The following is a 288,358-nucleotide window of genomic DNA, read 5'->3' on the forward strand; positions in this document are numbered from 1 at the left end:
CTCACAACTGCCTTGTGCAGTGCAAAAGATCATGGGAGCTGCAAGGACGTAGGAAGTCAGGTCTGTGTAACTTCCCATTGGTTATGACACTTAGAAATCTCCCTTTGAGGCAGCATAATTGACTTCTCTGTCTGCTGTTCCTTGGAGACTCAGAGATTATACACATAATTTTTTAACAGTATGTTTCTTGGCCCTCTCTCTCACTCTGTTATTTCTCTAGGTCTCACTCTCTTCTTCTTTCTTCCTTTTTTTTTAGATATTATTTTTGTTATGGATATTGTGTTCCAGGCACTATAGGTGAAACTACATTTCAAGAGATCTTGTGTAATTTTTCCCTGAATTGCAATAATATTTTCTCTGAATAAGCTGTGAGACCAGGAATATTGAGAGAAAAGCTCTTCTTTAATTTTCTGTCAAGAATATTTATAACTGCTCTTAAAACTTTTGATGTCCTAAATCTCCAGGCTTTTGGCAAAGCTCTTAAGGTGACTCCATAATTTGCTCCCCACATTATCACAGACCTCTCCAGATCAGTTTCCTTGCTACCACTGAGTTTCACTTCTTTTCTCTACAAGGGTTAGTTAGATGTGGTTATACGGCAGTTTTCCGGATGCATGATCCCAGCTGAATGCAAGGATGTTGACTGTCAGCTTAGTGAGAATATGTGCAGAGGAAGAGACTCGCTGATGGAGGATAAATGGAGTGGGGAACAGGCTTTCTGGACTAGAGATTGCAACAGAGAAAGAGGCAGAGGATGGAGTAGCAAGAGAATCAAGGAAAGGGGGAAGGGGAAAAGGGAAAAGGAAAGGGAAAGGGGAAGGGGGAGGAAAGAGAAGGGGAAGGGAGGGGAAGGGGAAGGGGAAGGGGAGGGAGATGGGAGGGAGATGGGAGGGGGATGGGAGGGGGATGGGAGGGGAGGGAGGGGTGGGGGGGGGTGAGAGGAGGGAGGGGAGATGGGGAGGACAGGAGGAGGGGAGGGGGAGGGGCATGGGAGGGGGAGGGAAGGGGAAAGGGAAGGGGAAGGGGAAGGGGACGGGGAAGGGGAAGGGAAGGGGACGGGGAAGGGGAAGGATTGGCATAGTTGAGAATACAGAGGAACAGTAAGGGTCATTCACAGAGCAATGTGAGAGTAAACAGGAAGACACATAGCAGAAGAATCAGCAAATGAGAACAGCACACTGCCATGAGTCCTAAAGGTCTGTTTTGTTTTCCAACTGATGTCTGAAGCAGCATAAATTTCTCAATCCATGCACCTCTCAGAGCAGGCTACAGGGCCAGAATAGAGAATCAGAGCATGGACCCTGTCATACATCAGATACTCCTGGTCCTCACGTTCATCCCACCTTGCTCTGTACTTACTACAATGACTGTCTCTCCTTCCCCTTCATCTGAGCTACAGTTTGCTACATGACAGTGAGGATCACAAGTGGCTGAGCCATTCCCCTGAATACTTCCCTGCAACTTCTGTGCCTTCCTGTCCAGGCTGCTCCTGCAAGGCATCCACCTGGGCTGTGGCAGAGATTGTTGCTCACCTTGACAACTTGCTTACTTTTGAAAATCTGGCCTTCATATAGTGTTGTGAGTATTTCCACAGCCACAGCCCAGAACTGATGGCCTTGTTTTGTCTCAATGAGTATACTGTTCCCTTTTACATCCAGTGGTGAATTCCACCATGAAGATGTGTGAGTCTAAGGACCTTCCTGTGAAAAAATCTTGTGGTTGACCTCCACGGTGGGACAAGAATCCTACCAGAGAAGGTTGGAAATATCTGCACTATGCTAAGGAAAGTGCTAAGATCAGTGAGTGAAGCTCAGGTTAACTAAAGTGGGATTTTGTGTGTACAAAGAGGCTGTTGACTGGAACAGTAGTGAAACTAGTGATACTGTTTGGGGAACATTTGTGCACAGTTTAGCTAGAAAAATGGGAAAGATTAGACTGAAATGCCAGGGAATATTAACCTTAGTCCAAGGAACATGGGAAACAGCAAATACCTGTGTTACTAACTGGTTGTTACAAAACCATGTTAGAGAGACAGTCATGACTGGAACATAGGTATTGAAGGGTACATTGTTTTCAGCAAAGCCAGAAACGAAGCAAAAGTTAGCTATGATTATGCCCACTAAGGGTGTGATGGGCAAATAAGAAGTAGCAAAGTTAAAGGTTAATTTGCTTGGGTTAAAATCACACTGGGGAGGAGCTGAAAAAATGTTATTCCTGGATGTCTGCTCTAGCCCATGGGATCATGAAGCACTTCAACATGTATGAAAGGAAGAGAGAAATATAACTGGGACTTGAGTCAGTTAAGAAGCCTGTATTTTCCAAAATGTAGATTGTAAAATAAGTGCTATTAATAAAAGTAGGGCCTGGTTATTCTTGAATGTGATAGCTAAGAGACTTCATCACCAAATAATCACTGAGCCTCATCAAAAGTGCTGCTATTGTATCCTTGATTTCAGTTAGCAGAGAGAATTTTACAGAAGAGCTTTATGTGGGGCTTAACAATAGATTGATCATGAGCTGGATAGCAACATGGTAAATAACAGGCAATTTGATTTTGTCAGGAACAAATTGTATAAAGCCAACTTGATTTCCTACTCTGACAGGTAGCAAGCCTTGTAGATAGCGACAAAGCACCTTGACTTGTTAGGTTTTGACACTCTCTCATGTAAGACTTCCATTAGCAGGCTAGAGCAATGCAACCTGGATAAAATTGCTATGATATGGATGAAAAACTGTTTGGAAAACTGCACTTGTAAAACAGTTATCAGTGATTCGTTGCAGGTGACTAGAAGAATGCATCAAGGTGGGTACTATGGTCAGTAGTGACTTAGGTTATGGAATAATGCATGCCCTTAATAAATGATAGAATATCCTGTTGAAAGTCATGTATATTGTGGAGAGAACAGGTTTAAAATTCAAAATTATCTAGATGGATTGAAGAAATAATCTGAAAAAAAAAGAAAAAATGCAAATCACTGAAGATGAGTACAAGGTGTTGAAAAGCTATCAATAGTACCAGAACAAAATGGGAACAGCTGAGTTTACTTCTGCTCAGAAGTACACAGAGGGTTATAATGGATCACAAACTGCCTGTGAGTCAATCCTAGTAAATCACCTGTTGCAAAGAAAGCAAACATATGCTGGGATGTATAAACAGGAGTATTACATGTAAGATACATGAAGTAAACCTTTAGCAACTGCATCAAGGTTTGAATGCTACATTTTAAGAAACATACAGGTTTCCTGCACTTAGTCCAGAAAACAAAACCAGGAACCCTCAGAGATGTAGAAATCACAAGAGTGAGGAAAGATTGAACGAACTGGGAGCTGCTTAGCCTGGGAAGAGAGGTCTCAAAGGGTTCATGAGGAAGGAGGAAGCTGCCACGAAGACAATAACCATTTCTTTGCATCCATGGTGGAGAGGACAAGCAGTGATGGTCTTAAATTTCAGAAAAAGAGATTCAGATGAGATGCTGGGGAACACTTTGAGGTGAGGGAGAGTAAAAAGGAACATATTACTTGGGGAGGTTATAGAGTCTCTGCCAGTGGAGATCTAAAAGAACAAGTTAAACACATGCCTGTCAGGAGTGATGGAGGTCTGGATAGCTGATCATCACTTGGGGCAGAGGTGGACTATGTGAACTCTCAAAGTCCCTTCAAGTCCTCCAGCTATATGTTTTGGATCAGACTGAGTGGATAGATAAATAAGAATTCATCATAACTGTGAGGTTTTTTATTTCCATAGGGCAAATTTTGTGCAAGCAAAGAAATCAGTAAGTCATCTGGACTTGGAAACTTAGAGACTTTAGAGGAGGAGGAGCAGCATAATACATTTTAGTGGGTAATGCAAAAAGATTTGTAGTTTCCATCCTAGGAAAAGAGAGGAAATTTGGAGATGAATGAGCAACTATTTTTAAAAGCTTAACTTTAAAAATGTCTCAGCCACAAGCAGACAACCTAGAAGGAACAGAGGAGGGCAGAAGCAGCACGTTGTCTACAGCATTAACAAATTTTTGAATGCTGCCATCCCTCAATACAAAGATCAAAGAAATAATTTGTGGTGGCATTGCAGAGCAAATGTGAGGTGAGTGAAGACAAGTGGAGCTGGGAGGCTGCAAAGGAGTTGTGTTTTCAGGGAACTGTAGTTAGAGAAAGGAGTCTTCCTGTCTCCCTCCACCATTCAATACTGTCAATCACTCAATCACTGTCATCTCAAATTGCAGATCTGGCTCTATTTCCCCTCACCTCCCATGGAGCTGCAGAAGTAAAGTGCTTCTGCTGTGAACCCAAAGCAGATATCCATCTGTGCCTCTCGGGCCACTGCCTGTGGTGGCATGTGTGAAAGGGGGATTCCTGCCTTTGGGGGAGGAAGCAAAGAATTGAAGAATCAGGACCGGGAGGGGGATCAGAGAGAAAGGTTGAACTTTCTTCTCTGACTGCCATCCAATGGAGCAGAGGGTAGGAGCAGCAGTTCCCATTGTTCAGAGAACATATTCCTGCAGCAGTAACAGCCACCCTGACCCTGTTTGCGCTGGCAATCACAGCAAGGCTAACTCTGCAGCACTTGGCAAGAATGCCAAGAAAGCCATAGGTCTTAAGGACCTTTTATTACCCCCTCCCAGCAGTCTGCTGCCCTTGGTAACCACCTAGTCCACCTGCACATCAAAGCAGCCTCAGAAAGGGGAGTAAGCAATAAAGAAAGGTTTGTCTTGGGAGGTCAGAAGTGCAGGGATGAAGTGAGAATTGCCAGAAGTCAAATTGAGTTAGTTCCTGCAAAGGAAATGAAACAACAGAAGTATCCTTAACACTGTAAATGAAAAAAGAAGTAGAGCCTCTATATGTGGTGAGAAAAATTTACACAGTTCTAAACTAGAAGTCAACTTTGCCCCTAAGACCAGAAAGTAAGAGTGTTGGGGCAAAGTCGGTGGACTAATGGGAATAAGTGTACTGAAAGGGCAATGATTGCATGCAGGATGGAAATAATTCAGAGCTTACTGTGCTCAAACCAGGGAGGTCAGAAAACCACCCTCCACAACATGCTAACAGAACAGGCCCATGAAATCACAGGTCTGGTAGATGGGATTTTTAATAAATCTGTCCAATCACTGGGAGTTCCTCTACCTGGATAATAGCAAATGTGGTACCCATAGTTAAGAAAGTGAGGGAGAGCAATCTAGGCAGCTCTGGGCTTGTTATTTTGGCCTCAAGGGCATAGATGGATTCAGAGCAAATTATGTCAGAAAGAATAATTGAAGACATGGAATAGAAAATGGGATATAGTGCAATATGCCATTATCAAAAAGAGATTGTGCCAGACTAACTCAATATCTGTCTTTGATAAGGTAACTGATGCTCTAGACAAGGGAAAAGTAGTAGATCTTCTCTATCTGTACTTCATTAAAATTTGGTATGGTGCCACCTGGGAAATTATTAGTTAAATGAGAGAAGATGAGGATTAGTACAAGAACTGTGAGGTGAGTAAGGAACTGGTGAGAGGAAGGAGGTAGCTGTGTTGGAAGAAGGTTGCTAGGCAAGTGCTTAAACCTTGGTCTTGGGAAAAATGTTTACAATGATAATTTTCAGACTAAAATTGTGTGTGTGGCTCAGCTTCATGAACACAGATTTGGGAAGGGCTGTCCCCATGTGGGTGTGCCCTTCCAGCCTGTGCAGTGGATTTTTAGGTGAGGCTCACTGTACGCAGAACTGGCCCCACCGTTTAAGTCCTGAGGGTCATCTGCCACGGCCAAGCGAGCTTGGACAGTGCCAGTGAAATCCTCAGGACTAGAACCTACAGCACCCGGCATTTCCCAGGAGGTCTCCCATCCAAGTACTAATCCGGGGTTGACCCTGCTTAGCTTCCGAGATCTGATGGGATCAGATGTCAGGGAGGCATTTAACTGACTAAAATTAGGAGTGGATTAACAGGCAGACACATCAATTCTTAGGATCACCAAAATACCACCCAAAGTTTTCTGGAACTGAGGTAACAGAAATGGGAGGAAATGCAGCAGCATGAAATGCAAGGCCACAGATTTGGGTGCTGTGAGTGACAATTTCACCCACACACTGAAAGCTTATTAGTTTGAAACAAGAAAACAGAAGACAGACTTGCTTGTAGCAGTCAATCCAGTACAACTATAAGCTCACAACTTGAGTGTGAGGATGTGTTGCCATGGGAGGAGCACATGCCAGACACAGTGGAGTACCATGGTGGTGTAGACGTCACCTGGAACAGCAAGTGTCATTCTTGTCAATCGTTTTAAGGGAGAATTAGAGCTGAAGCAAATGCCAACATGGAAAACCTGTAATATCAGGGAAACAGCAAGCCCATCATATCAGAGGAAATGAGCTTGCCCTGTTCAGTCTAGATGCATGGAGACCAAGGGGGAGACACACAGTTACACTCTCTAAACACTTATTGGGTCAAACTGTTTTGGTTTGAAACCTCTGCAAAATGCCAAGTATTCAACCAAAGCAGTGCAGCCTGTCTCCTTCCCCCATCAAGGGAAAAAACCCCTAAAACTTAAAACTTAAGCTGGTTTATATATTTTTACACAAAAGAGGGAAAATTAAAACAAACTACAATATAACGCACACATATACAAAGGTAAGAAAAGAAACAACAACTCCCCACTCCTACTGAACACAAATTCCACCCCTCTGATCTACAAAACCATGCCACAAACCTTTCCCGAGAAACACTCAGCACAATGAAGCAGTCATCATAGACAAACTCAGAGGCTTCCTTATCATACCAAGAGAAAGAGGCAGCAGGGTCTACATTTTTTGCTCCTGGGATCTGTGATTATTACCAGGTATCCATAACACTTCTTCCTTATCCCAGTTGTGAAAGGAATTGCTTCCTAATGAGCATCAAAGGAAGGGTGAGGTTGCAGCCCTTCCATATGGTCCTATAAATTCTCCTAAAAACTGTGCTGGTTTCCTGGGATGTGATGTACGTGAAGTGTTGCACACTCATGATGGCAATATAGGCGGCATAGGGACTGGGGTGGTGTAAGCAGGCCAGATTTCTAAAAAGGACCAGAAACAGAGATTTAGACTTCATTCTCTCATGCAATCAGGCTCTCTGTACGTGTGAAACAGTTACGGTGATAAGAGAGCTGTTGACGGAAAGATATCTACCATCCTTCTGGGGTTAGCAGGGAAAATATCCACCCCATTGCCTTGTGCACTCAGAGGGAAATCCCACCACAGAAAACCTGCCACTAACAATAGTGACTGATGGCTCTTCTGTACTGGTTGGCGGCTCTTTGCTGAAAGTAGTGTAAGCATCACAGGTGCCATCACTGAGAACAGTTGCTTCTTCTATCCTTCATTCCCCAGGGATTTGCTCCTGTCATCCCCTTTTTTAAGCCGGTGAAGAGAGTATCACAACCACTGTTAGTCAAAAGAGGAGGGGGTGGAGGCCCATCTGGGCCCTTGGTTTGATTTCATATTTATGAAACAGCTTAAATGTCAGCTTGAGTGAAAAACGACACCTTCCGAAGCTTCTCATATTAATGCCCGTGGCTGCCACTGGTTCCTTTAGGAAGGCAGCTTGTGGTTTTTCCTCTTGCTCTCCCCCCAAAGGCTGCAGGGAAAGATGAATTGGACTGATAGATGAGACTGCAACTGCCGATGAACTGCTTTGCTGACAGGAGAGGGAAAGGGAGGTGGGATGGGTAGCCAATGCTGAGGAAGAAGGGAGGGAGATGGAGGGAGGAAAGAAGGGAGATGGAGTGAGAGAGGAAAGAGAGATAGGGGAGGATGGTCTGTATTGTGGAGAGGTGAGAGAGTGGTTTAAACTGATGGGGGAGAGAGGTCAGGAGAGAGGATGATTGACTGTGAGGAGGAAAATAAGAGGTAAACTGACACATGCTAAGGCAAGGTAGAGGGGGTCGGAAAAATGAAAGTCACGGACAGGAACAAAATACACTGTAGAAGCATTAATTATGTATGACAGTGTATATATACATAAAGGAATAAATAAAATGCACCCACCACCAGCAGAGAAACCTACTCCTGGGTCTGTGTTAAGCATTGTCCTGGGTTGTTGGAAGCTGTAGATCATTTGAGACCCCAGGTGTGTTTGTGTGACACGCGGATGAATCCTGAAGAGACAGCCAAGGCAAAGCTGAGCCAGGATGTTCTGGAAGAAGACAAGTCTCCTGGTGACTGTACTGCAAGCATGATTAGGTAGCCAGGATCAGTTTCCCAAAAGTCACCCTCTGCATGGCTGTGCACTGATACAGATACCTGAGCTTGCCTGGATATAACTTGGGTATCTTCACATTTCATGGTGCAGGCCAGATGAAAATGGTTTGTTCTCCTCTGCTGGGTTAGGAGCTGGCTGGAGGGTCAGGCCCAGAGAGTGCTGGTGAACGGGGCTTCATCCAGCTGGTGGCTGGTCACCAGTGGTGTTCCCCAGGGGTCAGTGTAGGGTCCAGTCCTGTTTAACATCTTTATTGATGATTTACATGAGAGGATTGAGACCATCATCAGCAAATTTGCTGATGACACCAAGTTGGGAGGGAGTGTCGACCTGCTGGAAGGCAGGAGGGCTCTGCAGAGGGATCTGGATAGACTTGAGAGATGGTCTGATTCCAATGGGATGAAGTTCAATAAGGCCAAGTGCCGGGTCCTGCACTTTGGCCACAACAACCCCCTGCAGCGCTACAGGCTGGGGACAGAATGGCTGGAGAACAGCCAGACAGAAAGGGACCTGGGGGTACTCATTGACAAGAAGCTCAACATGAGCCAACAGTGTGCCCAGGTGGCCAAGAAGGCCAATGGGATCCTGTCCTGTATCAAAAATAGCGTGGCCAGCAGGCCCAGGGCAGTGACCCCCTGTACTCTGCATTGGTGAGGCCACACCTTGAGTACTGTGTTCAGTTCTGGGCCCCTCAGTTCAGAAAGGATATTGAGGTGCTGGAGCGGGTCCAGAGAAGAGCAACAAGGCTGGTGAAGGGACTGGAGCACAAGTCCTGTGGGGAGAGGCTGAGGGAGCTGAGGTTGTTTAGCCTAGAGGAGGCTCAGAGGTGACCTCATCACTGTCTAGAACTACCTGAAGGGAAGTTCTAGCCAGGTGGCGGTTGGTCTCTTCTCCCAGGCACTCAGCAATAGGACAAGGGGGCACGGGCTCAAGTTCTGCGAGGGGAAATTTAAGTTGGATATTAGAAAAAAATTCTTTCCAGAGAGAGTAATCAGGCATTGGAATGGGCTGCCCAGAGAGGTGGTGGATTCCCCATCCCGGGAGGTTTTTAAACTGAGATTGGACATGGCACTGAGTGCCCTGATCTGGTAAGTGGACTGGAGTTGGACCAAGGGTTGGACTTGATGATCTCGGAGGTCTTTTCCAACCCAATCAATTCTATGATTCTATAATTCCTCTCCATCTGCCTGAATGGAGTGGAGCACAAGATGCCCTTCCTGAAGCCAGCTGTACGCACAGGTTGTATGGGCCAGGAAAGGTAGAGGCAAAACTTCTTTAGGAAGTTAACTGGGGAATTAAAAAAGAGCTTTGTGTTTCTTGGAAAAAGAAAATTACCCATTTTTCTCTCTGGTAGAGGTCTGATATAGGTTTTTTAAATTACAAACCCAGAACTCTGTGTTGTCTGGACAGCATTTTTGGATATGAGGATACTGGACCAAAGAAACAGTGGGAAGACAGAGGAGGGCAATCACACTGTCTCTTGCACAGGTGTGAGGGGTCAGGAAGTGAAAGGGATTTTTTTGGCCCTTTTTGGTTAGTCCTTGAGGGACATAATTTATCCCAAATGAGAATACCAATAGGTGAGTGCTCACTGTGACTATGCTGGGGTAAGGACAGACTCTACAGCATTTGTATTCTAGGGCAGAGGCTCACCTGCCTTTTCACTGTGAGTCGCTGATGGCAGTCTCCAAAGTCGCCTGTGGAGTCTAGTGCTCTCAGTGCCAACATCTGCTCCCTTCTCTGTTGCTGAAGGCTTTTGCTTGGCTTGGTTGTTTTTTCCTGTAACTGAGAGATGTCTCTGAAGTCTTATTCTGTCTGGGTTCACAACGCTCAGTACCTCTATCAGCTGTTACAGTATTTTGAGCATCATTCTTGGCAATAGCATATCACTCACTTTTCAGTGTCTCAGTCAGTACTTGTCACTTTTTTCTCCCTGATTGAGATAGTAAAAAAGTCTGCTTCCATTTCATCTTTATCCCCCATGGTCAGTTCTGTTTACAGACTCACTTCTTGATTTTTTTCTTGGCAAAGCCTCTTCCTGTGGTCTTTTTCTCCTTTGCTGCTGAGAATCTGAGTCCCTCTGTGCTGACTCTTTTGTGGCATTTCTTGTCTTTGTTTCATTTCCCTGTTTAATCATTCTGCTTCTTGCCATGGATTGTACTAGATTGGTTCTTGACATCACATTTATATACCATCTGCCAACTAATAACATGCAAGGGCTTGGTTTCCACTAATAACAAGCCAGTCTAGTTTAAGATTATTTAGAGATACTGAACCTTGCTTCTCAGACATGGGCATGCAAGCTGGAGCTAAATGTTTCTCTTGTCACCTCTGTTCTTGCCACCCAGGCTCTACAACGCCCACTTTCTAACAGCATAAAGGAGTTTTCCCCCCCCATATCTTAGATTCTTTGTTCTACTGCTAAGCTGAAATAGATCTGTTTATTCCCTATCTGCTTGAAAGGCCTAATCCAAGTCCAGGAGATCTCACACCTTTATGGGGCTCAGCCCAGCTGGGGAAAGCCTGCCTCAGAAGGGTATTTCCCTTCTCTCTATTGAGTGGTTCTGAGAAGACTTTTGGGAAAAAAAATCCCAGCTTTTGTACCAGGGGATTAGATCTGTCTCAGAAAAGTTCCCTAGTTATAGAGGCTGCTTGGCCTGCAGTGCCCTGCTTCTGTGCAATAAAACTCTCCTTCACTCCAGACCAAGGCAGCTGTGTACAAACTGCCTATGGAAAGGATACATGGCCTATGCTAAATAACAGGCTGTATCCAGGAGTCCTTTGGGATCCTGTTGGCTGGCCTGGGCCGAAACCATGCCAGGGGCCACACCAGTGATTTGGCAATGTAGGTAGTTGAGTTCCAGATATAGAGAGCACTTCTTGAGCCTATTTAGTCACTAGCCAGAAAAAAAAGAGGATCCATTTGCTTCACAGCACCCAGAGCCCTGAGGATTAATACCAGTTCACACCTCAGTTCTGGCACCAGAACATTATACCAAACAGCAGACTTTTGCTCAAGATCAGGATTTCAAAATCAATCTCCGACAAGAATGGTGAGTTGCTCCCAGGGGCTACATCTTGCCTCCTCCTTGTTTGTCCTCCTGTATCAGTGACCTCAGCAGCTTTCTTGGGAAAGCAGTCAGGTTGTGAGAGGATGAAAATTAGTCAGAGGAGTTCAAAAAGGAGCCTCAAACCAAAGAGGTTTCTCAGAAAAGCCCCTTGTGACTTCAGGCAAGAGTGAAATCCTCTGCTTTGAGATAGCATCACGTTGGCTCCTAGCAGGTTGCAGCATCCTGGAAGAGCACACTGTGCAAGGGGATGGCTGCCTAATCCTGTGACCGGGTAACTGGCAGCGAGGCTGCATGTGGTCCAGATCCAAACGGAGCTCTGAGGCACCAGCCTCCCACGGATGGTGCCCAGGGAGTGGCAGGAGGCTTTGACTCAAGCTTTCCTCCATCCCTGCTGCAGGCCTGCAATTACTCACCGTTCCCGCACAGCAGGTGCCTGGCTCCCCTGGGATGAGGGAATTAGAGGCACTAAATGCTGGAAGGAAAAGAAGTACTGAAGCTGCAGCCTGGGAGCAAGCAAAAAGCTAATTCACGAGATGAGGGTTTCCAGTTCTACTGGTCTCAGAAAATCCTCATCAGTAGCATCCACTGCAAGCATGCAGGAAAGCAGGCAGGCTCCTGCTGTCTCCAGGTGGAGCTTTTACTCCAGCTTCTGCACGACACTGGCTGAGTTTGGCAAAGAATGCAGCAATGCACAATGTGAAATTACCTCGGTGCTTGAGCACACATGAGCCCTAAACAAACCCCAGTCTAATGCTCAATCCCCATCCCTCAAATCCTAATTAAACATCCACCAGTAATTCTTCTGTTAACCCTCTCCAGTCAGAGACAACTTGGGAACTTTTGAATTGGGCCTTTGGGTTCCTTAGGCTTCTACTCTGGATCCCCTACCTACAGGATTTAATTAAAGTGACCCAGTTTATGGCTGGGAAGGCAACAAAGAATAACCCTCTGCTCCTTCCCACATCAGCCATTCTAATAACATTTGTCATCACTGGCAATATTGCTCTGCACTTTGGGGAGGTGGGAAGAAGCACTCTAAGGTGCACAAGTAGACCTTTTCTCTCACCTTTTGCATATTTCTATTTCTTAAAAAAAAAAAAAGGTGCTCTATGCCTTCTTCCTATCTGAACAAGGCACTCATCAGGAAGAGTGAGCCAGTGCCTGGGATCTAAAATTGGATTATAATTGGGAAGACCCCCAGGATATAAGTTGTCTTCTGTTTTCTCTGGGTAAGCAAAGGAACAGGTGATATGAAACAGGTCAGGTATTTTCTGCTACAATAGCCTTCTGTCAGAAATGAGCTTTCACGTGATGCTTTTAAATGAGGATGTCATCCCTGATGTTTTTATTTTGTTGATTGGGAAAAGGGAAATGGAACAAATTAAAAAGAACCAGGGTGGAAGAAAGTGGTTAGACAATGTTTAAATAGTACATATTGTTGTTTTCCTTTTTTATAATTACTCAGTCATTGAGAAATAAACCTTCTTATTAAAAATAAAGAATAAAATATAGTTATTATTTCATTATTACTAGTGTTGTTATTGACACAAAATATTACATCTGCATTTTTCCCTTGTGCTTAAAAATAGATTAGCCAGGTTATGGATTTACCCAGCTCCAGGCAATCTCTTTTTGTTGGACCTTCTTTTGTGGTGTTAATTCCTTCTCCTCTTTCTGCAGCACTGGGCTCTGAAACTATTTTTTTTAGGAAGCGATTTCCCTGCTGTAGAGAACAGATCATACTTAAATTGTTTGTTAGGACATTTGAACCAGCTAGAGACAACACCTAAATTAGCCAGGTTGCTATACTAAAACCTGGTCTGGGTTAGTCCCTTGCAAGTACAGGGAAGAGAGAAGTACAGTCATATTAGGGAAGAAGCAGGGTAGAAAGGACCCAGGAACAGCTAGTCTTTGATGGGGAGATGCAGTAGTCTTTTGGGGTCACTGTCAGTTCCTGTCAATAGGTCTAGCTAGGATCCAGCTTTGCAAACCCCTCTGCATGTCTCTAGGTTGAGAGTTTCTCCCCTCCCAGCCTCTGCACTGCTTCCCTGCACACAGGGACAGGGCTCTGTGTAATTTCATATGACTTGCTCTAATATTAATATCTCCATGTGCAGTAGTCATTGCAGTGAAAATAAACTGTTATTTTTTATTTTAAATGGTTAATATTCATCAAATGTTTATGAAAATACTTAACCCATAATGATGACAAACACAGTGCCTAATAAAGATGGAAGTGAAGATCCTCTTTGAGAATATGTAATCAGAAGAGTAAAGAAAATTACATTAAAAAGACTTCATTATGCCATTAAATGTGTGAAATGACTTTTTCTTCTCCATTTTAATTTTAGCATATTTCTTTCTTTTTTTCTTTTTAAATATCTCTGACACTTTCATGAGATGGGTACATATAGAGGCATTGGCTGCTGTAACAAGAAGAACTCTGACTGGTGGCATCCATCATTCTCATCGAAATTTTCATTTCATTTATCATTAAGAAAAATCAACACCATTTCTACCAATGATTGTCATTTTTCTTCTTTATTTTCTGTAGGGAGAGAAAGACATCCTTATTACTGTTTCAAATGCAAACCTTCTGTAGAACTGCAGGCCCAGAGTCATTCCTCCTCAAAGCAGGGTGTTGTAGTTTGGGATTATTATGTAAATTCTCTCCCCTGCCACTTAACTGCCCAGGCCAGCGGTTAACAAAAGAAGCAGTTAACTGTGATCGCTGGGGTGGGGGCAGGTTTGTCTCTTTTGGTTTTTTTTTTTGGATATTCTCCGGAGTCTTGGCTCGGCGGAACGGGGGAGTGGGGGCTCCAAGGAGGCAGGCTGCCCTGCTGGTTACTGCTGGGGTTTTCCCTGGCTGTCTTGCCGCTGCCTACTTCGGACTATTTTTTTTTTCCTGCCGTGCTGCTGCCTGCCTTGGATTTGCTGCTGGTTGCTCGTACCTTTCTGCTTCTTGGACGGGGAACACAGGGGAAGAGACTGAGTCCATCTGAAAAGCCCACTGCTCGTCTGTTTCGCTGGAGAGGGACTGAAACTCACTCTGCAGCCAGCTGGGCTGTGACAAGGACACTTAAGTATAACCTTTTCTCCCGGAGGAAAACCTGCTGGGTTTTGTTGTTGTTTTTTTTTTCTCTTATGGTGTTGGGGAAGTGGGTTGCACTAGTCTGTTTACATATATATATATATATATATAGCAGTTATCCTTCTTGTATTAAAATTCCTTTTCTTAAATTTGATAAAGAGTGGTGTGATTATTGTGGAGGAGGCCCCTCCCCTGCTTGTGGGTAAAACATTTTGGTTTTTCCCCTCAAACCGAGACATTTCTTGGCGCCCAACGTGGGGCTTGTAAACAAAGAAGGATAACTGCTATTTTGTGGCACCATGTGGGTCTTGAGCTTAGGGTTCATCAGGACCATCCTGTATAATATATTGGCTTCTTGTTGGTACAAATTCATGCCAAAAGGAGCGGCAGGTTTAAGTCTTATCAACAAATCAATGAGCAAAACTCAAATAGCCGCAATTATTATTGAGTTCTTACTCTGGATTTATGGTGCCATGAATTCAATGCCTTTGGATGTCATGTGGGTGGTGCTCTCCAGGCTGTTTTCCTGCCGCAACCTAAGCTGCTACCTCTGGGGATTCAGTGATAATAGTACGGACCCTTGGGAAGGAACAAAGGGGAATCTCTTCTCTCAACCCTTTGTCCATTCCCCATTCAAGTCTGCTACAACAGCTTTTGAGATGTTTAAATTCTCCCTGGATGCCAGAGATATCTTGCTCTTTATGGTTTTTCTGCAGGGTTGTATCCCTGCAGCTTACAGAATGTTTGAAGGTAGGGCCAGGGTTTTTCCAGAATGCATTCAGAAACCTAGCCCAGTGAAGGGGGAAAAGCGAGAGAATAAAACCCCTGATGCCACAGTGAAGGGAGAAAAGGATGAGGCTAAACCAGGAGGACAGGCCAAGCCTATGGAAGTTGCCCCTATTCAGAAAAGGAAATATAAGACCAAATTAGACCATCCAGCAGACGATGAGGGGGCTGCTGCACCTCCACAGCAAGCAGACCCAGAGCCTGAGATCATCACTGAGTCATTGTCATTTGATAATCTCCGTAGTTTGCGGAAAGACATTGCTCGACACCCGGGTGAGCCCATCCTGACTTGGTTGATCCGAGTTTGGGACCTTATGGGTGAAACCTTACAACTGGATGGTGCTGAAGCCAGGTTTTTGGGGGCTCTGGCCCAGGATGTGGCTATTGAACAGGTGTTCGTGAGGGAATCAAAGCCCCTTTCACTCTGGGCACGACTTCTAACGAGTGTAAGAGAGAAGTTTGTTTATAGAGAAATCCTGCAGGAACATCATATTAGGAAGACTTGGAAGACGATGGAAGAAGGAATTTTACGTCTGAGGGAGATGGCAATGATGGACGTGCTTTTTGGAAGAGGTGGGCAAGCCAATAATGACCCTGACAAGGTCAGATGCACACCACATATGTGGTGGGACCTTTCACGCTCGGGGCCAGCTGAATACACCGATTTCCTGGCATCCATGTATAGGGAAGAGAACCATGAAACAGTGGGCGCTGTAGCAAATAAGCTCCGGATATATGAAGGCATGACCCACAGCCCAATGCAGGCCCGTATTTCTGCTGTAGAGACATTGGTTGAGAGTCTCAAGACGCTGCCTGCAGAGGTAAAAGCGATCAGAGAGGAAATTAGGGAAAGTCTCCAAGTGGCACCAGTGCGAATGAGAACCTCTGAAGTCAGAGCCAGACGCCCCCCAGCCAGAGGAAGTGGACAGACCTCACGAACTGAGATGTGGTACTTCCTGGCCAAACATGGAGAAGACATGGGACGGTGGGATGGGAAACCCACCCGTGCCCTTGCAGCCCGAGTACAAGAACTGAAGGAGAATGGAAGAAGGTCAGTGAGAGTAAGTGCAGTCCCAGTTTCCCACGGGCAAGAATCTGACCCACAGGAGGGCACCTCCCAGGTGTACTCATCGAGAAAAGGTTCTGACCGCTATGACCAGGATCAGTGTTAGAGGGGCCCTGCCTCTAGCCAGGTAGAGGCACGGGACAACCGTGTCTATTGGACTGTGTGGATTCGATGGCCTGGTACATCAGACCCACAAAAGTATAAGGCTTTGGTTGATACTGGCGCTCAATGCACATTAATGCCATCAGGACATGTGGGCTCAGAAACTATTTCTATTTCTGGGGTGACAGGGGGATCTCAAGAGTTGACTGTGCTAGAAGCTGAAGTGAGCTTGACAGGGAGAGATTGGCAGAAACACCCCATTGTGACTGGTCCAGCCGCCCCATGTATCCTGGGCATTGACTACCTCAGGAATGGATATTTTAAGGACCCAAAGGGGCATAGATGGGCTTTTGGAATAGCCACTGTACAGACAGAAGGGATTGAACAATTGAACTCATTGCCAGGTCTCTCAGAAAGTCCTTCTGCTGTTGGACTGTTGAAAGTTGAGGAACAGCAAGTGCCAATTGCCACCACGACAGTGCACCGTCGGCAATACCGAACGAACCGTGATGCTGTGATCCCCATCCATAAGATGATCCGTGAACTGGAGAGCCAAGGGGTGGTCAGCAAAACCCACTCACCCTTCAACAGCCCCATCTGGCCTGTGCATAAGTCTGATGGAGAATGGAGATTGACTGTGGACTATCGTGGCTTGAATGAAGTTACCCCACCGCTGAGTGCCGCTGTGCCGGACATGCTGGAGCTCCAGTATGAACTGGAGTCCAAGGCAGCAAAGTGGTATGCCACTATTGACATTGCTAATGCGTTCTTCTCCATTCCTCTGGCACCAGAGTGCAGGCCACAGTTTGCTTTCACCTGGAGGGGCGTGCAGTACACCTGGAACCGACTACCCCAGGGGTGGAAACACAGTCCCACCATCTGTCATGGACTGATCCAGACTGCACTGGAGAAGGGTGAGGCTCCAGAACACCTGCAATACATTGATGACATCATTGTGTGGGGGGACACAGCAGAAGAGGTTTTTCAGAAAGGAGAGAAAATCATCCAGATCCTTTTGGGAGCTGGCTTTGCCATCAAACGGAGTAAGGTTAAGGGACCAGCCCAAGAGATCCAGTTCCTGGGAGTGAAGTGGCAGGATGGACGCCGTCAGATTCCAACAGAAGTCATCAATAAGATCACAGCAATGTCTCCACCTACCAGCAAAAAGGAAACACAAGCCTTCCTGGGTGCCATAGGGTTCTGGAGGATGCATATCCCAGCATACAGTCAGATCGTAAGCCCTCTCTACTTGGTAACCCGTAAGAAGAATGATTTCCACTAGGGCCATGAGCAGCAACAAGCCTTTGACCAGATCAAGCATGAGATTGCTCAGGCTGTAGCCCTTGGACCAGTCAGGACAGGACCAGACGTACAGAACATGCTCTACTCCGCCGCCGGGAATAATGGCCTGTCTTGGAGCCTTTGGCAGAAGGTGCCTGGTGAGACTCGAGGCCGACCACTTGGATTCTGGAGCCGAGGCTACAGAGGATCTGAAGCCAACTATACCCCCACAGAGAAAGAGATCCTAGCCGCCTATGAAGGAGTCCAAGCCGCCTCAGAGGTGATTGGCACAGAAGCACAGCTGTTTCTGGCACCTCGACTACCAGTGCTGAAGTGGATGTTGTCAGGACAGGCTGCCTCTACACATCACGCCACTGATGCTACCTGGAGCAAGTGGATTGCCCTGATTACGCAGCGCGCCCGTATAGGAAAATCAAATCGCCCTGGGATCCTGGAAATCATCACAAACTGGCCTGAAGGTGAAAATTTTGGTCTAGCAGATGAAGAGGAAGAGCAGGTGACACGTGCGGAAGAAGCTCCACCATACAATCAATTGCCAAAAGAGGAAATACGCTACGCCCTCTTCACCGATGGCTCCTGTCGCATTGTAGGGACTAATCGCAAATGGAAAGCAGCTGTATGGAGTCCCACACGACAAGTTGCAGAAGCTACTGAAGGAGAAGGTGGGTCGAGTCAGTTTGCAGAGCTTAAAGCCGTGCAGTTGGCCCTGGACATTGCTGAACGAGAGAAATGGCCAAAGCTTTACCTCTACACCGACTCATGGATGGTGGCCAATGCTCTCTGGGGATGGTTAGACCGATGGAAGAAAACCAATTGGAAACACAGAGGGAAACCCATCTGGGCTGCCGATATATGGCAAGATATTGCCACCCGAGTAGAGAAGCTGATTGTGAGAGTCCGCCACGTAGACGCACACGTGTCCAAAAATCGGGCCAATGAGGAACATCTCAACAACCAACAGGCAGACCGAGCTGCGCAAGTGAAAGTATCACAGACAGATCTGGATTGGCAGCACAAGGGAGAGCTGTTCTTGGCTCGATGGGCCCATGATGCCTCGGGCCATCAGGGCAGAGATGCCACTTATAAATGGGCACGAGACCGAGGGGTGGATTTAACCATGGACATTATCTCTCAGGTTATCCATGACTGCGAGACATGTGCTGCCATTAAGCAGGCTAAGAGAGTGAAGCCCCTGTGGTATGGTGGACGCTGGGATAAGTATAAGTACGGGGAGGCCTGGCAGGTTGACTACATCACACTGCCACAGACCCGCCAAGGCAAGCGCTATGTGCTCACCATGGTGGAAGCAACCACAGGGTGGCTGGAGACACACCCAGTGCCTCACGCCACTGCTCGGAACACCATCCTAGGCCTGGAAAAACAAGTGCTGTGGCGACATGGCACCCCAGAACGAATTGAGTCAGATAATGGAACTCATTTCAAAAACAGCTTAGTTGCTACCTGGGCGAGAGAACATGGCATTGAGTGGGTGTATCATATCCCCTACCATGCACCAGCTGCCGGGAAAGTTGAGCGGTGTAATGGACTGTTGAAAACCACTTTGAAGGCGTTGGGTGGAGGGACTTTCAAACACTGGGATCAACACTTAGCAAAGGCTACATGGCTAGTCAACACTAGAGGCTCTGTCAATCGAGCCGGCCCTGCCCAATCAGAACCCCTTCACACTGTAGATGGAGACAAAGTCCCTGTAATACACCTGAGAGGTATGCTAGGGAAAACAGTCTGGATCAACCCTGCCTCAGGCAAAGGCAAACCCATTCGTGGGGTTGTCTTTGCTCAAGGATCTGGTTCCACCTGGTGGGTGATGCAGGAAGATGGAGAGACACGATGTGTACCTCAAGGGGAACTTATCTCTGGGTAAACGACTCATATTACTGTATTTGTAAACACTTAATTATTTGAAAGAAAATTTAAGTTTAATGTAGAGTATCGGCATGGAAGAGAATTTAGGGGTGGATAATGTTGTAGTTTGGGATTATTATGTAAATTCTCTCCCCTGCCACTTAACTGCCCAGGCCAGCGGTTAACAAAAGAAGCAGTTAACTGTGATCGCTGGGGTGGGGGCAGGTTTGTCTCTTTTGGTTTTTTTTTTTGGATGTTCTCCGGAGTCTTGGCTCGGCGGAACGGGGGAGTGGGGGCTCCAAGGAGGCAGGCTGCCCTGCTGGTTACTGCTGGGGTTTTCCCTGGCTGTCTTGCCGCTGCCTACTTCGGACTATTTTTTTTTTCCTGCCGTGCTGCTGCCTGCCTTGGATTTGCTGCTGGTTGCTCGTACCTTTCTGCTTCTTGGACGGGGAACACAGGGGAAGAGACTGAGTCCATCTGAAAAGCCCACTGCTCGTCTGTTTCGCTGGAGAGGGACTGAAACTCACTCTGCAGCCAGCTGGGCTGTGACAAGGACACTTAAGTATAACCTTTTCTCCCGGAGGAAAACCTGCTGGGTTTTGTTGTTGTTTTTTTTTTTCTCTTATGGTGTTGGGGAAGTGGGTTGCACTAGTCTGTTTACATATATATATATATATATAGCAGTTATCCTTCTTGTATTAAAATTCCTTTTCTTAAATTTGATAAAGAGTGGTGTGATTATTGTGGAGGAGGCCCCTCCCCTGCTTGTGGGTAAAACATTTTGGTTTTTCCCCTCAAACCGAGACACAGGGGCTTACTGGTGTACACATACATGTGCACCTGCTTTTCCCTGACACCCTGGGGCTTGTAACTGGCACCTCTGTAACTAATAGGATGAATTTCTGCTGTTTGAAATAGAAAAGTAAGGGCTTTTGATCAGCTCTTCTAAGGCTGTGAATTGATACATGCAGGCAAAAAACAGGTCAGACATTAGGTGGTGTGTCTTTCACCACCTAGAAAACTGCCTAAAGCTTCACGGTACCAGACCAGTCCTAAATGATGTGCAAGTTGCCGTCTTGCTGATGCCCATCTTGAAGAATTGCACTGTGATGGTAAATCCCTATAGCCTGAAGGAGGGAACATGGTTACTTATATAGGGCTGGGACACACATCTCCAGGCAGATGACAAAAAAGACGCACTGAACACAGCCCTGGTGGCAAAAAACAAATGCTTATGAGAAAGTGCAAGTTTAGGTGCGACTGGAGGCCTGGAAGCCTCCCCAGCAGGCAATGCCCAACATCACGGATCAGCCAGGGAGAAGAGGCTGTGCACATCCGTTTTAAAGAGCAGCACAGCACATGTGCTCCCAGGGAAAGCTCGTGAAGCAATCAGTTACAGTTTTCTTTTAAGAAACAAGGAAAAGAAAAAAGAATTTATTTAGTTGCATGTTTTAATTGCAGTGTTAATTTAAACAATTAATGTTAGCTTTTGGCAAGAAGCTCTAGCGGCGTGCATATAACACCAACTTTTATTTCAACACTGCTTCAAAATAAAATATGTTCTCTTCTATTTAGGCTCCTCTGTTGTAGTCATCTCCATGGCAGTCAAGTATCACATACCTCTGCTGCATCATCCCAGGCATGTCCCTTTTGTAGAAGTCCAGGGAGTAGGAGTGTCACTCTTACCAGGACTTTTTCTGAGAAGTATTAAAACTAACTCTGGGCCTTTTACCCTTTCCCAAAGACAGGTCTTTTTGGTAAGATAGACCTGTGAGATGCCAAATCTCATGGCTTCTGATTTATGAAAGATTTGAAGATCACTGTATTTTTTTGTCCACTGCATATTTTCAAAAATATGGTCACCACTGTGTGGGGATATTGTGTCCTTTCACAGCACTGTCCTGACAGCTCTCTTTCCAAAGCTCAGAGGGACTTTGATGGAAAGTGAGTCTAGCACAGGTATTCTTTGAACAAACAGCTTATGAAGAAGACTTGAAGAGTAATGAGGGGGAGGAGGGTTCACAAATCAAACCTGTAATGAAGATACTTCCCAATCAAAATGTGATCAAAGAGGCTGCTGCCTTCTCTCAGCCTACTCCTTTCCATCTGAAACAGCTGATGAATGGTTATGTTGTGTTTGCAATTACAGTTCTCTGAAAGTGATAAATTATTGCGATTATTCCTAAATACAGGACTTTCACATGTATAATTAATATATAGAAGAGAATATCTGATAAGTGGTAGGCCACGTTCCAGTTCCATTTACACCATAATAGATCTGGAGTAGCTCCAGCTGTCCCTGTTCATGGAAAGTGGCTGTTAAATTGGGCTTGCACACTTGGAATACCTTGCAGAAGTCTTCCATGTCACAGCAACAGAAAACATAGTATGGCTCATGCGTTTGAGTCTCCACATCTAAAAATCTCAGTTCTAAGATCTCTCTATCCCAGCGATCGTCTGACAACCTCCTGAAGCATTAAGAGAGGACTTATCTCTCACTGGTATGTCCAATAGGAAGTCCTAACCTACTAGCTTCAGCTTCTGAGTGCAGTTTATTCTTGAACTCACCTTATTGCAAAAAAACATGGGTATGGAGCGTGTGCCAAACCACACGCTCTTTATGCCAAAAGACAAGATGTACAGCCTCTGCCACAAGAACCTGTTTTCTCTCCTGTTGTCAGTTAATGATGAGGAGAAGCCAGTTCTACATTTCTTCCATCTGAGTGCTTTCCTAGAGCACAAATACTATGCTCAGAACTCAAGTCTGTGATGTAAGGCTGGCACTTACAGCAAAAAACCCCCACCTCTAAACACAGAGCCAGCATAAGAATAGGAAAAAGAAATTGTACAGTAATATAGTCTCCTGACACGGTTACCCATTAATGCCAGCTTTAAAGGTTAATGCAATTTAACTCGCTCTCTGCTATTACTCTGAAATAACATGCCAAAGCTTCCTCTATAAGCAGATAACAGATAAGGATGCTTTATGATAAACACCCACAATAAAACTGCAGAACTTTACAATGTTATGCTTGCAAGAGTGGCAGATTTGCCTTTATTTGTGCATGTGTGTGTATGGAGGAAAGCAGAGAGGAGAGGAGAGAAGAGAGCTGGAAGAAGAATTCTTGGCTCTTAGACTATCAGATAGCTTGATAAATGTGTCTTGTGTGTGTTGTATCTTGCCAATACAATGGAAATAAATTGACATATCGCGTGTCTGCTGCAAGTCGAGTTTCCTTCTGCACCGACAGAAACAAAGGTGCTGCTCTACAAACCTCCCATGAGAATATATGTTGGGTTTTATTTATATATTTGTCTTTTTACAAGGCAAACCCCATCAACTTTACTGTACAACAGGAAAATGTAGAGCTTTATCTATCTCTCCACCTTCTGTTTTAAAGTTCTGCAAAAGGTTTCAATGTTGAAGTTTTTCTTCAAAATAATAACTAAAAAAAAGCATAATCACACTTCACTATGGAAAGTATGATGCAACAGTGCAGGACTTTGTCTCTTCATGAAATACACAGAAAAATACATAAGCATACACTGCCTGGGGATTATTGTAACACCTCATTAATATTCTTAAAGCACTCTGAGATCTTCCATTATGTTCTTTAGCAGGTTAAAGGACAATATTTGCATGTGTATGGGACAGTGAATATTTTTATTAAAAATATTAGCCTTAAAATTGTAGGGCTCAAGAAAGACGCTGTAGGTTTTGTATGTCACACACATACATATACAAAACACACACATGCACACACAAGCATGCAGGGAGTGCTAATTCTTAAATTACTAAGCAAAAAGCACTGCACCCTGGAGATACAATCTATGAGCTCTGATGCAAAGGGCCTGTCCAGGACTCACGAGACAGATCCAACTGCATTGCCTTCTCTGTAATCATGTCCCCCCCCCCAACAGTGTGACACTGTCCATTGAGCTTTTGCCAAAATGCTGACATTAGCAAGCAGTGTCAGAGACCTGGCATGAAGCTGAGAGTTCGTGCAAAGCTACCACACTGTGATTTTGTACAGTTGTGCCTTGCCTCGGCTTTCTGACTTTCCATTATTCCTTTGAATTACCTTTTCTACAAAGCTGATTATGTCTTTATGTTTGCAGAGTAGTCAGGGTTTTTTTCTCTCCCTCCAGAATTCTCTGTTGTTCCTCAGGATGCCTTCATTTTTCTGTTCAGCATCTCCCTTTTCTGCTTCACATTTTCTTTGCCTTTTGGCTGGAATATGACATTGCCTTCAAAAGGATTAATGTGATTCTGGGATATATCAGGCAAGGGTATTTTCAGAAAGGGAAGTATTTTAGTAATACAGTAATATGAGAGACTGAGGAGGCCTCACTTCAAATATTGTGGCCAATTTGTGTCACTTGTGATCAAATAAGGGAAAGTGATGTACAGTAAAGAGTTGTGAGGATGATCAGGGGAAGTGCAGGTCTTTAAAAAGTGTGTGTGGGTGGCTCGATTAGACTTGCAAAAGAAAGGTGAGAAAAAGTAGTTTTTCTTCATAAATACACTATTTGTAAATACCATGATGGAGGATTGTTTCAGCTGAAGAAAAGCAGTGCTAAAAGATCAGATGTGTAGAAATTAGCTAGGAAATCAGGAGAAGGTTTCTAAGCTTCAAAGCAATGAAGTTCTGATCTTCCATACAGGATAACAAGGGTAGGGAACTTAAATAATTAAAAAGTAGAGCTTGCTGAGTTCATAGAAGGAATTAAACTGCATTTATATTTTAATTAATTAATTTCATGCTTCAGAGCTCCCACTGACCACTACTGGAGTAAGGAAGGAAGTCCCTTCATTTCCCAGTTCTTTATTCTCTTGGATGTATATGTAAGGACAGGAGGAATAAGGAGTGAGGAGAGGGCAAATTGATCTTCCTTTGAAGCATTAAATTACCCAAACAAGAAATTATCCAAGGCTAAAGACAGAATAGTAGGTGGGTTATGCTGGTTCTCCTAGTGGTACTGCCTGACCGATGTGTCTTGAATTAAAAGCATTGATTGTATGTGGCACTGAGAAAGATTTTCTTCTGTACTGAAGAGCAAGGATTGTTTAGGGCAATTGCCCACCTAGCCTTCCTCAATAGCCATACGGACCATGATGCACTCTCAAGAAATATCAGAATGTGCCAACCTGCATGGAACTGTAAGAGTCGAAGATCTTCCCAAAGTCCTTCATCTTTCCCATTGTCTTCATTGGACTTGCTAAAATCACTGCAGCATTTGCTCTTTTGCATCAAGTGTTGTAAGGTTGCAGTGTTTTCTAACTTAGAATGGGAATGTAGATTGAAGCAGAAGTTATGGATGTTTCTCAATTAATGTCTATTCCATTGCTGTCTGTAGTATTTGGAGGCTGGAATTGATAACCTATATAGTTGTCTTCTATTCCATGTCTGTTCAGTGACTGTTTTCTCTCTTCTTTTTTTTTTGCCTCTACCTTTGAATTATTTCAGGTTTTTTCCTCTACTTTTATACTTCCTACCCTTTTTTTTTCCCTGCTTTGCTGACCTTCCTTTTTTTTATTTCTTCACCCATGCCATGGTGGTTAATCTTGTCTTGTTCTACTGTTCCTCCTTCCCTTCTTCTGCCTGTCAGCTCGTTTCTCTAAAGTGTCTCTGTTGCAGCTGAAATGGCTACTGGTACCCAGTAGAAAATAAAAAACACCTAATTTTAATTTCCCTTTTTTTTCCTCATCCCTATAGAATAAGTCTTTTAATGAATGCACACTGAGTGGAGGCACGTCACACCACTGCCACGTCATTCCTTTGACCTTCACATCTGTCTGGGCAGTTGTGAAATGGGGAAGCAAGAAGTAATATTTGTGCACATGTCCTGGCTAATGACAAGCATCAGACAGAAAAGACTCTGGGTCTCCTGCTTGATGTCCTTATGCCAAGAAGTTCTGTTGAGAAGCAGTAGACTGGTATCGTATTTATTCCTCTCACATGCCTGCCAAGGTGGTGGAGGTATGGACTTAGATATATTAGGCTTTTGGTGATGCCCATGGACTCTGCTTTTCTACGCTAGCCTGTTATTCTGAGGAATAAATCATTCTTTTGTAGTGCTTTTTCTGGAAAACAGTAATGAAGATGTATCCCGAGGACCTGCTGGCTCTCTTGGCTAAAGACCTTATCAGAAGAACCATATCTGAATTATTCCACAGAAATCTTTCTATTACGTTCCATGGGAAATTTTGAGTTTGTAGACACGAGACTCTGTCCCTTACATTCGCTTGTAATAGACAGAGGTCAATGAAACTTCTGTTTAAAAAATTTTCTCAGGAAAGGAATGGACCCTGCTGCAGAAGATGTATTAATCAAATTAATCATTTTATGAGAGAGAGACAACTTCAAGTCCCCCTTCTTCCCAATTCAGACCAAGGACTGAATGTTCCTATGTGAACTGCATCTCACGGAAGTTCCTCAGTAACAGCATTATCTGTGAGTAGCTGAACTCTTATTTGGAATGAAAAAATACATCATATAACAAGAAATTAATGATGTATAACACAGACATCTACTTTACCCATAGGTCTGTATATGTTGTGTCAAAAACTGTACTGAGGAAAGAATGAATAAGACACATACTGTTTGGACAAGAAGGAGAAGAAAAAGAAGAGAAAAAAAAAAACACTTCAGCTTTTAAAATGCCAAGGCATAACAGTATAGTAGACAGGAAATGGACATGAAAATACAGAATTAGGTTTTAACAGGAAACCCAGCTGCAAAATATGGTAAAGAAAGATGAGTAGAAGATGCTGAAACAAAGCAGAGTGTTCATTCCTTGATGGAAGATACTTCCTTTCACCAGCAAAATCTGAATGAAACAAACAGGGAAAATACAGACTTCAGGAGTACCTGCAGTGAGTTGGATCCTATATCTAGTCTCATCAATCCATCCCTTCTTTTGCAAATGATAGTTCCAGTGTTGTGAGAGGCTGGTTGTTTCAGGAAAGCTGTTTCCAAAGATTTTATCTGATTTAAGCAACCAGTGGAAAAATGTCCTATGAGATCTCATATTGCATGCAGCAGAAGCCTTGGAGCTACTTAGCTAAAACAGTTCAATTCAGCAGCCAAAACCTGGAGAAGAATCTCACACCGTCGTGCAGGGTGATGTTACATTAGGGGATTTTTAAGCTGGCCCAACTTCACATGTACTAATAAGAGAGGAGTGAGTCTACCTATGATTTCTTGGTGCTCCTGCTCAGCCTGTGATAGGTCTCGCTATGGAGAGCTGAGAAACGTCCTCTGGTTCTTTGTATTTCTGAGAGGCAGCATATTCTCAGAGGGACTCTGAACCTAACAAGACAGCCCCTAGCAATGTCTAGTGAAAAGGCAAGTGCAGACAGTGCACTTAGCTGTGTGGTCAACTAGAGAAGGGACAAAACCACATAATATCTGTTCCTTCTCCTAAACGTTTATGCCTTCGAATGTCAATGTGGCTGCTGAGCCTTCAGCTTGCACATCCCTTAGGCTATAGCAACCTCCCCTCCAGAGACTCTTTAAAGAATTGAGTGATTTCTTAGGGTTGTTCTGAAGCAAATTGATTTAACTCCTTTGTGCCTGAAACTGAAACTCTGAATTGATGAAGCAGCAGGAAAAAATATCAGGTTAACAGAAAATTCTGACATTCTCCATCTGCCCAATGGCAAATGAGCAAAAACAGTGACAAGAAAATAAAGGTCAGGCATATAACACATTCCACCATATTTCTGTACCTTCATCAGACTTTTTTCCTGTGTAGTGTCATGAATGAGAAGAGGGAACACTCTGGAGGAGCTAGGACACAGAGACTCAGAGGGTAAGGCATAATGGCAGATGAGAGTCAGGACAGATAGACTTTCAGAGATCCTATTTTAGTATTTTTAAAGACCCTGTCTTGCTTTGCCTTTGCCCTTTCTGAAAATTTCATAACTGTTCTGTTATGCCTTCTTTCTCTGTCCTCTAAATCCTGTTGATGACAGGAGACCACATATTGCGTTTCCACTGTAAATCAGAAGCTTAAAGCCCTAGTGAATGAACTTGGGAATTGTTCTCTCAATATAACTTTTCTTCTCTTTCATGGCCTCAGGTGAATTCCATTTTTTTTTTAAAGTCCTAGAAATTGCCTGCTTACAGACTTGTAGCTTCCAACCACCAAAGTCCCGTGTGGCTTTTCTTAATTGTCCACATAAATTGCTTTCTATTTTGGACACCATGAATATCTGAACAGCATCTGCTTCTCCCTTCTGGGCACCACCAACTGTGCATGATATTCCCCCAAAAGAGGTGAGGTAGAGCACTTTCCAATTGTTAAAAAAAATAAAGAAATAACGGAATTTACATGAAGGATGAGCTGAGGTCCCACCAGGCTAAGCAGGTGAAAATGCAATAGGGTCTGGTATTATGCCAAAAGAAAGAAGATGCCAAACAGGAATAATTTGCCTGTTCATAGCCACCTTCCAGCCACAGTGAGGACCATCATGCCAAGGTATTTCTTCACCGAGAGCTGTTTCAGTACACTGCTTTGCAGCAGAAACTCTGTACAAGACATAGACAGGAAATGAATGGCTGCATAGGCTGAAACTGTGAGAGAACTCCAAAGGGTAGCTGTGGGACCTGAATCTTCTTTAACTCTTTTTTAACAACTTCCACTGTGCAATCTCAAAGCACATTTACAATTGACATTGACTAGCCTGCAGCCTGCTGCCTGGGAGAATTGGCTATTTTACTGATGAAGAAAATGAAGCAGAGAGGAGATTAAGTGATGACTTTGGTATCTCATGCAAGTCAGAGGCAGAGTCAAGAAGACTATTGACACATCTTGACTTTCAAATTAAGCATAAGACCACTTTTCCTAAAGGCAAGTTTGCCAGACAGTCTTGAATAGACAATACTATTTCAAAAGTAGCTGAAAACATCCTGCTGAGCACACTTGCCACCATCAGGCATGATAAGTCTGGGTCTGCACTGGAAAAGGTGTAACTTAACAGTGGGGTATGTGAGACATTCAGTCTTCTGTGACTGAAGACAGAAAAATTTGAATTAGCAAACACAGAGTGTACACCTTGTTCTTTTCTTTAACAGACTTCTCTTTGAGAAAGTGCCTCTCCCATATCTCTTTCTGGAAAATGCTGGACATCTCAGAAGGTGTCCTAGTCCAATATTACAAACCCTCGAGTCCTCCTCTTCTGTCTGCCAGCCTGACCTTTTGTTAGGAGATATGGCAGAATCTTTGCCCAACTGATATGGCTGCAGGCATGAAAAGGAAGAGTGAAAAGCTGCCAGACACAGTGCCAATCTTATTATTATGAGTCAAAGCTGCATTTTCTGCTAGGCACATAATTGTCCTTTGGACTAGATGGGTATAAATTGAAGATTGGCTACAGCATAAATGTTCATTAGATTGAAACTAAAACAAAGCTAAATTATCAGAGTCAGGGAGGGAATATGTTCTCCTACTGCACTGTGTTGGCAGTGCCATCTGAGTGCCTCTGCATTATGCTGTTTTCATGTCCTGGTTTGAAAGGAAAGGATAAAAAAGGATGTGACATGGAGAAAAGAAGTTCTTAAAAGAGGGTGCTGATTTTCTTTTCATCAGTCACACTGTTTTCTTCCTGCACTCTCCCTTGGTCTGAGTTCAAGCTCTGAGTGTTAAAGAAATTGCTGAGGCTGAGTTTAGGAGAGGTGGACCACAAGTGCCAGAAGAGGTGAAATCAAGTGATTTGCTGAGAATAACAGAGAGAAGTTTGCCGTTTTTCTGTTTAGAGCACTTCAATGCCACTTTTTTCAGTATAACTTGATACTGGCCAAGGAAGTCCCAGTTATGACATAGATGGCTTTTCTTTCTCTATTTCTGACAAGGTTGTCTTCTTCTCACAATTACGTAACTTACCTTAACTGTCAACATGCAGCACAGGTACCCCTGATATCTACTTTTGCTGTCTTTTTGGGCTTTCACAGGGCCCAAGGTGCAGTGGTTCAGATCCCTTTATCTTGCTACATTTACTGTCCAGCATGTGGAGAATATTATTCTTGCTCCTTTTGCCATCTCTATCACCCTTTCTATTTTCTGGGTTGGATCAGTCCAGCAGCTGGCAGTAAGCCACATCTGGAAAAAAGCATGTTTCTTTCCTCTGTCTGCCTTACAGCTTGAAGGCTCACACAGTGGGTACCACGTGGTGGTCTAAGGTTGTTTTGGAGGCTGTGTTTTTGAAGGCATCATGTGCTACAGATGTGTTCAGCCAGGCACAGGACTAAATGTTACTTGGGATTGGAAAAGGGCTATCTATACTTTCTTTTCTTACTTTCACTGGATACTGTGAATCAGAGAAGCATTTATGCAGGGTTGGACTTGGTGAGTCATTTCAACTTCTGTGTCTGTAAGTGTTATTTTATATCATCTAGTTACTTCTGTTATAGGTATGTCATAATAAATATATAAAATATTATGGCTTAGTGACTGCAATGCTGATTCTGTTAACAGGCTTATTCTGCCTGTTACCTATATTTGTTTAAAGTGGCTTCATTTAACATTTATGTAGGCTTTGGTGCATAGAAAATATGTTACAACAGGAGTTTGTCCTAAGGGATCCTTACAGTACTAACAGCTACATCATCTACAGAGGCAGATATTGCTAAACACTTATATGAAAAGACATCATCTAGGTCACATAAAATAATTTTTTACACACTTGTTTTGCAACAAAACCCTATGAAACTTAATCTCAGTTTATCCTTTTCCCTCTCTGTTGAAGGCAAAGAGGTATAAGCATTACCCAGGCACTGGGTGGAAGATGGATATCATTACATTGCTCTGATACAGCTCCAGCAGAATAGATTGCATTACTCCAGTCATGGTAGATGAAGAAAATTCACTTTCTTTGCTCAACTGACTCCTCTGCTCCACTCCACCAGTGGATTCCATCCTGAACTTGGCCTTAACTCTCTTCCTTTAAGGTGAAAGAAAAATTCAGTGCCAGAGCCTGCACTGGGGGGAGAAAAGGAAAAACACACACTAAAATTAAGTCTTTTTTTCTGGTCTGTCTTATGTTTATTTCCCTTTAGGTGGCTTTGGGCTTCATCTCTATTTCTTTGTACCATGCTTTTCCCTTCTGATAAGTCAGGTTGATGCTAACAATAATCTGTTGCATCCTGTGTAATGCGAAGAACCAGCAACATGTCCATGCAAAAACTGAAATTCTTCTTACTACAAAATATTTATTTTCTTCATGATGTCTCAGAGCTGTTCAACTTAATGGAACCATGCATTAATCTACTGTAACTATTTCCTCTCGGGATCAAAAAAATTTCCAAATGGAAAAGCATGTATATTCACTTCAAGTTTGGGTGCCAACAGAATGTTGTTGCATCTGTGATGGCCTAAGGATATCAGCAAGGCCAAATTTTATCAGACAGACTGAAACAGATCTTTTATTACACTGGATTTAGATCTAGAAGAGACAATATAGCTTGGAATTTTCTGCTTCCTTTCTGAAAAAAAAGGACTATCATGTATCTTTTTCGTACCATTTTTCTTTATTTGCCTATGAAAAGATGGTACCTTTCCCTACAAATTTTGCTTAGCTCAATCCATCCCTAAGAGTATCTGAGGAAAGATTTGACCTTTCTACAGTGTCTTTGTTCTTCAGAATAGATTGTAGGAATTATTTTTTGTATGTGATTTTGAACAACAGCTACTGGTAAAAAAATTTCTATTCAGAATATTCGTGTTACATTTCAGCTCTGATTATTGCAGTTGTTCCAATGAAGCATGTGCTATTTCACCCATTTTCAGTTTGCACAAATCTACAGGTATGTCTCTTGTGATGTGAAAGACTTTGAAAAGCATTGACATACATTTGGTCTTTAAAGCATATGGAAAAAAAAAAGAAAAAAATTACCAACAAAGAACTGATCACACCAGCATTCTTGTAATATGTGTTTGAAAAGTGCCTATGTTGAAAGACAAAGACTATAAGAAGAAAAATCAGGTATCTATCAGTGATTATCTTTTTCTGCAGCATTATCCAAGCTTTAAGGATCTGCCTAACTGTGTCATACCTGTTCTGGGGACATCACTTTCCTCTGCACTGGAAGAGGGCCTCACTTGTCATTTTTATTTGAGGTCATTGTGTCAGGATATATTCCTTTCCTGCCATGCAAAGATCCATCTCTCTTTGAGTTTCTCAATGCCCAGCATTGCTGTGAACACCTTTTCTCACCAACAGAATACATATCTTTCAGCTTTGCAGGAAGACCTTTCATAATACAGGAGTGGAGAGAATGAGTTGTCACTGAAAGGAGTGAATGATGGTTTGTTGTTTACTGCCAGGTCTCTGCATCCTAATAGTGGAACATTAGCAGCTTGGACCAAGTTACATCTACCACAGTTCTTATCTAGTTCTGAAAACACAGTGAGTTCGTGCTCTGATGAAACAACTTCATATGACTGGAAAACTGGTACTGGATTGACATAATGCAAAAGAGTCTGGAAACAGAAAGAGTAGGCCCAGTAAAAGAAGACTTAGACAAAGGGACAATTCACACTACTGAGAAAGACAAATTCCTTCATCAAAAGTGTATCTCATCCTTTTCTCAATCAGAACTTCTTTCAGTTGTAAGAAAGTGACATGTCACTGAAAAAGTGGGAGAAAGGCATCCTCTATATAATGTACTAACAGTGGCTTTGGGCCTGAACAAATCCTACATGTTATGAGAAGAGGCTGTTTATGAAGCTGCAATTGACTGTGGACTCCCCTTGGAAATCATAAGACATTGACTTAACAAGCTGTGCTTATGAACTGAATCACGAAAACTTGCTGTATGTTCTCTGATGTACAACATATGTCAAGTAAAGCACAAGTCTCTAAGTCTCTGTCAAAGTGGACTGTGATAATGTGTTTTCATTGCAACACTGATCTACCAGTCAACAAGAGATACGATGGAAACACAGATGGGCATCTGAGCACTTGCACAAATATCAGCCTAATATCCAAGCATCTGTTCTATGCTGGTTTTCTGCTTCCATCCTTCTTACAGGATTTAGGCTCTTTCCAGAAGAGTGTGCACTGGTACTAGCAAGGCATGACTTATTCCCATGGGTAGAAGAGTGCATTCAACAGTATTCCACCTGATTTTAGAACTTTAATATTGTTTAGCAAAATATATTTTTTGCCTTTTTTTTAAATACATACAGACAGTAAACCTACTTTCATACCAAAGATTAGCAGTGTTGAAGAAATAAATCTGATGCCAGGAATGAAAAGTCATAAGGCTTGGGGCACTCTGTGGAACAATCGCCCTTAGAAATCAGAATATCAATACCTGTCACATTGCCAACACTTGGCACCAAGAAAACTTCATCACCTGACCAGGGAAGAATTCCCTTAATAACTGACTCTCACCATGGCAAATAAAAGCATGTGCAACTGAGAGCTTTCTACATTGTTTGTATTATCTTGGACTGAGTCTACGAGGATAAAGAACAAGACCATGAATTTTGCTAGTTCTGTGGGAAGTCAGCATAGGCAGCAGAAGATAAGTAAGGTGTGTTCAGAGTTGTTCATATTGCTGCAGAGAGCTATCAGCTGAACTCTCCAAAGGGTCATCACAGTCTTGTAATTCAAACAGAATGTGACAAAAGCCTGGCTACCAAAGGCCAAGACAGGTTGTGCCAGAATAGAGTGGAGTCTTCTAGCCAAATGGGGATGGCAGAGAACTCTGCCTCAGCATGCTTTGTCTTGTCCATAACAGAGGGCTCTTGGGCCTTTCCTAGAGCACTGCCTGAACAGACATTTTGTGGCTGTTCACACTATGTAAAGGTTGCCATAGAGGGTCCATAAACTATTCATAGTGCTTTCTTTTGCCTGTCAGCATAATCTCCATCTTCCTTGGGTTCAGCTTGCACAATCTGTTCTTCATCCACAGAGTCCATTATGTCCAAGAAATGAGCCACCCTGATCCAATGGGCTCAGCATGAGTAAGGAAATAGAGCAGATTCCTCTAGGTTTAAAGCTGAGGCACCTGGGTTCACATTCTCCCACCAGATGTTAGACAGGAGTGGACTAAGAACTGCTCCAATGGGTCTCTGTAGGTGGAGCCATGAAAGCTGGGAACATGTTGATTCTGTCAGAAGTTTTGGTATAGATCTATAGGCTACTTACCTAGCCAAATACTCTTCATTTTCTGATATTTAGATTGTATTCTGTCCTTTTAAATGCCATTTCATTTTTGTCAGCTGTAGGCTTTTTTTCCTACTACTTCTGCTGTAGGACCTTGAATTAATGTGGTTGCGTTTGTTGTGTGGCTTTTTTAAGACAAGTGTGGGACTGAGGTGCAAGTGGAAGACTGGCACACTGCTACACTTCACAAGCTGAAACAAGCTGATCCCTCAGGACTGAAATATGTGACACCACTGTCTCTGAGGTGCAGGAATCCACAGATCCAAATTCGAACTGTCAGTATAAGCTTAGAACAGCAAGTTGAATATAAGCCTTTAGTTTAAACTGCCATGGAGAAAGAGACTTATAAGGAAACCTGTGGACATGGCTGGACAATATTTGAAGGGTTAAAAACAAGTTTAAAAGAAGAAGTCAACTGAGTGAAAAAAATATTTTCTTGCCAACCCAAAAGTGCAGGCAAAAAAGGTCTAGTTTGGATCAAAACAGAAAATGCAGTATGAATCAGAAAATAAGCTGTTTATTTTGCTGTAGCCTGAGAAATTTAATTTAGGTGTCCAGTGTTTCCTTTGAATGTCAATGTCATGTTTTGTTTTGAGTTATTTAATTCCATTTTAAAATATATACATATATTTTCTTGTTTTCTCTACAGGGTTGATCAGTTCTTAAAAGAATATGAAAAGGTTAAGGTTTGTTTAGGAAATGTCAAAGTGAAACATTTCAGTGTATTAAAAACTTTTTTATGAAAATATCTCATTAGAACTCCTCCATTACCCAGGTTTTCTGTTTATTTATTGCAAAATTTTCCCCTAAGGACAGGGTAGAATACTAAGAAAAGTGATTTAGTTGAACCTATTTGCTACATTAGGATGAAACAGGAAAGTGTTCTTCACTCCCTAGTCTCTACTTTTTAAAGTCATTTTACCATTCCTCATGATGTCATTTTCCTCTTTTAGGGAGAACTATTGGTTTGTCATTTCAGTTATCACTTTTAAAGCACTAAATCCTAGTTACATTTCTGCCATGTAAGCCACTATTTAGCCCAGCCTAGAACTTCTTTTTTACAGGTCTTCTGTAGCTCTAGGCAACAAGGTGAAATCTGACTGCAGGTGGTAATATCTCCAAAACCCAGTTGTGAGTTTTGCTTTGGCCCAGAGTTTGAGGGTTTTCTCAGGAAAAAAATTTGGTAGAGACACAATATTTTGAAGTTTTGCCAAAAACTGTTTGAGTGACCTTGGGGAAAGCACTGGAAGTTTTTTACATTTGTCCCCATCTGTAAAATGGAGACAAATGACACAGCACTAGGGGGTATTTTGAGGCTAAATTATTTAATGTTTCCAAGGCACTCAAAGCCTATAGTGGTGAGCTCAGTAGAAAATATGACATGTTACATAAACCCATTCCACAGGCCTATGCAATTACAAGTGATAATAAACTTTCTCTATTCATGTGCAGGAGACAGTTTTTAAATATTAATAATGTGGGGGGTTTGTTGATGTTGGTTGTTTTTCCAAATGCCAGATGTGCTGCCTCTGTCTCCAAAATGAAGAAGGGCAGTGGGAGCTCATCTGAAAAAGCAAATCCACTCAAATATTTACATGTTACATCAGTATAGTGAGAACTTCAGCTCACCATAAGCAGAGCCGGCAACCTCCATACTGGCTTTTGGAGGTCCCAGACAGTGATATTCACATGTGAGCTTCTTTATTAGCAAACTGAAAAAACAAAATTCAAGAATGAGTTTTCCTGAAGACAAATGCCTCATCTCACTATAATGCTAAGAGTCTCCAAGGCTCCTCTCTCTCCTAGGGATTCTACTTTTTTTTAGCAGAGCACAAGACTGCATCTAGGAGGTTGGCTGCTAGCCACAGCCCTTCCTCCCTAGGATACTGCTGCTTACTTCACAATTGAAAGCTGTAGCCAGAAACTCAGATAGCTCAATTTGAGGTTACCCTCACCATAGATTTCTCTTCCTGCATTGGTGGCCAGTCCTCTGATACGCTATGGCCAAGGTGTATCTATTCATGGGCTTTACAAGAGCATGTTGTCATGCAGACTGGGGACTGATGATGCTGGTGGGCACTGAGGAGGTGTATGGATGGCATAGGAACAGGAGTGGTGCAGTATGCATGGAGGCAGCGAATGGTTTGGCTGCAGATGGGGGGAACTCAGTCATCAGCCAGGAATGGAGCTACACATTTCATGTTCAGCCACCTCATATGGGCACAGAACAATGAACTTGCTTCACTGACTCTCTTCTCTGTATTGATCAGCCATGAAAGGAGACAAAGACAAGTGTGCTGAACATTTGCCCAGTAAGTCTAAAGACTACAAGATTGCAATGGCTGTGCAGTGCTCTGTCCATGATGAATCCACTGTCAGTGCTTACAGGAAATGTGGACATGGCCAGGAATGAAACCCAGACTGAGGTCTTGATCCAAAGTCTAAGTCAGTGGCTATTCTAAGGACTACAGCAAGAGCCCTCTATAGAAAGGTAGGCTGGAGTGGAAAGTGCACTATTTTCCTGGGACATGCCAGTTTCAAGAGAATTAGGCAATCACACCCAGCCAAATTATTACATGTGTTTTTGAGAAGCTGGTGAACATGAGCATACCATGTTTGCTATGGTTGAATGGAGCTGACTGCATACAAGTCTAATCCTCTTATAATTTCACTTGGCAGAAATGCTCACATCAATTTTAAAATAAGGAAGATTTTGTCTCAGAGTGACTACTGACCATCGCAATGGCACAGTTTTAGCTTACCTTACAGAGGGTGAAGACAGCAGAAAAGAAAGGGGTGGTAATAGGGAACAAAAGGACAGAGCTTAAAGTTAGCTCCTGCTGAAAGGACCAGCGATGGCTGCACCTGGATGAGGTTTTCCAAAGAACATTAAAAATAATCTCCACCCTGCCAAAACAACATGAGCTATGCTCATCCTGTAAGTAGGAAGGCAGAACAAGCAGGTTCTAGTTGTCTTGAAGTGGCCCTCCCCAAAGCGGCAGCATTCTTTACCTGTAGTCAAACAGCTCCTGTAAAAGCCTCAGCTCTTTTCCACATTTGCGCACATCAAAGAAATGACTCCCAGTATGATCCTCATAAGCAAAGCTTCGTAATGATCAATGCAGGAAAATGGAAAATTAACTTGGCATCACTATGTAAACTCAGTTTTGATCCATGGAGCCATTCAAACCAGCTTTGGCAATTAGTAAACCATATTCTGCAGTGCATGACATAAGATTTCTCTAGTCAAAGAAAGGACTCAGTCGCGTCTCTGGAACAAATGTCTCCAGAAAATCTCCAGGCCATCCATAAACCAGATTCTGTGATGAAATTTCTGCTGTAATTTCAGTTTTTGTGGGAATATGAAAAGGACACACTGATGTGTGTTAAACCTATGCAGATCTTTCTTTGCTTCTGCATCCAAGGTTTTTATAAGCTGTTCTATACAGTCTGTACCTTTTAAAACAGCAAAGGCTGTCAATAGATATTCTGGGAGAGTTGTCAGCAGCATAGTTTTGATCTAATAAAGCCATATCTTTCATCTGCCATTCTGCAAGTGTCTGGAGCACACTTTAAAGGCACTGAGAGAGGTTGAAACTGGTCTCAGCCAAACTTCACAGAAGATAATTGCCAAATCACTATGATAATTAATTACTGTAATAAAAGATTAATAATCTATAGGTATATCAATAAACTAATGGTATATTATGGTGTGTAACCTGAAATATTTACAAGGTAAATAATCGGGCATGAATTTTGCAATGAGATACTAGTCTTACCTTCTAAGAGAGTTTCCTAGCATACTCTTCTGTGGGGTGAAGATCTGCACTGTAAGTGTAGCCTCCACAGTCTGAGGCCCCCAGACCTTTTTTTGTGTTTTTCTCAAGGTTGACTTGGGCTTTTCAGTGCAGCTCCTCACTAACTGGTCTGTGAATGGTCACCCGGGAGATGGGAGGGATCCCAAGCAGTTTAATCCAGTGGATCCTGAATTCAACTAATGACAGCAGAGAAAGGGGGGTAGTGTGAAAATATATGGTGTTCCTCTTCCTCTGAAGAATAAATTGGAGGAGAAAGTATGTACAGAGCCCACTGAATTATGGAAGGAAAAGAGTAATGAGGTTGTGAAATTAATGCGGGGCTGACTGAAGGGCAGTGGGGCAGAGGGAAGAGAGAACTTAAAATGAAAGAGTGCAAAATACGCTTGGGAGATATGTCTTTTCTCTCTAAACCAAATTGCTGTGTTTATTCTAGCCTCATTCTTTTTTTCTGATTTAGCACAAAGAAGTTACCAAGAATGTATTTTGGCTGCTATCTGTAGCTTCTGTCCCAGCAGTGATGTTTCTCAGTAGGGACTGCAAAAACAACTAACAGAGGAGTGCTTTGGCCTCATACTTCTCTGGTTTATATTTCCCTCCCACAGAGTGTTTGGCACTGCCTCAAGGTTTAGGAAGGGGATCTATCAGCAGTGCAATACAGTATGGTCTTCCAACTGCAAGGTATAAATGTGAAAATGAATGGCAAGAATCGCAAAAGTTGTTTCTGGTGAGTTTCAAACGTTATTTATGATCAAGGCTGTGATTCTGAACTTTATATTCTGGAATGTCTAAGTCATGGAGATGTGATGGAGAAAATAGGCAACAGGATTTTGAGGTTTGTGAGTGATCCTCTCTCATACATTTTCTATCCTTGCTATGTCTTCCATCCAGATACAAGATGTTAATGACTTTAAGGCAATTCTGTGCCAAATGTGGATTTTACCCTGGCAACAAAAGACTCTTCTGTCCCGTTAGCAATCCCCTAAACTATCATTAAAAATAATAACAATAATAGAGCTCAACATCTTCACTTACAGGCTATGCATAAGAAATGTCTGTGAGTTAGCACCAAATCAAGATGAAACTGTAGTATTTGGGGTTTAATGCCCTACCTGTGCTTTAGGTCTGCATAGATCTTGTCTAAGGATTTGGTTCTACCTTCGGGTATTGCCAACACTTACAGAGAACAATATGAAAAAAAGAGAGAATTCAACCCCAAAAAGATCTCTTTGGTATGTCTTGGAAGGGATATTAGGATGCTATTTTCATTTTATTTTAAATTATTATTTGTAAGTAGGACAGGCAAAATAAAAGAGGAGCAAAGAGTCCCCTCTGACATGATATGACAAGGACAGCTGTCATATAGAGTGACAGACTCCAACTTGCTGCTTGTGGATGGTCCCCAACCTAAACACAATTCTAATAAGGCCATCAACTATTCAGGCACACCAGCAATTCAGTACCATCAGCCACTGAATGCCATAGGCTGTAAACTTTGTATTTCATTAGTGTAACTGTGTTCTCCTAGTCAGTGTGAAACAGTCTTTTTGCTTCTGTGATCTAGCAAGCATTTGCAGAACCAAAGAATGTGCAAATTCTGCTCAAGGTGAACTTTAATGTGCTTTCTGGCTACTGTAGCTGCACCAGGATTTACTGGTTTCAAACGGTTTATAACAAGGTTCTGATTCTAACAATTAGACTTATTTCACTGAGAGTGACTGCCTGGATCATTGCCATAAATCAGACTTGTTCTCAAAGGTTGGCTCAGGACTCCTGGATGGGTTTGTATTTGATGACAAGTCCGTCTAGATAAGCTACTTTTCTGTTTGAGTCTGTTCCCAGAGCAGCTTGTCAGTATTCAGAGTCAATGTGAAATCACAGAATCATATAATGCTTGGGGTGGAAAGTGGCCGCTGGAGATTATCTAGACCAACCCCCCAGCTAGAACAGGTTCCTCACACAAGGCCATGCCCAGACTGTCTTTGAATATCTCCAGAGAAGGAGACTCCATGGCCTCTCTGTGCAGCCAGTTCCAGTGCTCAGTCACCCTCACAGTAAAGAAATTTCCCCTCATACTCAGATAGAACTTCATATGTCTCAGTTTGTGCCCATTGCCCTGTGTCCTGTTGTTGGGCACTGCTGAAAAGAGCCTGGCCCCATCCTTTTGATACCAGACCTTAAGATACTTGTATGCATTGATGTGTCTTACGCTCTTCAGGCTAAACAGACCCAACTCCCTCAGCCTTTCCTCATAAGAAAGACGCTTCAATCATCATGAAACTTAGAATCATAAAATATCCTGAGCTGGAATGGAGTTGTCCACCAGGATTCCCAGGTCGCTCTCTGCAGAGCTGCTTTCTATCAGATCAGCCCCTAGTGGTGCATGGGGTTATTCCTTCCGAAGTGTATGTCACCTGAGAACATGGTAGCACTTTGTGGGCTTGAAAACAGCTTTAGTTAACCCAGAGTTTTGTAAATGGCTCTTGTGATCAATGAACAGAACAGAAAAACCTCTAATCAACAGGAAAAATATGTCTTTGAGTCTTGGACTTCTAAAAATAGAGAAGGTATGGAATGTTGGTTATTTCACTGTGGATTTTGACACATTCATGGATATAATTGCGACAGCAGAGATGTAAACCTGGAGTTAAAACTAGTGATGTGAAGACTGCTGTATCAAATACGCTACTTTCTGAAAGGGATCTGAAGGGAGACTTTACTGAATTGTATTTACTCCATTTAATGTGTGATTCTTCTGAAAAAAAAAAAAGGTGGGTTTTTTGCCATTTTTTTTTCTTTCTTTCTTATTGTTTTTTGAGTTAGCTTTCAGATTTCATAACTTATTTGGAACACAAGAATAATCCTGGAAAAAAAGTCTTTGATTCTTACAGTGCTGCTTCAAAGAGAAACTAATTAGAGAATGAAAGGAAGATTTAATTCAACTCACTGACAGGGCCTAGCAGGGTGGTTTTTTCACCCCTTTTGTCCTTTTTCTGTGTTGGGTGAGATGGATTTTTAGGATATTGCCTTGGGGAGTCCTTGGGCTGAAAAATACCTAGTGGTGAAGATCAGTGAACTATGAAACATTTGCAAAAATTACTGAGAATGCAAATCTATATTGATACATTTGCTACACAGGAGTCAGTCATCTACTGCAAGATATTGAAAATGTTTGTAGGAGACCTCCATGCTTCATTTGTCCAGCTGTTAGGAAGGCTCAAGCTACTGACACCCTTGGTTCCAAGTTTTTTTTACATATTTTTGAATGGAATAGAAGATATACTTCAAGGCCGTTAGTGCACAGGTTGGTATACTAAGAAAACACTATTTTTTTGTTTATGTTTCCAGGTTTTTGTTTATGTTTTATGTTTGTTTATGGTTTTTTGTTTATGTTTCTGGTGCTTGTTGTCTTTGTTTGCAGGACTTGAAGGACTTGGAGTTCTTCTGCAGCATATAATCCTGTGCTACTCATTGTCTTGCACTGATAATGTCTCAAAATATCATACATACACAAGATGTCTGGTGTTGTAAAGTGGTAGGAAAGATTTGGGCTTGGGACAGTCACCTACACTTGAAAGAATCCCATTTCCACTAAGAATGAGCATAATTTTGAGCACAATTCTTCACTAAAGGTGACTGGGAGCTGTGCAGGTAGGCAAGATGGTAACTAATGGCTAAAGAGTTAATGGTTTATTGGTGAAAGGAATTACTACTTATACATTCATTTGCATGGTTGGGAGCAAGCCTGGACTATTCCTATGAAATTACTACAGCTTTTGACTTCTTGCTCTTATCTGTTCCACCAGACTTTCCCTCATGACCCCATCTTTTCCTATTCATACGAATTTCCTGCCAAAAGAAGAGTGTGTAAGGGAATGGTGTCTGCTGCTTCTTTTGCTCTTCCTCCTTGATGAAATAATGGTTTGCCTTCGGGCTGTAGACTAACAGTAAACTGACACAGGAATAGTATCAGGCTTTTTGTTCCTTGTGCACTCTGTTGTCCATGCTCATGATGTCCCATTGATGATAGCAACAGTGGGAACTCTAAAATAAATAAGAATCCTCAAGCTGGGGAGTGTGCTTTGAAGTGGCGGGTGGTCTTGGCTGAATTGTCTGCTGTTAAGCTCCTAATGTTGCCATGGATGCAGCAGTGGGAGCAATATGGGAGAGGAGGGAATGGATCTCTGGTCCAAAGTAGCTTAATATTATAGGCAAAAGCCAGCAGCAGCAGAGGGGAGTTCATCCAATTTCTCTGAGCTGAGAATGGAGCTGCTTAGTTCTGCTGGCTGTCCTTGATAGCTGAGGACAGCTGGTGTACTTGCCAGATGCATACAGGGTAGTGTCTGCCTCCTCTGCCTAAGGGCAGGCAGAGTGGCAATATACTTGACAACTCACAAGGTGTCATATCATTAACTTGTAATCTGCAATGACTTACTGTGTGCCTTCTCTGCTGTACTCCCTGAGTAGTCTAGGCAAAGTGAGAGTGCTTTCAGGTCAGCCAGGTCTCTCATCACTGTCTCCCATTGAACTTAAATCAGCACAAATTTGTTGCATGTTGTAAATAGGGCAAATGCGGCAGATTGCCCACTGCCTCTCTCCTCATTATCATGTGCAACTCTGAGAAACACTGTCTTACACAGCTCTTTCCTCTTGGAGGGTGTATCCGATGCAAAGACTGCTAGTACTCTTCTTCTTCACTCATCCTGACCTGCCTGTGTGTCCCATGGAGAGACAGGGAGGGTCCAATTCCAGTCTTCCATGCCGTGTCCTTCCCTTCATGTCAGAGAAATTCTGCAGAGCTCAGTGACTTCTTACCTGCTGCAAAGATTTTCCTTAACTTGCCCACCCACAGCTCCCTGTGCCATGGCTTAGGAGTTGCAAAGACACAGAAAAGGGCTTCTGCAGCACAGGGTCTGCTCTACAAGGAAGCAGCAGCTCTTCAGTAAGTACCCAGAGAGCACCGGTGTCTGTGTTTCCACAGCAAAGAGAAGAAATCCACACAGGCGTATCCTCAGCTCTTTTCCATCTCTTTTGCAGTGTAAGAAAGTGGGTCTGACAAGCAATACCCCAGCATGGCCCACCACCAAACGCCTAGATTTCCGAGAACTAGCCAGTAAGTGGGGCTTTGCTGAAGTCCTCTAAATCTAGAGAGATGCTCCTTTAGTCCCACTGATTCTGCCTCTCCTTCTGTCAGTGACTGTGAGGAGAGAGATTTTGTGTTTGACTCAGAGAATATGATTATTTCCCAGTGACATGGTGTGCGGCTGTTCATTGTTATTCTGGACCTTCTATACTCAAAGCACAAATGGGAAAATGGGGTTCTCTATCAAGACACTAAACAGCATTTCCAGTACTTGCTAGTGCTCACTGCTGTAAGGAAAGAAGAGCAAACAATGGGAGCAAGAATGCTGAATTTCCACATGCCTCCACTAAGTGAGATTTTTTCTCCCTGACTTCCGATCCTGTCAGATCTCGGAAGCTAAGCAGGGTCAGCCCCAGATTAGTACTTGGATGGGAGACCTCCTGGGAAATGCCGGGTGCTGTAGGTTCTAGTCCTGAGGACTTCACTGGCACTGTCCAAGCTCGCTCAACCGTGGCAGATGAACCTCAGTACTTAAACGGTGAGGCCAGTTCTGCGCACGCTGAGCCTCACCTAAAAAATCCACTGCGCAGGCTGGAAGGGCCTACCCACGTGGGGACAGCCCTTCCCAAATCTTTGTTCGCGAAGCCGAGCCACACACACACTAAGTGAATGGTTTCAGAACAAGTTGTTCCCGAGTTATCGCATCAAGGGCTTCAAACTATCTCCAGCACAAACACATCCACTTTAGGCAAATGAGCTTTTTGTTCTCTCAAAATTCAGCACTTCTTTCAAGTATCAGCTTTTCCACAGCCTACCGTCCCTGAAGCTATGGATGTAAAGAATAATCCTGCAATGAATGCTGAAAAAGCCTTAGTCAAGTGTGAATTCCTCTTGAGCTATGTCTTAAGAGGGGTAGAACCGCTCAGTTTGTTGCAATCTCAGATGCTCAGATCTGGAATTTTGGGACAGAAAAAAATTAGGTATCCAGATTTGTCAGACTAGGGACTGGTTGCAAGCCTGTTATACACAGAGAGAGCAGCTTTCTGGACTTACTTAAGGCTTGAACAATCTAACACTTGACAGTAGCCCAACAGCAGCTCACACAAATCCTGCCATGCTCAAAGGTAAGAGCACAGCTTATGAGAAAAGCCATAGAGCTTGTGGTAATCAAGATCCACTAGTCTGGAGAACTGGGAGGAAATTTATTTGGGTTTCTGAGATAAGAATCGGATGTTACAGAGTAGCCTTTGCACACAACACACTGGTGCAGCTGTCCCTTCGAGATCTCTCAGGACTTGAAATCTTTTGTAGTGGGACAGTGAGAGGCATGTACTAAGCAGAGACCTAGTCACCTAATCTTGCTGCTGCAGAGAGTTAACTGCTTTGCAATCTCTCATTTCCATCTCCCTTCAAACTTAATCTGAAAACACCTGCTCAGATAACTGCCCTCTCCCACCCTGCTCTTGGTTGCTTGATATATGAAGGCTTCAAGTAATTCTTTGTATGAGGTTTCAATGACACTGTCTTGCTGCATTCTGTCACTTGCTTAACACTGGTTGTAGTACATCACTAGGCCATCTGTGGGAAGACCCATCATTCAGTGTAGTACCAAACTGAACTGTGCTGCAGTATGCTTTGTTTTCATATATTGTGAATGAGTCATGCCAGGGCAGGTATAGGGAGCAGAGTAAGAAAGGAAAACCCTGTTATTGCACTCTGAACTGTGTCTTCTCACCAAGAGTTTACTGGTACTTCTCATAGAAGTTGAGTCTGATGACAAGCAACTGTCCAGGTGGTGGTCTTGGACCTTTTACCATGCACACGCAAAAGGCTTTGTGGCAGCAGAGCAGGCTCTCTTGCAACAAGGATCCCTGCTGAACAAGTCTCCAGGGTCAGTCAGTCTCTGTCCCAGGGGAACTGCTGGCTTTGGGGCAAGTGAATCAACCCCTCTGTGCACCCATGCAGGCTTGTTTCTGGTGCTCTGTCTTCTTCCTTTTAGTGATACTGAAAACTCTGGAAACAAAATTCCATCCCCTGATAGCAAGCCAATTCAGTTGCAGATTCCTTTGTGCCTCTGCCAGCAGCACACAACCAAATGCAGAGCTTGAAAGAGTTGCAGCATCCAAGCCTCTGCTTCCATTTCCTCTGAACTCTCCAAGTGATTCTTCTTTCAGGATGAAATTGCTCATGCTTAGTCTAAGCCCAAAAGATTTTTTTAGTAGTTGTTGGGGATTTTTGACAAAATTGATTTGGCTATTTCTTGTTAAGTCAGAAATAAAGAGAGAAATATTTTTTTTTAAAGGAGGCCAAATATTTATTTAAGAAATATTTTAAAAATTAAGCTTGTCACAGAATAATGGCAATAAAAATATACTATTTTCATATTTCATGTTTGAATCTATTAGTAGTCATGTTTTTCAGAAGTGTTACTGAACTAGTTAAGCCCTTGACTAGTGAGCTCAATATGAACTACAAGAACCAACTTCTCAGGAAAGCTGATTTTTGCTTTGCAAACACCACGGGAGTGAAGAATTGTAAATAGGAATCTAGCCATGCAGCTGGAAGCTATATCTCAGAAGCATTTTCCACTAGCCATTATTTCATCAGCATCACTTTCAGCTTAGTTTCAGTCACCTTGTGCACCAGTCCACACACACATACGACCTACTGGACTATGCTTTTTCCCAGAGCATGCATTCTCTGTCCTTTCCTGCCCTCATGGCCCCCCCACCAACATGCCCACTGAAACCACATAGTTCAGCAGAAGTGAAAAGATACAGGTACACCTTTACAGGAACAGTCTGCTCCAGTGGACAGCCATGAGCTGCAAAGACACCAGTTCATGTCAGGTCTGGATTAATGATTTCTAGAGTGAACTATTCACTCACAATTTAGCTAAGAGTACTCAGTCAGGCTAGAAATTTTATTAATGAAAGGTTAAAAAGGGAATCTTTTTCCACTAGAAAATGCCAACTTGGGAAAAAGAATTTGCCTGAGGGATTCATTTGGTATGTTTAAAAATTTCAAGGAAAAAGTATTTTCAAAAAGACTTTTAGAAGCTTTTTGTCACAGTGAAAATATATGCTAAGTACAGTGAAGGACTGATTTTTTTTCAGGTTTTAAAAGTGATTAAAATAAAATGTGTTCAGTAAAACATATTTTGAGTTTTTAAATTCTTCAATTTAATTTGAGCATTGAATTCCTATTCAGTTTGGGTTGAGAAAAAAATTAATCAGCATGACATTTATCTTGTATGCTTAGGATGTAAGACAAAAGGATCATGCTATGTCTGCAAAACGTTTTCCTTCCTTTCATTCATGAAGAATTCTTCAACTAGTCCAATTTTTTGTGAAACTGTATGGAGAGATAAAAAAGTTCTGCTTTTCTTTGATACAAAGATTGCAATGTGAAGCACCTGTTAGTAAAATTCAGAGAGTCTTCTTGCAGCTGAACATAGCTCAGAGGAAACCAGACTTTGCTAATACTTGTGAAATGTGTGAACATGGTGTTCTGGGGCTGCAAGAAAGACTTCATACCCGGCTTTGATTTCAAATGTTTGAATTAGGATGGAATCTAGGAGTTACAGGCAAGGATGACACTGCTGAAGAGATCCATTGGAAGTAACAAACTAACGAGTAAATATATCTTTGGCAGACACCAGCAGCAGAAGCGTCGTGCCTTTGTCTGAAGGCGCGCATTTGTAAAAAAGTCATAACCTCAGTAAATACACAACTTTCACAAACAAAGTAGTACATGTGACTAAGCAGTCTGTGCTGTTTTCTGTCTCTGTTTTGCTTCATGGTGTTGGACAAGCTGTTTCATTTCTTTCCTTTGGGATATCTTTGTTAGGTGGCGTGGACTTCTCGCTTGCATGTTTATTCAGCATATAGCACAGTAGGAGGCCCTGGATGTGACTGTAATACAAACAGGACTGACAAATCCGTGTTTCCATGGTAGGCTAAAAATCTCTTCCTTCTGTACCAAATAATGGCAAGGGTAAAAAGTACTTACTTTACATCCATAGATCAAAAACCTTCCTGAGCACTTCCTGTAAAAGCTTTCCCTGTAAAGTGGCACCAACTTAAATTGTGCTATGTGAACTGGCAGCCAGTTGTGGTCTGAACTTTTATTTCTTGGATGCTAATTTTGTGAACACTGTCAGTTTCTGTGGGAGGAAAGATGGTAAATCTTCTATACACTTTTCCAAAAAAATGACACATCTGTTGGTTCCTATGTCCAAAGATAAATAGTTGCAGTGGTTTTTACCCATTCCAGCTTACCAAAATCCAGTTTCTGCATTCCAAAATTCAGAGGAGGTGTTCCATGGTGGAAGACCAATACTTTGTTGTATATAAAGGAGTCACTGTTTGCTAAGAAAAAGGGAGGGTATCCTCCTCCTTGCCAATATAAAATGGCTTTTTCTTTCACTGCAGTTTAGACTATATGACCAAACCTTTTGTGCTCAGCTGGAGAAACATAGGTACAGGTCATGTCACAACTCTAAACCTGGTTCCCTTGCGTTCTCAGAAGTACCTCTGGACCATGGTGTAGGTCTACTTCCACTCAACACATAGAGGTGGTTTCCAGAAGGGCTGCCCCTCAGTGCACATATGCGTTGGGCGTCACACAGTACTTTGTCTCTTCCTCTTGGATTAAATTGCTCTGTGTGAAAAACATTTGCAGTTTTTTCCTCATCAAAGTTCAAGTTTTTTGATTCTCAAATAGAAAGGAAGAATTCCTAAGGGAGTCCTTAGGCATGAATACCAACATGATAGGTAGAAGAGCTGTGCAAGACAAGAGAAAAAGCTGTTAAGTCTCACCTTTCCCTGGCTTGGTTAAGAGCAATTTATTTCTCTGCTGTGAGGCTTGTTTGGGGCACATAGTGCTTTTTAAGCACTGCCATCAAGTTTTCTTAGTTTGAAGCACCTGAGTCTTGAGGGAAACATCAGTCTTCCAGGACTGCTACTGTCTCTCTTCCAAATACAGTTCAGAAGATGGATTTCTTTTTCATGACAATCTTCAGTAGTGTTGGAATGAAAATACTGCAGCAGCCTTTAAGCATAAACTTTAGCCTCATCTTCTTTTCAGCAAATTGAAACTCTCTTCTCATGCACTATAATCTGTATATTACTTCTTGATCTTGATACTGTTGCCTCTAGGCTGATGTCTTTTTAGACCCAACCAAGTGTCCTGGACACCTGACTCCATCCTTCCTCAACACCAGCGCTTTCTTTGTTTCCGAATCAATATGAGACAATATTGTCTTTTTACTGAACTTGATTACTGCCCCTCCACAATCACAGAATACAACATTTTTCCAGAGGTATGGTTATCTCCATTCCTCAGTTCCATATCTAAAGATTTCTTATGTGGTGCCTCTGTCCCATGTGTTGTTCCAGACTTTCAGATATGGCACAGCAGTACTTAAAACTGTGCATCTGTAAAAGCTCTGGTGCTTCCTCTGGACTCAAGAAGAACTTGTGTCACTCTCCATGCTTCCTCTTCCTAAATGTCATCACCCAAGCACATCTTTGATCTTCACAGGGAGCATGGGATGACCCCTCTTGCAAACTGCTTTTCCTCCGACTGTAGATGTCCCAACATGTCCCTGCAATGTTCCTGAGAAAGGAGCCACATGCAGTTTTGATGTTTAGATTCTAGCTTAGAGTAGTAGGAAAGGGCTGAAAGATCCATCTCCCTCTTGAAGCTGGATGGATGAACTGAAGCAGCAGACAGAGCCTGGAGGGAGAAAAGAAAGAACTGGTATGAATATTAATACATATAAAATATATACTATGTGATGCATCTCTCTTCTCACACATCCAATGATCATCTATCCTTCCTCACTCCCCTCCCCTTCACTCTGCCTCACTATGTCTATGGAGTAAATGTTGGATTTACATTTTCAGTCTATTTAAATCTCTCATTTTTGCTGCAGTGTAGCAGGAGAAAAGCCTTAACTCTCTGTTTGCTGTGCTGTATCTGTCAAGCAGTGGAAGGGAGGAAAGATTTTCTCCAAAATCATCTGTATGTTTCTGCAAACATTGGTCTTTATTCCCTATAGTCCTGACTGGGCAGAGGCCACTGAATCTAGCTGCACATATACTAAAATTTTATGAATCCAAGATATTTTTCCACCCCTTTAGATCTTTAAAATCAAATGGTTACAATACTGTATGATTAGCAGTTCTTGGAATCTTTGCAACAGAAGTACATCTGTGTTTATTGTCCCTCTGCAGTGCTGAAGAGAGTTAATATAGTCAAGCATGCATTTAAAGTAAAGAGGTTCAGTGACGCAGTAGCCAGACTTGCCACCCACTTGTCTGGGAGATCACACGTGGAAACAATATGATTTTAATTTTCATTGAGCTTTTTTACATGAGCCATCAGGGCATGAACTGTAGACCTGAGTCTGCTCTATAGCTGTTCCTGCAACTGCAAATTCTGGGATAAATGCACAAAGCCTTCACTTTGTGCCTGAATAGAAATTTTTGGGGCAAAAATGCTGCTTATAGTGATGCATCATGAACCTGAGTTTTTTTTGTTCTATGTTTGTGTGCAGGAGACCTCTTATTTGTCTTGCAACATGACATTTGTGAGTTCTCAGGAATGGTTAAAGGAAACAGGAACAAAAAAAAAGTCTGGGGCTAAGATAATTTGTAGTATTCAGGTTATCCTGGATTCAGGTTCCCTTTTAAATCTGACTAAACAAAAGATGAATCTAGTGAGAACTTTCACATTGGCTTCCATCCTTCCTCTTCCTTTTGCAACCTTCCTCACAATCAACTGCATGCAAAAGTGGAGAGGACATGGATGCTTTCAGGCAGATGTGCTTCTGAGGCCACGCTGTAAGCTTTTACTGGGATTTGGGTAACATTCTATTAAGAAATCAAGAGATATGACAGCCTAAATCATCAAGCATGCAATAGCAAGTATTGATTAGAGTACATACTGTGAAAGGCTGGAAAGCATCTTATGGGCCTGAAGGATGCAGTCAGCCACCAACATCAAACATTGACCCAATAGTTAGCAGTGATGCTTCAGGCACTGGCAATCTGCCATTTGTCTCTTTTCCACTTGATATAGAAATAGAGGCCACTAAAACAGCCCCCTGATCTCAATCTGGCAGACAGGGTGCTGCCAAGGAAAGGCTGATAAGGGTCTAATACTCAGACAACTACACCACAGTACTGTGTGACAGTCACAGCTGGTTACATGGCTCAGTGGGTGTGGGTGGCAAGGGCATAAGATGAAAACAGGGACCTTGTGCCACCACTGAGTGGATCTGGCAGATCTCTTAAACTCCACTCTTGCATTTCCCCACAAAGCAAGCCAACTATTTTGTCTTTCATCTCAGAGGAGCTTGAACTCTGAAAGGCTGCTTCTCTCTCCATGGCACAGGATCAGCGGAGGAGCAGGGCACTGCTGCCTCCCCTGCTAGCCAGGGTGCAGACAGAGCAGTCCTTCCCAAAAAATTGCCTGAGACATCTAGTTTTCATACTTGCCTGAAGGTAGAAGAAAGTGGACTCAAAGTATAAGGCCTCCTGTCTGATCACCTGGGAGGTGGAGTCTTTGGGCTGAAGGAAAACGGAAGTAGGTTCCTGAATTTTTCACTGATCTCCATCTTCCCCTTCTGACAGAGTTTGCAGTGAACACTTCCAGAAGGTGCTGGTTTTTTAAGATGTAATTTTGGCCTGCTGGGCTACATTTCTCAATGATTCTTGTATTGTGGCTGTACCCAGTCTTTGAGTGCTGCATTGCAATATTCTCCTTGCAGATATGCAATAGCAGGTAGGTGGCAGATAGATAAAGTTGTTAGGCAGCCCAATATATAACTGAAAAAATAGAACAGTGATTAGCTCATCATTCCTCATAGATCTCTTCTCAGTATGTGTGCTGAGTGGAATGGACTTTCTTTACACCACTGTAGGATAGGATTATTAAAGACCTTGGTAAAATACACATGCAAGGCGAATTGTGGAGTGGGAGGAGGAAGAGGGTGAGTTAAAGTTCCCCATACAAGCTTAGGTCTAAGTGTTTGCTAACAAGCAAGCGCTTAACTTGGCAACATTAATAACACTGTTTTATGGTAGGTTTATATATGAGCAAGAGGGAAGATGAATCACATTGCAGAAATAAAGTAAAGCACTCAACAATGTTGAGAATTGGCTTGGCTGGTTAGGGAAATAAAGGGCCCTTCAATCAGGGAGCTAAGAGCTAATTGTCTCATTAGCTTATCTGCCTGGGTTGTATTCCCCTGAGAAGAGGGTGGGAGATGGAAAGAAGACAAATGAAATAAATGAAGCAGTCCTTTGGGACAAGGATTTTCCCTAAGAATAAGGGGCTAATGGCTGTACAGCAGCATGCCTTGCTGCAGTGGCCCATCTGCTTGGCTGCTTAGAGGTGAACCTTGGAATGCGGTGGAAAATGTGTGTGGCTCGGCTTCGCGAAGGAAGATTTGGGAAGGGCTGTCCCCACGTGGGTGTGCCCTTCCAGCCTGTGCAGTGGATTTTAGGTGAGGCTCAGCGTGCACAGAACTGGCTCCACCGTTTCAGTCCTGAGGTTTATCTGCCACGGCCGAGCGGGCTTGGACAGTGCCAGTGAAGTCCTCGGGACTAGAACATACAGCACCCGGCATTTTCCAGGCGGTCTCCCATCCAAGTGCTAATCCGGGGCTGACTCTGCTTAGCTTCCGAGATCTGACGGGATCGGAAGTCAGGGAGGCATTTAACTGCGGTGGGAAATACCCTGGAACAAAAGAATGAGGGAGGGGTAAAGGAGTTTGACTGGGGGGAACTCTTTCTGCTTCAAGCTTCCCTGCCCCACTCTTTCTTCATGTGTTTCTAGCATCTTAATGTCACGATACTATGGTTATCATATTGAGAAGTATTTAGCAAGCTTGAGAGAGCAAGCTAAAAGTAATACCTCTGGAATAACCACAGAACCTCTCGACAAAGCCACTGGGGATCAACCTGCACAGCTATATAGCATCCTGGGAATAACAGCACCAGTGTGGTATTTCCATACTTATATATATATATAGCTTTAGGATTTGCCATTCATATTGTGTGTGATCCTGCAAGATGTTCTAACACCACTTTAATACAAGGAAGCAATGTAACACAAGGGGCCTTTCCATCAATTTTAGAGTAAGATCTTTGCACCAGCAAGTTTATATTTGGCAAGACAAATCCTCTGTATTTTTTCATATCTACAAATCTACTTGCACGCTTTAAATGACTTCTTGCCTTTCTTTTCTTTCTCTTCCCCCCCCCGCTTCCCCCTTTTTTCTTTTCCTTTTTTCATGTTGGAAAGGGACTATATCTAGGGTTACTTCAGACCTTCCAGATAAGGTGGTGAATGCTGAATCACAAGATCTATCCTGCCACTAGAATTAGCAGCAGTGTCTTTTGCTATTGTGAATCTTCCTTGCAAATGCTCCATTGAAACTGGAAGGAAGTGGATTTCAAGGACTGTGTTGCTCTGCCTGCAAGCCCTGGGGCTTTGCAAAAAGGAGTTATCAGGAGATGAGTTCTAATCCAGACCTTCAACCAACCTGGGAGGTTTGCTGAACACCAGCCTACTGAATTTAAGTTTTTTCCTGAGATAATTCAGCATTAGTATTATCTACTGTGGGTATCGTCTTATAAACTTATAGGGAAATACAGAAATAAAAGGACCTTTTGCAGGTACCCATAGCTGTGAGTCAGGTTTTCTGTGAGTCAATGGATACTGACTGCTGAGATATTTATCCAACCTACATCTTTGCTGTGGATCCCAGAACCACATCCAAGACAAATGTTTCCAGATAGCTTCCTGATATCATCCACCACAATCATTAAATAGCCCAAGATCATATGAAATGAATGAAGATGTGGCTTCCTAAACCTTGGACTCAGTGATGTCTTATAGCGTTGCATTGCTGAAATATCACCAGGAGGATGATTGGCTCCAAAACATGACTTGATTGCAAAAAGAAAAACACATTTAAGAGACTTTCTGCTGTTTATGGTTTGAAAGAATTTCCTGGTTTAACTTTTACACAGCTAAGAAACCAAACTATTTCCCTTGATAAAACTTGATAAACTGCTTATTTAATGTGAAATTTTATGTTCCGTTATGGGATGGGAAGTATAAGGTGGGAATCCATTCAAATCTGACACTTCTCTCAGCACAAAGTCATTTGCTGTCTAATTCCACCAGTTTCATCAAGTCTGTAAAAGGCTTCCAGTCTTATAACAGCTGGTTGCAAAAAAACTATCCAGAGATTGGACAGTGCCTGAAAGAATGACCACAGCCTCAACAGAAAAATCCTTTAAGACAAGGACTTGAGACATTTTCTCAGAGACATCATCATCAGTCATTTTGCTTACTGGGATCTGGTGCTTATGAAAGTTATGTTTTGAAAACCAGGATGTACATCCTGTGGATGTCCATGGAATGGAAGGCATGTTCCACAAGGGAAGCTAGTGAGTACTAACTGCTTTGCCCTCTCTTCCCATGCTGACAGCCTCTCAGAGGGATACATACCTGTTTCTATGACATCTGCCATTTTTACTGTTTTCTCCCTTCCCATTTATGTGTCTGTTTCTGTCTGTCTAAATCCCTTTGCCTTTTCCAAAGAGGAAAATGTCATGATAACAGGGTGTGTGGGGGTATCACAGGCTTTTGGAGTCTGCAACCATATTGGGCTGTCATCCAGCCCACCACTGATCTCAGAGGAATGAATTCACCATCTGTAGAGAGTCCGTGTCTCACTGCAACCATCTGTTAAACTCCTCAGCCCACTTGCACTCTGAACAATGGCAGTGCCTTTCAGAAAACCTGTAGGAGATCATCCTTCCCTCCTTTGGGTGACACTCAGTGCACAGTGCTCTACTGAAGACGAGTATCTGTGGTTCTGCCAGAGAGACAGCTTTTCACGGCAGAACTTTTTGTGCTCCTAATCTGAGCATCTTAAAGAGCATGAAGACCTGGGAACACGTTCCTGAGACTCTTGGACTCCTAATTTTCTCATCATTGGAGCAACAAAGATCTTGTGAACTGCTCGGTTTACTATAGATAGATGGCTCTTCTCAACTTTCTCTTTGAACAGGAAAAATCAAGAGGAATATCACCAGCATTAGCAAAGGTCTTGCTCTCTTTTATATGGAGAAGACGTTACAGCTGTAATATTGGCAGCACCACACCATTGCCTGCAAAGCGAAACTGCTGCACAGGCTGCATACTCTGTTATATGCTGGTCCATGTGCCAATTGGAATCATCTATTAATCAATCTCTTAATTGCTGCAAGCAGTCCTGTATACATCTCATGCTGTAAACTGCCAGGCAGCAGTAGAGCAGAGTGTAAGTATTCAGTGATCGCCAATGTCACAAATCTAGATATTGCTCTTATTAAAAGGCTTAGTCTGTCTCAAGCTTATGAAACCAGGCTATTCTTTCAGAGACTCTTTAGGGATGACTTAATTCAATCATGTCTTTTCAAATTCATTACTGCACTGACCAGTCTGCTTCATAGAGTCTTTATAGAGCTAAGTCAGAAAGTTAGCTCTGTTTGGTGATGGCTTCTCTCCAAAGGCAAGGACTTTGTCTGGACCTGACACCAGAATGCTGAAACAGCTTCAGACAGGACTGCCTAATTCAGCTACTCCCACATGTCATCTTGTCTTACCTCAGCTGCCTCCTAAGAGCTGCTGCCACTTCTAAAACCACACGATCCCTGGGTTTGCAGGGTGTTCCCAGATACTGCTGGGTAATTCCTGGCTTCCTCCACTCTCACATGCATCACTTGCCAGACTCTAAAGGAAGGAAGGAAAACTTCTCAATTAACATTTAAGAGAGACACTTGCCTTTATTTCACAAGAACAGGCTTTTGCTCTTTTTGCCTTTATTCCACCACCTCCATACTTTGGTGGAGTCAAAGTGGGAAAAACCTCTCTTTTTTTATTATCTCCCCTGCTGTTACCTAACCTTTGCAATCTGCATACCAGCCCCAGGGCAGCTATCTTTCCAAATTCTGGTTTGGGAAATGAGGCCCTCACAGAAGATAACAGAGGGGAAAAAACTCAGATATGAACTGAAATAGGGAAGGAAGATCTGTTGCCAGTCAGGAACAGGGCTTAGCTTGCAAAGGGAAGGGTGCCCTGATAGAGATGTCTTCTGCCACTGAATGCTGTTGTAAACAGGGAAGTTTACAGTCAAAATGTTCTGTCAAAGAGCTGTCAGGGAGTCAGACAAATATTTAAAGAAGCAGATTTCCTCCTGAGGGTAAAGAAATACTGCTCAGCTGTATTACCAGTGCAGCCTGGTAGCTCCAGCCCCTGGGGCAAATATGCTTGCAGCCCCTGTATCCAAAGGTCAGTGAGGGAGGGCAAGGAGATGAAAACAGAAGAAAAACAGCCAAGTAATTCCTATATACAATTACTTATGCATAGATGAGAGTCCTGTAGATATGGTGTGTCTACATAGGAATAGACCCTTCTCTCTACAGTCTTCCTGGGGAAATAGGGGTGTGCACATAGAAGAACATCCCCTCTGCCAGCCGCCATCTGCAGGGAGGCAAAGGTAAATGCAGAGATGAACCCAGAGGGCTGCTGGACATGCACCACTACCTTGGGAAGTACTCAAGGATGTTCCTATCAATTTACATGCAGATTTTTCCCAAGCCAGACAGTGAAACCAGCTCATACACTTACACTCTGAAGGGGTCACTTCCTGCAGATGAAGAAGGAACTTTGTGTAAACAAAAAGGTGGCATTTAATGTCTCCAAAAGAAATGGTTTTCTAAATTTATCTGGGCAAGTAGGACAAAACAATTGGTCTCAACAGACATGCCAGGTAAGTAAATTGCTCTGTATTTGATAAGCAGTTCATACAGCCTAAGCAGCTGATATCCAGGTCAAACCTACACCTACGCCCCTGGCTCAGAAATGCTGGTCTAGCCCTTGTCTACTTAGGACAGTGTGTGTGACCTGACCAACTAGCTATCCAGGGAAGCAAATGAAGGATGCTCATGTGCTCTGCAAACGTTTTTCAGCCCCAGACATTTAATTGAACCTCATGCTTCCTCCAGTCCTTGCAAGAGAAACATGGTTGTGAGCCTGGGCTCCGTTCTCTGCAAGCATTCACTGTCGGAAATTTAAATATTGTCCCCTTTGGCTATGCTGTCTGTGGAGATTAGTAATCTTCTCCCTTCCCTTCTTCCTCTCATGTGAAAGCCTGGTGCTCCAGCTCCTTCCAAGCCACTGACCTAGTTCTCTCTGTCCCCAGGGACAGGCTATGCATCCAGGTCCATCCCATGCCAAAGGCTGGGACAGCACAGAAGCAGGAGAGATACTGCCTGTGGATTGGTAACGCAGGCAGCAGCAGCACCAGCAGCAGCAGCAGCACAGTGCACACAGATTGAAAGTGGATATGAATATGGGCTCTTGAAAAATATGAGATAGCGCACAATATGTTTTCCTCGGTGCTGTAATGTATTTCAAACAGCTCACTTCCATCTCCTGCACTTTAATTAGCATGAAAATTGGCCAGTTCCACAATCCCTTTAAATACATTCAGTGTGTTACCAAATATATTTCAAAAGCAGTTACACACAGAGGCCAGGGCCTTGGAGTGGGATACAAAGCACTACCCATTTTGATCCAACTCATTACTAACCTGTTTCATGGCCTCTGAGAAAACAGGCTGGTGGGTTTGGTTTCAGTTTTTGGTGGGCAAAAGTCACCAGGTAAAGTGTAAGCATACCAAAGAGTACCTTTGGTCCTGGGCTGAGGGGCGACAATGAGAAGACTGGAAAAAAGTAAAACCCTCAGCTGCTCACATCCTGCTCTCTCCCTAACTTGGTGTAAGACTGTGCAAGAACCTGTCTGTTCAGGATGCTCTCTGGTCCTTGGGACAGGTTGGTCCATGATCCCCCAGCTATCACTCCAGCCAGCAGGACAGTCTCCAGAATATAGCTATCTGCTACAAGCACAACAGAAGACTGTTGCAGGAAGGAATTGCTATCAAATTTATTCTTTTTTTTTGTTAGGTAGTGAAAAACAACATATCTTGTCTAAGCCCAGACTCAGAGTGTCTCTAATATTACAATTTCCAGTTGCTCTAAAATGGCTGGTATATGGTTCACACACACCTTTTCATCCTTGTACTGTGCTCACAATTTTGTTGGCTTCCCCAGTGTGTGGTTACAAAGCGAACTGGGATTCCTGTGTATGCCCCACAAATATATCTGTGCTGACACAACTGAGGAGAACCACAGGGCTGGGTGGCCAGAAACGTATGTCAGCCATCACAGCAGCTGGGAGATGCTGTGCTTAGATGTTGTGTGATGGCAATCATTCTATGAGATGATTTGTAGCTGGGGTTCCCCTTTCTTCGTGATGCTCTAGAGACACTTCTGCCCACAGATAAAAGTCAGTATTGCCTGTGCATTTTCAGACTTGCTCTTGGCTCCAGTTAGCAGTCATGCTCTATCTCTAAGCCCCTTCCATGCACTCCAGAAATCTCTAGGTCAGTTATTTTTACCACCAGACTCTTTCCCCAACCCATGTGTTGCACAGGGTGTGAGTGGGTTGCCTTGCCTCAGCTCGTGAGAGGCTGAGGGGGATCTCTGATCCCCCCAAGGATTGGAGAGAATACCCAGCTGGGAATGCTATGGACACTGTCCCCTCAATGGCATGTGGTGAGGAACAGGGACAATAAGGAGAACAGCAGATGTTTTGTTCTACCTGCTAGAAATTGTTCTCCCCAGTCTTCTCCTGGAACTGCCAAGGAGAGTAAGAGATGGGGAAGGGGGAAGGAAGAGAGGTCTCAAGAAGATTTCCTGAAGCTGCTCACATATGTCCCTGATCAGACAAGAATTTCCACTGGGCTGTGGATATGCCCCAGAAATTCTCTCCTGAATTTTCCCAGTGCTTTCAGAACTTGAGGATGGCAGAATTTATGTTTTGTTGGGCTGGTAGGAGAAGACAGAATTTTGGGAGTCTTGGGGAGTCTTGCAACTCCCTTGTAGCATCACTATATGCAAATGGAGGTAATTTAATGGAAATGTATGTAATTTTATGCAGTTTTAAAAGCTATTGACTTTCTGTCACAAGATGTTGGCAGCTATGGTATTTGTTTGAGTCTTTTTCTTTCCCTTTTGAGCCTTTTTTTTTCTTTTTGGAACTTAAAAGACTTAAATATTCATGGAAACATTTCTATGAGTCACAGGGAGATAGTACATCAAGCTGCAAAGTTCAGATGTGTATCCAAACTTCCTCAAAGTGCTTTGGGAGAGTAAGTGGGATCTGAGAGTGGGCAGTTTTCAGATGCAGTCTGCAGAAAAGCCTTTTCCACTAGAACTTAAATCTGCGCTTATGGGTGACCCAGCAACTTTACTAAGAATAAATAAGGCTTGTTCTTGTTTAGTCAGAAAGCATCAGAGAAAATGTAAATGGAAAAGCAAAGGAGAGATTGCTCCAGCTTTTAGCACGGAAGCAAGTCCCAGGCAGGAAGTGAGGGTTTTATTGTTGCTTTCTGTAGCTTTCTTTGTATTGCCTGGAGCTAAAGGTGCTTGTTTTCAAGGCACAGGGCAATAGATAAAAGAACAGAAAGGATTTGATCACCCGTGAACAAAACAGGTGTCAAAGCAGAAGATGCATTCCATGTTTATTTTATCCCTGGTGTATTCGTAGGGGTAAGTTCTCTTCTCTGGAAGCTGTTGGATAAGAACAGGACCTCTAAATAAATATTTTAGTGTAGGTGGATTTGTGCAGTTTTAGGTGACCTGTAAAACTATGACAGTGGCTTGTTGCACCATTGCCCACCTGGTGCCATTTCTGTGGGAGAGTGGTGGACTAGATGGTTCCCTACTTGCAGAGCATTCTCCAAGAAAACACAGAGACATTGGGGAGTCACTCCCTAACTAAGGTGAAAAGGTCTGAACTTTATGGCTTTACAGGCTTGATGAAAAAGTCATGTATTTTTAAGAGGTGATTTGGAGATGGCTTATGTAAATTTTCTGAAATAGCAGTAATAGAAAGGAGGTCTTTGATGCCAGCTGAAATGATATGACTTAATTTGTTCCCATCTGAATGTTTGTTTTTAATGATGCTGGAGATACTATTCTGTTCAGCACAGTTAGAACTCTTGCCTGAATTAGTATTTATCTGCTACCTACACCTGATGAAAAGTAAGTCATGTACAGCCAGACCTTATTAAAGCCTGGGTTCACTATATCCTTCTCCCGTTGGTTGGAGTATCATGTATTGTCTGGCATAAACATTGAGCTTAAATAACAGGAAAGATATTGTGTTTCTTTTTTTAACCTCTTGATTCAAGAGGTGTCTAAGAACACACACTGTAATGTTTGTCCTCTTTTGACTTCCTAGGTGGTGAGACTTTTTAACAAGTTAAGAAATTTACATCTCACAGTGGGTTGACCCTGCTTGGATGCCAGGCACCCACCAAAGCTGCTCCATCACTCCCCTCTGCAACTGCACAGGGGAGAGAAAATGTAACTAAATGTTGATGAATTGAGATAAGGAGAGAGCACTCATTGATTACTGTCATGGACAAACCAGACTTAGATTGGGGATATTAATTGAATTTATTACTAACAACATCAGAGCAGGATAATGAGAAGTAAACTACATCTTTAAAAGCATCTTGCCCCCATCCCTCCCTCCTTCCCGGGCTCTATCTCCTCTCCCTCAGTGGCACAGGGAGATGGCAAATGAAGGTTACCGTCAGTTCACCACATGTTTCGGCCACTGCTCAGGTAGAGGAGTCCTTCCCCTGCCCTCCGTGAGGTCTCTCCCACAGGAAACAGTCATCCATGAACTTCTCCAGTGTGAGTCTCTCCCATGGGCAATATTTCTTCATAAAGTGCTCCAGCGTGGGTCACTTTTCCACAGAGTGCCATCCTTCATACACAGGCTACTCCAGCGTGAGTCCCTTGCAGAGTCACAAGTCCTACCAGGAACCTGCTGTAGTGTGGACTCCTCTCTCCACAGTTCTGCAGGTTTCTGCCAGGAGTTGCTTCAGCACAGGCTTCCTATGGACTTGCAGCCTTCTTTTCAGGCATCCACCTGCTCTGGTGTGGGTCTACATATTTTTACTCTGCTCTTTTCTGAGCACAATTACATCCGTGCAAAAACTTTTTGGTTTTGTTTTTAACTTCTTAAACATGTAATCACAGAGGCATTACCACTAATTCTGATTGAATCAACCTTGGCCAGGAGTGGGTCTGTCCTGGCATAGACTCTGCTGGACGTGGGGGAAGCTTCTGGCAGCTTCTCACAGAAGCCACCCCAGGAGCCCCTCCCCCCTGCTACCAAAACCTGGCCCATGCAAACCCTATATGCATCTGGATCTGAACTTGAAACACTCTGGTGCTTGGGGCAGACACGTGTGTGGTGAATGGTGTTGTCGGTGCTATGAACTGCTAAGCTTGGACTGAGATTTTGCTTTATATTTCAAACATCCTAAATCTGAATTGACTCAGCCTCTGCTTTCTCATTGAGGAAATTCCTTATTATTTAACTTTATAACAGACAGAAAATGTTCTGCCCATGAAAACCCTATCTTTCATAAAAGCTTGTAGTGTTTTATCTTTTACATTTCCATTGCCATGGAAGTTGCCACAGAATTGACCTCCTGTCTCTGAATTGTTCTTTGTTTCAGCTCCATTTTTCAAAATGTGTTTTCTGCCGTCAAAAAAAAAAGGCTAGAAAGAAAGATCAGAATATATGTTGAAAATAACTATTCTAGTGTTTTCCAGAACACAGCTCAAGAAACAAAACAGTAGTTCTGAATGGCATGAATCTCACCACCTACCCTAATAAAGGGCTAATTCTGAAGCCTGCTGATGTCATCTTCAACAGCTACTTTGCTTCTGGTTGTTTTGTTGTTGTTGTTGTTTACATGTCATTAAGTCCTTTTTTTTCTGTTTGAGGTTAGCTGCAGCTACCCATTTCCATCTGAGGAAACTCCTCACTTCCTATCATCCTGTCATACACTTAAAAACTTAAATAAATCTAATGTTATATTGAAAATGTAAGGGTTATATGCACCAATTATCCAGCCAGGCTGTCATAATGCACTTTATATGTCCCAAAGGTTTTGTGTGGTGTTTTCATATATCTGATTAACAATCACAATCTCCCATACACCAAATTTATTTGAATGCAAATGACATCCACTTCAAAACACTTGTTTCCCCCGCCCCCCAAAAACATTATAGTTGCCATAATTTTTGCAGCAACAGCCTGTCTTCTTGATACCAGTCAAATCTGAGACCTCTTGCCAGAGCTCCACTGGGGACACAGAATGTCTTCCAGGAGCAGAAAAGCCTTTTATACCTTTATTGTGTGACCATTGCTTGGGATAGGCTAACACAGCACACACCTGCAACAGACAGGATCCCCAACACTACAGAGTATGTGTGGGGAAGTGGAGAAATGTCTGTTTGAGAAGTGACTCAGAAGATACTATCAAAAGGAAAGGTAAGAGCCAAAATAAAACCGCACACTCTGTGATAAAGGCTTCTTGAAGCAGAAATGTCAGGGGGTTTGGTCTTTTTATTTTTTTACCACTGTTCTGCTTGTCTGTATTTGAATACATGTTAGTGAATGTGGGTTATTTGTTTTAAAGTCTCTTTCTTCCTTATCAAAGGCTGTCTTCTGACTTCACTCTGTGTTTTTGCTGGAAAGCTGCATTTAGTAATGTAAATGTGATTCTTCCCTGTGGCAGCTGCAAAGAGTGGCACAATTCTGTCTGTGCTTGCATCAGTAGCACATATTAGCACCGAAAGAGAGTGATTGATGGATGGAAGGGATGGCTCAGGGATTTGTACTGTGTTGTGCTCCCATCCTTTCATCTCTAGGACATCAGTTTACACCCAGCCCTGGATGAATTCCAGTGTTTCAACTAGAAGAGCAGAGCAGGACAGCCCAGGGCTAGCGGGAGCAGGTGAGCAGAACATAAGAATTTGATCAGTCTACTGAGCCTTACCAAGCCTGTGAGTAAACAGCATTCCTCTTTCCGAAGTCTTGGTATGAACACAGTGTTAAGTTCATTCCTTGCATGTAGTTCCTTGGTGTGCAATAAGATAATGGAATTTAAATGATGGACCCAGTCGATCAATCATTTTTTAAGCTTTATCTATTTGTTCTCTGCAGTGATTCTTTAAAAAAACAGGCCTATTGGGTCTCACAGTTTTGAAGAAAACTCCTCTGTCTACCCCTTTCCCTCTGCACCCTCCAGTTTGTCCCAGACCTCATGTGCTTCCAGCACAGCATCCTGCAATCTTGCCATGGGTGATTTCTTGCTTTTGTCTGGGGTAAGATGATTTCACTGCATGGGACTGGGAAGCAGGATGGGGTGTTCCTTGTGTTATTGTGTCATTAGGACATACAAACATGTGGCCCTGCTGCACCAATGCAAGGCTTTCTATGGAGGCCACATGAGACTGGAACTATAGGCACTAGGAAAGATATGGGAAGGCCTATGAGAGCCACAGATTAGAGTGGTTAAAATTCCCTAGTGTAATTTCTCTGCTTCTTCTTCCCAAGGGAAATCAAAACCCGTGGGATTATTTCAAGGCCTACACCTGACTATAAGAATTACAGGGGTGTTGTTTTCCCTCCAGTGGGAGAAAGGAAACCATACTATGAACTTATGATTAATCACAACAAACCAGCAGCTCATGGGTAGAATACTAACTATGGAATACACAAGCAATGCTTTTGTGATCAATCTGCAAGGGTGGGTTTTTTAAAGGGGGGGAAAAGAGAGCCCTGCCAAAAATGTGTTGAGTATTTTCAAATAATAAGTACATTCGAGGAAATTTTGATTTTGCTTAGGGACCATCTGCGAGCAGAGAAAGGGACTAAATTCTTTCAGCAAATTACTGGCTGCAAATTATTTTCTCAGCACTAGTTATGAATGTTGTAACTGCACAGCTGAAAATGTATTATTAAGCTGAGAACTGGGGATTTAGGGACCAAAGATTGTGAATTCTCTTCCTTTAGATTTTTCTTATAAGTGTTCCATGGCAAAAGAGACATCTTCAACTGGAACATCATGAGGTTCAAAAGGAGCACCACAAAGTAAAGTACCCCAATATGATGGACAAGGATAAGTTTTAGAGCATATTCTTGTGGGAGCATCTGCAGATTTGTAAGGGGTAGGGTTTGTTTACAAAAATGAACTATTGGAATTGCTGACATAGAAAGATACTGTAAATAAAATAGGCTTGATGAATTTGAAGAAAAAGAATTTGATGTTTAGGAGCTCAGTCACTTGGCCAGCTCTGTGACTGCCATGGAGAGCAAAAGCCTCAGCTAGACACTTCATCAAGGTCTGGTCCAAAGTTACAGAGAGAAGTGGGAGGTTTCTCTCTGGCCTCTGTGATGAGCAACAATTTCATTTCTCCAAGGTGGGGAAGTGAGATGGATGGTTGAATTTCAAAATGGTCCATGAACCATCAGTGTGTTGGAAGTCACCTCCAGGTTGGATACAGTTGCATCACACAGGTGAGTGACTCCTGTCAACCCTGTGCCTAGTCTTGTGCTGAACATTGTTCCCATAAGGAGTTTCTAGTGAAAACCTGTGACTATACACAATTAGGATTTAGTGTTTTGAAACATGAGCTCGACATGCAACTGAAATTAAAACCCTAAGTTTTGAAAGATGTTTTCTATTAAAGAATATTCTGAGGAAGTGATTTTGTGTGTGCATTTAACACATGATTCAATATGTATTTTCTTTTGATGAAAATTAAGTATCTTTCATTTAAACCGTTTCTTTTTCTGTTATATAATATGCCACAGAATACATTGTCCACAATTATCTAATGAAAAATAATCTTATGAAGGAAAGTCAGAGATATTTCCCCCCTCTCCTTGGTTCCCCCAAGAAATTCTGGCTAAATGGACCTAATTTCATGTCACATTTTTATTTCAGTGAAAAAGCAAGACTGGCTGTATTATGCCTTGTAATCAGCACTCACTCACTTTACTGTAAAAAAAAATAATCAGATTGCATGTTGTGAAATAATCCCATTATATTTCAGTTAATCGAATCCAGGAATACTTTAATCAAGCTAGGTGTAGACCAAAATGCCTGTTTGAAGACCTCAGAGATGTTCAGATCTCAATACAAATTTTGCAGATTAGTTTGAGCTTTGGAACATCTTTTTCCAACTCTTGAAGCTTTGGCTGAGCCCTAATGAGTAGAGAAACGTGGGCAAAATTATCTCACCTGTAGTTCCTATGCCTTCCTTTGTTCTATGTTGTCTGTCTACCATCAGGGACAAGTGCCTGGGCTTACCATAATAGATCAAACTCATCACTCACTTCCTAACCTAAACAGGTTTGAACAGATCTCCTTCCTCATTTGGAGTGATAGTTGATTGCAGACTGAAACATTGAAATGTGACCCAAAATTCAAAATTAAGACTAATTTGTAGTTCTGTGAAGGTGACGGAGAGAATTATCAGAGACATTCCAAGGAATGCTAGTTCAGTGTGAGTATGGAAGAGTTGGGGATTATTTTAAAATGGAATTCAGCAAGTTATAAAAAAAGTTTTCTATTTGAACTCCTTGCATTTATTGCCCATCATGCCCACCCTTCCCAAAAGACCAAAATACCTTTCCTTTTTCCTTTTTTCTTTTTTATTTTCTCCTCTTTTCTCTTTGACTTTTCTTTTTCATGCCCCTCTCTTTTCTTCCATTTCTTCCTTGATTTCTTGCAGAAATGGACCACTGAATTTCTTTTCTCCCTACTCTGGATTTCAAGTGCTCAGAGGCTTCTGATCCATGAAAGATTTCATGGTATGAGATAATTTACTGAGAGATACAAAATGTTAACACTAATAATAGCCTACCCATGGCTTTGAAGGAAAGAATATCCCTTCTGCGACTTTACTTCCACACACCAGAAAGTGACTTCATGCCTGTGAAACAATGTAAAGTGTCCAAAAGAGTGAAGAAGAGGGAGAGACTGAACAAACAAGTGAAATGACATGAACCTGCTGGGAAGAGTAGGAAGGGAGAGGATGAAGAAAGGAGGGCAGTCACAGAATCACAAAATCACAGAATATGCTGAGTTGGGAGGGACCTACAAGGATCATCAAGTCCAATTCCTGGCCCTGCACAGGACCATGCCCAAGAGTCACAGCATGTGCCTGAGAGTATCATCCAAATGCTTCTTGATCTCTGTCAGGCTTGGTGCTGTGACCACTGCCCTGGGGATCCTATTCAATTCCCAACCACCCTGCGGGTGAAAAGTCTTTTTCTAATATCCAATGTAAACCTTCCCTCACACAATTTCAGGCCATTCCCTCAGGTTCTGTCACTGGTTACCAGAGTGAAAAGATCAGTGCCTGCCCCTCCTCAACCCCTTGTGAGAAAGCTGTAACTGCAATGAGGTCTCCTCTCAGTCTCCTCTTCTCCAGGCTGAACAGAACAAGTGCTTTCAGCTGCTCCTCGTATGGCTTCCCTTAAGGTCCTTCACCATCTTCCTTGCCCTCCTTTGGACTCTTTAATGGCTTAACATCTTTTTTATAGTGTGGTGACCAAAACTGCACACAATATTCAAGGTGAAGCCACAATGGTGCAGAGTAGAATCATAGAGACAAAGAGACTTTGGCAGAAAGGGAAAAAGGGGAAAAAGTGATGGAAACATCAAAAAAGAAAGGGGGAAAAGGTGACAGCATATGGGTACAGAACATTAATGCAGAGGGTAGAGAGAAAGCAAAGGCGTGTGTGTATGTGTGGAGGGAGAGATTAAAAGACGCATAATAGAAAGAAGTGAAGTTGTCTAACATACAGAGATGGGAAGTGACATGTTTGTTTGAATTCTGGGACTGCTCATCCTGGCTGCATTCTGGTTTCTGCCTTTGATCAGCTGCATGGCAGGCTGGTGTCAGATCAGAAAGCAAATGAGATGATAAAGCAGCTGAAGCTGCAGTGACTTTAACAGCAGCAGAGTGGCAGGGGGTGGGAGGGAGGAACGGTTGAACGAAGTGAATGCTCCCTGTGCTTTAATTCACAGAGTCCTGGCAGTGAATGCAGCTGCCTCCTCTGCTGAGAGGTAGTGAATGGCCAGAGCAAGAAGCTTCCTAGCAGCGGTCACCTAGAAAGGTCCTGTCTCTATGGGCTGGTAGCATTGTCAGCAATGCTCTTGACAACTCTAAGTCTTGGTTGAAGCATCAAAGAGGGTTAGTGGGCTGAGTGATAAAAAATATCAATGCCTACTTTAGCTCTGCTTGCTTTCCAGCTGTTCGTTTGCTGTGGCTGGCAGAAATGCAGGCAACTGTGAGCAGCTTTCCTGTGGTTGGTACTTATGGGTTAGGGGTAAATGGACAGAAAAGGGAGGCTTTGCTCAGGGGAGAAACAGTGACTGTCTCATCGACCACCTTGGGATGTCACTAGGGTTGACACTGTTGGGAAACCCCTGCTGCCTTGGGAAGGGAGAAGTGCAAGTGATTGATCTGTGGGTGGAAATGCAGGAATGTAGAGGAAAAATAGAAAGGACAAATATTCCCAATAGGCAGCTTGATTCAGCCACACACTGATTGCATTGCCATTTCCTGTAACTGCTGGTGCAGTGTCCAAGTAGAACACTTGGAGGAAGGGCCCAGATCTGGGATGGAGTGGGTAGAGCTAACAGGAATTGCATGGAAATGGAGATGATGTTTTCTGCAAGGTGAAGCAGGGGGGGATTTATTGATCAGGATTCTGAGCACTCTTGCTTGACAAAGTGTAAGGTGCCCAGAGAACATTACTGTACTGGTTCATCCAAACCCCTTTTCTCCAGTTTTTCTGCCTTTTCTGTTAATGCCTTTGGGTGGACTATATAAAGGTGATCCATGAGCATATAAGCCCTGTTGCAATGAGACTCACAAAGTCCTACTCACAGCTGGTGTGGGGATGCATGGCTGTGAAAAGAAAATGCTAGGAATTAGGGCTGCTTGTCCCACAAGATTCCTTCTCACCTTGGAAAACCCTTGTCTCCTCCCACAAGGGGAGAGCAGGCACCTGTCCTGGCATTGTTAAGGATACACCAGACAGATGTTTTGAGAGCAAGTAGCTTCATATCTCTGCCTCATATGTCCCAGCTTATAAAATGGATTTAGATTTCCTATCTTTGTTCCTCTGCAGAGGATTACATTTCTTCATTTTCCTGGTCACAGATTATATTCCAGGCAAATCGTGTCCTGATTTAGGAATTCAAGTACTCTAAACACTTTCTGGCACAGATGCTGGGTTTTTGACAGCTCCATCATGCCATTCCCAGAGTGAGGATTTCTACAGCGATGTTCTGGGGGTGGAGGTTGAAAGAAGTTTAGGATATCACAGAACTAATTAAATGCATACTAGGCTGCCTGCAGAAAGCTGTGCATGCTGGTTGCTATGTTTCTGGCAGGAACAGACTGGGAGAAGGGGGGCTGAGGGGGTGCTGTTTGTTTTTTCTGTTTAAAATGAAGATGCCGACAAAGTTCTGGTTACTCACCAGTATTTGTAAGGTAAATGAAACATGACTTCTTGCAGCCATAGAAATAAGAAAAGTAAGAAGAGGAGGTAGAGTTAGAATGGATGGATGTATGGATAGATTAAATAGAAAAGGGGAGTAGGGGTTGTTTGTTTTTGTACATTCTTATCTCTATATTTACATATGCTTTGCCTTCTGGATCATCCATAATATTGAGGTTTTGTGCTCTCCTTTCAAAAGAGTTCCTTGTGAATTACCTTGAAAAAGAAACCATCAGAGCACTTGAGGCTTGGCAGAAACGTGCATTGGACGCGTCTCCCCAAAAGCAGCAGAGAACTTCACAGAGGCCAGCAGGACTTGGTTTCTTTTTTGCGGGGAGAACTAAAAGATCTAAATGAACATGGAAACACATATGCATCCAGACTCCCTCAATCTATCCTTATTTCATTAGTCCTCTGTGGGTAATCAGAGGACACATTAAGCATAGCTTTCAGATACTTCACCTGAGCAACACTTGGGGGGATAATTAAAGATTTGCCTGAGAGAGCTAAGAAAGAGTCAGAAGAAAGAATGAAGGACTTTGGGAAGGGAGTGAATAAGCTAATTGGGATCACTTCAAGAGTGAAGTTGGCTTTGAAGAACACCCACTGAAGGTATTCAACTTGCTGGAATGAATGTATTACTCAAACACCCATGTGGAAATCAATATTAAACTACCTAAGGCTGCTTTCATGTAAACCCCTAGGAAAAAGAGAACAGATTAGATCAAAGAATTGGGCTTCAGTGATGCCATGACATGCTTTAGACTTCACCCTGGATCTTGGCACAACCTGGCCAGTGACGGAGGCCAGAGGGAACAACAACCATCAGAGGCAGCACAGGGTAGGAAAGGAGTCACAGGCATCTCTCAGTCAAGTATTACACTCAGGAAATCTAATCAAACATGGGACAAGTCAGAGCTGTACCAGATGGTTTAAGATTGATGAGAGTGGCAGCTATAAATGTGGGGGACAGGGTGCCAGGTGTACTGAATAAGGATGGCTAGAATGATTTAGAGACAATGTGCCACCTGTCACAAACAAGGGATGTCCAGCCAGCTGGCAACCTCTGCCATGACATCCCAATACACATGTGTTAGAGGGTGAGCACTTTATGTATGCCAGCAGGCAGGGTTATCTGAAAGCTGGTCCAAGTGTAAGGGTGTGCTGGCACACAGCAGCTGACCTCACAGTGCTGAGGAGGTGAGAGCTTTGACACAAGGCAAGGGCAGGTTGACAGCACAGGACTTTTACTCAGGAAGAGAATTTTTCTACCTTCCCTTGCTCCTTTTGCCACATTGCCTCAATTCCCAGAACACAGGCACAGGTCCCTGACTGCAGCCTGTGCTGACAATGTGAGCATTGGACCAACAGGGAACTGGGAGCCCAGAAGACAAAGAGAATAAGGTGGTTTAAACTCATGGTTGGCATGTCCAAATGGTTGAGAGCATTGACACAGCTGCAAAGGGCTTCAGGACATGTGGAGAAAGTGTTACATTGGCACAAGGCATTACAGAGGGCGGGAGCATTTCAGAAGGGCACAATGTCTCCTGCCTTCTCCAAAGTCTCTAGCAGAGAAGGTAGGTAGTAAACTCTCTGTCGCTCCCCACCTGGCAAAGGCTGCACCCATTGCACAGCCTGGAGCCTGTCCCTTCCTGCTGGAAGCCTCTTCCCCTTAATGATAGTGCACTGCTCTAACGAACGACAATTTCTGTGACAGCACAAAATAAATGGGGAACACTCTCAATCTGAAGTTTGTATTGAATTAAATATTACAGCATTGATTGGGTTATTCATTTAGCATCTCACTCAATAAACATCTCTTGCAGTGCATGTTTCTCCATTTATCTTACCTTGTCGTGGAACCTGTGCTTACCCACCATGCTTGGCACTGCTGCCTGGCTGAGGCGGGGGAGGAGGGAGGATGCACAGCCCAGGAAAGCTAGTTCAGCATTTCTTTCAAAGTGTTAGATCTCGAGAGCTCTGCTTGGGAGTCACAAAATAGACCAGAGCTCTGATCTGTGGAGCAGAGGTGCTCACTTCTCTCAGAGCTGAATAAAGTCAGTACAGGTTTCCAGGGTCTCTGCTGAGCTGTGACTCAAGCTCAAAACTCAGGACAACTGAGACACTGGGAAAGCAACTAACAAGGAAAGCTAATGCAGGGCTGAAGGCTTATCTATAACCTGTGTACATGTTTCTCTACAGGCTCTTATTTTAATGCCCCAAGTAACTCATTTTTGTGGCTAAAAGAGTGCAGAGTCTAGTCTGATCCTGTTACTTAATCAGCCATATTACAAGAGGACCAGATCTATTTTAAACTTCACCCCTTAGAAAACACTTGCGAAGCTAGAAAGCCCCATAAAAATGTCAATGCAAATGCAAACGCTCAGTGATTTGGGTATAGGCAGTGAATCCTAGGCACAGAATGGACATAGCCTGTAAAATGCTTGGCAGGCTTTTGGGTTCCATAAGTAATCCAGGAGCCATTCTGGGAGATGGAATGCAATTACTAGTACTAGTTGATACCAATTTATTTAGTGAATTTGCTCTATTCTGCTCAAGATCTGATCGTGGCTGCCCAAATTTGTTTGTTGTTTGTATTTGTTCATTGAATTATTTGTGCAGGTAAATTATAGCCTATTAATCATGTTTATTATGACAGTGCCTAGGGATTGACTGAGAATGCACCCCCTCTGCCTGTTTTCTGGGTAGTGTGCAAAGACAGAATAATAGGCAATCCCTGGCCTCATTTATGTTTGAATTGAGTGCTTTGATTATTTGCTATTTGTCAGTTGTTGGCCATTTAAGTTGTTTAGCATTCTTTATTTTCCTTAAACCTGGTAACATAAGCTCTTCAAGTAAGAATTAAAAGTCACAAACAAATAACTGGAACTTTGGTTTTCTTATAAGGTGGGCGGTGGGTTGGGACAGTGGAGGTGAGAAAATTTACTAAGAAGAGAGAAAGAACAGTTGGACCCCAGTTTTTCCAGGTAGCTGCTTGCCTTGCTGAATGGGGGAGTGGGAGAGCTCTATGCAGTAATGACCTTGTGTTCCTTTTTCTGCCATCATGCTCTTTTGTTGCATCTAGCTGTATAAGAATAATCCAGTATGTTGTAGCTTAAGATGGATTCTTATTAGGTTATTTAAACAAAGAGATTCAAACTGGTGTCTCATCCTTAGCTCAGCTCTCCCCCTTTCAGCTATGATATTCTGCTCTCCAGTCATCGATGTGACTCCTTGGTAGTACAGATCTTTTGGGACACTATTTGCTGCAAAAGCTAGGGGTCCTGTATGCATGTGAGGATGTGCCCTTCTCAGCAATGACGTGTTCCTACAGCATCTGAAGGTCTCATAAAGCCATTCCTTTGTCTGTTGTCCTCTCTTCTTCCGAAACAGGTTGCAACAGAGTCTTTTCCTTAAGTCTGCTTTCTGAAGTGACCCTCCAACTTTCCATCATGTTACACCCTTTGCCTTCTCTGTTACCCACGCCTCTTTCTTATTTTCTTCCTTTTCTGTGGCTATTCTATTTACTTCTCAGCATGTTTTAAACATGGACATAGAAATCTGTGCCCTGAAGTTGATTAAATGTTCTTTTATTTTTTTGTTCTTCTTTTTTCTTTTTCCAGTGGGTAATGTAATCTCATTTCATCTTGGTCAGATGAAAATTCTTGAACTGAAATTCTCCTGAATGTCAAAGGAGACCAAAAAGGTTAAACCAAACTCATGTCTAGGGAGCTCTGGTTCACCACAGTTTTTCACACAAAGCTGACCTTAAACAAGATTTTCTGACAATAAATGATAAAAGTGAAAAACTTCTGCACTTAAAATCTTAAACTGGATCTCCACTTTCCACCTACAACAGCACACTTGAAATATTTTTCCTCAGCTTTGTCAGGTTAGACCTTAATACGGTGCTATAGCTCAGTTGGTTAGAGTGTGGTGCTATTAACGCCAAGGTTGCAGGCTTGACCCCTGTATGGGCCACTCACATAAGAGTTGGACTTGATGGTCCTTGTGGCTCCCTTTCAACTAAGAATATTCTCTCTGTGTGTAATAGTGGCAAAGGCAGTTTTCAGTTCTTCATCTTATGACTCATTTCTAAACAAGACCCTCTCCCAGAGGAGAATGGGTTAATGTTCAACCCTGATATGGCCCTGCAGCAGCTTCTAAGGCATAATGCTGCTTTTTTGATTTAATTTCTGTCTTAAATTTTAGTTAGTGAAAATCCCAGGGTTCAGTTCAAGGAAAACAAACAGGCTCAAGGGGTGTTTTTTGATCCATATATTATTAAGATCTTTGACAATCTCTTGTATTCAACACTAGAATTCTGCTGGGCACAGTGGTCAGATTCTTAAAGCTTGTGTTGCCCTTAGGTTTTATTCTTCTCTTCCTCTTTTTTTCTCTGACATATAACTGACCACAGTGAAGCTTTCTTTGACAGTTTGCTCATACTCATTATTTATCTCCCCTCCCAAGCCTTTCAGCACCCCAGATAAACAGTGATCTTCAGGGAAAGCAGAGAATTGGAGTTGAGAGGGAAGATTAGTACCAGAGGATGCCATGATCAGCTGAGTCCTCAGTTTGAAGTTCTGGGCTGCGTTCCCCAGTGGACTTAAAAAAACTGTAGGTATGGAAGCTTGACTATAATGCATTGTGGTTTAAATCCTTTTGTGTTCACAAACCAGGAGTCGCCGTAGCTACATGACACAATGAAATGTGCACACTGAAATGAGTAAGTGTTCTTTGTCTGGAGAGGGAATAGAAGCATTTAAAATTATCCCTTTGAAGAATAGTTCTTCCTGGTGCTTATTTGATTTTGTTATACGTATACAAAGTATTCAAACTAAATGTCTTTGCTAGCTCAATTACTACAGTTTACTTACCAAGGCTCTGTTAAATGCTTTCAAGCACAAGTCCCTTTTGTACTATTAAAGACACTTTCCATTTCTGTGATACTGTATTAAGCTTCACACTTCCACTCCCTAGTGGACTTTGGCTTGTAACTGGATCCTAATACATCCTATTATACAAACCAAAGTGATCAGGCAGAGCTGTGCTGCAGAATAACTTTTAGAATCCACTGTTCTAAATTTCTCGAATCAGTCAATTTGGTGGCACTCCTCATTTCCCAAATTTTCCTCTTAAGTCAGGCATAACCTAGGTTATTTTACCTGACATCGCATTTTCCACTTGTTCACTGCATCACAGTTAACATGGTGGTTGGGATTAGGAGAAACACAGCACAGGCTCCTCTGAGGAGACTCTCTGACCCAGTTACTATGCAAGATTTTGATCCTGTGCTCTTGGGTAATACCACAGGCAGTCAAGTGGATGACCAGCTGTAGTTGTGAGGGAATATTGATGGTAGGAGAAAACAGGAATTCCAAATTCTTCTTCTGACTTTGTGACGGAGCCCTCCCATAACATTTGTGGCCAGTCTTCCCCTGTGTGGAGAAGAATGAAGCTATATCACTTGCTGCCCAACAAATATCTGTTGTAGTTTCCTTAGTGCCTCGGGACCAACTTTATCATTGGCTAATGATTCAGTGTTAGCTGTTTGCAAACACAGTTATCCATGTAATTGCTCACAATCATCCCAAAGGCATACCTATATGTCCCACAGGTGCTTCATGTTTTAGGTTAAAAAACCTTAAAATAAAACCCAAACAGATGGAAATTCATGCGGGTAAAGTCACTATACACTGTACTGTGTCTCATAAAAATCCATTGACGAGAACTGGGCTGCAATATGACTTTCATGACTAACCACAGCGGAGGGAAAACAATAGACATAGTACAGGTAAATTGCTTAGTCTGTGCTTCCTAAAATAGTTTTCCTGTGTGGGGGCCCTCCACATTTTCTAAAGCATGGGCCACCTCCTTCTTGAGAAGCTGCCTTACAAATGCCTCCCCTTCCATTCAGAACCACAGGGGATGTGTTTCTTCTCATTGGCAATGTAATAATACCCCTGTGACAGCTCCAGTGATCATATGCTGAGGGTATTTTGTGTATCGTTACCATCTTTAAATGTGATTTAGCAGCTGGAAACAAGGAAGAGAAGCTGCAACCACAAGATCATCAGATCTGCATCTCCTGTGTTCAACATCTGTGTGCTCAGAAATGGAGGGAAGAAAGAGATTCTCACTGCTAAATCCTGACGCAAGATAAATGAAGGGCTGTGTTAGATGAAGTTTCCCTTTTCTACATGCAACTGAATACTACCTGCCTATGCAGAGGTAACTCAATGGCACAAAATAAATAAATAAATAAACGAATAAACAAACAAACAAACTACATAATATCTACTTAGAAAGAGAAATATGGCCTGTTTTTAATGCAGACTACATGCATTTGCTATGTAAGTTTGTCTGAAACACTCCACAAGGCACAGAGTCTCTTAGCTGAAATAAAACTCTGGACTACACCTTAGAAAATATAAGGCAGATCATGGTCTCCTTGTCAGTCATGTCCAAGAACAAAACAGAAATCTTCCCTGAGAAATCCAGGCAAAAAGTCCAGTTTGACCAGGAAATCTTTCATTCTGTCAGCAAAAGAGAAGAAAAGGTTAACTCCTTAATGTGGAACTTGGGCCACCTTAATAATTTTCTCTGTTGTCCTATGTCATCCTCCAAAACTGTGGTAATCCAGTAGATGGAGAATGTTTCAAGGGATCCTCAACTTAAAATTGCTGGTAGCAGTCCTTGGACCTCTGAGATCCTCCTGCCTGCGCTATGTGTGCCCCACCACAGCACTATCCAAATGCCTTCAGCAGGGGAACACATCTGCTCCCTTGCTTTGATACAGCAAGTGAGGTGAGAGCACCACAAAGAAATACAACTCTGGAAACTGCAGCCCTCAGCTGCAAACAATCAAACACACCACACACTGTACAGGATGGCTGGGAAGCCTGCAGCGTGGTTCCATATTGGGCTGAACCAGCATTTGGCATCTTTGTACTTGAATGGCAAAAATGCCAGTCACACAGTGGCAAGCTGCTGATACAGTGCAAATCCACACTGATAATCAGGGCATGTTGATGGGGAAAATGTTTCCGCAGGCTTTGCACTGGAACAGGGTTTGCCTACGCATGTTCTTTTAATATTAAACCAGATCATTTTGTGTCCTTTTTTCTCTTAACTACCATGAGGCAGGCAGGCACGCACCTCTTATTGCATACACAAGAGATGTACCTCCATGTGCCAGTGCCTGGTTCAGATCACATTTACTGAAAGGATGCATGTGCACAACTTGAAACACTGCAGCATTATCCCTACTCTCCTCTAGCAGCATTTTGGAAAACCTAAATCTGAGGGGCAGGGAGGCAACTTTGATTTTTACTGGTATAGCAATGTGAAGCCATTTGTGATGGTGGGGAATCTCTGCCTTAGGTTTGCTGAGGCTTTATGGCATTGCATTGGTACAATAAGCCGACACCAGTGGGTACTAATCTCTGGTAGATAAACTGGTATAAATTACCCAGGCAGAGGGAAATCTTCTCACTTATTCATGCTTCCTTCAAAGTACACTTCCCATTTTCAATCCTAGTCTTCCTGTCTGTTACTTGATATGCCCAGAGTTCTTGGTTTTTTCAACCCATTGTCAAGCATGAACACTGACAGAAAGGCACAAATTCATCTCCAATCAGAAGGTTTGCTCCCCACAGTGGGAAGGTAGGTGACAGTGAAAATAAGCTAGATTCCCATGCAAGTGATGGGCAAGGCAGGGAGGCAGCAGGTACTCGTGAGTCCCATGCCCAAGCCCTTCCCTCCCATCCTGAGGGCCATCAGTAAGGAAGCAGTTTAGCCAATACATATTTTCCTCTTTAGTACATAATGGTAACCTGTATAAAAGGTTTGAATTACAAAGCAGGCTCACCCAGCACATTCTCTGAGCAATGACTGCCATTTGTGTCAAGAAAATAAAGGAGAGAGCAGGCTGGTGCACATGGGCAGGAGTGACTCAGAGTAAGGCAAAGTGTCAATTGAGGCAGCAAGCTAGAAGTGAGAGGCTTATCCTGCCGAAACAAAATTAAGAAAATCCACAATGACAAAGGAAATTTGATTAAAAAAAAAGTAGATTGTTATTATTGGAAAGTCGAGTGCTTTGTTCCAGCAACAAAGCAATATTGTTCACAAAAGCCTAATAACTATTGCTTCTCTTCCCCTTTCCTGCAGCTTCTTGTCTGCCTTGTCATTCCCCATAGCCAGTGGTTGAACCAAGGCCAGTGGAGGTGTAGGGGGCATGGGAGTGGGCTGTGGGGTGGGAAAGCTGTGGGGCTGAGGCTGTGCGCATCCTTCTATAACTCTACAAGGACCATATTCTTCCTCTCCTGCCATCTCTCCTGTTGTCTCTGTCACTCACCATCATTGCCTTTCTCTTTCCCTGCTCCTCTGGTGCCCTTCTCTGTCTCTCTCTCCATCTTTCCCTCCCTCCTTCCCTCTCTTCTCCTGCTTCACCCTATTTTTCCCTTTCTCTGCCCCCTCTGTCTCCTCTCTCTTTTTCTCTTCCCTGTCACTCAACTGCACCTCTCTTTTCCCTACTTTCCTCTCCCACTCTCTCTCCCTGGCTGTGCTGGGTTACTAATGTGCAGTAATGGTATGGCTGGAAAGTCATTTGCGCTCCCCTTCTCTTTATTTTTTTCCTGCAGTATTATTAAAACTGTTCCATCACTGGCTGTAATGGGAGCGTCTGTATTTTCTCCCTCTCCTGTATCCCTGACATGACATAATGCCTGCCCTCACCAAGACGCTATAACACTGAGGTAATTGAAACATAACTCACTGTAAATTACAGGCCGTTGTTCCAGGCAGGGACCCGGCCATGCTTCCTGGAGCTCATTCCAACTGGAAGCTAAACATTACTTGAAAAGGGATGCTTAAGCAAAACAAAGCCGTTTAAAGAGAAACACCAACATGGAGAGGGAGGGGAGCACAGGACTTGGGCTCTCTTGGGGAAGTGGGGTCCCACCTGTGTGGCAGCTGGTGGGACCACACAGTCAGTGAGTGCTTGAGGTGACTTCTCTGTGGTCTGCGCCTACCATATCAGGGGGACCGGCACTGAGGTGTCCTTGAATAAGCAAGTATCAGCATCAAATAAGCATCTCTGTTAGCAGAGAGACTGGGGACAGAGCAGGCCATGCAAATGACTTCTTAGCTAAAAAGTGCATCAGGCAGGTCAGAGGTGCAAGACTTTGATGGGATGCCTGCAGAATTGATGTGCTCTAATGCACCTCGCAGATGTGGTAACTGGTGGCTCTGTCCATCCCTATGGGATCTGAGTTCTTTTTCTGGACAGTGAAAAGGCTGCAACCTCCAAAATGCCCAAATCAGTGTGGGCTGCAAGATCCTAAATGCTGCAAAGGATGTCTCTCCCTCCCCATTCATATACCTAGCAACAGATGCCTGTATTCAGAACTGAGTATTTGCTGATCCTGAGACTTCAAAGACCTTGGGCTCTTGGAATTTCATGGATTTAGATCCAGATGTCCCCGTCATCTCCTGAATACCTTCAGATAAGTCACTTCACTTTCCTCTCTGCCTCAGTTTCCCATTCTGCAACAGAGGGGACAAAACACTGTCTTCCTTTGTGAAGCAGTCAGTGACCCTGTGATAGAACAAGGGGGAATGGCTTTACACTGAAAGACAGTAGGTTTAGATTGGATATTAGGAAGCAATTCTTTACTGGGATGGTGGTGAGACACTGGAACAAGTTGCCCAGAGAAGCCATGGATGCCCCATCCTTAGAAGTGTTCAAGGCCAGGTTGGGTGGGGCTTTGAGCAACCAGTTTGGTAGAAGGTGTTCTTGCCCATGGCAGAGAGAGTGTAACTAACTGATCTTTCAGGTCCCTTCCAACCCAAATCATTCTATGATTCTATGTCCCAGTGATATACCAAAAGTATATGATAGTGAGGAAGAGGTGATTATCCCACTGCTGATGCCAGGAACATGAGCTGCTAGGAAACATCATTTTGCAGTCAGAAGATAGACCTGAAAATCTTGAACTCTGGGTTTTGGTTTTGGCTCTTGCTTTGTCTGGTTCTGTGCCCATCAGCAAGTCTCTCTGGCACCCTGTGAATCAGCAGCTCCCCCACCCTCTAGTATCACCCAGAGAACTGGCTGTGTTCAGGTGTGTTCTGTCATCTCTTGAATTCTGGGAAATTTTGAACAAAACCCAGAAAACCCAGAATGTGCAGTGATTTTTCTGTAGCAATGGAAGTGAGTATTTGGAAACTTTGAAAAGGTCAGGATTAGACAGAACAGACTATCTCTCACAGGCACAAATTGGGGTCTGCCCAGGGCCTTTCCATTTATTGTCAGTGGACACTGTGGCCCAAATTTCTGCCATGGTGTCATGTGACTGGTGTCATAGGAATAACAGAGTCTTGTGAGAAACAGCCCTCAGTGCAGTGCTTCACAAAATACAAAGGACTCTATTTTAGGGAATGAGATTTACTATTTGTCCATGGATGAAATGCCAAAAACTCAGGGAGCTATGACCCTGTGACTGCTCCCGTTTTCCCTGGAGACCTTCAGAGTCAAATCTATTACAGTCAGCAACCTAGCAACTGCTGCACAGTGTCCTAGAAAAGCCCATGGACCCCCTTTAAGGGCCAGTTTTCTGGCACTCAGAGACAAGACCCTTCAGTTTGATACTGTGTGGGGGGTGGGTCCACCAAGTCTGTATGTTGTGCATGATGCCTGGCCTTGTAAGCCATGACTTCAGAGCCACAGGTGACAGGCAACATGACTGCAGAAATGAAGCCTTGGTACAGGTTGCTTTGCATTGTTAAGTGATGCATGTCTGAAGCAGTTCTGGTAACAGAGAGTGGACTTGCTTCTGAGGTCACAGGGCTGCTCCTGCTCAACAATGTCTGCACTTCTGGTCTTCACCTATATGGGAGCAGGAGAAGCCAAGGAGTAGAGCAGGGCAATAAAATACTGTGTGGAGAGTCCTGCAAGAGGCCATACCTTCTGTTTTCTGGTGTGTCATGAGTCAGCACCTGAAGCAGGTCCCATGCCATCTGCTTGGGCAGTTGCAGCAGCAGCAGTGTAGAGGTGCCACAGATGTGTGGTCTCCCCTTCCTTGCTTTTTCTGGCGCCTGGTTGGAGTTGATGTCTTTCTCTTAGGCTTGCCACGTGCCTCTTGAAAGTGTTTCCATCAACACTCTTACTGTACCTAAGGCTTCAGCAATCTCACCCCTCCTCTCTTTGACATTATTGGTTTATCTTTGTCCACTGGCAAAGTTCCCGAGCAATTCAACAATAACAGTTGTTTCCCTGTGGCTGAAAAAGTCATCTCTAGCACTGGCTATTATTGATCATTACAGGAACCGGACATTTTCTTTTCCTTTCCCATTTTTTAAAATACATATTTTGAGTTTCAGTCAATTTTAGTACTCATGAAAGTGAAAGACTGATGGTGTTGACTGGATTTAAACTTAGCTTTATATGGCTTCTCCTATGCACACATCTTTACTAATGTATGATGTTACCAACTTGCATTAACTTCTGGCCCTTCCAGCCTGAGGCTTCCCACATCAGCTCTTTCAGTGCCCCCTTCTGCCTTGCAGCCTGTCTGGCTTTTCCAGCTCAGGGCTTCCCACATCAGCCTGTCACTCCTCTGTAGTCTTGATCTGCCAGGTCTTGGTTAGATGTTGTTCCCCACCTGATGATGGTGAGACATGCTGTCAGACTTGCCAGAGAAAAGGAGAAAGGAGAGGCATTCCACTGTCCAGAGCGACAGCTCATCAGCTGGTCTTTCCCGTAAGTGGCCATTCAGGGTTTTCCAGCCCTTTTTGCCAGCAGTCCAGGTGCTCTGTGGGGACAAATAAAAGCACACACCCTGGCATCCCACTTTGCTCTCAGGCTGAGGTGTGCTCTGTCCAGATAAACCTGGCATAACTGGCATGGAACAATGGAACTAGGTAGGACAGGTAAGGGCGATATGCTTTTCCCACTGCACTCTTCTTCCAATAGCTCCAGACTTATACCAAAATCAGACAGAGCCCTTACTCATCTCATGCCCCTGTTTCCTGCTTTCTCAGCTTATGCAGGTCTGTTCTCTGAGGGTAACCAGTGTGAAACATACTGTGTCTAGGATGCTCCCTGTCCTTTTGCCCCATCATGGGGATAAATGGCCATCTACCTACAAGCTGTCCAAGCAAAAGGAGTGACAGAGTCAAATGATCCATTTCTTGACAAGCCCTGGTACTTCGGTGTCCTCTGTTTCCATCAGCTCCCTAGAAAGCAGGTGCTTGCTACCCCAGAAAAGTACTACACTGTAACTGGCATTTCAAATCACAAGTTCTAAATAAAATACCAAAAAGTCATAACATGTCATTTCGTTTTCAGGATATTTTTCCTTTTAAAAAAAAATAAAAATTAAAAAGTCCAAACATACATTTTAGTCTGTTTTGTGTGTGTGTGTGGGGGGGGAAATAGGCGTGTGAAGCTAAAACAAAAATTGAGATTTTTATTTTGAAGTATTGATTCAAAATAGAGAGGAGGAATTAATTTTGAATCAATTCAGATTTTCTGGTGAGAACATACCCATTATTCCCTTGTCTTCTTTCTCCTTTCCTCTCCCCTCCTACTGTAGTCTATCAGGTAAATTAGGTAAGAAAAAACAACAGCAAGCAAGGACACACATCAGTGATGCCAGGGTTTTCATTAAAATGTTTTAAGTTGGGACAATGGCTCTATTAATCTTCCACCCTCCATGGAAACACGTAGCACGCACGTCTCTCCCATAGTGAGCCTGAGAACAAAATGGCTGTTGTCTCAGCAAACCAACATAGACCCTAAATTTTTAGTTCACAGAAAGGTCTCCCTTTGGTAGTTGCATGAGTGGATGGATGAATGAAACACTACTGGTACCACTACGCCCTCTCTCTGCTCCGCGGGGAACTTTGCTATCTGTATCCCACCTCAGTAGGGATAGAGCTTTTGGCTATGGGCTCTCATGGGCTCACTGTCCTCTAGGAGATCTGCCCCAGCATACTGGAGCCAAGCTACCCTGTATTTAATTGTTTTGTCTTCCTGAACTTGCTTGTAGCCTGAATCCTGTTTGTCCCGGATTCGTGAGTACAGTTCTGGGCTGCTCAGTTAATTGGAAGTGGCTAAAGCCGTGGAAAGTAGCTGTGCAGGTGGAGGCGGCATTTTTGCGTTCAATTTGCAGAGACTATGGAAAATCTCTTGCTTAGTTTAACAGTCATTTGTTGTTAGGGTGAGATGCTTGTCTGGGTACCTGTGAGATTTCTGAGAAGTCTCAAGGGACTGTGGAAGTGATGGCAATTATCTTCATCTGTGCTGTTTTATTAAATAATGGTGAAGACTGTGAGAACTGGCAATGAGGAGAGGAGGTAAGGCTGAGTGAGAGGACATGGGAACAAGGTGTTTGCTGGACAATGAAGGGATAAGGAGCATGCTCACATGGCTAGGTATATGTAAGAGTGACTGATTAAAGAGAATGGAGAGGCAAGAATACTGAACATGCTGACTCTGTAACAAATAGAGGGTAATGATAAGGGAGGCTGGAATTAAAAGAAAAAAGAAGATGGTGTATCAAGGCAATGGTACTCACTCATGTCCCTTTTATGAGACAGAGAGAGAAGTAAAAGACACAATGGAAAAATGTGTGCGTGCATGTGATGCACATGCATGAGAACAATGGAAGAGGTGAGAAGGGGACATGTGTGATGCCAAGTCCTTGGTAATTTACTCTACCAGGAAGAGGGAAGGGGCAAAAGCCAGCAAGAATGTGCCTGTGCTGGTGAGGCATTTCCCAGCCCTGGAGTCCAGGAAGGTAGTGGCATTTAGGTTTATGCTGATGACGCATCTTTCCACTTGGGCAAATGGACGGATTCCCTCTCTAAATCACTCCAACGTGATTTTAATAGCAGGCAGAGGTGGCTTTTGGATAATAAATGGGTACTAAACCCTAAAGAGACACAGGCTGTGTCATACAGAACAGATGGTAAATTAAAAAGAATGGAAGTCCGTGACTTTGCTTAGCTCTGCTCCAAGCTGGGGAGCTCTCACTCTTGTTATACTAAGTATTTAGTATTTACACTGCAAGGTTGCTTCTTCTCCTACTCTGACTTGGAAGATTGCAATTATGTATAATAACAGTGAGATCACACTGATTAGAGAGGTGGCAGGAACGGCAAGGCTGGATGATGGTGATGATAATCATCATTCTTATTAGCGATCATCAATAATTAATAATTGCATTGTTTATCCTTCATCAGCAACAGAAAAGACACCTAGACATGCCAAAAGGTTTAAAAATCAGCTTGCTTTGTTTTGTTTACTGACAGAGAAAGTCTTCCTTTGCATTTGCTTTTTACTTGGCATTGCCAGGACCCTAGGTCCCTGTTCACCTTCCAAAGGGTATTTAAGCCTGTGCTTAGTGCCCTTTGGCTTCACCAGGATGAAAGCATGTGTTAAGGGCTAAGCACATACCGAACACAGTGCAGAGCAGTGACTGAAGGGAGCTTGCCTTTGGGGTGATGAGAGCACTGGGGCCAGGAAATGTATTAATAAACAGCAACAGACCACAAGTGAAGCTGCAGTAGAAATCCTCTCTGGGAATGGCACAGCATGTGATGTGGTCCTTTGAAGATGATAAGGTGTTTCAGATGCAGCTCTTCCTGCCATCTTACCTTCTCCCTGCTCAAAGAGCAAGGCTACCCCTCAAGATTACCAAGATGAAGTGATGCAGGAGGCTGCTTGGGAGGGTCAGCAGAGGCCCCTGCAGATGGGACATGCGTCCTGGTGGCAGCTGGTCTCTCTGGAGGGGGACAGCAAACAAGCTCTTTGGCTCACTCTGACTTTGACAGTATTACTGCTGAGAATGTAGAGTGATTGTCACAGTGTCAGGGAGAACAAGTGCATATTCATAAGTCATATGTGTATCATGGTACCTTTTGGGCTATTTCACAGCCCTGTGAACTGGGATAACTAGGATTGTGTGATAAAATCTAGCAAGGAATCCCAGTACGAAAACATGGAGCTGCATGAGCACAAAAAAATCATTGTTTTAAACACAAAAGCAGACAGTTAAGACAACATTGTTATTGCTTTTTTCTCTGATATACATGAGAGGGAGCAAATTCTAGAAGCAACTGAAACCATAAAGACAATCACATACCAAGGCCATAAGATATTGATCTTCCCCCCATCTGAGCTCTGTCAGGCTGGCATATTGTAAGATCCTCATTCCTTTTAAACAGGTAAACAATGAAGAAAGCATAAAGACAACACTATTAACCTAGAATGTTGCTTGGGAGATCTAAGAAAAAAAAATGCTTCATCTTAGCATCTTAGGGAAAGAAAAGTGGAATTTGAAGTAAATTTGGCTATTTCAGTTAGGGATAACAAAAAGTCCTTTTATAAATACATTAATAACAAAAGGAGGGGCAAGGAAAACCTCCATTCTCTGTTGGACTTGGAGGGAAATATAGTTAAGGAAGATGAGGAGAAGGCTGAGGTACTTAACACCTACTTTGCCTCAGTTTTCACCAGTAAGACAGGTGGCCCTCAAGACAACTGGCCTCTGGAGCTGGTGGACAGGGAGAGGGAGCTGAATACCCCTCCTGTATTCCAGGAGGAAATAGTGACTGACTTACTGAGCCAGCTGTATCCTATCAAGTCTATGGGACCAGATGGGATCCATCCCAGGGTGATGAAGGAGCTGGCAGAAGAGCTTGCCAAACCGCTCTCCATCATCTTCCAACAGTCCTGGCTCTCTGGGGAGGTCCCAGATGATTGGAGGTTGGCGAATGTTACCCCAATCCACAAAAAGGGCTGCAAGGCTGACCCTGGCAACTACAGGCCTGTCAGCCTGACCTCCGTGCCTGGCAGGGTTATGGAGCAGTTCATCCTGAGTGCAATCACACAGCACCTTCAGAGTGGACAAGGGATTAGACCCAGCCAGCAAGGGTTTAGGAGGGGCAGATCCTGTCTGACCAACCTGATCTCTTTCTACGATCAGGTGACCCACCTGGTGGATGAGGGGAAGGCTGTGGATGTGGTCTATCTGGACTTCAGCAAGGCCTTTGATACTGTCTCCCATAATATACTCCTGAAAAAGCTGGTAGCCCATGGCCTGGACAAGTGTACCCTCTCCTGGATTAAGAGCTGGCTGGAGGGTCGGGCCCAGAGAATGCTGGTGAATGGAGCTGCATCCAGCTGGCGGCCGGTCACTAGTGATGTTACCCAGGGGTCTGTGTTGGGTCCAGTCCTGTTTAACATCTTTATTGATGATTTAGATGAGGGGATTGAGTCCATCATCAGCAAATTTGCTGATGACTCCAAGTTGGGAGGGAGTGTCGACCTGCTGGAAGGCAGGAGGGCTCTGCAGAGGGATCTGGATAGACTTGAGAGATGGGCTGATTCCAATGGGATGAAGTTCAATAAGGCCAAGTGCCGGGTCCTGCACTTTGGCCACAACAACCCCCTGCAGCGCTACAGGCTGGGCACAGAGTGGCTGGAGAACAGCCAGGCAGAAAGGGACCTTGGAGTACTAATTGACAGGAAGCTCAACATGAGCAAACAGTGTGCCCAGGTGGCCAAGAAGGCCAATGGGATCCTGTCCTGTATCAAAAATAGCGTGACCAGCAGGACCAGGGAAGTGATCCTTCCCCTGTACTCTGCATTGGTGAGGCCACACCTTGAGTACTGTATTCAGTTCTGGGCCCCTCAGTTCAGAAAGGATATTGAGGTGCTGGAGCGAGTCCAGAGAAGAGCAACAAGGCTGGTGAAGGGACTGGAGTACAAGTCCTATGGGGAGAGGCTGAGGGAGCTGGGGTTGTTTAGCCTGGAGAAGAGGAGGCTCAGAGGTGACCTCATCACTGTCTAGAACTACCTGAAGGGAAGTTCTAGCCAGGTGGGGGCTGGTCTCTTCTCCCAGGCACTCAGCAATAGGACAAGGGGGCACGGGCTCAAGCTCTACCAGGGGAAATTTAAGTTGGATATCAGAAAAAAATTCTTTGCAGAGAGAGTAATCAGGCATTGGAATGGGCTGCCCGGAGAGGTGGTGGATTCACCATCCCTAGAGATTTTTAAACACAGATTGGACGTGGCGCTGGGTGCCATGATCTAGTAAATGGACTAGAGTTGGACCAAGGGTTGGACTCGATGATCTTGGAGGTCTTTTCCAACCCAACTGATTCTATGATTCTATGATTCTATGATCTTCTGGGACTTCAGTTCTGCTACAGCATTTCTGGAAAGGAGCTTTAAAGAGAAATACTCCTAGCTCTGCTGAGCTCTTAGAGAGGGAGGAAAAGGAAGAAGATGAGTGCATTTATGTTTTGATTGCAGTTCCACATAAAAGGCTTGAACTTTACTACTGTGCAGGCTCCTAATCCTCACTAATTTAGGGCAGTAGTCTCAAATTTGCCCACCTAATGGCAGAAAAATAATCCCCCATACAGTAAAACTATCAGAGAAGCCTATGAATACTAGGAGGAGGAATGGCAAAAGAAAAGTAACTTAGGATGAATGTCTTTTTTTTAAAGAAGTATTTCTAATTCCCATCCCCCTCAATATATCACTTCATTTAAACTTTGGTGACTACATATTATGTATATGTTTATAAAATAAAATTATCTTCATAAAGAAAAATTGTTTTTAATAGTTAAAGGGGAAAATATCCCAATAGCTGAAGGGATCCCTGAAGCTTAAAACTAGATATTATTTTCTATTACTAATGATGAAGATTATAGTCACTGATAGTGGCCAACTAAGAAAAGATTTTCAGTGTATGCAGCACTGTGAAAATGTGGAGAGCAGATGTTCCCTTTCCCTATAAGCCTGTGATCCAAACAGACAAGGCATTCAGCGTGTGAAATGGATCAGTCACACACACTACACTGAAGTGGGAGATTCAGGCACACTTGCAGGAACCTGAGCATCCAACTAACCTGCTAACAGAGTAGTCCAGTGTTATCGGATGATGGATGAAATTGGAATATAATTATAGGTTTGTTTATTATGTCACTACAACCACCAAGATGAAAAGACTGGGCTTTTAAGCAGCAAAAAGACAACCTAGGAATGGTACAATGAGTGGAAAAGAAAGTATGGCAACAAACAGACAGAACAACCAAACAAAAATACATTGAACATAAGTTTGTTTGAGGGTTTTCTGGGTTATATTGTGAGGAGGTTGACAGAAACTCAGCTACAGAAAATTAGTTTGATTTGCTGGTGTTTGGTTTCATAATATTCTGCAATTTAGATTTACCAGTTTTCATGAACATATGAAAAGCAAAACAACACTTTCACACTAAGAAATCATTTCAGTAGATTTATTACAAGTAGGAAATGATAGGTTCGATAGTGAAAAGAGATTCAATGAATAGATGAGAGGGCTTCAAAAAAAAAGAGAGGACACAAATGCAATTAATTGGAATAAAGAGTAAAACTGGTAAAGAAAAAAAAAAGCTACAGCTTCAGTTGTAAATTTTTTCACAACTCCTTACTAATTTGGTAAGCTGTGCCTACCAACTCTGACATGTAGGCCTTTATGAAGGTAAGCTTTGATTATACTGAAGTAGCCAGCAGCTTGCATTCAGTGTTACAGAAGGGCAGACTAAAACAGATGTCTCAGTGCAGACCGAGGCACCTCACCACGGTTTTCAATCCTGTTTGTGTACCTTTAAAAATTGCCTAGTAGTGGTACAGTTCCCTTTATCATCAACTTACTTTTAGAGATACTACAGTGACTTTTCTTTACCTTTTGTGTTTCCCTTCAACATAGTCCATAAGCCATTAGCAGGGCTGAATAAGTTGAAAGCCACTGCATTAGATAACTGTGCTTCAATAGAACCTTTCGAGGCTGGTTCTGCACAGGAGTGACAACTTAGAGCTTCAGCTGTGCACACACTGCCCGTGAGGTTACATCCCAGGGTCTGTTTGTACAGACAGACTGCTGTCTTGGTAAAGCAAGATGTTAGTGAAAGCCAGGGAGAGTGTCAGAGTCAGCTGAGAAGGTTAAAAAGGCATGCCTTTAATGATTAAAAGTAATTTGGGGTTGTAACAGCACTTGAGCTTTTGTGAACTTTCCTAACATGTTTTTTATCCTGAAGCTGTTAAAAATATATCTGTCTTTTTAGGGTAATGACAGAGGTGTACAGATAGCTCTGTAAAGAATTTTTTTTTTCAAATCTTCAACATTCAGTGTCATTTCAAATTTCAAAAAATAAGAGTGGAAAACAGCCTGATGACAGTTTTGTGACATCCACCACTCTATTTCCATGTGCCTTTTATCCAACAGGAAAAGAAAACATTCAGTTAAGAAAGGCTGAAAAAATTTAAACTTGTGATTGCCATTTTCCCCGCACTCATTTCTCAACTACCTACATTTACGCTTTGTGTACTGACTGGAATTCTGCCACCCCTTGTTCACTTCATATAGGTCTTAATCCCAAACTGTTCTCTTGTCACTTGCTGCGTGTGTGACCCTGTCAGCTAGGACACCAGGTGGAGGGGATGAGAAAACTGGTGATATGGGACACAAGAAGGAAAAGGTCGTTGCACGAAGCTGCAGGAGTGTATGGTGGCAGGTTATTCAAAGAGATTAGTGCTCAGCACAGAACTCACTCCTCTGTGCCGTAAACCCATCTAAGCCCTTAGGTGACCCCATTTCTTAGAGGTGAGGAAGAGGTAGTGGTCCTGCACTGAAAAGAAGTCTTTTGACATTGCTTTGGGGGAAACACGAGGTAGAAGTCAGTTGAATGAGGTTTGGATGTTGTATGTGAAACTTCATCTTACAAACTCCATCTCTTCTCCTCTATGTTTCCTGTAGGGCACTGAACCTCAGACACCAGCCCTATTAAAAAAGGGTGAATGCCTGTTAGATTAAAAGCAGCCTTGGTTAGTGACAATGACATTTTCACATCAGCAACAGCAAGTTCAAAGCAACTGATGTTCATGTTAAAGTGAACACAGTTTTGCAGTGCTGCTCACAAGCACAGAAAGCACGCTGCCACCTGTGTTTAATTACATTTGTATGGGGCCTTGCTCTTCATGTCTTTTTGCAAAGTCCAGTACTATTGATTTCATAAAAATTACATAAATCTGAGTGCCATGGCTGTTATTAAATTTCACTAGCTGTTTCACTGTGGAACCTTGAGATTCTCTCTCTTCCCGGGTGCTGGGATGTACAGGGACATTTCTGTGATTTTTTTTTTTTTGAGATACATCTCAGCGTGCCATTTTTAGGTTCAAGTTAGAGCAAAAGGCAATTAGGATACACAAACTGAGCTGCTATCAGCATATACAGAAGAAAGGAACTAATCCCAGCCAAAATAACGTGGAATTTTTGCCATGCAAGAGACAGAAGAGTTGCTGTGGCTTTCCTGAATTGCATCAGGTCTTCCAGCTGTATTGATCTGGGCAGTTGCCTTATCCTTTGAGCAGAAATCTACTGGATTTCTGCACCGATGGCTGCTGTGACTGTCACACAGAGTTGCCACAGATGCGATTGATGTGTGCATATTGGTCTACATACACAGAGGGGAACTGGTGTGCAATGGATGGGACCTACTGCTTTTGCATCTGCCAGTATTTCATCTAGCAGCATGCCTAGTCGTTGGCTATCCTGATGGGTTAGAGATGTGGTTCTGCAGGAGGGATGAGAACAGGAGAGTGTGTAGTAGTATTTTGCTTTTTCTTGGCTGGTTTACAAAGATTGGAAATCTGGCTGTCTTAAAATACTCCATGTTCCTTTGGTTACACCAGATCCATTCAGCTGTGTCTTGGACTCAAATGCCAGCAGCAGTGCTCGATGTCCATTTTCATCTGCTGGTGTTCTTACACATTCAGTGGTCATGTACTGGTTCATAATAAGAGAAATACTGGGGGCCTTTTGCAATCTAGGGTTATTTTAATAATCCTGAAGTGCCTTCTAAAGATTTTCCTTATAGTCTTGTCAGCTAAAAATGTCAAATTTTTTCATATGTGCCTGTTGCAGGCAAAACAGTCTCAGTTCAGGGAATTTTACTGAATTTGATTTATTTCTAATTAACATAAACTTTTATTTACTGATTTGGCTGATGGAAAACAAAGAAGTCTTAGATAATTAAACACCAAGGGAAGCTTCTTTCTTCCCTGTTCCCCAGACTAAGCTTCAGTCCAACACCTCTTTCCCACTAGCCCCCTTCCCTCTATTTTCTCTGCATTTTACACCCAGGGCTTGCCAGTACCTTCGGTGAGGAGATGGGCAGTGCAGAAGGTAATTTTCTTGCTGTTGCTCTTGGTTGTTGCCCTTCCCCTGCTCTTTCCTCTCACTAATACCCTTCTCCAGCCTGGGTCAACCACAGCCTGCTGTCCATTCAGGGGTGTTGCTCCTCCAGTGTGGGCCCCACAGGCACAGTGCCCTCCCAAAGGTTACCCCATCATGGATTCTCTCCCATCAAAAGACTTTCCAAGCCCTATCTCATTCCACATGCTTCCTCTTGTATCTGCTACTGTGTTTCTTCCTGTGTCTCCTTTTGTGCATCCTCACATCTTCTCCCATTTGTCCTCTTTTCAGTTCTCTCTTGTATCCCCACGTGTCCCATTCAGAGCCCCCTGCCTCAGTGGTACTGTCCTCCCTTAGCACTGTTGTTTGGGACACTTCTGACTGGCCATGACCTTGGGGTGTGGTGTGTTGGTGCCACCTGTTATGGAGAGAGGCAGGACTAACTGGGACCAGTACAGGGCAGTCCCTGAATCCCTCCTGCACTGGGCAGCTTGTGCCCCCTCCACTGCTACCAAAACCTGAGAGTGATGTGCAAGAGAGTGTCGTTTTACAGGGATCAGAGAAGAACTTCCTGAGCTCAGAGGCATCCAGGGCTTTTGTAGGAGACAATAACTGACATTACAGAGTGCAAGGCATAGGGTATGCTCCTGACAGTGGCCATGGACTGGTACAAGCAGTGTCATGTCTCAGGCATCAGAGGAATCACCACAGGTTTCTGCACATGGATGCCAGTGAGAGGGAGTAACTGGCAGATGGATATGCCCTTTCCCTCCTCAAGGCACCTTTTTTCCCGTCTATCTGGCCTTCATGCAGATGGGGGTAATCAGAGAGAGGGTTCAGAGTGAATTTCCACCTTGTAAAATGTCTCATCCATTCACTTTTCCAAAAGAAGCCAAAGCTGCCTAAGTTTTTGCTACTGAAGATTAATGGGAAAAATATTGGATAGGAAGTCAGCATAAGCTCAGGTCTGCTCCCAGCTCTGCCACTGGTGAGCTGGATCTAGCACTTCAACTTCAAAATGCCTTTTTTTTTTTAATTAGGGACCCCAGACTGTGCCTGTTATGGTGTATTTAGTCTGGAAGCTGTAGAGAACAGAGTCTGCCTCTCACCATGTGTATGAGACACTCAGCACAACAGGGACCTGGTCCCTGCCGAAGCCTTGAGTCACAACAGTAACACAAATAATAAATAATACCATTAGCAAAATAACATACATATTTATATGAAAATGTACTGATGCAAAGCACTGCTGATTGACAGTGGTGCTCAGCACACTCACGGTGAAGAGATTACATTGTATCTATAGCCATGGCTTTATACACAAAAAGTGCAGACCATAAATTAAACCAGCAATGATCTCTGCCAATGGCATCAGTGTCTTTACTCATCACCTCCCGGGATGTCACACAAACAGCTCCCCATCAACCCTTGGCCCCAGAACCACCTGACTGGAGTGAGGGGCAAGTAGAAGGAAAGTCTAGGCATCTAGCTCCACCATGCAACATCGGGGACTGCCCCCCCGTTGTGTTGCCCGTGTGTGTTCCCAGTAGGAAACAGCCCTTACTCTCCCCTCCTTTCTTTTCCTCTCCTTGTCTGTTGTACTCCTGTCCTCAGTCTGTGCAGCTACCAGGCAGAGCTCCAGACTCACAGGAAATGCAGCATGGTGGGTTTTCCCATGGGAACTGGCATTGTGTGTGGATCTGTTCCCCATCCATTTAAACCCTTTTGGGCTATCTGGGTACCCACTGGCTGAGGGTCAGGGACCAGAGCACTGGTGCAGAGGAAGTTCTCAAGAACACACACCAGCACCCAGCCATGATGACAGATCTTTGATGCCAGTGGTAACATCTCCCTGAGTCATCAGCATGGAGTGTGCTTCGAGCAGCTCTGCATAAACACCACCTTCAGATGGTGTAGAGGAAGTATTTTAACTCACCCACATCCCATAAATGCGATTACAGATCTCTTGATGGCAGCAGCAGAACTGTCATCACCCTTGATAAACAGACAGTGTAACTTGTTTTTCCCTTATTTCTCCCCCACAGCCATCTTCTGTGAAGCATGGGGTATATCAGGTAAATCTGCCTTTTTCCCTCTCTGGGAAGTCTGTAAACATGGTGGAGGAGGCAGTCTGTCTGTGCACAGTCATCTCTGTGGCTCCTGTTGTCTTATAAGGAAGATTCACATAGGCAGAGGAGTGATCAGGTCCCAGATGCTTGAAAGAAAATGGCAAAGTAATTCTCCACTGCTGTTTCTATGTGCTTCAAAAAGACATTATAGAGGAGAGAAATGCATAACTGAAAGGTGATGAATAATTTGGGGAAATGGGGTCACGCCCACCCACCCATTTGTAGAACTTAGAGATCTGTATAAAGATGCAAATGAATACATCTGTTGTGTCATTAAATGCAATTGCAGCAACCTAGATGAAAGGGAAAGTGAGTGAGGGAGTGAGGCAGAAGTGCTGACTGGTAATGGTGCCACAAAGTTGTCTTCTGTGATGAGGATCTGCCAAGTGCAAAGCCCCAGGCTAATACTGTAGGTCCCTGTTCAACACCCATTTTTAATTTCTCTTCTTCTCTGCTGCTTCTTATAGTCTTCTGACCTGACATCAACTGGAGTCTTGTGCTCTTCAAATGAAAGTTATGGGAGCTGACAAATGAGGAACCAGTGGTTGATCCCCTCTTTCACCTTCCTGTGGAGCCTCAGCTGGCTATCTCAGCTGGTGTTTTGTAGTGCGGGGAGAGGACAGGATCAAGGCACCCATGTCTCTGATGGACAGCAGCCCTCTGCTGCTGGAAGCACCTCTGCCTCTGGCAAGGGATGAGATATGAGGTCAAATGAAAATGCACGTGCACAGGCTACCGTGAGTACTTGAAAGTGGGAGTTATCCTGGCAGCATCTCTGGCCCCAGTTGCTGCCTGGGCATGAATCAGCTATGACACCAAGGTCTGAAAAGACTCTTTAGAAATGTCACAGCCAGAAGGACCTGATAGTGTGACACCCAGCATCAGGCTGGTGCTGGCACTCAGCCACACTGGCTCAGCCAGGAAAGGGAGCAGTAACTTTCCCCACTCCTTCAGCAAAACAGAGAAGACACCCTGAACACTCCATTCCCCTACTCGCCATCTTCACCACACATCCCTGACAGAGAGAAGGGGTCCTCCCACCTGCAAGTGCTCCACTCTTCCTCCATCCTGCTAGTGTTCCCTGGCTGACAGGTGGAAGAAGGTTGCTATTCACTGGACCCCCACTCCTGCTCCTGCAGGCTGCTGTGTTCTTCTATGTCAAGGCTTTCTACTGCCGTGGCATTATAATCCCGTTGCTCCTCTTGAGAGCTTCCACAAGACTGCTGCAGTGGGCATAGGCTCTGAAGTCCTTTATCCTGGTTTGCTGAGGCTGGACCTTTTGTCACAAAGTTCAAATCTGGTGTCTGATTTCCCCTGACACACTTGCAAGTGGGAAGCTGGATGGCAGTTGCGTATGCCCTGAGATTCCCTGATCTGTTTGTTTATATGCTTTTCCTTTTCAGAGCTATCTGGAAACATTAACAAGGAATGCCCCAGCTCTGACAAAATGACTTTTATGTACATGTTTTCTCTTTGAGCAGGTGCAGCGGGAAAAGCACAGATCCATAGAAAAACAGGAAAAAACTGATTCATTGTGCCTGTGTAAGCACTGCTTTAGAGTTAACTTTGCATTTGTTCAGGACCCTTGCAAGTCCTTGCTACCTCCTTTCTGCTCGCTCTGGGCTTCTGGTGGCTTCAAGGGACATGGCAAGTGTAATACATGTCTCCTTATGACTTTGGCTGTTGTTTTTATTGTCTATACAAAAGCAAGTGGATGAATTATAGAGGGAGCTTTAGGTTCCCTTATAATTATTTTGATCTTCAATCTTCTAATTAATGCTGCCTGTCTCCATTTTTCTCTTTCCCCACCCCCACCCCCAGCAGGGTACATAAGCATTCTGAATTCCACACTATCTCTCTTACTGCTCAGTCTCACTGAGTTTTTCTCTGCAGTGACTGTGCCATGGCAGCCTCTGAGAAACTTTTCTGGGGAAGCTCCCAATTCTCACATATACACAGATGAGTGTTTATACAAATACATACATATATGTTATGTGCTCTCTCCTAATACACTTTACTCTTGACATTTGAAAAGTTAGCCTTTCCAAAGGGCCAAGTATATATTTATTATTCCTTGACAGCATACTCCCTGTGCTCATATTCAGTGTAATCAAATCATGATCACTGGTCCCTGTAGCTGCTTCCAGGGATTGACAGCTCCTGCTGCAACAGGACTGAATGAGCATCCAGTGAGTAAAACCTTGTATTAATTCCACCATCCAGATGGTCAGGTGGACAGGCATGTGTGAGCCCTTTTGTGGGTGTGTAGGTGTGCCCAGGTGCAGGGACAGTCACAAGTACAAAACCAATCTTTTTTCCTAGCATTTTTGTACCTGTTCATGCTGTTGATATTATACAAAATCTTATGCAGGTTCATATGTCTACTTTTCCCAGTGACATTTCTCCACACTGCTATTAACCAGTCATACACTAAGCACCCTGTTAAGCATGGATCATTGAATAGCTTCTCATGCTAATTTGTAGTCCAGGAGCTTCTCATTCTTCTAAGTTATTTATAATTGTCCTCAATGTTTTTCTCTCTTTATTTACAGCTCCCAGGCTGCTTCCTATCAAGCCTGTGTGTGTCAGTGTAGTGTGCTCTTGAATACATTCAAGTCTGAATTTCTTTTTCTTTATACTGATTTCCACATCTGTCTATCTCAGTCTGTACCCCTCATTGACTTGAGAGCTACCTTTCAGAGGCAACCAACAGCTTAAACCAGAATTTCTTTCTTCTTCATCTTTCATATGAGAACAACAGTAGGCTTCTACCTCAACCTGAATGTATTGTTTTCACAGTAGAAAATTATCATCTCTACACTTCAGAAGCATTGGTGGTGTTTCCCATTGACTGCATAAAACCTCTAGCACATTTTCAAATTAGAATCTTTCCATAACAACTTCATTTTGAATTTGCATACTAGAGAGATGAGCAGAATTGCTATCAAGTTGTTAACTTAGCAGTGTCTGAAAGACCCCAATAGTTAATCTCTAAAAAGTTTTACTAGGAAACACAAGGATCAGTCTCTGCTCTGAAGAATCAAGTAACTGAAAAAACGCAGTGTTATCTTAATGCAGAGAATCACTCCTAAGACTTTACTCACTCTGTTTTTCCTCAAATGTTTGTAACTATACTGTTAAAAATTCCAAGTAATGTGACCAATTCCTGCAGGTTTCAGCAATGACAATAATATCAAATTTCTTCTCATCAACAGGAATTTCCATTTCCAGATTGTCTGTTCCCCTGATGTCTAGGACCACTGTTTAAGTAATAGAAAAATCTCTTTTCTTCACAACTTCAACTCAGCAGCTCAATTTGTTTGCAGCATGCTGAGCTGAAGTTCTTATTGCATTTGCCTTCTTAGCACCTTCCCTTTGTGTCATCAGTCAAGCGATTGCCTGGCTGCTCCGGCTTGTTTCTGACAGAATGGAGTAGTTTTGAGATGGAGGCCATTCTGCTTGTACATGGTTGCATGTATATCTAAAAGACTGAAGACAGCATTATGAAACCTCCAGGAACTCAACTACACACTGCAGCCACTTATTTTACACTGACACCAGAACATTCTTTTTTCCTACTCACCAGCTGGTGAGAAGTGTCAAGTGACAATGCCAGCAGATCACAGGAGGAATGTCTGCCTTCAGACACCAGACTTCATTAGCATGAGGACAACTGCATCAACCCTGCTGCTGCTGGTCTCTGAAGGTGTTTACACCCCCGAGTACTCCTGTTCCTTGGTTCATTCCTCAGTAGGTGGCAGAAGGTGGGAGAAAGGGTGCAAATAAACCTCTAAGTAATGAGCAGTTTCTCACCAAGCACAACAGAGGATCTGCAGAAACAGATATTACCTGGGAATATCTTCCTCAGCGGTAACAACTTACAACCCAAGGAATCATACAGACCAACTAGGACTTCTATTCCTTCTCTGTCACACACGCAGCCAGTGTGCTGATCTGGCAGTTTCTCACCTGTAGTGTTGACACAGTTCTGGGAGAAACCAGCAGCATGGGAAGTTCTGCCACCTGGTCTGATCAGCTAAGAAAGTTTATATCCTCTTTATAGGAGACCAACATAAACTCAAATTTGATGACCACATGGAAAAAAAAAAAGAAAAAAGGTTTCTGTTGGTAGTCCTGGACTGGCAGTGAGTGATTATCAAACAGAGACCAATTCAATAAAGTCTCAATTTAAGAAAGTACTTAAAAGTATAGTTTTCTCTAATCATGTCTTTGAGTTGTTTCTCAATTCTTGTCTGGCAAAAGATGTAAATACAGGCAGCCTGCAGCATGTGCTGAGGTACTCTGAAGTAGCAACCTCAGCTGTGGAAAAAAATGGTTGCTGCACTGTACAGCAAAATGATATAAAGCATTTCTCCAGGGCTGCCTGGCACTAATGACTTTAATACAGTGAGCTGAAGAAACTTCTGTGGCAGCAGTGACTGTGAAGGAGGACTTTTAACTTGTCTACAATAACTACCTTGGTAGGAGCTGAGTGTTTCAGTCAGTGTGAAGAATAGTGAATAGGAGCCATAAGAAGGCCAGTGCACGGAGTCAGTGCAAAAGGCAGATCTGGATGGGGCAGGGAGCAGGATACAGCTGCAAGAGAGCATCTCTGGCAGCAGTTCAGGGATGCAGTGAAGTATGCATTTAATTCCTAAAGCTTGCAGCAAAAAGCTTAGCTGAATGAGGAAGAATTTGCCAAATCAGGACTTGGAATGCATAAGTAATACAGATAAAGGTGCATGCATGAGTGCACTCTTCCTCTGAGAGCTGTACATATGGTTAATGGCTGGGGATCCTGGCAAAGGTCCCATGACCCCAGATGAATCTGTAGCAGATTTATGCCATACAGGCGTGTAAGTATGAGATACTGTGTCAAGGGTATGGGTGGGTATCCTGACACAGCTTATAGCACAGCCCTTGCTCACTAGCAGACAGTGACATCAGAAGCAGCAGAGTTACCAGGAGCACTTGCAGAGCTGATGGAGGATTGAATGCAGAAACCCTCTTGCTTTGTGATTCTGCATCCATCCCAGGCTGATGTTTCAGTACCTGTAGGTCTCCTGCAATCAGTCTCAGTACAGTTCACCAGGCTGAGCCATACTTCTAATGATATTTATAGTCCTATTAGTAAAACTGGTGATCTATTCATAGACAAGCTATGAACACAAGAAGAGAGGCAAACACAGCCAATTACTTACTGCAAGAGGTAAACTGTGCCATCAGCAAAATTTCGTATATCTGTTGTTCTCCACTCTCTCTTAGATCGTTAATAAACATATTGAACATCCCTGGTCCTGATGCTGATCCCTGGAGCATCTTGCTATTAACCTCCTTTCATGCAGAGAATTGGACGCTTATTCCTTTCCTTTGTTTCTTACCTCTTATCTAGGTTTTAATCCATGTCAGGACTTTGCCTCCCACCCTACGGGTAACAAATTTCTTTAATAGCCTCCTGTGAAAGACTTTATCAAAAGGCTTTTGAAAAGTTTAAATAAATTATAACCCCCCTACACCCCTTCTCCTTAGTCCAGTATTTCATTAACTCTTCCTCAGCATCCTAATTGGCTGGAGAAGCACAAGTCACACTTACAGAAACTGGCAGACAGTTTTATCTCTATCGCTTTAGACTCATCTAGAAGCTTTCTAACCCTATCTTTAACGATTTTTTCCAGTGTTTTCTGGTTGTTCTGAGGTAAGGTGCTCTGTTTTATAATTGGATCATCTTTAGCTTCTTTGTGAAACATAATTACAATAATTGCCTCCACCCTCCCAGCTCCTCAGCCCCACAGCCGAGGAGGACAAAAAGCTATTTGAATAAACCCCTGCCTGCTTTGGTTAAGAGTGCAGCTACTCTGAACTTCCCTTCCTTGGGCATTCGAAGATGCTTATCATCCACTCCAAGTTCACATCTTTATCTGCTGTTTCATTTCTCATGTCTCTCACCCTTTTCAGCCTGGGACTTTTGCAAACATCTAAAAGTTACTCCCTCCTCTCACTCTTCTCCTCACTGCCCCAGATGAAAAAGCACAGAGGATAGAAATATATTGTTTCCCATGTGCCTGGTCCCATACTAGCCTTGGTTGGGAGTGGCAAGTTGCCTAAGGCAGCAAGTGTTTGGGTTTGTTGAGCTAGTGGTGTTGATCCTTCTACCCTTACAGCTACCAAAAGTTTGTACTGCTGACACCTCAGCCCTCCTGCTTCATCCTTGTGGTTAGCCAGGCAGTCCTAAAGATAATATTGATGACCATTATGCACTTGCCTGTCTTTGAAAGGCAGTGACTTTTAACCACCTCGTTTGAAAGAACTGATGGACAGAACTCTGTTAGTGCTGAGAATGCAAAACAGCACACACACAGAGGGAGAGCTGATTTCCACCAGTGTGGGAGCAGACCTTGATATCCCCAAAGTACCTTTTTGCATGACAGAGGGGAGGATTTTCTTTTTCTCCCCTCACAAAGAGAGGTCTCCTTCAGTAATGACGTTTTTTCAGTTCCACAGTGCATTTTACCCAGCTCCCAGGCAGAACAACATGTGGCCAAGTTGTGGCTGTCACCAGAGAGGAAAATCAGGCCTGCAAAATGCCCATTTGATGTTACAGACACAAAGGTCCCTCTGCTGACCTTCACAGCTGCTACACACATGCCCAGCAGCAGTTCAGCATACTGCTTTGTAGCATTAGGCCCAAAGGTTTGCTCATGCAATGAATGACATGTACAGCTCTTTGCAATGCGCAGCGACTGAGTTAAAGCTTGGAAGACACTACAAGTTACACCAGTCCCTCAATCAGGCCCAGGAAGGAAGAGGACTTGCAAAGATAGCTGTGCATCCTGAGCCTGCCTATGTCTCACCAAACGAGGACCCCTCTGTCCTTCCATTCCCTCAGAGTCTACTCCGCATGTGGCTCTCTAACCACAGAGCCACTATCCCTACTCTGTCACTTTCAGCTTCTTCATAGGCTGAAACCATTATCCTAAGCAATAGCTGGAGTCACAGAGGAGACTGAGGAGCTTTGTGCGAGGTCTCTTCATTGTCCCCACACTTATGGAGCTGCAGCACTGTCAGACTTGAGAAGACTCTTTTACCTGAATGGCTGAGGAAACTTCATGTACTCCAAATGCCAGCTGATGGCTTATGTCCTGCAAGTTGTTACAAAGGCTGCCTCCACAGGACAACTCTGGTGCTGTGGGATGGCTCCTTGCCCTGAGCTCTACTTAGTAAGCAGCTGCTGTCTTTTTATTTGGGAGAACTGTATCATTTTACTCCCAGAAGGAAGTTAGGTGCCCACAGAATCTGGGCATGGGTTTGCCATGGTATGATTTCTTCAGCAAAGCTCATTATACCCTTCCTAATCTCCATTTCACGTCTTCCTTGCTGCACTTTACATTGTCTTATATTGGTATAATTTGGGCTGGATTTCCATATTTTAGAAAATGCCTCACTAAATCACTATATATTTCCCTTTATCCATGGTGTCACTTCTCAGCATTACTACCCACCTTCGGGGAGGATGTATATGCATCATATGGAAGCACTTTAGGGCTGTAGCAAATGACCTCATATCATCTGGCAGGAATACAGTGTTTTTTCCTTCAAACCCTGAGACCACTCCCAAAGCAGACTAGCTTGCTGTACCTACAGAGAGCTCTTGCACATCTTTTAATGAGGCCAGAACATGACCTCCAGGCCTTGGGTGCCTGAGCACATCCATCACCACGCTGCACCAATTATCCTATAGGCTCTGGGTGAAGCATTCAGGGGGGGCAGGCGCTATGGTCAGTGCTCACAAATTCCCTGTTGGCTGCTCTTTCATTACGATCACAAATTCCCAGTATGCAAGACTCAGAACCTGTGCTGCTCCTGTGTTTTGTTATGCCTTGAAGTTTCACATATTTCCTGTTCCACACAAGTCATTAGGAAGAGTTATTGACAAACAGGAGCTGTTCAAAGGAGAGCAACTGAAATGATCAAGGGAGTGAAGGGATTGATTTAGAAAGAAAGATTAAAAGGATAAAGTCTGGAGAGATTGGTTAAACAGCAACTACTGAGAGCATGATAACCTACACATACTTAAAAAGTATTTCAGAAACAGAAAAACACTAGTAGCATGATACATGGGGAGACAAGTGAAAACAGGCAGGAATTGAGAGTAACCTGAATTTTCCCTTTGAGATTAGTTTTCAGACAATGGGAAAGGAAATGTTCACTGTCACTACCCTAACCTGATGGCAGCATGTAAGAAACCAAATTGCTCTCAATTTTATAGACCCTAGAACAAAAAATGCTAGCAAATGTAAGATAAAGTGAAATGTTCAGGGATGGCACTGGGTTGGGGAATGGTGTGGACGTCCTGGTGAGGAGGCAGCTTTGGGAGAAATGGTGGGCAAAGCAGCACTCTTTCCAGAGTCCCTCATAACCCTGGGAAGTCCACCCTGACAGTAGAGCTTGAAACATACCTTCCCAGGAATCTGGTCTCCTTCATTTGCAGGTGGAATGGCTTGTGGATGAGACCAAGATTTCTCCTGACAGGGCCATGTACACAGGTGAGGTTCCTGCAATGCCCCATCACCATCTGGTCCACAAGCTCTGATGTGCTACAGCCATTTTTTAGTTTTAGTCTTGACAACTTCACATGCCAGAGTGTGCAGCTGAGCAAGCCTGACCAGATGCTTATCAAGTGTAAATCGGTGCAAATGTCTATTTATATCAGCTGAGGCTTTGCACCACTCTTTATAATGAATCATGTGTCCATTGTGCATTCATGAGCTCACAGAAATGAAGACTAAAGGGACTACTAGATCATCTGTTTTGACCTTCCAAGCATTATAGGCCATTAATTTTCACCCAGTTACCCCTGGATTGAACCCAATAATTTGCCATTGTCTAAAGCATAGTATGTGTTTAGCTAAGAAGCAACTCTTTGAATGAGGTCTGTTGTTATCTCAAGACATTCAAACATGGCTAATCCTCTGCTTTGTGTGGGAGACTCTTGCTGTGGCTAACATTTCCTCTTTCATATAAAGCACACAACTTCCATTTGAACCTACCTTGCTCCATCAGATGTTATTTGCTACTGAGGTCAGTTTCATCATGCTCAGTCCATAATGTCCAGCAAATTGTGATAATTTCTGTTTGCTTAGAGTTTTCAGACAAAAATATTTTGAAGTGTGGGTTGAAAACAGTTTCTTGTGAGAGTCACACAAGAGTATTTTATATTCTCCATGAAGACTGTTGTGTGTTATAAGCATGTGTATATTGCTTGACTTAGAAAAGATCAACTAATCAATCAGTTTGTCTGATCAGACAGAGTATCCCACGTACCTGAATATTTGTACAGCTCCCTGTGACATCAGTAGCAACAGCAAATACCTGAATGGGTTTGTATTGTGCCTTATTTGTCTTTGGGAAAGTAGTTGTTTCATTCACGCATTTACTTGAATTTTTTCTCATGGCTGTTGCAGGAGACAGTAGACTGTGGTAGATGGACCTGTGGTCTGAAGCAGCACAGCTGCTCTTATAACCAGAACTATGCTTAAGAAAGCATGTGGAAGAGGTTTGCTTATTGTTAGTTTTCTCCTTTCAGCTACTAAGGGATCTGGGGTGCAAACATGAGCCTGTGTTTTGAGTTCCATTCTTCTAGTGGAAATGTTTTTTAATGGTGACAGTGAAGAGACCTGTAATATCACATTTAAAATGCCCTTTCTGCAAATAATATGCAACACTGACTTAAAATTTGCCATGTCTACAAACATCCCTGCCAGTAAATTGATTTGTGAGATTGTTCATGGAAACACAGTAAAAAAAAAAAGGGGAGTGAACTCAGCAGAAAGGAATGAATTAAAAATTTGAAAGAAGATTTGTGGGTCATTTCTCAGGACTTGCCAACAGATTTAAGGCAGCTCAGAAGAGCTGATTTGGAGGTATAGTTTCACAACCCCAGGCAGCGCTGTGCAGAGTTACCATTGCTTGCTTAGGAATTTTTCCTAGGGTTTATGGGGGTCTCTCCGGGTGAGTTGATAGGCCAGATACCACATAAGACTTCTGACCACAACAGTTTTCTTGTTTGTTTATGCAGTTCCAGAGAAACAGAGAGTGGTCCGGGTACTGGAAAATAGAAACAAAAATAACAAGTTTTCTGTCTTTTTCCCTCCTCTGCCCTGTAGAAGAAAGAGACAGATTAGTTTATGGAGTAATTTTTTTGTTTAGACTTCTGTGTGTGCTAATGAGTGGGTGTATGGATGTGTCATGTACACCCAGAGGGGTGGGTGCAAAAAGCCTATTGATGGAGAACTGTGTTGGGGAACTGAGTTCTCCATCAAGAGGGCAGGAACTACCACAAGGCTTCTCACTGTTGTCGGCGTAATTCAATGACTCAAAGCCCTGTGAAATCCTGTCTCCAGCACCGACCTCATCCTCGGAGTCAAGAGCCTGCTTCTTCCTGCACAGCTATGCAGAAAGGTGAATTTCTTCAGCAACTCAGACCAAACCCACGGCAGGTGCAGAGTATTGGGGCAGAGACCTTGAAGGTGACTGTCTTCACTGGTGGCCAGTACAAATGACAGAGCAGCCCGGTGATGTTCTCACAGTAATCAGTGTTGCTAGGGAGACCAGAGACTGTGTTTTCTCAACTGGAGCTTTTCCAGGATGCCCGGCTTCCTCACTAGACATTAGCTGCAATAATCAGTCATGAATGCCTGGATCACTGTGCTGAGACTAGTGTCTGGTAGGATAGGACACCATCTTCTGGCAGGTTGCAACTGGGAGTGATTTAATAATATGGTTATCTGAGAGTTACCCAGAAATAGAAGTAAGACATCCAAAGGGACTTCAAAGCTACAGGTGGACTTAGTCTGGGGCTGATGCCTCTCTGTGGCAGGTGGTGCTATGGAACTATACGAGTGCTTTGAACTGTTTCGTTTCTTTTTGCAAGCATCAATTTTGTTGTCATTTTCCTGCTTGCTTCTGCCACAGCTCTTTCTTCAAAGATTCCTCTAAAGGAAGTACAGTGTACAGCACTTCATAACAAAATACATAATTCCGTGTTGATGGAGGCATTTCCCAAAGAATTGTTCTTGCAGTGTAGCCCCAAACAGGCCTGGAATGAGTCTGTGCTACTTAGGTATGATTAATCCGTCAAGGATCTCTTTTTCCATGAATTTAAACCTTCTCTGTTTCTCTCTCTCTCAAAAAAAAAACAAAAACAAAAAACCCTCCAAAAAAACAACAAAAAAAACCTCCGAACCAAACCAAACCAACAAAAAACCAAAACCAAAGCCAAACCAAACGCAACCCAAAAAACCCCCTAAACAAACAAACAAAAAACAAAAAGGAGGATTTATCCTGCAAAAATTAACAGCAAAATGAAATTCCATATGAAAACATGGATCTAAGGCTGCAAGGGAAGATTAATAGAATTCAGGTAAACAAAAAATGATCACATGAAAATATCTTTCCAGAATTATATCCTTCTCTAAAAAATTCTTCCAAACCCATCAGTCACTAAAAGCAGAGGAAATTCAAAGCAAGTGTGAAGATATGAGAATCTCTAATAACGGTAAATACAGAATTGCATGGTGAAGCAACCTTAAGTCTGACTCCAGCAACGATTTCAGAAAAATCAGACATTCTGAGACTAACCTTGTCCATCCATTACCCACAGTGTCATCAGATCAATGACCACAAAACTCGAATGCTTTATTCTCCATTGCTCTGAGGTTGTGCTGACTCTGGCCCTTCTTTACAGCCATGCACTCTCTACAGAAAAACACATATTTCACAAATTCCTCCCTAGACAAATAGCACATCGAAGACATCACTCTGCACTTGTCATTCTGATTCTATTTACTCCAATTAAAATAAGGACTGAAAAGCACAGGGCTAGCAGAAATGACTCTCCTCATCTCCATTCCCTCCCTATGCTTGCCATGCAAAGAAGCCTTTCATTGGAAAAACTCCCTGACTCTTTGGGAAGTGCTGGACAGGGTGGTGACTTTCATTGCCTAGCAATTCCCCAGTACAGGGGGCTGCATGCCAGCAGAGATATCCATTCAGGTTCCCCACCAGACCCTGCCTCAGGTCCAGCAATCCACAATACTGAACTGGCACTGTACTTCACACTCCCTCCTCAGCCACGGAATCCCTGTCTGGTGGTGCACTGTGCTCTGCACCACTGCCTGAGTTTTGCAGTGGAGAGGATGTTAAAAGCCACTGGTGCTGCTCTGAAACTTGTCTCTTACCAGATTGCTATAAAAAACACACAAGTACCAGGGCAATAATACTTTTACACATTCACACTGTCTGGACATAGCTTTCTGCAGTGCATCACTTATACTTTTTATGCCCTGCAATAACTACAGCTGGTCTTTCTCTTTTGCAGCCACTGCAACAGAGGGGAATATAGGGATGGAAGGAGAGAAATTGGAAACATGGTCTTTGAGGCACCCAGAGGATATACCTGGGGTTGGAGGGATCTGATGCCTCCTTCCAGACAGATGTATAGTGGCATGGCACACAATGGAGACATCACTGCTACAGACCTGAGCCAGTTCTGTGGGTGTCAAGGAGGAGGTAGAAACTGAGAACCAGCATATAATACTGTGGCTGGGTCCAAAAGACACAAGGCATTATTTTTTCTGAAATCTCAAGCAAAACAGAGGCAGACTACCTGTTGGTTTAAAGACACCTCAGCCAAAGGAAGGCTGCCACACACCACAAACACAAAAGCTCTAGCCTGTACTTTGTTGGAAACAACCTTTCATCCTAGAAAACACTTTTCTAATATCACTGTTTTTATGACTGAATCTGATGATGACAGTGGTTGTTTTCTTCACAGTTCACAGAGAATGGCCATCAAAAAATAGCCAACTTTTCCTTCCTCTCTGATGAGTCTCCATAACCTTGATGTGAATTTATAGTCTGTTGTTGCCTTTTGAGATGCCATATGTGTGAGAGAATAAGAGGGAGGGAGACATTTTGTTTCTGAAAATTATGCCATGCTTAGCACTGTTACAGTGTTGTGGACAATGTATATCGCTTAAAGTAGCAAGAAGAGATCTGGGTTGAAGGAAAACCTTGTGATAAGCACAAATGTCTCTTGTCCTTGGGGGCAAAGAAAAAAAACCTAAACCGCACCCTCCACTAATTAATGTAATATAATCTATTCCAAGAGGAATAAACTTCTGAAATGTTTTTTAATTATTTCCCATGGATAAATCTTCCTTGACAGGAAAGATTCAGCAGTACCCAGTGAAGGGCAACTATTTCTAAGGGTAGGAATTCATTGCAAGATTCTATTCGGCCTGAGGGTGATAACCTAGCTGAGAGATTTATGGAGAAACTATTACATCTGAATTTTTTGAGTCCCTTTATTTTGGTTGAGCCTAATGATTTGGTGTCACCTTGTGGATTTTGCTAATCCTATCTTCTCTTGCTTAGAAAATGAAGTCCGAAAGAACCTGAAATCACCTCTACCTCTGCTTTTGCTATTCCTCTCACTATTAACTGTTGCTGCTATTATTATTATTGTTGTTGTTGTTGTTATTGGTAGTAGTATTATTAAAATAGAAACCCCTTAGAATTTTCCGGAATAGAACTTCACTAAAAAACACAGAAGAAAAATACAAGTTTCTTGATCTGTAAAGCTTAGGATTTATCTGCTGGCATCACTTGGGCAAATAACCCATGGCAAAGTGGCTTAGCCTTCACAGCCATTTAAGCTGGATTGCACCTTTGAGATCCACTGCCTTATTCTTGCAAATTGAATCACTGTGTAGGCAGTGTCTGGCTGTGTGTGCTTGGGTATGTTTGTGCTGGTGATGTGCCTCCTGGCACTGCCAGCCCCTTAAAGTAGAACCAGAGGTGATGGTAGGACAGGCTGATGGCTATGTGCCAGGTTGTGCTGGTGCCAGAAGAGCCTTCAGCCATTAGCCAAGCTCAATTTTATTATTGTCCTATTAAGAAAAGGCTGAGAGACATGTGGAGACATCTGGAAAGCTAAATCTGGGCTGTGATGAAAGGAAATAGGATAAGTTGAACACTGCTGGTCCAGGTAGTCAAGTAACTTGTTTTGATTGTACCCAGGTTCTGAACCACAAGACACATGATGTTTCCCATGCTCCTTGATACAGGATCTCTGAACTGGTTCAAAGCTTCATTTGTGTGTCCATGGGGCTCATGCCCAAGTTACAGATCTCTGCTGCAGGGCAGGCATAATGAATGCTGAGTTTGTACTGTGCTGATGCTATCAGCACTGGGTTAGTGTGTTTGTTTTCTATCTGTCCCACTCACAGTATGGCATAAAGGTGTGTGATTACATGATCAGAGCTTTAGTGTAGAATAAAAATGAATGAAAAGAATAAAAATGAAACAAAACCAAACAAACAAAAATAATGACTTTCTAATGGAAAATAATAGTAATCAGTAAGGGTAGGAATAAAATTTAATTCCTCTCAAAATTTTCCAAAAGGTTCACAACCTTCAATGTGCTGGCAATACTTTAGCATTACCAGCTAGATGCAGCTTAAAATAACATCTTTTTCCAAGAATTGGACTGCTAAAAGAAATGATCAAGTTACTATGACTCTTCTTTAAAGTCTTGGCAAGCAACTACAGATCAATTACCATTATCATTGGTACTAATCATGGGAGTATTTACTATAGCAAAACAACTGTGTTTTTTCTCTCCATGGCAAAGCTTTATGATTCTTGTGCCTCAGCATTTCTTTTTAAAAAACTATTTTTACTTTTGCTCCCAAAGAGATATAAGTCCTCTGAAGAGACTCTAACCTACCAGTTTGGGGCTTACTTTTAGATACTTTTGACAGAACACTTACAGTATTGTCTGGACTATCTTCTGAAAGCTACTGGAATAAAACTCAAAAGAACTCTGAAAACAGTCATCCTTTCCCATCTGTAAGTATGAATATCTTTGTGTTTTGTGTTGTGCTCAGTGTAGTAGGAGGCTAGTCCCAGTCTAGGGCTTTGAGGTGTTATTACAAAGACAGTGATGTACAAACAAGTAAAAATAGGACAAGGGGGAAAAAGAAGATGATATAAAGGGGAGCACAAAGTAACAGCAAAATGATTAATTAATGAAAAGCTGAATTAGCAAGCAGTTTGCCTCCTCTTTCAGGCTATTAGAAAATGACATCATCATCAGTGGTTCATTTTTTCGGGTACTCTATTGTGAGGTCATCCTCCCTTTGTGCTGGCAATTAACCAGTTGCTTGTATTTATAAAACAGAATATAGAGAGAGCAAGGCTCGTGATTCCATTTTAATAGATGCATAGACTACAGCAATCTATCTGTCTAAATAATAAATAAACATAAGCAAGTCTGAACCAAGTAGACATGAAAAGGGGTCACTGTCAGTATGAATAGGATTTGCATCCTTGGCCGCTAGCTTGGCAACACCTCAGTGCTTTGCAGGATCATAATGCTGAGGCTATGATGCCTATGGAAGTACTGGATAGGCCTTTGTGGTTGCTTTTCAGGTGCTTTTATGCAAGCAAACCCCCTCTTTGATTGTAGGTGTGTCAGGACTTCTTCCTACTGTGCTAGCAGCAGCACTTTAAGCCTGCAGAGAAGACATTGAAGCTTATCTCCATCAGGTGCTGTGCCTAGGAAATGAGGGCCAAAACAACTCACCAGGCAACCTTCAGGCTCTCAAAGATCCTGGTAGTGTCAATCTCTTGAGTGTCCTACATTTTGGAGTCTTTAGGAAAGCTTGTGGTGAGCTGCAAGTGTGAGTAGGGGAGTGAGCTGGTACCCCCCTGCACTTCAATGTTTAGACCAAGCGTAGTGGATGCTATGTTGAGGTGGAAAGAATCAGTTCCTGGGCTGCAGTCACCTACAGAAATAAGAAGGGTCTCACTTGCAGCTAGACAGATGTGTTAGATGATTTCAGAAATGTTTATAGCCTAGATTTTAAAAATTATCTAGGAAACAAAAGAGAAAGGTGCAAACCCCTGGATTTTAGGTGCCAGACTTGTAGAGTGAAAGCAAGGTATCTCAGGGCTTAGTGCTCCATGTAGAATAAATCAGGTGTTTCAGAAGAACTTTCTGATGATCTTACTGGAGAAAGAAGGCAATCAGCTCCCAGAGGTAGTATCTGGGGTGAGAATCTCCCCTTGTTGATCCATGTGAAGAAATTGTGAGGCTGGTGTGAAGAGTGCTGGTCTCCCTCCCTGCTCACAGGGGATAAGTATGTGTGCATGCATGTGTTAAGTACAACAAAGGTCAGAAAGTACTCTGACCCTGAGGTGGTGGGAACAGTCCCTGTGTTACAGTTGGCCTTGCCAGGCAGTTGGAAGGGAGGTATTTTCAATGCCTCACACACATGCAGTATGTAACTGCTGTTAGATCCCTCTGGAAGAGGAATGGGGGGTGGACCCTGTGGACTGTTGCTGTAGCCTGAGCTGTGTATATTGATTGAGGGAGCAGGTTTCTTCCATATATTCATAGAGGCTGATTTAGCTTGAGCTGGGACTCAGAGACTGTGTCTCTCTTTCTCTGGTTATGATTTATTACTTCAATCCAATTTATAGCCATTTATAAGAATGCTGAACTGGCTGTAAATCAGTAAAAGACCATAAAATACTCATGAGAACTGCTGAAATCCATCTGGGTGAGCTTCCTTCCCTCCCAAGAGCAGCCATCTGAGGGCAGGAAGATGTAGCCCTTCCATCAAACACACTAGCAGTGATGGGGGTGGGGGCGAGATGTAGTGCTTGGCCAAAGGAAAAGGTGAAGGGAAGGAGGTTTGCTTTCTGAGGGCATAAGAGGAGCCAGTTGAGCCATTGCCCATGGAGCACATGGTGATAACAGCAGCTCTGTAGGGGTTCCTCAGAAGAGCTTCACATGAGTGGAGGGCTTAGGCAAAATCCACAAGGAAACAGCGAGTGAAGGTGCTTTCAGTGATCTATGATTGTTTTTCATAGGGTTAGTGTTTTATTAAGTTGGTGACTTTTGTGGGCAGTTCATGAGGAACACAGACTTAAATGTCCAGGTTGTGTTTATTCTTGCCAGCTTCTCTGATGAGATATTTCAGGGCAGGATGGGAGGAGGGAGTGGGGTAGGTTAGGCCTTCACAGGTTAGACTTGCAGTCCTTGGGGAACTTTGTGAGGTAAGTATTTACCCGCCTCTCTTGCCTGAAGATGATGCTCAGAGTTTAGAGAAGCCATCCAAGCAAGGGGCCCAATTGTGCCACATTGCCTGCTTACCACAGCAGCAGGGGAAGATGCAGTATGCTACAGAGCCACTGGTATCTATTTATGAGGATTCACATCCTATTTTTGACTTGCTTGTAGTGGAGATTTTCCCCTCCTGGCCTAAAAATTACTTATTACCATGGAGCAGGTGGAATTCCATGAACATGTTTGCAGGTCTCCTCTTTCCTTTTTACCCTACTTCCAGTTGCAGATCAGGAAACACTGGAGCACCAGGCTAGAAGGTACGGCAGGGGTTACCAGGTATTTTCTGCTCTTTCTATCTCTAGCAGCTATGGTGATGTAGAACAAGGTTGGTAGAAAATAACTGAAGGATTCGGAAGGATCGCCCAAACTCCTACGCTATAGCAGTGCATGGAGGTGTTCAGATCTATAACAAATGATCAAAAGTTAGAAACTAGAGTGTGCAAGAAGGAGACTAAGCACTCTCCAGATTTACTGACTGTGAATTGCAAAGAAAGGAAAGCTATTGTTAAATCCTCTATCTCCGCAATGAAGATGCCAGGTTCTTGCATAGATGATGAGATGTGATGATGCTCTGCTTGTATTTCCTCCTGTGTCTGCTCACTTAGATGCTTAGGCAGTGAGATGCAGAAGGGGGCACCATCTTGTTCCTCCTGAGTAGTGGGGTTTGAGCCATTGGGTTCACCTACTGAATGCCAGAGAAGTCTCAGTATAGTAGCCAGCTGGGATAGGTAGACAATGGAGAAGGTAAGAGAGCCTAACATACTCTGCTGGGTCAAACAGGAGGAATACAGAAAGCCTCAAACCATGCATAGTAGGGATAGTCCATTATATTCATCTTCCATATTCCTGGACTTCCTCTCACTGTGGCCATGTGTGATAAGGATCCCCATGTTAAGGGATTGTTTGACATGGGATGCTTAGTAGGAAGGGATAAGGAAGACCATGTGTTCATCAACTGTAGTGCTCTACATGATGCAGAGCTATGCTTAGCTCTGTGATAATTTCTACCTCAAGTTCTGGATGCTGCTCTTGGATCACAGCTCAGAATAATCTGGGCTTGATTTAACAAGACCCCTGCAATGAAGCCTCCCCACGAGCTATGGCACACTGTCTCAGAAAGGTATTATCCTTTCAGTTAGATGTTGCTAGTCTAAATCTGCCTAGCTGCAGATCTGTGGCTGTCTTGTGCATGTGCCAAAGTGGCATGGTACTTCACTTCTGAGCTGGTATTTCTGGCTGGGCTGGCCCATCTCTGAGTTGCTGCTGCAGTTTGCCAAGAGCAATGAACCCTGGACAGTGCTGTGTGTCTCTTTTCTTTCTTGTGTGCAATGCCTTGGGGAGAGATAAGCAATTGTGCTGTCTATGCACCGCCTGTGACCCTGTAGTGGCCTGAGAGTGAAATCCAGGCTCTGCTCTACTTCACATTCAAAACAACAGCAGAAAATAACTTCCACTTTCTTCACTTCTGTGGGCTCAGGCTCATGGACAATGATAACGAGAAATTGCTATGGCCAAGTGGTGAGAGCGAGCAAGCTTGAAGAATGTCTCCCTTATCCCTCTGGTCAGCACAGGTTTAAAAGTCAATGCTGATGACTTGGTTGCTTGGACAGGCTAAATCCATGCCAAAGGAAGCCCTGATGAGAGGGAGGGAAGATAACTTGTAATAAACTGTTGAAAAGCTGAAATGACCCTACACCTCCATGTTGAATGGGCTAACCTTTGCCCACCTCATGTAGGATGCAGGCTCTAGTTTGGTGCCAACTATTCTGCATGTCACTTAGATGTTGAGTATGAGGGATACCTGGGAAAGGGGAAGCACATTAGGTCAGCTCAGCTGACCTATGCAGCTACTTCACTGTTGGGCACTTAACTAGGCTCCTTCCTGGCTATCCAATTAAGTTTCTGAAGCCCAGGGTCCATTTTCTCCGTAGTCTTAGGCCTAATTAAAAAAAAACAAGCAGTCTCTTCCAATTGCATTTTTTTTTCTGAGGAGAATTCTCTCCCAAGGTCTTCTTTAGAGGCAAGCCAGCAATGTCACTGTCCCATGAGAAAAATTCCCAAGGTTGCAAGTTTCCCTCTCACTGACAGATGTTCTCCTTTTTTTTTTCATCACAAGAATTAGATAATCATCATCTCCTGGACCTACTGCTCACTGCATGTGCCCTTAATGCTCTGTGGGAAGTTCAGCTCAGAATGACGATACCTTGAAATCCAGTGATATTGTGAGTGCATGAAACTACTGCTAAAGGTTTGGTTATAATTAAGGGATTATATAGTGTATGATTCTCTGACAATGGAATATTCTACCATGTCTGCCATAGCCTGACATTTTAATTCAGAATGTAAGGAGTCTACAGCTGGTTTGCTCTTTTATTTATTTCAGATTGAGTTGTGTGAATAATGGAGCTTTCAATTCAATGACTGGACAAAAAAAATAAGTAAGCTGCAGGAAAAAGAGAATGGTGGGTTCCATCAATCCAAAACTGAAAAAGAAGATTTTCTTTTAGTTGTTAAGAGGGTGTTAATTCATTTCTTTAAAAGTCTTGTTTTCTTAAACAAGGACAGTTTAAAAAATGGTAGCATCACTTCAACAATTTTAAAAAATAACAAACTGACTTTTCTGAGATCTCTTTCCCTGGATCTCACTTATTCTTTTTCTTTTATCCAGAAGTGTGCATGTCAAAATTGACCTAAATTCACTTAGATCTTCAAAGGCAGAATTTTTGTACTGTTCACGAATGTTGTGTATGACCTCTCCCATTTTGTCATATGGCAGTTCCAGTGAGTTTGTAGGGTTCCATATTTATTTCCTCTTAATACCACAAAAACAAATAGTCTCCTTCTGAGTGAAAAACAGTTCAAAACATGTTCTGCAGTGCTCAGCTGTAGCTTCAAAGTCAAGCCTTGCATAAAATAAAAGTTTCTGCAAGCCAAAGTGAGGTGCACTGATACACTGAAACTTCCTTGTTTAACAGCTGTTTTACTTAGATATGGATAAGTCAAATATAGTAAATAATGTCTTGTATAGAAAGGTGGAAGCTTCTCCCAGACTGCCTGTGTAGGACAAGAAAAGTTACTGTAGTAAGTTAATGTACCAAGATTTTGATGCATACGCAGGAAACAGATTTGTTGTGAAGAGGCAAACCTGCCATCTGATAGTAACTGGGCAGGTGGTGATCTGTGATTACTGCTCCTGAGTAGCTGAGAATTATGCACATCCTATTATGTTTGTTAACCCATCTGTCCTGCTTACCCCTCACATATCTTTATCTTGTTCTTGTCTTTAAAGCTATTAGCTCTTTCTGCAAGAGGTTGTAATTTACTCTGCTGAATTATGTCACCAGTGTGTCCTCAGGCACGTCCTGTCTGTCTGTGCCTCCTTCTTGGCACAGATTGACTGTAAGCAAACATTCAGTCTTTGGAAGAGATGATGTTGATGTTGTGCTTATACTGATTTGAGGGAGCAATCTGAATAGCTGGATTGTTGTCCAGATGAAGGCAACTTTAGGATCACATTTGTTCTTTGGGATCCAAGCTCTGGGGCTCAGTGGAGATGTCTATAAAGGAGAGAACTTTGCACATTGTTGGTCACTGGTGTGTAATGGAGGGGTATGGAGCACTGGCTTCTTTGAGGGAGCCATTTATTTGGAATATGCTTGGGCAACCAGTTTTACTTCCACTGGAACACTCTTTAAGGTCTCATATAATGACTACTTATGTGCAATAGTAACAATATACACTTATTCCAGTCTTTTTTTAGTGATTTTCAATGAGACTATGGCAGTGGACCTGTCCGTGATCATAAAGATATGTGGAGGCAGCCTTTTATCCTTCATCTGGAAGTCTGAGGTGGCCATTTAAATCAGAGTGAATAGGGAGACCCAGCAGAAAATAAGGTAAAAGCTCATTCAAAACAAAAGGGAAACAATGGTGTAAGATACAGGAAAACACAAGGCCCAGGATCCAGACAGACACTCACAGGTGAACTTGTGCATGTTTTCTAAGCCATAAGTAACCAGTAGGAAAGAGGTCCTGAGGTTAGTTCAGACCTGGCATGCAACAACTCACAGTAGGCTCAGCTGTGTGCTGGTGCATTATTGTGGCTGTGTGAGGTTTACCCAGACCACTGTTATTACCTGTTGCCAAATAGAGGGAAGAGTGGTAAGAATGGTAGAAAGTGGTGGGGCTATTCTAAGCCTCAGCCTTAAACCACCTTCATCGTTTCATGGTGTTGAAATGGGGAAATGGCACACAGGGCAGTGCATGCAAATTGCCTGAAATGGGATCAACTCTTTTCCATCCTGCTCTTCTACTTTGATTTCCGTGTTAGCTCTCATTTTCCCCTTGCCTGTGTTTTCTGTCAGTGTTTGACCTTTCCTCCCCAGTCCCCTGGCCTTTTCTATTCTAAGCTGATAAGAAGAAGCTCAGAGTTGATATGCAGGAATCCCAGGACACAGCTATTTTTTTCATCAGTAGTTAATTTTCCACTTCTTTTATTTCCTTTGAGATTCAATACATCTACTTTCATGCTTCTGTGATTCAGTTTGTGGAGGAGACAGACAAGGAAATGCTGAATAAATCTCTTGCCTTCTCTCTCTCTCTCTCTCAATCCTTTACTCCCATCTTTGCATTGCTCCCTCTACTTCTCTTACTTCATACCACCACTGTTTTCACATCTGTGGGTTTTTTTGTCTCCCTAGGATTCCAGCTTAGGACAATTATAGATGTTGAGAGGGGTTTCAGAGATACCATGTTTTGTTGACTAGAAGATGTTGTTGCTCCAGCCCTCTCAGACTCTCACTGTAGGCACTTCAGAAAGCTGCCACATGACTTCACTTAGAAGCTCCATTGGTCCTGGACAGTGCCAACTCATGAGGAGTATGCAATGAAGGATAGAATGTTTTTCATAAATACAATCCCTTTCAAGTATTTTATCTTGGTGATAGTTGAAAAAACAATAATTAAAGAAGAAAGGCTACATGCTGTGGAAATGCACCTCCAACAGAAGGAGAATGGGAGGAGGGAGATCAGTGAAGGAGAGAGGCACAAGGAGAGAAAATGATGGTTGAGGAACACAATTAGCACATGTAGCTCGGTATGTGACTGCTATGGGAGCTGCAGGGTGTGCTCTCAGGGCAGCAACCCAAGCCCAAGAGGCCATGAATTGTTGATCGTTTGCATAACAAAGGGCCCCAGGACCTGTAACCCAGCCAGGTGACTGGACATTGAGAGACAGCAGGAGCCAAGGACTTTCCTGCCCTTTGACTGTGAAGGTGTAAAAGCCCAGAGTTTCCTTTGCCAGGATCCCTCCTCAAAGGCACCAGCTTGAGCTGGTGTTTTGTTTGGTTATTGTACCAAGATTAAATTATTTGAAGTATCAAGATGTCTGAGACTGCTATGAGACACGTGGGATCAAACCAGTGAGCAAACCCGGTCTGACTGTGTAAGTGTGGGGTGTGTAGCTGTGAAGGGGCCTCTGTCCTAGCTCAGGTGGTGCAAGGGTCGCTGCCAGAAATGCTCCTGGAGGGCTGGACAGAGAAGTTTGCTTAACACAGTGGAAATAGTTCCTTGGGCTGCTACGTTCACTGCTGTCCTTTTACTTGGTGCAGAGGCAACACTTTTCTATTAGGAAATAGTCTGCTTGATTTGTCATCCAGCACAGTAAGCTACCATCTAATTACTGAGGGAGGGTTGCAAGATAACTAAATGCTATTTTATACTAGACTCAGTTGTAGCATCTGACTATGTTAAAGAGGCTGAAGTCACAGGCTAACAGTACCTGTCATGTCTGAGGGGAACGCGTGTTCATTTCTGAGCAACTGTCTAGTTGTGTGATTTTTAGGAGGCATGTCTGAGGGAGCCCATATGGGCAAAGAACTGCCAAATGTGTTTCAAACTCGTCTGGGAGAAGTCTGCTTAGCAGCCAGCCAGGACTCAGACATTGCATTCAAATAGAAGCAAGTAAATATCATTTGGATTATTAGCTGGGCATGACAGCATACAGGACTGTTTCCCACAAGCACTAGGGAGATTTTATTTTTTTAATATATACAGTAGTCCAAATGTCCTTCTTTGTATAATGGAACCAATGATGATGAAGTCCACAGAGACAGTAAAATATGACAAGGATTAGGATGTGGGCTGTTCAAGAGCTAAAACTTTTATTGACTTCTCATGTGGTCAGATGGGCTGTGAGGGTCAATGTGTTGTTGAAGTGTTTGAAACCAGCTAATAAAAACTTTGTTGATTTTTTAAGCCCATAGGAAAGAAATTGGTCTTATCCACCAACTAAGCACTGATAGGAGTATTCACAGTAGTTTCCAATCTACCATACTGTGTATGACAGTATTAGATGATCTCTGGTCTGCATTCTCCATTCTTAACACACTTTTTCACATAACTCAGGAGTTAAAACCTCTTTCCTGGATCATCTCTCTATAATAATAATAAAAAACCCAAAAACCTTTCCTCAGTCTTGATTCTTTTATGAACTGACAGAACTATAAAGAATAAATCTGTGCAGCTGATCTGATGAACAAATCCTCTGCACTGTTTAATGTTATGCCTAATTATCTATCAGCGGATTGTAAATAGCCCACCGATACGGTGGAGAGGTTTCCGCTTCCAGGAGCCAGGCTAGGAAAGCCACAAGCAGGGCTCCCTAGGATCAGGCCCCTTAGAAGCGAGGTCGGCTCCTCCCGCCCCCGGCCCGTCGACCTTCCCGAACGGAACAAGCCCGCAGTTGCCAGGAGTCCACGAGGAAAAGCCAAGTTTATTGCCGCGCGCTAGCTTTTGAGGAGAGCACGGGAATTCCCCGGATGTAGGTGGGGAAGAGGGGCGGAGACGGGGCGGAGCAACACGGTTCATTGGGTACATGCAAACGAAGGGAAGAAGAGAGGGGAGGAGCGGCAAAAGGACCAATGGGAGAATGAGATGGGCGGGGAAAGTCTACCGTAGGGCTTCAGGCACTTCGAGGCAGGGACAACCCCCCCCCCCCAGGCTCCAGCGGTGCCACGTGGGCGGCCCAGCCGGCAACCAACCCCATGGCCGGGTCGGGCCAGGACAGGGGGCTGCGACCCGGAGGGTTCTGTGGGAAGAGGGAACCAGGACAAGGAACGACCAAGGGAAAGTGACTAGGGTAGACACACTGGGGTGTATAACATTCAGACTGGGGAAACATCAATATAGGGTGTGAACATTAGAGTCCTCGCAGAGCTTCCATATTCGGGGAGCCGGGTTCCTGGACTTCGGCATCCTCGTCTATCCATCTCTTGTAGTATTTTTGCCACTGTATAAACCCTGGGTCTCCTCCGACAATTATCAGTGAAGCATCCCATTACCTGCCATCATGAGTCATTATTGTTTTGGTTTGACTTGCAGAAGCGTCTTGTTCTCAAAGAGAATGAGTCTTCAGTATGGACTAGTGAACAACCCTGGCAAGTCAGGGTAACACGCTGACCCCAAAAGAAAGAGTGTAAGGCCCAGGAGTGAGATAAGTAATTGCTTCAGAGGGCTCCAAGAGCAATTAATTCTCCATTGCTTTCTACTGCTGAAAAGGAGAAGATTTATGGAACTTTTATTCAATATGCAAACGTGACCTCAGCTCCAGAGAAAAGTGTGTTCTATACATCTAGGAAAAGATTAGGCAATGAAAGAAAATGTTAATATGTCACATAAGGGGGTCCTTGCTATGTGGTGAAGTGTCAGTTGTCTTTTGCTGAGGATCTTCTGATGGAAGTTTGAGCTAAGAAACAAGTAATTCAGTTTGGCCTCCAAACAGACCTGGCAAAGGAATGTTGTTTAGTGTTGTGACTGGGCCAAAAAGTTAGAGGAATCAGTTGGATTTCAACCAGAACATAACTTTTTTTGTAGTAATATTGCCAAAGCAAGACATCTATGCCTTCGCATTTGATATCATCTTGGTCAAATCCAAAATGCCGTCTTTAATCCCCCTCAAAATGTCAGCTGCATTTTCAGGACAACTGCTACTAAAGTGTTTTTGTTATGCAGGCCATCGGCATTTTTACAGCACCAGAACACAAAGATCCTTATTTAAGGGAAACAGGACACAAATATCAGCTGAGTTTTCCCAAAGAGGATATGTGTGTGGTGGAGTGGCTTTTACCCCATATATAAGCACTGCTATTTCTTTGCTTGGCAGGAGATCAGTCACAGACTGAAGATCGCTTATGGTCTTGAAAGCATCTTGTTATACTAGACAACCTCAGGAGATCTTTTCCAATCCCAAAGATCCTGTAATTCTGTAATTAAGCCATTATTGATGGCAGGTCAAACTGAATGACCAATTTGGCAGCTTTGGAACAGACCCTTTTCACTTCCAGAGCGAATAGGTTAAAACCTGCCTTTCATGGGTTAGGAGTCCAAACCACAGGATGTAAAGCTGGGATGCTGCAACATGGACAGCAGAAAAATAAGAGAGTAATTTACAGCCACTTTTATCCTTCTAGTAGAGAAAGGATTTGGTGATCTCACCTATATCTAGACTAGGCAAGGGTCTTGGATGTGCCCAAAGCTTTGGCATGTCTAAAATACCACCTGCAGTACCAGAGAGATTGGTCTTGTATCCTTGTATATGCTGCTACTTGGTGTGCAACTGGCAGTCTAAGGTTCATTGATTATGAGCTAGATTAAAAACAAATTTCTCAAAAACTCAGTTGATGAGCTGCTTTTGTTCTATTGCTGAATAAACCATTTTTCCTGCTGTATGTTTGTTTCTCCTGCAGCTAACAGTCACAACTCCTTATTGAGAACTTTGGTTATCTGTGTTTTCCATCCTCTGTTCACCACAGTTACTGTAAAGAGTAGTTCATGCATGGTTTGGGTGAAATTCAACAGTGATTGTACTGGTAGGAGAAAACACATTTATATATGTGTGTGTGTGTGTACCTGTAATAGAAAGGGATACTACTTGAGACTGTGAGCTTCATAAGCAGAGGTAGCAAGTCCTGAACTGGTAAGATGGGAACTATTATGATTGGCAGTAGTGATGCCTCAGTTCAGATCAATCTGGTATATCTTGATGTGAGAAGAGTCCCAGAGATGAACAAAATCCAGAGAATCAACTGCAAATTTTCACTGATGGTGAATGTACAGAAACTGAAAGTAAGCGAGTGTATGACCAACCCACCTAAGGCACTGGGATTCTTTACAAGCTTTTAAAGGATTGGACACGTTAAAGAGACATACAGGCTTGCTTTAGGGTGTAGGAGTAACAAAGGGATGTTAGTTAGATTGGCTTAGGGATGTAGGAATAATAGGATGTAATTTATATTGCTTAAGGATGTAGAAGAAAGAAGATTTACATAGCATGGTTTAAGGCTGTAAAAGAAATAGGATTAAATTAGCCACATGAAAAATTTAGGTGTTAGGAAAAAAGTTCCCTTAACAAGTCTTGCAGCATAGTTTTCCAAAGGAAGAAATGACAGTAGGATCAGGCTATTTCTTTCTAAATTTAAAAAGTCACTGGGTAAATTGCTTTAAGCTCCTGTAGCATCTGGCATGCAGAGGTGGAAACAGGAAAGAAAATAATAGGATTTCATTGGTTTATCTGGTATAAATTTGCTAGTTTTGTTTTTGACCTTTAAGAGCCTTCTCTGTGTGTTTTTTTTAACTGCGTATGATATGTAGTTATGTGTAATGTTACAGGTGAGAAATCAAGCACACAAAAGCCTAGAAAAAAAACCCTGGTTGATTTCTCTTGATACATTAACTGTATTACAAAATGTATCGAGGCCTGGTTGATAAATGGGAAAGGATTCAGAGGAAAGCCCCCTGGAATGAATTGCAAAATTTGGAAAACTACCTCAGATTACCTAGGAAACTTAATCTATTTAGAGAAGACTGAGAAGGATCATCACCATGGCCCATGCTTACCTACCTAGGAAGAGAAATGCAGCAATTCTGGCAAAGAAAATTCTCACAAGATCCATATCTCAGTTTAAAAGAAAGTCAAGATATCTGTCAAGGAAAGTGAGGAACCCTTCTGGACTAGGAAGGGTGGGGCGGGGGTGGGGTGGTGCTACTCCCCCAAACCCTTTGAAATTAAGAGACCTTATTCAGAAAATGTAGAGAAAAGAATTAACAGTTCTTTATTACACATATATGTGTGTACCAAAAGAAAAAAGAAAAATAACAGAACAAGCAGCAACACTGTAACCTAAACTTTCAAACAGAAGTCCTATGTCAGCTGCCCCTTCAGTGCAGTTACATTCACAGACAGCGGGAGGCAATGCCGTGCCTCGGGAGGCAGTGGCTGCGGTGGCTCATGAACTCCGGTGAGGCAAAGACAGGTGGGAGGGAGAGGTGCTGGTTCTGAAAACTCATGTGGGAATGGCAGCCACAGGGGAGAGACTGAAACCTTCCCCATGGGCAGTGTAAAGACCCTCTCCCTGTCTTTTTTCCAAAAGCATTGACAGCGGGTAGCAATTCCTCTGCAGGTGGCATCAGCCCTTAAGGAGTCTGTAGCAAATCCAGGTAGTGGTGACTGTTCTCCCCAAAGAATGGCACAGAGCGCGTGGAGTTGGGGGCCAAGCCAGGAGAGCCTCCTCCCAGTGCTTCCACCAGCCCAGAAAACCGTGGCTGGCACATACAGCAGCTGGAGAAAAGAATTGTGACAAAAAACCGGAAACCTCTCTCTCCCTCCACCTCCCACAATCCTCTCCCCAGCCATCATGTTGGAATGCAAAGCTATCAGCCATCCCCTTTGTTTAGCCTTTAGACACTTAGCTAGCTCTGGGAGCAGGTAGTGGGTGGCTGGTCTTCCACAAGCCGTCTGTCCTGGCCTCCAACTCCCAAACGTTGGTGCTGGTCATGGACAGGAAAAAAAGATTTTGAAACTATAACAACCCAGTAGTTGTATGCTGAATTACAGTAAAGAAAGGGAGGGGAGTAAGGGATTTTTACTGATGAGGAAAATTTTCCTTTGGGATGAAACATCTAAAGAAATGGTAACTACCACAGATCAGTTTTTGAAATCAAGACTGGCCTGCTGTTTAAAAGAGAGATATTGGCTCAAGCACATGTATTTTGATTGTGAAATTTTTAGTTGAAATTCAATGGTCAGGGCTAGATAATCAGATAAAATCATAACCTTTCCTTCTGCTCTTGACATATAAATTCTCCTTTATACTGCCTATTTAGTATCTCAGGAATAATGTAAGTAACTATAAAATTAGGAAGTTTTCTATTTTCTCGCATAGCTTGGCACATATTTTGTTATCATGGTTACAGGGAGACTGCACATACCAATGTGTTCAACTCTAGAATGCAGTTTCCAGCACAGTGCCACTTCTGGAGCTTGACATCAGTATTTTTCTCATTAGAAATGTCTGTTTGGTCTGTGTACAAGGATGAACATCGTCCTTACTAGCACTGGAAGGCCATATTTGCATGACTCCCATGAACATGTCTTAAAACAGAAAAGGTGGTACAAATAGGGCCTGGGGAACTGGGCAGCAACACAACAAAAGCTGTTGTGATGTCTGGGAGGTGGAGTGTCCTGTGTAGTTTTTATGAAATAGGCTGCTATATCTCTACAGATGACTTCCACAGAGGGCAGGAAGAAAGTATGGTAAGAAAACAGAGTTTGTTGTATGAAAGTAAGCAGTGGGGAAAATGGTCTTCCTACCAAGGTGAGCAAAGTCAGGCCAGTGAAGTTGGAAGTGAGTTACAGTACCACAAATGATGTAGAATTTGAGTGGTTGAGAAATGATGCTGAGATACATTTTACATGAAAAAAGTAGAAGGCTAATTGAATGAGTGGAGGGAAAACATAAAAGAGTTATTAGGGGAGTCAGGTTTCTCTACACCAAACTTGTTGCTACTTTCTCATTTCTCTCTTCCTTTGGGCTCTGTGTGCTTAAGGGTTCTCCACTACTTCAGCAGAAACCTTTCCCAATGTACCTGATGCACTGGGCCTAGAGGAAAACAATACTTTGCAAAATGATCCTGTGGTATTAGGACTTTCCTCTAAGTGTTTTTACTCAGAGCTGCTCCTTTTTCTTTTTTAAATTTTATTTCTTTGTTCATTTATTTATTTATTTTCAGAAGGTGTTTTGTTTCCTTACCCCATTCATAACAGATAATAAAGTTGATATGAGTTGGAAAAGAGTGAGTTGGGTAAAAGACATCCAGCAGTAGAGAGAAACTGAGAAGTCTGGACACGGGTCTGTTAACAGGACAAGTAGATCACTCATGAATGGAAAGCCAGTGCTTCCAAAGTAAGTGCTGTGCTGACAAGGAGGGGGAAAAAAGATATGAATGGGACACATGATCCTTGTGGGCTTTCTTCAAGGGCTAAATCCTCAGGCTAAGAGAAAATGGAAATTACCTTTCTCTGTTTCAGATATATCGCTATTCTTTGTTGGAATAAAAGGTAAAAATACAATTTTCACAGTAGCAGCTGCCAGGGACTGAAATAGTTAATGGCTAAAACATTCTAAGATCACCAAAAGACTTGTCCAATGCAGCAGACTGAAAAGAAACAGCTGCTCACCCAGCAAAGCCTACTCCTCCCTGAATATGCCTACTACACAAGGACCATTGGACCAGGTAAGTGGGTGCCATTGTCCAACCATCCCAGGTGCAGAAGGGTAGGCACACCTGAAGCTACAAACTCGATTTCCAGATACAGGAAGAGGCTAATAAGAGGCAAATTCTGTGAAGTGGGATAATCCTTCTTATCATGACAATATTCTCCCTTACATGATGACTCTGCTGTAAGACCTCGAAGACATTTCTCATCAGGCCTGGGCTATTAATCTTAAATGTTGGACCATGATGGTTCAACTGATGCTGAGTCTTAGGAGGTGTCATAGACTCGTGACATGTCCTGGGACATGTCTCGTGACAATATCCATTGTTCCCCAGAGGAGGTACAAGGTGTTTCCACCTGAGAAAGAAGTGCATAACTCATGAAGTCTTTGAGTTTTGTGCAGGGCTTCCCCCAGCCCCAGTGGATCAAGACTATCACTTTGACAGGACTGTGACCACCACCTCAACCAACAGACATGGAAGCTGCAATTACCAAGTTTCATTGCTGGATCCAGTGGGTGTTGACTACATATATCTTAGGACCTTTAACCTTTATTTGTCTTTCTCACCCTTATACATTTCCTTAAGTGTTATGCTTTAATATTGCTGTAATACTTAGATGATAACACCCAAAACAGCAACATATCTGTTTATTTCTGAAACAAAATTGTTCCAAAATAACCTCTACACATATATGTTTACAAGCACTGATTATTCAGTGTTGTTTCTCTCTAATCCATCCCAAAGGATTTACCAAGAAGAACCTGAGTTACCCTCCCATTGTGGGGCGGGCTGTAACAGCAGCTTGAGGCTCTACAAGGATTCATGGGATTCATGTAGTTTAAGGCATGTTTTTCTTACCTGCCATTCCTGTTCCATATGCCTGTTCCATAACTTCAAAGAGCAGCAGTTGATGTTGCTCTTGGGCTAGGTGTGATATCTGTCTTGACTCTGATGGATAAGTCCTGGACCCATTTAAATTAGGTCTGTTAAAACTTTGGATCCATTATGCACATGCATGGCAATTTGGGGGACTTCTACATACTGCATTTCTTTTTTAAAAGAATAATCCCTGTTTACCTAACAGAAACAAGTACTGTCTGCCACATTTATCCTTTTTGGCAGTGGGTGTAGCCCCTTGCCTGTAATTTAACTCATAAGGATATGATCTCTTATCTCAAGGGCATTTTTACTTTACTGTAAAGCTCTATCTGCTGTAGAGGGTCAAAACATGCTCAGCCCAAGCAGCTGAGCCAAGAGGGACAGTATGATTCCCTACCCTCTCTTAGGAAAGAAATGAAAGACAAATGGTAGGGGGCCAGAGTAGGAGAGGAAAGGCTCATTTTTGCTAGCACAGAAGGATTGGCACGTAGAAATAAGCTGCCAAGGCAGATGCTTCTGCTTCTGGGTGATAAGCCACCCAATCAGAGTCAGTTGGGAGGGGTGTCCTGGAGAACAAAGGCCTTTCTGGTCTGATGTGCTGAGAGTCAAGGTGATAAAACAGCTGGCAGAATTAATAATGAGACCACACCATTCACAGCCAGGACTGACAGGGCTGTAAGAAGTACAGACTGATGTGTGAGAGAATTCTACATAGGTGCTTGTGTAGGGCAAAAAGGACTGGGGAGAGATTGGGTAGGACCTCATAGAGTACAGACCTGAAAGCTGGACTGAATGCAGCTGGGTGTACTTATGAGGAGGTGAGTGGAGGGGAGAGGAAGTATGTGGTAAAATGGGGCAAAGCTTCACTGCAAATCCAGGTGATGTCAGTGTAAAGGTAAAACATAAAGTGTTCCCACAGCTGGGACTATATTCTTAATAAGGTGCATTCTCTGATTCCTTAGTTACTCATAGGTGGCATCTTCACATGACTCTGCTTGGCTCACAGGGCTCCTTTCTCTGTTAGTGGAGTGACAAAGGAGGATCTCTGTCTCTCCCTGTCTTTGTACTGTTGTTACCTTCTCCAGCTGGATCTCATCTGAGCACAGATGTAGACCCTGCAAATGAAAATACTGCTCAGATTCTTGTCCATAGGTTCTTTTGCAGTATAAAGCTTCCACCTTGGAAATGAACAAGTATTTCACACCCAGTCTTTCCAAGGTGGAAGCAAGGTTGTTGAATGGTGAAATACTGAAAGATGAAAAGACAGCTCTGCAGAGCCTGATCAAAGAGGTAGATGTTTAATCTAGTCATTTCACTTCTCGTCAGCCACTGCCTACTGCAGCCAGTCACATACTATTGTTGGTATGATGTGGGACTAGAGCATCCTGTGCTACAATGCCATGTCAGAGACTCATGTTCCTTAAGGTGTTTGCTTCAGAATTACTACTGTTGGACTAAATTCTAAAGCCTTTATTCATTCAAAATTTTCGGCATCTTGGAATGGTGTTTTGCCTAAATAAAAACTGCAGGATTTTGCCCATTCATCAGCTTAGGTAATTCTACAGAAATGACATTATTTAGAGTTCCCAGTACTGGCTTGATTTTAGTACAATGATTTCAGCCACTCTTACAGAGGAATCACTTCAGAGGCTGGTAAACTTGTGGAGGGAAAATCTTCACAGGAAAACAAGGAGCTGCAGAGAGTGGTGATGGTTCCCCCTCTCCTTCCAGTGAGCAGATAATCTATGAGGCAGTCAGGAAAATTGCAACTTGGACATAAATTTGAATGTATTTTTTCTTCTTTGCTTTTGACAGGAGTCCTTGTATTTACAGTATTAGATGAGTTTTCTGAATGCAGTTAGCTTGGAAGGAATCTGCAGTGCTTTCCTTAGCTGAATGGATGTGTTGCTTAAGTCTCTTAGTCAGCTGGAGAATTACCAATGGAAGTGAGACGAGTACTTTGACAGCTCTGTATCCTGCCTTGAACAGAGGGCAACATCGACTATTTCAGCAGAAATTACAAGGTGCAAAGAACATGGAATAATCTACCAAAGAGACAGTTGCTGCTGAACTGGTGAAAGAGTTATGTGAACCAGTAAAAATGTCTTATCCTCTCCAAACTGAATGTGAATGTTTTCACTCGTAACATCTAATACCCCTGTAATTTACTTGCTCCTTGGCTTTGTCTGCCTCAGCAGTGACTTCCATAGATAATACTCTTAGACATAGCTTTTTATATCAGAAAAAAGTCTTTTTGTAGTTGCAAACTACTGACAGAGTCAGGGAATTTGTGGAAGATGAAGGCTGTGATACCCTAATTTGCGATAATTTGTACTTCTTTGCGGCTAGCCCCAGAATAGGTGAAAGGTGGCTAATTATTCCCTTAGCTCTAGTGAGTGGCTAAGGGCTTAGTGTAAGAGGTTGAGCCTCTAGCAACCAAATGCTACCACTATGTGTTGCAGCTGCAGCTTACAACAGCTGCACTTGTGCAAGTCAGAGATCTGGTATCTCTCTACTTGGGCTGCAGCAAGAGAGATGGCAACTGGAGAGACCCAGTAAAGAGGAACTTTCATATTATACTGATTTACTGCAAACTACCAGGATGCAACAGTAAACTCTTCCACTCTCTTCACATTACTCTTATTTATACTTAACATCCAATACTTTGGCTGTCATTCTTTAATCAAGATTTCTTTTAAACCTGTCTGAATTGCTTGGGGAAAACCCTGGGTAAATATTGTTATTAGATAAGTAATAAGACACAACAGGGTGTGAAATATTACCCTATAACTCATGCCTACTCTATAGCAGTACATTGAGTGGCACAAGGCCAAATGGCTTTGTGTGTTATTTTTTTAGTTAAATCAAATTAAAAAGACACCAGCAAAGTGTCTGTGGCTGTTAAAACATGGCCATGGTGGTAGAGGGAAGAAGGGAGAAGAGTCATTTAATATGGTGTGCTGTCAATTGCTCACTTTTTAATTTAGTGAACGATGAAAAGTACTAAGTGGAGAGCCCTGGAGATAGGTGTCCTTCACTTATCTAAAGGACAGATTGGACAGAAGCAGCAGCAGCATGAGCTCTGCCATCACTCTGTGGCAGCAGGCTTGCAAGTTCCACCTCTGGTGGGTTAAAAGGGTCTATTTGCAAGGTCCCATTCAAACTTTTGTCACTCAACATGACCTCCTATTAACTGGCATTATAAGGTGCTTCCAGCACCATAAGTAGCCTTGGGGGCATCTGTCAAATTGGAAGCAAATTGAGACTACCACTTATGAAAACCACCAGATTATTACTGATGAGTTGAGATTCCAATCTGGGACCAAACTCAGTCTCTGCATAAATCAGATGGTGCTGTCTCATTTGGCTCATGTGGAAGGGAAAAGGCATCCATGATGTATTGCACACTTAAAGACTTTTCTGAACTGCTTTCTAACTTTTTGAGCCTCGTCCACAACCTTTTTTTTTTTTTTTTTTAAATACAGCTTTGTATACCACAGCATGCAATCCTGTCTGCACAGGATGGGCACTTTGACTGGGATTGTCAGGGCAGCACTTTGGCTGCAGAGATGAACTGGCCTCCTCCTCTGAGCTCTCACTTCAATTTTAGTTTAGAATGAGCTTTTTATGGCTAAATGGGTCCTGATTGGTTGCTCTGTTTAATAGCCCATTTGCTACACGCAGCAGTCTGTTTTCAGGAATGGGCAAGTGCATCTTGGGTTGCCTAAATTGTATATTGGCTTTTCAGGAATGAATTCCTTGCACTGCAAAGAAAATGTTAAATTTTCATAGAACTTTTCTTGTTTGTTTGTTTTGTTTGCTTTGTGCAGACAGCTGCTGTCACGTCCCTTACCCAAGGCCCATTAGCTAACCAGCAGCTTCTAACTCAGACAGCCAAACTAGAAATGTAGAAAACCATATCAAGAGATGCTCATTAATCCTTATTTGGTTCCTCCCATAGGCATTTTCCTTACATGCCCAGCATTTCTCACATGTTGGACTCCCTGTGCAACAGGAGGCTTCCGTTTGCTTTAGTCTTTAAAGATCCAAGCAGTTTATTTATGGAGCTTGCTGTGCTGCTTGTTCTCTGATGCAGGGTGGGTTGTGTGTGAATCTAGTCTAGTAAGTCTAAAGAAGGGAGGAGCCTTTACTTTTCTTTTCCTGCCTCTATGGAGAAAAGAACATGAAGGCTTACAAAGTGCTTTCTCCCTGTGGTTTGAGCCTGGGACAATTCCCAAAGCAGTGCCGTGTCCTTTACATGTGTTCATGTGTATATGTTGGCTTGCAGTGAGCACGGAGATGCATCAATATTCCTGATGACAATAAATACAGCTATTAGGATGAGTTGAGAGTTTATCTTAATTGGGTAACAGATGAGCAGGCGTATGTTGCTGTTGAATCCATCAGCATTAACTGGGCAGAGGTAAGTTTGATCAATACTGACACTTGAGTGCATGGGTAGCCACTGGAAAATATTAATTTACAATCATGACCGGCACCTCTCATTAACCAGAAATGTGTTAACCCTAATTGGTTCAACAGGGCCCTGCTGTACCACACTGTGCTGCTCACAGTCTCTCGTTTAGTGCCTGAGACTGAGTTTTGTATTGATGGGAACTCAATGGTGCTCAAGTTTTGTGTTTTGGGTGGCCAGGCTGGCAGCTGTACTGCAGCATCCATCAGGCCAGGAAGGTATGCAATGCATGCCCACATGAGTATACAGCACATATGGCTGTGAAGACATGGAGATCTACGTATTTGTCTGTTCATGCCTTATGGTGAACTTGAATAGGAATTAGGCTGAGTAGGAGTGACACTGATTTATACTATCTGCAAGTTTGTAACACAAATCCATAAACACTCACATGCCTTTGTGCATGCACTGGGAGCATTGCATGCAGATATGGACTGAGTATGCTTGTGGTAGCACTAGGTTGCCCTCAGAACTGTCAAGGTATGTAAACAACACTGTCTTTAATGGGAAAACTGTATATATATATATGTGTGTGTGTGTGTGTGTGTGTGTGTAATACTTATGAGGGTGTATGAAAAATGTTTCTTGTGCTATAATGCCAGCAATGACAATTTGTTTTCTCTACCTCAACAAAATCCTCACAGCCATCCATTCAAAGCAGTCATCTTTGGCAAGTGCCATAAATATGCATAGTGTATATACAAATATGAGCTGTAAGAGTTGAAATCATCTTGTAATTAAGGTCCATGCCTGACAGTAAGGGAAGCTGAATTTGCTGTTAGACCTTCAGTATCTGTGGAGATAAGACTGGTATCCACATCCACCAAGGAAAGAATGAGAAATGATGGGTTTAAATTGTAGCCTAGATCTTCCTGCTCCATTTTAGGAACAACTTTCTAGCAGTAAGAACACACTAAAATAGGTTGCCTAAGAAGATTATAAAATTTCTTTGAATTTTCACAAGAAAACCTCAAAAAACAAGTTGAACAAACATCTGTTGGGACTAGTTAAAGGCAGAAAAAAAGGTGTTTGTATCTTCTGGAATGCTTTTCATTTATGTTTTCTTGGGCCTTTAGAAGCACAGATGTCTCTGCTTCTTTAGCTGAACATGATTGGATGTGAACACTGCCTATGCTGAGAGCAACCTCATTTGCCACAAACTTTTATCTGTAAACTCATCTGGCCTTAATCTCTGTCCTCTGTTTTAATGGTCAAGCTTAAACAATGGCCTTAGCCACTCCTCAAAACTTGACTAACATCCTTTGATATTCTGGGAGCTACAATGACAAACACCAGGCAGAAGGAAGCAATTTCTTAGGCAAATGAGTTTCAAGATCAAGAAAGCTTTTTCTCTTAAAAACTTTCCTGTGCTTGTGACTTCTCAACTCCTTAATCTTTCTTTCTTGTTTTAATAGTGAAGTGTGTTATGAAGTTTTTAGTAAAAATTCAATCCAAATATATTAGCAGATGAAAATACTCAATTTTTGCCCTGCTACCTGGATCGTGATTGCCCAGTGCCTTCTGAGTCCCCAGCATTCTTTTGGTCTTATTGGCTCTCCAATTAGTCCAACAAATTCTTTTTGGTATTCAGATGTTGTACCATAATTGATTTCCAAAACACTTGATTTTACAAGAAAAAAGCTATTACTTCTAGGTAATTCCATAGAATAGTCAACAATTCTCTTCACCCTTTTTGTGTATCAGAATCTTTATGCTCCCATCTGAAGTTAAAAGGCAGGTTTGTCTTCCCATTCCATCAAAGAGGATGCTACGAGGGAATACCTGTAAGACAGAGAATGTGAAGAAGAGCAACCTGTAAAGAAACACATTCCAGTAGCTGACCGTTTGCATGTATGAATAATTCCAGTGAGGCTGTCTGAAAGATTTATTATTTGGCAAAAAGAAAGGGAACAACTGTTGGCTTGTTTGAACGCTTCCACAGTGAATGAGTATGGCATATGGAGATTGAGAATCAAGGTCAGCCTCACTTATATCTAATTCTTGCTTAACTGTAGCCTGGAAACTTTGTATTTATAATATTTGTACCACTGCTGTTTCTTGGAACATCTTTCACAGAAGCTCAATGGGGAATTTTCCAGCAGTTTTGTGTTGAAGACTTTCAGTTTGTGAAAATACAAGAATGTACAGCTTTTCGGTGTTGTGTTGTATTTCTTGTCTTTTTTTTTTTGTTTGTTTGTTTGTTTTGATTTTTTTTTAATGTAACATTTTTGGAAGGAGTTTTCAGTCTCAGCTGGGAATTTTTGAAAGAGACCCGCTGGACCTTAGAATCAAACAACATCAAACAGGTGGCCAAGGGTTTAACCAAGGAAGCTGGAAGTCACGTAAAAGTCCTCACTCTGGCTCTGTTCCCAACCACCATGACTTTTCTCAGAGGGTATTTTTTTGGTGTTTGGGGGGTTTTTTCACCCATTGAAGTACTTTTTTAGTCTTGCCTGAGCATAGGCATGGCTATTACACTTTGTATTAGCTGTCCCCATAGTTGTCAAATGAGGAGAAAATTGGTTGTGTAGGCCTGCTGGAGCACTCACCTGGGATGTGGGACACGGGAAATACAGGAACAAGAACTAGGACCTCCCCAATCCAGCCAAATGCTTACCTATTTTTAAAACTTGAATCATTCCTTCTTGTTCTTGAAAAACAACTTTGACAGGTCTTGCTTTTTTTCCCTACAGTGGGCAATGACTCATTGTTAACTAAGAAATTAGGCAGTCTCACACTTGCCTGCTGGGGAGTTTATCCTAAGGCATCTTCCCTGGTTGGCTCTTGCACCTCTAGACATGGGGAGTTCCCTAGGATGTGTAAAAGCCATAAAGCTCACAAAGATCCTCTGATCAGCTTTACACTATTAGCCCCCTACTGACCATATCTGGTTGCCTTAGGCTGTTCAAAGGGCTTTTGGTAAACAGTATGCGAGAGAGCAGCAATGGGAGATGCACTCTGTGTGATGATGCAGACCATCTGTAGCTTTCTGGTATACGTCCCCACAGAATTATATTCCTGTAGAGGGAAATAGCCTGTGACAGGGTCCATCTACATTCTTTTAGAGGAAGTCCAGAGGTGCTTAAGGGCCTGGGAGTGCTGTGTTAGTTCTTTTCAGTATGTTGATGGAGCCACTCTCTTGATGCCCCACAGATACTCTAAGACAAGCTAGGTGGCCAGAGAATTTGACTTTCAAGATGTTGGCAGAAAGGACTAGAAAAAATATTTGTGCAGACAATATGCCTTTGTCCTGAGCCTGCTATGCCTCCAGCTGTATTATACATGCTGTATAATGAAAACTTTCGGCAATATGAGAAAATAGTATAGAATTAGCATTTGCTGGCCATCTCTAGCCTGCTATTCTCTTTTTCAGAGCAACATTTACTTCAGAGATAGTTAAAGCAGACAAGACATTGGTATTGGGGATAGTGAGAAGGAATGAGATAAAATCTCATGCAAACAAGTGTTGGCAGTCAATGGAATTGTACTCCCTTTTCCAAGGGCTGGATCTGGCATTGTTTCTTAGAAGCCTTAGAAGATTTATTACCAGCTTGACTTGATCTGTGACACAAGATTTATGGCCAGACTGAAACTGCCCAGAAATAGCACTTCTCTCACTTTGCACCAGCACTTCATCTGCCCAACAGAAAAATGCCCACTAAGTCAGGAATGCTCAAATGGTGGGCATCACTCAAGCCAAGGAGCTCAACTTTCTCCATGGTGGAGGTACAAGGTTCAGAGAAAGGCACAAAGCACCCAGTGAATACCTCCATGAAGGAGTTCTACAGCGAGAAGAGTACTAGCTTCTCAGAGCCAGACCAAAGCATTGCAAGGGTGTTCACACCTTCTTCTCACAAAGAAGGACCATGGATGGCAGACCTTAGGAGTGAGGGGACATGACTGTCTGGGACTGTCTGGCTCTTCTGATATGCTTTATAACTAGTCAGCTGAAAGGATTTGTGGTGGGGACATGAGAGATGCTCCTCCATTGCCCACACAAAGAACTGAAAGCCCTCATCCAGTGAACACTATATACTTCTTTCATAATCTTAACCCCAACTCATCTCTACACAGGCTCAGAACTTTAATTCAGTGAAGGCCTATAAATGGCATTTCTGTATTTTAGAAAGTTTAATTAGTGATAGAGCCACAGAATTATGGGCACTTTGTTGATCAGCCCTGAAGTCCTCATAATCTTTTGCTTAGGGCAAAAACTGCCTTAACCTGTAGTGTTAGGAATCCATTGTCATTGACCTCTGTCTCGTCTGTCTTCTGGGACTCTAGGTGCTCCTACAAAGTTGTGTATTCACAGACCTGTGATCTCCAAGACAAGGAAGTAATTAATTCTGTCTAAACCTGAGAGTGGGAGAAATAGGATCTAGTTTTTTGTTTTCTGACTAGTTTAGGTAGCTGCAGGTTACTGTTAGATAAGAGGGCTGGTAAAGGACAGTGGAGCAGCTCTTTAACTTTAGATGAAGTGTAGATGCTTCCTGATCTGGATTTTCTGACCAGCTGCACTCTTAAGTCAACCTGAGCTGATGCCTGCCTTTCCACTCATGGTGTTGCTTAACTGAGTGGAATTTTATTTCCTGAGTGTACAATAAAAAGCACAAAGGTTGCCATATCTGTTAAATCACAGGAAAAAGGAAGAGGGTGGCATAGAGAGGATACAGAAAGAAACTTCCAATGCACACAGTTCATCTCCAGAGTGACAGAGAATAGGGAAAGGGTCAAAGAGGGTCTCAAAGAAATATATTGCCTCTACTTCATCATTACTGATATTTCCAGACACAAACAACTGCAACCATTCCAGCCACATTGCTTTCCTTTTGGTGATGTTTTTGGGGGATTTTTTGTTTGTTTTGTTTTAATGTTGGCTTCACCACTTCTTTCATCTGCCTCTTGGGGGATTTTTTCCCTCCACTATATTATTTTTGTCACTGGATTGCTAGAGCCCCCCTGGATGCTATACAAGGTGACAGTTTCTGAGCAGTCAAGAAGAACAGTCAAATAGAATGACAGAAGCACAAAAAAGGAGGGAAGAGAAACCCTCCAGAGCTGTAATTTCACCTCCTCTATTTTGTCTGCTTGCAGGGGCAATATAGACAGGAGAAAAATGACAACAGATGGCTCCAATTCTAGTGACTTCAAATGGTTTGAATCTGACATTGATGGGAAACTTGGAGAAACCAACAGCAATTCCTCAATTCTTCCTTTCTCACTGCCCTCCACCTGGACTTCATGCACAGGAATGAAGAAGAGATGCCACAGCAGATAGTTATCACCCAGGCATGGTGCAGCAAGATCTTCGCCTCTGTTTACAGTATAAAGTATTGTCCAACATGCACAAGAAAAATGTGAGGTGGACTAACATTCCTGCTATATTGAATAACTAGCATAAAGACTTGAGTTTTTTTAAGTTATACTCCACATGACCTCTAACAATTCTGTAACCCTGTTGGAAATATTCTGTTTTTCAAGGTCAGCTGAAGTTCTGCCTACAATAAGGAAGTTGGCACCAATGCAATTACATCAATACAGAGCATGTTTTCTTAATGTAGAAAGAACCTTGCTGTCCTTTCAGGAATGAATCTTGCATATATATCTTTCTGAAGGGAAAACAATGAATAAAAAAATGTAGAGTTTACAGACATAACACATGTTCCTCTTTTTGATGAAGAAACCTTTGATAGTTTTGAAGAAACTAGATTTTTTTTTTTACAAGACTTCCATTTCTAAAAAATGTTTTCAAAATGACATATAATTTACCCCCAGAAGCATTTGCCTCTGACAGGTGATCTAGTCATGCTGAATTTCAGGAAGAAAAGATATTTATTGAGAAACTTAGACACAACTAAAAACTGAGATGTGAAAGGAAATTCACTGTTCCACCTTGAATGTTCTGACTCACCAGATGTGTAGGTTCTCTGTATTACCTGCTGTGTGTAGAAGAACTTCCTTGCTGCTTTTGTAGGGGTCAAAAGGTAGGATTCAGGAATGGAAAGCAGTAGGATCTGAGAATGCTAGTTTTAAAACTCTGAGCTTCATTTCTTCCCCAAGATTTACTCTTCAAATGGGAGTTGCAGCAAAACAATGGACCTGCCAGGCATCTGCTGTCTCTTATAGTGGTAGATGAGGAGTTGATCTTCTCCTTCACCTGCTTCAAAGCTTATTACTGCACAAGCAGGATTCAGCTCAATATTCAGCCACTTGAATGTGGCTGGTGCCTAGACTGACAAGTAAGAGCAGGCTTTGGTCAAGTGACTTCATTTTTGTTTCTCATCTGATTCTTAAATCAAAATGTACTTGCATTCAGAGAGCATCTACTGGGGGAGACTGGAATATGTTAGTATTGTCATTTTCTTGCAGGCAGGTCAGCACTGGCACTGAAAGTTTTCAATAGTAATGATAATTGGAATTTAAGAACCAAGAGGCTGGAGAGTATTTTTCCAATAATCCTAAGAAGTGGTGTTGACTATGGTGAAAACAACATGATGAACTAAAGTTCCTGGAAAATCTTCTCATGTACCTCTTGTTCACTTCCCATCTGCAGGTCACTACCAGCTCATCTTTCCTTAGAGGAGAGTAAATGAAGATGGAAGTTTTCCAGAAGAGTCTACCTTTCGGGTTGGATTCAAGTTGTTTGATATTCCCTTGCACCTTTCTCAAAAAACAGAGCTGAACACCATACTCCTAAATGTATTGACAACTACAGCTACAGCTGAAGTTTTCTTAGTGTGCCTAGGTAGACTCTTTTATTGTGGTAATTTTTAACTATCAATTTGAATAACAATACCAAAATATTTTCAAATGATCTAGTTGATTGGAACAACCAAAGAGTACTATATACCAAGCTTTACTCCATTGTGCGAGCCATTGTGAGCTCTACTTTCCTTAACTGAACCCTGACTTTGTGCCTCCAGAAACTATCATGCCTAGCCTAAGCTTAGTGATACTTCAGTAAACATCTTTGGTCTACTGAGTAAGTGATCAGACTGGACTGTCATCCATCTATCTCATCTACATGGCTCTCACAACAATACTGTATTTTTAGGAAAGGCTTTATTTTCTATTGTAGACCACATAGAATGGCAACCTAAACCCATCTAATGCAACTGTGCCATTGCTACCTTGCTCCACTTGTGTATGTGTCATTATGAGGCTTTTCCCTCCCACCTCCTGCCTAATGTAGAATTTTCTGGGCCAACAAATCCATGAAGGCTTTGGTCAATGGTAGTTGTAGCCCAGTTTTTATCATGACAATACTAGTTTGTCCATCAACTTATGATAACATTATCAAAACTTCCTGTGTTCTTTAATAATCTCTCTGTTTCTCCAAGTTTGGTAGCTGATGCAAAAGGATAATAAGGGATCTCTTCAGTGGAAGTATTTAAGCCAGTTTCTGGCTGCCTAGAGGAAGCCTGAGTGTTGCTGTCTTCCTCTGTGGCAATTTTCATACTAGAGTGACTTCTTCCTATCTCTGTGATCTGTCTGTATGAAGAAGGTGATCTTCTGCAATGTAGTTCACCTCCTGCTAAAGCAGGCTGTATGCCAGGTAACTACTTTTCACCATGCCAGCCAATCAGTCGTGTTGACAATGGTGTCACCTTTGTGACAGCTACTTTATAGAGGTAACTGAATGCTTGTAGCCAATTAGATTTTGCTGATAGGAATACCACAGAGTCTGTCCAACAGGGAAAAGGTGCACACCCACAGCTTGACAATAATAATATAATTGAAATGACAAAGCACACAGAGGCTAACATAGTGGTGCACTATAGGTAGCTGTATATCTACAGCCCTGTAGGAGGGTACTGGCATTGAAGTGTCTAGACAGTCTTTGAAGCTCCCGACCCATGCAATTCTACTTACCAACAAATTTAAAAAGTGTTAACCTGGTCATAAACTATTTTCAGAAAACTAAGCGAGAAGAACAGGCTGTATGGCTGACATCTCTTCCCTCACAGGAGGCAGGGGAATAGCTATTCTGTCCACGGTGCACTTGCCTTTACTGTGACAGAGGAGCATGAGCTGATCTGTGCCATGTGCCTGTATGGCAAGCAGTAATTTTCTCTTGTGTGCCTCTCATAAAGATAGCAGGGAAACGCAAGAGGCTGCAAGCAGCACAATTTTTCTGGCCACCGCAAGAGCCCTGTGTGCAGTGTCACCTCACACGTACTCAGAGAACAGCCAAGCGTGGCCGCTCAGACTGGGTGTTCTAAATCATTGTAACCTTTTGCAATGTTTTAAGTTTGCTACTTTAAAAAATATAAATCTATTTCATTTCTAGGTCTGAATTTCTTCTTCATACTCTGATACGCTCTTCCCAAAAGCAAGAACTATAGACATGTACTCTGGGGATGGCTTAGTTTCTCTAGAATAAAATGAAAAATATTCCTTTAAATTTTTCTGGAATAGCGATGCAAAAAATGCTGGTCTTCTGCCTTTGTTATTCTCTTCACATCCTTTTCTCTACAAAGAGGAATGCACCCTATCTTGCAATTAATCCTCATGATTCCAGTGGCAGGTGAAGTTATTTCCAGTTATTTGTTCTTAGCTTGAGGAAGTCTGGAATTAACTGTTCAAATCAGGTCATCTGTCTAGAAATGCTTTTCTAAACCCTACCTGTGTTAAGTGCTTTATATTCAACAACTGACTGGAAAAAGTTTCACATACTTCCTCATGTGCAGTCTTCAGTGCTTCTGCATGCAGAGTTGCCATGGGTATAGTTGCACATGAGAGTATGGATCGTATAGGTGGTTGTCCCTCCCCTTGATGCACCCAGGCAGGTTTTTATCCTGGCTTCTGAAATCACACCAAAGCTCGTTTGTCTTCATCAGCCCTGGCAGGTAAATCATATTCACAGTAGTACAGCTGCACTCATGGCTGACAATGGGGTATATTTTTCATAGTGTGGTGAAGGCAAGAGGCATCCTGCTTCCCTGTAAATTGAGTAGCCTGTCTGTTTCAAATGATGAGACAAGCAAATAGACACAGTGATTGGGGCATGTGCTAGATGGAGCTGCTGTTCATGCTCAAGGTAGTCTGTATGATGCCTCTTTGCTGCCTGAAAGACTTGTGATTTCAAGCTGGTTCCTTGTAGCACCTTTCTGTATACCTTGTTTCTCCAGTGTCATGTTTTAAAGTTTCCATGTTAAACTCAAAATTATATTAATGTGTTTCTTCCACTGGTGGAGAAAGCATCGCTTCTGGTTTTTATGGTATATTTGAAGACTTGGGTTATTTTGGGGATGAGGGCAAGTTAGTCCTTCTTCCTGTTTTCACATGGAGGCTGGAGTGACCCAAGGCACGTTCGCATGAAGCTGTGTATAGAATCACTCAGCACAAAGTTGTGGTTATGGTCATCCCTCAGACATACAGCGTCAGCTTTAACATCACAGTTGCTTCACTGCTCCAGTGAAGAGTGGTTTGTGTTTTGTAGGGCATGTGCCTGTCAGGCAGAACTGAGTAAAGGAATGTGTTTTGGCTTTAACTTAATCTCAGAAAATTTCAAAGAAAAGTATGTTTTAGGTAATCTCACAAATAGGTAAGAGGTTGCCAGAGTTCAAGCAGAGAGCATGAGTGGCCTTGAGCTGTGCTCTGCTCGATCCTGGCAGATGCTGCACTGCCTCTCAGCTACCTTTCATCTGTGTTCCAGGATAAAGCTGGCATGCCCATAGCAGTCTTATGCAGGGTTCTTTGTACCACGAGAGGCATGTGAGCTCAGACATACCTTGTAAAGGACTCTCTGCTTTTCTGGGCATATAATAAATGCATGAAGAGAAGAAATGCTGTTGGTAAATGGCACAAACTACTACTCTGTCCTCAGATGTAAGGTACTGGGGTCAGCACAGTGATCATCTGTGTGGAATACTGTTTTAGATATGAAGGCAGAATCCAGATTACAGTGGTTCCTGTTGGGGTGTTGATTGCTCTGAGACATTGCTGTGCTGTTGTTTCCAACAATATGTATGCTTGGGGGAGTTGGAAGAAGACTGAGATCCAGTCCGTTCTCAGTCAGTAAGGAGTAGAAAGATGCAGAGATAGTTGGTCCCAAAGTGGGACAGGTGGAAAGGTGAGAATCAAGAACGAAGAAGAGAGAGAAGCTACCCTTCCCCCAAACTGAGGATGGAGGATAGCTGAGCAACAGAAACCTGTCAAGATAGTAACTAATAACAATTAATAATTTATTGTACATCAAATAGCTCTTTTTCTCATGGTTTCCAAAAGCTCTTTACAGACTATATATAGAGACTGCATTACAGTGTGGTATGCACTTTACAGCAGCATGGTTTAGGAACAGCCCTGCTGCTGAGGCACAGTGGAGCCCCATCAGCCCATAGGAAAAGATTTGCACCCTCAATTCTGCCTGCTTCACTGTTAAAGAAAAAAAAGAAATAAAAAGAAGTGCACTGAAACAATCTTTTGATGAGTAAAAAGACAGCAGAACATTGTATGGGTGCTTTTTCTTCCTGCCTACAAAGACAGGCTGTCCCAATAAATTCAATTGTATAGACATTGAGAGAAGGAGAGCGGGGGTTGGAAGGAAACAAATGCATTTTAGAAAGCCTATGATAATGACTTAAAATTGCTTTTCTTCATAATTGCAATTTTAAGAGCTGACATCTAGTGATAAGCCAAGTGTAGATGCTGATGGGCTCACAGAACATGTGTGACTGTTACACACTAATTCTTTCCATCCTTGGAGTTGTTTAATACAGAAAGAGGATGATGTTGCTTCTCAGGCAGTTGGGTGAGGGCAAATTAGTGGGAAAGGCAAATGTGAACATCTGAAAAGGGCAGGTCAGCTGACAGACACACTATCATGCAATGCATCCTTATCTCATAGCACCTGGATCTGTGTATATTTGTCCAAAACACTGCCTTCACCTCTGTGAGGGAGCACACTGCAGGCATCTGAAGTGCAGAGCCCAGCACTACAGGACAGGAGGTGCAGAAGCATATGGCCTCCTGAGCAGACTGCAGGGAGTGTAATGCTTGTAAGAAAGCAATTAAAAGAGCTGAGCAAACAAATGATAAATAATGTAGTAGGAGTTGGTGTAATGAACCTCCTCAAGAAAGCTGGCCCTTAGGCCAGCCTCAAGTTCCCCAAACCTGAGCAGGAGAAACCCCGCCTCTTACAACCACCCAGTGCATAAAGTCACTTTGGAGCAGCAATTAGGGATAAAGCTGCTTACTGCATTGCTCTTCAGTCATTTGCTGTTAAGTTTAGGGGGTGGTGGGAAACTCCAGTGGATTGACTGAGCCTGCTTTTTGTAAGTGAAAGCTTACTTATGTAAATGTGTTTAAGAGGTGCCTTTCAGTAAAAATGTTTGCTACACTTCCTGAAAAGAGCTAATGGAAAACCTTTCCTTAGAGATGATGCAGTTAGGGCTGTGTTATAGATTTCACCTGTGGATGCCTGAAACTCAGGTGACCAGCTACAGAGATTATCTGTTCAGGGCATGGCCCTAGTTTTCCTGGTAGACACTGAACCGTCAGGAGACCTCCCATTTCCTGCTTGTTTTATTAGGCTTTGATAGACATATAGTGCTTTGAAGAGCATTTTGGGTTGTATTTCTTGCCAAAGACAGTTGCAACTATGAGGTCATGGGATTTTCTTGTTTTTCTTCTTCCTACCTATTCTTAGATTTATAATTATGAAGTATTTCCATTCATATCAAGAACCTGATTTTGACATGAAGCCTGCAGTTGCCATTAGCAATAAATGGGCCTCAGAGCTCTGTGCCAAAAGGAGTGAGAGTGAATTGCTGTTAGAAAGAGATGGCTGAAGAAAAAAAAAATGACCTGGCTTGGAAACCTCACCTAAACTCTTGTTCTGTTTGTTCCTGAGAGTGTGGGGTGAGGGAATTTGATTTCCAGGCTGCAATCCTTGTATACTGCTCTTGCTGCAGCCTTGAGGTTTTGGTAAGAGAGGATGAATTTCCCCATGTCCAGGAGAAGAATGAAGCCAATTGGACTGGTTCACTACAGCTTTATCTATCAGGCTCTGTGCCTTGGGAAAGGATGGGAATCATCCCTGAGTATTGGAAGGGAAGATCAGGGATGCCGCAGTCAGGTGAAATAGCAGTTTGTGCATGATCCTGCTAGCAAAAATGAAGGCACAAAACCAAGTCATTCCCAGGACAGTGTCCTCTGCCATGCTGAATTGGGCAGTCCCTGCTGCCCATATTTCCCCAGTTAGTCACTATTGGTTTTCTCCACATATTCAAACTCTCAGTAGGACTGTGTATAGACATATCTTGTGCTACATAGCAAAAAAATAAAAGACCCAGATGAAGGGAGCCTTTTCACTGACAGTGGGCACTGCCATTTAATTCTTTCATGGTGCTGACATCTCCCACCAAATACTGATAGATCCTAACACAATCATGATGTTTGGTGTCAGTGGGGTATGCGGTTTAGGGTTGGTTTTCTCTGTCTTGCTCTACCCTCACTAAATTCACACCATCCCTTGTGATCTCACTGTGGGGCTAAAATCTGTTTCTGGGTCAATTTATCCTTCAGTGGAAGCAGCACCCTTTGGCTGTGGTCCTCTATGCCACTTCATTGCCTCCCTCCTCACTCAGCTGCAACCTGCAAGAACTGCATTGACACATCTTTGTGAATCCACTGTCTGCTCCAGCACTTTCTTGGTGAAGGAAACACATTTCACAGGGTTGAAATATCAGCCCTTCTCCTCCAATGGAGCAGAGAGCCCCCATAGGAAGGGGAGAGAGGGAAATAGAGGCAGACTAGGAGGCAGCTGTCTCACTGGGGGGGGCAGTGCAAAAAACGATACCAGAGTAATAGAAAAGATGATGTAACACTGCAGTAGTCCCTGTCAGACTTCTCATCTAAGCTCTAGATGACTTGGTGATTAGGACTAAATCTTGCTGTCTCTACTGCTTGTGTTCATCTCCTTGCCTTGTACTAATTCTCTTGGCAATTATTTCCATTTTTCTCTTCTGACTATTGATTGACTCCTGGTTTTTCTCCATCCAGTCTCCAGTCTCACATATTTCTTCCATGCCAATTCACAGACCAAATATCCCAACATACACTATATCCATATCCAAGCTGAGCTTCTTCCCCAGCTCTAGATCCAGACCCTTTTCTTGCAACCATTCCTGTAAGGTTCTTAGAACAGTTCTGTGCCTTTTGCCACCTACTGATCCATTCTGCCTCATCAATTGAGAGCTTTTCTTGCTGCTGCCCACATCTGGCAGCTGATTATTCCGTCTACAGGTGTCCTGACTCTTCACTGAAGAAACCAGACCTGTCTGTCTCTCAGGAACCCAAGAAGCAGTTCCAGTGTGGGTAAAACTTTCAAAGTGTATTGCCACTAGATCTTACGTCATTCTTCAGGTGCAACATGTGGATTTTTACTTCATAGGCTTCTCTCGTGGTAACTGTATCTGTATTCTTCTTGGCTGTGTCACTGGCATATTTCTGGCAAATTTCATGTTCTTGCTCCCCATTTGAAACCATAGAACTTCCTAGAAGTTGCAAGATGGCAACTTTCCCTCTGTTTCCCTACAGTGTCTGAAATAGTATCTAAACTTGCAGAGAGAGAAAAATTTGAAAAGGTGGGAAAACACCAAACCAACAAAAAAATCTCTGCCAGTGTTCACTGCAGTTATTCACCCCTATAAAGCAAGTCTTGGAAAGTTCTAAGGAACTAAAGAAATGATGCGTCAGACACTATATATATATAGGCCTATCTGTAGCAATTAACTTTAATATTAATATTGACTTTGTTTTGAGCATATGATTTCGCAAGATACTGTTATGAGATACCTGTACTAGAAGGGTTTGGGATACTCCTGGCCCACCATCCTCCTTACAACACAAGCATGTCTTTCTTCAGTGATGAGGAGGTGAGATACTGACTGAGAGAGAAAATACAGCATTTAGGGGAAAGGGGAGTCCTGGGTGGAAAGTGTTTATTCAGACATCCAATCACATAGCTCTGATCTCATTTTTGCTTTGTATCCATGACTTTTCTTCTCAAGTCCCCAGAGAGACTCTGTTTCTGCCTCCTCCATTCCTTCTGCTGCTTGCTGTAAAATGGCCTGTAAGGGCCTGTGAGCATCACGTGAGGATGGCACAGTGCCTCAGGCTCATTGCATGGACCAGCCTCTTCTCTTTCATCCCCATTCCTGGCAGCCACACAACATGCTCTCTCCAGAGTTTTGTTGCTTTTGCACGCTCCTTTTGCACAGCCCTGGGCAGGGAACTGGAAGAATTGGATGGAGGAGATCGTGACAGCAGGAAAGGAGGAGGAAATGGGGTAGGAGGGAAGAAACAGTGGGGGCCTGGGAAGGAGGATCATTGCCTCTGATCTATTATGAATTCTCCTGGGAGACAGCCAGTAGGCTGGAAAGTGAATGATAGCCAAACCAGATGAGGAATTGTTCTGTGTCCCTGATGTATTTTATCCTCGACAGGCATTTAGTTTCTTTAACTATCAAACTAACTATTTCTCATATATATATTACATAAGCTGTGAAAGATAAAGCACACACACCATCAATCAAATCTCTTGTCAGAATCTCTTTACCTATTCCCTTGTCTTTATTTTTTTTTTTTAATGCCTTCTGCTCTTCTTTCAAATATACTCAAATCAAGGATATTGTTATGGAAAGTTGACCTAAATCTAATTGAAGGACCATTTAACTACCCCACAATTCAGAAAAAAAAACAAAAACAAAAAAAAAAAAAACAAACAGCGACCAACCAAAAAAAAACAAAAACACAAAAAACCCACACTACTGTTACCTGTCTGGACCTATTGGTTGGATTGAGTAGAGAAAGGGAATTGTGGATGGACACAGACAGAAGCTTTTAAAACATTTTGTCAGTTCCATGTATTCCCAGGTAGGTGTTCCCTCTGCCCTTACCAGCCTGATGCAACCTACAGACAGAGTGTTGCATAGTCCTTATATGATCTTGGCTTTGCACTGACTCTCCTGTCAGGTACTGCAGTGAAAGAAATGGTCAGAGCCTTCTTTATTAATGTTACTGTCTTTCTGGAACATAGATTAAAGTGAAAAATAAAAAAGGCAACAAAACTCATGGATAACCCCATAATCTTTAAATGCATTTGCTACTCAGTACATGCGACTGTGACAATTTATGCATTACAGGGCGCCCCCGTAGTGTTGTTCCCCATAACCCCTAGAACCAAAAGCACTGTAATTACAGATTATTTTAGATGCAATATGGCACTTCTAATGTGGTGAGAAGTAACAATGTGGACCTATTCAATCTTTGGATCTCAATTTCAGAGTTGCTGTGTATCTAGTCTACCATCTAAAACCAGCAAGAGTGATGACACTGTGAGAACCAGGCTGGCCCTTGTATTTTCTCCTTTTCTGATTTCACCTTAAATTAACCAGGCATTTTTTCTGTGCTTCTTAACTCAGCCTTTTATTATGTTTGATAGAGTGAAAGAATGGTTTTCTTCCTCCCCTTGTATCTTGCACAATGGAGAACATAATGCTTTTGCTTTGAAGTCTTTGCTGCTATCCTGCCTATAAAGTCAGGCCTCTCTTTTGGTTTCCAGTTTAATTAAATGCATCTGGATGGAACAAGACAGCTGTCACAAAGAGCCTGAAATGGTCTCTTCCTCTTATGATAGCACACAGCCTCTGACTACTTTAGAGTAAGTTCACCTTGTACCGGTGCATGCTGGATCTTGTAGCATGCCTGGTTTGTTTTAAGTGCAGGGAACAGCGAGGAAAGATTGTGGTTATTCTCTGAGTTAAGGTAATTTGCTGTCAGTTTGAAGTGACTGCATTAGTACAGCAACATTTCTGTCCTTCTTTCCGCACTAGAAGAACTGGTTGACCTTAACCAGTTTTATCTGATGATGCTTTCTTCAGCCACATCTTGCAAGTAATAGTTCAGCATACTTGGATCACTCTGGACCAGGTGTTCATTGAAACTCAAGTCTTCTAAAATCTTCCAAATAGCAGAATGTTGTAATATTTTTTTTTATCCGCATAGTTTAAAGTATCCATTTATATCTCCAGTTTCTCAGTTGAGTATTTTCTGTGGCTACTTGCTGGATAGCATCCTCTTGGCATAAAAAAAGCTCATAAACTGTAAGTACATTAGATCTTCAACATGTTTGTGGTAGAAGCTATTTGGTGTTTAATTCTGGAAGAAATATTTGTATCACTAGAAACAGTTGGGTTTGTCCATCCAATATTGCATTATGCAGGTGGAGTGGCCCAAGAAATCACCCAATCTCCACTGGGCAGCCATTTGCTGGAGGATATTTATTTGAATGATGCTTGTCAATAGAGCTACCTTGGAGTTAATTTTAGCCTATAGCTTATTTACTGGGATTTCATATTCTTAATAACTTATATTGATTGCTGAATTACAGTTTTCATCTTCTTGTAATTAGAAATGTGCCCCATTATCCACATCCGAAGTTGAACCTCTAGTGCTCAATGTTAGGATACCAAAGATGGTCATCAGCCATTGATTTCATCCCAATCACTTGAAGATGAATATCACATAATCCCTCCTAAAGAGCTTGTAGCAACATTTTGGGAATTACTACTTGGATACAATGTATGAGACAGCTCTCATCAATGCTCAGTCTGCACACACACTGAAAGAAAGTTTTAACAGCACTAGAGCAATTACCTTTGCTCCAAGAAACATGGCTAATTTAAAAGTGACTTTACAGCTTTCCATTGCTAATTGTGCATTTGTTAGAATGCCAAGCCTGGCATAGACTGAATACTCTTACTTCTCCCATTTAGGATAAACTGTCCCATATGTGCCATGGCAGGCAGGAAACCCAATTATTGATGTTATGCCAGCAAATAAGTCTGGGATATTATGCTGACAGAGTGCTGACAAGGACGTTTCTAAAATGTTTTCAGTTGTCATAAGATACCTTGTTTTGGAAGTAGGAAGAGAGTGGCTGGACCATACTGTTTTATCCATTATGAGCATAAGGTCTTATATGTAAAGGTCTCATTTTGTTACGCCAGCTTCAGTATTTCCCAAGCAGTAAGGCTGTAGGGAGTTTTCTCTTGGACAAAACATCTTTGATTCATAAACAACAAGCAATTAGTTGCCTTCAGACATTGGATAACCTTATCAGCCTTGCTTGTGACATACACAGGTCATTCCTAGCCCTATCTTTCATTTAAATTGCACTAGCTTATCTTTCAGTGACAATATATAGAAAACTCTGCTATATACAACTTGTAAATGGTAGATTTGGCTTCTTCAGCTTAGAACATATCCTCAGGTGTACCTAGCCAGTATCATACAGTTCCTATTTAGGGTTAAAATTTGAATAGAGACCAATGTCTTTGAAAGAATTACCTGCTTATTTTGAAGTGTACTGTATGCCAAGCTCCTCTGAAACCCTGGCTCCCAGTGTCCTTGTCTTTGACTTGGTCCAGTTGGGTGTGATGTCCAAGGTGGCGAGTTCCTTCATATTCCACACAGTTAGCTACCCTATGCCCTTTGAACATCACTCTTACTTTGACAGTGCCCTAGGGTTCCTCTTCTGTATGCCACTATTGAAAGCATTTGTCTGATCAATTTGCATTTGTTTTGGAAGTACTGAATAAAGGCCTTGAGTGGCAATGGAGGCCTTGGATCTTGTTACAAATTCTGAGCAATTTCTGGGCTTGTCACTGTTGTCTGTTACCATATATCTTTACCAGGTTTGTCCAACTCCACAGCACATTTTTGCCAGAACTCATATCAGCTGCTACAGTAAAAAAATCTATATAATAAAGAGAGTTTCTGTCACAGAAGATGCACCCAAGATGCTTATCTTCTTAGTTCCTTTCCTGCCCTGTTTGCCGTGATTCTTCTTTGAATCCAGCTCAAGGAAACTTGCCAAGCACTCACTATAGAGCTAGTATGCCATGACCTTTCCCTGGTGATGATCCCTGCTGACATGAAATAACCAATTTCCATAGTATTAAGCTTTCTTAACCTGCAAAACAGAGATACACGTTCAAACTGCCAGCTGGAAATGATCCTTGGACGACCCTCTGAGTTCCCACCCTGTGCTCAAGAATTGTTTAGGAAAATGTTACTTGGACTGGGTTCAAGCCATGCCAGGAATTGCTCTAACAGTGGAAAAATGCAGGTTATGAGGTTCAAGTGCCTGAAAATGCTTACTGACATTGTTATTTATTTAAGTAGATGAAGCCGTGATGTTCACATACCTTTTGATGTTGTCCTTGTGTTTATAGGAGCCCTTCAAGCAGAATGAGGTCTCTCTTATAACGATTTGCCTTATTGCTCATTAAGCATGGTCACTACTTAATGTATTACACTCAGATTCTCCTTAACATCTTTAGCTGCTCTTTTCGTTGGCACAGCAATACTGCCTGCTTTCTGAAAGGTCAGGGCTTTTTCAGACAACAGTATCATTTGGATGCTTTCCTTATGTAACTGATATACTAGCTGGTCCTCTTAATGAATACTTAAATTTATTCAAAGATCATAAACCTTGGTGAGCATCTTCAGTTTGGGTACATAATGACCAATGCATTCAGTGGGATTTTGATCATAGTTATTAAATCAAAATCTCTCCATGTTAATGAACAGTTTAAGACTCAGAAAGGCTCCCATAGCATCACCACAATCTTAGGCAGTGCAGTCTTCTGCCTTTCACTTGTAATATAATCTGCAATATAACAGAGTTTGTTCTAGTGCAATAACTTCCCCCTCTTCTCTTATCTTTCATTGCCTTCTGTCACGTGGGCTAGTGTTGCCATCATGGTAGTTATTGAGAAGACTGTTAATGACAAACAAAAGATGAGAGGGAAAAAAATCACTTATTTCCATGAATCTCTGTTCTGTCTAATGGCTTTGTAACACATATTTTTTCCAGGACTGACTGAAGAGGTTAATGAAATGAAGAATAGCCTTAATCACAGTAGCGGCTGCAGCTGGAACATGAACCCTATTCATTCATGAGCTGTCCCATAATTCCCCTGTAGAGGAGTACTACTGTGCTTTCCAACCTGCACTACATAGATCCAAGAGCTCAGGAAGAGTTATTAAGAAAAGCATATATCAGGAAGCTTAAGTTCACTGTACTAGGGTTCACAACTTCATTGTGAAGTATGCAGGAAATTTTTAGGTGCCAGAAAACACCCCCCCCCTCACTTTTACATAATTGATAGCAATTACCAAGTAGACAAACCCCACAGGCATAATGGATATTGCCTCAGATCTCATCCTTCTGAGTTTGGAACTAGAATTTAGATTTAGGTCCATCATGTTTTTCAACAGTATAGGCCCAATTAGTCTAATGAGGAATTTTATTGTTTGTTTTACTATTGAATCAAAGGATTGAGTATCTGGATTCCTTTTTTAATGGTGTAAGAAAGCTTGAAGGCTTTTTCTGATGGGATTTTTATAACCACCATGGAGATGAATGGTCAAGTGCCATGGAGCATTATGCTGATCATACACTGTTTCCAAGGAAACTCAGGATGGAGTTTCTAGAAGCTCTTCATGGAGAACAGCAAAGCTACATCCCATCTCTGTCAGAAGTAAAGTCCCAGGTTAGGTTCATGTCTCAGCTGAAGAACTATGCACATCATCTAAAAGCAGGGATGTAGGGGTAAATAACTAAGTGACAAATATCATGTACTTGGTGCTTTGGACCAAGCTGTGAAGGGCAAAGAGATATTTGTAGCTCAGCCTTGAAATGTTTAAGCTACTACCCCTTAATTTTCTGGAAGAGGAGTTTGAGGGATGCAGGTTCAAAAGAATGGAGATTGCCAGGAGACTGCTGCCATCAGTGCCAGGCAGCCAAAATGACGCTTCTCTGAGCTGGACATGCAGCCTCTGTGGAGGGTGGTACCCAGCAGCACTGTTTGTGGATCCTGGCCAAGAGAATGAAAAGCTGATTTAGCTGTATATTTGGCTGCGTGGGCTACTGAAGGACAGCATTTAGCATTGTTTAAGGGAAGGCTGGGAAAAAGTTAGGTAGAATGTTTGCTGTTGATGATTTTTTATTATTTAAATAACACAAACACCCCCCCACACACAAAAAGTACTGTTCTAAGCAAAAAATGTAACATTTTCTCAATTCCTTTCCCTTCCCCCACAAAATTAATGGCTTTACCAGTGGCTTCAACCAGAAATCTTTCAATCTGTCTTACAACACATTGGAATAGTTACCGCAGTATAACTTTCCTTAGTGTAGATGCAGCAAAATCAGTAGAAAAGTAATTTATATTGCACAGGAACAAGGAATAAACTGTAATAGCATAAGGTAGGTTTAAACAGGCATTAACATCTCAATAGAATGATAGAGACAATCCATGCATAATTTTCTATAAATAAAACTGGTTTAGAGGATAGTTGCCTCAAGGTCAGAGCTATCGGCAGGATTTTTTAAATATTTTTTAGCACAGCAAACTTCAGTCCATAGTCCATGTAAAATGTGCTAGTACTAGATTGTAAGTTTTAGGTGGCCTGTCATCACTGCAGTTGGACAATAGCAGTAAAAATCATACCTTGTTGGGAAACAATGCAAAAAAAATAAATTTCAGAAACTACTCTGGAGCTGATGGAAAATGCAGAAGCTGAGGAAACAATTCTGGAACTCTGAAAACCAAAATTGCTTGGAAGCATGGGGCAAGGACCCATTCTCCCAGCTTCACCCTACCAAAAAAAAAAAAAACAAAAACACAAAAAACCCAAAAAAAGGAGAAAATTTCAGTTAAGATTTTTAACAAAAATGCTTATTGGTGTAGAATTTCCTAGTTAGCAACCAAAAAAGGCTTTTAATACTTTTAAATCTTTACTTTTCAAAAATATTTTTTGGTGACCATTTTGATAAATGGGATATATTCAAAAGAGGGAAGATAAAAAATAACAGGTTTTTCAAATAACTCTCCTATTTAAAATGAAATAAATAAAAACCTTTCCCATACCTTAAATAAAAACAACAACCAAACACAAAAGTCATCAAAAATCCCCAAACACAAATCATACAGAAAACAACAAAAAACTTTGAAAGATCTACCTTATTTCAGATCACAAATGATACAGTAAAATTCAAAGTTAAAATCCTGGCTTCATGCCATTGAAAGAGCACAGGTATCATATGCTACTATGAGCAAAGTACATGTTTCTCGAGAAAACTGCTGTGCTTTCATTGTACGGCTTTTGGTAGATTTAAGGTCCAGCTGTTCCCAAAATTTTTTAGTGGTGCAGCACTAAAGAATGCCTAGATCCCATTAATAAGATCTCTGTCTGGAATCTTGAGTTGCATGCTTTTTTCTTGTGGAAAGATGCTTTCTGGTCTTGACTGCTCTCATGCCAGCTAAAACACAACTGAGGATCCAAGAGTATCCCTGAGCTGCAAATGCAGGACACAGGTGACGGGAGGTGTTTTATGCATGTCTGTCTCAACCTGGGAGCATAACACCAATCTTACTGGAGCCTCAGCCCATCAGTTCTGAGCAGAGGCAGTCTCTGTTTCCTCCAACAATTTATTGAAGAATTGAATTATCAAGAATGACCTACAGTTTATCACAAATTTATCTCCCTTTTCTTTGTTGTGCATGTTTCTGTTTTGTTTCTTCAGACCTGGTTTAATGACTATGTTTTCTAACTTTGCATCCTTGGAACAGGCCCAACAATCATGTTAAACGGTCTCTCTCTCCCTGTAAAATGGGATTAGTGCCAAGAAACACTCCTTGAACCTTCAAACAACCACAACAAAAAACAAACAACCACAACAAACAAACAAACCATAAACAACATAGTGAGAGCTTTTAGTCAGAGCGTGTACTCCAGTTGGTTGCCAGCTCCTTGCTTTCTGCTTCATCTTTTCTCTAAACTTTTATAGCCCCTAATCGTCTGTAAAGCATTGTATACCCCTATGGTGCTATATAAATGAAATAACAATGATGCTCTTGAATTAATTGGGTGCGTTTGCATACAGTAGTCTTACAATATCCCTTCCTCTTTATAAGATCCTCTCATGTGAGGCTGCAGGTCCAATTGCCACAAATAATTCAGTGTTAGATTGAAGGTGTATATGAGGAATCTTATTTTTTCTCTTATGGGCCCTTTGTGGGGAGAATGTGTTTTAGTTCATTAAAGGTGCACATTAGGCAATTACTTTATCTTCTCGTCTCTCATTTTTTCCTCCTTCTTACTCTTCAGTTTTACGTGTCTCCTCACAAAACCCTGAATCTTATGGAGGTTTACAGATTTACATAAATGCCTTTTACTGTTTTATTATCATTTAGCAGGGAATAAACCTCTCTCCCCAGGATATGACACAGGTATTTTTTGCTCTTCTTAAGGGACTGCAGCACAGATTTACTATGGTTGATTGCCACAGTTGAGGTGAAAGTCAGAGAAGCACATCAAAGAAGTTGTAAGATCCTGAACTGCAATGGGTGCCAGCCCCCATTTTCCTTTTCTTCCGGGGGATCTCCTTTTCACAGGGGATAGGATTTCTTATGCTCACAGAAGTGACTACAAACAGTGACATCATCATTCAGGTGTCCATCAGAAGGAACTTATGCAGAGGGTCCTAGGGAATGGTTAGGATTGTTTATCCTAGCCCTTCTTCTAACCAGCCCAGTGAAGAGACAGAGGCCATTTAGGTACATAGAGCACTTTTATATGAAGGACAGTAGGATAATTCATCCAGCTCTCTCTGATTTTCTATTCCTTATGGAGTATGAAACAGTGTCAGGTGCAAGCTCAACTGCTGCAAGCAATCTTAGTTGCAGGAGAAGGCACCCATTCTGCAAACATCTAGGGAAAACATTTTACATCTTTCTGAGATGATCCTTAGGTATGGTTTGCCATACCTAGAAGGCAATATCACTCATGCCCTAGCACTTGGAGTCCTGATCTGATAAAATGTTTTCATTTGACTTGTAAGAAGCTGTAGCTTCTATAGCTCTGGGGAGTTATAAATCTCACAGCAGCTGACTATGGATGGATTTGCAAGAGAGCTCACTTATGTCTGTGTTTTAATTTGTCCTCCACTCTTCTCTGCAACATAGTAATCCATGGCCCAAAGCCCACGACAACAATGCACAAGTGGAAGCATTCAGAAGTCAAGAGCAGCAAAGTAGATGTACAGGTGCCCTTGTGGTGCTCATTGTTGGGCACAAGGACTTCATCCTCATTTTGAGGGTGTGTCTCATGAGGATAGCAGACATCAGTAGTGCCCTTGTTGCGCTGCTATCCAACTCAGATGACTTGAGTTCTGCTGCTGACTCTGGCAATAACCATGGGCATGCTGCAATATCTTTCTGTACCTCAGATCTTGGGTTTAGCCCTCTATTTTTTCCAGTCATAGTAAATAAGTGGTTAATCCAGCCATAGGGCCTTGCTGGCACTAGAACATGATGAAAACTAAAGAAAAATGGGAGCAATCCCTCTTAACCAGCTTATTACAGGTCCCTTATGACACATAATGATGACTGTGATAAATAGCTTACAAGTGACTTTGACCATCTACAATTAATCAACACATCCCACAGCATAAGATCACTGCTTGCTGGGGTGCAAGGTCATGGGCTTGCTCCTGACAGTGTTTCTGAATGAGTCTAACCCTGTTCTTGTCACTTACTTGCACAAAGTTTAGACAACAAAGGAGTCACCCATAAGCTGGGAGCTTTCTGTCTCCCAAAGCAAGTGAGATTGACTTCCATAGGGAACGTAGCACTGTGGGTATACAAGGTGATCAGAATCACCAGCATGACAGTGCTCTAAGTGTTGTCATCAACCAGTCTCAGTAGAGCTGTTGGAACTACATATTCAGCTAGGATAGACAAAGCAGCATGGGGAAATCACAGATCAAAGACTCTCAGAGGTCACTGGAAAGATATCAGGAAGGCTTCAGTTCACAACTCCTAGAAAGAAACCAGAGGAATAGAAATGTAGAAGTCCTCTCTAAGTTCAGAATCCATTTGGAGCATAACCTTAGAGATTGAAGGTAATGCCCAACATAAGAGACCACTGGGGCTGGTTATTCAGATCCCTTTTCCTATGAAATTATGATCTATTTTCTAATTTTTTTTCTATTTCCATTGTATAATTTCCCATTGTCAAGTTCCTCACTCATCTGCTCTTTGTCCAGGCAGCTGTCATCTAAATCTCTGCCTTCCCTGCCCCTGTCTTCAACAGCCTGACAGTTGAAAATGTAGATGGCCTCTTTCTCTGCCTTCCTCTGTAAGACAGTTTTCAGATAAGCCCCTTGCCAAATGTGAAGAAGTCATGGAATAAGGGGCTGGTGTACTGATGCCTTTGCCAAGGTACTTGTGAACAGAGAAACAAACCAAGATGGTTGGTGCAGAGGTAAGACTGATAACATCTGAAAATCATTTTTTCTAGCATTAGAAGATCACTTTCCCTTGACCTGCACCTGGGAGGGTAGCCAAGATGCCATAAGACACAATTAGTACATTCTCTAGGACATAGAACCCTTCATTCACTGATGCTGGGCTGCAAGGTCTGCATGTGCCACCTAGGCTTTGGAGGGCCAAAGAAACTTTTGCCCATTTGTTCTTGGCATCTGGATTAGAATCTCTATTATATTGATTACAGCCCTAGTCCAGATCTTCTCTGTGAAAAACAACACAAGTTTTCCTTTGTAGAGGTATATACTACCTGCAAAACTCTATCCAGGAGCTGTGAAGGGTCAGACTTCCCTGTTCAGACAGGGTCTGTCTGGCAAAGAAAAGCATCTAGGAAGAAGCAAAATGAGTCTTTAAATCAGTTTCTGATGTAAGTCAGAGCAGCCTTTTCTCTTTTTTATATTGAAGCTAAGCTCATTGATACTGAAGAAAGGTCTAGCACAATGCAATTTCCAGATATATTTTTCTGACAATAGCCTGATAAAGAACATGCTTATTATTAGGAGTGGGAAACAAGCATTCTGGGAGAACAAGAGATTCACAAGTTAAACTGAAGCTATGTCTGCACTGCTGCAAAACTGGTCTGGAGACCAAAGACCATGCACCACATTTGCATCTTGTCCCTGTGGCTGGCATTCAGAGTGTCAACTGGATGCTTGCATAAACATGCTTGTTGACCCAGTGACTCACCAAGTGTGTTCAGGCAAACTGAGTGCTGGGGACTCTGAAATATGTGTCTGGCCAACAACTGAGTTTGCATTTATAAACTTACAGTCTACACCATAGATAAGTTCGACCATGGGGTGACTTCAGTTCATCTAAACTGAGCCTAAGAGTATTGAATAAATTTAGTAGGTAACTATGGATATCTCTGCTATGACCTTTTTACAACTATCACCACTGATAGCTTCATGGCAACAATACTCACCTTCTGCCTTTAGTATCAAATCTCTTCTGCTTAAGTTGAAGGGTGGTTCTATTAGATTCTTGTATTCTAAGTGTCAAACTACAAGCAACTTGCTTGCCATACAACCCCAAAATATGCCATATTTTGCTTCATTGATTTCTCAAGTGAAGTTATTGGCGACGTGGAATCACACACAGCCAGATACAGAGTTACTGTTCAGACTTGCATTTGCCCTGAGATCACTGGGGATGCAGTGTAGTAGTCTCCATTTTACAAGATACTTGCAAGGCATAACCTCTCCAGGGCACTTACTGAAATGCAACTCTGCACTGCGAGGGGAAAGCTTTATAGATTAAATGCATTTTTATATATTTTCCAATTCCTTATTCACCACGAGCACCTTAATGGCTTTGCAGAATACTGTCATCAGTGTGCTTTATTCCCCCCGTATTAACCAATGAGAAAATAAAGCTTGACACAAGCTCCCCTAATATCTAAACTGATCCATGAAATTTGTGACCAAGGAAGAACTTGGATTCTGCATTTCAGAATTTCTAGGACCTCATGGAATTTCCACATCATATGCAATAGTGTTTTGAATGTCTGGGCCTGGCAGTACTGTAGTAAAATCAAGCTTTCCAAGTAAGTGGAAGCTGCATTTACCACTGGACAGCCCTCCCTCTCTAAGATGCTAACTTCCAAGGCTACTTACAACAGAAAGGTCTGCTAGTCTAATTAGTTCACAATGTTTGTTGACATTACTGTTGGTAGAAAAAACTACAGAATGTATGCTACAGTTCTCTTATGTCTCTATGTATTGTTCTCTTGGCAGTAAAGTGCTTCTACTGGTGGAAGATAAGGCTTGGGAGAAACACACCTTAAGGTTCTATTTCAGGGTTCTCTGTGGATATAAAAGTAGGTAATGTTAGGGAAAGCTATTGCACCATCACAAGCCTCAGTTCCCCCATTTGTAAAATAGCAACAACGAGCTGTTGTTCAACAGATGAACAGAACTGTACAAAACTCAGTAATTTCTGTCATTCTGAATGCTGCCACTAGTGTATCGCTGTCATGGACTTTGGGCCATAGATTAACAAGTTGCTGGCAAGAAGACAGGGCAAAAAGAAATATCACAGAACCCGTTAATATGGTGGAAGGTGTTGTTATAGAGAAAATCCCTGGATCCATATTTTCTGTCTGAGGAAGCAGGCCCCTGAAGACACTATCTCATCCAAGCTGCAGAAGAGGTTTTTGTTTAATACAGTTGTTCTCCTTATTCCCTACACTCCTCTCCTACTATTGATACATGGTCTGTGACTCCTTATCATAAATAAGATTGTGAGCTCCTTGAGAAAATGGACTGTGTCTTCTCCTATATTTCTGCAGTTTGTTCAAGGGTATAAATAATAATAGTCATTAATGCTAATAATGTGTTTTTTTAACCTCCTGATTATCCTCTACCTGACAAAATAGCTACAGGAGAGAAATCTTGCTTTGAAAAAGAAGCTAATGGCAGAGACTATTAACATTGCAAAGGCTAGCAGAGATCAGGTAGTGGCAAAGTTTAAACTGTCTCCTCATGTTTTTCATTAAGTGAGAAACTGCAAATGCATCACAGACAACTCTTAAATAGTCGGTGGGCTGTAGGTTCTTCTGTAGTCAATGTGATGAGTGTTTGCATTAGCACCTGCTGTCAATGACTTGAAATATTTTCTCAACATCCTTTTGTAGAGCATCTATCAATCTATCACAACAGGCTTTTGTCTCAGCGAGGGCTCTATACCACCCCTGCAGGACAACTCATAAGGTACATCGACACTCAATACAGAGCAGGTAAGAGAAAGGGACATCTTAGTGACTTTGCTATTGAGGAGACCTGGCCTAGAGGCCACTGAGTTTGGTGTAAATCTTTCAATCTACAGCCAATCTACAGAAATGTAAGGAGCCCTGCCTACACAGAGATTACTCTCTGCACAATACTGAAACGCAAGCATTTTCATGTCATGCAAACCAAGAAGTATTTTTCAGGATCTGTGGTTTAGCTGAAGGAAGACCAACTCAATGCAGCCATGTTTGAATGTTTTCTGCTCCTCTGGGTAATGTCCTTGCCAATAGACTTCCTTTCCAACTTGCATTAATGGGCTAAAGACATAAATGAGGGGAAATGTGTAGGGAGCAATACTACCTGTTATTTGACATCATACAGTTAAAAGCCTGGATATACTTTTGGGCATGCAGACCCATATGCCTGGGAAGCCTATTTTGTTTTGTTCTTTCAGCTATATCAGTTTAATAAAAGATATTGCCTCTTCCTACAAATCTTTCCTCATATTATTTGCCTTTCAACTTTCTATCCACAGTAATCTCTGCACTGGAACTGTTAAAAAAAGACAGAAATTGTTTCTTCCCTAATCATAAAGCACTCCTCCAGTCCCAAGTATCTTAAACAGCCAAACACTTGCTTGCTCAAGCTTTTAAAAATAAAACCAATATCATAAAATTCCATCCTTGGGTAAGAGACTACGTCTGAAAAACATCAGCCTGGGAGTTCATAATTTGTGTAGCACTGCAAGGAGACTCTTGCAATGGGAATGCTCACATGGCTCAAGCTCCCTCTACCTTCCATATTGCTGAATATGGATGCCTGGACATAAAAAAGTCATAAAAACCTTGCCGCTTTTCTGTGTTTCTTTCCAGAAAATGTCAGGTGTGTGTCTACCTGCAAAGAAACCTGCAAGTCAGGTTTCTTTGCAGACAGTGAACCTGATATCATTTGTGTCCCATATCTCATTTGGGTGATAAGTACATTTGACCAGTCATTTGCTTGGGACCTTCTTTTGTCAGGTAGATGGACTGAAGCTCTGTCATCCAGGCACAGGTGGCAAATGGCCACATTTTCCTTTCCTGCCTTGCCTGAAGAACAAACTTACAGGGGAACCTAGGCATATAGCAGTCCTGTCTCTAAAGTCAATGTACAATTTATCTAGCAAAGTCAACAAGCCTTAGCCTAAAAATGGAAGTACCAGCTGGGGAGCACAATACTTGACTTGCTGGGACTATGGGTCAGGAAGCTGGGCTGCAGCATGCAGCAGCTCCTCCCGTGGGCACAGAGTGTTAATGGAGGGAAGCACAAGGCCCCCAGCTGTGACTAAAGACCTGAAAAGCAACAGCTGGGATAAAAGGCTGCTTCTGGGTAGAGCAAGGTATGTACTGGGGAAGCTGGGTGCTATTTCAAAGAAATGTCATTGCTGGGGTGCTGCCAGGGGGAACAGCCCCCTGAATCCCAGGAGGCAGAGAGAAAGTTCGGTGCTGCCAATCCCTGGTGGAGATTTAAAGACTGTAGGTGGCTCAAAAACACTGTCTTAAAAGTGTTCTGTAGCACTGAGGGATTCCTTATGCATCTGCAGAAGCCAGTTAGTACAGGATACGGCACAGGTTTTGTGGTGTAAATGCCTCTCCCTTTGGATTCTGAATTCCCTGCTGTTCAAAGGAGCTAAACAGAATTATTACTTTTATTCCCAGCATGAAAGAGCTGACTCTTTTCCCACAGAAAACATGACAACTCAAAAAATTATCTGCCAAATTTTGTTGGGTTTTATTTTTATTTTTTGGGTGCTAGCCAGATTTCTTTTTCTTGTTGTCTTTCACACTTGCAGATTTCCTGTAAAATCTTACAAATGTTGAAAGACTGGAGGCCCTTTCTGCAGAACTTTGTGTGTGTATTTCCTTCGAGGGTAGTTTCTACATGCCTGTGTTTCAGGCTTTCTCAGCATGGCCTGGATGAGGCTCCCCTTGGAGGAGGAGTTGGCACCATGGATACAGCGTGGTAGACATGTTGATAGCATCTGTTATGCCATTTATTTTATATTCTAATTATGCGACATTGTCAATGTGTGAATGTATACTGCTGGCAAATGCTTTTTTGTGACATATCCTTTATGTGACCTAACTTGTAAAATATGTGGGTCTGCTATGGCTGATACTAGAGAAACTCAGTCATTTGTGCTGTACCAGTTCATGCAACACATTTGTATCCAAGAGTTTTCGGTTCAGTCCCCACTGCATCATCCCACGGTTGTTGAAATTGAACAAGGGTTCTTTCCATCTCTTTCTTCCTTCCACTGCTCCTTGAGTGCTGTTGCTATGTCATTGGATGGCTATTTCTGTGGATTTTTATCTTATGGAATTGCTGTTTAGTCACAAGCTACCTTCCACAGTTGCTGGCTTGGCATTTATTTGTTAAAAAAAGCTACTTTCAGCTTCGAGTCTTGTAGAAACCCCCATGGAAAATCTTCCTCTCCAAGAAGCCTCAAGAAGACGCTTTGACTTCTTTGAGTTTCATAGAAAAACAGTAGAGAGAAAAAGAGGTGGGAAAGTGTCTTGGTTTGAGGGGAAAATCCAAAATGTTTACCCACAAGCGAGGGGAGGGGGGCCTCCTCCACAATAATCACGCCACTCTTTATCAAATTTAAGAAAAGGAACTTTAATCAGACAATGGATACAAGAAGGATAACTGTTCTTAACTGCTATATATATATATGTATATGTAAACAGACCAGAGCAAACCACTTCCGCAACACCACAAGAGAAAAAAAACAACAAAACTCCCCAAAACCAGCAGGTTTCCTCCTGGAGAAAAGTTATAGGCAGTATCAGTGTCACAGCCTGGCTGGCTGCAGGGTGAGCTCCCAGATGAATTCTGTCTCTCCCTCTGTGTCTCTTGTCCCAAACGAAGAAGGAAAACTGGAAGCAGAGAACTGCCACGTGTCCTGGAAAGCAGTTGCAACTTCTCTCTCCCAGGTCGCTGCCCCAGCCGGGGTGGGCAGGCCGTGATGCTGCAAGTAGTGGTGAGACTGGGGCAGAGGCTGGGACCCCAGATGCAGGAACCAGGAGAACAGCCGTGGCAAAGAGAAAGGAACCAGCTCCCCAAGAAACAGCAGCAGCAGCCAGCAGTAACGAGGAGCAGGAGAAAAAAACAGCTTCCTTCCTCAGCAGCACACACCCCACTCCGTGTTCGGCCAAGCTAGAAGTCAAAAAATGTCCTCCAAAACAAGACAACCTGCCCCCACCCAACCGAGCAAGAAGAAGATGGTAGCAGTTAACTACCTCTTTTTGTTAACTAATGGCATAGTCAGTTAGTGGCAGGGGAGATAATTTACATAATAATTCCAAACTACAATAGAAGGGTAGTGGGGTGCAGCAAGAAGCTGAGAGGGGGAAAATATAGACAGGGAGTATGAAATGGCAGAAAGCAAAGAGCAGATGGAAAGTGTAGTTTGAGTAGGGTTGGGTTCTACTGAATATCAGGCTGAAGGCAAATGAAAAGTTTGAATGCTGTTTTCTCAGTCTACGTAAAGGAGCCTAATCAGGTGTAATACTGTTTATCATGGTCGTGGTACACTGTGTATTCCTTCTAGGAGAACTCACATTTCTGGACACCATGCAGTCCTTGACCTTGGATAGTGGTGGGTTTCACAGAACCACATGACAAATGAGTATTTCTTGCAGAGAGAACATCTTCTTCCACTCCCTTTCCCAAGAACATGTGCAGCACATGCCACAACAGTCTTCTAAATCACACTAAAATGTGCTATTTATCATAGATGCAGTAGTTCAAAGACATGCCATGGAACCCACAGACAGAACACTCAATAAAGCAAGTAGTAATACACATATGTCAGAGGCCCACATATAGAACAGAACACTGAAACCACTAGATAAAAAACCACCTCTGGGTGATCTATGGCTCTTGTCTCCTGCTCCCTTTACTAAGCTTTCTCAACTTTAAATTTCAGGATCACTCATTCTCTTATGTAAACTCGGCAAAATTTGCATGGCCAACTGTGTTTTCAATACTATTTCTATTACAGTAAAAAACCCACTAAGCCTTTTGTTAATGCAACATTACATTTGCACAGTTAAATAACAGTAATTTGAAAAAACCTGTAATGGAAAAGTTGAAAGTTCTTCCATCAACTTTAGTGTGCTGGCTTGAGAAGTATTTAATGTTAGGTTTGGTATAGAAAGTTGGAAGAGAAAATACTATGTGTGTGCTGCACAATCAAGTTAATATTGATATTGTGTAAAGTGACTAAATCTAAGATGAAACAGAAATGAAAGTGAGTGCTTAAACAGTTAATAGCACAAAGCGCATTTATTTATTAAGAAATGGACAAGCATCTGTGCTCAGTGCATCTAAATGTATCCACTCAGCCTTAATGAAATACTTTCACTATGCATTAAAAGTAGCTGGTTTTCAATCAATCAGAGCTCAGTCAGAATTCAACCTTTTTTTTTTTAATACAGGATCATAGATGTGCTCTTCAATTGCTGATATTTCATTAGGTCATCTGGCATTTGAATACTGAGTTAAAGTGGAAGAACTGCAGTAATTTAAAAAGAAAGGACTGAACAACAAGGACTGCTGTGGGTTTTTTTAGGTTTTGGATGGCTATTTTTGTTTTGTTGTTGGGAGTTTTTTTAATGTTTGAGGGATTTAGGGAGAGCTGAGTGTGATTCTTGGTTCTGTTTTTGTCCTCACAATATCTAGGTAGGTGAGGGATTTGACCACATGTAAATGGATTCACCTTTGGCTGGAGACCAACCCCAAAGAATTTCAGCCCACAGAATCTGATACTCCTGCTCATATTTAGTAGTCTAATGTCCCAAGTAACCCCATTAGTATGACTCAGCATGAGCAAGTGAGCCAAAATCCAGCCCTGAATGTTTTTGAAGGTTAGGAGTATGTCAAATACATTGTGAGAAATAGCTGTTTCTCCTTTCAGTCATGCCAGCTTCTCCAGGGAAGCGTAAGATGCTGCTACCTGAGAGAGGGCGTCTTGTGTCTTCTCTCTGGACTTGTAACTATCACTGCCTGTTCTGGATGGGAAAAATACTGGGTTCAGCATCATCTAACACACATTCCTATGGAATTTATGAAGCAGAGATACAGTTCTACTATTATTTATTATTAATTATTATTACGATAAATAATGTAATTAATATAATTTTGAATAATATATAACATAACATTCTTTACTATGCTATATTATTAATAATTACATATTATAATAATGCTATAATAAGTGTTTTTGCCTATCTGTACTTAAAGGGGGCCTGTAAGAAAGACAGGGACAAATATTTTATCAGGACTTATTGCAATAGGGCATGGTATAATGGGTTTAAACTGAAGGAGGGTCAATTTAGGTTAGGTGTAAGATTTTTTTGTTTGTTTGTTTCTTTGGTTTTTTTGGTTTTTATTTTACAGTGAGGATTATAAAAGACTGGATCAGGTTGCCCAGAGAGGAGGTGGACGTACCATTCCTGGAAACATTCAAGGTCGGGTTAGACTGGGCTCTGAGCGACATGACCCTGTTGAAGATGTCCCTACTTATTTCAAGGAGTTGGACTAAATTACTTTTAAAGGTCCCTTCCAAACAAAAATGATTGAATGACTACTATTATTTCAATACAATTTCATTATGTAAACGCTCAAAGACTCCAAAGAAGACTGGACCAAACAGGCCAGAGGATATTAATATTCAAATTGTCAAATGGCTAGGCTGTTGAGAGCTGCATATTATGGGATGATGCATGGGGTCATGAGCAGAAGTCTGTAGGTAAAGTATGGTTGCATAATGAACTGATAAAAGTGGTAATGTTGTGGGGCCCTGTAGGATTATGTGTAAGGCAGGTGGGAAATGAGTTTATGTATGTGGCTGTGGACAGCTGAGATGTTAGGGGAGATAGCAAATGAGCTTTAGGGCCATGTATGCAGTTGAGGAGACTTGTGAAAGAATATGAATTAATATATTGCTGTATATTATATCAGAAGTAGATGTTGGGCACTGAGATAATGGATGACAAAAGCATAGGACAAATGAAAAGGGGAATGGTGAGCAGTCATATGTCAGAAATGTAGAGCTGGTGTGGTATTAAGGTACTGGTCCCTGAGCTCAAGCTAGATGATTGTGCGGATTTCTGCAACAAAAATCAGAAACTATCTCCTACTTCATGCCTACAATCTGATTGTCACCACTTGATTTCGGCACACTAAGTTCCAAACGTATCTTGAGTGCCAAATTTATTTTTGACTGTGCTGTCTTTCAGACCATGCTCTGTTGGTATCTGTGGTGGGTTGATCCTGGTTGGTCTCCAGGTACCCTCCAAAGCTGCTCTATCACTCCTCCTCTTCAGCTTATGACAAAAAGCTTATGGGTCGAGATGAGGATAGGGGGAGATCACTCACCAATTAACATCACAGGCAAAACAGACTCAACTTAGTGAAAATTCATTTAGTTTGTTACCAATTAAAACAAAGCAGGATAGTGAGAAGTAAACTTAGATCTTAAAACATCTTCCCCTGACCCCTCCCTTCCTCCTGGGCTTAACTTCACTGATGATTTTTTTCTCCCTCTTCCCCTGCAGTGGTGCAGGAGGACAGGGAATGGGAGTTTTGCAGCTGGCTTATCACACGTTGTCTCTGCTTTTCCTTCCTCCCCAGATGGAGGACTCTTCACAGTCTTCCCCTGCTCCAGTGTGGAGTCCCTCCAATAGGAGAAAGCCTTCCACGAACTTCTCCATTGTGAGTCCATTCCACAGGCTGCAGTTCTTCATGAGATGTTCCTGCATGGGTCCCTTCCATTGCATGCTGTCCTTCAGGAACTGGCTGCTCCAGCATGGGTCCTGCATGAGGTCACAAGACCTGCCAGCAAACCTTCTCCAGCATGAGCTTGTCTCTCCATGGGGCTTTCAGTCCTAACAGGAGCCTGCTCCAGCATGGGCTTCCAATATGATCATATCCCCCTATGGGCATCCACCTGCTCCAGGAAGGGGTCCTCCATGGGCTGCAGGTTGATCTACCCTGCACCTCCATCAGCTACAAGGGAACATGCTACCTCACCATGTTCTTCACCACAAGCTTCAGGGGAATCTTTGCTCCGGTGCCTGTAGAACGTTGTCCCCCTTCTTCTTCAATGACCTTGGTGTCTCACATATCCTTGCTCCTCTCTCCTGGCTGCTGTTTCACAGCTTGCACCTGCTTCTTAAATACCTTATCCCAGAGGTGCTACTACCACTGCTGATGGACTTGGACTTGGCCATTGGTGGGTTTGTCTTGGAGCCACCTGGCCTTGGCACTATCAGTTGTAGAGGAAGTTTCTGGCAGCTTTTCACAGAAGCCAGTCCACCAAAACTTTTCCATGCACACCCAATACAGCATCAGAGGATACAGACCATCTAAAATGGAAAGCACAAAAAAGAAGCATGCTCCTCATTGACTAGAGTCAATTGACTTTAATGCACTCTAATATTTTTAGTTTGATTTCTTTAGGAAATGAAGCCTAGCTGATAGTACATGCATATCTGTTTGTCCATATGTTCTTCCTCCCAATAACTTCAGTGCAACCAATTTCAACCACATTTAAAAGAGGGCGGAAGGCTAAAACTTTTTCCTGTATCTCCCTTAAAAAGTGGTGATTAGGTAATTCTCCACTCCCTCCATAGGGGAAAATCCATGAATTGTGTAGGTGGTACATGGCAACAGTCAACCAGGCTAAATGGTGACTGCATTCTGTCTTTCTTTTGGGTCCACTAGGAAACAAGCACATGTTTCTAGGCTAGCCACAGCATGGATTTCTTCTTCCTACAGGGGATGTCACAGGGAACATGATAGGATCTGGCTTTCATTACAGCATGGGGATTTTTTAGACAGCGCACAAGAACCCACGGGACGGCAGGCTTGGTGCATTCTGTTCAGAGAACAGCTTGCTCTACAGCAGTTTAATAAGAAATACTTCTGGAATGGCACCATTAGTGATGAGAATCCTGCAGACCTTTCCTACATGTGGACACTCACCTTTGCATCCCACACCTGCTATGCGTAAACTGAAGACAGATACCCTTCAGTGGGCTTCAGGATATCCATCCTCATGGGCTGCTGTGGTGACCATAATCAAAGACACAATGTGGCCTGAAAAGGAGCCACCAGACTGTGTGGGCAGCTCAGCTGGGCTGTCACACTGCATCCCAAGGACTGGCCTCTCCGAAGTTGTGCAGTCACAGTGCCTCCATGAATGTAGCTGCGCAAGGACACCATTTTTGAAATGCCAGGAGAGTGACTGATGAAAAACCCTGTATGAATGTTAAGTAGTATTTCATTAATGCTGTTCCTATAACCAGAGGCAATTATTTTAGGGGGCAGCAGAGATACAGTAGCTAATTAGTCCTTGGGAAAAAGAGTCTGTGTTACGTATGGTAGGAGGAACCTGTATTTGAAAGGAGAGAGGTAGCGAGGGAAGCCTTATGTGAGCAAACAGTGGCTTTGTAAGCTGGATTTACCCCACAGAAGGATTCTTTCTGGTCCCTCTGAAATTGCATGGAAGTCACAGGAGATGCAGCAAAGATTAATACAGGCTGATGCTTGCTATTTTTCCTGGAACCCTTGGCAGCTCTGTAATTACAATCAGTACGTCTGAATCTCCCTCTGGCCCCTCTGCACTGCTTGGCAGTGACACCAGCATCAGAGAGACCCTTGCTTCAGAATTTGTCAAGCAGAACTCAGCTAAGAAACCAAACCTGCCCTACTGCATTTCGTCTTTTGGTGATGAGGAATATTCCTTTGCTGAATAGCCTCTCCATGCGCACTCTAGCTGGAGCTTTAGAGACTCCTGAGCCCAGCATGGCTCATAGACCTATGATCCAAGAGATACATTTGTAGAGGAATAAGGGAACCATATTTCTATAGCATAACATACATGTATTTATATATATAAAAATGAAATAAATGAGCTGGCTTGCAACACTAGGTGGCAGAGGTGGGATCTGTTCTGCTCTGAGCGCTGTCCTATAAGGCATTGCTTGTTTAAGTACAGTCGCATTTAGTTGGAGCTGCAGGAGAGAGACAGAGAGATTCTCTGTGTTTACAGCCAGCACAGCCCACGGTGGAGCAGCTAACCTGGCCCCCCCTTTCTCCAGCACTTGAAGGGGAGAGCACGAGGTTATTTGTGAATCTGGCCACCGTAGGTTGGCTTGCACTGCAACTGGATTGTCAGAGCTGGTAAAGCAGAGCCAAGAAGGACTGAAGGGAGACGCGAATCCCATTTTCTTTGAGAGGAGAGAGGGGGAAAAAAAAGATAAATTGAGAAAGAGAGAGAGAAGTGAAGAGACGGAGAAAAAGGCAGAGGAAGCAGAGCGAGTGAGAAAGAAGCATGAGGACCTACTGGCTGCACAGTATCTGGGTGCTGGGATTCTTCCTGTCCCTCTTCTCCTTGCAAGGTATGTGATGAGTTCTTTCTTGCAACCTCCTCAAACCCTTCTGCTTGAATTGAGGCTGATGGACTGAGGATGGCCTGAAACATGGAGCTGGAAACAGGAGCTTCCTCTTCCCCCCTCTTCCCCTCCAAACCTTCCCCCCCACGTCAGGAAATTAGCCAAGGAGAGATCATTGCTGGTGAATCCTGTGGTTAGAGGGCACTGCATGTGTGACTGACTTTGCTGCTGTATTTCTGCTTTTGCAGAGGGGAAGTTGTGGGGGTGTGTGTGAGGGGGTTGTTCAGTGAAATTTGTAAGGGAAGAGCAGTGGGTGAAGGTGGGTAACCCCTCCATCCACAACCACTGTTTCTCAGTGTCACAAGTACTGATTCTCCTGGATTCTTCACCTTCCTGAGGCAATATGTGTTAAGTTTTTTTAGGTGTTTTTTGTTTGGTTGGGGCTTTTTTTTTTGTGTGTGTGTGTGTTTTTTTATATAGTTTTTATATAGTTTTGGGGGCTTTAAAATTATTTTTAATTATTTTGGTTTTGCCCAGAGAGGGGAAAGTTGGAGGAATCTCTGTGCCTCTGGTCTGTCTGTGAAAACACTGTGTTCTTCCCTTCCACCAGGAGAAGAAAAAAAAAAAGAGTGATGGAGAAAAGACAGAAGAAAATTTGTTGGGTATGGGGTTTTATTCAGTGGAGAATTGCCAGCTGGGTTACTTGCTTTAAGAGCCAAGTGTGAGTATGGAATTTAGTTTGAAGTGATGACAGGCATGCTAGCTGCTTTTGAGATGCTTTCTGTAAACAGGAGTTAGGGGTTAATGCATCCCATGCTGCATATATAAATACATGTCACACGTACTTGTAAGCATACCCCTCCAAATTGCAGCTTGTACACGATCCACACTCATTTCTCAGTTATACACACCAGTGGTACTTCACACACACACACATACACACACTCATGAATACATCAGGGAGGAGGAATAAACTCACTCTGGCACATACAGTACCAGCTCCCTAGCACAGGCAATTCCTGGAGAGTCTGCTTCTCTTAAGCTCACGTTCCCCCCTCCTCTCTTCCCCCCATCCCTCCTTCAAGCCTCCATCCTGTACACTAGTGTTTGTGTTTGCTTATATATTAAAATTGCTTACCTATCCTGCTGCACTAGCCTTGTAAGCCCGAGTATGTGCACATGTATACACACACAGAGGTAAATATATTAAGAACATATATTCTTTCTATTTGGCCTGCTGTGTGCCTCACAGTCTGGCATTCCTAGTCAGCTGCAGCCTTAGAGGGTATCTCACACACACAGAGTGCTTTTCTCTCACTCTTGTGCATGCTAGTGCATGAGTGCCATGCATGGAGATACGCCAGTCACAGCATCCTCACTTCCCCTTAGCTCATACTTTGACACACAAGCTTGCCTGTACTGTTCTTCTCTATTTTGTGTCTACTAAGCAAATTCCTGTACAGGCAGGCTCCCTGTCACACACATGCTTTCTGTTGCAGCCTCACACCTGTCACTTCTCACATTTACTGATTCTCCTTTTCATACAGTCTCACTTCTGTTTCTGGATTGCATACACATGCTTTCCACTGTCACATATTTTCTCTCAAACTTGCATTCTCTGAAGTCTGGACTGTGAATCCAGCACCAGTACCTTCCAGCTGACTTCTTTGCTCGCTGTCAAGTGGCTATTTCTGGCAGAAGGGGAGGACTTTTTCCAGCACATAGGTTGTACATGGAGTGAGAGATGAGCCAGTACTTGTGCAACATAAGTAGCTAATGTCAGCAATGAAGTTGTGCAGCTGGATGTGAACTTGCCTCTGCTCTCGAGGATTAGGCACAGACCTATCAAGAAGATGGACACTGGCAAACAGCATTGACTCTGAGCATTGCCTGTCTTTCTGATGCATGATTTCTAGCTTGTCATCAATGGTGTTTGCTCCATGCAGTGTTTCCAAGTCACAAGCCTTTCCAGAGATACAACCAGAGCATCATGATGTTAGCACAATCAGGAGTTTAGTCTTTTCTTATAGCCAGAGCTTATGCTAGGTTACAGGCAGGTACAGGCTTTTACCTTCTGTTTTAGTGAGTTAGTATTGTCACTGTTGTATCAGCCACTTTTCTTCCAATTTTGTAGGCATCAGGGAAGGACTTTTAAGGGCTGTATTTCTAGGTACCCTCTGAGAAGCAAAGGAAACACATTTGCCCTCCCTAGGCTTTGGGATGGGATAGGATAGTGTTGTGTGTGTTTGCAAATCTGGAGCTGCTTTTTCTACTGCTCCCAAACTTAAGACATGATATAAACCAAACCACTGCTGTATATAGTTTCATACCCAGCAGTAATTTCCTTTCTCTGGTCTGAAAGGTGAGAGAATGGAAGCAGGAATATTGGGACTGCATGGGAGGAGCAAGGCACCTCACAATCGAGCCTGAAGATATTTGAAGGAATTAAAAAGAAGTGGGAGCGTACTGTGCCCTTGAAAAGATTGGGCAAACCAACACAAAGCCCCCCAGTATTTATTTCAAATTAATTGTTATTCACTGAAAGCCATGGTAGCAAGCCTTGAACGCTTCTGTAACCCTGCTGAGCACAACTGTGTTGAGCTCTTACCCCAGTAAACTGCAGTATTGGCTTTGACAGGCAGTGACCCGTAGGAATGCTTCCAAGAGCTTTGTGAGCACATCCCTCCAGAGCCAGCCAGCTGAGCTGGTACCTCTGCAAGCTATCCGAAACTTGTCCGTGCTTTCTCTCCCCTTTTTCCTTGCTGTCCACTTGGGGGTGTACCGATGAACGCAAAAGCAGCTCCTTGTCTTTTTCTGTTTTCCCAGAGCCACCAAACGCGGGGGAGAAGGGGAGCGGTGCTGGCACCGCTGGGCATGGCCGAGCTGAGACTGAATAGCAGGCGATGGGGGTGTCGGGAGGAAGCACAGCTGAGGCTGGCAAGAGACCTATGGGCTTCACGGTGCCAAATGGCCAACACAGGCTGCCTCCTCCAGTGCCTCTGCCAGGGAGATGCAATGGGCTGCCTGTCCCCGCCTGCCTGGGCTCAGGGGCTTTGGCACAGAGACAGGCTTTGCTCCTTCCCCCTTAGATTAAATGCTCCAAGGCCTATACAGAGGATATTTTTTAATTCCCTAATCACTATGTTTCCTTAATTTTGTGGTTCAGGATTCTTGTGTTTCCCTGCTTCTGCGCTTCCAGTCCTCATCAGGAGGCAGGTGGCTCGGAGGTGGAATGGTTGTTCTTCCTGCACGGTGCACTGGCCTTGCCTTGTGGGGGCTGGAAAAATAAAAGTACCTATACACCCCAGCCCTGTTGGTGGGTGGGATTTTCTAGTGGCATGCTGCAGAATTTTCCTCGAATGGATTTGTTTCTTAGCACAGTGTACTTCAAAGATTCTGACAGACATCTCAGATTCATAAATCGGACTCAATGGCTGGGTTTTTCTTTTCTCTTTTTGGTTCCCAAATCAAAAGTTGGGTGCATGTGGATGAGGAGGAAGAGCAAATGATCAGGGTCTATCAAAAACTGCATTTTGATAATTTAGAAGAATTTTGTGTTGATGTTTTCGCTTTTACCTACTATTACTCTAACTTATGTGTCAATATGAAAATTAATTTTGATTTTCTCACCCTGAGCATTTTATTTAAAAAAAAAAAGAATGCCTTAACAAATTATACAACATTTTCTTCAGCATCGCTTTACAGTGAAAAAATTTTCTAAAGAAACCCTTTCCCTTGAAAAATAGCAGCTGTTTCAAATCAGCAATTTGCTAAAAAATTCCCAGCTTATTTTAAGGAATATGGCCTATGCTCCCACCTCAGTGGTTAATTGCAGAAGACCTTGTGCTTTAAAAAAAAAAAATTAAGTTACCTCCACACCCCATTTAGTGAAGTAGATGGTTTAGGAAAGGGTAGGGACAACTGGCCTACATAGAACTGGCGGCATTTATTTATAATGTATTTTTTGAGCTGCTCAAGGGTGTTCTTAAATGGGGGATGAGTCTGATGAAAGAAATCACAGAAGCACTTGGGTAAGTGGAATAGGATGCTTTAGGTTGGTACGCAGTACAAATGTTATCTGTAAAGTCTCATGTTTTATACCGTTACTGGGCAATGCGGGTGTGAAAAATGATGTGTTTGTTAATGCAAGAGGTATGTGCAATCTATATGGATGGAAGAGTGTACCCGAGTGTTTCTGTGCTGATAATGTGTAATGGATGGGGAGAAAAAAGAGAGGAGCAGGACTCTGTGTGTATGTGTGGTGACATTATGGTGTATGGGTAACAGTGTGGGGTGATTGTGATGCAGTTGGATAACAGTAAGATACTGCCAATGGGAGAGGGGAAAAAAAAAAGGCTTTTCCTGCTGTCCTGAATGTACTTTTCTTCCTATCTGTTTTCAGCTCTCCCTTGTCGAATAAGGCAAGGGAAGCTCTCACAGGCTGGACTGTATTGATGAGGTAACAACTCACTCAGCTGCCTTGCATTCTCTTAAATGAGGAAGAGGTTCAATAGCTAAAACAAAATACTTCTCTTGTAGGCTTAAGACAGAGAAGAGAAGGCTTTTTATTTGCAAAGGGGGAGTATTAAAAAATATCCCAAGTGTTTCTTCTAGTCCTATCCCAGTGATAGCAGACCACTAGAGACCACACTGGTAAGAACCCATTTCCCCTAGCTGTTGTAAATCTTGGCACCCAGCTACCTACTCAGAGGGCTTTGATACGATAAACAGAAATTTGCTTCATCTTCTAGTCTCAAAAATCTCTTCCAAGAGTTTTACTAGTTTTCTAGCAAAAACCTCAGTCCCAATGTTTGTGGGCATTTCTTTTCAACCTTGGAACACTCATGTGTATGCTAATGGCCTGAGGAGGAGATGAGTTCTTTTATAGTGACTCTTTTCACCTCTTTTTTTTCTCCACAAGCAATAGGTTCCTTCCAGGCAGGGTGAGGAATAAGGCTGCTGTCCTCCTAGGCTGACCTCAGCGCCAGTGCTTTAGAAGTCCACACCCTTTCTGTGTGCTGGCTGTGCCTCCTGTAAGCATTGAGTGAGCCAAGGTCCTTGTCTTGCTAGTGGGGCCTGGACTCTTCCCTCAGCAGATTTACCCTGTACAAAACTGATTCGCTTAGGGATGGGTTAGACAAGGGATGTTAATGTGTGAGTCCTGCAGCAGCAGATGGGTGTTCTGTGCAATTCCCTGGAGAGGTTGTTGGGGCTGGGCAGGTGGGCGAGGCAGTGCTGATGATGAGGAGGTGTAGCACTGCTTACTGACCTCTACGCTGTAAAATGAGAACAGGTGGCAAAAGTTGGTTAAGAGTAAAGGTCTGGGAGGCTCATCAGAATACCTGATGGGGTTTGTTGTGGAAGAGGATCAGCTGAGGTTGTTGGCTGACAGAGATTGTCAAAGGACTGAGATTTGAGTGAAATCTATAATGGCACCGGAAAAAAGGCATCCTAGAAGAGTGAGAGAATCTTTCATGTGTGCCTTTGAACAGGGATGTGTGGTTTGCCAGATATTGTCTCCTCTGTGTGCAGAGTGCTGCTGAAAGGATGCAGAGTTTTGTTGTCTGCAGTTCCTATAGAAAATATGAGTCTTTGCCTCTTCTGTATCCCCTTTTCCTTAAAAAAGTGCCTAACAGTTTAATTTGCTGTTCAGACTCAATGAGCAATGACTTTTGACAGCTGAGGTGCTTTTCTTGCTTTCAATTTATCATTAATAAAAGCAAAATTATCAAGGACAGTATAGACCATCTTGTCCCATTCTGAGAAGGAATAGCTAAGGGCATGTGTGAGTGAGACACAGCCTTCTCCTAGTGTCAGCAAAGGACAGAGATCCCTGCAGTCAGCATGGAAGGGAAGGGAAAATGCTGGGAGTTCATGATTCTCACAGAAAGAGGCACAAAAAAAAAAAAGGAAACCCACGCTTGATTTTGTGCCATGCCACTGCACTATGGTGCTGTGGCTGATGCTGGATGTTTGGAAGCTGAGAGATCTCCCTGTGAGCTCTGTCCAGTAGGCTGACTGCTGGTGTGGCAGCATTGCCCTGCTCACCTGAGAGAAAGAGATGGAATACCATGTGCAGGGGCTGCTGCTTTAATGTATCTGAGCCAAAGCAGTATTCTCTCTCACAGTGAAGTGCCTTACTGGCCCTATCTGCTGTCTTAAAGTTCATGGGGAAAAAGTTCTGCACGACTACATCCTGACGAAAAGGGTTCTTTGCAGTAAACCTGCTTATTGGTCACCCACCAGCATAGGAGAGGGTTTTTCAATGGTTGTCAGCTGTAGAGGTATTGAACTTTGCATGATATCTCTTGGAGGAGAGGGTTTTGGAGGCAATGCAAGCACATACATACCTGATGAAGACAAGCTGGTGTGTTGACGTTTTTTGAGAGGTTGGTTTGAATATTTTAAAAAAGATAGCATCAGAAGGCAGGCTTCAGAGAGGAAGTTTCGGCTTAAAGCAAAGGCGAGTGTAATCAGAGCTGTAGATTCACAGTACAGGCTTTTCCAGTTCCTAGGCTATATAAAGTATCTAAAAGAAACTCCTCTGAAGATGGCTTGCGCTTGAAACCTGCTCTCTTCCCTAGAGTCTGCGTGTGTGTGACCTTGTGGATGCAGGTTTCTTCATTTGGCAGAGCTTTCCTTCAAAAAGTGTGGCCCTTTCTTTTTTTCTGGTGATGTGTTCTTGGCTATTGGAAGGAGAAAGATGTGGCAGGCAGGCCCTGAGCAGTGGGATAAGGGAGGGAAGGAAGAAGCAAGCAAGGAAACAGAAGGCTGAGAGCCTTTCCAACTGGGAAATCAATAGTGTATGAGTATGCAATGTAAGTGTGTAATCACAGCTCCCTCTCCTCTGCCCCTTAGCACTTACATTGATGGCGACTCGCAGGCCAGAACCAATTAATCCTTACAACCTGCTAGGACAATAACTATTAATATTCTTCTGCATATACTCTGGTTGCTGCATCTGTGTGGAGCTTGGCTGTGCTTGGCCCTCAGCAGTTGACCTAAAGCTACATCAAGAGAACAAGATTCTTTCTGATCATGAGTCTTGCAGCCAGTGTACTGTGTTACCTGACTTCCACTTGAGTGGATGTTACAGAGGCTGACTGTGGGGATATATACTTGAGTGTTTGAAAAAGGAGGGATTTACAGGTAAGGGTTTGCCTGCAGGAAGGAGGGGTTGTTTAAAGGGGCATCTGAGGGATTTTTGATGTGCAAATGTGTTTAGACATGTAATGCATGTACACCATCTTGTATGAGTATCTACTCTTTGCTCTGTAAAGTTACTTTTTACAGTGGGGCCACAACATCCAGTTTTATTTATGCCTGTGTTCATGATCTGTGCATGAAGGTATGACAAGAGAACTTTCAATAGGTCCTCTTTGGCTTTTGTGAAGGCGCATGTATAAAACAGAAGATTTTATGTATGTATTTATTTGTTTATTATATATATATGTGTGTGTATAGATATTTTTATATATGTGTGTGTATATATATATTTATATATGTATGCACCTGTATTTGAGCATTATGCATGTGACAGAAAATGCACAATTCATGTGGTAAAGATGCTTGGGCAGTGTTAACAAATCTGGTTCAAACTTGTGTTTTGTGCAAGGGGGTTGTCATGAATTTTAGTGCAGTAGGCAAATGCAGCATGATTGCTGAGAGGAACATCTGCATAGCTATGTATGCTTTTGGAGTGACCATTATTCATGGCAGATTTGCATCCTATCTTGACATGGCAAGAGATTATTGCAATGAAACAGAATTGTCTCTGTGGCTTGGCTGCCCCTCCTCATCTCTCTGTGATAGCCTTAGTGTAAGGTGGCAACTTAGTCATGCTTCAGTCATCCAGGCATGAAATACAGTGTAGAGAGTGGAAAGGACATGCTTGACTTCCACACTTTCATGGGAGAGTTTCTGGGAATAGAAGAAGATAAAAGGAGGCTTTCTTGCATGCACAAGTCACAGTGTTTTAATTAGACCAACATATTCAAAAATAGTACAACCTGACTGAGCCAACTGTTCTTAGGTAGCTATGCTGTTGTATACTGTATGAGCAAAGGATCTCTGGGCTGGATGCAACTTGACACAGTAAAGCAGCAAGTCTGTCCTCTGGCTGTACCTGCATTAACACAGCCTTGCTGGTTTAGCTTCCTCAACAACATGGATTCTGTCCAGCAAGGCTGTTTTGTCAAGTCTCAGTTTAGGTAACTGAGCAGAACAGGCCTGATGGAGGCATGCCCTTGTGAGATACTCTGCACTTCTGGATCTCCTGTAAAGGAAAGGTAACTACTTGTGTGGAAGAGTCATGCTGTATTGAGGTTGGGGCTTTCATGAACAGTATTGTGTCTGTGATTCAGAGAAAAAAAAACTAATCCAGCCAGCTGAAGTGGTGTTAAGAGCTGTCTGTAGTCTAGGCCAGCTAAGGGAAGAAAGGTAGGAAATGGAATTAAAGTGAGGGTATAGAACCTCTTCTCCATTTTCATGTATCCTAGATGCCTACTCATAATTGGTTTGTGTACTGTCCAGCAGCCACAGAGCTGCAACAGATTTAACTGCTGATTTAAAAATAAAAAAAGAAAGTCCAGTTGCAGTATGAGGTAAATGAACTGTGGCATTGCCCCAGAGGACTTAGAGCTATGGTCAGCAGTACAATCTGCCTTCTCTTTTGGTCTACTCTGTGCATAGAGGAAAGGGAGAAAAGGCCATTCTGTCTGGCCTTGTTCTGTCTGGCTGACACAAATATTTGTAGCAGCAGCTTTTTCTTCAGGTTTCTTCAAGGAGCCTCATAGTACCCTACTTGTTGGCTCTGCTCATCCCGTGCTCAACCTGAGGAGATTCCAATCTCTCTCTTCTTCCTTCTGCCCAAAATTACCCAAACCACCACAAAAATTTGAACAAGATACCTGAAGCTCTCCTGGATGCTGAAGCGTTGCTGTAGCTGCTGAAGGAGGAAGATGGTGTGAAACATACTGGGAAGACAGAAGACTTCAAGGCTCTGCTTTCTTTGCACACAGCAGGGATAGTTAGAGTACCAGCTCTGAGTTTCTTTCAGACCTGTGGATGCTAAATGAGAAGATATTTTGAAATTCTTACAGGCTTAGGAAACCTTGATCTAGAAAACCCTTCTGGAGCGTCCACCTTTCCTTGGTTCCTTGGCTACCCCACAGATGTGCTGGGAGTTGGCAGGAACCTTTGTGAACCCTGCATCAAATTCTCCAGAAGTTTGTTGAAGCAAAGCAAAAAGTTTTGGAGAATGTTTCTGCTTCACCAAAATGGCATTTTCCTAATAAGGAATAAAAAGTTGTTTTGTTAGAAAAATTCCAACTTGAGTTTCAACAACAGATTAAGGCACCAGTGCTTAAAGGCTCTCCTGGAATGTGTTATCTTCTGTCATAAGATTACATCAAAGTCTCAGCCGTCATCTAAAACAAAATAGTTCTGAAAATTGTGGCCTTTATACGTGTGACCAAAAACTTGAAATACAACCTGAGTACAGCCAGTAGCTGGTGGCTGTACTGAGTCTGTAAAGAGCTGAAAGAACATCCTTAGGGATATATCATCCTATTTATTTCCCTGGAGAGTTACATCTGACCTCCTCCTAATGTTACTTTGGAAAAGCCTTTTCAGTAGGGCCAGCTACTGAAGTATATAGTAGAAGACTATAGTAGTCCTGATTCTCTTGACCAAGGGTTAGGAACACTTTCTCTTAGGGAAAACACTCAGGGAAACCACTGTTGCCATGCTTGCCTTAGTAGGTCAAAAGTAGGAGCAGCCTTTTTTTGATAGGATTTACAACTGCTTGATGGGACTGGAACTTAAGGAGTGTTCAGCATGTGGAAGGGTTTTAGGTTACGTCACAGATTGTGTTTGTGTTGGGTAATAGCAATACTTGTTCAGTTTGGCTTGTGACCATTCCCAGACCAATCACGCATTGCAAGATTAGGGAAAACAGTGGAACAGATTCAAAAGAAAACTTGCTTAAACAAGGGTTGCAATGGCTGTACTGAAGATCTACCCTCACTTTTGCTTGAATTGAATTTCCATGAAAGAGACCTGGATGATGTCACTGGGGAGGAGGAAATGTCTGTTGTGCAGAACTCATGTGCCATGTCTGGGCCAGAGGCATGCCGTGTCTGGGCCAGAGGATGAGCATGTGCATGTGTCTGCGTGTGCATTGCATGTGCAGGGCCTGTGCTGTGATCACCAGAATTACAGTCTAGCCAGATAACGAGCTGTTGTTGTTTACAGCACTTGGTTCCGGGCACTTCAATTCCAGAAAGATGTAAACAAAATTAGAGGGAATTCAGAGGATTGCAAGGAGAATGATTAAGGGGCTGGAGGGACTGACTTATGAAGAATGCTTGTGAGAGCTAAATATATAGCTGTTTTGGCTAAATGACTAAAGAGGAGCTATGCTAATGATCTAGGCATACTGGGAAGGCATGAAGAATTGTCTTGTGTGGACTTAGAGCTAGAAGGGTCTTTCATAATAGAAAATTTGGAGGAGGAAAGAAAAAATTGGCAGGAGAGAAAAATACTTAATGGAGGAAAGCGAGTAGGTGGTGATACAGCTTTGTTAAGAATTGTAGTGGAATTGCTGTCATTTGGGATATCTGAAGTTTGGCTGGGCAGAGCCCTGGGGAATAATCCACGCACTATAAGCTTGAAAAGGTCCCCTGAGAGACAGTCTAGATGCCTTAATAGATTTTTATGCTGTCATTAATTTCTGAATCACAGCTAATACTTCCAGTCTGACAAAGAACCATATTCTTTAAAGTATTTTTCGTTCTTGCCTTGTATTATTTCTGCTGTGATGCAGATACTGGTATGAGACACACGAGGAAGTTTGCTACATTAACAATTGAAATCCTGGCTGTATCAACTGCTTAACTGAAAGATTTTTTCCTCTTTCCTTTAGTGGAGTGTGCATTCAAATTTCTGTGATAGGTGGGAAAAGGCAGCCTGCTGGTTGCCCAATAAGGTGAAAACCCAGTATCTGTATCTCTGTCCTGGAAGTTGTGTTAGGCTTTAACAGTTTCCAATACACAGGTGTCCTCCTCTGTCTCTATAATTTTCAAAATGTGTAACTGAACAGTGGACTAGTTCCTTCAGGCTCAGAAACTGATGTGGTTGAGCCTGTAGCATTTCAGGCATGCCAGAAGAGATGAACCCTCCTTCAGGGCCTTCTGTGAACTGCATGGAGGCAGAGGTAGAACAAGAGGATAGGAGATGGCCAAGTTGATCAGTCGTGCAGGGGGATCGGCCAGCTGGTTTGCTCTTATCTCACCTACAACAGGAACTGAGTAAGGAAAGTGAAAGGGGTTATGTTGGCTGCTTGGTTGGGTGCTTTCTTTGGGAAGAGAACAGACAGAATTGAGAGTGAGTTTTGTGATGGATGCTGTACTGGCTGGCACTGTGGATTCCCAGAGGTAGAAGATATTGCAGCTTCAGTAAAGAGCCAGGATACATAATGGGAATTAACCAGAATGAAGATTATTTGGGCCATGGATGCAGACCCAGAGAGAGAGTTCATCATAGTTTATTAGCTCAGGTACAGGATTATCCAAATTGCAATCTGTTTCCTGGGCAGGAAGCAAGGAGCACTATTTTGCATGGCATGCAATCCAGACTGTTCAGTGCTGCTGGATCTTTCCCAGTCTGTGCAATGACCGAGGGTCTCAGCAGCCCAGCAGTGCCAGGGAACAAAGCATGGAGACAGCTGGCTCTGGATGGAAATTGATGCTACTTAGTTTGGACCTTCGACTGGCCTTGGTACGCATAAGGTGGCTGCTGGTACTGACATTTTTACCTCAAGCACCCTAGCAGAGTGGGAGAGCTTGTTAACTCAGATGTGGTGCAACAGGAGTGCAGCTGGCCACCGGCTCTGAGTCACAGATAAGAAACATTGTAGACTTCAGTTGTCTACTCTGAACTTTCTAAATTTTTCATATTATAGTCTTCTCTGTAAGAAACAGCTAAATTCTGAAAAGGATACAAAATCTGCCCTGACTCCTCTCTGCACCCCCCCCCCCCCCCCCCCCACCTTGTCTTAGGTAGAGATTCTGCATTTGTACCAGAATGGGAAGACAGGGAAATGTTAAAAATTGAGCAAAAGATGATGGAGAAGATTAGAGACGCCAAAGGTGATAATCTGTGTTGGCAGACATGAGTTCCTGTTGAATGGTAGAATGCATGTTCATAGAGATGGAGAACTTGAAATACAGGTTCAAAGACCAATGGACCTACTGTTTTCTATGGATTACTTTGGCAACCTCTGTGCCCTCTAGTGGCATGACTCATCAAGGGAGATGGAGAACCACTGCTCCTACCATTAATCAATGCCAGTCTCACCTAAGAAGTAGGTCTGTAAGTTTGGAGCCCAAAGGATGACATTTCTCAGCCCTAGCTCACTGCTGAGAGAGGAGTGGGGTGAGAGCAAGATAATTTGTCTAGTAATTGTGTTTGTTGCATGCAGGAAATTGATTTGCTACAGCACCTTTGAATCACTGTTCCGTAGGATTTTGCTAATCTCATTCTAACCCCGACAGAACATTTGTTGCTTTGCACCCAGCAGTTGAATCAGACTGTGATGCTGCTGCCTCCTTCAGTTATTGGTGCAAAGGCATAGCAGCAGATAACCTTGAAATAGCTTCCTGCAACTGGATGTACAGGATAGGCTTCTGGGTCTCCTTTCTGGGTTGCATGAACTGTGATAGGAAAAGAGAGACCCAGACTGCTATAAGGAAGAGGACAGTTGGTGGCAAATTTTGTAGTTGTATTGCTATGTGCTGAACTTCTGAAGAAAAATCTAAGCATTTCAAACCCCAAACCAAAAATAACCTAGGCATCCATCCTCTGAAATTCCTATTTAGATATCTAACAGCATCACTATCTAATAGCAGTCTTCATAAGATGGGAGAGTCTTCTCAAGGTGAATTAATTTTTTTGTTCTTCTGTCATTCATGTCTGAATGAACTGAAAAATGTCAATTGACACTATTCAGTCACTACTTTTGTTAGTAGCCAGAGACAGTGATGTATATATAAATGATCATATAAGTACTTAAACAGAAACTTTTTGAGGAAATGTGTTGTTTAATGAAAACTATTACAAGGAAGACTGGGATGATCTTTCTGAAAGAACTGAAGACATGTATCTTTTCCAAAATAGAGCAGCATCTGGAGTGTGTTATCCCACAGTTCAGGAAGCACATTAATCCCTGGCTCTGGCTTGCTTTGGAGAGGTTTCATTTTTCTCTCCACGTTGCATTTTTAGCCACTATACACATTAGAGTTGGAGCTCTGTCACTTCCATCATTTAGTGGGGCTTGCACTGATCGCTAGATAGGGGGTGAGAAAAAAAGTCTGCAGCTGCCACACAGGCACAGGTAAAGAAGCTCGCACTGCCAAAGGCACATGAGTTGCTGGTCTCTGTGCTTTGGCTTGCTGCACTGGAGGGCAGGCGTTGTGGGAACCCCCACTTACCACAGCAGATGGCTGAGAAGTGTTTGTTGGCACTGTGGGCAGAGGTGGCAGCAGCAGAACACAGTCTTTGCAGGTATCTCAGCAGCCAATATTGGGAACGGTGCTGTGGCCATAAAAAGAGAGCTGACCAAATCCTTGTGTATGGCTCTTGGCTGTTTTGGAGGCAGACAGCTCTGCTGCATTTGTAAAATGTTCAGTGTGGTGTCTGCCCTGTGGCCTTCAGTTAGTGTGGCCAATTCCTTTTTGTTCCTGATGTTGGCTTGCTTCAGCTGCAAGGAAGGGGAAAGCATGGGTCTCTTCTTTCATCTCCCTGCATTAAACTTTAACCAAATATCCCAGTCCACGTTTCCTACTGCTGTGTCTTTATGACCAAAACAAGGGACCAAAGATGTAATTACAGTAAACCAGAGTATTCCAACAGCTTCTATAATGTCTACCTCCTGCACCAGGGTTATACTGAGAAGGTATGACCCAATGTTATCTGGAAACCATGAATTCTGCACTGAACTTTGAGTTCTGGTCTGTGGCCTTATTTCTTGTTGTGGAATAGAAGTTTTCCTAACACCTGTTGAATGACTTTTGCTTTTGGGGAGATATTTTGTGTGAAAAAAACAAGGCAGGAAAAAAATAACTGGAAGGGCTATTTGTCTGTTTTAGGTAGACCCAATATGAAGACCCTAGTCCAATTTCATGGAGCAGAGGCTTCAGGCTGGATTTGCGCTGTCTCTCTCTAGCAGGTTAAAGATGTGTCGTTGAGTTTGGTTGTCCTTGGCAGTACCTGTTCCAGCTTGAGGCTACAAAAATCCTAAACTGGTACATATCTGTGAGGGGAAGAAGTAGGGAATGAGTTGTTACACAGGTGTCCTTGGTCAAAAGACTGTTCTGCCCTCCCGAGTGAGGATAACTTTAACCTTCTACTTTTCCCCAGAACTCTGAAATGCAGTTTTTTCATGTCTTGTTTATTCCTTTTGTCAAGGATACTCCGAATAAAGAATCATCAATCTTCTTCAAGCAAATTTCTTATGGGTTCTGATCTGGGGCTTAAAGGCTGCATCTGGATACACAGGCGTATTATTTAGCTTGCAGGACCAGTTATATGAATGCAAGAAGCAAAGCATCTGCCCAGATTCTTGGATTTAATAATGTCTTGTATTGCAGGCTGGCACTTAGAAGAAACACTTCTTCATGCATAAACTTGGGCACCTTTGAGTTGCAAATGATGAAGAGACAATAAAACACACATTGTCACTTTCATGGGGATACATTTAAAGCTAGAACTGCACTTTCAATTAACTCTACCGTATGTGGCCAAAGTCGACAGTGCATAAAACTTTGATAATTCTACATTTTAAAAATGTATTGGAAATGCTCATTCGTATATCTTCACTAAAAATTCATGAATTGCACATTTCCTGGTGTTAGATGTTCAATAAACTTAAATTATGCAGCAATTTACATCTAGAAGGTTTGCTTTGAAACTGAAGACTGGCTACTTCTCTTGTGGATAGAGAACAGCTCTTTCTTTTTACGCCTCCAGTGATTAGAATGGACCTTTTTGTTTGGAAATTGTTGAAAATCTCTACTGACTACTTAGCAGCAAAACTCTGACGTCAGGAAGACATGTAAGGTATCAGCATATAGCTGGACACAACTGTATCCCTCATTTGACCCTGGTGGTGTCTTTTTGTTCATTTTGTGGGTATTACTGTTGGATCTATTCAGAAATTGTCCAGCAAAACTTAATCTGATTTTTAATGCATCTTCACCTAATTGAGGAACTTGAGATTAGAGGGAAAAGCATACTTGAATGAAACTGTTTTGTGTGAGCACAGATGGCAGTTACTAGCAAAGAGTACTTCCTGTGTAGGAGTAGTCAGGTTGCTGGGAACATCTTCCTAGATCTTAGAGTCCCCAGGTGAGCTGTCAGTGTGAGAAGAAGAAACGTGGAGTGTTCTGTCCATTGATGCAGACAAGTTCCTGGAGTGCCTCACTCATCTCAAGCACTGTACTATTTCCATGCTCTATTGCCAATTTATGCCTTTATCAGAGTGATCTCAAGGGACTACAATGTGGTGTGAAGAGGGAGGCTTTAAACAAAGCTCTCTGGGGCGCTTTCCTCCCTTTCCGTAATTTCATTTCAAAGTTTTTCATGGTTACCCAGCTTTCTTATTGTCCTTGCCCTTATTGCAATGATGCTGAGAGTATAAGCAAGTTCTACCACACTCCTGCTTTTCCATAAATGACCTCTATGCTCAACTATGGATGAAGAGTAAGGAGATAAAATTGGAACACAATGTAGCTAAGGTCCTGGGACAGCCCTGCTGCTGACAATCATTCATTCTCGAGGTGATCTGTTGACCATGATAGTTTATAAGAGAGGCATCTTAAAATTGCCTAAAATATCCCAAACAGTGCTTCTAATGAGGAGATAGCTTGCACTTTCTCCTGCAATACTGCTTAGTGAGTTCCATCACCAGTGACATATAATGATAAAAAAAAATATGCTGCATGGTATACTTTCATTTGCCAGCAACTGAAAAAAAAAATAGCCTGGGACCTGCAAATCCTGGCTGACCACATGTAAAGCAAAGGTTAAGATATTTCTCCAAAGCTGTGAGATAGGTTGGTGGCAGAGTAGAACCTGAATGATTCATTCCCTGTATGGCCCCCTTGCAGAGCACTCCTGTGCCAAGAGCAGTACCTCCTTAATTCGGTTCTCCTTAGACACTGCAATGGGCCATGCTGGTGTCACAAAAGGTGAAGTAGAGAGCTGTGAAGTGCAGGAAAGTGGCTAAGGAGATGGAGGCTCCCTGGTATCTGTAATAAGATGTGTGGAAGGCATTTGAAGGAAGGAACAGGGGTGCACTTGACAATGGTGTAGAGAGGAGGGGAACACAAGTGCATCTGACAAGCTTTTGAAGCACTGTGTGCTTAATGGGAGCTTCTGCAAGACACAGGCTGCATAAGCCATCAAGAGAAGATAGCTTCTCCCAGGGCCCTTGCAGCTGCACCAGGCTATGATAACAGAAATTAACTTCATCTCCTTTGTCTTGCTTTCCAAGAGCCCCAGAATAGTAGTTATGAAAACAGTGCTGTTTAATATTGTCTTTGATCGAGCAATCCAACGGGAGCCCTGGGCTTGTTCTGCTTGGCTTTGTTAGTTTCAGACCCCAAGGCAACAAGCCGTTGCCTTCAAAGCCCAGGCAGGGCTGCATTAAGTGTGAAGCATGCAGCAGAAATCCCAGTTTGTCAATTCAAATGGCACTTACCTAGCAGCAATGCCTGTATATTTAAAACCACAGCAAACTGTGGGAAGCAGCGCACATACAGTTATCCCCTCTGGAAAGGGCATGTCTCAGGAGATAGCGAACAATGCAACATCCTAAAAGACAGCAATGCAGGGTGGATTTTTCCTGTTATTACCCAGTTTTAATATGCTGCCTATTTTATTTGCTGCCAGTCAATCTCATGGTACACTACAGCCAGGCAGACTTCAAACTATGTGATGCAGAAGGACAACATCACTGGAAAAGAAAGTTTCCATTTGTCTCCACCTCCCTATGGTAGACATGTGCATCTTTCCTTTAGTTGCCATGTAGGCAAAGCCTGTACACATTGGCCAAGACTTCCATTCTAATCAGGTATAAGCACTGGAAGTCATCAAATCTGACTGATAGAGTTAGCAAGAGTCAGCTTTAGGAGGCCTTTGATACTTAACCAGCTCACAGTATGAAGGCAGTTACTGGAAAAGGTCAGAGCTAGTGGTGGTGTGCAGGGGTGCTTATGAGAACCAGAAGGGTAGAAACACCTTATCTGTTCTAGATGGATAGTTATCTGAGTGCACTATAACCCATGTTGACCCAACTGCAGGGACTAATGGTGTCTCTGCAGGCAGTGCTGAGAGATAGAACTATGTGCTAAGGGAGGGACTGGTACCTTTTTTGTTTAGTCTCTTTAATTTCTGAATTGTGGGACTCAGTCTATTTTGCTTCCCCCTCTATGTAAATCAGGGATGTGATCAATTTTTGTTAGGTAGTTGTATTTGGCTCATGAAAGTTATAAACACAGCAGTGATTCTTGATGTCTTGAAGACCCCCTTGTCAGTTTACTTGGGACTGATGACCATGGTGTTTAACCTAAATCTTCACATCTGTATGAACTGCAGATAGAGCATGTTTGATTATGAAATGTCTTGAAAAATGGTGTGCTACTTTCCTCCTATGATGGAAACTATGTGGTCTAATTGAAATAAAGGGTAGGTATAATATTTTAGATATACAATTTTATGATAATATAATTTGGTGTCACAGGTTTGGCCTAGCTGTTGCCAACCCTGGACTGGCCCCCCTTCCCCTTCCCAGAACCTTCCCAGCAAAGGAAAGGAAAAAAACTGAAAAGAAACGCACTCTAAAGAAACTGAACTGAATAAAAAGAATAAATTATATTTTCTAACATTTACAATCACACTGTATACACAGTACGTAGGATCCCACCCCCAGGGGAAAGGGAAAGGGAAAAGGGGAATAGGGGACTGAGTCCCTGGAAAATTGAGAAGAACACAAAACCAAACCAAAAGAAACAAATGAATCAGACAAAACACAACTAAAACCCTCAAGGAAGGGGAACAAATATGAAACAATCTCACCCAGGACAGGAGAACCACTAACAACCGGAGGGACCAGACTCCAACCACCTCCCACCAGCTCCTCGGCCAAGAGAGAAGAAGACCAAACCACTTCCCCCCCCCCCCCCCCCCCCCGCTACGTGGAAGACACATGTGGAATACTTGTAACTTCCTTAGATACAATGGTTACTGAGAAAGCCATGGGTCAAACCATTACATTTGGGAAACTGGAGGAGTTTCAGAAGGAAGACAATACTTCATATGACGAGGATAACACCTGCCATTATTGCAGTCAGGGTATGATTTAGACAGGCCACATAAACACTTCAGGTATGTTTTCTCAAATGTGACATAAACCAATTGTTGTTTAGTTTGCAGGACCAGGCGTTCCTGAGCATTGTTAGAGAGAGAAAATAGAACAAGGATCTCTATTCTGTTCTAGCAGTGCTTGTCCTAGCACTGCACATTGTTGTGTTATGTGCAGGGATGCTCAACACCTCTCTTCAGTTTAGCAGACAAGCAAAAGGACTAACCCCACAGGGTGCTCGTGTGTATATTTTAGGAAGGACCAGCAGAAACTCTGGACTGCTGTTGGAGCATTTCTGAGACTCTGTTTCATTTCTTGCTTCTTGAAATTTTTGTTATTTCTCTGGTCATGTTTCAGTAGGACTTCTATTTTCTCTTCTGTACCACGTAAGGCACCACAGTGCCAGTGAGAAAAATTCATTGATCAAACAAGCAAGAGGAGCATAAACAATGGCAAAAGTTATTTCAGTTAAAGGTAACTGAGAACTGCAGAGGAGGAAGTTGCTTTGTTGTGGCAAAATAATTTTTGTTGCACCTCCCAAAGAGGTGACCGTGGTTTAAAAAGGCGTGTGCATGTGTGAGTGACCCTCTTAGCTTAGTGCTAAGAGACAAGACTTAGGGGTCCCCATCTAGCTTTGTCCTTGATAGGAACTACTCCTGTCTCAGCATTTCAGTGTCTTCTTCTGTTAAAGGAAAATAGGGATTTTGGAGAATCTTGAGAGGAGTTTTCAGAGAGTCAGATGTTGAAGAAGTTCAAAGAACTTCAGATTATGAGTTACAGGAGAAAAGATTCAGCATGTAACTTCTAACTTCAGCCCTGGATGCGTAGGAGGTGGATGGAGGGTAAAGGGGGCTGGAAATTAAAGTAAGCCAATATCCTAAACTATATTTTAATTGAATTTTCAATATCTTCACCTTGGATATTATCATACCAGACATTAAACTCATGCACATTATTCTGTAACCGTATACTACCTACAGTAAAAGCACCAGCTATTAAAATGGGAGAGTATAAAAAGCTCTTTCAGTATGCCTTCAAAATCATTCAGTACTGTTGCTTATGCAATATTTTCTATTTCTGAAAGCTTAGAAGCCTGGAATTAAGTAGAGGAAAAGCCTTTTTAGGTTAGCAAGGCAGTTCCTCCTCACTTGACCAGTGCAAGCTCTTTCAGTACAATGACATTTAAAATCAGCCCCCTCAAATCCTTGCTGTTTAATTACAAAGGAAAGCCACAGTATTTCAGAAGAGAAAGATATGGGTTTGTGAAGATACTGGACTGATCCTCAGGGGGAGGTGAGCTTAATTCCTGCCTTTGCCATGGGCTTTCTTTAAGTCAGTCCATTAATCAGTTTGTGCCTTAGCTTACCTGTCTATGCAATGAAAATTAAGACAAAGCGAGTTCAGACCCATCTTCCTCCATGCATAAAAGATGCTTTCTGTGTGATGGGTCCCAATATTCTCTCTGTTCTTTTACTATTGTTTAGTATAAAGGTGTCTTCTTTCTCGAAGTTTCTTTCAGCTGATCCGGGCTTTCTTTTTTCAATATTCCCTTTGCTCCAAGGATAAAATTGGTACTATGCTGATTTAAGCTGAGACAAAGTCGTTGCCATAAAAACTTGGACAAGTTAAACCTATTGGATCATTCAATCCATCTTGTCAATTATCATCACTTGTACCATGTGGAGCAGAGTGGTAGTCTCTGAGTAGGTAAGGATGTGATTGGAATCTTATTATGAGGCTAATCTTTGTTCCTTGGTACTCATCATAGACGATAAAGAATTGGTCAGTTTGGGGAAGGACTTAGCATTCTTTTACTGAAGTTGAAGTCACATGGATGATATTTTCCTGACTTTTATGTATAAAAAGCCCCCAAAACAACATGCAGTGTATGCAATTTTAACTGCATAATTGATGAAAGCATGAAAAATTTCTTTCCCACCTCTATTTGTAGTAACAAGAAAGTAAAAGGAGGGAAGGAGAGGCATTTTGATCTCCTGGAACTGTAGACTCAAAATCAACACAATGGAATCAAGATGAGTTGACTAGGTTTTAATTTTGAAAATTAGGATTCCAAATAATGAGATCACAATGATTCATTGACTTGTTCTAGTGAGCTACTTCTGGAGGTGTAGGTTTTCATTAAAAACCAAAAAAGCATCTAATGCTGTCTTTAACACCATCTCTATCCCTTTTCCCATATCAAGAGGAAGTTTGCTCTTATCACAGATTCCTGAAGAGGTCTGTTATTGGTAAAAGGCAAAAAGTTTCCATTAAATGCTAATTAGAGAAGCTGATTGGAAATTGCCACTTATGTAAATTGTCATTTTTGAGAGATTCCTCAGTCCCTGGGTCCTTTCTTTGGTGGGGGGAAATGTTAGACAACTATCCTTCTGTGCTAATTTGCTACATCCAGGAGAACAGCAAGAAGGACAGTCCCCTCTCATTTTGCTCTTTGGACATGAAAGACCATGGCCAGACTATTCCTCTATGGCCCTCCTCAAACAGTTATAAACTGCAGCAATTTTGGAGCTGGATCACATGAAAGCAGAGATTGTGATGCACTCTTACAGTAAGGACATGCAGACAGCAATGAAAAAAATAATATGGGGAGAAGTTCATAAGGACACCTCTGGAGCTAAGCCCGTTCATGTCCCTTCCCTGTCTGGCTGGGATCACATCTGTGGTTTACCAAATGCATTGGAGTTTGTTTCAACATCCTTTTAAAAGCTTTGTTATGCACCATTCTTGTCCTACATCTTACATTTTTTAGCTTTTGCAAGATGTCTGGATAAAACAAAGGTCCTTCAGAACCCCGTTCAGCCAGAGTTGGCATTTTCTTGTGTTTGCAACAGCCTGATGAGACAATGTGTGAGGGAGGTTGCCATGCTTCTCATGTATTTTGTAAGAGAAAGCAAAAATCTTCAGTGACAAACTATTCTTCTTATATTTTGTGACAAAGACTGGAAGCAATTCTGTTCAGTCACTGAACTCACCTTGACTCATCTCACGCAAATGTTGTAATTCAGAAGTTCTTAAAAAGTGGTGTACAATACACAGTCATTGGTCTGTGAATCTGTACCAGCTGTGGTGATATCAGTTAACTGATGGCAAAGGGGCAAGGTATCCCTCAGGGAAAAAGAGGCAGGCTCTAAATTATCAATTCAGTAATTCTGGAGCAATAATTTCAAGGCTTCTGTACTACTGGTCTGCTGTGTAATTAGTGACTAATGGAACAACAACCCCCAGTATATTAATTGCTATTGTAGCTGTATGCAGAACATTGTTTTCTCTGTGATAGACATGTAAATTGTGTGCAACAATGTTGTCCCTTCCAGAGCAGCTCTCTCTAGAGTGAGATGTCAATAATGAAATGCAGATGTTCCTTGAGGACAGATAGCATTATCTCTAAGGGCTTGTCTAGGCTGGAGCACATGGAAAAGTTGATCTGAATTAAGTAACAAGGTCTATTTCAAGTAGATTATGTAAAAATATATTAAACTGATGTGCATATGCACACTTGTTTGGAATTAAAAATGGCCTTCATTTGATTTCATTTAATTTTCCTTTAAAGTGAATTAAACTAAATCGAATTAAAGCCACTTTAATGCTGGCTGAAAGTGTGAATGTTAATTCTTCTGTGATCCCTAGTAAAAGTTCAGCATCTTATCTTCCTAAGAAGAGGGTAAAGGTTCTCTTGGCATTCCTGAACATTGTGCTGAGCAATTGTGAAAGCTGCCTCTAGTATACATTTTAACACTCTGAAACTCAGTCTTCCCCACTCCCCCACCCCTCCACCACCCTACTTCTCTGAATCCCCTGTTAAACTAGCACAGAAGACTAGTGGAAGTGTACATTTTTTAAATCTTTATTAATAAATCCTGATGACTTAAATCTTCCCTTTAGTGAAATGGAAGCATAGAAAGGATAAGTATTTTCACACAGCAGCTCATCACAAGCTGCCTTTAGAATCCAGCTTGAGATCTTCTGTGGCTTGCCTGGATGCTGTGTGTCAGTTTGCAGATTCTCAGTGTACAAGGCTGAGAATTCGTGTGTCAACAGTTTCTTGTTTGGATCCTCTTGTCTTTCTGAGAGGGAACCTTGGTCTTACAGATGTGAAAAGAACCTTATTAAGACAGGGCAGTCCGTCTGATATATGTGCTGTTGGACATCTTTTTGGAAGCCTTACTGAGAACGGATGTTTCCATTGCTGAAGATCTTTTCGTCTGACTTACAGTCTTGGCTGTTCACTGGGTCACACAGGCAGATGGTGAGTTTGGGACTCTCATCACTGTGCAGTGTGGCTGAACTGAGAAAATGTGAGATGAGCAGTTGGAGTGTGGGGAGGAGGAAAGCCGAGCCCTGAGATCCCCTTGAAATGCAGACAGCTTTTCAAAAAGTCACGTTAAAATGAACAGGCAGGCCATGATTTGAAATGAAATAAACCTTTGGAGCCCTGGAGTTTTAATGTTCTGTTGATAAATGGATTCTGTTCTTATTCAACCCACTCTTGCATGATGAAGAAAGAAACCTTTTCTGTGAATTGACCTGCATTTCTTTCAACTCTAGCTTTCTAGATAAAGCTGCAGTGAGCTCCAATTCGGTGACTAGTTAATCTTGGCCAGGAGTTAGGAAGACCATTGGTATTGACAGCCAGAATTGCATTAATGGAGGAGAGCTGTATTCAGCAAATTCAGCGAAGAATTCCCTTTACATTTCTTGTAACATAGTTCTGCATTTCCTTAATGCAACACACTGCACTTGTCTAAGTACTTAAATCTGCATGGGCTCTCTTCCGTTTATTAGAAATAGCAGAGCCAATTTTTATACACATCATGAACAGTAAGTCAGAGGCTAATGAGAGCATGTATTTTCATTTTTTTACTTTCATGGGAAAGCCAATGTTTTCTTGAACACTAACAGATGCAATTTCAGTGCTTAACAATAGAACCTCAGCTTAAAAGGTCCAGGCATTGTTCAGATGTCACTGTCAGCTGGAAGGATGTCACCTAGAATAGAAAAGCCACCAAACTGCAAGTACAAAAAAACCTGTGTTGCAGCTTTAGCAGAGCAGCCTTTGTGTGGGTTCTATATCTGTGGGTTTGAACTCTTAGTTTTCAGAAATCACAGGTGAGGAGGTTTTAGTTCACCCCCTCTCTCAGCAGGTCTGTATTTCTGGCATCTCCTGTCTTCCAAATGTTCGTTCTGTTGATGGTCTCACTGGTTGCTTTGTCATGTGGTTTGGATTTAGTGTTTTAGAGATTTGAGGGGAAAAATAATGCTCTGCATCAATAATGCTCTGACATTTTGCACTCGAGCATCTTGAGTGAATTCCTATGCAAACTGCGCTTGAGAATTTTTCTTATGCCACATCGATATGTTTTGAGTGTGTTAAGGCATAAACTCAACTCTTATAAAGTTTAGATACATTGCGTTTTTCTGATTGGTGTGCTGCTAATGTGGTTTTATTTGTTGTCATGGAGGTCATTATTAAAAAGGCACCACCTTGTGGCAAGTGACATCCTTCTGTGTGCTCTATGTAGTACAGAGAAGGTGATTGACTTGTTTTAAATCAGATATTGCTGTGACGTCCTGTGATATACATTGACTTTTTAATAAGAACTGTTTTATATCCTGATAAACGTGAGGCCGAATTTCACTGTTTGTTTTCCAGCTCTAAGAATCCTGGAAACATCCACTGTGATCCTACATTAATTAATCTGTATCCCAGTCTGGCACACACATCAAGTTCTTATTGTTTTAGGTAGATTCTGAGGCACGGGCACCCTAACCCATGAGGAGGAGGAGGACAAGCTAATGCAAATACTATGTCATTGGTTGCACAAAGCTTATAGGATATAATTTGCTGCAGTCAGACATATTCATGGAAATTATCGAGCATGTAGTCCTTTGTTTTCTGTGCTGTAGTCTCAAACTTTTAAACTCAGTTTTTCAACACGCTTTTATACAGATTCTCATATTAGCTAATATTGAGATTGTTTTTAGAGGAGATCCTCTTATTTAGGCAGGGCAGGAGGCATTCTGGCAAGTGAAGGATTGGAGACTTTATCTTCTGATATGATTTAGGTATACATGAATACAAATATAATGAGATTATTTTTTCTGTATCCATTTAGTTTCACTTGTGGATATTTATTTATACTGCTTTAAACTTGGCTTTATGTGCATTAGATTTTAAAGCTGCTTTTAAGGCATCTAAAGAGCCTTTAGAAATCTGGGCTTTGGTCACTCAGAAGGGCAGAGCCCAACAGCTGTCAGTGAGACTTGAGCCATGTTGCATCTAAGTAATTTCTGAAAATGAGTCATCAGTCTGTGAAATGCATGAGGCATTCAACATTCAGTGAGAACTAAATTGGAGAGACCACTGAAGTGAAAGAGAGGAACTCAGACAAAGGATAGAGGAATGACAAGATGGTGGAATTGCTGTTTTTTGGTTCCTTGGCTTGAGTCCTGCTCTGAACAATTCTAGAAAATGATCAAGAAAAAAAAACATTTTTGTCTATGGCATCCTAACTTCAGGGGAGCTCATTGCTGGTAATGTTGCTTGCTTGCAGCATCCTTGTGACAAGTGTGGATAGATAGAGCAGCAAAGCTATAGTGACAGATTTAACATGGATATGACTCCTAGTGCTTTCTTGGTAATCTTTATTTTGTGTTCACAAGTCTACAATTACAGTTCAAGTAAACCAATAGAACTTCAAATTTGCTAACCTCTGAGTGTTGTCTTCCATTACTAAGAAGAAAAGTCTCATATCCTGGCCTTTTTGGTACATGTTAAAGGCATAAATTGAGGTAATAATTATGTATGTTTCTACAGGGCCTTTTCTTCTCCAGGGATCTGATTTTATTTTAATTTTATTTTTTTTATTTCCCCAAGGGAATTTCCCATCCCTTTCACATATTTTGTGTGTTCTCCTGCACAGGATGGGATCCTCAAGAGACTTGCAAGTTTGCAAGACCTGACAAGCTCTGGAAGGGATCAAGTGGGGTCCTCATTATTTTAATTCTTGGCTTCTACCACATGTGAAAGCAGTCTTGGACACTGCAACTCACTAACTGCCTTTTTCTTGATCTGTAAGCTCTGCAAGCAGATAAATCCTAGGATGTGGCTACTACATGAATGAAGAAGAGGAGTTTTCTTCTATAGCTTGATCATAAGTGATTGTTGCAAATAAAACTGGCTATTTGTCCTTTGAGCTTCAATGACTTGCAGTTGGATATCTCTTGTAGTGAGAGTGTGACCAAATTCCTTTTACAGATAGGGGCAGTAGCAAGACTGAGAGGCAACAGAAAAGGAAACCTAGAGAGCACACTGAACAGAGACCTTTGTCTTTGTAGGTCACTCAAGCCTTGCCTGCATTGTCATTCCTAGAAAAATCAGGCTACTGTAGGATTGATTGGCTGAGGCCAGAGCTCAGATGTAATTTTCTCCGGTCGCATTCGGAAGAGCCCAAAGTAATTGATTTCGTGTGCACTCCTGCAGTTTGCATAGCCCAGCAATGGAGGGTGTGGCTGTGTCCTGCTCCGGCTCATTTAACTTGCGTCTGACCCAGGGCTATGGCAAATTAGGGTTTGTCCCTTTGAAGTGGAAAGCAGCTCCCATTTACAATATGCTGACTGCATTATCGGTCATCAGCATGCAACGGAGAGAGAGCCCTCACAGAAATAAGTCTTCCAAAGGGACTTGATTAGATGGCAGGGAGAGGCAAACAGCAAACCCAGAACATTGTGCCAGTACAGGTTGTGTTAATCTGCTTGTTTCTCTAGCCAGCAAATATTTGATTTCTCTCTACCCACACATTTTCACTAGTAAAATTTTGTAAATATTCATATGTATGCCCTGGGCCGAAGCAGGTTATTTTGGGTTTCAATCTAGCAACTCCAAACTGCACTGAATGGATAGGAGTAGAAAATGAAAAAAACAGTAGCCAGTCCAGTGTACAGATATAGATTTGAAAGTCAGGTTGCTATGGTTTAACATGTTACTGCTGATCAGCTAGGCTGCAGTAATTCCCCACTTTTAACCTATTCCATTACTCTGCTCATGCATCTGCCAGAGAGGAAGGTTATTTGGCTGGAGCGAAAAACTGCAATTCTACTGTATTCATCTGCCACAGGCTTCCTTGCAAGCTTAGGCCAGTTGCTTTGCTTCTTCCCAACCTCCATCTTTTATCAGTAATGGGATTATAATATGCAAGGATTTGTTCCACAAATACTAGATTCCTTATATCTCATGTGATTTCTGTAAATGGCTATTTATGCATATTATACCTTTTAATAACTGTTAATGGAGGGGAAGATCAACCCAAAGATCAACAGTCCTTCATGTTTTCACTTGCCCATATACAAACTGGAAGCATATGTTCTCTGATCCATTCACATGAAGAAAACTCAGCTGGAACCACCAACTGCAGCAAAGGCAATGCATTATGCATGGGGGAAAATTTTTATAGCCATATCATCTTTGTTATGAAATCACCCATTCTTACCTTTCTGTGCCTCTATGTCTTCGCAAATTATGGATTTATATGTAGCAACTGGCTGTTACTAGATGCATGTAAAACACTTAATTCAGCCAAGATACCTAGTTACAGGTTTGTGCATGCTCCCAAGGTTGGATAAGCAAACCCCTGCTTCTGGTTCTAGTTAGAGTTCTAAGGATACTATACTCCTCTGCATCAGTGTTTTTATCCTATAGCCTATCCATGGTGGTACTCAAGCATTTATCTATGTAGCTATAGTGGTAGTGAAATGTGCCACAAATTTTATAGGCTGCTGGATATAAGGGGGGCTTTTTAATTAATTTAAGGATTTCTTGCTGTTTAGGATGATCTCTTTCAGAGTCACTTCTTTTTTTTTTTTTTAATTACTCTTTGATTGGCAAGATGAATATGTCAGTGTTATGAGTTTTTCAATTTTTGCAGTAGGAAGACCTTTAATCCAGCCTTCCAGCAGGGAAATCAGTTGAAATTCCCAATGACATGTGAATTCTGTCTGAAGGAAGACCTTGTAGGATGGGAGCCCATTTATAGTACTTGACATTTTAGATAGTGGTATCAGAATGCTTGTCTAACAAACACAAACCTGACCAGAGAAAGCCTGCAACACAATAAAATTATAATAAACATTATAAGCCAATTACTTTACTCTTAAATTGCACAAAGCAGGAGTGTACCATCCACATCTTCTGGATGTTGGGTTTGGTTTGGTTTTTTGCATTGGTCAGTTCTAGCCCAAAAGGTTCACTTTCATGAAGATGACCAACCTGTTTGTATTTCCAGATGTCTCTTTCAATTTAATTAGATTTGGCATGGGAAGCTTTTAGAGGTAATTGCCATTTGTGGGAAGTTGCATGGGTAAGACATTGCTTTTGCTGCTTCTCTCAGATTAGCACTTAAATAAGCATTAATGGTTTGAAATCTATATTTCAGTCTTGCATTTCATAGGAATCCTGTGCCTGCTAACAAAAGAAAAAAAGGTTGTTGCTGTTCTAGTTGTTCTCAATGTTTCCTTCACTTGATTCCCATTTCTTCCTCATGCCAGGACAATGTTTAGTGGCTGTACACTTAAAAATGGGAAATTGGGCATGGGTTTACATAACTCTGCTCTTCAAAGCAGATGCTCATTGTGCTCTTTCCCCAAAACTCTTCTGTTTTTTTTCAACTTACTGCAGCAGAGATGATAAAACCAAAGTATTTAGCGAATTATATTTTGTTATGAAGAACATGGATGTCTCTAATGGCACCATGTCTCCTAATTGCTTTGCTGGAAGGCCTGACAAGTGGATGCATTTATACCTGACACCTGAATTGCTTCCTGTCAAATAAGTTTTCTCCATGTGAGACACTCATGGAATGAATCCCCTTTCAGCCTCTTGTCAACAAACAGCACCTATGCAAAGCAGTACCCAGGTTGCATCTTCTGCAGGCAGTTGGGGGAGGAAAAGAAAACCCAAGCCATTTCCTACTAGTGCTGACAGCATCAAGTGCTGAGGGCAGACCCCTGTGCCTTTAGTCTGAAAAATACACTTCCCACTTCCCTAGCCCTTGGTGCTGCCTGCAAAATGCAACTATTGATCCCTGGAATGGGCAAAGTGTGGGCTGCGAAGAGCCCCTCAGTCCACAACCCACCACAGAGTGAGGTGGCACCGCAGTTGGTATCGATCCATGCCTGAGAAATCGGCGCCTGTTGTATTATATAATTATTGATGTAGCTGGAAAATGCCACAGGCGAAGCACAGCTCACTATTTGTTATGCTGCATTGTCTCTCTCGTCTGCATTGGGCCTCTGTGTTTTGCCTCTTCTGTTCCCATTGCATGTTTATTTATACTGCGTGTCTTTAGCTTTCATATTTCTCCTGCGAATCCAACTTGGAAAAACCAGCTCTAGTTTTCGTTCAGGAGAAGGAGGGCTGGGCTGTGAAGGAAATGAATTCCTCCAGACACTCTTGGAGGCCCTAAGCTGAATACAAAAAACAGGGAGAAGGCGTGAGCAGGGAAAAGAAGCTTGGGAAGCAGAAGGCCCTTTTTATCTCAGCGGGGCCTGCAGGGACTGCCAATCTTTTGATAAAAGTGTAGACTTTAGAAGCAGCTGTAATGTACAGCCTCATCTATCATGCAGTTGGGACAAATGGGTTTAGACCTAATTTGCAGCAGCAATTAACTAAAGTCCAGCCAAATCCTCCTGAAGTCCTTTAGGATGATATGTCCTCATGCATTCCCAGGAAGGGGTGAGGACAGACCACCACAGGCTTCAGCTGATGGTGAAGGAGTATGATCTCCAATAGCCCAGGAGTGAGGGGAGCTGGACGATGCTACATCAGCCCCAGAGAGGTGTCTGGTACTGAGCCTTGCTAATGAACTTCCCTTAATGAAATCACAAGGATGGGTGTAAGCTGTCTTGGCAAATGTGGAAACAGAAAAGTGGAGGCTAAAAGAGGTTGACAGAGCTGGGGAACCCTCAGCTGGAGGGATAAGGCAAGAAGGGGGGTGAGCAGCAAAGCTGGTGTGAGAGCATCTGTAGCTCAAGTAATCTGCGTATGTGAGCATTGATGTATTTTATGTGGAAAGTTTCCAGGATGGGAGTAAAGGATTAGACTTTTCCAGGCAGACATCAGGTGAGTATCTGAAGGCAGAGCCCATGGTGTACCATAGTGTGTGTGTGACACTGACAGCATCACCCCCCTCCATGCCTGGTGCTAGCATGTCTAGTACTTGCTCACTTCCACTGGAGCAGAAAGTTATTAATCAAAATGTTAAGATAAAAGATTACAATGTGCAGGATTAAATAACTGCACAGACTCCTGGCATCTGCAGGACACAGTACTGTACCAGTCAAGAGAATACAGACTGGCTCAGGATGTTGGAATAATGGGTTTTTTTCATTATAAAGGTCTGATTCATTTCCAGCATGTGCAGTGAGGGTGTGTTGTGTGTGTATGTATGGGACTGCCCTCTCCTGGAGGAAATATGCTTTACTCTCCTCTTCTGCTTCCACCATTGATGAAAACCTTTGTGAGTTTTTAGTATAGATAAAGTACAGATTGAATCAGTGGTCTCTTGAGTATCATGAAGGAGTGGTCTTGACTCAGTGCACCATATGCCAGAAATGTTGTGTGGCTGAGAGCTGTGGGATGGCAGCTATCAATAGTAGTATTTGTGCTGCAACTCCAAACACCTGAGCTCTGGGAACAGGTCTGTACTGGGACAGGAAGGTTTCCTGCTGTGAAAACTATTGTGTAGGGTCTCTTCTGGGTGTGTTGTGGGTCTGAGCTTCAGCAGTGGCAAAATATAAGTAGCCTTGTATGGGCTAAGTGCAAACTCTGTTTAGGTCAAAATCATCAGGTTGGTGTAAAGGTGGGCCTAAGCTTAATTTCATAACCAGAGGTGGCTAATGAAGAAAGGCAGAAGGCAGAAGAAGGGCCATTTCTGGAAATTCTCAAAAGCTGTGTAGATGTGGCACTTAGGGACATGGTTTAGTGGTGGACCTGTGTTAAGTTAATGGTTGAACTTGATGATCTTAGAAATCTTTTACAATCTCAGTGATTCTATAACATTCGTGCTCTACAGGCTACAGTTGCTGAAGCTTCTGCAAAAAATCCTCTGTTTTCAAAGGCAATATATCTGTTGCCTTGGGAAAGTGGTCAGGCCACAGCCAGAATTCCCTCTTTGGCATTGGTGAGTACTCTGAGAACAGAGAAGAACTTAGTTTATTCCCCAACCTGCAGCCACCATTGGGGTGATATTTTAAGTTGGTGCTTTTATTGCTGTTCGAAGAGGGCCTATTTCTGCTTGACATAGCACCGCAGTGCTCTTCCAGCTTCAGCTCCAGGATAAAACATGGTGCCACCCCACACCATGCTGCTGTAGGGAGGCAGCAAGCAATCAGCAGAGATTCACTGAGGATTGTGATGCTGTAAAATAGCCTCTCAGCACAAGATACAGGGAGGCGCTTACCAAGGCGACAGGGAAACTATACATTTCTTTTTTCCAATACATTAATCAAAGTGCCTGCAGTTCCCATTCCGGTGAGGCAGGTGAGACTCTAATAAATATTGAGCGGAGAAACTTGATCCGTATCCAGGCTCTCCAAGCATTTTCATAAATAAGAAGTTGCAAAACAATAAAATAAACCAGTCTGCTTCCCAGCTGCTTCTCTGAGAGCTCTTATTTGTGGTTGCAGGGCTGTGCAGCTGGCAAGGCTGGCTCAGCTTTGGCTGTAGCTGAGGAATGGGATAGCTGAGACTGACTCTCTGGAAGAGGGAGGTTCACATCCTCCCTTTGCTTTCAATGGATTGTGTTTGATGGGGCCTGCAGCTGGATTATTCCCTGGTACTGCAGCTGTGCCAAGCTGTTTTCTCAACATCCCCTTTTGTACTGGCTTGATCTTATTACTGGTGATGGCCTTGGAGTCAATACAGCCTTGGTTTCATATCTCAACAGAAGGCAAGCAGAGGAAGCCCTTCACCAGGTCTGATGCTGCAGTCCTTGTTTGCTGAGTAGCTCCATTGATTTATGCAGGACTATTCAGACAAAGAAATGTTCTGTGTTATATATTGGGGTTTTTTGGGTAACTCTTCCAGCTAACATGACTTTAATTTTTTCTTTTCAGCTTTTCTTAGTCTGGTTTTATACAGAAACATAGCTTCTATGAGCATGGTGTCTGGCTGACTTTCAGTCTCCTGTAATTACTGAACATCTTGACTAATTTCAGATAAATTGAAATCTCAAAGACACTCATTCCTTTTAGTTTTCATGAAAACAGGAGGAAAGTGACCTTGTTAATTCTGCAGTTGTATGAACTCAGCTGTATGTTCGGACTACAAAGATTCTATCCAGAAGAAATGTCAGTGATGTCGATGTAGCAGAAAAAGCCTCACAGAGAATTCCATCTCCCTTCCCAACCCCGAAAAATCCCCCAAACCAAAACCCCTCCCAGTCTGCCCCTCCTCCCAAATAAAAAAAAAAAGAAAAATCTACTCGAATAACTCCACACACAACACTTACCAACCCTCTGAAAAACAGATGACTCTAATTCCAATGCTTACAGGAGAACTTACTAGGACTGTCATGGTGCACTTCTTGCTAAGATGTTGTTTACCATGTTGGGCTGCTGATCCACAGGGGCCTGTGTTGTTCATTGCATTTTTGACTTCATGATTCAGAGGAAGGCGAAGAAAGTCTTGTACTGTTTCTGTCCAAAGGTACATTAATGTCTGTTGGGGTGGGAAGGTTGGGAACAAGGGGGAGGAGAGCAATCCTTTGAAAAGGGCTTCTGAAACCTTAGGGCTTGATGGGTTACCCTTATCCCACTCTGCTAGTAAATAGGCAAGCAAGCAAGCAAGGTCTTGTTAAGACAAGGGAGTTGAGGCTCAAATATTACAGGTGGATGATGATGCTGAAACTGTATGTGCTGCATTTTTATCTTTTTTTTTCTTTTTTTTTTTTTGGTGCAGGGTGATGCTTACTCAACTTTTTTTGTAAAGTGGTTTGAGATCCCAGGTGCTCTAGGAATCCAAAGTAACATTGCTGTTACTGGTGCTCTATTAATAACTTAGTGGATATAGTGCTTTCTGATCCTTTTCCAGATATCAGTCTCTCTTGCTCCATTTTTTTTTTTTTTTTTTTGGTAACAGAGTCAATGTAATGGATGGGAATTTGTGCTCTCCGGCATTGGTTCAAATTCCCGTCTATTTTTCTAGCTTTCAGTGCAGGCATGTTGTTGGGGAGAGAGAGGGTGAGAGGCTTTGGGAGATGTGGTTTTTTTTCGTTGGAGGATTTTTTTAGGGGGGTAGTTTTGTTGGGGTTTTTTCATTCTTCAATGCTGTTTTCAGTATGACCACATGCAACAGTTTTGGATAATGTCTGAGAAAAGCCTAGCCTTGTAGGCTCACTAACACACAGGTAATTAAACACTTGTTTCTGCAACTTTATGAAAGTTTAAAGATGTTTTCCTGAACATTTTGAGGTTCACCCATATTAATATAGTACTTTGATCCTCCTGAGTTTGAGATTCAAAAAGAGATTTGTGTGAGTCGTTTGTTCAGCCCTCTAGACTGTCATTGGTGTCAGTGCAATTAAGTGCCTGCCAACATTCATGTCTCTGATTCTAGATGCCTTCTTGTTCTGTAGAGGGTTTGGTTTGAGGGTCAATAAATGTATGTGGTAAATATGGGACCTGGGTTGAACGGAACTCTTGGTTTTCCCTGCTTTTGCACATGTAAAGGAGCCAGTTCCCAGTGTCTGCTGAAGTGCCACAGTCTCATTTGCTTTTGAGTAGCCTACAGCAATGTACACAATTGAGGATTTTCCCTGGCTTTCTCTAGTACAGGCTACATTTTCATACACTGTGCATTTGTAATAAGTGTGTGTCATTTGTTTAAGAACTTAAAGCCTATGCCAAATTTGCCTTTCCTTGGCTTTAAATATGTGGCCTAAGGGTAGTTTTATTCTAGCTATCCATAAATAGGAGTATGTTTGTGTTCCCAGTGACCAAAGTTTTGAATCAGGTCCGAGTTACATCTTCAACTCATGCTATGTCATGCCAGGTACAGCCAGAGGTAGAGAAGCCAAGGAGCTTTAAGCCACCCTGTATTTTGCTGTGTCAAGAACTGGACTATGATTAGTTGCAGTGTCTGTAAAGCAAATTGCTGTCATTTTGGTCAATGGTCTTGCCCCAATAAGGGTGTAAGGAAGTATACTGGTAGAGAATTTGCTCTGGGAACCTCTGACATGAGAAAAGAATACTCAGCAGGTAGAAGGAAGGCTTTTATGGTCTTCATTGCTTCAGCCTATCCCAGAGGAATGTTTCTTTCTGACATGAAATGAAGAGCAATGCTGTACCTATAAACATCAGCAGTTTTGAGAGCTAGAACTTGATTACCCACTGTGGAGTCTGCATGGACAGGGCAACTCATGGCTCTGCCACTGGCAGTATGAGCTGTGGATTGGTATCTGCAGGCGAGGTGAGTGTAACGTCCTCTCTAGGGTGCTGCACTTCAGAAGACTCACAGCATCATGCTTTCCTTTTCAAAAATGAAAGAGCAATCTCAGTTGTGTTACCAGCACTGCTTCCCTCAGCACTCTAGGTTTCCCTCAGTGGTATCCCATCCAAATATTGACTGGGGAGAACATTGCTTATCTTGGGAAATCAATGAGATGACAGCCCAAGGTACTGCAGTAAGAAGACAAGCAAGGAGATATGTATCTACCTCTGACTTTTTTTCACCTCAATAAATATGTTTCCCTACTCCAATGGCATTGCAACAATATGCAGTAATTACTGTGGCTGCATCCATCTCCTTTGATTTAATCAGACAGATATTATATGTTAAGTAATGGTGAGCACTCCGGACTCTGATCACAAGGTCGTGAGTTCAAGTCTCAGTGGAGACCGTACCCGGCAGTTCAATGCCTCCCTGCCATCCGATCTCGGATGCTCAGCAGGGTCAGCCCCAGTTAGTACCGGGTGCTGTGACAGTCCCGAGGACTTCACTGTCACTGTCCAAGCTCGCTTGGCCATGGCAGATGGACCTTGGGACTTAAACGGTGGGGCCAGTTCTGCGCACGCTGTGCCTCACCTAAAAAATGCACTGCGCAGGCTGGAAGGGCACACCCACGTGGGGAAAGCCCTTCCCAAATCTTCGTTCCCGAAGTTTGGCCATACATACATACCTTAAAAGCATATTTGCTGATGCGTCCAAATCCACATAATGACGCATAAACAGTTATTTACTGCACAGCTACTAGAACTCAGCAACTTGACTCACTTTTTACAATCAGTATTTATTTAACATACAATGACCATCCCATCTCATTAAAACTAAATGCTTAGCTGTGTTTTGGGCATTTAATTTTAAAGCTTTTCTTATGGTAATATCAAGGAAATACAAAAAACCCATTGTCTTAGCAGGCATTTGAAGCTATGTAGACATATTTCAGAAAAGTCACAGTGCAGTGGTGATGGTTGGTGTGCACAGCTGGGTGTGAAGCAATTGGGGCGTTCCTCCATTCAACTCCTAAAGGTCCCCTCCCTCTGTCTTCTTTAGTCCCAGGCTTAGAGCAGTCAGGATGTGTTTTCTTTTCTTGCCAGAAAATGGTTGAAGGCTCAATGGTAGGGCACATGTTCCATCTGCCTGCCCTTTCTGGAGCCTGCAGAGCTTTCTTGCAATTCCCTTATGCTTCAAAGCAAATAAATAAATATTTGCACAGTTATTAAAGATTTATTGAAAACGTCGTATATTTAAACCATCTTGTGAAAAAAATAGATGGCTGAATATTTATTATTTACATGTTAGGCATCCTCTATGTGTTTATTTATTCCTCCTTAATCCAATCCATGTTTTATAAATATTGCAAAAGACACGTCAATAATACAACAGGTTTCCATTAATCCAGAGGAATAATTAGAAAACATTTAGGATAATATAGCTCTGTACAAATATTGCATGAGCCTGTGAAGAGAGAAGTTTTGAACAGCCACTGTCATCTGTGTATGGGGCATATGCAAGCACCCCTCACCATGTTGAGCAGGGACTGGCAAGAACCTTGGATTCCTACTGTGTGCTATCCTACCTCCTCTGATCACAGTGGCCTTGCAAAGAGGTCCTTGAAATAAAAAGCCTACTCCTTTAGGGAGGGACTACAGTATTTCATCATTTTCTTGCGAAAGCAAGATGATCTCCTACTCGGGAACACTCTAGATTTGCACTCAGCACAGCAGCATGACAGAGGCAGGGTAGTTGTGCAATTGCTCTCGCAGGTTTCCCAAAGTCCTTGCCCCATGCTGACAGGTCTTCTGCTCCGTGTTACATTTTACCCAGGCATGTGTAATAATCTTTACCAGGAACAATCTTGTGAGAAGGTGATCAATTATGTCCAAAAGTTATAACAAACATCTCGTACAAAGATTTCAAAATCATGAGGAACCATCACTTATAGCTGCTTGTTCCTTTCTCTTTCCCTACCACTGCTTTGGTTCAGTAATTTGTGTGTCCCATTACTGTGGTTGGAATTGCATTTATTTAAATATCAAAAAATATACTAAACAAACAAAAATAAAAGTTGTAGTTTGCTTTGTTCTTTCCCTAGTCCTTTCAAAACTATGCTCACAAGGCAAAATTAGCAGCCTTATTCCCTAGGCTGTACTGATTCAGGCTTTGAACTTCTTAGTGCTAAACTTTGACTGAGGAGGACTCTCCTGATTTCTTTACTATTCTATATCACATGGCCTTTAATATCAGAAGTGCAGAAATATTTGAATCCAAATCTCATCTAGTCCAACTCTGTGTCTGACACATCGAAAGGAGATTTTAGGTGTGTGAAAAATGTTCACACCTTCCCTTTGAGATCATACACCCAGTTGAAGAGAGAAACTAATCCTTAGCACAGATCAAGCTATGAAGCAAACGAGTTTTGGGGGAACTGTTAATTGACTATTACAGCCATGTTGTTTGGGTTTTTTTTAAGTGACTAACCTATGTTTGGCTAGATTCAAACAACCACTCCTGGAAACACCAGTATGGCTGTAAGCTCACTAAGGGCAGAAGAGTATTGCTTTGCATGTACCTTAGTTTTGTGCAAGATCACCTCAGCTATTTTGGGAACAGAAAAACTATGTGGGAAGATGTCCTGTCAGATTACTCAGCTGCCTGGAGAAGCAGAGCACAGTAGCTTGATCAGCAAAGCAGTGCTACTGTGTCCACACTTTTTCTAGGACTAACTTAAATCATTCCGCGTGGCACAGAAATCTTTGCTGCCCAGTGCCGAGGGCCAAACAGCTCTTGCCTTTAGACAATGCAGGCTATAAATCTTAATGAACCTAGTCTGAGCTCCAGCCTTTAACTTAGTGTCATGTTCCTAAGCCTGTAGCAGGCAAATTGCAGGCTGCTTTGAAACTTTCAGTGGTCCTGTGCAGGGTGTAATTTGATTATTTGACAGGGGGCAGAGGGTTGTTCAGTTCACTGGGGGTTTTCTCGACTTAGTTGACTAATGCAAAGAAGACAGACCCAGAGATTAAGGCTGAAGGAATTGACTGTAACATTTGGCTAGCATAAGCAGCCAGCCTGTCTTTTGCCTGAGGAAACAGTGAGACAGGGAGCATACAAACTTTATGTAAAAGCCTAATAGGAATAGGACTTAGGGACATGTTATTCCCATGGCATGGTTCAGCTCATTATTTCACCTCTCTGTTATCCCCAAAGCAGTTTTTCCTAATCCCTTGTTGTTTCCAGGCTTTAGAAGAACACCAAATCTAAATTTCAGTCATTATTTGCTATATGTTATCTCATGATCCCTGTTGAAGTCAGAGCTGGACTATGGCATTCTAGCTATACAGAGAAGGAGCTAAGGCATAGTTATTTGACTGATATCACATGTGATGTCTCCAGCAGAGCTAATAGCTGAACCTCAGCCTCCTAAGTATCTCCTGAATTGCCAGGCAGAACTCCATCTTCCCTTGCTCTTTCGTTTCAGTTTTAATAGACTGACAACACTAAATGTATGTCTCCCTCCAAAACATGACTGCCTAAATGAATGGTAAGAGAAGAAAGAACTAGATGTATGTTCTTTCTCTAGTTTTTAAAAGTCCCTGTTTACCATTTACCAATTACCATTTGAGCTGCTTGTCAAATCTTTTGCCTTGTTGGCCTGGGAAGTTACATCCAGCTGACTAGTCTTCATGTCATCTCACCTAGTAAAGTGTATTCCCAGTTGGCCAACACCTGCTTTTTCATATGGCATCCCCTGAGCATCTATTTTGGCAGATCAGACAGCTCTGAAAAGGAGACCATTAACAGGATTGAAGGAAAATCCCAGAGAGTAAGAAGGTTTGTGATGATAAGCTTTAAAACACAACGAGCTTTCCTCAAAGGAGTGGCAGGAAGTTCTGAGCTTGTATAGGAGTAGGTTAGGATTTAGTCTGGCTTAAGTGGGATGGAAGACAAACTGTGCTTGTAGCAGGAGATGAGCAGGGTTTGGAATACAGAATGGGAGAGTTTAATCTGAAGCTTGTGGGGGAAACAATAATATTAAGTGTATAAAAGAGCAATGGACAAATGCGGACAACATCTAGAGAAGGACTGTAGAAAGATGGAATGAGAAAATATGTGGCTTTCACCAGGGACAAAAAGCCAAAATACAACAGCCAGTTTGGAAACAGTAAAGATTGTGGAACAGTATCAGAGTCCTACAAGGTGCTTAATGCTCTAATACAGCTCACAAAAAAGCATTTGTATTGAATATTGCAAGACTTATGGATGGCAGGGCAGCTACTCCATCAGGTTAGAACATGGCCCAACAGAATAGTCCCTTATTGAGCTGAAAGCCCTTGAGTCCTATTCTCAAACTGGCACAGTAAGAACAGGAAGAGCAGCAGAGCAAGCTGTGTTATTGCAGGAAATCATCTTAATCCATCAGCCAAGGCATGCTAAAACTGTACTGACTATGGAGACTTTTAGAACATCCATCTCATATTTTAAGCCTAGTCCCATACAAACCTCTCCATCTTTCCTGTTCCTTTTGCCATGTTGCAGCAGGCTGACTTCTAGAACCCGGTGATGTGTTTCAGCCCATCCTGTGAGAGGATTGAGTTGGATGTATCATAAGAGGTGGTGAATGACAGGAAGGCAGCAGTGGAAGGATAAGAACAGAAATTTTTTTAATTCACTTTTTTTTAGGAACAGCTTGCAGCTGTCCAGGGTATTTCCATGAGTTTTGTGTGGGGAGAATAGTATTTTGTCAGTAGGAATGTGATAATGAAAAAATAAAATCTTTCCCCTTTCTGTATATAATCTCTCTGCAAAAGAAGGGAGGGCAAATCAGGGGAAGAGGGCCCCTGCCATCTCCCTAGCATAATGGAAGGGCAAGCAATAAAGTAGGAGAAACTCTACACAGAAAATGTATCCCAGTGTGAAGCAGAGAAGACTCTGTGGGCAGAGGTACATTGGCATTAGAATCTGGAGAGAACACACATTGGCATATTCAATGCGTTGGCTTTTTTTGGCAAGCAGCTGAGCTTGGATTAATAAAATGTTCAGATAAAAATCAGGGTTTTATTGAAGTGTGCTCACACAGCAGCAGCACCCGGCCGGGCTCCTGGAACGTGAGCTGGAAGCCTGCCAGCCATGGCAGGAATGCTGCTTATCATACCTGATAAGAAGGTCCTGCTGCGAGAGGGTGTGAAAGGGAGCATGAGAGGAGGAGGAGAAGGAGGGGAAGCTGGCAGCACTCTGCCTGCTTCTTGCCCCAGGCCTTGTTCTGAGCCCACTGGCCCATAAGGGTTTGCACCTTATATAAACCCTGTGCACGTTGGAGGAAAAGCACAGAGGCTTCCTGGAGAGCAAACAAGGCCAATTGCTTTCGCGACAGCTCCCCTCTCCTTCCTCTGCTCCCCCTGCTCACCATTCCACAGCCAACTCCCTGCCCTATTTGAAACAAGACTTTTTCTTTACTTTGCCTCTTCTGTGTCAGTTTGCTCGGTGCCAGATCTCAGAGCTAATTAAAAGGGGCATGGACTGGTCTTACGTTTTTTACTTCAGTAGTGAACTGTTGGCAGAGTTTCTGAGCTGCCAGAAGTGGGGACTGTGAACAGCAAGTTGGTACTAACTAGGGAGTGGAAAGCAAAAAACTACCCTAGCTCCACTGACCAGGGAAATGTATAAAGCACAGTTTAAGGCCTTCAGCAGACACCACACAGGCCTGCAAGTGCACTAACAATCTTCCTTACATGCTTTGCTTATGCTTTGCGTTGCACAGAACTCTCTCAGCCTGTTCCTACTGCTTGGTATTCAGAGAACATGTCCATGATCCTTGTCTTCTCCACCATGTTGCAGTCTCTCATGCCCCATTGTGAAAATTTGGCAAAATCTGCTTTCTCAGAATATCAGGCTCCTCCAAATTCCTAACAAAAATGGGTACAGTGGTTCTCAAGCCAATGCTGGAGAACAGCTGGATAAATAAATGCTCAGCTTGCTGTATTACCAACTTCCCTTCATGAATTGCATTTGGCCAGTCCCGGAACAAAGAATATAACCTGTGAGACTTGCCAGGTCAGTTGCTTGATTTTTCAGTCAAGGGAGGAGGAAGCTATTGTTGGGTTAATTCATGTGTATAGGAAAATTGAAGATGATAGACATGATATTGGTATGAACATGCTACTCTGCAATAACGTTCCTGGCCAGCTTCCAGCAGTTATTCTAAATATGGCGTAGAGAAGAACAGTAGCCTTCACACATGTTACTTAGACCATCCTCCTTAGTACCATTTTTTCCATTTTTAAAAACATTGTGCTGTTCACCTTTTGTTTGACTTTAAACTTAAGGCTTTTTGCGTCCCTGATTTCAAAGGGACTTAAACTAATATGCTTAGACTTTGCATGAATTAAAAGAGCTACCCGATTTGTTGAATGCCTCCAGCATGGCATAATGTCCACCTGGTACTAATTAACAATTCCCAACTGCATCTCCATCCAAGTACCACATCTTGTGAGTCACCTGCACTGGACTGTCTGCAAAGCTGTTTCTTCTGGTTCACTAATTCAAGTACCCCAGACAGGGGTAGGGCATGGGGAGGACACTGTGGAAAGCAGCACAAGTTCTGCCTGATCACAGAAAGTGCCTCAGTGAGGGCTGTACTCTCTGGAATAAATGATGTTGGCATTATTCTCCTTTCTCTTATTCTGCACCATTGTAAAATTCCACGTGAATTGCTGGCTTTTCTGCCTCCATCCTCTAGCATTTCTGTTGTATGTATGCATGCAGGGGAGAGCTGTTAACATGCTTGGGATTACCATATATCCATACCACTGCTCAAAAACTCTCCTCAAACCTGGGCAACTTTCCAGCCTCTCATCTGCCTGCCTGCCTGCTGCATTGCTGCATCTCCCCACCTCCCACTCTCTCCCTTCTGCTGCCCGCCCCCTAAATGCGTTTGTGCTGACGGGCCCATCTTTCCTCATCCACAGACAGGAGATGTGATTAGAGGGAATCTAATTTGTTTGGAGTGCTCTGGCGACGGAAGGAAATTATTCCGCAGCAATATTTGCAAATGCATTCATCATGGAGTCCCTGGCAATCCGTCACCGTGAGCTGATGACTTTGTGATCTTCATGAAGGTCTGATTAAAAGTGCTTTCTAATGATCAGCCCAACTTCCCATCCTGCTCTTCCTGTTGCGCACTTAGGCAAAAAGAAGTGAGGATGGAGGCTGGTCATGTGCTGTCTATGCTTTGTGTTCTCTGAGTCCAGGCTAGACATATGGACCTGGTCAGATGATGCTGAACTGCTACCACAGTTTGAGGTCCTTCCATTTTCTGGTTTCTTCTATGTCCAGCAGCTTCATAAGGAACTGGCTTTTTTCGTATCCATTAAGTTTGAGCCTTCCACCTTGCTCAGGGTGAGGAGCAGATTTGTATAAGCCCTGGAGGTCTCTCTGCACTGGAAATTCAATCTTCTCAACTTGAGTGTCTTGCAAAATTACGTGTACAGATCCTTCCGAACACCAGAGCTTGGTCACAATCAAGAAGTGCAAGGGGGTGGGAGGGAGGTAGTTGGATGAGTGGGTAACAGATCCAGTGAAAAGAAACAATTGGTTAGGTGGGGCTTGAGTGTTGTAGCAGGACTTTGCTGGCAGCATCATGCTGAATATTGTGCAGCCTCATGATTTCTGTGTTATACTACAATCCTTTGCAACAGCTCACAGATCTCCTTAGCCAACTGCATTTTGGATGGGAGTTACAGAAAAAGAGAAGGTGGGATGTATCAAAAACAGAGGCCCAAGGCCAGCCATGGGGGAGCAAAGAGAAATGGGCAATTACACAAATCATATGCTGGACATGTGATGCTTGACAGATCCATCTGATGTCTGCAAGGGTTGAGGGGCTGGCATGCCTCTGCAGACCACACCTTCACATCCAACACTGCAAGTATGTACATCTTGGTTTATGTTGTCTGTGATGTTAGTTTGATTTTAACTGATCTAAATAGACTTGTTATGGAAATGGCATCCCAAACAAAGCAGGTAAGAAAACCAGGCCAGGGTAGAGCTAAACCACTGTTAACTGTGCTTCCAATGACCTGAGTAGCATATACAGCATGTATAAACCTGAACTTCCACTCATGCTTATGTCTACAGCATGACAAAATTGGGTGTCTTTAAGGCTTGTGGTTTTGTTCTGGTGAGTGCATAACAGAAGCTCTACTGTAGCCTTGTGTAATAACTTTTCTATCAAGCCCATACCTTGATGGGAAGGTATTCCATTCCGAAGTGTTGCAGTAGGGCCATTCCCATGCTTCTACTGGCCTCAGTCCTAATTATTGTGTTTGGAGACCCTGTCCTTCTCTTTCTCTGCTAGCCTGTGCATCAGCAGTAGCTGATCTGGGTTCATTAGATACATAGCAAAAATTCTGAAATGGTGTGCTCTTCCCCAGATTTTCAAAACACAGCTTTCCACCATTTTGTGATCTGCTTCTCTTTTCCCCTTGTGGGTGCCCTTTGGCTTGGGAGGTCTGGGTGACATTTGCTTACTCCATTCTCTTCTGCCATGACTTGGCACTGTGATTATCTTCATCCATCTGGCTCATCATTGTGACTCAGACTCCCTGTTTTACTAATATGTACTAGTGTAGCAGTGTACTAATAGTCTCCACTGCCAGCCTAATTCAGTGTCACCCATGGCATTCCCTTCTCACTGCTGCATCTTGTGCAACCCCTGCAAAGTCATCTTTGAAAGCTGATATTTCTGCTTCAGTGTTGTACCCTGCTAAACCAGTTCAGTTTGGTATAAGTCTACTAAAAGATTATATTACTATATATTTCTTTGTTTTGTCAAGGACATAAGAGGAAAATTGCAGGTCACCATAGGAAAAAGAGTGGCTTTTCTACTTTTGCCCCTCTGCTTGGAGGAGGGGAGGTCACTCAGAGAGGCAACATTTTTATGCTTGTGCTGAGGACTTCTGCCCCATCTGGTTTTCTTTGGCTCTTAGCAGTGTAATGCAACTATGGTAACTCTGTTTGGTCAGATTATTGTACAGACACCTGGGGTCTGACTTACTCTGAGTCCCCATTACTGGGGAAATATTGAGTATAAATCTGAATAGAAGCAGTTTGCCTGGTTATGATCTGGGCTAATAGAGTTTATTAGCATTGTGTAAACACCATGGAGGTGTACACTTTTACAGAAAGGTACCTGTGTATGTTCAGGCACATAACTGTGAAGACCCATGGATTACTGGTGACCCACCTTATTGCCTTGGAGAACATGGATTCTGTGCGAGAGCAGCATGTAGACCCTTTATGGCTGTTTTCCTTTATGGCTCTGCTACAGTTTCTATTTGCATCAAGCCTTGAAAACATGAGACATTTCTTGAAATGCTAAGTTTCTTGACCCCTCAAAAGAGGGGTGTGCTTGTATTGCACAAGGTTTTGGAGATGACTCTGAAGCATGAGGGAGGGAGGCAGGAGGAGGACCAGCTGAGGATAGTCCTTCATGTGGCTTGCTCCCCTCTTGGTGCATAGGGAGGTGGTCACAGGCTGTGTCATTGCAGCAGAGCTGAGTTTAAAACTTGTCTAAATCTGCCTGGTAGTACATACACCATTAAAAGCACATATTGTGCTTATTGAGAGCAAGTTTTTCCCCAAGATATCCCTACAAGTCTTTCTCTAACCCATCACCTGTTCAAGATGCTGTAGAACTTCTTCCTGTCTTAGACGGTAGTTGGAGGTTTGGGGGTTTTATCTTTCTTTTTTTTTCCTTATTTTTCCTCTTTTTTTTCTTATTTTTTCTTTTTATTTTTCTTCCTCTTTTTTTCTAGCACCTGGGGTACACTTCAAGCAGCTTGATTTCTCAGTTCTTGAGGAAGGTGCTAGAAGTGACTCTGTGCTCCCTCACCTTCCATAGGGCACAAAATATTTCATGGTGACATCAGCAAGAGATATGTTCTCCCCTTGCTTTGAAGAAAGAGCATAAATACAGAGTGTGCTTATCTTGTACCTGGTGTCCTCTGATTTCTGTCTTGTTTTCCCCAAGCACACAGAACGTTGCTTCCTTTAGGCATGAGGATTTGGACTCTGAATTAGTTTTCATGCACAACTTTCTTTAACACTTAGTGAAACTGTCTCTCATTTCAGCTTGATTCTGTGTTGTAGGTTGGAAGATCATGCTGACGGATGTGGAAGAAATAAGATGTAGAAAGGGGTCAGTGCAAAACCAGAGAAAGAGGGTTAGATACTGCACTAAACCTAGTGGCCAGGAGGTGCTCTAACCTCTCCTTTTGCTAATCTGGCTATCTGGATAAATAGGCATGAGGTTACAGAAGCAAATGTCTCTACATCGGTGGATCTGCATTGGATCCAGTAGCAGCAGCATCCCCACAGTAACATTTACTGGGTTCTCCCTATTGTACATTTGAATTCAGCATCATAGGTGCAATTTTTCATGCTGGAAGCTCTACTTGTTTTAAAATGTAAAAATGGAAGTGTAATGTAAATAGCGATGAGGAAAGCTGCCAACTTGTTTGGACCATTAGGCAACCTTGAAGTTCCCAGGGATACCCCAGTGGGCATTTTCTAATGTTTTTCATGTTACATGTGCAGTCTTTAAGCTAAGTTGTTATGCAAGGCATATCCTTGATAAAGTTCTCCTAACAGAGTATTAGTGTGTGATTTGCTACGTGCAGCCTCCACATGCCTTCCAGGAAAAGGGAACCGAGGACTGACTAATCAGTACTTCTCAGTGGAAATGGACAGAGTGCTGTTGGGTAGTGGATGTGCAATCATGGCGTGGGTTTTGGAAATGTCCTTCAAGAGATAGCACTTCAGGAACCCAGACAGTGGGGTACACTGAACAGAAGGAAAAAAGAAATGCTGTGCTTGGCCAGGGTTGTTCTAGGTAAGGTGTGAAACCTGGAGTGACAAAGTGAGCAATGTGTAGAAGCAGGGAGAAGCATATGTATCTAAAATCAAAATTAAATAGTCTAGCAATATTTCAGCAAACCAGTTTTACACCCACTCAATCCCTTGCTGGCAAATATTTCTAGCCACATTATCATTACTGTGTGGATTTAATATAAAGAAGGATTGTGCAGCACAGTAAACTTTCCTAAGAAGTTTGAAAGTTATGCAATCCCCTAAGTCTTGAAGAGAAAACGTGGGCAGAGACACTAATATTGCCACAGGCGTAGCACCAAAGTAAAATGTATTAAGTTGGGGTGTAGATCTTTGTGCTTGACCAAATAGGACTTTAACTCTCATATGCAAAATGACATTAGGGCACTGGTTGCAGCACTGTATGTGGTAGCCACGTCCTCAAGTTCGAGGCATAGAGGACAAGGATGCAGTCAGTCAGCAGGGTCTCTCACTGTGGCCTAAGCATTTCATTCCTCTGTGGAAGTATGGTTTTCTAGAGATCTGCAAGGACTATCAAAGTCACATATGTTTGACTACAAACTCTGGAAAAAAAAAGTTTTGTGCTGAGCCAACAACAAATGGTTGCTGCCCAATTAGTACGCAGTTACTGACACTCCAGTAATCTTGGCAGCCTCTCTTACATTTGGATGTACACTGTGACAGAAGTAAAGTATGTTCAGAGGCAGTGGGTCCCCCTCTGGTCAGCTAGAGAGATTTCAGCCCCTCTTCAGTTCCTTGGCACAAACTGAAGAGGGCTTTTCCCAGTACCCTTCTTCAGCCCATATCTGCTCAACTAACTGCCAAGGCAGAGGAATTGATTCATACAGGTTGAACTTATGTGCACGAAGTATTACTGCAGGAAAAAAGGAAGCATAGATATGTTGAAAATTAACTTTCTTGGGAAGGAAAACAGCATCAGTTCTACTGGGGAAAAAATGGGTTTTCCAACGGAAAAGTTGAAGCAAACATTTAAAAAATCAACATTTTGACTGAAATTATTCCATTTCTGTTTCTCAGCTCAAAAAAAAAAAGGGGGAGAAACAAACTGATAGCTTGAGTGGAAATGTCACTTTGTCACGTATGCTTTTATTCCATAAAAAAAAAAGAGGAATATGACATTTTAAAGCAAAACAGAAAAAAAAATTGTCACTTTGAATCTGCTCCAGACTTCAGTGGGAAATCTGACAACTTTTTGATAGAAAAGACTATCTCAAAAGAATTTTCAGCTAAAATTCTGTAAAAGAAAATGTTGATTTTTTTTCCCAAAGAGTATCTGGCAAAAAGAAGACACAGCAGCTTGAGAATTGGGTGTTGTACAGGGACTGCTCTGAAGTGCTTTAATATGATATTCTGCTGTAAATGAGCTTTTCTTTCAGTCTCACAAGACAAAAAAAAAAATGGTGTGCACCATTGTACTCTCACTAAAATGCTCTACAATTCTACATGGATAGAAATGAGCTGAAGCAAAAGTGAAGAGAGCTAAATGTGCTTTTCCCATGCTAAAGAAACCTCAAGGGTTGAATTCAAGAGTATATTTATAACTCTTGCTGAAACATTGTCCAAGTTTTCCCTTGGAAAGCACCATTTCCTTATACTACAACTGTTCATGAAGAAGGCTTGGTGAAATGCTTGGTATCAGGTAGGCTGGAGTATTTTGGTTTGACTTGCATTTCACAAAATGCTGGCTGGAAGGGACCACTGAAGGTTACAAGGTTTGGCCTCTTCTTCAAGTACAACTGCTGCCCATGTCAGATCAGGTCACTATGGCTTTATCTAGCTGAGTCTTGCCAAGGCTGCAGGTCCCACAGCTTCTGTGGGTACCTGTTACAGCCTCCCTGCTACAGAAATTTTTCCCTGTGTCCAATCTGAATTTCTTCATTTCAAACAAAAAGTCCAAGTGGTAACAGCATAAGGTCTTTGTTCTTATCAAAGTAAGGGACTTCAGCTTCATTGAAGAAAAAGATTCTCACACTTCCTAAACAAAGTGGTTTTATCCCAATATTTTGATTTCACAGAAAAGCCTCTTATCCGAACGCATTTCCTTCCTTGCAAAAAAAAAAAAAAAAAAAAAAAAAAAAAAAAAAAAAAGAAAAGAAAAGGAAAGAAGTGAACTTGTGCATTTTTTCCTAAAGAGAAAGAAAGATTTTGACAAGTCCTGACAGTATGATGATTTTAGGCATAAGCATGATGGTACATACTGATCAGAAGCTGAAGGCGGACAAATTTGTACTAGAGATGAGGCAGAAGTTAAAAAGGATGATACCAGCTGGGTTTATGGTAGACAGTCCTTCATCTGAAGTCTTTTAGTCAAGACTGGATACCTTTCTGAGAGATGATGTAATGCAAGTAACTTTCTCCACAAAGTGCTGAAACTGCTGAGTGAGTTGCTTTCCAGTCCATGTTATCCTGGAAGTTGTATTAGCCTAAATGACCCCTTCTGGCTTTAGATGTGTTTCCTGTAGCAATATCAAAAGGCATTAAGTGGTGATCAGGATGCTATAAGCCCATACAGCAGTCCCTGCCCCCAGGGGTCAGCAATTTGGAATTGAATAACAGCTAATTTCAGACCTGCTCCTTTCTATCAAGGCCTGTGAAAGAAAAAGAGCCTGAGACCAGAATGGAGTTAAGGAGTAAGAGCTGATGAAGAAAAGGGTGTATTTGAAAGAGTAATAAAGGCAGGGAGGCACAGTACTGCATTTGCCTGAGGGAATGGAGGAAGGAGACAGGAGGAGACCAAAGTGGGGGGTGAGGGAAGTGGACGGTGGTCTCTCAGAGTCCAGATGGGGAGTGATGTTTATCAAAGCAAATACCAAAGGCATAGCTGTGTTGTCCCTCTAACTTCTTTAGTTTACTTGTGTGGTTTGGGATTTTTTTTCCTGCTTTCCTCATGCCTTTCCTTTTCCCCTTTTTTCTTTCAGCTTTTATTTTCTTGCCAGCAAGCTCCAAAAGTCCTAGGTGGTTTAATGCCAGCTTAAATGCCTTTGATTTGTTGTCTGAAGGCAGGTTTGTGAGGGCCAGGGCTGTTTCCTTTGCTGTGGCTGTTTGCTTCCAATGAGCAAGTTCAGCAGCCTGTGGATATTTCTTTTCTAGTTCTCCATAGACGGTGTGTTTCTCTGTCCTTGCAAGATGAGAGAGAAGCAAAAAAAGACCCTGGGAAAGTGGACAAAGAGCAAATAAGAAAGCAAGAGGGGTCAGCAGAGAGGCCTGGAGGATAGGTGTGAGAAGGGTTATGGGTAATGTGTTGACTCATTTCTGTAGCACTTGCTGTCATTCATAGCTACCTTGCCAGTGTCTCAGCTGGGATACAGGAGCCAGTCTCAGACCATGGAAGAGGCAAGATAAAACACTAGCCCAGGACTTAGGAGCTGGAGTCTGAACTTCCTGTTCTTCCATGAGTAGTTTTGTTTAATCTTAAAGAATTCCTTAATTTTGCTGTTCTTTAATCCCCCAGCAATGAATATACTAAACTAGAAGGGCATTTCAGAAGGATATAAAGTGATATGATATCACTGTGGGGCTGAGCTCTGTGGATCCTCTTGTCTTTTGATATCAGCCCTGGTGTCTTTGGACTGAGATGACCACCAGATGTAATCTGAGATCCTGATTATTTTAGATGTTAAAAGTTCTTCGACCAAATGGACGAAGCCTGTGACCAGAGGTGAGTTATGCCTGGATAAAGCCTCAACATAATGCATATCCTACCAAAGAGACACGAAGTGATGCCCATGTAGCACAGCTGTTCTCCTGAGAACCAACTAGTTTTTCAGCAACTCCTGTTACAACACTCCTTCTTCCTCAAATCTTTTCTGCAGCTGCTTCCAAATCCTGCTGTGCTCCAAACACCAGCCTGCTGAAAAGAAATCAAACACAAGGTTTCCCAAATGGCCCATCCTGAACTCAGAACCCATTTCTGAAGTAAATTTCCAGTGGCTTCCTCTTCTATTTCATAGAATAGGAAGTGTCAAAGCAGGTTAGCTGATAAGGATTCTGGTATCTACCATCAGAAAATAGGCCACAGACTTCAGAAATACTTTATTTGCAATGAGATGATTCTGTGTTACCAAAATTAGGGCAAAATGTTTGTTAGCTGGCATGAAAATAATAATGTTTTTGGTTTTGGGGTTTTTTTTCCACAGGAATCAGGGACATAGTAAGTCTAACAGTCCTTCATTTCTCCTGCCTGTTCATTTGCTGCCTCTGTGGTTCAAGCCTGTATTGTATTTATTCAAGCTTAGGGATTGCAAGTATTCATGGTGAAGTTGTACAAGCCATGCTGTTACAATATGCAGCAAGTACTTAGACTGGTGTTTCAGAGGTATCCAGCTTCTGTTGCAGCTTGTATCAGGTTTATAGGTACACCCACCAGTGTGTACCCAGCATATAAGCATCACCTAAAATAAAGAAGCAGGCTAACATATTTCCTTAGGTCATATTGTTTTGCTTTGTCTGGGGTGAAGGATTTATTCTTCCTTTTACTGCTCACCCACAGGTAGAAGCTATTAGATGCAAGCCAGTGTATTATTGTCCTTTAAAACAGTGAAATACGTGTGGGTGCATGTGAAGACTTGTGCATGTAAGGCATTAAGCCTGTAGGTTGTATGTTCTGCTTAGTATGAGCAGGGTTTCTTGGTTGGCAGAAATGGTATGATTCCATCAGAGACAGACATATGACCAGGAAGTTCAATGGTGGAATTTTAACAGTGACTTCAAGGGCGCTACCCAGGGCTAACCTACTATCTTTTTCTGTCTACATCTTCCAAATGATGGCTAAAGCTGGGTATTTTTGCTAAAATAGTCTCTGTCTCAGTACTGCTCATGTTTGCTAACACTGCAGCTCCTGAACTGTGAGATTTTAGAATTTCAGTAACAAAATGACAAGCAGCCTCAGTGTCATACTGGCAAGCTGAAAGCTTTGCCTGTAGTGGAGGAATATGACTATTTTTCAAGGAGGGATTTAGAAAGAGTACAGTAACTGCTTGTAAAATGACCCTTCTCACACTCTAAAGAGGCAAGGTAATGCATCTTCAGCTCCTTCCTGGGTCACAGATGAGTCAACTAACTTTAAACATAAGGAGAAAGGCCAGCTTGAGGTCCGTGTTGGCATATCCTAGTCAAACTCTACCAGAGTCTATTTGTCCTGACTGACAACATCCAGTAACTTTAAAAGTGAAAGCTACTGTGTAGACAATGTGGGACCAGCAGCCCCCCTCTAATCCTTAGGTCTCCAGCATCTTATTTTGCTACTTGCAGAGCAGAAAAAAAATGCTTACCAATTTTCTTACTACAGACAAGGCCTAAGGGACAAAGCGTTGTTTGGGAAAGGCTGTTCTCTGTAGAAGCCGTATTGATTCTTGGGGCAGAGGGAAGGGAAAGAGACAAAGCTTTTCCCTCTGAGAGCAAAATGACAATTGCCATTGAGAAATTCAGCAAATCTTGTCAGAAGTCTGAACTCAGGGGGGCAATTCATCTCTCTTTTGTCTCTCCTGGGCCCTGGCATTGTATGAGTTTTTAGTCTAGTCTAGCATCTGAGAAAAGCCCCTTCCTGGGCTGGGACAATGTGACCCAGCACAGTTGGTACAGAGAGCGTCTCATACTGTCATGAGTGGGAGGTCTGCAGGAAAACCGGAGGATGCAGAAAAATCAGGAAAGGAGAAAGTATGCTAAAATACCTCTCTCCAAAATGGGTGTATTATGTGGGAAAGACCCAAAGACAGTGCTTTTATTTCCCACTTCCCAAGCTCTCCCTTCTATGTGCAGCTGTGAAATCTATTCCCTTGTCAGGTAAAGCCAAGCAGCCATTGATTGGCAGCCAGATGGAGCAATGAAGGTGGATCAATGTGAATTGGATTTTTTTAACTTTAAATAAAATTTGTATCGGCATGAAGTTAATTAATAGAGAGCTGTCAGAGGGCTCCTTGGCACATCAGTGTGTTAGAAGGCAATGATACCCTTTGGGGAGGTGGTGGGAGGAGGCTGGAGGAAAAGGGATTCGGCTAGCAGCAAGCTGAAATTAAAAAACAGGCCAGTCTTTCTCTTGGTCCTGTTTCAACATTTTTTCACGCTTTCTTCCTTCCTTAGAGATTGCTTTGTCTGTTCTGATGCATCTTCCCAGGTTTGGGCCTTTTGTTGGTCTTGTTGCTTGCCATCCGAAATCTTCACTTCCTAATGGAAATGTTGATCTATGGAGTTTTTGTGTTAGCACAGCTGTTTCTGCTTTTGGTAGTTACTCCACTTGCACTCTTCCTTTAGGAAAAGTGATGAGAATTCAGTCGGGAGCAGTATGGCATGAAAGAGTGGGCTGTAGGTGTATCAGCTATGAGGTATCTTGTGTATCCTACAGCCCTAGGATTGCCAGTGTAAGTGGTCTAATGCAAGTCCCAAAAAGGAGCATCTCTGCACTATTAGCCTCAGGAGGGGATGGACAGGTGATGGGGTACAGATTACCTTTCCAGTAGAAATAGCACATCAGTCTTAGTGGCTTCTCTGTAGCCAGCTGGTGATACTTCAGTGTGTACAGGGACATAGGAATAATCCCAGCATTTCCTGATAGCGTTATGTAAGGGCTTCAGGTGTGCATACAGGGGGACATTCCTCCTGACCTTCTGAAGGGTAGTGCCTTAAAGGGCCTGGTCCCACTTAATTTTTAATTAAACTTGCCCAAAGAATAGTAAAATTGGACCTTTTCTGTGAGGAAGGAGGTGATTGAGAGACCTGGGGTTACAGGCCAGCTTGGTTCCCGCAGGGCTGTTTCATTGCATCAATGATCAATGTCTCTTGGATGCTGCCTCTGACTCTGAGCAGGGACATGACGGAAAGACAGCGAATGGAAACCAGATGCAGTTTCCATGGCAACGTCCAAAAAAGATGGAGAGTGACTGGGGGCGGGGAGAATTAAAAAAAAAAAAAGAAGAAGAAGAAGAAGCAGAGCCTCATAGAGATTTAGGCTTCACACATCAGTGAATGAGCTTTGATGCTGGCTTGCCCAGTAGAGGAGGAGGATACTTTATTCTCTCTGTGCCATCTCCTGCATGAGGAGTAGTGTGCAGAACATTCTCTCAGCACCTTCCTTTAGCCAGCAGAGACAGGATCAGGGCACCAGTGCCCTTCAGCACACTCCTACTTCGGTACCTGCACATCCCAGACAGGATGAGCAGGGTGAGACCTCCCAGTTACTTCAGTCCCTGCCTCTCCCTGAGAAGAGTGTATTAGGAAATGAGGTGGAAGAGGCAGATGGGGAACATCATGGAGCTGCTCCAGGCCTGGTTACTTGCTGAGTGGGCAGATCAGGATTTAGGGCATAGCTCCGGCAGGTTGAGCAGGAGCTGAGTATAGCTGTACTCCCAGCCTTTCCCAGCAGGAGGCACAGGGAAAAATGGTATAACGGAGCTGGCTTTGTGAAAGGTTTTCATCTCAGAAATTCTCCTTTTTGTGATTTCCATGCATGCCCACTTATCCCATTATCTGTGTCAGGAGGAAAACAGAATCATCAGCAGTTGTGATTTGTATCTCTGAAGATTTTCTTCTCTGTGCTTAAGCAAAATCCCCTCTTAACCACTTCTTGTCCTTGCCTTCATAGGTTAAAGCGTTTTGGTTCACGGTTTTTCTTATATTCTTTCCTTACTTTAGAGTTCAATCCTGTTGCTGCCTCTTACGGCTGCTTTTCTTAGGCTCCCAGATATGACCTAACATAGAGTCCAATAATACAGTATACTCAGACCTGGATCAATAAAGCTTTTAGACGCCTAACTCCTCACTTTGGTGCTTTACTCCTTCACATCTTCCCTGTGGAGCTGTAAAATTCCCATTTTACAGAGTGGCACACTCAAGTAGGAGTTTGCTGATGCTAGCAGAGAAAGCTGTGAAAGAGCTGCAAATATCATTCAACCACTACTATGTGGGTTTTGAGAACCTTAAACTGACTCCCCATGTGCCACAAGTTACTAATTATTACTGCATAGAGATCTTGCAGGACATTCCTGATACCCCATTGCTGTAGCTGTGATCCCTACCACTGGAGCTCTCTTTTTCCTGAAGAGGATCTGCTGAAGCAGGACCTTCTGAGTAAAGTGCCATGTTACATTCACTGATTACTTCAAATACAAAATCTATAACACGTTATTCCCACATTTTTGAGGTCTCCAAAGCTAAGTCAAGCTCTACAGCTTAGCCATGGTCTATAATGGCTGCTGTTGATGATGCCAGATATCCATTCTGACTCTGGGAGTTTGGGCCAGCTGGCTGCTCTGGCTCTTTCATCTTCTGACAGGTTTGGATCATAAGGTTCACTGTAGCATCAAGCATGTGGTGGGTGGCCTGAGCTGCACTAAACCTGTAAAGATGCAACAGAAAATTTAGGCTCTGATTTATGGTGTTGCACTGAGGTGCTTGCTTTGAAATGTGTAAGTTCAGAATAGGCAGGTATAAATAAAATGAATGAAACAATTACTGAACGTGAATGTATTTGCAAAGATCAGATCAAAATCCAAGATGCCAGTAAGATCCCTAGGCCTACTCGTATTCGAAGCAGGCTTTGCTTATAAAACTGCTGCGCTTAAGGACAGTAGCAAAGCACCAGCTTAGTATTTCTTCCCAATAAGCAATACCTTGGTAAAAATCTTTTCTTTCCTTCTTTTATTTTGTTAAAGCCCTTACCTCATGTTTAGAAGAGACAAGATGCTTATTACTTCTTACTTGTGAGTGTTTCTGGTGTTACCTATAGCAGAAGTGGTCTCACTCAAAGGGATGCCCCTCTGGCTGGAGGTGTAGTTTGCTAGATGGTGCTACCATGCAATTATGCATTTCTTTTCTAATGAGATCGTTAGGAGTGCAGTGCTTGTCGCTGATTAGAAGTTCCTAGAATAGAACTTGCTATTTTCTTCTAATTACATTATATAACAGTGTAATTCACAAGGATAGTAGTTAAGACAAAGTATATGGATTTAGGAGATTGGTTTCTGGTTCTGTTGTGGTCTGTTTTTTGGGGGTTTTTTTTGTTTATTGTTTTTTAAAGAGACTACCACAACCTTTTTGTCTGACATTTGGGTGAGTCGCTTAATATTCTCTGCAGCTGAGATTCTCAAAAAGTAAATAGACATGTAGATCATTAAGTATCTAATTATCTTAGAGGATATGGACTTCCGTTCCCTAGATGCCAAATGGGGGGATAACTATGGAGATGCATGTAAAGTCCTTTTGGATACCACAGCAAATATTAGAAAAGCCAGTAAATAGTAGTGTGTATTTTAAAAATCTATTCTACTGTAACTCAGTCAGTTGCCATAATATTGGTTGTCCATGGAAATTAAGTTTGATATAGTGCAAAAAGAGCCAGTTCTAAGTTACTATCAAGTCATCAGCATGTGGAGTGTAGGGGATGCAAAGATTGCATAAAATGGGGTGAAGCTGGGACCTTGTTTGTACAATTTTTTTGTTATTGTAACTGAAAATTATTTCCTATCAAAGCCTATGCATTTGAAGAACTTGGGTCATCACCATAATTTTCTAATGAAGCAGAGAGGGTATGAGAGAAATAGATTGTGAAAGACCCAAAATATGGAGAAAGCTGATTAAAAAAAAAGTAAAATAAAAGAGAAACAGTATGAGATAGGAAGCACTGATTCTATATATTTATATACATTTATCTCAGACATTTTTACACATATTTATATATGAGTATATACATATAAATCAATATTCTATTTCTCTTTGTTCACATATTTTTACACATATATAAAAGAATGCTGGAAAATCTTCTGATACGAGCTGAGGTATTTGTTACAATGGAAAATGTGCTCGGTTGGTATGATAACAACAAGGTCATTTGTTAATTATGTGGCTTTATCAAAAATCTTGTTGAAAGTACTGATTTTCCAATGACATCCAGCTTAACCTGTGTCCTTCTTAAGAGGAAATCATAGCAGACAGTCTAAGGCCTTTGGACAAAACTGTATTGCTTATTTGGGATATAATACTTTTTCAATCAGAGCAGCTATAACCTTGAAGAAAGCCAGTAGAATTTACCTTCACCTGCTCAAAGAAGTAAACAATAAGATTAGGACCAATAGTAACAGTAGAAACAATGCACTAGTGATTAGGAGTACAGGGCTCTAAAGGACCTCTCTGGGTCATCAGATCTAGTCCTCTGGTATTACTGGCAGTGATGCTGTAATCCTTTTCATAAGCTTTGAGACCATGGAGGAACTTCGGCACACACTTATAATAATCAACACTGTCTGCTCTAGAGGGTTTAACACCTAACCCCTGCTGCTGTAAACAGATGGATGACACCAAGAAGGGCCCAGGAGCTAGAGAGGAGAGAAGTGATGAAAGATTGGTCTGCTTAGCTTTGGCAATTGTGAGATGAAGGAAGTCACATGCTAGCAATAGTATTCATAACTTACAGGTTGTGTCTCATGGCTGGTTTCTGAGTACAGGTTTTAGCAAACGAACTAGAAGGACAATATGGTGGCAGTGGTATCCAGGGACTTTTATGGATAGACAGGACTGGTGAAAAATATCTTGGCTTGATAATGTGTCATGCATTTTTTTAGAGAAAAATTATGAGATGAAAGTTTTATCCTACCTCTTAATTTCCAGATGCTTTCCGGTGTAGAACATTAGAACATTACAGCAGTGAATTATAGTTGAACATTTCTAAGATGTTTTCTTGCCTACTATCTGTCCACTAAGGCTTCGTAGCTATCTATCTCAGGTGCCAGCTAACAACATATTGTAATCGGTCCTGCTTTCACTGTGTTTTTGCTTCAGTGGGAGTGGATCAGACCCATAATGCGTGTTCACCATTTCCAGACTAGATCATGTCTCAGGATGGGTATCTGCAGCGCTTCCAATAAAGTCTACAGACCCTTGCTGAATTCATCTCATGGAAGAATTTAGTCCAGAGTGCCCTGATTTTTCTTGCTTGAAACCCTGATTCTCAGAACTCTATTGCTATGCTGTACTTCCATTTTGCAAAGCAGGTATTCTTTACTGATGAGCTTTCCTTTTCTTGACTAGCCTGACCTACTCCTTCTTTCCTTCAAAGGGTGATAAATAATTAAATAAATGCCAGATAACACTTCTCCCTGACTATTGTTCTTAAGCATTAAATCACTCATACATTAATTGAAACTTCCTCTTCCTTCCCTTCCTCCTCTTTTACCTCCAACCTCCAACAAGGTATTTGCCTTCATTTGCTTTCATGGGTCTTTTTTCTCTGCCTTTTCTTTTACTTCAGGCATTCTCAGAGGGCACCTAAAGTTCTTCAGCTATGCAGTTTTAAAATGTGCAATTTGGCAGCAGCATGAGCCTAGGATTGAATTAAATTTACTTGAGGCACTCTGATTTTTTTTTTATTAAATTACTTCTTTCAAAGTTACTACAGAACATTCCACTTATTAATTTTTTTTTATTATTAAATGAAAGGAAGAAAAGGGAAAAAAAGACATAAAACTCATGAAAAGTCTGGAGTCAGGACTTGTTTAGTTTTTAGAGTTTTACTCTTGCAGACCTCTCTGTGGTTTTATAACTGGTTTCTCCATTTGGAGAGAGATTATGGGGCCTCACAGGTCTCCTCCAACTTTGGCATATATTAATAGCACACTAGCTTAATGTTTGTAAGAAAAAACAAAGCTTATTTCAGCATCACTATCACCTGTTAAAGATTCCTCAAATTCACATTTGATTGTCATAGAAAGTACAAAGGCCAGTTAGGCAGACATTTGTAGTGCCAAAGAACTCTGAGGCACTATGAGACAAGGCAGCCTTTAGTGCTAGTGATCAAAATACAAAGAATTCCTGAAAAGGACTGAAAAGTTAGAGCATAAGTGTCAGGGAGAAGTATTTTGTTTGTGATGCTGATGACAGACAATTGGGTATGGGAAGCTCATGTCAATTGTCAGCACCTGAGTGATGGTGATAGTGGAGAAAGCTGGGATTTTGTCGTTATTTTTTGGGTTGTCCAAAAAATAACCACTGCTCTGGATGTGGTTCTTCTTCTGCCTAAGAAGACGTGTTTTTCAAAGTAATTTTTTACTTATCCCTACTCACCATGGTTTTTATTTTGGTTTCCTGTTAGCCTTTATTATTCCAGAAGGGAATTTGGCTGTGAAGAAGTCCTGACTTCTTACTACCTTGTCAGAAATGTATCTAGATCCTGCATGTCAGTTATGCTTTAAAACAAGTACTTATGATCTTTAACAACCTTCTTAAGGCTGAAGATATAAGGACTCAGCTCTATCATAAGCTAAGGTTTTGTGTTGGGATATCGTAATGTTTCCCTTGTGATGGCACCAACATTTTCAGGGCTCAGGGCTGTGCAGATGGTCTTGTCGTACATAAAAATGGGCACTGACTTTGCCTTGTGGTCAGGGAGAAGGTAGAACACGGCTTTGTCCAGAAAAAGGTGCTTGGAATGGCATTTCCTCTGGAAGATTTTGGAACAGAAATAGAATATAATGGTATTTTGCTGCAGTAGCGAAAGCATCAGAGATGCAACTGCTTGTCATGACTGCAAATCACTGTCAGTCTTTTGAAAAGGTGAGAGGAGATCCCCTCACCTGGAGACTGATGTTTCTCTTGACAAAAGGGAGGGATGGGATGAGCCCACCTTTGGGTCTCCTGAGGCCATGATTAACAGGGGTCATGAGTGAGGAGCACCCTGTGCCTGCACTGTTAACCCTGGGCGGGAACAAGCTGTTGGTGCTGCTGATTGCATAATGGCAGCACTGTGCCACCCAGCCACTGTGACAACCTTGTGCCACCCATCTGCAGTGGTTCATGCACCCGTGCAGCTCTGTCTGAAGAGACACAGTATAGACACCTCTGCTGAACAAGATGGGGACTACTGGTGAGAAACTTTCACACAGAGATGGTTGTAGCTATGGGGAGTTGGTAAGGGAAAAGGCTATGCTCTAAGCATCTGAGGCAAGAAAGGGGAAAGAAGGTTAGGGATTAACACCCTTTTTACTTTCTTGTTCTCTCTCTCTCTCTCTCTCATTCTGCTCCACCCCTTCTTTCAGCAATTTCCTCATAGACATTTTGGAAGCCAATCTCTGTGCCGTTGGCTTTCTGATAAGAAAGTTCTCATCAGTTCGATTTACTATTCTTTCCATGTGCCCCTAATCCTTCTTGAAGTGAACCAAAACTTGAAGTAAATAAATACGAGTTGCCAGAAATGGATTTAGATTTTTGTATCTCTAATCCTCTCTGTTTGTGTATTGTTTCTCATCAAGGAATGCCACGTTCCATAGGATTTATTAAGTTGGAGAAATGTGACTATGGTTGTCTTCAAAGAGAAAACTACAAATTGACTCATTTCAACTCTTGTTTTCCTTGGAAGTAGAAGGACATTTTGTGTGTATGTGTGTGTGTGTGAAGGAAAGGAGACTGACTGGCTTTAAAACACGTTCCTGGTTTGTTTACTATAATTGATGAGGAACAGTTTGACCTGGAGAATCAATCTTGTGTCTTACTCCTGATAACTCCAAAGGACAAGAGAAATCAAAAATAAGCCACTGAAGCAGATGGAGGGAGAAACAAACAAGGGGCAAGAGCAGGAGAGGCAAGAGAGGAACAAGCATGCAAATTGTCCCAGCTCACTGCATTTCTAGAAGGATTCAGCAGTGCAAAACTGGATTTTCAAGAACATTAATGTAAGAATTGTTCATTGGATTTTACCTTAAACTTATTTCAAAAACCAAATGGGTTTCAGTTAACCAGAACTTCTGTGTTTTCTTTGTTCTTCCTGATTTTCCACTTTATACTCAAGTATTATGAAGTGGTAAATGTATTAGTTGTGTTGGCTTTTGCTTTCTTACTACTCTTATCTCTGTAGAGAAGATAATGAATTACTGGATATATATTTCTTCCAGTACAGATACTATTATAGTGGTATTATTTTGTTGTATCTTTTCCTTTTTGTCAGCCCAATCTTTTCAAAACTGTCTGTCCAACTATGAAGGTTTCTGTAAGGAAGAGAACAACATGGTCAGAACCCTGCAGATGGTGGAAAAACCAATATAATCTTGGTATTGAGGACAACTCTTGTCTTGAGGATAGCCATCCCCCACAGAACTTTCTAACCTTCAGTAAAATCTTCAGATGTAATTCCCTGTTGTGCTAAATGCGGACAGTGTGAATATTATCACCAAGCATGGCACCACAATGGGCTGGAAGAGGAGGCACACTACACCTGTCCAGCAGCCATCGGGGGGATTTCACTGCCTACCTCTAATTTTGCACAGACAGGCATGTGGCAGCTTATGCTAAGGACAAAATAGGAAATGTAGGAGAAAAGATATAAGGTCTTTTGTGAAGTAATGGTCACTTTTTCAGTTCTCCAACATATAACGCCTCAGTCACCTCTTCTTAGTAGTCATCATCAAGGCTAGGCTTTGTGAGTGAAGATTTTGGGAAAGGCTCTACCCACATGGGTGTGTCCTTCAAGCCTGCACAAGGGATTTTTTTTAGGTGAGGCTCAGCGTGGGCAAAACTGGCCCCAGTCTTTAGCTCCTAAGGTTCATCTGCCACAGCTGAGTGAGCTTGGATGGTGACAGCGAAGTCCTCAGGACTAGAACCTACAGCACCTGGTATTCCCAGGAGGGGGTCTCCCATCCAAGTACTAACTGGGGCTGACCCTGCTGAGCTTCCGAGATCAGAGAAGACTGGGCATCAGGGTGGCATGGCCGTAGTTATTCTTAGTAGTATCATATTGATAAAAAACAGCTCAAACTGTTCTTATTCTATATGATATCCCCTAAAATCTCTGTTGTGTTATATACTTGCCTGGGCACATAGGTCTTCTGTAAAATTTTGTACTGAGATCCTCACTAGCTGAGAAGTGACAAAGCTGCCCCTGTAACATATTGCATCATTTCCCTGTGGATTATATGTAGTCCATGTAAGAAGCACTATTTTATGAATGTTTTAGGTGAAGTAATAATTTTTGCCTTGCTGTGTCCATGGGTTCAAACAGACTGCAAAATGTGCAGTGGCTGAATCCCTAATGGAGTCTCCATTAGATCACAAGGCAGAGTTGGTTACTTCAAATGAAGTGAAATAGATTTGGGTTGGGACAAAGATTGATTGAGTAGGGGAAGTTGAGAAACGCCAGTGGAATATATTTACAAAGGTTTCCAGGAAACGGTGAAGAACAAAACAAAATCTACTTGAAGTAATATTTTGGAATGAGTCCTAGGAAAGGCAGGCTTGTGGGCAGGGTGCAGGGGAAGCAGTCAAAGATGTATAATGAAACATGCATTCGTTCCGTGTTGAGATTTTTTACTTTGTTTCTTCAGTATCCCTTCTGGAACATGCTGTGCGGGAATATGCTGTTGCTTTCTGCTAATTAAAACATCTGGCACTAGTTTATAGAACTCTGGCCTTTAAAATAGTGGGAAGCAGGGTGATGCATTTAATCTTGAATAGCTTGATTTGTTATCTGGTTTGAGTGCAGGAGCCTCTGCCCAGATTACTTGCTGCCCGCATTGCTTCACAAAAAGAGATGGGTAAAACTGTTTCACATGTAAAGAACTAATCAGGGACAATGTACTGAAATCCTGATCTTGAGTGAAAAATAAATAAAAAAAAAGGAACACTTTTTCAGACCCTTTGCTATTCAGTGGAGTTGAGGTTTTATTTATTCTTGCTAATTTAAGCAACCTTCAGCCCGGTCGATAGAGAGAATGGGTTACCTTCAAAAGCAGGGTGCTGTAGGAAGTGGAGTGCGTGTTTCCTCTGGATCGATGTTGAATTAATAATCCAATATAGTGTAAGAGGGTGCTGTAGCAGTGCTTTAAGCACAGTTCTTTCTATTGAGAAATAAAGCCAGGTGGGAAGTGCTTCTTTGCGAGTCAGTCCTGAACTTCTGCCCTACCTTAATAATAAGGGTCTGGAGCAAAACCTTCCCCTGAGGAGGTGTGTTGTGGTGAGCAGCAGCTGAGGAACTGAAGGGGTATTTATCTCCATAGTGGCAGCATTTGACTCTTTGTGGTTTCCACAAATCTCCTTTAAAGGCATTGATCGCCCCTGTCGGCAGGATTAGTGGAAGCGGTCATGCAGAACATGTTTGTAAAAATGTTTTTTAAAAATTCTTCTTCAATGTACCAAATCTTGTAAGGGATCTAACTATGGTATGGAATGGGAAAGGTCAGCTTTAAAGAACAAGGGATGACTTCCTATTCACCTTGTTTATCAGAGCCCAGTTCTGATTTTTATTAAAGCCGAGACTTGCATTGGGGACTGCATCCAGGCATGTTCTGTGCAAAGCATGTACAAACAAGCTTTGCCCATCTGAACAAGTCTACCAGTGCCCCCCCTTTCCCCCCCTGCCCCCCTATCTGCCCTGCAGTCCTCCTGGTATTTCACTTCAGAGCTCCCCTGACACAGCTCTGTCAATGCCCCCAGCTTTATACTAGCAGTGTTTCTCTGTTCCAGTGCTGGTGTCAAACCCCACCTCAAGTCTGACCTTTTGAGCTTCAAAGCAGGAGGCAGATTTAGTTGAAAACTTAAAATGCTTTCTGCATTGTGCCTGCATGTGTTACAGAACACAGCAGGAAAACAGACCTTTTGCCTGGATGGCTAGAGCTAAGTAAAGTTGACCTTAATACAGAACTGTGCCAGATATCCCAAATTTAGTTCACTATGGATGCTCCCACAGTGCCCTATAAGACTGGCTTTCAGTACTGAGGGAGAGGTCTGCACAGGTTTTCAGGACCTGCAGGGTGTGTCCAAGACACATGATGCCATATGAGATCAAAGATTATTTAACTGGCTCTAGATGAGTTGCTGTATCCATGGGGAAGAGTGCAGTGCTGGCCTTAGGTCTTGCAAGTGAAAAATTAAAAAAAAAAACAATGAAAAACAAAAAAACAAAACCAAAATCCAACAAACTAAAACTCCAAAACTAAACCAAACCCACAAACCAAATCACAAAAAACCCCCCCAAACCCAAAAAACAATAAACCAAAAACCTCCAAACCAACAAACCAAAACACCACACCCAAACCAACAAACCAAAAAACAGACCACCACCACCAAAAACTGTTAGCACGGGGACAAAAGGAACAGACTCTGTATGGTACTGTTGCTAATGCAGCTTTGCTTGTAACAAGTTTACAGATCCATCCAGATTTGCATGCTGTGTGTTTGTACACTGACCCTCAAAGTGTCTCCAGCTTTACATAAAGCCATAGCATGGAGAAGTGGTGATGGGTTTGGGCATAGTATTGCCATGTCCTCATGTTCTTCCTGCAGGGCAAATACCAATAGGTGGCAGTGAACAACCTTACTCCCCCTTTCTGTAAATAGTGTCTGTAAATGGAAGGACAGGAAGAAAGGTAGTGGATAAGAGAAAAGGGTGATGCAGACAGGTGGTGTGATGGGAGATTAATTATCTGCCTTTGTGTCACATGACATGTTAGTTAGAGCAGAGCCCCTGTGGGCCATGGAGAGATGTTTGCTTTTTGCAAGCTGCATCCCTTGTAAATAGCAGTGCTGGCTCCGACTGCTCCCCTGCATAACACCAGGATAATTCTGTTTGTCATTTTCAGACAGTCCTCCTCTGCCTTATTCTTTGGGCCGCTAAAAAGTTGTGACATGTCTGGGCCCACTGGGGAAATGGCTGTTGCAGGGTTGTGAGGACAGGAAGTGTCCTGTAAGGACCAGGGCAAAACCATGGTGGGAGTGCTGGAAACAGGACACGTGTAGCTGCTTGGGAAGGTCTGCCATGGCCCCTCTGTGCCATGTGTGTGCCTTTCTCCCTTCTCCTTGCCCTTTTGCTCTGCAAAGTTGATGCTCCTTATTCACTACTTTGAACATCAATGGAGTTCAAATCCTTGTGGGCATATTGTGGTTTTCTCATGCTGTGACTCAGCAGGGTCAACTGGCCCAGCCTAAGCACCATGCTGCTGGTTTACACTGTTTACAGCAGTCAAGTTAGCTCCTTTACAGCTGCTCTGCCTGCATCTCTGCTCAATATGTGGAGGGGGACAGAAAGCAAATTTCCACTGTTTTCTTCCTGCCATTTTGGCCAAGCACTGCAGTAGTTCTCATACAGGACTTTCCAAGGACCCAGACCCTTTCTGCTCCAAGGAATGCACTGCGGTTTTAGGTTTCTGCAGTGGTTTTTTTTTTTCCAGCCACCATACATGAGAAAGAACAACTCCATTAGTCTATGTGTTTGCCTCTGAAAAATGTATGATTCTTTTACTGATAATCTGTTACATGTCTTTACAAACTGCCATGTTTTTATTGTGTGTCAAGTGTAGGATGGCCCTTCTGGGAATATTTGAATCTCCATTTGCTGAGCTATGGCGGAATATAATGTGTTTTTCTAGTTGATGTGGTAGACTTCAACTAATGGAGCAGGTGTGTCTAAGGCTATTTATTTAGTCCTAATCTTTGCATAGTTGAGGACTGGCCTGCATTTTTATTGTGTATGGATCTGCCCAGCTCCTGTGAGTGTTTGTAGGGTGGATCTCTAATGTATGTCAATTTGCTTTAACTTTACTCCAGTCTGGTAGAACTGGATCGACTATCCTTACACCAGTGATGTAAATGTGCTCAATGGGTTTTGGTTAAAAGTTCCAAAACAGAGACTGTCAAACAGTGGTCAGATGGCAATGGTAATGCTTGCCTCTAGAATGCATGGGATTCAAACTCATAAACTAGAGGCAAAAGGTTTTGTAAGGTAATGTCTTTTTAGTAATTACTTTTATAGCTATCTTAGCCGTTCTCCTTCTGCAACACTGAGGCTCATCCAAACCCCTTCTACAAAGCCAAGTCCCAGCCCTTTGAACTCATCACATGAAAAAGCCCCTCAATGCAGTCTTAGTTTCTGTGAGTTGTGTCCAAGTAGGAGGTTGCACTTGTGCTTTTGAGACCAAGTGGACTTGGAACATATTCCTGCTTTCAGCAAACAGATGTTCACACCATGCCATCCATCCTCAAAAAGGACTCCACCGTGTTCTTGTCCATCTGCTAACTCTGCGGACCCAGCCAGTGGACTTAGTCCACCAAAGAATTAGTTGCCTTTTTGGATAATGTTCCTTCTGCCTGAGACTTTTAGGCCCAACTGTGTTTTTTAAATGCTTTCTGAACTGCTGCTTTTGCATGTTTTTCAGAGTTCCCTTAGAGAGCAGAAGTCCTAAGAGAAAGAAGCCTTCATGGAGGTGCAATACTGGCATTTTACATGAGCTTCATGCCCTCAGCCAAGTGAAAAGTATGGGACTGTTACCAGAAATCCATGAGAAACAGAAACATCCCATCACTGGCAGAAAAATTCTAATGGGCATCCACGAAGTAGAGCTAAAATCAAAGCTTTTTGAACAGTGCTTTCTACATATCTCTGCTTTATTTCCTGCTACCTCAGTTTTCTACAGCTTGGCTTTCCTATTACTTTTCTCTCTCCTTCCAATCTCTCTTCTTGTTTTCCTCATCTGGTTTTAATAAATAAATAAAATTTTGCACTAGATTTTTTTTTCCCTCTTATTTCTTGTTTCCTACCTTTATTCTTTGGGCAGGATAAAAGCAATGCTTTATAGCATGAAAAGCATGGGCAAGTGAACACACCAGAATTCTTATCACCACTCTGATTACCTTTTGTGCTCAAAATCTGGGTAAGCCTCAGTAAATAAGCCCTGCTTTACTTATGTGTAGTGAGCTGACAGAGAGGACTAGTATTAATTGGTGATGTTATGTTAGAATTGCTTGCTCAGGTCTCTTCCCCTACAGCTTTCTTGCAAGGCTCTTGTGTGGCAGACACTACAATTTTACATTGTTATTTTGCACTGGGGCAAAGCCTATGGTTCTATTCCTTAGTCCTGTTTATCTGAAAAGCTTACCTCAATAACTAAAGGTGGTTTATTTCAGAAGAGTCCAGCATGCAAGTGTGGGGAGAATTAAGGTGCCCAGGGAGCTCAGCTGAGGTCCAGGAAAACACCCACTTTCCTATGGTTTTGAAGAAAGATGACATCCAAACCAAGATGTGCTGCTCATTCATCACTCAGAGGTGATGCCTCTGGCAGTGGAGGGCAGTGCCTGGGTTCTCTATGAGGACTGTGTTGTGTCTGCACTTCCATCACAGCACACTCCTGCAGAAGCCTTTTTTAAGGCATGTCTCCCATGGGGGGACCTTACCATGAAAAGAGCAGGAATAAAGCTATAGAGTGATGAAATCAAGTTTTTCTAATGTTATTAGTCCCCACTTTGTTTCCCAGAGGTTGGTTCAGAAATACAAGTGTTCAATACCAGCCCCAATACTGAGAAAAAAGGGAGAGAGATTTTAAATTTTTAGACAATCTCCAAAGTCTTCCACTTTAACCTTGGGAGTGTGAGCGCTTTTACAAGCATGGACACTGTATCAGTTTGGGTCAGTTAGCATCTCTGTCCTCTATATTTTAATGACAGGTAAATTGAGGTGCAGAATGTCTTGCTCATAGCTTGTCAGTCCATGAACACCATATCTAGGAACATAACCCATGTCTCCTGAGCCTTGCTTTTTAATCTGAGGCAGAGCTAAAACTTTATTATCGGATTAGGAACTGTGGTCCTCATATCTGATAGATTTGAGCTGAAGGAGTTTTGGCGTCCATGTTCCTCTTATATTTTTGTTCATGAAAACAACATTGTGCAATTTTATTTGCATTTAATGTCCTTGATCTGAAGCTTACATGAGGAGGGAGTCAGGGAGAAAGAGAACAGCAGCAAGAGTGGATGAGCAAAAGTAGGCAACATGAGAAAAAGGCAAAGAAAAGCAAAGCAGAGGAAAGCAAAGGGAGGGTGTTGGGACAAGGTGTAAGGGGAGAAAATGAGAGAAAGCAATCTGATGGAAAGGGGAGAGGTTAGAGGCCAGGGTGGCAGTGGCAGGGGCAGCAAGAGGTCAGGAAGCAAGGAACAGCAAGATACTTAATCTCAGAGTGGCTGCAGCTTTTTAGCCAGGTGATTGGTGGGATAACTGGCAGGAAGCTGGCATTTACCTGGATGCTAATTCCTCTCTTCCTGCCAGTCTGGCAGGATGAGTGCCTGCTCTCCTGGTGAGATGAGATCATTTGAAAAGGCCCCCTGGCTGCTATTATGAGGAGTGACTGAATGCAGGCTCCAGTGTTGTGGTGTGTGATAAAGCATGGTAGCTGGGAGGGGAGGGGGCTGGAGGTGGTGGGAGCACTGGAGACAGGCTGCTCATTTAGTGCTGCCAAGCTCTGCATCTGACTAATTATGGAGCAGTTGATAAATAACATTGCAGAGATACGTAAATCAACGGGAAAGACACAGGAAGCCGAGCAGGATTGAGGGACTGGCACTGCTTAAGCAGCTCTGCTCAGAGGATCGTTGTTCTTGGCACAGGCAGTGCCAGGTTCGGCAGTGGCAGCTGGCGAGGGTGGCAGGCACAGGGGGTGGCAGCAAGAGGTGTGGGAGCAGCGGGGCAGGTGTGCTCCTCCAGCCCACATCACGGCTTTCCAGGGAACTCTCCAATATACGTAGGTGGTCCCTACTAGTACTGCAAAGAAAAAACTCTTTGTAGTCTCTGAGGCATTCATCTGCTTGGTCCTCATAGAAAAGGGGGAATGGTCTCCTCCCTCTTGCACAGACAAAACATAGGGAAGACAAGAGTTTGGTAGGGAAGGGTGCTGAACCAACTGCCTTCTCTTCTTGTTTTTTCCCAGTTGCAGGCTTGTGGTTTAATCCCTGCAGTCCCTCCTTCCTCTAGATTAAGAAGGAAGTCTGTTTTTTAGAAGATAGCTGTCTAGCTCCCTGAGGACACACTCTCTTCAACCAGTTAATGCAAGGCTGTTCCCTTTGGCTTCTACAGCTCATGTGTTGGTGCCCAGTGAGTGCCTGATACACCTTGGGTACCTTTGGGTGGAGTTATTCTGAGGGACTCACAGCCTGAGTTTGCCCATGGAAACACATAATGGTTTGGGTTGGAAGAGACCTTAAAGATCTAGTTTCAGCCCCCCTGCCATGGACAGTGAACCTTCCACTAAAGCAGGTTTCTCAAAGCCCAACTTGGCCTTGAACACATCCAGGTATGGGGCATCCATCTATCTGTTCTGACCTTCACTGTGTACCTTTAGTGTCTTCGGGTTTTGTCTCTACTTTTCCTTCTCCTCTGCTAGTATGTGTAAATTAATTCATGTGAAAACAGGAGGAGGAATATAAACAGCTGACAGTTAGCTCTGGGTCTGCAAATGTACCCACAGGTACTACTTCAAACCCACCCAAGGACTGTTTCAGGTCAGGCCTAAGCACCAGGATGAGGCAAACCACCAATACTTACACTGGGGAGCAAACTTCTGAGCTGTGTCCATACACTAACGTTTTTACTTATTCCTGTAGAATGAAACAAAATTAAAGATTAGAGAGAAACAGGAATCTAATGTAGGTGCATCTCAGCTCATCCTGACTCTACGTAATGACCAGTCCTCTTCAAATAGAATTAGAATGTGGCAAATATTGATGTGATATCAAATGTGTTGTTATCTACTAAAGTCTACATCTGAGGTGCAAGGAAGCATTCAGATGGTGGTCTAACACTCAAATGTAGTTCCATAACTTAATGCAGGTCTTTAGTTTCAAGCAGGGGATGAGCATGGAAAGGTTGGTGAGATGAAATAGCATTGTGGTAAGGTAGGCAGTGAAAGAGTCCTGCAGTTTTCTTCTGCACAGTAACTCCCTTCACAGCCAAGGCCTGTTTGACAGAGCTCTGCATATAAGCGTATATTTGTGCCAGTATATGTAAATAAGTGAGTTCAACCAGTGAAATCCCAGATTTAGTGAAATGTGAAACCATGCTGGAGCACACCACAGTGCAATAGCAAAGTCTCAGAGTATTGGACTTTAGTGGCTTAGTGCCCTCCAGCAACAAAGTACCAAACTGACACTCGCTCACTGCCCACCAACAGCATCAGAGGAGGAATTGGAAGGGTAAAAGCTTGTGGGTTAAGATAAACACAGTTTAATAGGTAAAGCAAAAACTGCATGCAAAAGGAAAGAGAAGCAAAACAAGGAATTAATTCACAGCTTTCCATGGGCAGACAGGCGTTCAGTCATCTCCAGGAAAGCAGGACCCCATCACGCGTAACCATTCCTTGAGAAGACAAACACTGTCACTCCAAACTTCTTCCTTCTTCTCCCCACTTTATATATTGAGTGTGATGTCATATATCCCTTTGGCCATTTGGGGTCGCCTCTCCAGTCTGTGTCTCCTCACAGTTTCCCATGTACCCCCAGTCTCTTCACCAGTGTGGCAGTACAAAAAGCAGAAAATACCTTAGCTCCATGTAATTACTTCTCAGCAACAACAAAATCATCTCAGTATTATCATCACTCTGTTCAGCACAAATCCCAAACAGAACCCCATACTAGCCACTGTGAAGAAAGTTAACTCTACCCCAGCCAAAACCAGCACATGGATCAATGAAGAGACAGAAGTGAAGGGGGTTGGAGTGACTGAACCCATCTGCCTGCATCAGAAAGTGAGGCAGTATTTTTAACTGAACAGACAGTGTAGAAGTAAGCTGGTTTAGAAAGTTGATAAAACATGAAAATACTGTTCCCATAGGGAAGTTCATTTAATTGTGCTGTAAAGAGCAGGAGGTGCTGGTGGGAGGAAAATACACTTAGTGCTTCTGTATGTGTTCTTGATGTGCATGAGGAAAGTGGACACGGTGCTGAACAGAAGATGTGAACTGTGAAGCAGAAGCCTCTTTTACTGTGTTTTGATTTTGTTTGTTTGTTTGTTTGTTTCAGTGCAGATAGTTAAGTAGTTGGACTAGCATCAAAATAAGCAGACATTTTTCAGGAAAAGCATCCACATGGGACTTCTCAGGTTTTAGCTCTCTCTATCTCCTATTTTAAATTTTCCATTGATTGTATCTTTGAGCTATCCTTGGAACATATGAAGGAGATATTCCCTCCTCAGGTCAAAGAAGAACAACTTCTATTGTTGGCCCAAAGCTCGGTGGCAAAGCTTTTTTAAAAAAGCTACATAGTAAATTTTGGAGCTTGGCTGGAACTAACCCAATCACAATTATCCAGTGCTCCAGATCCTTCTTGTACTCTGCCTTTCCATCTTATAGTGGGGCAAATCTAAGCACACATGAAGTTAGAGCATGTTGCTATTGTAAATCCAACTCCAGACTCTTAACTCTGGGACTTCGATGATCTTTGAGTATTTCTAGCTTCAATACAATGACAAAGGAGGGCAACCCCAAAAACCTAGATTGCCTATCTTGTTAGTATATTGACTCTTTAAAAAACAACTTTAAAAAAAATCCTGTCTTGCTTAGATTTACAGCAAAGTATTCCAAAATCTGGATCCATCAATTAAAGAGATTTTTTTTGTTAGCATTGAGCAGAGCAACTAAAGGTCTAATGACCCAACTGTGCCAGCTCTGTACAAGTAAATGTAAATCTAAAAATGAAAACAAAAAATAAATAAAAGAAAGAAATCTAACCAATCTAGCCTGAAAGCTCCAGATGAATAAGAAGTAAGAGAAATAACTCAGGTAAGGCAAAAGTCAGAGGTAATTTAAATCTGCGAAGAGTGGTTTTTTTCAATAATCTATTTTAAAGAGCTAATAGCATAGTGCAGAAAAAATGTTATAATAATCTAATGAGATCCTATTAAGTTTCCCTTCCATTAAGTTCTTTTGGGTCCTATCTAGACCAGTCAAATAAGTAATTTAAAACAAAACCTGTTTCTTTAGTCTAAACATGTGCTTGGTAAGAAGGAGACTTGGGAGATGCTGCTGCTTAGGTTCTGTTACCTGCTCTGCTGTTGAACTCTGAGCCTTTGACTTAAAAACTTCCTTTCTCTGGGCCAGCACTTCCCAGGTTGTAACACTTGGATAATTATTTTCACACATCTGACTGGGTAGGGGAAAGCATGATTGCCAGAGGAGAGCTTGTGATGCTATGAAAGCATAAGGGTGTTTTGGAGACATGTATATATATGTACATATATATTTATGTGTATGTGTATTTGGCCCTCAAAGAATACTTGGGACATTGAGACCTTGACAGTGCTTGTTGCATGCTGGATATAAAGTAGTTAGATATTTATTTGTAGCTTTCTTTAACTGGAGCAAGTGGAAACACCAGGCCTTGTGATTTTATTCATCCACCTCCTAAACAGCAGCATCCTTGACCCACGCAGGCTGTCAGTCTGGAAAGGCTCATGGCTGGGGTAAAGTGGACAGACGGGTCTGCCCTCCCATGAGCCTGATTGCCTTCCACCAGTTTTAATTACCAGCTTTTGCAAAGGTTCCTCTGGGAGAAAATTAGCCCTCAGCTGCAACGGCAGCAGGCAAGACACCAGTTCACTCAAGAGCTGTCAGCTAACTTTAGCCCTGTCTTGCTGAGCCATCCTTTATTTAATCAGGGTCGTAGGAGCATCGGTGCCCGGCACTCACCTCTGCAGGTGGGGAATGATTTACTGCCCTGCTATCAGAGAGCTCTTTAATCTTGTCTTTATGAACACTTAGCACCTACAAATCACCTGTTTGGCTTGAAATACATCGCCTGCTTCATGCCTTGGTGCCCCGAAGGGGAGGATGTCAAAGGTACATCTTGTTTACACGACAAGATGCTTTATGGAAGCAACCATACTGCCTGTGTGGCAAACCCAGACCCCTCCTTGATCTCTCTCTCACAGTGCATGAAGTGCATGGTTTTATCCCCTAGAGACCCTCTTCAGCCCCCTCAAACCAGCTTTTCCCTTCTTCCACTCCTTTTTTCTGGAAGCTGGGCAGCATATTTCATTTCTGGTGTGCTCCCTTCACTCTCTGGCTCAAAACATGAGTTTGAACTATTTCTTAACTTTACCTAGTTCAAATCATGCTCCTCCAGATGCAAAAGAGAGGTGACAGTAGCTCACAGTCAGTGTTTGACATTTCTTCAGATGCATTTTATCCCAGGTGGCTTCAAAGTGCTTTCTATTCAGCCATCCCACTAGGATAGTGCAGTCAGCTTTGGGGTAGAGCAGGATAACTGTGACTGTTAGCCATACTGTATGCCAGTTTGGGACAAGAATTAAGGAGTTTAATTGAAGTGAGACATGTAATTGAAACTGCAGGGGAAACTTTAGGATAGACAGCAATTATACAAATTAGGACATCGTGACACCATAGCTGTGTTTTAAGAAATTAAAGACCTCTGATTTTAGAAGAGAACAATAACTGAAAAGAAAAACCCCAGGCTCTTAAATGTCTAAAGATGAGCAGCATTAGAAATCTTACTGGGAAGGCACATCTCCAGTGGCCTGGAGCCCCTCAGTATCACAAAGGGGAAAGCTTTGTTATAAGCTCAGAAAGCAGACATCTGCTACTTGATTAGCAGAACAAATTCCTTGTATGTACTTTTGCTAAAGCTCCTTTCTTCCCTGAAAGCATGTGCTTACTGTCTGGAAAGGAAGAGCTGTCAGTCAGGCTTTCAAACAGAGATGGACCATGTGCATCGGGGATATCAGAATCCTGGTGAAAACCTGATGGGATCTTAAAATGAAGGTGTAAAACCTTTCTTTGGGCTTCTGTGTCCCTTCTTGAATAAGCCACCCATTAAACCCTTTCAACAACGTTTGATCATACCACAGAGAAGACAAGAACCTGGAACACCTGGAAGTGTCAATCTGCCTCTTGACCCGCATTGCTGAAAAGATATTAATATAGATAGTGGACAATCACCCTTAAATTTGGGCCTTTTCTCCCTACTTTCTAGAGTCAGGAATGAAGTTCCTTGAATAGAGACTATGCAGGCTTCCAGTAGAAAGTGGCAAGTATGGCCATGAGTCTTTTAGTCAGCAAGTTTTCCTCTATCTGGCGCCCATCTCTTTCATAGTCATGAATCTTGAAGTTATTTTTAGCATGAACAGACCAAATGGAGTTGGGGGAGGAGGGAATAAAAGTGGAGTTGACAGTATGATGTGAGCCAACATGCAAGCACTCTGCATTACAAAGAGATGAAGGATGGCATGTCATACATCATCAGGAACAATAAAACATGATAGATTTCTTAATCTCAGCCTCAATCCCAGAGGAGCTTGTCCAGTTCCTCCTGAAGTAGCCAGGCTGAGGTAGCCTCAAAAGTTTCTAGCTGCTTCTAGAGCCAGAAGCTTCTGTCTCTGTGATCTGTCAAGTTCATACTGTACCAAGACACTCTCAGCACAAGACAAGATATGCAGGCTAGGCCAGGATAATGGTTTCAGGTTCTTTCTTTGTAAAGAAAGCAGCTAAGGATTATAATTTCCAAACTTTAAAAGGTTAAAAGTTAGCTGGCAGCACTTATTTGAAGCCTAAAACTCATAATTTGTATTTGTTTAAAAGCCCAGGACATCTTCAAGCTTATATTAGCCTTGGGAGAAACTGCTGAATGTTCCCAATTTCTGAAAACCATTTAAAGAGGATTCTTAAAGTGTTTGGTATTTTAGGATTAGATAGACTTGAAAGATCTCAGGCAGATTGGAATTGAGAATAAAACAAGCTTTCAAGTGAGCTTCATTTCATCAGCGGAAGAATAAGCCAATTTTCCCTTTTTTAAAAATTCTAAATATTAAATATGCTAATAAAAAAAAAGATTACTGAGGAACTGTTTAACACAGTGAGGCAGAGTATGAGTCAGAGGGTATTTGGGAACGAGGGAAGCTCGAATGCTTATTGTGTTCTGGTCGCTGTCAGAGATAGGATAATGACTGGGCTCTTATGCAGTCTGACCCTACACAGCAGCAGTGGCTCCATCTTTATCTAGATCTCTATTTATCTAGAGATGAATAAAAATTGTACTTGAATGTCTAGACTAGCTTCAATAAAAATAACCATAATGGAGCTTAATGGGTATTTTTATTGTGGAAAGCACAGTTTGTTGCCTGGATCTCTTTGAAAAATGTTCTTCCCATCAGATTCAGCAGACCTTTCAAAAGTCTTCACAATGGAAATTACTTCAATATCATTTCACCTTGCCAGACAGCCAACCAGCCAGCATGTGCATGGCTGTCTGCTCACTGCAGGCTTTTCTTTGGTTCTGCTCTGAAAGCTCCATCTACAAGGTGGCAGAGGACACTTTTTTCCATGCAGTTCCTCCTTTCCCTCTCTCAAACAGAGCAATTTTTCTTGTCTTTTTCCTGTCATCAGTGAGCCACTGTTCCTCTGAGGGGCATCTTCTGGACTAGCGGTGAATGGAGCATATGTTGGTATTTCTAATGGTTCTTGTCAGCTGAGAACTAAGAACCATTTTCCACTTGCTTTCAGAAACACAGCTCTTCTTTTACCCATCATAGCTGCCTCATGACTGTCTTTCTGCAACTGTTTCTTTTGATGTGAATTAAACATAAGTGGGGTTTGACTAGGAGAGTTCTGTAGAAAACTAACCTTTAAGGTGGTAGGGAAGGATTTAGACTGGTGAGAAGCTCAAGTAACACGAGAGGATATATGGTGATGATGAACATTGGGAAATTTAAAAACATTTACAACTGACCAATGTGTGCTCACAGTGAAGTCAAAGATAAGCCACTGTGGTGTGCTCTTGAATAGCCTACCTGTAAAACTCTGCATATCAGGAAAGGAAAGAGAGCATAGATTAAAAAGAGAGGATTTCAAGTGGACACCAAGGGGTCAATTATGATCACCCAGGGCTGAGAATTAAGGTGTGCTGTCAAAAGTACACGTCTTGTTCTTTGAACCTGATTTCATTTTTAGTGCCTCTGCATTTCTGGTTTCTACACAACTGGAGAAGCTGATAAAAAAATGTATATGTCATGCTAGTAAGTTGTGTTTGTACACTGCATTTTGCTATAAATAGGTGAAATGTCCTTTCTTTTGCTTTTGGTAAGCATGGAAAAGTGTTTGACTGCCTGTGAAAAAAAGTCCTAAAAGCTAATACACATCTCTGGCCATAATGTTTGCTCATTAGAAAAACCGCCCATAACTGCATAATGAAATTACTTGATGTTTGCTGTTTTGTTTAAAGCATCGGTCATCCAATAAGAGGGCAGTGAAAATAGCATGTGACCTAAATGATTAAAGACCCACTGCACATCAGATGACATCATAAAAATGACAGGCTTAGAAAGATGTCAAGACTTAGACTAGTCCAGCCATGGTGTTGAGTCAGCTTGCTTAGGCTCTTGCAGAGACAGTGAGCAAGGAAAGGGAGGGACAAGGAAAAGCTTCTGTGTTTGTAGGGCTTTGACTTCCCGTGAAGTTTTACCTTTATAGTTACAAAAAATAAATCTAAATGCTCAGTAGATTTTCTTTTGTCTATACAAAAAAGCCCCAAACCTCAACCATAAAAGAAGCAAGCTGGTTTTATGCATGCCATAGGCTGAAATGTGTTCAGAGTAGGCTACTCAGTAAATAAATGATTGGGTGAATCTTTGAGAAATATGTTATTTGTAAGTAGCACAAAAAATGAGGACATGGCTGGGGTCCTGCTCCATTTTTCTGATGAAGATTTTGTCTGACTCTTGAGGCAGCAAAGGAATTAGACTGTCTTGCAGTTTTTATCTGGCTGTAGGATGTTTTCCCAAGAAAGGCATCAGGGTAAATAAAGGCAGGGGTGGCTGCAGGCAGAGTGGCTGGGAAGTCATTGTGCTGAGGGGAGGAGGCATACTGAGGCTGGCAGTCAGACCAGTATTGAAGCAGAAGGGAAGATAAGGTGGGACCACCCTGTTCACGTGCTGGTGCCCCAGTCCTGTACGAATGTAGTACTTTTTGTGGGTTTGTGTTGGGAACATCCTAGAACCTCTGGTGAGCTCAGCATCTTGCAATGTCTGTGCAAGTCTATTGGCCTCCTACTTTCCTGAATCTGTGGTTTGTTTTCAAGGTACCTCTCAGTATGCTTCATGGCTCTGTTGAGAGGAGGACAAGGAGGGTACCTCAAACCAAAGAGCTGATTTTTGTTTGTCAAGTCATGTATATTTTAAAAGACATGGCATGATAAGTAGATCTAAAACAGTTAAGATGATGTTTTGCTTGTGTTGTGACTTCCTGACCCCATCTGTGGTCACCATTTTGTGATCAGCTCAGCCGTGACCAACTGTTGAAGCATCTTTTCTATTTTTTCTAGTGAGAAGGAAGCTACAATAAGAAGGAAGCCACAGTGATTGTTTCCTTTCTTCTATAAAATTACGTCCACTTAAAATCATATGTATTCTCTTTGCTTAAAGTGGAGAAGTCCTGAGGGGACAAATCAACAGCTGCTAAGTAAATAATGTGTAATCAGAACTAGTAAATTAACCTAAGAGCTGGCAGCAATGGGGAAAACAGGGAATAGAAGTAAAAGATTAATATAAAAAGCAGGTATAGAAGAGGGAAGTACTGTGGAAGAAATGAGAAGCAGAAAAGCATTCATTCAAGTTATTCATATTATCATTTGGGACTTCTCACAAAAAACCCTTCTCTTTTATCCAGTACTCTTTTACAGTAATCATGTCCAGATAGTGCAAAGAGAGTGAAAAGGAGACTATGTAGAGGAATCTGTAGACTTCCTTCCCTACTTAAATAGCAACTGTTTCTTGCCTTTCATTTTTGGAGCACAGTGCCAGATTTTTACCTGTTGTTTGCTGGAAAAATATTCCAGAAACCCTCTACTGAGCTTGCTGATGGGAAAGGCAAGATCCAGAAAGCATCAGCAGAAAGAAGGACTCCTTTGTCCTTGCTCCCAATAACATGTAAGAACCAGCCTATACCAAAACCCCAGCTTGCTGGTTGGAAGCAGTGTTAGGTGTTTGAGTGGCTTGCTTTAGTAGCTTTCTGGTGTCCTGCCTGGCTTCCTGCCACTGATGGGCAGATGGGCACAGGTTTCCTGTAGTCCTGTGTCATATCTGCCATTTCTGTGCAGATGTCTTGTGCACCCCAAGGCATCCCAAATGGCACCAAACACCTACATTTGGGAGCCGCAAGGAAAAGTCCTGCTTGGCAGCGTATGGCCACAGATGCACTCAGGAAAAGGAGCAAAGCCATCTGGGCCCATGTTTTAAGAGTCCCTTCCAGGATACTGCTGATGGTGTGGAGGGAGGAAGGTGGCAAAGGTAGGATGGGAAGGTGTGTTGGGGAGAAGGGAAGGGACAGATGTGATAACCAAGTCCCATGTGGCAATCGTGTTGCTTGAGGATCTCGTTGATAAAGGCTTCCATGCTTCCATTGATTGTGTTGATGCCATGGCAGAGTTAAGGCTCTTTTAACTTTGCCTGAAAGCTCCTGTGCACAGCCAGAGAACACAGTCAATCCTACTTGAGTGCAGGGTCCAGGCTGCCTGGGCTATATGTTCATAGTCGTGGTATGGAGCACAGCTAGCACTACCATTGTCATTGCCCTCCAGAACAACCGGCACCACAAACTGCCTACTGCTATATTAATGTCCTGCAGCAGTGGCTGGACAGTAAGTATATTTGTGTGTTTTGGGAAAGAGGGGTGTAAGAAGTGTTTTCCATTAAAGAGCTGAGGAAATGGGGAGAAACAGAAGGTCAGAGCACTGACAGTCTTGAAATAGTGTGTGGCAACAACAGACCTTTAAATCCAAGTGCTGAGTCTTGAGGAGGGGAAAATGAAACATTGTGCTTTATGGGTGGTTGTTTTTTGAAACTGTTGTGCCCTTTTACGTCTATGATGGTATCTGGATTTACATTGCCAAGACATGTCTCATGAAGATCAGGAACATGCTTATTTTTATTCTTGGAAAGAAGAAGAACAGACCAAGCATGCTTTTAAATTCTGAGTATACACTGGAAGAGTCTGGTCCTGTAGCACTGTCAGCATCCCTGGCTCCAGTCTGCTATCCTGTGTCGAGCTCCCTGAAAAAAGCTCTTCCAGTACTTCTCACTGGAGCTCCACAGCTGCTTTATCCTGTGAGCCTCCAGGGAAGCAGTGCACAGCTTAATGAAAGGTGGGCCAGCTTTAAGATGGGAGCTGGGAGCATATCTTCAAGATACATAAATAGGAAATCCATTAGTTATCTAATCAAGATTTTTTTTCCCCTTCTCTTTCTAAATGGCAGGCCAAGACTTATTTGATGATGATGGACTACCTTCTGCCATGTATTTCAATGAATAATCTTTCACTACTATTCCTATTCCACATTTATGTTCTTCCTAAGGGCTTCAGATGACTTTGCAAAGCCTCCAGAAGTGAAGAAGTAGTTTGAACGTGGAGTGAAAAAAAAGTTAAATTTGTTCATGAAAAATGGGATTCTGTGGTTAATGAAGCAGGTTTTAAAGAAATTTTTCCCTAAGAAAGCAATTAGAATGAAACATTTCAGAGAAAATGTTGATTTTTTAAAAAATAAAGCTTATTTCTATTTTAATGTAGAAAGTATACCTTCCATTTCTACCCTCTATTATTTTCTGTTGGATTTTTTTCTTTTTTTTTTTTTTATTTTTCTTTTCCAGTTAAACTGCAAGATATAGTAACGCTTCCCCACTTTTGGAAAGATTTGCAGGTCATCTGCCCTTTCTTTTTGCATATCCTCAAGAGAACAGCAGTGGAGGTGGGTTAAGGAACAATGCGTCTCTCCTGGCAGGCTATGCCTCCAGCCTCCTTAGTTTTCCATGGGCCTGGGCACAGGAGTGGTCTGAAATGAGCAGCCAAAACAATACTACTTTCTCTGAGCCAGTCTTTCCCTAGGGCACTGGCACTCTCAGCTGATCAATTCTCCCCAGGATTCCTCCCCAGTGTGAATGCTAATAGGAAGGGTACAGGCAACTAATTTCTAATATTCTTGAAAATCTGGATAGATTGCTGTAACGATCAGAATTAATTACTCTTTTCAAGATTTTATGTTTCCAAGCTTCCTTTTTCCTCCTCCTCCATCCCCCCCTCCATCACCCCCTCCCCGCCAGCTCAGTCGTCCTCTTTTCCCTCTGGAGTCCTTCCACCTTGGCTCCTGGCCAGCTCCCTACAATAAAGTCACATGCTAATCAATAACACTTTTATTGAGAGTGACAGACAGGAGCTAACTGCACTGAAACAGTAACAAGCTCAGCCAGTAGCAAATGTGGTCTCCTCAAATCCCAGCCCTTGTGCTTTGCTTGCTGCCTCTTCAGCTTTCCTTCAGAATCTGTCTCAGGCTTCTACTCCTCCCTTCAGACCTCACAACACAGTGGTTTTCTGACGACCCTGTCTGAAGTGACGGCTGCCTCCAGGTCTTCTGACAGGAAGCATTTGGTCCCTGAGATTTCAATACTCTTTGGCCTTCACTGCACTGCTTTGGTAAACTGGTGCACTTACATTGGCTGAATGCAAACCTGTTTCTAGGAGCAAGGCTAAAGCATTGTGGGGTAACAGAAGTCTGTAGAGTCAGTCCCAAATTAGGTATATCCCACAGGAGCATGTTTTCCCAGCACTCTTGAAGTCTTATGCTAACCCCAGACCCATCTGACACTAAAATAAAGGTCCATGCAGAGCTCTGAACTGACACAACTAAACCAGTCTATAACTGCACTTCAAAAGAACCAACGCCACTGTGGGTGTGAGTGAGCCCAGTTTGTGGTACAGCTCTGAAGTTCACATCTTTGGCCAGGATTATGCTGGTACTTTCTCACTGAGTTTAAATAGGACCCTCATTCATTTTGCTTCTTGATTTGGTCCTGCATCTGCTGAGAGTCTGAGGTGCTGATCTGGGAAATGACTGACTTTCCTGAATCTGGAGATGCTCTGGCAGGGCAGAGCAGCACAGGGCAGAAAAGGATCCTCTAACATGCCTTTCCAGCACAACAGACTGACTCTCACTCCTGAGGGCAAGCCCTCTTTGCTCAAGTACGCCATTGCACCAGCGGAGCTACTGTTGTTTGCCATGACTCATTCAAGAGTACATTAAAGCAGGTCTAAGACAAACTGAGAGGCTAATGGCTCCCAGATACTGAAAAGATAGAAGCTATCATAAAAGACATTGCTGGCCATTGCTATTGCTGCTTTCCTGATCCAGGCAAAGCTTGGTTGGAACAAAGGATCAGTGTAATAGGACACAGGGGGATCAGCCTCCAAGAATGATGCATCATCCTTTTCCATGCCACCTACACAGCCTCTTGCTTTGCCAGAGATGTGATCAGCTGCATCCATGCCTCATTCCTGTCGCAGTTTCTGCTGAGTAGGGAGAGAAGTCTCACTTTCTGGTGCTAACTGTCCTCACCCACCTGGGCACTGCAGAGACACCTCACACCTCTTGTTTCACTTACTCACAAGGATTAATCTAAAGTGGATGTTGACCCCCACCTTCCATCACATGCCGCTTGATGCACCATTACAGTCCAGTGCAGGAATGCCAATAGATCTGAAGCATTATGCTGTAATATAATATAAAGCCCAAAGCAGAGAGAAGGTTAGCAGAGCTAGTTTTGCATGTTTAGAAAACTGCCTGCCTTTTCTGTGCAACCTACTTAAAGTGAGTTTGATCTGTCAACAGTCCGGCAAATCCTAGCTAATGGGTGTTTGGAAGGGAGTAGGATTAGCTCAGGTCTTCCAAAGGAAACCTCTAAATCACGAGAAAGAATTCTAAGTTTAAGAAATAATACTTCCAATTATTTCTTATAATTATTTCTTCTGTCAGAAAGATGAAAATCAAATTACGTGATGTTAAAAATTATTTTTCATTAGAAAGTTGTCATTTCTTTTATGGACTTCTCAAATGTTCTCTATCACTTTTTGAAAAATTGCTTCATTTCTGGCAGGTTACTATCCTATAACAATTGGAAAAATCCAGCAGGAAAGTTTTAAAAACCAAAACTCAGAACTAATAAGGACTTTCCCCCCCCCCCCCCCCCAGTTTTAAAGTGCATCAGTGTATTTGGGGGAAGGGTGTTGTAACATACAGATATCAGGATCTTTGGCCTTCTAAAGGACAAGCTGAGATCAGTTTTCTGGATCCGTTACTAAGCTGGTAAATCATTTATTGTGATGTGCTGTTGTACCAAACACAGCATTAGAGCTTCATAAAATATAAATACTACAAAATACTTTGGTTCTATTAACAATCTGTAACTGATGCACTTGAACTCTTTCTCATTTTCCTTTTTAATTTCTCTGTCCTGTAAAGTGAAGCTTGGTTTATGATTGCAAATAAAAATGAATTTGGTGGAGCTCAATTTTATCATCCCAAAACCATAGTTTCGCCTTCAGGCTTGTATTTTATAGTCTCCACTCAAGGAAGACTTGAGGGCAGGTGGGAGAAGAAATAGTAGAGCGAGGTGCTGGGTGGACTGTGGCGTAGGAGGGGGCAGTGGCTGAATGGTAGCAGGGAAACCAGACCCTGGTCAGGGTCAGAACTGAGGTGTGCTGTCAGTCGCAGAATTGTGTGACCAGTCTTGCTCAGAGCTGTTCTAGTCTCAGGCTAGGGATATCGATCCCTGACTTCCATGAATCACTAAATCCTCTTTCAAATTAAAATAAGTGAACAAATAAGCACAGGCGGAAATGCAGTAAGTAGTCCATTTCAGATTACTTTGCAGATCAGGAGCCAAGTGAAAAAGTCTGTGAGCCACTGGGATTAACCTGCTTGCACCAGCAGGTCCTGTGGCGAGGGTGGATGGGGGGGTTTGCTTCTGATGACAGTGGACACAGACCCCTGGTAACTTTCTCTGGGGGAATACTTTCTGTACTTGTCCAGTAAATCCCTTCCTTGACTTGGATTCAGAAATTCATTGTGCTGAATGTGGTTGCCGGCAAACACAAAACACTTCCTTCCTCTTTTTCACCTTCCTCCCCATAATGAGGGAACTTTACCTCTTGAGTATGCTTCACTGGCCTTAACCTGGGTAACTTCAAAACAGGAATTTTTACTTTTTCCTGTGCTTGGACTATGGAGATATAACAAGATGGTGTAACAGTGGGGAAGACAATGACCACTTGAGCTTTCAAACCAAGCTTACCACTTGTGGAGATTCCTTCATCAAGCTTTGCTCTGAAGGTCTCTCTCTGAACTACAGTCTCTTTTGCACTGGGATATGACATCCGATGTTTGTAAACATTTTCTGTAGAGAACTTGTAGCACTTGACCTTGCTTCAGATGCAGCCTGGGAGGGACTTTGCAGGGTTGTCTCTGAGTTGCAGCTGTTTTTTGGGGTTTGGTGTGTTTTTTTTTCTTTGTTTGTTTGGGGGTGTTTTTTTTGTTGTGTGTGTTTTGTTATTGTTGTTGTTGTTGTTTCTTTGGGTTTTTTTTGTTTGGTTGGTTTTTTTTGTTTTTTTTTTGTTTTTTTTTTTTATGTACTGGGCAAAAGCAGAGAAGGGGAAACATTCCAGGACAGAAAAAGAGAGCTAAATGTAAAAAACCTTTTGTCTCTGCTCCCGACTTTCTGCAGTTTACCTTTCAGGGAGTGGAGGATTGAAGTCAAAACATCCTTGCTTCTCAGAGCATCTCCACGGTGTTCACCTATTGCTTGTTAATTGCCCACATTGACTGTTTTATTGTTAGAGGCATAAGAATATTGCTCTATGGAGGGAGGAATAAAATGGCACTTTCTTCTCTTACTAAAATAAAATACAAATGGATACTTCAGGGAGGTGTGTGTTCCCCTGTGCTTTCAGTCCTGAGGCAGCCTTTCCCCCGGCAACTGAGTGAACACAGTATACCATAAAAAATACCATGCTCACTCCAATCAACAATTTTGTCTCACCGTAGTGCATATAGGAACAAATTGATGGGAGGGGATATACCATAGCACTGTGGGAATGGGAGGGGAGAAGACAAATTATAATCCAGCATCACAGGGAAGTGCAATTAGCATTTAGCTGCAACCTGCTGATCCCACTGCTTTACCTCTCCTTTCCTCTCTGGATTGGAGGAAGAGTAAAATGATGCTCAGTCACCCATAAATGTGCTGATACACCAGTTCTGCTTTAGCCGTTGTCCCTCGAAAGCTGTACACCTCACATTCTCCACATGATCACTCTTACACCATGCTCCCTTCCTCTTCTCTGTCTTTACATGTATGGTTTTTATGTCCTGGGGGACCTGTGAGCAATGCCCTAAAAATCTCCTTGGACAAATGAGTGATGGACAGTCTTGCGGATCACTGAAAGCATTTTGTCATGCCATGTATTAGACAAGTCTCTCTGATTTTAATATTGTTCCACCAGCTCTAGCAGAGTATGTGTGCACACATGCGTGTGTGTGTATGTGTGCATGTGAAAATCCTTGACAACATGTCATCCCTTATTGAGCAAAATATTGACAGGTTTGGAGATGGAGAGAAGATGGGAAAGAACATTGTGTCTTTCTGGAGAACTAAAAAGCCTCTGCCTTCTGCATTCAGTGCCTTTCTTCATCTCATACACACACGCATGCACAAACATCCCCCACCACTCCTACAACCATTTCCTTGCACAGAGTCAGAGCCAAGGAGAGTATATATTTTCTCATCATGCAAGAAAATCTTTTTTAGAAAAATAATAAAACTTCATTAGAGTATTAATTCAAAGCTTTTATTTTTTATAGTCCCCTTTTTATCATTTTTATTGCTAGGTTTAAAAGGAGGAGATTCCCTACATTAGGGAGGCAGCGAGCTGTTTTACATGAAGTATCCAAGTGCCATTTACTAGCATCAACTTAGGGATGCAGGCTGGTTGCTTTTGTGCCTGACTTGCTCTTAGTAACACTTTGTGATTTGCTTTGATCCTGTCTGAGGCTGTTTATGTTCTGTGCATTTGCCCAGTTATCCTGTGTGTTTCCTGTCTGTCATGAAGCGCTGGAACTGGAGTATTTGTGAATTGCCACCTGTGTAATGTATGTTAATTGCTTCCTTCTGCACTTTCTACGATGGAGGCTGAAGCTCAGAGCAGTTGAGAGCCAGCTTTTCCTCACCTCATCCCTGTGCTGTGACTCTTGTAAGGTAGAAGTTACACATGTCAACATCTACCTAATAACAACACGTGAATCGTGCAGAGCCCTGAGCTCTCTGTGAGGGAGACATGACCTTCATTATAATGATACAGTTGACATTTTCCCTGTGACACTTATTGTAACATCATTGCTTCCTGTTGGCATCTGTGGGCTTATCAGGCAGCTTGTTCAAGCAATCTGGAGTTGTGATGAAACCAGGCAGGAGGGAAGAGGATGAGATTTGAGTTGCAAGGAGGGGGACCAGGGGAAAAGAGGAGGATTCTTGGAGTATCAGAGCACACAGAACATTTCTGAATGTGAGATACCTAATCCTCTCCCTTCTGCACCTGTCTCCTTGCCTGTGGATTCACAAGCACCCTGCAGTGCAGAACCCAGCACCCTTACAGCTCACCATTTGCCATTGCCATTCCTGGTACTGGAGGCAGTGCTGCTCCCAGCACTGCTTCATTTTGCAAACCCCTTAGAAGCAAAGCTGGCTCAGGCCCCCCGTGTCTATCCTGAAGCCAGTGTTATGACACACCAAGTGCTGTTTGTGTGTGGTTAATCCAGAAGACCTGGTCTACTTTCAAAATGTTTGCAGGCTCTTCTCCTGATGTGTTGAGGCTGGATAGGATTTGACAGATCTTCAGGGAAAATCAGGGTCAAAATCTGGAATCAGGTGTGCTTTCCTCTTTTTTGTGCACACTTTCTTTCTGTCTTTTAGCAGAAATGCTAAATTTATCCTCATGGTGAAGAAATCAAGTAGTGATTACAGTAGTTGTGGTTTGGGGCTGTTATCTGTGCTGAAATCAACTACTCCTTCGCCACCTGATACCTGCCCAAGTAAGGCAGGCACATGTTAAGAGATTCTGGTCACCTTTGGTGAGAGTTGCTAAAAGCTAGTTTACTGTACAGACAAAAAGCTTTGTATGCTGTTACAAATTCCCTGACCATTTCACTCTCCTGTTGAAACACCTGAACTTAAGCCTTGGGTCCAAACAGTGCATCTATGCATAGCGAGGCTACTGTGAAGTCCTGCATTTTTGCTTCTAATCTACACTCTGTAAACGTCACATGCACCACTAACTCATTACAACTTAACTGATGCTACAATTTTTGTGTCAGGGCTGATGAAAGGCCTAAAATTAAAATTCTCAGCAGTTTCAGTGGGCAAGTAGGCACATTTATTTCCTGCCCCTTTTCCGTTCTCCAATCAGCTCCTCCGTGCTACTTTCGGGTACAGCTGTTGCCAGGGCAAAACAAGCCCTGCACACTGTATTTTACTCATGGCAGCATCCTTGGCTGGTATGTTAGGAGAAAAGGAGAGTAGAGTAGAGCAAAGTGTCTCCTTCATTTTTCATGGTAACACAGGATTTGACAATACAAGATCAGAACTCTGCCTTCCCTAATGGCCAAATATGTGATATTTCAGAAGAGAGCAATATCCTGCCAGTAGAAAATATATTTATTGGCACAGCTTCCTGCCAAGGGTTTTGGATTGAGCTGACTGGTAGATGAGAGGTGGGGTGACAGCTGCTGCAAAAAGGCAGGTCGTAGGCCCTGCATATCTCAGGGTAATGCTGCAGGCAGGGACTACCTTCCCGAGCCCTATGGAAAACACTCTGCATCCTGAGGCAGGAGATTCATTTCCCTTAGTAATTATTGTGCCTCCCACAGCTACCTATGTTATTAGCAAGAATTATATGTTTCAGGCATGAAATGAGATTTTCGGGAAAAAAGCCTAAAAATTCTTAGTCACTGTTCACCTGTCTTGATCTGTTCCTATGGGAGAGAATCTCCCAAGTTGCTAATATGTAGCTTTACAGGCTATGGTATTTTCATGCAGTGGAGATGATGGGATGTATCATTTCATCTGGACAAAAAATAGCTCAGGATTATGAGAGATAAGTAGAAGTAAAACTCCCTGTTATTTTAGCATTATATGGCACTTTGGGCCTTTTAGCTTCAGTAACACTGTACTCTGCCTCCAGGGGAGAGGACACTTTGTTCCCTCATATACAAAGAATATCCCGAGGTTTCCCTATGAATGTCTTTAACAAGAAGATAGCAGTATGAGAGAATTCAAGTATGGCACAATAAAGCATTTTCCTTTTCAGATACAGCATTGCCACAGCTTCAACACTGGGTTGGGGATTTTGGAAATTTTGCACTGTTGATGCTCACAGTTTTAGCAGAATCCTTAGTCCTTCTTAGTCCTTCCATATTTAAATTTCGAGCCCAGCCAATTCTTAGATATGTGAGCAAGAAGACAAATTTTTCTCTTTCATTTTTGTTTTTTGGGAGAAGTGAGGAGGACTTGAAGAAGGTTTTTTTACTATAATGTTGTGATGAAAAGCTTGAAAATACAACCCTAAATGTGACCTGATGATTCAAAACCAAGAAATCTAGCAAACTCATTTTCACAGTTTTGGGAGGCAAGACTCAGGATTTCTGATTGCTTGAACTGCCAGTACATGGAAACAAAGACAGACTATTTAGAAACAAAGGTGCCTTGATTTCAGAGCTGTTTTATACAATAGAAATAAGTCATCACTCATTTCCACTCTTTCCTCAAAGATTTACTGCAAGCATGTTTCTTACAGCCAGTGAAGGCTGGATATATCTCCCTCCATAGGGTGTTAGTACCTGTGCAGCTACCCGCACACTGCATGATAGCCATTTGCCTGCTCAGACTCCTGGTCCTTAAGATGTGCCTACTACATCACAGGTTTCCTTCCTCTTAGGATTCACAGAGAGGAGGGTGGGCCAGGGTAAGAGAGAGGTTTTTCTCTGTTCATTAAAGGGCAAGATTAAGCTTTATTATTAATTATTCTCATATTATGGCCACTGGTGGCCTTTAGTATTCCAGAAGTCAGATTGGCAGCAGCACTTAATCAATGCTGCTGCTGGTTCTGTTATCAGTCTGTAGCCACACAGACATTTGGTATATTATAAAATCAGAGTAATGCTTCATAATTGCCTTGCAAAAGTGGGGCATTAGTGTTTTCTAAGTGACAAGCCTATCTGAAAATGCAATCATGTCTTTAGCTATAATGCTATGGGATTGATAGCAAAGTTGTACTTAGGGCAGAAAGTAGCTAAAAATTAACCATGTAATTGCAAACCAGCAAAGTAATAATTAAGTGCAACCCATCCTCCAGGCTACATGGACTTTAGTACTTGTCACTGAGGCAACATATCTGCCTGGGGAGGCTGAACATGTTAACCACGTCTCTTGTCCTCTTCTTCAGCATCCAGAGACAGTTAGTTCATCCTAGGCAAATTGGTATTTAACTCTTCCCTGAGTCTTAAAGCAATGTCTGAGAGCAGATCAGGACCCTCCTTCTTGTTATAGAAGAAAAGGTGGCACTGAAGCATTCAGATAAAGCAGTGGGGAAATCTCCAAGCTACCATTGAACAAAGGTTGTTTTTCAGCTGGCACCTGGGCACATTAACCTGTGTCTAGCTCTGTACCAGCCAGCTCTGTGGCCCTGGGAGATGAGCTCATGGCTCCCTGTGCTGCAGGGACTCCAACTCGAGTGGAGCAAGCTCTGGGATATCTGATGCCACACAGGCTGAATTCCTTCACGTAGGTGTTCAGAGTTTAGAGGAGCTAGAGAAAAAAACACTGCACATTCCCTTGAACCTTTGGCCTGGGCTTTGAATGCAAAAGCCATCTGTTCTTCCTCCTCTCTCACTCACATGTAAGACCATTAGGGAAAGATGACTACTCTCAATATTAAGATCCTCTTGGCTCGCTGGTGCTCTTTTCCAAACTTTGGCATCCCTCTGCCCAGTTTGGCCAGGTGATAATTTCCTCTGTGGTTCAGCTGGCTTGGCTTCTGCTTCTAGGACTTGGACATGGTGCTCTAAGCCTCAGCCATGGAAACACATAGGGCATGCACACACAGAAGCCTGGTTTGCCAGGCTGAAAGACTGTGGCCAGTTGGTTGCATTCACTGTAGCGTCTGGCCACCAGCTGGGAGACATGACACCCAGAATGTTGCTCCGTATGCTAAATGAGTTCTGAATGATTACAAAACCTGTTTCTGTAAAGGCTTCTCATTGCTTCTTGGAATAGTTGCATGCCCTGTCCCTCTCAGAGCTGATAAAGTTTTGGAAAGGTGGTAGGATCAGGTCACTGATAATGCAAAGGACAACTTGGTATCAAATGCGGTATGTGCTCTTCGTATTATTTTTTTGTCATTTATTTATTTATTTAATGAAACACAAGAGAGAGATTACATTTCTTAATCTCTACGATTATTCTGAAAATAAGCAGCAGAAGCAGTTTCATTTCTAGTGACCAAGTTCATCCTTTGGTGCCAAGTTGTTTGGACCAGGCCTTGGTGTATTCAGGGATATCAGCTGAGAAATATTTACCATGCCAAGTATTCTTCTGTCTGTTTGTACAAAGTTAAACCTGTGTAGGATTCAGGAGAGAAATATTTCCGAGTACTTATAGAAAGTCAGTTCTGCATGTCTTTAATTTCATCCAGTTGCTTGAGGAAGAGCAATAATCAACAGACAGCGTCCTTGGTGGGACCTGTACTCCTCTGAAACTGCTCTGAGACTGTCAGACCTAGGATTTTGGTTATGTGTGCAAATTTCAGGCCCATTTGTGAAAGTGTATAAGGTCTCAACTTTCGTGGTAAGATGAACAAAGGCTGTACAGGGGTTTTTGAGGAAGTTGGGAGCTCTAAGTGCAGACCCCTAGCCTTCTTTTTCATTCACTGGGCAGCCTTGCATTTGTCAGCCTCCCTGCTTGGTGTCTCTGTGGAAATGGGTGTAATGATATCGATCGATTAAAGACCTTTAAACTTCATAAGTAAAAATGCCAGTAAGGTGCTAAATATTATGTATCTTTATTTTAAGTTTAGGATCAGGATGACTTTTAATGAGGATTCTGCACATTTATAAGCTTAAGCCACATAAAATGTACATAGTAGCAGCAAAAGTGGTTGTTAAAATGTGATCATCATCTGGCCCAGATCTGACACTTCTGGATCCCAGTCCACTGTGCTTCCAGATCCAGTCCACGTTTCATGTGCCCATGTAGACTTTTCTTGGAGTAAAATACATAATGGATCAAGCTGCCATATTAAATTTAGTTGTTCACTGTCACATCACCCAGTACACAGTCTGCTCCCTAAATCCCATACTAATCCAGTTGTCTGTATCTTCTTTGGTATAAAAGCACATTAGCCTCAAAAGAAGCAGCAGAGACAGTATTCATAGAAAAAACCCCAGTAACGAGAGTGTTAATATCAAGCTTAGTCCTAACCTGATAGAGTTTTTATGTCTTCAGGAATAGCACCTCACCCTCAATACGTATTCTCTTGATGCTTCACTGGGAAGATGATGATTTGTGATTTCTCTCTATCCTCTCTCACACCCATCTTCTTTCATTTGCTTACGGTAACCCCGATGTGTAGTGCAGTTTTAGCATTGTCGATAATGTACCTTTTACCTGGAGTGAGTTTAATAGGATTTGACAGTGACAGAGGATGAGAAAATTCTGTGATTCTATTATTCATCCCATTTCTTCAGCAGTCTGTGTAGATTGTATACTATTTGGAAAAAACATTTGTCTTGGAGGTTTCCTCTCTCTCTCTCTCTCTCTCTCTCTCTCTCTCTCCATATGCCTCCACCCTTACAGCTTGCTCTCATCATCACATTGTGGGTACCTCTGGTCATTAAAACCCTTTGTAGGAGAAAAGTAGAGAAAGGGGCAGGAGAAAGGCCAAGGAACTACTTAGATATGAAGTATGGTAAATTCATATATTAAAAGACAGACCTTCTCCCAGAATGTTTATGAGCAACATAGAAAATGCTGCAAGCAGAACCAGAGACACCTGTGTCACTCATGTGACTTGTGAGTGCTGTGTCTGACAACTGGATCTGTGTCTTGAAAGGATAGCAAAGACCCGTTCATGTTTTTACAGCATCAGCAGTGTCTTCATACTTACTATCCCTTGCCAGGCTGCTGTTATGGGGTCTGCGCCTTTGGCCTATTTGAATTGCATTCATTGCAATTTTTAACTGACCTTCGTTTGCTCCCTGACCATTGCTCTACTTCCTGATCTCTGGGGCTTCTGCTCACACAGTGCTGGGCATCACTGAAAGAACTGGGGAGGCAAAGTCTCAGCATGGTGCTGGCCTCTTGGCTCTGATTCCATCATCCCTGCAGTGCAGAAATATATAACTGATTCCTCCAGTTAGGAAAGGTAAAATATCCTTTCCAAAGTCCTTCCCAAAAAGGTTAAGAATTTAATTGTGGATGAACATCCTTGCCCTCTGAGTAAGTTCTTGTATTAATGATCTCATGACAGATTGCTCCTTAAACTGGCCCTAGTGCAGGTCAAGACAGAGTGAGAATATTCTCTATTTAATGAGGCAGAGATCAGAGCCTCTAATATTTCATCATTCGTGCTCAGGGGAGGAAGGGAGTTATGAACTTGGAGAGCTGCTGGCAGAAAGGGCCCTCACGAGAAGCTGTGATGGTAACTTGCTCACTGCGTAGTTCTTAGCCCCCAAGAACACACTGCTGTAGGTTTCCAGCTTCCTCTTGGAAAAACTAACCTTTGCCATTAAACTAATTTAAATGATTGAGTTCAGTGTTGGCAAAAGATCCAAGGCTAATAACCCTCCAGACAGAAGAGACAACTTTAATCTGCATAGAGGCGTAATATGAGGAGCATGAATGCCAGTGGTAAATGGACAACCACGATCTACAGGACTGTGTGGAGCCTTTTGGTTTGTTCCTCAGCAACTTTTGCCTAGTAGGGGTGGGCAACCTGATACTCAGACGCTAGTAAATTAGAAAGCCAACTTGCAGATCCAGTGGTTTACAAGTGTCTTAATTTATTAATGAGTAAAGGCCATCTCAGTGTGTGTAAATATAGATTTTAAATCAGTTGACATGATGTACATAAACAATCAAACTTGCAGCATAGTGCTGAGATGCTAAAGTTAAATCCACCTCTGACTTGAATGCTACTTTTCAGTAGCACTGTGTTCCCTGGGAAGCAGTGATATATAGTGCTGTGCAAATCACTGGTGCCCTTAAACTGCAGTTCTGAAATATTTACACATCCAAAGTGTGTGTGTAAATTGGGAGTATCGCAACGTTCCCATAAGGTGACAGAGATTTGTAAATTTTGCTTCTGTGTAGTCCTGCATTTCCCTGCTAGTGACCGGGAGCCAGGACCCAAGAGCATAAATTTCCCAAATAATTCTTGCAATACTTAGGGTAAGTTTAGCTCTTGCACTTAGGTACTAGAAGCAAATCTTTCCAAGGTACTACAGTTACGATTTGTCCTTTAAAAGGGACTTTGTAGTGTCTTTAAAGCAACAGCTCCTGGAGGCGCACTAAGAGCCACACAGGTTGTTATTCCATGGTGTTGAGTAAGGACATCCTACTGGCTAATGAGGCTAATTGGTCAAGGCTATGCCTTAAATCCTGTGTTCAGTTTTGAGCTCTTCACCACAAGAAAGACATTGAGATGCTGGAGTCTGTTCAGAGAAGGGCAGAAGGGCAGGTGAAGGGTCTGGAGCACAAATCTTGTGAGGAGTGGATGAGGGAGCTGGGAGTGTTTGGTCTGGAGAAAAAGAGGCAGAGGCGAGACCCTATTCCTCCATACAGCTACCTGAAAGGACATTGTAGCCAGGTGGGGTTCTGTCTCTTCTCCCAGGTTATAAGCGATAAGACAAGAGGAAGTGGCCTCAAGTTGTGTCAGAGGAGGTTTAGATTGGATATTGGGAAACATTTCTTAACAGAAAGGGTTGTCAGGCCCTGGAACATCCTGCCCAGGGAAGTATTGGAGTCATCATCCCGACAGATATCCAAAAGATGAGTAGATGTGGCACCTGGGGACATGTTCTAGTGGTGGGCTTGACCGTGTCAGGCTAATGGTGGGAACAGATGATCTTAAGAGGTCTTTTCCAACATAAAAAATTCCGTGATTCTGTAACAGGGGAAATATGCCCGAGGAGAAGTGGACTCTCCATCCCTCCCAACTCATCGTGGCTGACATAGACCTGGGAGCTCACACGTGTGTGTCTGAGTTCTCAGTGTTGGTTGGGAGCATCCAGGTTTCTCCACTCCGCTCTACCCGGCGGGACCACAAGCCGCCTCATGGGGCACTAAATTTGGAATTACCAGTGTGTTTTTCCCCGGCAGCTCGGAGCCCAATCCCTGACGGCCATTGGGGGCTCAGGCGGGCGGAGGCGCTGCCGCGCTCGGTGCCTCCGGCTCCCGGCGGGACGCTCGGCCTTAGCCGCCCCGAGGGGAACGCCATCCCGCCGGGAATGCCATCCCACTCCCTGGGCATTCTCGACGGGAACGCCATCCCACTCCCCCAGCCCTCCCGCTGGGAACGCCATCCCAGTCCGCCGCTAGATGTCGCTCCGCGCTGAGGCCGCGCCTTGGGAAGCGGGAGCCAAGGCTGGAGCTCCCCCGGGGCGGGAAGCTGTGGGTTTGGTAAGGGTTGGGGCCTGGCTGCTCTCCTCAACCTGTGATTCCATGTGTTGCCACGAGGAATGCACTTATGTAGTCTGCCAGGGGCGTTCTTGCAGCTCCCTGGAGAGGGGAAGTGGAGAGAGCGATGCTGATCCTTTCTCCTTGGCATCCAGTGATAGGACACGTGGGAACGGCTCAAAGTTGCCCCAGGAGAGGTTTACACTTGACACCGGAAAGCATTTCTCTGCCAGGAGGGTGGGCAGACACAGGAACAGGCTTCCTAGAGCCAGTGCCCCAAGCCTTCCAGTGCTGAAGAGGCATTTGGACAATGCCCTTAACATGCTTCAACTTTAGGCCAGCCTTGAACTGGTCAGGCAGTTGGGATGAATGATCATTGCAGGGGTCCCTTCCAACTGAAATAGTCTGTTCTAGTCTATTCCAATCATTGGTTAATAATAAGCATAAAACCTCCCAAACAACCAAATAATACCAAAACCCCCACAAATGAAAACAGACCAAGCAACCAAACAAAAAAACCCAAGAGAAAATATCTAGACCACTTGTGCTTGTCACTGTCATGATGTATTTTGTAAAAGAACCTTTCCCTTATTTCCCAGTTTAACTAATGTCTAATCTGCGCAATTACATTCTGTCTAATCTCGTACTCTTTCAGCACTTGCTATTCTTCTTCATTTGCTGCCTTAAACTATTGTTGCTTTTAAACAGCTGCTATGTTCCATCACAGAGAAAGCTGCACTTCAGGGAAGGGCAAGCACTTGTCAAATAATATTAGTTCAATAATTTATATAGTGTTTTCCCCCATATTTTGTAATAAATTATTCACCTTGTATCATTTTGCATTATTCATCTGGTTAACTGAGGTAGCCTAACAATTTTAAAATGTATTTGTCAAAAAATTTGTTGAATTACTTTTGTCAGTTTTGTTGTGCTTTTTTTCCCCCAAATAACAGCTCTGACAAATAATCACAGTCCTTAGTTGCCCTCCCCCTGTGGTCAGGGAAGTGGTTTAGATAGATTGATGGGGAACAGTTTTGTAAAACAAAACAAAAAAAAAGCAGGAAAGCAAAAAGCAAAAAGAGCGCAGCTGAAGCCCATTTGCTGAGATTTTGTACAGTGTGAAATGTAAAATACAAGTGTCAGCTCTGTTTGTTAGCAGATCATTGTTTGGATGGCAGAGTCTGAGGCCATCAACTTGCCATCTGAATTAGAATATAGCCATTAGAGAAAAACAGGTTGAAAATATTTCAGCAGGACCTTTTTGCTGTATCCCACATTCATGAGACAGTTTGTGGGCCTCCAAAAAAATTAAAGATTAAATTTTCTTACATTCACTACAGGATTAATGAAATGGTTGTCTTCAAGATTGCTTTAACTTGGCCCACTTTCCCTAAGGTGAAGGCTGCTATAGGATAGGAATGTATCTGTGTATGGATAGGAAGGGTATGTTATGGATTACATACAAGTTTTAAATGGTGAGGTGGTCTGTGTACAATCCCCTTAAATATTTGTGCCGGATTGCCTGGGGATAGTGACCCTTCCAGGCTACAGAAAAGCAAAGTGAAAAGTATTGACATGTAAATTGAGGTGTTCTAAGCTGAAGGCACTTCAGAGATGTGTTAAAATCATATCAAGTCTTAGGGTGCTATTTGAAGAACAGTTTTCTGAACCTAACCAAATATTTGTGAATTCACTGTGGGTTTTTTCTTTAATTGCTAATGGTAGCCCTTTGATAGCTTCAAGACAAGACATGAACCCTTCTAGTTCAGTACTGGGTGAGTACTGGGAAAAGGAGAGGACTTGCAAAGAGTCCTTGCACATGATCAGGGAGACAGCAAGCTGTGCATGTGCATGTCCTGTACTACAATCTGGTGGTCACCTTCTTTTCAAAAATTTTTTGGAGGTGGCATGAAGGGTGGTCAGTGATTGTGGCATGATGCTGGGCTTTTGAAGTCTTTGGTTTGACTGTTTTGCCACAGGTGACTCAGGATTGCCTCACTTTGTATGTTCCCAGGCATTGTAATAGGAATGCTCCTATGCTTTTCTGCCCCAGGATGCTACACATATCACTATGTTACCACTGGCTTCCTATTTGGATACTGCAGACATTAGGACTGCAGAGGTACTTTTAACTATATCCTAAAAGTCTTTATGAAGCATTGATTGGCCAAGAAATGAGAAGCAGCAGGAAGCCACAGCATTCTGACTTAGGAACTTGTGTCTTTTCATACAGCTCATCTTGAGCTTTGCTGACATGATCTTACTTGCTAATGTTTTTTTGCAGAGCATCCTATGTAATGACATAATTAGTGTAAATTGCATTTTATTTTTAAATCATCCCCTTTCCTTCCTGATTTTTTCATACCTAAATGTCAACTTTTATGGTAAAGAGTGGTATACTGCAGAGTCTGAATAGAAAAACATTTGTGCAGGTGGGAATCTGCTGGTGGAGCTTCTGAGTTGAGCAGGAGCTCAGCTGGTGGAGATCAATGTTTCTTTAAGGCATTGCAAGTTGTGCTTGATTTTGTTTTATTCTTGTAGCCCAAGTCATTCTGCCATATCAGGTATTAAAGGCTTTAAATTATGAGTAGTACTGGTGAGTTGCAAATGTGTATCTGTATTTTACAGATCAAAGGTAAAAGATGTTAAAGCACCAAACTTGTTCAATCATGGAACAGTAAAAATCCCTCTCCCTTAATATGGTGGGAATTATTTTACACACAATATTTACCTTTCTCTGGAAAAAGCAGTCTGAGCTTTGGGAAGGGATGCTATTAACTTTCTTCACCCATTATTTTTCATTTCTGGTTGTTCCACTCTGTCTTGGTAACTCTGGATGGCATTGAGAATTCTAATACACTTTCCATTTTGTTTTTTCTTGCCATTAGGGTGTGCTTTTAGGGAGTAGGCATGGCTTCCCTATTGCACATACATGCAAATCTGGCACCAGGGTTTGATTCTTGAAGCCCTCAGTCAAAAAGAATCTTTAGGGGAAAAGATTGTTGGTTGTTTACCTGACTAGGAATTTCAGGAATCTATCAGTATTGCCATTTTATGCATGGAAAAACAGAGGCATGTTTAATAAGAGAAGATTTGCTAAAAATCATAGAATTCTCCAACTTAGTCTCACAATTTCTGCCTCTTGTTCATCTGAGTTGTTTAAAGTTTGCTCCTTCCTTTGTTCATGATATTGATCAGGACAGAATGAAAGCCTGTTCCCAAAGCTAAAGGAAGTTAAGAAGACAATGAAGGACTTAGAAAGATGTAGACTCCAGAAACTGGATTCTGGGCATGTACTGCCAGGATAGAGGATTTTTATTTAATTTTATAGAAAAATGTTCTGGTAATTTTACACTGAGATGCAAAATCTCATTTGCAGCCAAGGCCCAGAGGGAGTAAAAGGAACTTGGAGAGCTCATAAAACAAGTATAATAGGATTAATAAGAAAAAGGCCTAAGACATAAGCCTTCATTGTACACATTTCTTGCTAAATTTTAGTATTGATGGAGGTGAAATGCCAAAACTTAACCACATGCTCAAGTCCTCGAGGCAGTAAAAAATACAGCATTCATATGGGCTCCTTCTGCCACCATTTTAAGAGCAACTACATGGGCATGCTACCTTTTGGGGCAGAGCAGGAAATGAAGGGGCAGGAAAGCTGGTCAAGAAAGAAGGCAGCTCTCCTAGCATTTACCTGGTATCGAATTTTGCCTGTGTCATGAGCCGCTCTCCATATTCTTCTACCATCTAACATTTGAAGGGAAGGGAGGTCAAAGACTTGCATCAAAAAGTAGCCTTTCCTTTCCCACAAAGAACCTACAGTCCCTGCTGAATGGCCTGGTTCAGTGATTTACTTGGGCCTCATCTCTGATAGAAGTTATTGGTACCTCTTGCAGTTTTGACATGCATCTGATAAAAAGGACACTAGAAAGAGATAAAGTATAGAGAGAAATTCCCATGGTTTTGTAATAGAGATGAATATCACTAAGACAACCTTGAGAGGACTTGGGCCAGATCCACTCTCCTGCACGAGGGGAGCCAGGGTGCAGTAGCAGGCCATAAAGCCCACTTGAACTGAAATTTGAGTTAAATACAGGTGTTTTTCCCTTCCCATCCTGACCCAGTTTGTGTTTCACTGTAGCAAGGTAATTAAAGAAAACAGATCTGTTTAGAGGGACCAGCCAAAGGATTGGGGTGTGAACACAGCAGGTCAGTGTCCAGCTTTCCTAACACAGGGTGATGACATGTCCACCCTATGCCCATTCTCTTCAACTTAACTGTTGTACAAGCTGGTCTGAGGGAAACTGATCCCCTCCCTGTCCCAAGACCTGCACATAGGATGGAGGGTTTGCTGGGGACTGGATGGGGACCCTGTGACAAATGAGAGGGAGCATAGTTGGATGCCCAAAGGATGGAGCAGGAGTTATCACCTGTCACCACTGATTAGATCCAGAGAGACACAGACAGATCAAAGATAATAAATGGATCCTAAAGAGGGTCAGTTCACTGTCACCCAGTGCCTTCAGTGCATGAGTTACCTCATAGCATCTTCAAGGTAGCTGATGAATCTTTGCTGAACGACACCCACCCTCTCTGGCTGCGCAGGGCACCCAAGTGTTACAGCAACCTGTCCTTTGCTCACCCAGACTTTAACAGAAAAAAATGGGAGGAGAGATGGGGCCAGGCCCATTACATTTTCTTGTCTGCTTATTTTGCCCATCTGTCTATCTGCTGCTGCCAGTGCCTGTGTTGTGGGAGAAGGATGATTGCATCATTTTCATACAGCTTGCTGTTCCAGCCCCTTGATTTAGGTTGAACTTTGGTTGTGCTGCTGGGTGTTCCAACATTTGCCAGGTAAGTGCTGCAAAGAACATTTATTAAAATAGACAGATGGGCACTATGGTAGCAAGCAGCCATTGGAATGCTTGAAATCAACCAACTGTGAAATAGAAAAATCAAAAAACTATATTCCTGGAGCCTTTAATACTAACCTTCCCATTTGGGGCTGTCCTTTTTACATGTACACACCCACAAACAGAGAGATACTCATGAAAATGCCACAGCCAGGTTTTAGTTTGTCATTCTGGACAATTCATTTTGTCCAGGATCTGGAGCGAATCTGAGAATGGAGCCAAAACTGGTACATGCAAAATCAAAATGCAGTTTTGCTTACAGATAAGCACCCAGGTTTTTCTGGGTGCTTGGGCACTTCAAACATAGGCAAGGTCTGGCCTTACCCTTCTAGAGTGCAGTAGGAAGAATACAATCACTGACTGCTGGTAGAAAGGAGGTGAGATTCCTAATCAGTTGTCTAGATGCATTTGCAACTTATTCTGATTCCTTAACAGGTCTTTCTGTCTGCTCGTGTTTCTTTGGCATTGTGATCAGTCTCCATTAGCTCTCGCAAGTAGTGGCACGAGATGCCAGGATAGATACTGTCAAAATCAAATGTCTTCATTTTGTTCCTTTTCTTTCTTCACTAACTTACCAATGAAAAAACCAAGATGTGTATGTTTGCCTTTTCATAGCCATATATAAAAGAGGGAATCCAAGGCTATTGAAAAAAAAAGTGTCAATCAGATATATCAGACTAATAAGGAGATCTCTAAGGTATAAAAACTTTGTCAAATCAATCACTATCTTGAGATAAAATGCCATGGTGTCAGCATTAACAGTTTATTTTGGGTTTGTGTTAAATTCTCAGGGGGTGAAGGGCAGTCTCCAGTATCGCTGCTTTCTTGTAGCTGTGATCTTGGCTAAGTCACTTCCTGGCATCTCTTTCAGGACCAGCCTGCAAGAGCTGGGAATTTTCTTCGAGCTTTTATGATTCTAAACTTGACCTTGGTTATACAGTATTTCTGCTTATCTGTCACTAACTTGAAGGGAGTAAGGACAGTGTCAATGGGTGCTCAGGTATGACAGCAATGACTGGGGTAGAATATTTATCTGCTTGTAAGAACTTATTTGCAAAAGGAACAGACCAAATCTGGAAGATCTTTCTTAGTGCCTGTCCTTCATCATACTAATGTTGATGGCACCATCCCAGAGAAAAACCTAAAGTAGGACAAAAGATTTGTATTGAGGCAGTGAAGACTGGCTCTCCACTGTTTTCCCAAGGGGTTTTATGGGTCTGTACAAAGCTAGCACTAGATCCTTATATCACTTCAAGGGATTGATGTCATGGACAGAGATTTTTGGTTTCTTTGTGTTTTACCTCTGCTTTGGGCACAGGAAAATGACAATCCTGGCGTCCAGATGGTGTCAACTGGTATAACCATCTGGGAGTGGGGCTTGTGAATGCAGGATCAGACATTCAAAGTATTTATCTTTTTTTTTTTCTGTTTCTTCTTTTTCTATTTTCTGTAAAGCACTTTGACATCTTCTAAGGGAAAGTACTATAAACCATTAGTCAAATATGTGTAAATGTAGATATTTTCCATGTTCCGCTTAATACTGCACAAGATTCCTTTCAATTGGCTAATTTTAAACCCATAGATTTGCAAGGTCATTTCCATTTGATTCTGCAGTGTTGCATTTTTAAAGGATGTTAAATCCTCCCCCTTATTGTCAGGATAAAATTAATACAAACCGAGCAGACCTTGACCAGAGGAGTAGCCCAGTAAAAATGTGAGTTGCCCACACTAGGCCAGTAACTAGGAAGCAATTTGCAAAGCTCAGTGATGCTTTCATTTCTTCTTTTTGGCCTCATTAGCATTTGTGTATAGCCACCTACAAGGGTCAGAAAGCATATTTACCTCTTAAACACAGCTCTTCGTTTGTTTCCCTCACTTCCCAAACACATTAGCCCTGTCTCTCTTGGCACCTTGAACAGGTACAGAGGAGGGGTTCTTTTAGCTGAAGACACTGCACCTCAGTATTGGTGTTGATGGGGACACAGAGTAAACAGCTTCTCTCCTTACAGAGAAGGCACTTCACCTGAGGCTGACAGGAATCTTCCATTTTCTTCAAGTCTAATCTGCAGCATCTTGTGATTTTCCAGCTATGAATGTTGCTGTCTCTGTAAGCACAGGAGTCTGAAGCAAGACATGTCTTTGGTGATTCCATGTCTCTGAAGCAAGACATGTGTGTGGTGATTGGCTAGATCAGGGTTTGAAAGAAGTGTGTTCAGGTCTTGAGCAGTGTTTGCTGAGGAAATGAGGCATCTCTTTTCCACTGTTCCTGCCTCACACGGTGAACCCAGAAGGTAAGGCCAAGGACATGGTTGTTCCAGCTCCTGTGATTGTGAGTCACATTCTTTTGGCCAATGTATTTCTGCATTTCCATTTCCTCCCAGGGTGACAAGTACAAAAGAAAAGGAACAGTAGGGAGAAAAGAAAGCCTTTTTCTTTTTTTAATCTCACCATGATACAGAATTAACCAAGCATAATAGGAGGGAGCATCATGGGAAAGTGTTAAGCAAGTGGACTTGTCCTAAACTGGGAAGAATATGGGACAAGCAACCTACTGGTTGCAATATGATGCAATCTTACAGAAATAAGATTCAGAACAAGGTATGGCTGATGCATACTTTCAGGATCCTGATTGGAGCTTGGAACCACACCCACTATATTCTGACTGAAATCTATCTCTGGCTCCCCTGGACTGAGATTGGGTGCTTAAAATAGAATCAATCCATGTAAGATTGTTGTTAAGCTGTTTGAGGGATGCCAACAATGCCAACATTCTTCTTTGAGGTGCACCTGCAACTGGGGAGGCAAAGTTACCCTCTCCCTGTTTAGAGCCCTCACATCTCTATACCGCTTTTTTACTTTCATGCTGGCTTTGTGTTTCAGGGTCTCCTCCCTTTCTGTGTGCCTCCTATAAAAAGGCAGGCACCACTATGGAGTAGGGTAAAAAGTAGCCCTGGAGTGAGCAGACTAGACACTTTTTCCCCTGGAGGATGATGGTGGGGGGAAATTGCTTCTTCTGCTGGGCTTCATTTTGCAGTAACTGGTGCTCTGCCATCAGCCTTGACCTCCAGCCAGCTTTACACTTTCCAAAGATCAGTCTCTTTGTGTCTATACATGTAGGTCGCTCCATGCTGGTTCCTGTCTTGCTTTTTCCTTTCGTCCCGTGGGAGACAGAGGGAAGAGGTCCATATGATCTGGTCTTGCAATTTTCATGTGTTTACATTTTTACCTGCCTCACCAGTGCCCTTAACTCCCCTTGCTCCAACCTCCTGTGCAGCCTTTTCTCCTTTTTTTACTTCTTCCCCATCACTCCTCCTCTGCTGTGCCTTCACACACTGCCCCCACACTGAGTCCTCTCCTTTTTGTGATGCAGCCTCCGCTCGCTGGCGTGCAATGTAGTCACTATTGCCTCCAGTTAGTCAATTAAGAGATTACGTTTTATGACTCTACTAGGTTGTTGGGGTTTCTCTTACCTACTTAGTAGTATTTTTCTAGCTTCATCTTGGCACCTACATTTATTTGAAACAAATTGCAGGATAATTTGTTTTTCTAATTTTCAAGATGCAAACTCCTGGTTCCAGGGTGGTTGGTGTTTCGGGCACCCGGTGCCAGCGAGCTGGGACTGCACACAGAGATTTGTGCTGTGTGAGGAAATACTTCATTAGACTTGTATTCCACGAAGACACTCTTGCTTCTTAACGCCTATGATTTTAATTAAAACCTGGAAAGTGAAGAATCCTTGGGTTGTATTAATGTTTTCATTTCCATTAGGACAGGAGAGTTTATAAACACGAGCTGGGTTTATAAATTAGACCTTGTAAGAATATTATGTGCACAGTGCAGCAAAGGCAGCCGAGAACTAGAGTGGAGCTGGCTCCATCTGTCTCTTTCCTTGGCTGGCTCTCACTTTCCAGTGTCCTCCCCTTGGCACAGGCTTTTCTGAGCTGTTCAAGGGTTCCCCCTTGGAGACTAAGCTAATGGCTTCTTCCATTTCTTTTTGTGGATGTTCTCCTCACTCAGCAAAGCAGGAAGAGAAGCAGATGTTTTAATCAGGGGCTTGCAAAAAACCTTGCAAAGGTGACATTGGTACAGGGATTTTGTGATGAGTAACATGAAAGCGGAAGGAGATTCTTCTGACCCAGTTCTCTCATGCATGTGTACACAAAGATGTACACAGATAGTCAGATCTAAATATGCATCCCACTTATAGTCATCTACATCCAGAGTGTGACTATATATCACTGAATGTGCAGGGGAATGTGACAGAAGATGTGATCTCCTCCAGAGACAATGTGACAGCTGCATACAGCTGTGCACAGGCTGCACTGGGGGAGTGCAGGCAGGCATTGCCCAGCAGGCACAAACACTGATGCAGGGAATCATGGACCCCTACAGCCTGACTTATACTCAGCTGTGCAAATGGCATACAGGACCATCAGTGTGACACCAGTGACAATAACAAGCACTTGTGTGCTGCAGTCTGCTCAAGGACAGGTTTGCAAACACATCCACAATTTTATGCAAAGGAAAGTGAAATGTGGATAGATGACACAGTTTTGTCAGCAGCAAAGCTGGGACTAAAATCCAGATCTCATGTGTAGGGATCTTGAGTTTCCATTCATAATTCCCACCAGGAAAACTTCCTACTCCTAACTGGAAATGATAGCACTTTTTCCCTTGAAAGTGTAATAGTATGTAAATGCTAAATTTATTTTCATCTCTGGCCTTTGGCTGTGGTATTTGAGGTTGGCTCAAAACTGTCTTGCAGTGGTCATCAGTAAGGGCAGCTCAGGTGCACCTACACTGTGTGCAATGCAGCATCACACAGGAGTGATAGCTGAGCAAATCCTTTCAGGCAATGTGTGATGTAGAGGTACCCTCAGCTGCCTACACCCTGTTAGCATTTGCTTTTTGGAGGATGGATGCACAACTTTCATGTAAAGGTTTGACTTCAGTATGCAGAAGGAGGGACCCTGTGCTAAAACCATGCAGTCCCTCAAGATCTGCACTAATGATTTTGAAAGCATTTTGTATGGGACCTTTTGTGTTAATGTAAATGTTTTTGATCTGCAGTCTAAAACATGTGAGTGGAGTAGGCCATCCCTCCAGGCCTTGATGATGTTTGTTTAACACCCTAACTGTCTGAGCTGGTTTGCAGGGTACCTGTGATTCATAAGCAGCCCAGTTTCCATCAACAGCTGAGGTGGTACAGGAGGTAGAAAGTTGGGAAGAGAGCCCTTGGGCATGCCTGCTCTCCCTATCTCCTCACAATATGACTGGATGTTTTGACATCGGGGTAATGTTCAGGAGAAAGGAGGGAGGCATACTCATGGTCAGCCTCTATCTCCTTGAGCCCAGTAGGGCTGTTATTGAGATATCTGTCCAAGTAGCTTAAATAGAAACGTCTCGTGACAAAATGAAAACAAATGGGGAAGCTGGTGACACTGGCTGGCAGGGGTTCCCTTCCCTGGTGCTGGCAGCCCCCGAGGGAAAAGGAGAGGCTTGCTGGTACTTCCAGTCCTGATAATGCCTCTGAGTTAGTGGAAGGGGCAGTGGCAGGGGAGGAGGAGCAAGCTTTTTTAAAAACTGTTTTCCTTTCTCTCTTTTACTTTTCATCCCTGTATTTCTGCAGAAGGGTGTAGGTCATCTCATTTACAAAACAGTGTTTAATTCCTTTACTTACCCAGTCCTTCTCAACCCAAAGTGGCACAATCCCTTTCTGTGAGAAAGGTTGAAAAAATTGTATCTATTTACCAGCAATGAATTAGCCAGGCAAAAGTCCTGCCTGCTCCAGAACCTGCTTAAGGAGGCAGTAAATCAATGGCATGGCATAACCCCTCGGGCTGAGTGAGCAGGGCTGGGTGTGAAGGGTGTCAGGGGTCTGAAAACCTTCTGTCAACACGGCACATGAGCTCCATCCAAAAGTGCTGCTCCAAGGGGCTCTTGCAGGGACTTCACATTTGGGATTGGGAGCTGAATAGAAATGCTGTGGTAACACACGCACGTTAATGGCAACACTTCTCCAAGAAATTTCTCTTGAGAGTTCCTCATTATGCAAACAAGTCTGGCAAATGATAATGCCTTCCAAGGATTAATGTATGTAAATTTCAGAGCTGCTGCTCGTTCCCAAAGGCAACATTCAGTTTCCCACACTGGAGCCACTGCCTGGACTGAGGGCACTGAGTCTTAGGGTACATGCAGACTGCATTTTCCACCTCTCTTTCACACCAGCTGGCTCTTGAATTTTCTAATATCACTAGGCTAAATGTCTCCTGCCTTCAAACATGCATCCACACTGAATACAGCATGGTGGCCTTCCATGTATGTGGGGTCAATATATGTCACCTCCGGCCTGCTGAGGACACTGTCACGTGCCCTGGTGATCTGTCAGAGAAGCCATCAGAGTAGATCCTGGTACCAGGGGATTTGATCTGGGCAATATATTGCTTCATAATAATGTGAGCATGCAGGGGAGTTGATGGGGATGGCAGCTGACTTCTTAGTTACAGGCTTCAATTTGATGTGGAAAAGGACTTGCTTGATGTGATATGAAAAGAATTTTGTCAGCTTTATGAAATTACTTTGGTGCATTTTAGGTTTTTTAACTTTAGAGTAATGTGGTTAACAGAGGCAGAAAACCACAGAAAAATCAGGTTGTTTTATTTTTTTAATGTAATCTAGGTCAGGTCAGTCTGAGTTAGCTGAGCCTGAGGCTAACATCACCAAGTTTATCTTGTGGTAAAACCAAAGTATGCTATCAGTGTGATATTTTTCCACTTGAGATAACTTCTGACAGTTGCCATGAGGTTAAAAATGCACTTTTTTCCCCTTTCTTTCATCTTTTTTTTTTGTTGTTGTTGTTACTCTTGACAGTAGGCTCTGCTTATGATTTTCATTTGCTTGAATGCACACACATAGCAGTCTCATCATGACTAGCACTACTGCCCAGCACCCTCAGCAGCAGCAAGGCAGGGCATTGCTGGCTACCAACATCTATGGCTTACCTGCGTCGTAGCAGCGGAAACCGGGGCTGTTCAAGGTACTCTGACTGCCATCTTCGCTTAACACCAAAAACCTGCAAATGAATTAAGTGATTTTTGATTGCTAAAACTGGTGCGTGCAGCCCAACACATCTAGGCTAAAGATCATTCACTCAAAACACAGGTGAGCTGCTTTCCCAAGCACTTGGAAGCAGTTGAAACTAAAGTAGGTTTGGAATGTTTTAGTGCAAAACAATTTCTCAACATTTTTCTTCCCCCATCCCCCATCCCACCATGCTGTTGTTACTAAAGGGAAAGTGGAGGATTTTGAGTCAAGATTTGACACAAGCAAAATCAAACTCATTTTTAGTAGACTCAAACATTTTATTTCTAATTAGTTCCAAAAAAGATGAAGCTAATTTTCTTTTATTAGGTGTGGGGGATTGCCATTTTTGCCAGCTTAACTTGAAGAGCAAAAGGGGACATGATGGTGGCTTCCTTCTGACAAAGCAGAGTTAAATCACTGGAGATATGATCTACATAGCACAGCCTGTAGCAAAAGAATGGAGGTGTTTAACCTTCCTCAGGCTTTTCTAAGACAAAAGGAAAATGCATCTTAACGCTAAAACAGCCTGAAATTGAGCAGTTTTGGGCATTTCAAGAAATAAGACCGAAACATTGGATGATAGGAATTTTAAGACTCTTTCATTCAGACCCAGAAGAAAAACGTTATAAAATTTCTTGAACAATTTTGAAATTTGTTTGTGCTGTGAGGGTTATCTGTGAAATTGGTGTCATTTTGAATTTACATAAGGGCTGATTTGTTAAGGAAATACTATACTATGATGAAGTTTGGTCATCCAAACAAAAGCATGCCAAATGGCATGCTTGCAAAAGGGGGTGATGGTTACTATCAGCCTTAAGGCAAGCCCAGCCTGGGACATCGAAGCCCTTTGCAACCTGCTTGCCCCTGGCTTGCCAACCCTGCAGAAGAGCAAACAGAAGGTGGATCATTTAGAGACCGGATTGTCAGTTTGGACCCGGAATGAGAAGAGTGTATTGCTTTGTATCCCAAGAACCTTGCAGAAACGAATGTTTTACATCCAGATTCCAGTTTATGTTCTGCTTTGGATACAATCTGCAGATTTCTGACAACTCGGGGGAGGAAGGTATGTGTGTGGAGCTGGGAGCTGGAAGCTAGATTTGGAAAACCCTAACCTGGATTTTGCTCATGGGATTGTGAAAGTGCTCAGGGATTGCAATTCTTCTCCAGCTCTGAAGAATCCCATTGATATATGCTCCACATTATGATCATATATGAAGACTGATAAGGCATCTTTGAGAGAAAATCAGAGGGGAACGTGTTGCTGTGCGTGCTAAAGTAGCAGAAGTGTGAATGTCACGTTGAAACCTTACATTTTGATATACGGCTGTAACAAAGGGGGTGAGGGGCCTGTCTGTATAAAGAACACCAGAAAATCTACTGCCTAATGATTTTTTTAAAGAGCGTATAAATCAAAATTGAGAAACTTAGAAGCTTTTACACCTTCTTAGTGGATTCTGTGTGCATTGAATGGCTGCTGCTATAAAACCCTACGGTATTCTGTCTTTGAAAGTTGGCTGGGAACTAATAGCACCTTATCAGAGTTTTGCATGCGATAGCCCTGAGGTTTACCTTTGTAGTGCCTTTTGAAAAAAAAGTCCTGTGCGTACAGAGCTCAGGTCTGTGCTCCAGCAACGGGTGAAAAGGGGATGCGCGAAAGGGATGTAATAAGATTATACATAATTGCCTTAGCATCCACTTAACTCTTTTATGTATCTGTCTTAGAACAAATGTTTGTGCAGTGCCTAGACTGGTGTTTACAAATGTGTTAGCTAACTCCAGCTAATTGGGGAGCAATTAACTTGAGTTAAAATGGTAGTCTAGACAAAGCCAGAGTGTGCCTTCCCTCTTCCCATCTGCACCAAGCCTGCCAGAGCTCCCAAGCTGCTGGACAACACACTTAGGCACATGGTGTGATTTTCTGGGGGTTGTCCTGTGGAGGGACAGGACTTGGACTCAATGATTCTCGTGGTTCCCTTACAACTTAGGATATTCTACGATTCTATGATCTCTACCTTTATCCTGTTAAGGAAAGACTTGAATTGTGGTTTAAAGAGGCATGCTGCTTCCTTTAAGGGAAGGGGAAAAGCAAAAAAGGAGGGATCCAGAGCTTTCCCTGCAGTGGGCCAGCTATGTCACTACAGTGCCAGCTGTGCCAAAATCACACTTCTGCAGGAGTGTTGCTGGTGATCTCAGCTTCACCCAAGCTCCTCCTCCCCACCCTGTGCCTTCTCTGGAGGCTCCAGCCTTCCTCTTGCTTCTCCTGCCACACCTCATGCCCCATCCTAAGGAAGGAATCTGCTCTCAATTACATTGAGGTGATCCTCTTCCTCCTGTCCTGAATAACAAAGCATCTCTGATGGCATCTGTGCCTTTGCATTGGCTGGGGAGCCCTGTGGGGACCAAGCACAGGAGCAGCCATTGGCCGGTAAGGGGCTGTGAGAAAGAACTGGGGGCGGAGCTCTAGGAGAGTAGGAGGGGCCATGGGGGTTGTCACAGGGGTGTCAGGGTGTGGTGCCCTCCCCTGCCCCGCCCCCTGCACTTTTTGAGAGCTGTTCGATTCTGCTGTGACATCAGAGCCAGCACTGGCTGGGAGCGGAATGCAAGGGCAGGTGCTGTGTTGTCACCCCTGTGTCTGTGTTGCCACTTCTATTGCCAAGGCAGGTGGGCCAAGCCCCCATGGGCTATGCCAGTGCTGCACAGCCTGTTCTGCTGGTGCCCAGAACGGGGTGGTTGTAGGAGGCAGAGCCAGGGGCACCCTGTCCAGTCCTGTCCCTGGCAGCATCTTGTGCACCTGGAGGTGTCCCCCAACCTGCCCTCACCGGGACCTGCCACCTGCTCTTCAGGCATCTTGGATGGAAAGGTACATGCCTAGATTTCAAGAGGGCTATCATGGCGTGGGGAAGCATCAGGCTGGAGGGGAATGTGGAATACCAACTCAGAGCCTTCCACTCAGACCCATCATGAATGTTGTCTTTAGAGTAGGTTTCCCAGCGGGAAAATAAAGGAAAATTGCCTACACTGAGCAGCAGCTGCTGCAGTTTTAGCATTACTGTGCCTGGTTTCCCCAGCCCCCTTCACCTTCTGTGGAACCAGTTTTTTGGTGATTGAATGCTTTGGGGATTATGCGTGGAAAGCAGACTTTGGGCCCGGACCTGGGCACAGCCAGAGTGACAGTGAGCTTGGTAGATCTGCTAAACCATTCTGTACCATGTGCCCTTGAAAGAGCTTGTTGGAGATGGGTGTCTGCTGAGCTATCATGGCACAGGTATGTACCAGGGGGGACTTGTTTTGTAGGCTCACCTTTCTCTTTTCTCCTCAACACTTGTCACAAATCACAGCAATAAGACTTGTTCTACCACAGCAGGGTAGGAATAATTCCCCAAATAAGCCTGTGCCTTCCTGGGACTATGGGCAGGGAAAACTCGGTCAAGGACAGAGAAAGAGGAGGCAAATCTTACGTGGAAAGGATTTATGACCGCAGACACAAACCTTGCTTGTTCTCTTTTCTATTGTGCACACATATCTGGAAGTTAAACTCATGAGCTAATTGCAAAGCCACATGCACACATTTTATATATATAAATAATAATAAATCTCCCATTCATTATGTACCCTGGAGTGTCTAACCTGCATTGCATCCAGTAATTCATTTGCCTGGGAATCAATCCAATATTAGAACAGCAAAAATGAAAGGTTGGAAGAGATCTCAAGAGTCCATTTTCTTTCTTGCAGACAGGATCAAAAATGCCAATTGCAAACTCATGTTCTGCTTCAAATAGTCAACGTGCGCAGAACAGGGTCAGATTTCCCTGCCAAATTAATGCATGCTTTTTTTTAATGTGTGTTTTTGCCAAAAAGTTTCCTTGGAAGATTTATATATGAGATAAATTTAAGTTTCTGATGTGACAGCACAAACTGGAAGCTAATAATAATGAAGATTTTCTCATTTGGAAAGGGAGACTGGCAATCCCCTACTGGGGCATGCAATATTCACTTCTGGGTCCCAGATTATAATATTCTGATTAAAGTTTCTGTGTGCATAAAATGTTCAAACATTCTGGAAATGTTTGAACGTTCCAACATATTTTAGCATTCCAAAACTTGGAACATTTTGGAAATGTTTAACATGCACTTGTTTTGAGTCTTTCTATATTCCATATGTCTTTTGCAGAATTTTTGCAGTCCTTACAAGTTTTTGGAATCATTAACAAATGGTTTTATCAAGGTCTTTTTGAATTTAGGAGGAACCCTCTCACTGATGCAAGAGTTTTTTGTGAAAAATCCTGGGATTTTTTTAGTGGAAGATGACATGAAGTATGAGACATTGATAATGACTGAGAATAATTAGGAAGGCATGAAAAGCAGGACTTTTTTCTGCACTTGGGAGTTGCCCAAGAGAAATCCGCATATTGTCAGGAGAGCCCTAGTAGTGCTGGTTGCAGGTACAATCCTTCTGAAGGCAGTATGAGCCATCCGCTGACTGTTGCAATCTAGTAGGATGCATGTCTGCATTACTCTCTTGCAATGTGTTGCAGGCATTCAATGTGTTCACCTGTATGGCTGATTTATTTTAAGATCACTGCTTTAAGGTGTTCATGGTTTAAAGCACTTGTCACTTCTAACAGAGGCAGCTTTGAAAACTAAACTGGTTTCCTAGGACAGAAACTTGCTTTGTTCTGATCAAGAAAAAGTTTTGTATTCCCTATTATAAAATTGGAAGCATAGTTACTAAAACTTCGCATCTCTCTGCAGTTTTAGCTGTCACTGATCAAAAATTTTTGGCACTTTGTACTCAAACCAGACCTTAACTTGCAGAAATAATCTTCCAAAGCAGACATGGTACTGTTTCTCCAAAGTCTCCTTATATATAGAATCACACAAACCGAGTTTGGAACTGACTTTCCTGGGCCCATACATATCTTTTTCTTCCTCCAGCATTTTTACAGGAGCTGGCCATTTTAGTTCTAGAAGCTTGTGAAATGATTTTTAGTTATTAACATTCATGTTGTCTTCTGAAAAACCTCAGCCCTGTTTTTGCCAGATTTCCTTCACTGGCCATAACCTCAAGAGGAAAGTTAATTGCACACGTGCTTTCTCAGGCATCTCTTGCCTTGATGGCTGGTGTGTATGTTCCTTATGTTTGTTATGGTTTCTGTAAGCTGTATCAGAAGAATTACTAGCAAACTGGTATTTATCACAATCTCAGAAGTGGAATTGTTGTATGGCTTGTGTACAGCACGTACATGCTTCATCTGGCAGCTGGAGCACGTCAGATTTCCCCATGTTAGCATTTTTAGGGAGGCATTTGGGAAGGGCACAGGGATTGGTTACAGGTCCATATGCAGAAGAAAATTCTGTTCTGCTGCTAAGTGAAAGGTTGCTTTGAAATCTATTTGAAGAAATTAAATTTCTATGAGAACTTTGTAGTTTAAGTATTTGCTTCCAAACCTCCTCTTAAGACTTTTCACTATACTCCTCCAATCTATCTAGAAAGTGTTTTAATTGTATTTTGGGTTCTAAAATGAATAAATATTTATTTGCATGTCAGGGGGCTTGAATAGCTGAAATCAGCTGAGTGGCTGGGAATCTGCCATGTGTCCCAGAGGGCAAAAGGAATTTTGAAGCATCCACTCAGGAGTCTTTAACTCAAGTTGCTTCCTTCACCGATGCTAAGCACGTGTAGTGCTGACTTGTAAGACTGCTAGTGGCTGTCATTACAGGTCCTGTTTTAAAAACATGCTCACTCCCAACACGAGGAGCTCTTTGTTGAAAATGTGGATGCTGGGTTTGTTGCCCAAATGAGATATCAGCTCATTTGGAAAAATCTGTCGCCAGCTGTAAATGCCGCACTCACCAAGAAAGCCAGCAAAATGTATGCACCTGCTCCAGATACCAAACTTGGAGTAACCCTGTTTCTACATAAGTTTTTGTCTTGCATAGAGCACGGTGGTTTCCTTTTCCATGCCCCAGGCACCATGCAAAGTGGAGTGGTGTGCTGGAAAAGCCTTCCTTTCCCTTCTGGACCTATTCCAGCACTCCAGTTTACAGGTACTGTGCTGTAGGATGTGTTGCCTTTTGCAACACAGGCATAAACCAGCTAGTTTTTGCCTAGTCTGGTATCAGCTGTGGGCTGTGTATCTCTTTCTCTGATAATGTTTCTTGCCACACCTTGCTGCTTATCTCTACTGCCACAATTTTGCAAATGGCATAAAAATCCCCTTGCAGACAGTTAAGGCAACATGAGGTGAACAGATAGGGGGGGACTTGTCATATGCCTCCAGAAGTGAGGTATAATCATCCCCGGTGCCTTCAGTCACTGATGGTGTGATCTGAAAGAAAAGCCAGTTCCCCGTCCGAATGCAGCCAAGGGAGTGAGATGCCTTGTCATTTCTGGGGGCGGGGCTGTGAGCTCTAAGTGTCCGTGCATCTTCACACTGGGGTCCCCTGGGGAGATATGTACACTATCATTACTGAATCATTCGGTATGCTGTTGAGCACATGGGACTGTCAAACTTCTGAGTTAAATCTACTCATAACCATTGCAAAGCCATTTTGATGTCTATGACAGTTAAAACCTCTTATAGTGAAATCATTTATTGCAGCCTAACATTTCTCTACAGTGAGAATAGGTGCTTCTCGTAATCCTTGAGAAAGATCAAATTGAATTGTGAAAGGTGTTTTCCATTGTGGCAATGGCTAAGTGCTTAACCATGTGAGGGTCCAAGGGAGCACTGAGCCTCCATTTCGGTAAGGACACCATCTGGAAGCTCATCAAGAGGAAATCAGGAGGGGTTCTGAAAATCACGGAAAGGGAAGTGGCCTCACAAATCAGTAATTCTTTACACTAGGAGGCATGCATATGTGCAGGCAGGCACGATTGCAAGCATCTAATCTTGCCGTTGTTTTGCATGTTTCACCCATTCAAAGGCATGTGAGATGAGGCATCTTGCATTTTCTTGGTGAGAATTATATATGGGATGTCACACTCTGAGCTAAGTAGTCCTTCACCCCCAGTGCCTTATTTTGTTTTTCTTGGTGTTATTTCTTCCTTAATGATATGCATTTGAACTGACCTAAGCCGTTTTTCTCTCCCTTTGGTATTTATACCTTTTATGTGGTGGTGCAGTCATTCGTATTCTCACCACAGAGCTGTTAGAAAAGAAAAGGCATGAGTGTCCTTTCAGCTAGTAACATTTTGAGACCTGAATATCTTCATTAGAAAGGTCGTGAAAAATGCTCTGGCATTCTGCTCTTATCCTGTGATTTACTTTTCAAGTTCAGACTGTGTTTATTCCACGGAGCTAAACATGGGACATGCACTGAGGAAATAGCTAAAGACTGGTGCCTGAACTGGCCACTGTAATTGGTCCCCAGTCACTAATGCCAGTTGTAACCACTTAAAGGCAAAGAGGAGGACACGAACGTACAGTCAGAGTGCTTTTGCTTGGAAAGTATTGGACAGTGTCATTCCCTTCCCCTGTGGACAAAATTCCATTTTCTGTTCAGGTCTAATCACAGACCTGCCTGATAACCCAGGTCACCACTACAGGAGCTTGTGTTTGTCCTGCTGCTCCTTATACTGCAGAGGAATATAGAGTTACAAAGGCCAGTACCCCGATATAGGATTTGTGTTGCACAACAGCTTTCAGCTGAGAAGGAAAGTTGTCAGATTTTTGGAGAAAAAAACCCTTAGCTCAGGAGTTTCCAAACTTTTCTTCTTGATGCTCCATTTTCAGAGGCAGTGATCTCTCCTGCAAGACTTCAGACTTTTTTCTTGGAGTCAAGACCCCTATTTTGGGATCTGCTGCCTTAGCTTCTTACATGGGTGAGGTCAGCCCCAGTGATACCAAAAAATAAATCCCTTATGGGCTATGTCATAAGCTGATCAACTTAATCAGGTGGAAAGAAAACTTTTAACCCATCCAACTGCACAGTTTGGAAGATAAAATGTGAGGTTGTCTCTGTCCCCATATAAAGCACTGGCAGCACTAGGTGGTGTGGCAGGAGATGGACCACCATTCTGGCTTACTGCTTGTAACTTGTATGAATAATGCCTGTGAGGAAAGGATTGTACATGGATTAGTGTTTGGTCTGAGAGAAACTTGCTATGATGAGATGGTTAGAAATAACCTGGTGACAGGATCTCATTCATGCCACTGCCAAAAGACCAGATCAGCTATAGTTGACTGTTTCCTGACATGTTGATCTAGTTGACTCTAAAACACCTTCCATTGATGGATTCTCTGCAGCTCAAGGCAATCTTTTCCAGTGCTTAAATGCTTCTACTGCTAGAGCTCAGAGGTCACTTCTGACCTTAATCTCCCCTTGTGCAATTTAACCCCCACCCCCTTGTTATTTTTGGCATGAGGATCCAAAACAAACTGTTCTAATTATTTTTTTTCAAAAACCTTTCAAGTTTTTGAAAACTGTTCTAATGTCTCATATCTTGGTTTGCCATCTTTAAAATAAACTGACCCAATGCATTCAAGCTCCCTTAGCAATGGTACTTTCTCAACTTCTGGTTATTACCATTGACTTCCTCAGGTCTCTCCAGCAGGGCTGTGCCTTCCTTGGGGTTCATTTTCTCAAGGTGGACACAGTACTCTGGCTGATTCCCACCACCTTTAGCTAAAGCAGATTAGTTTCTGTGTTTTGCAGATTTCAACTTTGCACATTTATATGGTATTTTCTTTTTCCTTTCTAGCAAGCAATGAGGATTCTTGTTGAGCTTATGGTCTACCATTGCCTTTTCTACTGTAACCCCTCTTTTCTGCCAGAATGTTCACTGCCTGATTTGTTCATCCTTCAGCACTGGAGGCTATTATTCCTACCAAGGCACAATACCTTGCACATACTCATATAGTATTTTACTCACTTTTTATCAGTTCTTGTTGTAAATAAGGTAATTTTTAATTCCATACCTATCTTCCATGTGCACTCCTGCTCAGCTTGCTGTCATCTGAAAATTTAATAAACAGACTTTATCCTGGCCATTAATGAAAATATTGGATCTCACCAGACTGCGAACAGATCCCTGCAGAAACCCCACTGATGTACCCTTGTGCTTTGACAGTGAACCATTGGTAACTACTTTCTGAGTACTGTTTTCCAACAAACTGTGTAATCATTGCATAGTACATTCATCTAGACCATATTTTCTGAGCTTGCCTGTATGAATGTTAGGAGAAAGGGTGTCAGACAACCTACTAAGGTCAGGATTCATGACTGAACTGTTTCTCTGCTGTCCACAAGACACGTTACCCTTCCACTGAAGAAAGTTAGATTGGTTGAACATGATTTTCCTTGACAAGTGCATGTTGCCTGTTACTCATCTCCTTGTTATCTTGCAGGGGATTGCAGGCAGTCTGGTTATTTTGTCCCTGTCTGTGCCTGGGAACTAAAGCTAAATTCTCTGCTTTATGATCTCCTGGTACTCCCGTTTATCAAGATACATGCCACATTTGGCCATGATTTTTCTTTTGTAGACTCAGGCTTAGCCCCTTGGTTTTCCAGCTGTTTGCAGGTGAGTGTTGAGGCAAAACTGTTAAATCCAGGCATGCTTGACTGAACAGCTTTGCATCCAACTAAGGTGATTGGCTTGTACCATCAACCCCCAGCAGCACTGTGGGTTTGCCTCACTTCTGAGAAGCAGTGTCACAAATCTGTATCTAAAGTAAGTGGTCTCAAGAATTTACCTGCAGTGTAAATAAGATAAATTATGCATTATTTGGTGTATCAGAGCTGTGGATGTACATAAAGCCCTGTGCTGGCCAAATCAGAAGTGCTGTAAACCAGATAATCTGTGTTTACCCTTCAGCTCTGCCTAGCACTGGCCCACAGAAGGACAAGGAAGAGAATCTGAATAGTATTTCATTGCCACTATTTGGAGATAAAGTAGAAGAAACAAGTACCTCCTGGTGTGTGTGTATTAAGAACTAACTGTGTAACTGGCACAAGCCTTTTTGTGTAGCTATTTTTAGGCAAATAGGTTTTGACTGAGCCTTGGGCCTTGTTTTGGAAGTTTTAAAAATATTCAGGGTGGTACTTTTCATATATTCATGAACAGCCTTAATTTGGCTTAAAAATGGCAGAGACAAGACAATTCAGAGTCGATTGTAGAAATGGAAAAGCAAAAAGACTGATAGAAGAGTTTGGAAGCAAGGAAACGTAAGAAAGAGGTATCAGGGGCTGAAATGCATGGAGTGAGCACAGGCAAAGATGCAGGTGAATGGAGTGACAAAGAGAAGGAAAAAAAAAGCCGGGGGAAGAAACTGAAGAAGCAGAAAGAGAACAATGGGGTAATTATTCATTGGTGAATTTCAAGGTTTTCGAGGCCTTAGTCTAAACAGAAGAAAGCACAGTGTCTAACATGGAGGGGAGGATTGAGAAAAGTTGTGGAGACAGAAGAGTGTTAAAACTACCTACAAAGTATTTGCTTAGTGGCAGAATATATGCATTTCATGGGGTACTTATGGTCTGTGGCTCCTGTGCAAGCAGGGTGCTGCTCAGCATATAAGCTTATAATGAGGAGCAAGAGGCAGCTTGCATGGTAAAGGTGACAGTGTGTAAGACTTGAGTGTAGCCAGCATGTGTTCCTTTGGTAGACCAGGATGAGTCAGACAAACCTTTAGCAGAGGTACTGCTTTTTAATTCCAGCATCACATATGCTGTTATCTTTCTATCCAAGAGCTAGTTAGCACCTCTGTGGACCAAAGCAGTGTCACCCTGAGGTATGTTTACAACAAGTAGAGTCTTGAGGACCATTGCACCAAGCTGTAAGGCAGTGTGCCTTGGCACTGAAACACTGTAGGGGAAAGGCCCTTGCTGGCATTAAGGTGCAGTTGAGTTTATGACAGGACATAATCAATAGGAACAAAGCTGGCTGACAGATAAAGAGCCTGAGAATGGTTATTATTGCAGTATGAAACTGCAGCATTGCATTGATTCATGACACTTTGGGATTAATCTGCCTTCAGGTACACTTGGCTTTTAAAAGTGCTCTAGTTACACTTTTTACAATCAGAAATAGAGTCAAGTGAACTAGGTTTTTCTCCAAATTGAGAGACTTTCAGCTCTGGAGTTTGGTTCAGCCAACTAGAGAAAAACAGCCAGCCACCTGCAAACTCTCAATTTTCATCCAAGCTCCATCCTCCCACCCTGCTTTCCATACCTGTGAAATTGTTAATTTATGTCTTTTAGCAGGAGCTCATCTCTTGCCCTTCTAAACAATTAGTTCTGGTGGAATGGTAGGGGGGGCACCGGAGTTCAAAATATGGGGAGAAATCTGAATCAAACTGTAACAAAGGGACTGCAATAATTTTCAAAGAAGGCATAATGGATATTCATTCTGACTAGAACATCCCAGCCAGCATACAACTGAGGAGGATGGCTTACAGAAGAGAAGCAGTCACATTCAGAGACAGGTGGGATCTTAAAGGAAGAGGGGAAGTCTGACAAGGTGAAATAGGATGGAAGTGTATACTAAAAAATAGAAGAGCAAGATGTTATTTTTGATGGCTTCATCCCAAGGGCTTTTAATTATATCTCTACATGAGTAAGTGGAGAAGAGAGCTAGAAGTGATAGAGGTAAAAACTTTTCTTGGGGGAAAAAAAAGAGAGTGTTTTCACTAGAGAAAGTGCATGGGCAGGAACAGATTTTACCTTAAGGGTCATTTGTCATCAGCAGGGGCAGATGCAGAACTATGGACTCCCACACTCCTGCCAATTCTGCTATGGAGACAGCCTAGTAAAGCAGCCTGCTTGAAAGGGAGAGGTAAGGCAAAGGAACTGTGCTAGCTGGGCCTTTTTCTCCGCTCTCATATTTCATCTTCATCTGTGCAGGACCTTGCCAGGCTGGTCCTGGTCCTGGTGCTGTCATCAACAAAAATCCAGTAGGCATCTTGCATCTTAAAGAACCATTTCCCTTCAGACTTCCTGGCTTTAGGCAAACACCATGGAGATGGGAAGCCATTTTTCCAGCCTTGCAGGGCTAATGGCCTTATCCTGATTCCCAGAAAACACCACTTCTAGTCCTCTGGAAAGGGATAAGGCTGGTCCTCCAGGTGACTGACTGGCAGTGATGAAGTTTAATAGGAGTCTATGAGCCTGTCCCTAAGTCTGAACCAAGGGATTACTGTGCAGCTGCTCTTGCCTTGCCCAGAGAAAGGTTAAGTTGCCTCGTGTGAGCTGCCACGGGCTGATGGTTTGACGTTGCCTCCTTATAGATCCCAGGACTTGTCCAGGCCTCACCACTTTAACTTTTGCTCTTAGTAAATCACAAAGTGAAATGGAGTTTTCTTCCGAGTGACAGGTAAATCTTGGCCACTCTCCGGCTGCTGTACCAGTATCGCTTAATTCTGTAATCCCTTTGCCCTCCATTCCTTGGTGCAGCGAGCACATGCTGGGAAGCACTGGAGTGACAAGCGATTTCTCTGTGCCTGACATCTCGGTTGGGAGACTTGATTAAGGGAAAATACTTTTGCATTCATTTTTTTTCAGGTGAAGAGAATGAAATGCACCCAACAAATCAGCTGGGGCTGGGAAACATCACAGAGATTCTCTGCTCTGCTGCCTGCCCTGCCTCTCAGGCCAGTGCTCTTGCTGTGTCGCATATGCAGCTAGTTTTATGGAGAGATGAAGATTTGGCTTGCTATTTCCAATTTTACTCTGGCAGACATTGAGAGGTTTTCTTCCAGGTCTAAAGAGAGTCTCTGTACTCTTCCTTCCAGAGCAACCTCCTGCCAGAATTAGAGACTTGGGTAATCCCATTCACTCGCAAGGTGAGGAGGTGGCTCCCTGCCAGCGTGGGGAGCTGGAGCAGCTGGGAGCTTCCCCATCAAGAAGGCCATAGATCATTCTGTTCGACATCTTTCACCCTGCTTTGAGTGACATTACTGCAGCTCTGGGAACTATTATTAGTATTCAGTGGTACACTTTTAAGCAAAACCTGAGAAAGGAATTAATCTGTCAATAGGAATGAATATACTGGACAGTGATTTATGCAGATCCTGTACTCAGAGTGACTGTGTTCCTTTCAACTGCATCTCTCAGGCTTGTTCTGAGAGCCAATACACAAACTTGCATTTAAAGTAACATTACAGCTGGCTGATAATTTGTCCAACACTTGGGTCCAGGCAAGCAGTGCCATACTCATGAGTCAAAGCTGAGGAGAAATGCATGTGTCCATCACATTTTACAAAACTCAAACAGTAAGAGACACAGCCAGGGCACAGGCCTCTGTTCAGTTATCCAGGACACATGTACTGGCCTCTGGCATCATGCATATGTAGGATCCTTGGCATGTGCTTCTATCTTCCCAGGCACTGCACCTTGTTCACTGGATATATACATGGAAATATGTACAGCTGTGTAAACACAGAGGTGCATATGTGGGAAGAGGAGACTGTTCTCTTCCTACAAGACAAGTACAGCTATAGAATCTTGGCATCCACTGCATTTATAGATAGAAATATTAACAGAGAACTACTCGTGCATGTTACAGCAACAGCCTGATCTGGTTGGAAAAGCACATTTGTGGGTCAGGATATTTATGCTGCATTTCTCACTGTCTCCCTTATTTATTGTGATGCTTTGTAGAAGCCACTTCACAGAACTGTCTTTTTATCCTGGTTTCTACATGGAAGGCAATTGCAGCATTACTAGTTCTGAAATTTTTTATCATGTGTCTCAATGATAATTTGTGCTTTACCAGATGTCTCTGCTTCTGAAAGTAAATTGTTCTCAACCTTTTGTGGGTTTGGTGACCGAGCAAGTCTTGAAAATATGGCTTTTAACCACCTGTGAGGCTCATTAATGACAAAAAGAAGTGGAGAAATGAACTTTTCTTATTGTTTGGAAATCCCTTCTATTTTCTAGAACCCTGATTAATGATGTTGATGTGATTAAGGGTTGTGAATGCATATTGTAGTACTGACAGGATTCTTCAGCCTTGTGTAGGCAGAACACTATGCGTTGCTCCAGGGAAAGGTATTGCAGCCTTGCAGGCTGTGACATTGTACCAGGAGGCTGAGGCAGGGGTACTCACACAGTAGTGCCCACAGGTCTGCAGTGAAGGCACACAGATCAAAACCTATGAATGTATATGTATACACATAGGGAAAAGCACTTAAAAATTGAGAGGTTCAGGTACAAAATATGTCCAAGTAAATCACCTGTGAATTGAATAGGAATCACATAGAAGAGAGACAAAACTGCATTGAGATATATTTGTGCTGTTGCATATGCTTTCAGGTATGGGAGGGTTGGGAATAGAGGTGAAGCCTTCTAATTAAAAGAGCAACATCTCTCTGTCTCAGTGTATGTGAGTGTGAATTGCTCCCCCCAAGTCAGAGCATCTCATGTGACGTGTGGAAGCAGCATGGTTGCGGTGGCAGCAGTGCTGCCAAGGTTCCTGATTGAATTCCACAGTAGCTGGAGGGGGCTGGCAGGAAAGAAACAAAACAAAAAACAAACAAGATTGAGCTTTGGAAGTCAAAATTCATTTCAGTTTTCATTATAAAGCAAGAATGCAATGGCAGGAGAGCCATTCTATGATTGACATGATTTAAAATCTTGGGATAAGAATTGCTTCCATGCTTGGTGTTGACAGTGCTGACTGTCCATGGGTGCTGGAGGACAAACACTATTGCTACACGCCTGAGACCATCCTTCCATCTCTTTTCTTCCTGTCTTCCTTTCACTTTCTGGTATACAATACAAGCATTTGCCACCTGCCATCTTTTCCCACCCACTTTGCAGATGGGAAGAGAGAGACTGGCTATTACCCAGAGTTCTCATCTCCCAGACTGCCTGTATTATGCAGCAAGCTTCTCTTAAAATTATTGAGATTATTAATGTTGTATATTTTATACATACACACACATATATGTTTATATATATATATATTCTTCAGTCTCCCTCTGCAGCTGAGAGAGGCATCCGGGATTTATCTCTGTAATGAGAAAAGGGAGATAGGGAGAAGTAAGGGCATTTTTCTCTGACTTGGGTTGTAAGTCATTTTGATATTCATTGTAAAAGATGCTTTTCAAATATTTAAATGTATGTGCGCTCACATATCAGTTCTTCAGGATGGATTGTATGCGACATAATCACTGTTTTATATCTCTTGTGCTCTGTGATGTTCTCCCATATCCGTTCATTTCATTAATTTCATCTGGAAGAGATGGGAAGATGAGCTGGAACTGGGATTAACTTCCATAGCCTGTGCTCTCTCATCATCTCTTTTCAGAATGGACCAAGACTGGGGAATAAATATGCTCACCCTTGACCGGAGCTCTCACCTTTTCCAACACTATTGTTTCTGGGAGGTGGAGTGGGCTTAAACTAGCTGAGAATTGAAGAAAATGCTCTTACATCTCATGGGAAAGGCTAAACTGGGATTTTGCTTGATAATTAGCTCAATGTGCTTGGTAATTAGCTCAAACGAAGGGCAGTTTGGCTGAGGCAGAAGAAGTGTACAAATTTCGAGGTATCAGTGACACCTGTCCAGGTTTATCCTAGTGTGAAAATCTCTTCTTGAAACTTGAAGGGTCGCAGGGAGGGAGAAGTAGGTATATTTGCTCCATCTTTGCATGGCTGGGGATTGGGGTTGGCCATGCTGCACACAAACTCTTCCTCCCCCTTTGTCCTTGGAAGGTCTGCTCCCTGTCAGGTGTGCCATCCTGCCATCTGCTCCCAGCCCCGAGCAGCTGGTACGATAGCCGCAAATGCTGGCAGGAGTGGCCTTCCAGCCGCGTGAATGACAGCACGCGCTGCTGCTTCCTTGGCACGGGGAGCAGTGCTTGTAGCTGGGAATTAGAGGCTTGTAAACCTGCCGGCTCAAAGGCAGGGGGAATGGCTCTCGGCGGCACTCCCGAGGCGTGGGAATCTGCCTGAGCTCTTGCCAACGCCCTCACACCTGCATGAGTCCCGGCCAGCCACAGCAGGATGCCTGTGCCCATGGCGGGGTGCCACGGCTGAGGTCCAGAGGCAGTGGGGATGATCCCTCCTCATCATCTCTCCCTTATTTGAGTGGAGGCAGAAGCAGTCCCAGCTGCAACTGACAGGCCAGCACTGCTCCTCCCAAGGCATCCAGCAGCCAGTAGGGCTCTCCCTGAGACGTGGTCACAGTGTGGTTTAACCCCAGGCAGCAACTGAGAACCGCACAACTGCTTGCTTGCTCTTCTGCAACAGGATGGGCAAAGCAAGAGCAAGAGTTTTGGAAGGGTAAAAGTGGAAGGTAACTTGTTGGCTAAGATAAAAGCAGTTTCATAATTTCATAGTTTAAATAAAATAATAATAAATTTTATTGGAAAGGAAAATAAACAAAAAAAAAAAAGGCAATTGCTCACCATCAACGAACCGATGCCCAGCTAGTCCTGAGCAGCAGCCCCTGACCAACTTTCCCTCTAGTTTATATGCTGAGCATGACACCCTATGGTCTGGGATATCCCTTTGGTCAGTTGAGATCAGCTGTCCTGGCTGTGTCCCCTCCCACCTTCTTGTGCATCCCCAGATTTCTCACTGATGGGGAAGTGTGAGAAACAGAAAAGGCCTTGGCCCTGTGTAAGCACCACTGAGTAATAATGAAAATGTTGCTGCATTATCAAGACTGTTTCCAGTACAAAACTGGAAACACAAAACACAACCCAATACAAGCTACTACTGTGAAGAAAATTAATGCTACCCCAGCTAAAACAAACACAACAAGGAAAGGGGAGTTGGGGGCCAAGTCAGAGAGAGAGGAAATTGTTTCTAAATGCTGGTCCTCTTCCTGGCCTGTGGAAGAGGAAGAAAAAAAGAGCAAGGGGACAAAGGAGTTAAGCAGGGTAGGCTGGAAGGAGGAGAGGTTTGGTGGAAGGGTCCCATCTGCCTTGTGCATCTGCTTTCAAGACAACATGTGCATGCCGCCCTGTTACCTGCGGGTCTTGGTAAAGCAGTTCATGATCTGTCACTGGCTCGTTGCTGGAGTCTCCAAACTTTAATGGCTCAATAAAACAATACTGCATCTCTGTAGGCAGTAGAGGGAAAGAGAAGATGCAGACCTTTTGCCCCAGCCAGAATGAGAGGTTTCCTGTCACAGAAAAAGAAGCCATTTTCTCCAGGAACCCTGCATAGTGCATCAGGAAACACCATCAAATAATTCTGATTTTTTTAAGAGGAGCTTGCACTAAGGCCACTGTGAGTGCAATTCATTGTCAAGACTCTGGTAATGACTTAGATATCTGTCTGTTCTTCAAGGTCCTCCATTGGGCAATCATTTAAAACCATGAGTTTTTATAATGTGATAAATCCAAAACAAGACTGATGAATTTTTTCCAGAGTTTGAGTTCTAGCTGACATGATTAAAATAAGCTGTAAGTTTCAAATTTTGGTGTGTTTTGTGACCTCTCCATGCCTGGGAAAAAATATGAAAGTTGGATCCACATATCAAATAATGGGCCTTAGAATTTCAAAAGTACTTGCATTTAGAGTCCATGCTCATCCCGGTGAGTCTAGGAGCTTCTCTCTTAGCTGGAGAAGTGCAGACTGACCGGTGAGCTGTGTGTTCCAATCCTTATTTAAACATGCATTCTGCAAAAAAGCAGGCTTGAATGACTGACTTTGATTTTATGCCATGACCAAAACAACCGAGGAGTTACATTCTTTGTCCTGGTGTTGGAAAGCTATTATTGTTTTTCTATGTTCCTCTCTCTCTGGGAGAATCACTGATGGGTATAAAAGAGGTGTAAAGCTCCCATTCTTTGTAAGTAGTTATTGTAGCAAAGAGAAATATCAGTGCTTAGAAAATGTAGGAGGCCTGAGCTTTGAACTCCGGTTGCAGAGGAGGAGTTGGGTCTTGAGAGCTGCATATCCTACGTAAGGAGGAGTCCAGCTACTCACTTAACTTCTAGTTCCTTTATGTCCAAAAATTTCATTGTGAGAATGGTCCTGTTGAAAATTCTGTGAAAGTTGGTAACAGTGAAAGAATTCTGACATTTTTTACATGAGCTGGCATGTTCCCATGCAGTGTTTTATCCAGACATTCCCAGGCACTTTGGAGACTTAAATCTGTGCTTTTCCTGCTTTTGAGGTCTGTTCAAAAGCCCCTTTGAAGGTCAAAGCTGGAACCCTGGCCCTCACTAATCCCTTCCAGCTGGTCCTCCTTTCTTCAAGAGCACCTTGCAAATGCAGCTGAAAAGGTGTGGAATAAGTTCTTCGCCCTCTTCTTTGCTCTCTGAAGAGGGGACTTCACTTTCCAGAGTTGGAAGCTGCTCATCAGCACAGAAGATTTGAAAGGACTGACAAATAGATTAATACCTGGCAGCTATGGCTGAAACTAGCTACCTCTGAACGGGCAATCATTTATCACTAAATTACTTTCTCTAAGCCAGGTAATTTCTGATCAACATGCACAAAAACAAAGCCAACAACAGTGATGCGATGTTAACCAGAGGCCATTCCTACTCCCTGGGCTGGTGCACAAATGAATGCAGAGAGAATTGTCCCTTGAACAGTTTATGAAGCTTAATGAAAAGTGACAGTGTAGGATGCTGGGGAGGGAGGGGACCACAAGGCTAGGTCTAATTTGTCCAGAAATGAGTGCCACATGCAGAGAGGGATGTATGACTGGAATAATTCTCACTCAGGAGCAAGCAGTACTGACAGAGCTGGTACTGGGACAGGGTGGGAGAGCATTGGCTACAGAGATGTTGTTTTAAACTGAGCCCTACAGAGAGAGGACTGAAGTGCATGAACTGTGTGGTAGCCATGTTTTTTAAGGAAACAGATGTAGCTCCATACCATGAGTTTTTAGTATAAAAAGGGTGATGAGAGGTGAGGTGTGCCTGAAGCAGAATCAGAGCGTGATACATTTGGAAGCACAGGGATTGAAATCCAAAAATTTTGGTATGGAAAGACTTGATGTTGTTTCTGTCTCTGTAGCAAACTATCTAAGGGCTGAGTCCAAGCCTTGTCAAAATCTGGGGCATTGAGTTCCGACATGGTAACTCCTGAAAAGAATGTCTTTTGCATTTAATGAATTTTAAATGTGCCGTATGTCTTCAGGGGTCTTTAAAATTCATAGGACTTAGAAGAGGCTCCTCACCTCAAGGAACAGGGCCTGGTGGAAAGGAGGAGCAAGGGCATTTCTGCTTGCCAAGGAAAGCCATTGCCAAGTTTGTATAGGGTAACTTAGCTAAAGCCATGCCAAGTGCCTTCAGTGAGGCAGGTTTGTAGTATATCCTTCTGGCCATGCAAAGGTTAACTTTATTGTGCCTCATAGGGGTTTTATAATTGATGTGCATGCATACTTTTGGTCTGTGCATGAGAGTCAATGCAAAGTTAACACTCTCCTCATTAACCTGCTGAGCTTTCCCTCTCAGCAGCTCAGGGATTACTAGCCAAGGTACCCTGGGCAACTTGACAGATACCTTTTCCCTGGTGCTTCATACCTTTTCTAGGACTACCCAACTTATAACAGGGAAGAGAAGAACTGCTAAGTTCTGAAAGGTTTGTTTCTTGATAAATGTCCCAGTTTCACAGGCAGTTGAACTGAACTACAGCTTGTGCTCCATTCAAACATGTCAATAAACATTATTGCAAAGACATACAAGCAATAATGGGAATGTGTAAAACTCACCTTTATTTCTTCTTGCCATGAATTTACACGGTGCTCTAAACAGTTTTTAGTCCTCCCAAGGAAAGCCTTGGGATTTTGCCTTTATTGGAATACTCATTTCCCCAGTTTAAACCTCTGCTGCTTTCTCTGCATCCCCACCATGAGTGCTGGGAATGGGAACACTGCAGAAGACAAATACATGTCTGAAGTTTCAGTCAGACTCAGTTAAAAGCTGAAGAGGTGAAGTTGCCATTTTCTGGGATAAGCTGCTGTGTATGTTATTGCCCGTCCTTTGCTTGATCACACAATGCCAGGAAGTAAATTACATTTGACAGTGCAGTGGAAGGGAACAGCTCAATTCCCCTCTAGCTGTAGCTTCGTAAGTGTGGCAGTTGTATTTCTACATATAGGGGTAGAGACTGCTCACTGCACTCCTGCAACTCTTTCACTGATGCCAGCTAAGGTATTATATGAGCAAGGCACTGTCAGGCTCTTCATCAGTGGTTCAGCACTGGTTTTCCTGTAGTAACAGGTGCTCAGCAGTACTCTTTTAGCATGAAAGTTTCTTGGAGGTCACAGGGGTAAAACTCATTTCCATGGCAGAAACAGGCTAGATCAAGAAAAATGGCAGTGCATAAACACAATATGCAGGCCTGATAATTGTTGCAGAAAAGGGACTGGTGGTTTATGCTACTACTCCTGAGAGCCAGCATCTTTGCTCTAGCCTAATTCTTCCTTCCTCTGTGGGGTTCAGTGGATGCCCCTTGCCTTCTACCTTGTATAACAACTGCATCATGGCCTGCACTTTTGCTCTGACTTCACACGGGATCAGGCACAACAGCTTCTTGGTCCCACTGTGTATTCTCCATTTCCTGTATCAAACTGCCCAGTGCCCCAGCAGATCTGTACCAGTGCTCAACACAAACACTGTGCTCTCTCTGCTTTTTCTGCTGTCTTCTGCCTGGGGAGATTCTTCTGCTGGAGTGCCAGTTCCCATGGGTGGGAGAAGGACAGCTAAATGTTAGAGGTCTGGGAAGTGGAGGTTGCATGAAGCAGCTCCCTTTCCCCCTCCATCACCTGGCTCACCCAAGAGCATGGTTCTTCTCTGTTTTCTGGGCTTTTGCCCAGCTCTCCCAGCTTTGTGCCAGCAGGCAGGCTGTTAGTTTGGTACCAGCTGCTGTTCACAGAGCTCTCACCATGCTCTATTGCTCATGGCACGGATGCTCTCATGGCACAACCAGTGGCTGGGCTCTGCCCATGCTTCCTGGTGGCTTGCTGTCCTGCAGTGCTGGCTCTGCCTGTCAGTAGACAGGGCCCTGACAGTATTTTAATATCATTAGCTCTCCAATGGTTGCTGCCCTCCTGCTTTCCCTGGTGCTGTGCTGCCCACCCAGACACAATTGATGCCCAGATACTCTTGTGGGCTGGCCAGACTTTCTGTGAAGCCTCTGCCATTCTATGACCTAGGGAAACACAAGACATTAGGCCAACAAATCTTCTCTAACAGGCTCTGAAATTTGGATCCTTGACCCCCTACTTCCAGCCAAGAATAGTTTCCCATTGTAGCTTGGAGCAGGAAGGGTAAGCTTTGAGGTTGACCATGTAGCAACAGAATGTCCTCAGTAATGGTGTCAGAAAACGTGATGCCCTCTTTTTTCCTACTCTGTCCCTGTGCCTGCAGAAGTGTTCTTGCCTTGCCCCTTTTTCATACCCCTTTGCTCACCAAAGGTATCACGTTTGTTGGTGGGGAGGAATGGGGTGCCTCTGCAACATCATCATGAAGTAGTACTGATCCAGGCTATAAAGCATGGGAAGAGCTGAGGGAAAGCTGCAGAACTCCCACATGTTGACATGCTTTGTGGTTAGGATCCAAGACATGTTTGCTCAGACCTAGGTACTGAGATAGCAGTCATCATTTTTGTTTGATGGTCCTTGGGCTAGAATATATGGTGGACTGACCTCCCCACCATGGTTGCATTTTCTCTGACTAGCCAGACTGTTTCTAAGTATTCTTCATTTAGTCCCTGACACAAATACTTTTGCCTCTCTGTGGCTCCAGCAGCTCCTGCTTGTTATAGCCTCAGGAAAGAGCTCTCCACTTGGCTGCCCTTGCCTCTGCCTGCCATATGGGGAGGTGGTGCAGGATGTTGTTGGGGCTCATACTCTCTCTTTTTTTTTCCTCAGGGCTTTTCCACACATCTGTCAGAGTGTTTTGATTTTCTTTGCTGACAGTAAGGTCCCAGGTAGCAGCACCACAATATTCCTAGTTAGTTAGTTATTTAAAGAGTTTTCATGGTGTATAAGGCAGGTCCATGCCCTGTAGCTCTCTGAGGACTCTTCTGAGACATTGCTGGGAGCATTTGGACTTTCTCTGGAGACAGATGAATTCCTTAGTAACAGGCTTAGGCTTTTGTGAAGGGGCTACCTGAGGACCTTTGTGGTTGTTGGCGAAAGGCCTATGCCTGTAGCTGCTTCAGATTCCTCCCAGGCAGCTCCATATTTTTTTGCCCTCCTTCGAAATGGTGGAGTTTCAAAGTTAGTAGCCACATACTCCTCCAAAAAACCCTTTCAAGGAGTTTTGGCAATGCTGGAGATGTTTTTTGGTCAGGGAGGAAAATAAGCAGCTAGCAGTTCTCAGTGAGGAGAGAGAGCTCAGCTTCCTGACCTGTTTGCTTTCTGTCTTCCTTCTGGTTTGCTCTTTCTCCAGGTTTTGGAAAAGAGAATGGGACTTGCCTGAACTGGCCTCTTGCTGGTGGGAGAGTGGTGGCTCTCACAGGTGTGGGAGGAGCAGTGTTGAGGTGCATAGGGCCAGGAGAAGCAGCAGGGGGAGGTTTGGAGGGATCAAAGGGGATTCTCCAGGTTTAGGAGGATGGGATCACTCACTAAGCAGTGCCTTAGGCAGTCCCTGCAGCACAGTCCAAATGGCCTCAACCCTGCAGTTTCTGGACAGTAGGTATTGTAATAGTCTTATAAATTAGAGTAGCAATAGGTAAGGGAGATTAAAGCATTCAAACCCAAGGAAATAACCACAAAATAAAGGGTTTTTAAAATTTGTTTTCAAACCTAACCTCAGGATTGTTGGTGCTTGCACAAGCCAAGTAGACTAACTGTATTCCAACCATCCCCAGCTTCCTGAGTTTCAGGCCATCTAGACACAAAGTAGTTGTGAAGTTGCTGCATTGACCCATTGCATGGGTGTAGAAATTGTAAAAGCATTGTGATCTCCAATTACATGAGGAAGTCCCTGTCTTCTGACAATCACATCTTGAGTTTTTACCCAAGCACAACAAAATCCTTCAGAGTGGGTATAATGGCAAGAGAGGGATGGCAGCGGTTGAAAAAGATTGCATCAAGTGGATGGAGTGCCTAAAAATTTGTGGAAATAGCTGCAAAGTAGCTAACTTGACCCTTGCTCTTTCTGGTGCGAGGAAAGAGATCACAATCAGAAAGCAGGATAAGGCACAAAGGCCCTGTTTCCATGTCTTCAAAAACTTTGGGTTCTCAA

The sequence above is a fragment of the Pithys albifrons genome, chromosome 1 (assembly GCF_047495875.1).
Source record: "Pithys albifrons albifrons isolate INPA30051 chromosome 1, PitAlb_v1, whole genome shotgun sequence".
NCBI classification, from domain to species: domain Eukaryota; kingdom Metazoa; phylum Chordata; class Aves; order Passeriformes; family Thamnophilidae; genus Pithys; species Pithys albifrons.